Source organism: Coregonus lavaretus (assembly GCF_964263955.1).
Source record: "Coregonus lavaretus genome assembly, chromosome: 3".
NCBI classification, from domain to species: domain Eukaryota; kingdom Metazoa; phylum Chordata; class Actinopteri; order Salmoniformes; family Salmonidae; genus Coregonus; species Coregonus lavaretus.
In genome coordinates, this window is record NC_139990.1 from 24,517,020 (window position 1) to 24,780,866 (window position 263,847).

Consider the following 263,847-nt stretch of genomic DNA (forward strand, 5'->3'; position numbering starts at 1 on the left):
GAGCATGGTGAAGTTATTAATTACACTTTGGATGGTGTATCAATACACCCAGGCACTACAAAGATACAGGCGTCCTTCCTAACTCAGTTGCCAGAGAGGAAGGAAACCGCTCAGGGATTTCACTTTGAGGTCAATGGTGACTTTAAAACAATTACAGAGTTTAATGGCTGTGATAGGAGAAAACTGGAGGATAAATCAACAACATTGTAGTTACTCCACAATATTAACCTAATTGACAGAGTGAAAAGAAGGAAGCATGTACAGAATAAACATATTCCAAAACATGCATCTTGTTTGCAACAAGGGACTAAAGTAATACTGCAAAAAATGTGGCAAACCAATTAACTTTTTGTCTTGAATACAAAGTGTTATGTTTGGGGCAAATCCAATACAACACATTACTGAGTACCACTCTCCATGTTTTCAAGCATAGTGGTGGCTGCATCATGTTATGGGTATGCTTCTAATCGATAAGGACAGTGGATTTTTTCAGGATAAAAGAGAAAAGGAATGGAGCTAAGCACAGCACTAGAGGAAAACCTGGTTCAGTCTACTTTCCAACAGATACTGGGAGATGAATTCCCCTTTCAGCAGGACAATAACCAAATATACACTGGAGTTGCTTACCAAGAAAATAGTGAATGTTCCTGAGTGGCCGAGTTACAGTTTTGACTTAAATCTGCTTGAAAAGCTATGCCAAGACTTGAAAATGGTAATATAGCAATGATCAACAACCAATTTGAAAGAGCTTGAAGAATTTTGAAAAGAATAATGGGCAAATATTTTACATCCAGGTGTGCAAAGCTCCTAGAGACTTACCCAGAAAGACTCACAGCTGTAAATCACTGCCAAAGGTGATTCTAAAATGTATTGCCTCAAGTGTGTGAATACTTCTGTATTTCAATAAATGTGCACCATTTTATTTTCCACTTTGTCATTATGGGGTATTGTGTGTAGACGGGTGAGAAAAAAAAAATATTTAATCAATTTTGAATTGTGGAATAAGTCAAGGGGTATGATCACTTTCTGAAGGTACTGTAGCTGCACAAGCCTTACAGCTTTACTCAGAATCAGAAGACAGATACTCAACTGAGGCCATTCCCTCAAGGTTGTGCCAATCATGAAAGCAATTTCTGTCTGGAATGACACAGAGTGCTACCCCACACTCATTGCACTTCCAGGGAGTGTCCTTGTCACTCCGACCTGATTTCTTGCAGAATTCGCAGCGCCTTCGTCCTGCAGAGCTTCTCTTGCTTTTGTCTGCCACAGACTTGATCGGGACAGGTGTGTGTCCAGTGTTCTTTGGCTTGGACTGAGTCTCAATGGAAACCTGGCAAAGCTGGGCCACAAGCATTTGCGTGAATTCTTTGTGGGTCATGGGCTGTATCTTGTTCACTTTGCACAGCTGTTAGTAGTCGCTATGTCCACAAAATGGTAGAACAAAGTGCGGTACCACTTCATTGTTTTGCGGTGGGCTGAGAAGTACGTAATCAGTTGGTCAGATAAGTCAACGCCGCCCATGTTTTTATTATATTCTAGAATTGGGGTGGGTACTGGAATTGACTCATGAGACCATTTGCCATCCTTACTCTTGTGTTTCCTTTTTATGGGCTCCCCTCCATAAGCTTGATGAATGGTGGAACCCATCGATACTTCCCGGGCATCCTTCCACTTCACAAAGAGCAGGGAGCCATCCCTTATCCATCGTAAAGATCCTCTTGGGGATTTCTTGGTCAGTGCATTTTCTTCTGATCTTGGGAAGCCCAGTCTGCCTTCCCGCATGGTACCACACGCTCCCATTTTCATGTCAAATAAGTCCTTGAATAGTTTTGGGCTGGAGATGTAGTTGTCAAGGTACACATGGTAACCTGAGCCAAGGATAGAGGGCCTTACGAATGACATCACTGCATCGTAAGACATTCCAAAGCCAATGGGGAACACGTTCTTGCCCATATACACAGCATAGTCCACTGTATAGCCATTGCTGGAGTCAGCTAACACAAAAATCTTAAAGCCATATTTAGTGGGCTTTGACTTGATATATTCAATCAACCCATTTATTGCTTTTGATGCCACCATCCGTTCATCTACAGCCAGGTTTCTATGTGGGTGGAAACAGGACATGCAGGCATGACGAATGTCATTCATTAATGGTTTGAGTCGGAATAGCCGGTCATATTCAGGTGTGCCCTTTTTACGGTCATTGACAGCATCCTCATCAGGGTCACTCATGTGGATGTTCCATGATATGATTCTGTATCTATCCCTGTTCATCACAGTAGCTGGAAACGGAATCGAGAAGATGGAGTTTGTTATCCAGTAATCGCTGATAGTTCTCGTCTTAATCAGCGCAGTAAAGAGGACCAATCCAATGAATTTGTAAAACTCCTTCACAGTTATATCTATCCACTTAAACTTTTTGCCTCTACAAATGTTTCTAGCCGCTTGTCTATTTGTATTGTCACAAAGGGTTCTGACCGTGGCTTTGGTGAAAAACTTTTGAAATAGATCTAACGGTGAGTACATGGCTGAGGGATCTTTTTGAGGTCCAGGAGTTCTACTTGGAAAAAATCTCAAAGGTTTAGGACCCTCATCAGTGTCTTCCTCGGTTTTCCATGGCTGATCTGACTAGGTTGTTCTGTGTGGTAAGCGAGAGGTTTTCCTTGCGGTTGAGAGCCGTGGTACTTTGGACTTTAGTGAGGGTGAAGCCAGCACTCTTTTACGTGGGGAATGGGTTTTTGTTGACAACTTCGCTGACGGGCTACGCTGTTGGTCTGGATGTAAGGTGATCGGCAGTGGGGCTACATCTTGGTCAGTTTCAACACTATGAAGATAAACATGAGTAATTATCAATTCAGGAAAAAATAAAAAATAAAAAATGAACACTTCAATTGAGCCATCGGTATTGGACTTCAGTTCACTTTAAAATGTGAAGGTTAAAAAGACAAGAACTAGCTACAGTGCCCATAAAAAGTATACACCCCCTTGAACTTTTTGCACATTTTCTGTCAGTGCCTCAGTTTCATGCATTTAAAACAATATTTTTCACTTAACTACACACGATACTCCACACTTTTAAGGGGAATTTCTTTTTTGTGAAAATATATACAGTGGGGAGAACAAGTATTTGATACACTGCAGATTTTGCAGGTTTTCCTACTTACAAAGCATGTAGAGGTCTGTAATTTTTTATCATAGGTACACTTCAACTGTGAGAGACGGAATCTAAAACAAAAATCCAGAAAATCACATCGTATGATTTTTAAGTAATTAATTTGCATTTTATTGCATGACATAAGTATTTGATACATCAGAAAAGCAGAACTTAATATTTGGTAAAGAAACCCTTGTTTGCAATTACAGAGATCATACGTTTCCTGTAGGTCTTGACCAGGTTTGCACACACTGCAGCAGGGATTTTGGCCCACTCCTCCATACAGACCTTCTCCAGATCCTTCAGGTTTCGGGGCTGTCGCTGGGCAATACGGACTTTCAGCTCCCTCCAAAGCTTTTCTATTGGGTTCAGGTCTGGAGACTGGCTAGGCCACTCTAGGACCTTGAGATGCTTCTTACGGAGCCACTCCTTAGTTGCCCTGGCTGTGTGTTTCGGGTCGTTGTCATGCTGGAAGACCCAGCCACGACCCATCTTCAATGCTCTTACTGAGGGAAGGAGGTTGATGGCCAAGATCTCGCGATACATGGCCCCATCCATCCTCCCCTCAATACGGTGCAGTCGTCCTGTCCCCTTTGCAGAAAAGCATCCCCAAAGAATGATGTTTCCACCTCCATGCTTCATGGTTGGGATGGTGTTCTTGGGGTTGTTCTCATCCTTCTTCTTCCTCCAAACACGGCGAGTGGAGTTTAGACCAAAAAGCTCTATTTTTGTCTCATCAGACCACATGACCTTCTCCCATTCCTCCTCTGGATCATCCAGATGGTCATTGGCAAACTTCAGACGGGCCTGGACATGCGCTGGCTTGAGCAGGGGGACCTTGCGTGCGCTGCAGGATTTTAATCCATGACGGCGTAGTGTGTTACTAATGGTTTTCATAGAGACTGTGGTCCCAGCTCTCTTCAGGTCATTGACCAGGTCCTGCCGTATAGTTCTGGGCTGATCCCTCACCTTCCTCATGATCATTGATGCCCCACGAGGTGAGATCTTGCATGGAGCCCCAGACCAAGGGTGATTGACCGTCATCTTGAACTTCTTCAATTTTCTAATAATTGTGCCAACAGTTGTTGCCTTCTCACCAAGCTGCTTGCCTATTGTCCTGTAGCCCATCCCAGCCTTGTGCAGGTCTACAATTGTATCCCTGATGTCCTTACACAGCTCTCTGGTCTTGGCCATTGTGGAGAGGTTGGAGTCTGTTTGATTGAGTGTGTGGACAGGTGTCTTTTATACAGGTAACGAGTTCAAACAGGTGCAGTTAATACAGGTAATGAGTGGAGAACAGCAGGGCTTCTTAAAGAAAAACTAACAGGTCTGTGAGAGCTGGAATTCTTACTGGTTGGTAGGTGATCAAATACTTATGTCATGCAATAAAATGCAAATTAATTACTTAAAAATCATACAATGTGATTTTCTAGATTTTTGTTTTAGATTCCGTCTCTCACATTTGAAGTGTACCTATGATAAAAAATTACAGACCTCTACATGCTTTGTAAGTAGGAAAACCTGCAAAATTGGCAGTGTATCAAATACTTGTTCTCCCCACTGTATATATAGAAAATACAAAACTGAAATATCATCATTGGATAAGTCACCAAGTGAGTTAATACTTGGTGGAAGCACCATTGGCAGCAATTATAGCTGTGAGTCTGTTGGGATAGGTCTCTACCAACTTAGCACACCTAGATTTGGCAATATTTGACACATTTTCTTTACAGAAAACTGTTCAAGCTGTCAAGTTCCTTGGGGACAGCAATCTTCAAGTCATGACTAATTTTAATTGGATTTAGGTCGGGGCTCTGACTGGGCCACTCAAGGACATTTACCTTTTTATTCCTTAGCCACTCCCCAGTAGCTTTGGCTGTGTGCTTCGGGTCGTTGTCATGCTGAAAGGTGAACTGCCAATACCATGCTTCAAAGTAGGGATGGTATTATTTGGGTGGTGTGCAGTGTTGGGTTTGCGCCAAACGTAACTCTGTGCATTTAGGTCAAAAAGTTCAATTTTAGTTTTGTCAGACAACAACACTTTTTGCCACATGGCTACAGAATCTCCAGTGTTTTTTTGCATACTTCAAACTGGATTCAATGTGGGCTTTCTTGAGTAATGGCTCCCTTCTTGCCACCCTACATGCCATATGTGGGGACTGCTTGGGATATTGTTGTTGGCCACAAAAGCCTGTAGCACTTCCAAAGTTGCCATTGGACTCTTGATAGCCTCTCTGATCAGTCTCCTACTTGCTCGGTCATCCAGTTTGGAGGGATGATCTAGGCAGGGTCTTGGTGGTGTCATACACCTTCCACTTATTAATAGTAATCTTGACCATGCTCCAAGGGATATTCAAGGCCTTTTAAATATTTTTATATCCATCTGTGCATTTCCACAACTTTGTCCCGGAGTTCTTTTGAAAGCTCCTTGGTGCTCACATGGTTGGCGTTTACTTTGCAATTCACTACCCAGCAGAAGGAACACACAGGAACTTCTGAATTTCTCCTGAAATCATGTGAATCACTACAATTTAACACAGGTGTAGGCCAATTAATTTGGTGTGTGATTTTGATGGTGATTAGTTACACCCAAAATAATTTTGGATTGCTAATACAAGGGGGTGGACACTTATCCAACCAAGCTATTTCAGTCTTTATTTGTATTTATTTTTCAATGATTGATTTTCACACACAAAAAAAATCTGAATATTTTTTTCCACTTGGAAGTTGTGGGGTAGGTTGTGTAGATCAATGGGGAAAAACAAGAATGTTTTTTAATTCCAGGCTATAAGGCAAAAGGTGAAGATTTTGAAAGGGTGTGTAGACTTTTTATTGGCTCTGTAAGACATCTAGGGCTGAATATGGACTCAGATCTGTCAGGCTGCGTTTACACAGACAGGACAGTTCAGATTATTTCGACCAATCAGATCAGGGCCTGTATCCACAAAGTGTCTCAGAGTAGAACATTGGTCGTAAGCGCTGAGAATAGACATTTTACTCCTACACTTATAGGTAAAAATAAAAGCTATGCATGGAGCCTCTTTAGTCATGAGTCACACCTAGTCGACAGATATTTAGGATACCTCATGAGCTGTGCTAAGCAGTTAAGAGTTACCAGCAGGTGTCTTGATAATAGAAAAATGCAGCGAGTCAGTGGTTCTGACGTCACATGCAATTGCTTTGGAGTTGTTGGAAGAATGTTTTGATATGTCTATGTAACAGTGTTGCTTCCGTCCCTCTCCTCGCCCCTACCTGGGCTTGAACCAGGGACCCTCTGCACACATCGACAACAGTCACCCTCGAAGCACCGTTACCCGTCGCTCCACAAAAGCCGCGGCCCTTGCAGAGCAAGGGAAACAACTACTTCAAGGTCTCAGAGCGAGTGACGTCACCGATTGAAACGCTACTAGTGCGCACTGCTAACTAGCTAGCCATTTCACACCGGTTACACTCACCCCCCTTTTGACCTCCTCCTTTTCCGCAGCAACCAGTGATCCGGGTCAACAGCATCAATGTAACAGTGTTGCTTCCATCCCTCTCCTCACCCCTACCTGGGCTTGAACCAGGGACCCTCTGCACACATCGACAACAGTCACCCTCAAAGCACCGTTACCCATATGATCAATCCAGAACTAATCTAGACCTACATGCAACAGTAGCTTCTGTTGCCCAGGAATGATATCAAACTGCTTAGCACAGCTCATGAGGTATCATACCATTGCAAGATTCACTTCCAGGATTCACTACCAGACGAGCTAAACCACTTCTATGCTCGCTTCGAGGCAAGCAACACTGAAGCATGCATGAGAGCACCAGCTGTTCTGGATGACTATGTGATCACGCTCTCTGTAGCCGATGTGAGTAAGACTTTTAAGCAGGTCAACATTCACAAGGCCGCAGGGCCAGACGGATTACCAGGACGTGTACTCCGAGCATGTGCTGACCAACTGGCAAGTGTCTTCACTGACATTTTCAACATGTCCCTGACTGAGTCTATAATACCAACATGTTTCAAGCAGACCACCATAGTCCCCGTGCCCAAGGACTCTAAGATAACCTGCCTAAATGACTACCGACCCGTAGCACTGACGTCTGTAGCCATGAAGTGCTTCGAAAGGCTGGTCATGGCTCACATCAACAGCATTATCCCAGAAACCCTAGACCCACTCCAATTTGCATACCGCCCCAACAGATCCACAGATGATGCAATCTCTATTGCACTCCACACTGCCCTTTCCCACCTGGACAAGAGGAACACCTACGTGAGAATGCTATTCATTGACTACAGCTCAGCATTCAACACCATAGTGCCCTCAAAGCTCATCACTAAGCTAAGGATCCTGGGACTAAACACCTCCCTCTGCAACTGGATCCTGGACTTCCTGACAGGCCGCCCCCAAGTGGTAAGGGTAGGTAACAACACATCTGCCACACTGATCCTCAACACGGGGGCCCCTCAGGGGTGCGTGCTCAGTCCCCTCCTGTACTCCCTGTTCACCCATGACTGCATGGCCAGGCACGACTCCAACACCATCATTAAGTTTGCTGACGACACAACAGTGGTAGGCCTGATCACCGACAACGATGAGACAGCCTATAGGGATCAGAGACCTGGCCGTGTGGTGCCAGGACAACAACCTCTCCCTCAACGTGACCAAGACAAAGGAGATGATTGTGGACTACAGGAAAAAAAAGAGGACTGAGCACGCCCCCATTCTCATCGACGGGGCTGTAGTGGAACAGGTTGAGAGCTTCAAGTTCCTTGGTGTCCACATCACCAACGAACTATCATGGTCCAAACACACCAAGACAGTCGTGAAGAGGGCACGACAAAGCCTATTCCCCCTCAGGAGACTGAAAAGATTTGGCATGGGTCCTCAGATCCTCAAAAAATTCTACAGCTGCACCATCGAGAGCATCCTGACTGGTTGCATCACCGCCTGGTATGGCAACTGCTTGGCCTCTGACCGCAAGGCACTACAGAGGGTAGTGCATACGGCCCAGTACATCACTGGGGCCAAGCTTCCTGCCATCCAGGACCTCTATACCAGGCGGTGTCAGAGGAAAGCCCTCAAAATTGTCAGAGACTCCAGCCACCCTAGTCATAGACTGTTCTCGCTGCTACCGCACGGCAAGCGGTACCGGAGTGCCAAGTCTAAGTCCAAAAGACTTCTCAACAGCTTCTACCCCCAAGCCATAAGACTCCTGAAAAGCTAATCATGGCTACCCAGACTATTTGCACTGCCCCCCCACCCCATCCTTTTACGCTGCTGCTACTCTGTTAATTATTTATGCATAGTCACTTTAACTCTGCCCACATGTACATATTACTTCAACTACCTCAACTAGCCGGTGCCCCCGCACATTGACTCTGCACCGGCACCCCCCTGTATATATAGCCTCCCTACTGTTATTTTTTTTTACTTCTGCTCTTTTTTTCTCAACACTTTTTTTGTTGTTGTTTAATTTTTACTTTTTTGTTAAAAATAAATGCACTGTTGGTTAAGGGCTGTAAGTAAGCATTTCACTGTAATGTCTGCACCTGTCGTATTCGGCGCATGTGGCCAATAAAATTTGATTTGATCTATTTTCTGTGATTTACGTTCCATTTCTGCGGTACAGTTGATAACCATTGCTATGAATGCTAAGAAGCCAACCTTACTAAAGCATATGTCACTCATTGGCCTATCCTTCTGTGCTGGCACAGATCTACTATTCACAGGGATCCTCTCAGAATCCCTCACCCTTGACCCATCCTCCTCTACTTTCTTCACTGCCTCAGCATACGACACCTTCTGCGCTACTCTCGCCACCTCAACCTGCGTCTCTCGCACCGGACACTTCCGATCCGGAAGTTGACACACACAACTTTATCCACTGAGACTACACAATTCTCCATCCCATGTCCACCTACACACTACTGTGACATGACCATAAACATTGCACCTGAAACAGCGCAGTGGATTCGCCACAAAAGCTCTAACAGGATAACTGATATGTCCTAATATGACCTTGTCAGGTAAAGACTCTGACTCAAATCTCAAATGGACTGACAGTGACTCATCTGTTTCACCACGCTCACCACCGGGTCTGCGTCCCACCAAACACCAGGAATCTTCTACTTCAATTGCTCCACCTCCACATTTAACGCTACCCCAGAAATCACTCCTTTCAATGGTGCCCTGTTCCTAAGAGCAAAGCAAGAAACAGATCTTGACCCAAGTTACGTGACACGGAGTCCACTACAGGTTACCTTCACTGATTCAACTGCACCCAACTCCTTTCCCACCCACCCTGAAACCATTTAATGGATCCGCCAAAAGGCAAGGATCCACTTTCTCCAAAAATGTCACTCCTACTGGACCAAATGTATCTTTATCATAACCATGTCCATCAATGCAAGGCTCGGGCTCCGAGCTCATCACAACACCTTCTACCCCTTCCATTTCACCTCCAGAACTCGAACTGGCGTCCGGCTCACTCTGTTTGAACTTGACACCAATCTTCCTTGACATACCCTCTCCCTTGTTATTGCTAGATTCAAATCCATCCTCTGCCTCCCTCAGTCTTTTCAACCTCCTCTCGCTTTCCCTAAAATCCTCCTCCCTTAACCAATTACCCGACTCCTTATAAAAAATATTCAGCTTTTCCAAGCCAAAATCTATGCTAAACCCTGTACTCCCTCCCCTGAAAAACAGAACCTTTCTTGTGACCAACAAACTGACTAGACGCTGTGTTGTGTAATGCTGCCTTTCACAGGTCGGAGTATGAATTGCACATTTTGTCACCAAAAAAGGGGAAATCGCACCATCTAACCCTACACCTACACACCACAATCCCCCGAAAACCCACGACCCTTGTAAAAACTTGTTAAGAGTTGTTTTATTTATTTTATTTTTTATTTCACCTTTATTTAACCAGGTAACAAAGGACTATATCTTGATGTAAGTGTTGGGGTTTTTAGTTGGGGCTATAGTGGGGGTGTGTCTATTAAAACACAGAAAGGAGGATTGCAGTTGAAAGGGCTGGTGCCCGTTTTATTATTGCAGTTTGAATGATGAATGGATATTAGGAGGGTTAACTGGGAAAACAAGGAAAGAAAACATACATGGTAGTAGTTCATAAGGTAAAGCAAATACATATAAATCAAATGTACTCATTAATCTCAATATAACATATCAAAGGGAATAACACCAGGGAGAAACTTTGGTAATGGGTTTAAACTTGAGTCAAATAAATGCATATGGTAAACAAATATATAAAATAACAGTAAATGTTCAATCAAATGATAATATAAATCAAGAAATAAGAAAAATGTACGTGGTCAATAAACACATCCAAACTGAAAGGTTTGATCTGCCACACTGATTACTACTTCTTCTTCTTGTGTGAATTTCCTGCAGACTATAGATGCTTTTTGCCTTATTGCTGCCTTTCTCAGTCACATTTGTGAGAAGAAAAAAAAGTTACGGAAATACGAAAGGGAAAAATAACATTTGCAACACCTCCTAACCCTGCACTTATAAAACCAAAACTCCCCAAAACCCCCCTCTTATCCCACTACTTTGCCCTAACCGTTCCTACTCCTATCCACCATCCGAGGAGGACGGGACTCCTTCTTTCAACACCTCCTGTAACTCTTCTGCCGTAAGATCTTTCACTCCCAATAACTTTTCTGCTACTACTACTTTTATCTTCTGTGACTTCCATTCCATCTGTGCAGTACAGTTAATTACCATAGCAATGAACGCCAAGAAACCAACCTTGCTAAAACACAAACTGTTCGGGTCACTCAGTCCTGGCCTACTTCTTACTGGTATTCTCTTGTGATCCCTCACCCTTTGCCCATCATCCTCTACTTTCCTCACTGCCTCATCATAGGAAACTTTCTGTCCCACTCGAACTCTGGCAATCTCAACCTGTCTCTCTCACAGGGCACTTCGGATCCCCAGCTGCATGAACGCCCCCACAGTTGACACAGTGCTTTCTCTACCCTTCTGCACATTTCTCACATCTCCCTTCTACAGACTGCTGTAACATGTCCGAATTCCTGGCACCTAAAGTACGGTACATAGGCCCTCACAGAATAGCAAATATAACCTAACCTGACCTTATCAGGTAGAAATTCTGTGTCAAAGCAGACATGGTATTCTCAGTCTCGCCATTGCCACCGGGTCTACGTCTCACCAAACAGCAGGTGTCACAAACATCAGGAATATTATTTGGTGACGCGAACCCTGAAGCATGTGCTGCCAATGCAAAGTGTCTCTCTATAAAAATACACTTCCTGCAGTATCTCCAAGAAGTGATATGATCACTACTCTGACCTCTGTGACCTCTGTAGTGATCAAACGAATTCCATCCACCTTTACTGTTATTATAATTACTGTGTTATCTGCAAAAGTCCCTTCAACAACATAAGTAATGTTCCATACTACACTGCTGAGGTATATGTCTACATTGCAGACTATACAATAATACAGTAACCCCATACTAGTGTAATGTTATTGGGGTGATACCATCCCACTGGGCACAGACATCAATTCAACGTCTATTCCATGTTGGTTCAATGTAATTTCATTGAAATGATGTGGAAACAACGTTGATTCAACCAGTGTGTGCCCAGTGGGATATTCCAATGTTTGACAGCCCTTATTACCAGTGGTGTAGAAAGTACCCAATTGTCATACTTGAGTAAAAGTAAAGATACCTTAATAGAAAATGACTCATGTAAAAGTGAAAGTCACCCAGTAAAATCCTACTTGAGTAAAAGTCTACAATTATTTCAAATTCCTTATAAACCAGACGGCACCATTTTCTTGTTTTTTAAATTTATGGATTGCCAGGGGCACGCTCCAACACTCAGACATAATTCACAAACGAAGCATGTGTTTAGTGAGTCCGCCAGATTAGAAGCCGTATGGATGACCAGGGATGTTATCTTGATAAGTGTGTGAATTAGACCATTTTCCTGCCCTGCTAAGCATTCAAAATGTAACGAATAGTTTTGGGTGTCAGGGAATGTATGGAGTAAAAACTACATAATTTTCTTCAGGAATGTAGTGAAGTAAAGGTAAAAGTACTCAAAAATATAAATAGTAAAGTACAGATACCCAACAAAACTACTTAAGTAGTACTTTCAAGTATTTTTAATTAAGTACTTTACACCACTGCTTATTACAGGTTTTATTAAGTTATTCTGAATATATTCCATCAGTTTTGAGTTCCACTGTGCACCAGCAGAGGGGGTTCAGTCACAAGATAGCATTGTGTCCCTGATTTAAACATTCCATGCTTTGTGTCTGTCTGTTTGAGGGGTTTTTGTACAGCAAGTCAATCAGACTCAATCACTGTGGTGGACTTTTGGTGAAGGGACCAAACTGAGTGTTGGAAGTAAGTACTCAATACTTGATTTTGACTTCTGAAATGTAAATTAAACTGGAAATACTCAATAACTGAAAACTGTTAATTCCATGTCTAGGCCTATGTATTCTTCATTTCAAGAATTAAAAATACTATTTTCCTTTATTAACGGAAAACCTGAGTTAAAAAATAGTCTTTAATGATTTAAAGCCACTGCCAAGCCTAACTCCCTGTAGTCCTTTATTTAGATAATATCCTCTTAAATGTAAAGTCCCCATATTTGGGGACCCTATTCAATTTGTTTTATTCAATTGAGTCTGGTATGAGAACAGTAGCCTCTATCTGCAAAAGCAGGGTGTCTGCGGAAAGCTGAGTATCATGGCTATTGATCGGTGCCTTCAAACCTTTGGTATGACTTACTACCATATATGGGCATACGGATTTATAAGGGCAGGCCGAGCGGATGACCTCATTTCAAGATGGCTGCTACCTACATTCCGGTTAGTGTTGTGAAGCATTAATGAAATAAACACAGAATACATTGATACACACCGAAAGCAGGGACTCCACAGATCATGAGGATATCTTATTTGTCTGCCTGTGACCCACCGATATTGATCACCAGCCCCGAGAGTCAAAATGTTGATTTTACACAATGTTTTCACCAAACAGCAAACATCTTACAAGGTAAACTTAGATTGGTCTGTGTTTGAGCTATAGCTACATAGGGGTATCAAATTACTCCTTAGATTGGTGGGAACAAATCTAGCCTATTGTCAATGTTATCTGATGATGTATGACTTAATGGCAACATAGAATGTCCACCGAGTGACTATATCTTTGTGCCCCGACACCACCACAATGTTGTAGAGGGGTTGGTGTTGTAGAACCTTAGTTTTTATAGTGAACAATAACTTTTAGGCACATCCAGTGTGCAGAAACAGTGCAATTACCACATTCGGACACTTTGGAGAGGTTGAAAGGACAATTGAATATGCCCTGGATACCCCATAACACCACCACAATGTTTTAGTGAGGTTGATAGGGTAGAAATTTTGTTTTTATACTGAACAAATAGCATTTAGGGATTGCAAATATGTAATAGCACTGGAATGATCTAATTTACAGACATATTCCACTTTGGATAGGTTTAGGGACACTTGGAAACATCCCGTGACCACACCTGACACCACTTACTAAAACATCTGCCCTTTTCTAGTTGTTAGGTCTATCAATCCCATTTTTTTCTCTGATATTGTTCACATGTTGAGGAAGCCATCTGATGTGTTTCCAGCTCTAGCAATCAATAATATACTTATAGCTTGTCAATTAAAGATGACTTTCAAAATAAAAAAACATACAATTGGTTATTTTGTGTGTGCTTGATCTTGTGTATTCTGAACTATGTAACGCCTATCAATCTTCTGATCATTTCATCATAATCTCCCAGATGTATTTTTTCCAAATATACCAAGTTTTTGCATGTCAGAATCATGTAATTACACATGAATAGCAGTTACTTTTGGGTATGTCTATTTAGGCGGAAATCTACATTTCTGCCATTACATTTAAGAGGTATGTATCGATCTTTATTTAATTTCAAACATCTGGCAAGGGTTATTGTATGAAATCTGACAGTGGTTTGGCAAAATTTTGCTTTACAAAGAGCAATAGCCATGTCTCTATATATAGTGTCAGAGGTTTTTGTACTGCCGTTGAATTACTGTGGTACACGTTTGGTGGCAGCGCTAGACTGGATGTTGGATTATTTTCGGTTAAGAATATTTGGTTCAATATATCCTCTGGTATATTTCTTTTCTTTTCATAATCCTGAAAATGTTTGAAAGTAGACTTTTACTAACACATGTAAATTATGTTAGATTAGATTAACTGTTAGATTCGCCAACTGTACACATTTTACCCCTTCTACCTATTATCAATGGGTTTTTGTAATTAATACACCTTTGAAAAGTGGTTCAATCCTTCTCTTGAATACTGTGACTATTATCAATGAAATGTAATTTGCTTTCAATCATTTAAGTCCAAAAAGGGAGAAACATGCTGTAATTAACATTTCATACCTTGTTTTAAACTTTGTTTTGAAGTTCAATGCCTTTCCTGTCATAATGATTGAGTGAGTGTAGTCATGCATCAGGAGATACTCAAAGGGTAGTGAAGGAGTCACAGAGACTGGTTAACCACATAAAACATCTGTTTTAGCATGGTGGTTGACTGATACCTGTCAACTCAACTGTCCATTTCTCTGATTCAACTGGCCTCCTGCCTCTTAGGTGACGTTCACCCCACCCTGACGGTCCTGCCGTCCTCCTGCGTGGGTCTGCAGCATGGGAAGGCCACTATTATGTGCCTTGCCATCAAGGGCTTCCCTTTAGACTGGAAGCTGAGCTGGAAGGTGGACGGCAGCAGCAGCAACATCTGGGTGGTGACCGGGAGCCCTGAGGTCTTGGAGAAGGACGGCCACTACAGCTGAAGAAGTACCCTGTCGACCAGTGGAAGAAGGTGGGCTCTGTGGGGCTATCCAGGGCTCCTAGTCTCCACTCTCTGAGACACTGAGGAGAGACCAGTGTTCTGAAGAGTGAGCTCCCCCCTCTGGATCCTTCCTCCAGCTGGAGATTTTAGCAATGACATCTGCCATGGGTTCTGTGACATATCATGTTTTCTAAATGTACTGTACAGTGAGGGAAAAAAGTATTTGATCCCCTGCTGATTTTGTAAGTTTGCCCACTGACAAAGACATGATCAGTCTATAGTTTTAATGGTAGGTTTATTTGAACAGTGAGAGACAGAATAACAACAACAAAATTCAGAAAAACGCATGTCAAAAATGTTATAAATTGATTTGCATTTTAATGAGGGAAATAAGTATTTGACCCCTCTGCAAAACATGACTTAGTACTTGGTGGCAAAACCCTTGTTGGTAATCACAGAGGTCAGACGTTTCTTGTAGTTGGCCATCAGGTTTGCACACATCTCAGGAGGGATTTTGTCCCACTCCTCTTTGCAGATCTTCTCCAAGTCATTAAGGTTTCGAGGCTGACGTTTGGCAACTCGAACCTTCAGCTCCCTCCACAGATTTTCTATGGGATTAAGGTCTGGAGACTGGCTAGGCCACTCCAGGACCTTAATGTGCTATTTCTTGAGCCACTCCTTTGTTGCCTTGGCCGTGTGTTTTGGGTCATGCTGGAAAACCCATCCACGACCCATTTTCAATGCCCTGGCTGAGGGAAGGAGGTTCTCACCCAAGATTTGACGGTACATGGCCCCGTCCATCGTCCCTTTGATGCGGTGAAGTTGTCCTGTCCCCTTAGCAGAAAAACACCCCCAAAGCATAATGTTTCCACCTCCATGTTTGACGGTGGGGATGGTGTTCTTGGGGTCATAGGCAGCATTCCTCCTCCTCCAAACACGGCGAGTTGAGTTGATGCCAAAGAGCTCGATTTTGGTCTCATCTGACCACAACACTTTCACCCAGTTCTCCTCTGAATCATTCAGATGTTCATTGGCAAACTTCAGACGGCCCTGTATATGTGCTTTCTTGAGCAGGGGGACCTTGCGGGCGCTGCACGATTTCAGTCCTTCATGGCGTAGTGTGTTACCAATTATTTCTTGGTGACTATGGTCCCAGCTGCCTTGAGATCATTGACAAGATCCTCCCGTGTAGTTCTGGGCTGATTCCTCACCGTTCTCATGATCATTGCAACTCCACGAGGTGAGATCTTGCATGGAGCCCCAGGCCGAGGGAGATTGACAGTTATTTTGTGTTTCTTCCATTTGCGAATAATCGCACCAACTGTTGTCACCTTCTCACCAAGCTGCTTGGCGATGGTCTTGTAGCCCATTCCAGCCTTGTGTAGGTCTACAATCTTGTCCCTGACATCCTTGGAGAGCTCTTTGGTCTTGGCCATGGTGGACAGTTAGGAATCTGATTGATTGATTGCTTCTGTGGACAGGTGTCTTTTATACAGGTAACAAACTGAGATTAGGAGCACTCCCTTTAAGAGTGTGCTCCTAATCTCAGCTCGTTACCTGTATAAAAGACACCTGGGAGCCAGAAATCTTTCTGATTGAGAGGGGGTCAAATACTTATTTCCCTCATTAAAATGCAAATCAATTTATAACATATTTGATATGCGTTTTTCTGGATTTTTTTGTTGTTATTCTGTCTCTCACTGTTCAAATAAACCTACCATTAAAATTATAGACTGATCATTTCTTTGTCAGTGGGCAAACTTACAAAATCAGCAGGGGATCAAATACTTTTTTCCCCTCACTGTATTTGCAATGTGTTTACACAGCGGGAAATGCAGAAGTATTTTATTTTTCGCTATGATCAGCTTGTCAAAAATTGACTGATACAAACTTGGAACCAATGATCATGACAATGGGGTGAAACTCCTGGACAACCGTTGTGATTTTCCATTCCATATTGTCCATTTTACTTTGACCTTTCCTGTTATGCGCATTTTTTATTTGATTGGCCGCCATTTAGGTTAGGCTATTTGATCGGAGAAACCTGCATGATGTAAAAAGTGTCCATCTCATTACATTGTCATACATTTTATCTCCAGCCTGTAGGCGTCAGAAAAGGCCAGATACTCTTCCTACCATATCCTATATCTGCTACATCGCCGCAGCGATGTGTCTCTCCAACAGCACCCTGGAGATGCCCGCTGGGAATGCAAAGCAAAATATTTTGCTCCCCTGCCTTTGACAAAGTGGGCACTGCTTGTCACAGGGCGGCCTCAACGCTCACCTAAAAAGCCCTTGTGCCACTCGGTGAGAGAAAGTGTCATTGTTTTGGGGCAGAATTATGTGAGGTTTTACAGTATGTGTTGTTGTTGGAGGTGTTTAGCTCAGAAAATGCTGCCCTCCTCAATCTGCCGCCATAGGTTACTGCCTAATCCTGCCTAATGAGCGGGCCGGCCGTGGCTGGCACCAAAATGTGTGCAACTAAAAAGAAGTTGCACACAAGTAAAAGACTAACAGCCTACAATATCTTTTGGAGTGACTTCATGAAAAATGTATGTTTGTGTTTTTATCCTAAAAATGTAAAATTCAGTTGCCCTTTGCTCTTTGGGACAAGACCTCCAGTTACCTTTAGGAAAAGTTAACATTCACTCAGATGACTACCTCAATGAAAATAGAAAGACCAATGAATGTAAAAGGAAAAATTAAATCAATGCATTCAAAAGTGAGAAAGTGTAGAATGATGGGACTCGCATCACATACTGTGCAGTGAAATATTAGAGGTCCATAGAGATACTTTAAAAGTTATAAACCCCATGTTTTGAAGAAGAAATGTATTTACAGAAATACATCCAATAACCTTTGAATACTTCCTCTACCTGCCCGAATGCATAGTGCCAACTGTAAAGGTTGGTGGAGGAGGAATAATGGTCTGGGGCTGTTTTTCATGGTTTGGGCTAGGCCCCTTAGTTCCAGTGAAGGGAAATCTTAACGCTACAGCATACAATAACATTCTAGACGATTCTGTGCTTCCAACCTTGTGGCAACAGTTTGGGGAAGGCCCTTTCTTGTTTCAGCATGACAACCGTGCACAAAGCAAGGTCTGTACAGAAATGGTTTGTCGAGATCGGTGTGGAAGAACTTGACTGGCCTGCACAGAGCCCTGACCTCAACTCCATCGAACACCTTTGGGATGAATTGGAATGCTGACTGCGAGCCAGGCCTAATCGCCCAACATCAGTGCCCGACCTCACTAATGCTCTTGTAGCTGAATGTAAGCAAGTCCCCGCAGCAATGTTCCAACATCCTGTGGAAAGCCTTCCCAGAAGAGTGGGACCAACTCCATATTAATGCCTATGATTTTGGATTGAGATGTTCGACGAGCAGGTGTCCACATACACTACATGACAAAAAGTATCTTCTTAATCCCATGGCTTCTATCAAGATCATCCAGTTTGAGAAATTGGGGGTGGACTCTTCCATCCTCCTCTACAACCCCATGGACCTGGACAAGCCAGTGCATCAAATTGGTAGCAAAAGGGAAAGGAGTTCCTGGATGCTCAGGAGCTTTAGTCAACATTTTACTGGTATAGTATTTGTTTGAATTTTTGTGTCTTGGAATATGCCCAACATGGGATACAAATAATCTATTTTTCCACAGCTCCCACTGGAAATGTATTTAAAGCTTCAGATCCTCTACAACAAGACATTTAGTATGTCTACCTCTTTCTCATGGAGAAAAACCAGGCACACAACCATTCTAGTATCTCATACTTCACAGACCAACCTGTACTGTAGCATACTGTACCTACTTGTTCAGTCTCATTCCTCCCACTTCTGTTCCATTGCTATTTTCTTTGTGAATTGATATTAGCGGTTGGTTGATTCTAAACTTTTCCTTCACGCAATAGGACGCCCAAGGGTGTGATTGACAGATGCGCCTGTATGTGTTGGCACCACCAGTGCCTTTGACCGGCTCATACCAGTAATAAAAGCAAAATACTAGTTGAAAGAAAAATCTTGTGACCCAAGGGAATATTTTATAAGGAACTCATGTCTAGCTACCTGTTGAAATGTTAAATGAATTAAAGATTGTTATGAGATGTTAGTCAAAACAAAATACTAGTTTAAAGAAAAACCTGGTTACCAAAGGTATATTTTTGAAGGAACTCATGTCTAGCTATCTGTTCACTTGTTGAAATGTTAATAAAGGATTGTTACAGAAATGTTTATTTTTATTCTCTGTCATTTGTATTTACTAAGCACCAGTAAAATACTGTAGCGAATTCAGGGACTCAAACCTGGACCAGGACTCAAACCTGGACCAGGCCCCGACCAGGACTCAAACCTGGACCAGGCCCCGACCAGGACTCAAACCTGGACCAGGCCCCGACTAGGACTCAAACCTGGGTCTAGCGACTCTCAACCAAACACCTTAGCCGTTACACCAAATGACCCTTAACGAGGTCGCTAGGTGTTGGATTAAGGTCGCTACAATACTGTTTTATCCGCTCAGCCTGCATTTGCACAGGCACAAAGGAGAGGGACGGGGAGGAGGGACATGGAACTAACCTTTTTATTAAAAGTAATACAGAACTTTAAACATTATGTTTGCATGTTTTATTAAATCATTGTTGCAAAATACAAGAGCAATCAAACAGTATTTTTACACAAGTATTTTCTCTTCTATGGATGTCATCAGTTGGCATAAGTATACATTTTAAAATGCAAACATGGCAGCATAGATACATTTTATGTGCCTGTTGTTTACATGGTAGTGGGGATGAGCATTAGATAAGTCCATGTTTGTTTAAATGAATAGTTCTTATTACCATGCCAGACTTTCTAGCATGTTCATTAATGGTGACAAATAAAGAGAAAGCAGGATAGGACTATGGAGGTATGCTGGGATATCATGGTGAGAGAGGACAAAACTATCATGGTGGACCAATAGCCAAGAAGGGAGAGAGAAGAGTTGGATTGCAAGGACGGGGAGATTGAGGTTCAGATACAGATGGGAAAACAGGCAAAATCAAAGAACCATACCACAGGAATCAAACTGGAGATCAGAAGACCAAACGAGATTGAAGAAAACTTGATGTACATGTTTGGGAGAAAGAAAAAAAAAGTGTTAAGGCGAAAGAGAGAAGAGATGGAGACATCCCATGAAGATTGCAGGAGAAAATCTGCAAGAGATGGTATATCCCTAGGCAGATGGGTTGCCTTTTACATTAACGATGTTCCGACCTACACTACCAGTCAAAACTTTGGACACACCTACTCATTCAAGGGTTTTTCTTTATTTTTACTATTTTCTACATTGTAGAATAATAGTGAAGACGTCAAAACTATGAAATAACACATGAAATCATGTAGTAACCAAGAAAGTGTTAAACAAATCGACATATATTTTATATTTGAGATTCTTCAAGTAGTCACCCTTTGCCTTGATGACAGCTTTGCACACTCTTGGCATTCTCTCAACCAGCTTCATGAGATAGACACCTGGAATGCATTTCAATTAACAGGTGTGCCTTGTTAATTTGTGGAATTTATTTCCTTCTTAATGCGTTTGAGCCAATCAGTTGTGTTATGACAAGGTAGGGGGGTATACAGAAGATAGCCCTATTTGGTAAAAGACCAAGTCCATATTATGGCAAGAACAGCTCAAATAAGCAAAGAGAAACAACAGTCCATCATTACTTTAAGACATGAAGGTCAGTCAATACTGAAAGTTTAGAAATTTGAAAGTTTCTTCAAGGGCAGTCGCAAAAACCATCAAGCGCTATGATGAAACTGGCTCTCATGAGAACCACCACAGGAATGGATTACCCGGAGTTACCTCTGCTGCAGAGGATAAGTTAATTAGTTACCACCCTCAGAAATTGCAGCCCAAATAAATGCTTCACAGAGTTCAAGTAACAGACATCTCAACATCAACTGTTCAGAGGAGACTGTGTGAATCAGGCCTTCATGGTCAAATTGCTGCAAATAAACCACTACTAAAGGACACCAATAATAAGAAGAGACCTGCTTGGGCCAAGAAACACGAGCAATGGACATTAGACCAGTGGAAATGTGTCCTTTGGTCTGGTCCAAATTGGAGATTTTTGGTTCCAACCGCCATGGCTTTGTGAGACGCGCTGTGTGTGAACAGATGATCTTGGCATGTGTATTTCCCACCGTAAAGCATGGAGGAGGTATTATGGTGTGGGGGTGCTTTGCTGGTGACACTGTCTGTGATTCAATTAGAATTCAAGGCACACCTAACCAGCATGGCTACCACAGCATTCTGCAGTGATACGCCATCCCATCTGGTTTGGGCTTAGTGGAACTATCATTTGTTTTTCAACAGGACAATGACCCAACACACACACTATTTTACCAATAAGGAGAGTGATGGAGTGCTGCATCAGATGACCTGGCCTCCACAATCCCCCGACCTCAACCCAATTGAGATGGTTTGGGATGAGTCGGACCGCAGAGTGAAGGAAAAGCAGCCAACAAGTGCTCAGCATATGTGGGAACTCTTTCAAGGCTGTTGGAAAAGCATTCCAGGTGAAGCTGGTTGAGAGAATGCCAAGAGTGTGCAAAGCTATCATCAAGGCCAAGGGTGGCTATTTGAAGAATCTCAAATATAACATATATTTTCATTTGTTTAACACTTTTTTGGTTACTACATGATTCCATATGTGTTATTTCATAGTTTTGATGTTTTCACTATTATTCTACAATGAGTAGGTGTATCCAAACTTTTGACTGGTACTGTAGGTCTGGGATTTCCGAGTCTATAGAGAAGGAGATGAAGAGACCAATAGAGTGGTGTTAGACAAACACCAAATAGAAGAGGACAGAGCAGACGTGTGTGGTTCAAGTGTCTTTGGATCTGTAGAGCCTAAAACAGCTGAAGGGCACATGTGACCAGGAGTCTCCAGCAAGCCCAGAACAGTGGTGCAACAAGCAAGACCAGAGGACGCCAGGAGGAATAGCTGTAGGGAGAATGAGTTGGGGCAGATACAAATTGTCGCCATCCACCAGAGGGCAGAGGAGTTGACGAACAAGTGCATTGCTTCTATGAGCGCTAAGAGAAGGATGGAGTGAGATCAAGATCAAACTGCAGAAATACTACTCACCCAGAACAGAACATTTCCATTGCTTTCAAACAAAACCATCAAAGCATTTATGTTACACCTTAGTGCCCATTTTCTTATCAGTCTGGTTGTGCTGCAATATGCCGTTTTTACAGCCAAGTACTTCGGTGACAAAAAACTGCATTTGGCAGTAATAGTTTAAATAATAAGGGTCATTATGAACATTCACCACAGTTCAGGAGAAATACAGCAGTGTGGTGAGGGGAATTCCAGTTGAAGTACTGCATTTACTGTAATCCGAAAAGGCAAAACGGAAAAACGAACACCGATATTCATAGACAGAAAACAAAGAATATCCTTTCACACAATAAATGACTAGTTTGATTAAATCTATAAAAAATAAAAAATCAATCTGATTTAGGCCACCATAAGCAAATGGTTGTCTATCAGTGAACAAACAAAATCTGTCCATAATATTGGCAACGGAATAATAGGTGCTGTAATTGCATTTTAAGAAACAGCGCGTGTGCAGTCTTACTCTATTGTTTAGCTCACTTCATGAACATAATTTCTTTAAAATACAGCAGATTAACAGACTAACAATGACGTTCTTTCAAACATTAAGTTAAATACTTCTTCACAAAATAAAATCTATGTGCTTGTTTTTAAAAAGGTAATAAAGAGACATTTGGTTAGAGTGATGTGATGAAAATAAATTGAGGCACTTCTATGGTTTGGACTGTGAAAATTGGCTTTGCTAAAATAAATGTGAAAGCTAAGAGACATGGATCAACAGTTAGAATAATAGATAGGCAATTTAAGATTGACATGCTAGGAACCCAACGCATTACGCCTACTCAATTTAGTGTGCGTATAGTAGAGGTATGTTTGTAATTATGCATCTGAAAAACTGGGTTGGTAGTGCTAAAAAACAGCATTTGTCTTTTTCAAATCATAGCGTAATCGCTTTTTCCTTGTTGACAAAGTAAATCAATAAAGTTTGATGCATAATATACTGTACAGAAATTCCTCAACAAAAGACGCATCTAGTTCAACTCTTGTTGTTTCAATCAGAACACAAATAAAATGCCATCGAGGTAGCAGTTGGCATGTTCCTTTGTTTTATCTTTTGCCAAGATTGTGAAACATTGGTTTAAATTAATATCAAACTCATTTTCAACTCCTAGGCAAATTAATCTACGAAATCCATCCACGAAAATAACTTGCCATCAAATGCAACTACTTTGTAAGCCTAATGGCTCATAAACTTTTGGAAGATTATCTGGTAGCTCAGTTTGTAGAGCATGGCGCTTGCAACACCAGCATAGTGGGTTCGATTCCCGGGACCACCCGTATGTAAAATGTATGCACCCATGACTAAGTCACTTTGGATAAATTACATATATTATATTATATTATGAAATAGAGAAGAAAGGTTTTCAGAGTTAGAGATTAACTTAAAATCATGCTGATGATGCAGGTTGTATTTGACCCTGAGACCAGAAAGATAGTTCACATGCTGTTAAGAGTCTGTGGTGTTGGTTTGTGCTTCTTTTTTCTTGCTCTCATCATCATCCCCTAGGAATAACAGGGGGAACATTCCCAGAATGCATCCGATTGTGACTCCAATACCTTTTCCCTGCACACAACAGAAGAATAATACATGTCAAATGCGAAGTTCTCCACAGTTTGAGTTTTGTGCATGTTTCTCAAGTCAGGATTCTGCCTTATGCATCTTGCTATTAAGGTTATCATAAATCTTTGAACATGGATAGCTAGTAAACCAGCCATCCTCTAAATAGCTCAACCTTATAGGGCCAGTTTCTCATAACCAGTTTAAGATTTTTAGTCCAGGAGTAGACCAGCCCATAAAGATAATCATTTCTAAAATCACTCACCATGTGGGAGCTAACCCTGGTCTGCCACATGTCAGCCTGCTTGGGGGTCAGGTCAGGAACCTGCATCCCTAGCCTGGAGGCTAGGACCTCCACGTATCCGGCAAGACTGCCCACAGACGAACAATATAAGAAACGCAGCTATGGTAGTCATGTAACATGTGTATTACCATTCCATTTCAAGAAAAATCACAATCATACAGTATGTGGACACCCCTTCAAATTAGTGGATTCGGATATTTCACCAACACCCATTGCTGACAGGTGTATTAAAAATCGATCACACAGCCATGCAATCTCCATAGACAAACATTGACTTTGAACGTGGCACCGTCATAGGATGCCACCTTTCCAGTCAGTTCATAACATTTCTGCCCTGCTAGAGCTGCCCCAGTCAGTCAACTGTAACTGCTGTTATTGTGAAGCGAAAAGTTTAGGAGCAACAACGGCTCAGCCGCGAAGTGGTAGGCCGCACAAGCTCACAGAATGGGACCGCTGAGTGCTGAAGCGCGTAAAAATCGTCTGTCCTCGGTTGCAACATTCACTACCAAGTTCCAAACTGCTTCTGGAATGCCAAGCATCAGCTGGAGTGGTGTAAAGCTTGCTGCCATTGGATTCTGGAGCAGTGGGTACGCGTTCTCTGGAGTGATGAATCACGCTTCACCATCTGGCAGTCCGACAGATGAATCTGGGTTTGGCGGATGCCTGAATGCATAGTGCCAACTGTAAAGTTTGGTGGAGGAGGAATAATGGTCTGGGGCTGTTTGTCATGGTTCGGGCTAGGCCCCTTAGTTCCAGTGAAGGGAAATCTTAATGCTACAGCATACAATGACATTCTAAACGATTCTGTGCTTCCAACTTTGTGGCAACAGTTTGGGGAAGGCCCTTTCCTATTTCAGCATGACAGTGCCCCTTTGCTCAAACCATACAGAAATGGTTTGTCGAGATCGGTTTGGAAGAACTTGACTGGCCTGCACTGAGCCCTGACCTCAACCCCATCGATCACCTTTGGGAGGAATTGAAACGGCGACTGCGGCCAGGCCTAATCGCCCAACATCAGTGCCCAACCTCACTAATGCTTGTGGCTGAATGGAAGCAAGTCCCTGCAGCAATGTTCCAACATCTAGTGGAAAGCCTTCCCAGAAGAGTGGAGGCTGTTATAGCAGCAAAGGGGGGACCAACTCCATATTAATGCCAATGATTTTGGAATGAGATGTTCGACGAGCAGGTGTCCACATACTTTTGGTCATGTAGAGTATGTCAAAATCATACCTGTCTACCCAGTAACTTGTGACCCCCACCACTGATATACTTGCAAGGCTTTGAGAGTTCTATGACAGACTAAATATTACACATAATGGAGGAGTGGTTGGTCCTCTTACCCAAGTCCAGCCAGGTCTGACACTAGGTTCCCAAGAGCTGCAGCTGTAACAGAAGAGGAATAAGAGATTTTACGCATAGTCTCTAAACCAAACGATTCTCGAAATCAGTTCATTTTTCAATACAATATAACTGCTCCTGTTCTCCTGTTCTTTGTTTAAACATGTAAACAATGCTGAGCCACATTGATTCCTTTTTCAAACGTTCAAAAGGTCAGCCACTGTCTCTACAGTTTGCAATCAGATCAGTGTACTGAATTGCATTATCACTTCATTAGCATCAGTGAGCTCTCAGCAGTCAGCCAAAATATGAACCAGGTCCAAGGAACTGCTTAGATCCAACTGCTATAAACCCTGAAAGCATCATGAAAACACTACTTGTGCATCACACTGGGATGAGTAGCGACCGTAAATTGTACTGTAGTGTGGATGTATGGTGGCACTATTTAATAGCACTTGGTAAATCTTGGATGTATATTAATATGTGCCAGCATTAGACAGCACTGACTATGAGGATTGGAATTGGCAAGCATCTATATGTTCTTGTATTCAATGATCAAACTGTTATTCCTTGGACAGTGGTGATATTTCAAAAGTGATCCCCAAGGCACTATAATGGTCCAGGGATTCTGTTCCACATACTAGTGTTGGGGGGAATTTTTTTTATACAATTACATATCAGAATATAATTTTTTAAGATATATCGCACAAGAAATATTGAAATATTATTTTTGCGCTCGTTTTCTGTACCTGCACCAAAATTCCAGTATTTTCCCTTCATAGCTTGTTCATCTTCTTTTTTTAAAGGTGCAATATGCAGAAATCGCTCCACCATTTCCTGGTTGCTACATTTAAAAAATACTTTGCCTAATTTCAGTTTAGTGTAGAGAATCATTGTACCATTTAAACCACTGTGAATTCTCTTCAATAACCACAAATATTGTATTTTCAGCTGGTGTACAAAACCGAAATAAAAGCCTTGTGAGTTCGTTTCCCACAGGGGGCCAGTATGAAAATGTATGCACTCACTAACTGTAAGTCGCTCTGGATAAGAGCGTCTGCTAAATGACTAAAATGTAAAATGTAAAAGATGCAAAAACAAAACTTAACAGGAAGCATAGAAAGAGCACACATAGAACATATCTACCTCTTCTTAGACTTGATTTCGATGCGAATGACAGATCTATAACTCACATTTCTATGTGAATTTGTCCAGGTCGACCAAAAATGTACACATTGCAGCTTTAAATAGCTGCAAAATTTCCATGACTGATCAAAATATTTCCATGACTGATCAAATTTGTTTGGATCATCCAATCGCAATCACAGTATCAAATCACAATACATATAGAATCGCAATACATATCGTATCGGCACCTAAGTATCGTGATAATATCGTATCGTGAGGTCCCTGGCAATTCCCAGCCCTAGTTGCATCCCTACATGGCTTTTGTAGAAAGAAAGCTTCAGTGTACCAAAAAGTATTTTCGGGAGCATTAACAGTAAGTATGTGAGTATCTCTAACCAACCAGAAGCCTTGCCAAAGCAGTTGTTTGGGACTGAGAAGATGTGCTCAGTGGCCAATCAATTAAACCAGATTAAATTTGCACTACTCATTCCTACACGAGAGAAACATATATCTACTCTAAACAAAAGTATATAGCCTAAACAAAACCATCCCACAATTCTTGGGAGTGGCTTTGTCTAATGTGAATAGCTGCGGTAACCATCAATGGAACAAGCAGGGCTCAAATAGATAAAGTATGTCAGTTGAAGACCTTAAAATCAGGGACAGAAGCCTACATGCTTCCAAAAACATAGCCTACAAAATCCATCAGGCCCCATAGTGAGGGTAAAATGACTGCTATCTACTGTCACAGTGGGATTCAGGATGAGTAATACACAAGACGGTAACAGATACAAAAATGTACCATCATCACTGTCAAGACTGGATGGTAACCCAATATGTACTTTTGGTTTAGCTCCGAAATAAGGACAAATATGCTGTATCTTTTGATGTGACCTCCAGAGCAGCAGTTAATCTACCCCATTGGGTAGAGGCTGGCTAGACTTTTGTTATATTGCAAAAGATTTGACCCCTGTAAGGTTATGTTGAGAATCAAATCAAATCAAAAGGTGTAGACCAGGGTTCTTCAATTCCGGTCCTGGAGGGCCGAAACACCTCTGTTTTTCATCCTCTCCTTCTAATCAGGGGCTAATTCAGACCTGTGACACCAGGTGAGTGCAATTAACTACCAGGTAGAATGAAAAAACAGAAGTGTTTCGGCCCTCCAGGACCGGAATTGAAGAACCCTGGTGTAGACCTTACAGTGAAATGCTTACTTACAAGCCCTTAACCAACAATGCAGTTTTAAGAAAAATAAGTGTTAATTAAAAAATAGATAAGTAAAAAATAATTAAAGAGCAGCAGTAAAATAAAATAACAGTAGGGAGGCTATATACAGGGGGTACCGGTACAGAGTTAATGTGCGGGGGCACAGGTTAGTCGAGGTAATATGTACATGTGGGTAGAGTTAAAGTGACTATGTATAGATAATAAACAGAGAGTAGCAGCAGCGTAAAAGACAATGCAATAGAGAAGTATTCTGACCAATGTTTATTGAGGGAGCTACTGCTAAATTTGAACATTTCAGATCACAATTGAACAGTCTTACCTGCCATGGTCGATAATCCAAAGGTGACACCTATAGACAACTCAATCTGGGTTCCCTAAAAGTCAAAAGCAGAAATATTACGTGGACATTTGTTTCTTGGTGTGCTAGCAATCATGTTGACTTTCCCACCCACATTTTTTCGCAATACTCCCTTTCATCCTCACAGTGGCAGTGTCCGAATACCCATACTAGTGTACTACATACTTAAACTGCATACTCATTTCGGCGTTTGATCTAATAGAATTCACTCGTCTCTTCCGACTCACGTGTCTGCCAACAGCTGATAATTAGATAAATTGACTCGCTGTACCAAAATGAACTAATGGCGGGAGTCGACGCAATCACTATTTTCGAATAGTACTATAACTATTTTTTTGCATAATATGTAGTACGCGTACGGGTATTCGGACACAGCCAGTATCTAATGAGAACAATGTGAAATACAAAATACATTTTAAAAATGCTAGTTCAAACAGGTATGAATACAGGTACATTTAACCACCTGAAAAAGTCAAACCACTTACTGCTGCAATCATGATGGCATTGTCCAAGAAGCCAAAACCAATGAAGGGGATGGCATTGTGTAGAAGCACTGCAAAGATGGTAGACCAATAAAAACAAACATTTTCTTATAATTTGCTGCTAAGATCAACTTGTCCTGGGAGTTAGGTCTCCGCACGTGAATAGAAATGTTCCCATTGAGTGATGGAAGTGACTGGCAGCAGAACACACCTGTCACTAAGTGACTCACACATGCTTGTTTGTGCCTGTGTGTACTGTATGTTTAAGGGGGCAGTGTCCTACTGACATTGAGGAAAAACCAAATGTATTTAGTGCCAGACAGCTTGGTAAAATACTATAGCGCAGCACTGCTTGAAAGCTGACAGTGACAGCTTGCAGTAATTTTTCAACGGCTGACATGAACATTTCCCCTCATTATACAGACTTTCTAATATACACTACCGTTCAAAAGTTTGGGTTCACTTAGAAATGTCCTTGTTTTCTAAAGAAAAGCAATTTTTTTGTCCATTAAAATAACATAAAATTGATCAGAAATACAGTGTAGACCAGGGTTCTTCAATTCCAGTCCTGGAGGGCCGTAGTTAATTGCACTCACCTGGTGTCCCAGGTCTGAATTAGCCCCTGATTAGAAGGAGAGGATGAAAAACAGAGGTGTTTCGGCCCTCCAGGACCGGAATTGAAGAACCCTGGTGTAGATATTGTTCATGTTGTAAATGGCTATTGTAGCTGGAAACAGCAGATTTTTAATGGAATATCTACATAGGCGTACAGAGGCCCATTATCAGCAACCATCAGTCCTGTGTTCCAATGGCACGTTGTGTTTGCTAATCCAAGTTGATCATTTTAAAAGGCTAATTGATCATTAGAAAACCCTTTTGCAATTATGTTAGCGCAGCTGAAAACTGTTGTGCTGATTAAAGCAGCAATAAAACTGGCCTTCTTGAGACTAGTTGAGTATCTGGAGCATCAGCAATTGTGGGTTCGATTACAGGCTCAAAATGGCCAGAAACAAATAACTTTCTTCTGAAACTCGTCGGTCTATTCTTGTTCTGAGAAATGAAGGCTATTCCATGCGAGAAATTGCCAAGAAACTGAAGATCTTGTACAACGCTGTGTACTACTCCCTTCACAGAACAGCGCAAACTGGCTCTAACCAGAATAGAAAGAGGAGTGGGAGGCCCCGGTGCACAACTGAGCAAGAGGACAAATACATTAGTGTCTAGTTTGAGAAACAGACTCCTCACAGGTCCTCAACTGGCAGCTTCATTAAATAGTACCCGCAAAACACCAGTCTCAATGTCAACAGTGAAGAGGCGACTCCGGGATGCTGACCTTCTAGGCAGAGTTGCAAAGAAAAAGCCATATCTCAGACTGGCCAATAAAAATAAAAGATGAAGATGGGAAGTCTGAGATATGGCTTTTTCTTTGCAACTCTGCCTAGAAAGTCAGCATCCTGGAGTCATCTCTTCAATGATCAATTAGACTTTTAAAATGATCAACTTGGATTAGCAAACACAACGTGCCATTGGAACACAGGACTGATGGTTGCTGATAAATGGGCCTCTGTACGCCTATGTAGATATTCAAAAAAAATTTAAATCAGCCATTTCCAGCTACAATAGCCATTTACAACATTAACAATGTCTACACTGTATTTCTGATGAATTTGATGTTATTTTAATGGACAAAATAATTGCTTTTCTTTGGAAAACAAGGACATTTGTAAGTGACCCCAAACTTTTGAACGGTAGTGTATATTTTTCATTTACATTAAGAGAAATAGCTGCTGGGAAACTAAAGCTGATATGCCCATAATTCGTTCAGAGAGACTCTTTTCAAAGGGGTATAATGTGACTACGGAAGCATAGACCCTTATGATCCAACTGAGAAAACTTTTGAACTATAAATATCTCTATGGTATAAAGAAAATTACATTCATAATTTGAGAGAGCTTTTATCTTACCGTATTTGATCTGAGCTCGAGTAAGCGGTGAAGTCTCTTGAGTCTCTGAAAGATAAGATCAAAAGCATAAAAATTATGTGCACTGGGGTAGAACTTTCAGATCCTAGTCAACCCTCATGCTTTCTCTCCCAAAAAGCTGGGCACAGAGGTGTAAACTGCAAAGTGTTGAGCACAAATATTAACATGTTGACTGTATAATGCAGACTATTCAATAGTAATGTGAGAAACATAAATTGTTGGTAGGATATTCATTGAGAACTAAGGGGCATGTTCCAAGTGAATGTGTTCCCTGTTTTTTTATTTATGTAGTAGTAGTAGTAGTAGTAGTAGTAGTATTATTATTATTATTTATTTTTTATTTATTTTTTGGGGGGGGGGTCCAGGCAGTGGCCAGGTGCATCCTGGGTGATTTATGGAAGAAAATCCCTTTAGCCCCAACTGGGTCCTTCATTTACACTTCAGTAAAAAAAAAACACAAACCCCAGTGCTAAACAGATTCACACCTCTAATATGAATGCCGTTTGGAAAGGTCAAGGACGCTACCTTTAGACAGAGGGGCTGGGGTGCTATTTCTGGAAAGGGAAACCCAAGACTAAGGTGAGGTGACCCCCAGCTGATGAAGTTACTTTAAATGGGAATGGAAATACTATTTTGACTGTCATGGAATACTAATTAATCACAACAGCAGGTCAATCTGCTCATGAGTATATATCCCAAAACTTCTAGATGACAAAATGGATATCTGTGCAATCTGCAGCCAGTAGATTTTAGACAAGATGTTAAATGATAAATAGCATAAGGCTACATATTTGTCATCTGCCACTCCAATGTCCTTGACTTCATTAATTTCAGAATAATTGGTGAGACCTAGCCTGCATAATTTTAGAGCCATATCAACCCCTCCCGCTATATTACCTTTCTAAACAACAACTGTCACAGCAGGCAGCAGCGCTGATGAGTCGTTTCCCTCTGAGGTTAGCTGGAACGGTGCATGTGAAACTGCCTATTACAGAACTGTCTGTGGCAATCGTCACCACCATCTGCCCGCTGTCACAGTTCTGAGGAATTGGCACTCTCCCCAACACAACAGAAAGGCTTAACAGGGGAAGTGTAGGACTCCCTGCTGCTAGGACAGAATTGGAGAGATGTGTTAGTCTTTAGTCTGCTATTCCTTTGAGGGCCAATTTATTCTCCATAATTCAAGTAGTGGATGTAAATATCTCCCATATTAAATTGGAGAGGAAATATGTGCCAATATGCTTTGTTTACCAGTGAAAATGTTAGGGCAGTGCACTCAGATTCCATATAGATTGTAAAATAACTACTACTGAAAATGTTCTATAATATAAAATAATATTGCTCAAACAACCTAAGGACCGTAGCAATACAAAAAGCAAATCAATGGCAACTTTTATAGCAACCACACAATAGGGTTGTCTGCAGCTTCTAGCTGCACTTTTTTTTAAATTATTAAAAATACTCAAATTTCAGTCAAATATTTTGAACCTTTAACGTACTAGCCATAATGGCTTTTGAGGGGGAAAACGGAAATTATTCAACACACCTCTATGACCTCTCTAACTTGTATTGGTATATTGGCATACAAAATGCATAGACATCAAACCGATATTGTGCCAAGTGCATAATCAATCATCCCTTTTTCATTATGATGCCTGGCACATAGTATTAGAGCCAATTCACACCTACTACACTTTTTGTAAAAATACCGTCGGCTACACATATTACAAAAAAAATAAAAAAGTGTACTTGCTACGTCTTGACTGCTACCGCCGGAGGTAGCACACGACACTCGCCCGACAGTTGCCCCCCTTGAAGCAGGGCAGTGTCCACAGAATTGTCTCATTGAGCCAACACTCATACAGTATAAATGGTAATAGCAGGGGAATGTTTTTGAAACAGCTGAAACGTAGACATCTTCCTAATATTTGAGTTTTTATTAGAAATTGCAGTAACAGCCTGCTGCATTCTGAAATTGTGCAGTAGCTGCCAGCTGCACTAAGCCACGTAAAACTATGGAAGCCCAACCCCACCACTAAAAATATGTAAAATGTAGATCATACAAATAGGATATGTTTTTTTATTTGTAAAATTGTGTGGTGATTTCAGAGATGGCACCACAGGTCCAAGAGTGGTGGGGGGGAAATTGTTTTCCTGGGGCCCAGAGTTTTTCCTGATCTGGTAGTAGGCTAACCTAACCAACTCCAGACCCGTATGACATAGTAATAAATCAACTGTAAAAAAGTTTTTATATGGGCTATGATGGGACCAGATTATTTTTCTAAAATCAGGTCATATTGTTAAAAAAATATTTTTTGAGAAAAACACCTGGCCCTAGGGAATATGAAAACATTAAAACCCTTTGTCTGTGTAAAGACAACTGCAATTGGACAATAAAATGAACAGGGCTGAGCTCTATGTATGCAGGGTGGCATCGTGTAGGCCTTTGCATCTGTAAATAAAATGACACTGTATGAGTATGTCATCACTAGTGTTGATTGATTAATTCCCGTCAATAATTCTGGATTGAAAAGGCCTAAGTAGCCTAGCCACCCGAAGTTTGAATATAAACTAAATTTGATCACATTCTCACAGAAAACAAATAAATGGGCCTATTTTAGGCTATAATAACATGACGTTACGTTTCCCCTGGCCAGGCCCAGATGTGATCAGAACGCATAGGCTTCTCTAGGCTACCTGCAGCTGTGGTTGTTATCAGTAAGCTACAGTTGCTCAGACTAAAGCACAGATTAATTGTGCACATTGACAAATCATGAGGCAATTTATAAAAAATGTTTGGTGGCGGGCATGGGCTTCTATATAAAACAGCTTGTTGCAGTGAATTCACTTATACCCACGTTTTCAGTCGCAATTTGCTTTTAACACATGTAATAATTTGCATGATATTGATAAAAATTAAGCCTGGTTTGTTGTAAAGTAGGCCTACTGTACTTTATATTCAAATGAGAGGTTTAATCGTTAATTTTAGATAGGCTAACATTACTTGATGAAGACATGCAGTTAGCAACTCTGCTTTTGTCTTGAGGCTAAAATGTAATGACTGTAGCCTACCAACAAGAAAATAAACCCTTTAAAGATGACTCTCCTGGGGATTTCAAGTTGAACACAGAGTAACATGGAACAAGGCAGCAGCATTGGATTTTCATGCATCATGCCAGCTGACAATGTGGCAACAGTCTGGACTAACTTGAGTAAGGTCAGTGTTTCCCCTATATTAATTTAGCAGTGGCGCACTGCTGCTGCTAAATCATTGCCGGAACAACAAAAACATTTCTGCAGAGACGAGCTTTCAAGATCAGAGTGACAAGTTACAACAACTTATATATCTTCCTCAGATTCTCATCAGATCGTCCGAGAAACCTCCAAGGTAACTAGCAAGCGAGACCTTCTAATCCTGGAAGTGTAGCCAACCCAGAGATAATGTAGATAGAAGACTCATGCCCAAAAGCCTGTTTTCGCATGTGCAGCGCCATTGAGGACTTTCACCATTTTTAAGTAGTCACTGGGTGGGCCTTCTTATGGGTTAAGGAAGGATCACATAATTCCATCCAGGTCATCAGGAGGGATCAGCCAATGAATTATACTCATGAGCAAACGTTCCATAAATGCAGGTGGCAGTAAATCACCAACCTTGGCTTTATACCGGTTCAAACAACACACTCCAACTCATAGTAAGAAGAAAATGTACTCTCACAGACGCCATAATGGGACATATACAATGTTGCATCCTCTATCTCTATGAGCCAACCCTATTAATAGATGTACAGTATGTAATAATTGTTAGCTAAGCTACAGTAACATTACGCTAGCAAAACATTTTTGGGGTTAATATAGAATTGGCTGGTGATGTCATTGAGATAAAATGAAAAAAATAACAGGAAGACCCCCGCCCGTGTTCTTAGGGGAAACACTGAAGGTACTCAAAGCGGGCAAGGCAAATGTTGGCAGTCCGTCAGTGAGGAAAACACACATTGTTGTACCCTGTAACCCCACTTCTCCTTCAGGTGTCTCACTCTGGCCACCCAACTGGCTAGTGCAGCTGGACGCCTCAGAGTCTGGAGGGGCACACAAAGAGAAAAGTTGGGCATGGCTGGGTGTGTAAAGGTAGTTTCAGTGGGACTTTTATGGAAAAAGTGCTTCATCTACTGAGGGTTGAAGTACATTGTCACACTTCACCTACAGTTTAACTTACCTGACTGGGTGTGTCTTCTCAATGCAGACATTTAATAATAAGTTATGGGGTACGGTATGTACTTGATGTCAAAAGATAAAAGCCACCGCCACGTTCAAACAGTAAGAGAAAATGCTCCTCATAATGCATTGACATTGGATGGACAATTAAAGAAGATAAACACCTAGAAGGTCTACCTCGTGCACCGTCTACAATTTTACTATAAAATGAAACTATAATGAGCACCAGTGCAAAACATTAGGCTCTTCTCAGTCGCAACTGCACTCATTCACATGTAGAGTGAACACTTCTGGGAAAAGGGGGAGAATCTGAATTGCACGATGGTTGTCCATTTAAATGCATGACCAAGTAGGCATCAGGGCTAATAGTGCTTAAGCGGTTTCCTGGGTATTTACCAGAGGCTTGCAGAACAGAGACATGGTGGAGGGAGCCCATCTGTCAGAGGCCTGCTCCAAGAGAGACCAGCTGGCATTAGGGAGGGTCAGGAATGCGCTCTGGAAAAGGTCACTGTACTTCAAGCTCACATATTTCTCCCGGGGTTAAAGTTTTGATTTATTAGGATCCCCATTAGCCGACGCCAATGGCGACAGCTAGTCTTACTAGGGTCCGACACATTACAAAAAAGACATTACAGACAAAATAATTTACAATTTACATACATTTAAAAACATTAACATGTTGTGTGCGTGTGCGCATCTATGAGTTACACAAACATTTCAGTACAAACACACAACAAGTAGGTCACATGAGGAGAGGCGTTGTGCCGTGAGGTGTTGCTTTATTCGATTTTTTAAACCAGGTTTGCTGTTCACTTGTGCTATATAAGATGGAAGGGAGTTCCATGCACTCATGGCTCTGTATAGTACTGTATGTTTCCTTGAATTTGTTCTGGACCTGGGGACTGTGAAAAGACTCCTGGTGGCATGTCTGGTGGGGTAAGTGTGTGTGTCAGAGTTGTGTGTATGTTGACTATGCAAACAATTGGGAATTTCCAACACAATAATGTTTCTTATAAAAACAAGAAGTGACGCAGTCAGTCTTTCCTCAACTTTTAGCCAATGAAGAGCAAGACGTGCCGCTCTGTTCTGGGCCAGCTGCAGCTTAACTAGGTCTTTCTTTGCAGCACTTGACCATATGACTTGACAATCAAGATCAAATAAAACTAGAGCCTGCAAGACTTGCTTTGAGGAGTGTGGTGTCAAAAAGGCAGAGCATCTTTTTATTACGGACAGACCTCTCCCCATCTTTACAACCATTGAATCTATAGGTTTTGACCATGACAGTTTACAATCTAAGGTAACACCAAGCAATTTAGTCTCCTCAACTTGTTCAACAGCCACACCATTCATTACCAGATTCCGCTGAGGTCTAGAACTTAGGGAATGATCTGTACCAAATACAATGCTCTTAGTTTTAGAGAGGAGAGTAAATGTGTAGGACCATAAGAGGTTGTACTATTCACATAACCAGGATCCCAACTATATGCTTAGGGACACAGTTTACCTCCAGTGATGGATCTACAATCAGTCAGTCCTAAGAGCATGCCATTCTAATAAAAGTGCATTTCATGGATTCAACATAAAGTCAAATGAGCAAGACCGGTGAGCTATTATCATAGCTGCATATAAGAGCCAAAACAGATCAGCTTAAACTTTGAGAGTCTAGAACTCTGTTTTATAAATGTATTGTTTTATCATGAATTAACACGGCGGGTCATATTAATATCAAATGGAGAGAAACATGTCCGCTACAAAAATAAAATCTGACTGGACATTTTGCGCTGCTTTGGTGAAAATCTTAGCTCTGTCTACATTGTTCTCTTGCATTCTCTAAATTGTTTATAACATAGTTATTGAAATAGGTTATTCAGGCTATAGCAAAGGAACAGGCCACTTGGCATTTCCCTGCTGTGGGCTGCACGGTCAGCTCTTTACTGCGTGGCACGATAGCGGTCAATCATCTTCGATATCCGATACTATCGTAATATCGCCCAACTCTACTGTACATTACTGCACAAGGATGAATGGAACAACAAGTCCCCACCAGGGAGTTACATGGTGTGGCAGTCATACATGAGCCATAGGCTACATTGTAAAGTCTGATTTAATCTCTGAAGTAGGTCTATTGCTAATTAATATGATGTGGCATACTTTGGAATGAGAAGACATTTAGCTGCAGAGACACCACAGTATATTATGGTACTCCAAATGCCTTCAGACACCACTGCAGCACCAAACACACAAAACGGCATAAGCATTTGGACAAGCACTGCATAGCTGCCATAACCTGCGAAAGTAACCAATAAATAACCATGTGGCCAATAAAATTTGATTTGATTTGATTAACCACCCCTTCCGCTTTACTTCCGTATCATGTCCCCTAATCTTTTGAATGGGCTTCACGATTGTATCAAAGACAATACAGTATGAAAATAGGCAGAAACTGCCGATGTCGTGGCGACGTTGGCTAGCTAAGCTCATGTGCAGAAAAACGGTATTGCGCCGAACTGCACATGTGCAGGCCGTCAAATCAAAGGCAATCATTCGATGTAAAGTTGTTTTGGACGAAAATGAAAACGTGTCAGTTTATCACTTCCACAAGGTTTGATAAGTAACATCTTCAACTAGGCTACTTGAAAAGGTCCAATAAAGACATTTTTAATATCACATTTCTGGGTAACAATTAAGAACCTTACTGTGATTGTTTTTAAATAAAATGGTTAAAAATATAATTTTTTTAAATAGCTTCTTAGCAAAGAGTATTTTCTCAAGCAAGAATTTTGCTAGGACTGTCTAGGAGTGGTCTGAGTAGGGAGAGAAAAACCGAAAACGAGCTGTTGTTGGCAGAGAGAAACTCTTTGATATTGGTCTATTAACTAAATGTATCGCCTGGTGTTGTCACCAGGCAGGCCAAAACTCCAGCTTACCAAAACAGGCTGAAATTTCAGGCGGTCTTTTCAAACAGCTTTTACACTAGAAGGGCATTATTTTCAATGTATTATTCCAACCTCAGTGTGGAAATATATATAAAACACAAGAAAATCACATTTTTGACTGCACTGGGCCTTTAAGACTGTCTCAAATCTAGGTTGTGCCTTTAGAAATAAGGAAGAATGTTTCACTTCTCTCATTGGACTTCTCAAACCCTAAACCCCGGCATGGTGTTTGTTCTGTTTCGCAAGCGTTCCTCGCAATGTTGTGCCTCTGGGTTTAGAAACTCTGATTCTATCATCAAATGCGTGAAAACGCATTTTATTTCATTTTATATACACATTACCAAAAGTATGTGGACACCTGCTCGTCAAACATCTCAGTCCAGAATCATGGGCATTAATATGGAGTTGGTCCCCCCTTCGCTGCTATAACAGCCTCCACTCTTCTAGGAAGGCTTTACACTAGATGTTGGAGCATTGCTGCAGGGACTTGCTTCCATTCAGCCACAAGAGCATTAGTGAGGTCGGGCACTGATGTTGGGCGATTAGGCCTGGCTCGCAGTCAGCGTTCCAATTCATCCCAAAGGTGTTAGACGGGGTTGAGGTCAGGGCTCTGTGCAGGCCAGTTAAGTTCTTCCACACCAATCTCGACAAACCATTTCTGTACGGACCTCGCTTTGTGCACCGGAGCGTTGTCATGCTGAAACAGGAAAGGGCCTTCCCCAAACTGTTGCCACAAAGTTAGAAGCAAAGAATCATCTAGAATGTCTATGTATGCTGTAGCATTAAGATTTCCCTTCACTGGAACTAAGGGGCCTGAACCATGAAAAACAGCCCCAGACCATTATTCCTCCTCCACCAAACTTTACAGTTAGCACTATGCATTGGGGCAGGTAGCGTTCTCCTGGCATACGCCAAACCCAGATTAGTCCGTAGGACTGCCAGCTGGTGAAGCGTGATTTATCACTTCAGAGAATGCGTTTCCACTGCTCCATAGTCCAATGGCAGTGAGCTTCACACCACTCTAGCTGACGCCTGGCATTGCACGGCCATGGAAACCCATTTTATGAAGCTCCCGACGAACAGTTATTGTGCTGACGTTGCTTCCAGAGGCAATTTGGAACTCGGTAGTGAGTGTTGCAACAGAGGACAGACGATTTTTAAGCGCTACGCGCTTCAGCACTAGGCGGTCCAGTTCTGTGAGCATGTGTGGTCTACCACTTCGCGGCTGAGCCGTTGTTGCTACTAGATGTTCTCACTTCACAAAAGCAGCACTTACAGTTGACCGGGGCAGCTCTAGCAGGGCAGAAATTTGACGAACTGACTTGTTGGAAAGGTGGCATCCTATGACAGTGCCACGTTGAAAGTCACTGAGCCCTTCAGTAAGGCCATTCTACTGCCAATGTTTGTCTATGGAGATTGCATGGCTGTGTGCTCGATTTTATACACATGTAAGCAACGGGTGTGGCTGAAATAGCTGAATCCAATAATTTGAAGGGGTGTCCACATACTTTTGTGTGTGTGTGTGTGTGTGTGTGTGTGTGTGTGTGCACACGCGTACACACACACTCAAAAGTTTGGACACACCTACTCATTCCAAGGCTTTTCTTTATTTTTACTAATTTCCACATTGTTGAATAATAGTGAAGACATCAAAACTATGAAATAACACACATGGAATCATGTAGTAACCAAAAAAGCGTTCAACAAATCAAAATATATTTTATATTTGAGATCCTTCAAATAGCCACCCTTTGCCTTGATGACAGCTTTGCACACTCTTGGCATTCTCTCAACCAGCTTCATGAGGTAGTCACCTGGAATGCATTTCAATTAACAGGTGTGCCTTCTTAAAAGTTAATTTGTGAAATGTATTTCCTTCTTAATGCATTTGAGCCAATCAGTTGTGTTGTGACAAGTTAGGGGGGTCTACAGAAGATAGCCCTATTTGGTAAAAGACCAAGTCCATATTATGGCAAGAACAGCTCAAATAAGCAAAGAGAAACGACAGTCGATCATTACTTTAAGACATGAAGGTCAGTCAATTGGACAATTTCAAGAACTTTTAATGTTTCTTCAAGTGCAGTCGCAAAAAACATCAAGCGCTATGATGAAACTGGTTCTCATGAGGACTGCCACAGGAATGGAAGACCCAGAGTTACCTCTGCTGTAGAGGATAAGTTCATTAGAGTTACAAGCCTCAGAAATTGCAGCCCAAATAAATGCTTCACAGAGTTCAAGTAACAGACACATATCAACATAAACTGTTCAGAGGGGACTGTGTGAATCAGGCCTTCATGGTCAAATTGCTGCAAAGAAACCACTACTAAAGGACACCAATAATAAGAAGAGACCTGCTTGGGACAACAAACACGAGCAATGGACATTAGACCTGTGGAAATGTGTCCTTTGGTCTGGAGTCCAAATTTGAGATTTTTGGTTCCAACCACCGTGTCTTTGTGAGACGCAGTGTGGGTGAACGGAAGATCTCTGCATGTGTATTTCCCACTGTAAAGCATGGAGGAGGAGGTGTTATGGTGTGGGGGTGCTTTTCTGGTGACACTGTCTGTGATTTATTTAGAATTCAAGGCACACTTAACCAGCATGGCTACCACAGCATTCTGCAGCGATACGCCATCCCATCTGGTTTGGGCATAGCGGGACTATCATTTGTTTTTCAACAGCCAACAAGTGCTCAGCATATGTTGGAACTCCTTCCAAGACTGTTGGAAAAGCATTCCAGGTGAAGCTGGTTGAGAGAATGCCAAGAGTGTGAAAAGCTGTCATCAAGGTAAAGGGTGGCTATTTGAAGAATCTCAAATATAAAATATATTTTGATTTGTTTAACACTTTTTTGGTTACTACATGATTCCATGTGTTATTTCATAGTGTTGATGTCTTCACTATTATTCTACAATGTAGAAAATAGTAAAAATAAAGAAAACCCTTGAATGAGTAGGTGTCCAAACTTTTGACTGGTAGTGTGTGTGTGTATATATATATATATATATATATACACACACATACATACATACATACATACACACAATTATATGCGTGTTTGTGTATGAATTTACTTCTGCCAGATGCCTTTTATGACGTTTTTGCACTTGAAGACCATTGCTGAGGGTCACTTTCACAGAATATCAGGAACTTCTTCAGTAAAAAACACATCCACACTTGTGCAGGTCAAACAAGTTTTAAAAAATGTAATTAATTAAATGGTAGCCTGTCAGTCGATTTGACAACGGCAATTAATTCATCCTCATAGAGACTATTAAAAATTGAAAAATAAAGATGACAAATGTATGACTGAAATGTTGCCCATAATATCCCAATAGATAAAAGTGGAGGATACTGTTCCTACCACGATAGCGACTAACTTTGGGTGGGAAGTTTCAACATTCCTGACACGACATTTGAATAGGAAAAACAAAGTCACCCTGCCTGCAGAAGGAGGGAGGGAGGGAATGTCAAGCATTATAAAATGGGAGAGGGGGCAGGTTACAGGAAACACAACTTGCTTGCAATATCTGTGTTTTTATCTTACCTTGAGCTATTGCTATGGATTCAAAGCTCTGCAGTTCTTTTAGCAAACATGTTCTTTCTTTGGGGTGAAGGCTGTAGATGAATTCTTTCGCTCTTTTTGGAGAATTCAGGGGTTCCCGCGGCTCGTTGCGTCCGAGCGTTCCCATCCAACAACTTTGCAAATGAGACACCTTCAAAACATTTCTGACCGTGACACTTTCCAGCACTGCTCTTGATGAGACCGTGGGCCGTAGAGCTATCTTAAGACAAATCTTGAACATTGTGGCAAAAGGGGGCAAATATGTTCGTACAAATAAAAAAAACTGGTGTATCAGAAAACTTTAAATAATAATTATGGGCACCAGTTTAACGCTCAACAGCACAGCCAACCAGATAATTCATTAAGTTAGCTAAGTAACCAAGGTCTTTGCTGTAGTAACGTTAGTAGCTAATATTGCAAGTGTTAATAGTAATAAGAGCTGTCAAAGTAGCCAAACGTCACCAGTCCGCTAGCAAGTAAAGCTAAGCTAGCTAAGTATTATTGTCAAGTTGCAATGTTACCTTGTAGCTAATGCCCAACATGTAACGTGAAAGTCCTCTCTCTTCTATTATTTGGGAAATACTAATTTTATGTAGCTAGCACTGCAGTCGGCACCTGTTACATTTCTGCATTAACACATTACTAAACATCTCTAGCAAGACATAGTAGTTCACGAAAGGAAAACACAGTAACGTTAGCTAGCTACTTGCACGAGACCAGACTCTGACATGCCTGCTAGTACTATTGTGGCGTTAGCGGGTCCACTCTTTCTTTTTGGCTTGAGAAATAAGCAATTTCATAGTAAAAGTCCGTGCAATTCCTCAGAGTCTTGATATGGACCAAAACAATTGAGCTCAACGTCATGAGCTGTCGTCGACTGGAAGCGTTCCTCGATTACTTCCACTTGCGACCAATGTAGTTTTTTTTCTCCCAAAGACAGTATGGTTTCTCCTCTCGTGTTCTTCCTCAATCTTCATTTACTATATTGAGCTGACATTTCACATATGATTTAGATGTATTCATCTACATTAATTATTCTTGATCCTAGCTACCCACGTCTCCGGAGAGATGTTGTTCCAAGTTTGATCATAACTGAAATTCGCCCCGAGTAGTAGTAGTAAACCACATTTTCCAAAATGCAACACAAAACGTATCCAATTCAAATTAAAGTAATTAGAAATATAAAATATACATTTTTCCAATGTACATAAATTCGGCTAAATGGACAATTAAACAACTAAGGAATCATCCCCTGCTGTCTGTTTGTAAAACAAAGTTACTAAAACGGCTGTTATGTTACCACCTTGTGGTTTAAAACAGGATGTGCTACTCAATTTATTTCGAAGCATTGTTACCACAGACCAGGGTTGCCAGGTTAAGTTACATTTCTAGGTAATGAGCACTCAAACCCGGCCCAAAAGGCCTGAAACTAGTCCTTTTTTGTTGTTGCATTATTTATACAATAAACCCTTTTTCCATAACGTTATCGAGCCACTTAAGAAGGAATATCGTAGTAACTTGTAATGACATTAGAAGAAAAATTCGGTTTTCCTCAAAATAATAATTTTTGCTAGCTATGACATGACATAATAAAGGAATTTGAATATGTCGCAGGAGAAAATATAATTCACCCTTATTAAACTCGCCAGATCATCTTCCATCAAGACAGGGAATTGTTACTAGGATTAAATGTCAGGAATTGTGAAAAACTGAGTTTAAATGTATTTGGCTAAGGTGTGTGTAAACTTCCGACTTCAACTGTATATACAAAAAAACTGAGTTTAAATGTATTTGACTAAGGTGTGTGTAAACTTCCGACTTCAACTGTAGATACAATTTAGCCAAATACATTTAAACTCAGTTTTTCACAATTCCTGACATTTAATCCTAGTAACAATTCCCTGTCTTAGGTCAGTTAAGGTCACCACTTTATTTTAAGAATGTCAAATGTCAGAATAATGGTAGAGATAATTATTTATTTAAGCTTTTATTTCTTTCATCACATTCCCAGTGGGTCAGAAGTGTACATACACTCAATTAGTATTTGGTAGCATTGCCTTTAAATTGTTTAACTTGGGTCAAACGTTTCGGGTAGCCTTCCACAAGCTTCCCACAATAAGTTGGGTGAATTTTGGCCCATTCCTCCTGACAGAGCTGATGTAACTGAGTCAGGTTTGTAGGCCTTGCTCGCACACGCTTTTTCAGTTCTGCTCACAAATGTTCTATAGGATTGAGGTCAGGGCTTTGTGATGGCCACTCCAATACCTTGACTTTGTTGTCCTTAAACCATTTTGCCACAACTTTGGAAGTATGCTTGGGGTCATTGTCCATTTGGAATATCCATTTGCGACCAAGCTTTAACTTCCTGACTGATGTCTTGAGATGTTGCTTCAATATATCCACATAATTTTCCTTCCTCATGATGCCATCTATTTTGTGAAGTGCACCAGTCCCTCCTGCAGCAAAGCACCTCCACAGCATGATGCTGACACCCCCGTGCTTCACGGTTGGGATGGTGTTCATCGGCTTGCAAGCATCCACCTTTTTCATCCAAACATAACGATGGTCATTATGGCCAAACAGTTCTATTTTTGTTTCATCAGACCAGAGGACATTTCTCCAAAAAGTACGATCTTTGTCCCCATGTGCAGTTGCAAACCGTAGTCTGGCTTTTTTATGGTGGTTTTGGAGCAGTGGCATCTTCCTTGCTGAGCGGCCTTTCAGGTTATGTCGATATAGGACTCGTTTTACTGTGGATATAGATACTTTTGTACCTGTTTCCTCCAGCATCTTCACAAGGTCCTTTGCTGTTGTTCTGGGATTGATTTGCACTTTTCGCACCAAAGTACGTTCATCTCTAGGAGACAGAACGCGTCTCCTTCCTGAGCGGTATGACGGCTGCATGGTCCCATGGTGTATATACTTGCGTACTATTGTTTGTACAGATGAACGTGGTACCTTCAGGTGTTTGGAAATTGCTCCCAAGGATGAACCAGACTTGAGGAGGTCTACAATTTTTTTCTGAGGTATTGGCTGATTTCTTTACATTTTCCCATGATGTCAAGAAAAGAGGCACTGAGTTTGAAGGTAGGCCTTGAAATACATCCACAGGTACAACTCCAAATGACTCAAATGATGTCAATTAGCCTATCAGAAGCTTCTAAAGCCATGACATCATTTTCTGGTATTTTCCAAGCTGTTTAAAGGCACAGTCAACTTAGTGTATGTAAACTTCTGACCCACTGGAATTGTGATACAGTGAATTATAAGTGAAATAATCTGTCTGTAAACAATTGTTGGAAAAATTACTTGTGTCATGCACAAAGTAGATGTCCTAACCGACTTGCCAAAACTATAGTTTGTTAACAAGACATTTGTGGAGTGGTTGAAAAACGAGTTTTAATGACTCCAACCTAAGTGTATGTAAACTTCTGAATTCAACTGTATATATACAGTGGATATAAAAAGTCTACACACCCCTGTTAAAATGCCAGGTTTTTGTGATGTAAAAGGATGAGACAAAGATAAATCATGACTGAACTTTTTCCACTGTTAATGTGACCTATAGTGTGAACAATTCAATTGAAAAACTAACTGAAATCTTCAAGGGGGAAAAATGAAAAATAAAAACCTTACAATAACCTGGTTGCATAAGTGTGCACACCCTCTTATAATAATTGGGGATGTGGCTGTGTTCAGAATTAACCAATCACATTCAAACGCATGTTAAATAGAAGTCATTACACACCTGCCATCATTTAAAGTGACTCTGATTAATCACAAATAAAGTTCAGCTGTTCTAGTAGGAATTTCCTGACATTTTCTTAGTTGCATCTCATAGCAAAAGCCATGGTCCGCAGAGAGCTTCCAAGGCATCAGAGGGATCTCATTGTTGAAAGATATCAGTCAGGAGAAGGGTACAAAATACTTTCCAAAGCATTACATATACCATGGAACACAGTGAAGACAGTCATCATCAAGTGGAGAAAATATGGCACAACAGAGACATTACCAAGAACTGGACGTCCCTCCAAAATGTATGAAAAGACGAGAAGAAAACTGGTCTGGGATGCTTCCAAGAGGCCTACAGCAACATTAAAGGAACTGCAGGAATTTCTGGCAAGTACTGGCTGTGTGCTACACGTGACAACAATCTCCCGTATTCTTCATATGAATGGGCTATGGGGTAGGGTGGCAAGACGGAAGCCTTTTCTTACAAAGAAAAACATCCAAGCCCGGCTGAAGTTTGCAAAAACAAACACCATACCCACAGTGAAGCATGGTGGTGGCAGCATCATGCTTTGGGGCTGATTTTCTTCAGCTGGAACCAGGGCCTTAGTCAGGGTGGAGGGAATTATGAACAGTTCCAAATAACAGGCAATTTTGGCACAAAACCTTCAGGCGTCCGTTAGAAAGCTGAAGATGAAGTTCACCTTTCAGCACGACAACGACCCAAAGCACACATCCAAATCCACAAAAGCATGGCTTCACCAGAAGAAGATTAACGTTTTGGAATGGCCTGAATCCAATTGAACATATCTGGGGTGATCTGAAGAGGGCTGTGCACAGGAGATGTCCTCGCAATATGACAGATTGGAGCGCTTTTGCAAAAAAGAGTGGGCAAATATTGCCACGTCAAGATGTGCCAGATGCACCCAAAAAGACTGAGTGCTGTAATAAAATCAAAAGGTGCTTCAACAAAGTATTAACCTCCCGACTGGCGCAGTGGTCTAAGGCACTGCATCGCAGTGCTAGCTGTGCCACTAGTGATCCTGGTTCAAATCCAGGCTCTGTCGTAGCTGGCCGCGACCGGGAGACCCATGGGGCGGCGCACAATTGGTCCAGGGTAGGGGAGGGAATGGCTGGCAGGGATGTAGCTCAGTAGAGCATGGCGTTTGCAACACCAGGGTTGTGGGTTTGATTCCCACGGGGGGCCAGTATAAAAAAGAATGTATGCGCTCACTAACTGTAAGTTGCTCTGGATAAGAGCGTCTGCTAAATGACGTAAATGTATTAGTTTAAGGGTGTGCACACTTATGCAACCAGGTTATTGTGAGTTTTACATTAAAGGTGGAAAAAGTTCTGACATGATTTACATCACAAATTCTTTTACATCACAAAAACCTGGCATTTTAACAGGGTGTGTAGACTTTTTATATCCACTGTTTATATATATGTTCCCCCCACTTCTAAAAACAAAGTTGCGCCCCTGGAATTAAATGTTAATAATATGTATATGAACTGAATATGCTTGTCAACAACAGCCAGTTTATTTATTTTTTGCCTAATCTGACTGCTGTTACCATCAATCTAATGTGTTCTAACAACTGACCGGCAATTGCGATAGAGCTTTGTTAACTTCCAATTTAATTAACTAAACATGTCCATTAATAATTGCATAATAACACAACAATAAACTGAAGTTACAGGCTATTTATTAAATTGGTTTGCCAGCCCCAGGTAGGCTACACAAGCGGCACATTGATTTGCAATGACTCCAGTGATATCGTAATTTCAACATATTTATTGTATCAAATGGTAGCCTACAGTAGCATATAAATTAATAGGCTACTTGATGGCCAAGAGGCAAATATATCATTCTCCACATAAAAAGGACCATGCGAGGGAGTTCCAGAACTTCCATTTAACATTTCCACTCGGGCAGCCCCTGAGACCCAAGAACTGAGCATGCATAGCAGCCCCCGAGACCCAAAAACTGAGCATGCATAGCAGCCCCCTAGCCCCAAAAACTAAGCATGCATTAAACACTTCGCTTGATACCGTTTTCTTTAAGCAAAGTCAACATTAGAATACAGTTTAAACCTCCTCTGAGCAAATTGATGTAACGTGCTCTTTTCCTGTGCTTAGTCTCCATTATTTCTTAATGTGCTTCAGTTCTAGCATGTTAATGTTTTATGGAAAAAGGGTTGGAAATAGGTGTCTCCATAATTACAATCTAAATAGCCTACCTACAACAGGTAAAAAGTTGTCCCCCCCCCCTGCTGATGTTGCTTCCAGAGGCGGTTTGGAACTCGGTAGTGAGTGTTGCAACCAAGGAATGCGCTTCAGTACTCAGCGGTCCCATTCTGTGAGCTTGTGTGGCTTACCACTTCGTGGCTGAGACGTTGTTGCTCCTAGAAGTTTCCACTTCACAATAACAGCGATTACAGTTGACCGGGGCAGCTCTAGCAGGGCAGAAATGTCACAAACTGACTTGTTGGAAAGGTGGCATCCTATGACGGTGCCACGTTGAAAGTCACTTAGCTCTTCAGTAAGGCCATTCTCCTGCCAATGTTTGTCTATGGAGATTGCATGGCTGTGTGCTCGATTTTGTACACCTGTCAGCAACGGGCGTGTCTGAAATAGCCGAATCTACTAATTTGAAGAGGTGTCCACATTCACATGTATATATAGTGTATGTGAGGATTCAGCATTTGGTTTATAAGGTTTACATTTGGTTTGTGTGTTGTAGGCATGGTTGGGCAGGTAGTTGTTCCCTAATCCCTGGTAGTTCCTCCTAGGTACTTGTCAAAGCAGCTTAATGTTTCCAGGTTTCCATCCAACTATTTCATGCTGATGAATTACCTGACGCATAAAAATAGTCACGACCGGTTGATGGAAACAGGGTATGCGGTACAATTGTATAAATGCTGACAATTTGTTCGTTTTACAGGGTGGGATCTTTTTGTGTCGGTAAAATTAATTATGCGAGAAATTGCGCCTTCATGCGCAAATATTGATATAATAACCATCACGCGATAATATGTTGTGTGGTCCTCACACTACGACTCGGGAAAACATGCAGTTTATTAGGCTACAGATGAAATAAATTATGATGAACATCACAGGGTGGTGAAAGTGCACGTGATGAATTTGATGCTCCTTTCCAATAAATGTTGAGGGTCTTATTCTGGTGACATGATGATCGATGCTTGGCCGCCGTTTGACAAATAAAAATAATATCGCGCTTATCCATAATAATCTCATCATGTAGGTAGCCTACCCGCACTGTATCTGCAAGCTGTTGAGCTGTTGGCTAGAGTGCACGTGCCAAGATCAGAGTGGGCACATTTTCTATATAACGTTAACGCAACAGTTTTTGTGACAAAATCATCAGTAGGGTTGAAAATGCGATGAAAACCCATTTAACTTGTTTTGATCAAACTATTGCGGATAAAAGTCTGTGCGTGATGACGTAGTGCACATCAAAATAACGTTTGCTGTTAAATTCACATGTACCGAATGAAAAATACATCTCTGGTGGTAAAATTCGAACATTATTTATGCAGAATTGGATGGAAACCTAGCTCTATTGCATTCACTACCGTGTACTACAGTGTTTGTAGTGTTTCTTGGGCACTTATTGTCCAAACATTTACATTTAACCACAAACCACTATTAAAGATGATTTTATTTACATGATTTTTTTTGTGTGCAAAATTAACAGCTTTACCTTTCATTAAAAGCAAACAACTAAACCAATAATCAAAGTCCTTCATTGCTGAAACAAACTGAAACCACAGCTTTTCAATCAAATAAGATGCCTCTCAATTCCTGATTAGGACAAGTGATACCTTCAGTAGTTTCAATTTACCATGATTAACAATAATTACTATTGTATTGAAAATAACATTGTAATCTTTAGTTGCTCTGGAAGCTGTTACCATTTCTAAAGAATGTAATTTCAGTTGTAAAATGTAAAATCAACTGCCCTTTTAAAACTGCAATAGTGTGGATAAGCATCACTAACAAAACTATTTGAACTGAGTGAGTTGAAGTGCAGAGATCACTTAATTAACATGGTCTGAGCAAAACATGGTGCAGTTTCATTTTCAAGGTAACACTCAAACATATCTTGAAGTTGAGTAAAGTAGCATCTCTCAAAACACTCATTTGAATACAACCTTCTCTTTTCTAAGGGAAAGTGTATTTTTATTACATGTACAATAACGTACACAAATTAAGCAAGGTCACACAAGAGACCAGTAGTAATGATAAGAGGTATATCTGCGATTACAGTAGAACTTCACATTTTAATTAAACCTCTTCTTGGCGCGGAGCTCTTGGAGCCCCTCTCGGCTCACTGCTTACTTTCTTTCAGCAAAACAGCAAACACACGACCAACGGCATCCCTACAAAACACAAGCAATGTGGGTCTCTCACACGGAACTGCACCCGTTGGGACACCCAACCACCTAGGCACACTCAATCATAGCAGCTACACCTCGGCAAGCCCTTGAAGGAGCTAACCCAAAGACAAACAAAAAAGGAAACATCTTAAGAGTGAAAATAAGTGACATCCCTGATGTTGAGAAAATTAAGATGTTTTTTTAACTTATATATAATATATTTATCTCTATATGCTGATCAGTCCCCGTTAGAGTCTGTGTCATCATTAATATAGTCTTCCTCTATGGGCGTTTCACCGTTCTCTGTCCCCCACTCATCCTCATCATACTCAATACTGTCATTATCCTCTAGTAGTTCATTCTCAGGCTCAGGCCCACCTGCAGCTGCTGCGGCCTCTGCCCCGCCGGGCTCTGCAAACTGGCCCAGGTCCCTGCCTGGCGCCACGTAGCCGTTGTTGTTGAAGGGTGCCCTGTCCCGGGCCTCCTCCTCAACGTACACCTTCTGGTGGCACATGGGACACGTGTCCTGGATGTAGAGCCACTTACGGAGGCAGAGTGCGTGAAAGTAGTGTTGGCACGGCGTGATACGTGCCGACGTGGCAAACTCCTGGTAGCATATGGCACAGACGTCCTCGATGTCGCGCAGCTGGCCACCCTTCACCTCCGGCAAGGAGTTGATTTTCTTGACAGCCGTACGGCGGTTGATGAAGGTCTTCCAGCCATTCTTGGCCTGCAGGTAGATGTTGAAGTAGGCGTGGAGGCACATCATGCAGGCGCGGATCTTGCTCCCTGACTCAAACATCATGGTGTAGGCGCCGTTTCCAAACATGATGACGCCAAAGACAAACTCGATGATGTTGCCTGTGGAGCGCACGTAGTAAACGTAGTCGTCCAGCTTCTCCCACAGCACGTTGTAGTAGCCGTCCACCATAAAGAGGCCGTAGACCGTCAGCGACACCACCACCTTGAGGCAGAGCTCCACGCAGAAGGCAGTGACGGCGAACAGCCAGGTGTTGAGGGCGTAGCGGTGCCACAGGGTGTAGCTGAGCACAACGGGCAGCACGAAGAGGCAGAGCGATACCAGCAGGACCGGGAAGTGACGGCGGAAGGAGGAGACGTGCGAGGCACTCAGCGACATGAGCACGGGGTCTGTCATGCCATGGATGAAGTGCAGGATGGCAGTCAGCAGAAGGCACATGTTGCGGCTGAGCCGCACCAGCCGTTCCTCAGGGTCCAGGCCACTCAGGCCCGTTTGCAGGGCCAGGATGAAGAAGAGAACGGGCGCCACGAAGCCCAGCCGCTTGTCCTCCTCCTCGGTAGAGCCGATGAATGCTAGGATGCTGAGGCCCAGGTAGTGGGCGATGGAGGAGATGACGGCACTCATGCCCAACACAGTCAGCGTAGAGTCGCAGCCGCTGATGATGAGGTTGCTGAACAGGTCCCAGAAGACGTCCCACGTCAGGTAGCTGTGGTCGCCGCTCTCGTGCCGTACCACCTTGACTACGTAAACCAGGATGATGGCCTGCGCTGTCATGCGTGTGAGCCAGAAGACACGCAGCACGTCCGGGAACCGGATCCTCTTCCAGGTATCCTCTACCAGAAGCTGCAGCCCGTAGATGCGGTACATGTGGCGCAACAGTAGGTAGACGTAGCGGCAGGAATAGTAGAACCACTTGAGCTTAAGGGCCAGGCACACAGCCGTGTTCAGAGCCAGAGCCAAGCCAGAGGCCACTGCTACCAGTTGCCGTACGTCCACGGGAAGCTCGATGATGAGCCCCCACAGCGGAATCATGATATCCAGGACCACAAGAACAGCAAACACGGACTGAATGTTTAGCAGTACCACATAGCCCATGCCGAAAAGGAGTTGCACCACGGCCATACCCAACCATAGGGTGGGCCCGTTTCGTGGTAGGAGTCTGAAACCCAGCGCTGCTTTGTAGTAGGCGCTGTAGAAGTCTATGTGAGATATGGCATAGTAGTTGATAAGAACGGCCACCCCTCCCAGGAGCACAGCGAAGAATAGTGTGTAGAACTTGAATAGGGCCTTCTGTGACAACACCAGGACCACACTGGAGACCATGATACCTGAAACAAATTCAAACCATAGTGTCAACATAGCATCAAGTGAAATAGACCATCTGCTGTACAAAAGGTATTGATTTATGATAAGGTTTAGAACTACATTTAGCTGGAGAGGAATCAGTCATTTGGCAGTATCTTACTTTAGGCAAACTATTTGCCAGTGGATACCGACCCTACCGTTGCGCTTGTTTACACGGATCTGCACTGGGGTCGGAACGCAATCATGGTTACATTAAGACAGTGGAGCCAGCGTGAGATATGGGTCGGAAATCATACCTCAATGCAGGGATGGGATATGCCACTGTACTCCAAATTTTACCTTTATCCACACTACTCCATCGGGAAGATTTAAATACTGCTAGTTTTGCCGGAAAACTGCCCTTTTCGTCCTCATAGTAGGTAGCACTAGCCACAGCAGCCATTATGGAAAAGCACGTCACGTTGAACAACAAAGGAGCTGAATGGCTGACGCTGCCATTTCAAAATTGGCTGCAGTGTTTACTGTTTGCTAGTATGAGGACGAAAAGGGTAGTTTTCCAGGAAAATGAACAGTATTTCAATCTTCTCGATGTATCAGTGTGGATAAAGGTACAATTTGGAATACAGTGGCATATCCCATCCGTGCATCAAGGTACATTTTCAGACCCATATCTCACGCTAGCTCTTAATGTAACCATGATTGCATTCCGACCCCAGTGTTGTTCAGCGTAAACAAGCGCAAAGGTAGGGTCGGTATATAAAAATGTGTCTGAAAACATTACATAGGTCTAAGTTTAACAATTGACATGTTTGCAAGGAGAGTGTAGGATGGTAACTTGCAGGGTAGGTAGGCTGTTTGACAAGGGTCATGCAAACAGTGTTGGACTTCAGGGCAGTAAGTATGCCCAAAAAGTAACTGATCAAACACACATTGAGGTCAGCAAACTACCTAGACGTGTTTGTTTGACATCTAAACATGTTTGTTTGCCTGTGACAGTATCGACAGGCCAAAATGAAGGCCACACCGTCAGTTATTTGTCCTGCATTGACAAAACAGGTTTAGCCCATACTTCATAACTTTACTAAGTAGCTACTTGGCCAGAGGTAAATGATCTTACAACACCTAGCTGGTATTCATTTGTCTGATGAGCATGCATATGACCAACATATTGGCTAGCGTTATTTAGTTGGCTAGCTAACTGTACTAGAAAGCCTAGAAGGAGTGAGGGTAGGGTTAATAGCTACCTATCTGGCTAACAACTGCGCAAAACAAGGTCTTTGCGTTGTTATCGCTGGTAAAACGGCTTTGGAAGGATTGGACTGTGGTCGAGGCCCTTCGCGGTTGACAGTTGACGCGGAACAGCCACACTGGTGTCTGCAATAGTAGCTAGCTAGCTGTCAAAATGTTGACAGTGGCTAATACTTATCTTACCCATGACTCGGATTAAAATGTTGCCCGCTGTCCCGGCCCATCCTGACCCAGGATCATAGTAAGAGTTAAAAATGGCGTCGATAATAAAGATACAAGGGACTCGAAGTGCCACATCCAGCACGGTCAAGGCTTGTTGGCCGATTCGGACATTAGCTGACGCCATGGCATAGGGCGTAAGTCCTGGAGGACTCGGTCACTCCGTTTAAAGAGTTAAAAACTCCAGCTTCTCACTTCTTTCGGCGTCAACTTCCCACACGTTATTTAACGGGGTCCATACAATCCGCCATCTTCGCTGCACTCCTGTTGCTATGCAAAGAACGCGGAAGTTGCTACTTTTTTGTAACCCCTCGTGACGTTTCGGACGTCAAAAGGTGTGGCCTGTGACGTTATCGATGTGCCTTATTAAAGATTTTTAGAACTAACTCAAGCCAGACCAGAGCCTTTCGTTTCCAATGGGAGTAAATTAATCATAGTGAGATTCTATTGGCGCGTTGTAGCATTTATTTGCATATTTGCGTTAGGGGAACGCCCACTCTGTGAAGTGCGCGTGTGCAACAACTCAGTTTGCCCTTGCACTCCTTCTAAACAACGCACCTTTTAGAAACTTTGGCAAAGGGTAAAGTCTACAAAACGCAGTCCACTCTGTTTGTTACATATTCGAGTTTTGGAAACACAATACTGTATGGAGATCAAATGTTTTATCGATGAGAAAATTTGCAGAATGTCAGCCAAAATCCCTCTGGCTCCATCTTCCCATTGCCGGCCACTGAGCTTCCTCTCATCACCACATTTGGTAGTGAGTGGAAACGCCAACCGGATGCTTCACATTTATACATCTGGTGAAATATCTGTCGCATTGTTCTAGATGTGGCCTTACGGTGATTTCTGCCGCGTTCACGTGCTAGTCGGAAATAGGAAACGTTATATTTTATTACAATAATAATTCAATACAAAAGGTACACGGGGAACATAAAGTACTAAATTTTGGCCAAAATAATTAAATTACATACAATTGTTTCAAACGATTTATATGGTAGGTAAAGAATCCAAGCATCTCCAAGCATCTCTCCATGATAGGGTAAAATCTTCATAAATATGAGCAATTATAAATCTACTCTTGTCAGAAATGTCTGAGTTTCCTAGTTCTGACTAGCATGTAAACGCAGCATCTAAGACAATAGGGAACTTGGAAAAAACAAGGTCAAATCATGAAGTCAGTGATCTTAAGGTCAGAAAGTCAGAGCTCTATAAATGATTTCAAGACAACTGCGAACGCTGAAAAAAAACAAGGTCAAATCATGACATTAGTGATATTCAGGTCGGAAAGTCGGAGCTCTAGAAAGATGCCAGAGTTTCCGACTTGGAATTCCAAGTTGGATGACTGTTCAAAACAATTTTTCCCAGTAGGAGCTAGTTTTTTCCTGGTTCCCAGTTGTCTTGAACGCACTAAAGTCGGATGTTGGAGATTCCAGTTTCCAGTTGTTTTGAACACGGCATTACAGTTGTTAAATATCTGTCTTTCAGCAGCTTTCAGTAAATCACTAATAACATTTTCATATTTTTGTGCAATCGATGATGGTTCACTTCCAACACTTCCTGTAACAGAATTAAATGCATGAGGGGGTTGTTGCTCAACCTAAACATTCAGGTCACACACACACAGATCAGTCAACTGTTACCTAGCATGTCAATGCAAATACTGATTTGAGGGATTACTTGAATTCATTATGAAAAAACTTTTTTTATTTGGTTATGAGTATTTTATTTCTTCTTTGACTCTAATTGAAGGAACTTTCCTAAGCCATGCAAAGTTGGCGATAAGGCATTTCTGAGGACTTCACAGATTGATACCAGCAAGTGCTAACATGAGCAGTTGGACCCTGTTGGCAGATGGTGTAAACATAAACTACTCTTGAAGAGTAGCATGAAATGCTCTTCCCTAAGGGCAAAAGGCTTTTTCAAATTAGGTCAGGGAAAATGTATTTTAGGAAATGTAATCAGCTTCCAGTAAAGAACACATTCATAGTGGTGTTGTAAATTATGTTTGCCATCTCCACAGGATCCTCATTCCTTGCAGCAGCCATGACTTCAAGCACTTGTCTGGAACAAAGGTAAAAAAGTTATTGATATTACAAAAAGTCTCAAATCATCCTGAACAACAACACAATGAGTTATCACAGGGCTAATCAAATCAATTCAGCAGTTAATTCAGCTGGTTATGCTCAGATTAGCGTGAACGAATGAACAAGTCTAAATTGGGTCATCACTGTAACATACTATATGCTAACGAGACCCCTAGATATTGTACATGCCCTTTCAACCTAGGAACCAACTGACATACATGATATGGCAGGGCTCGTTCCTGTCCTTCAAGCAGTGTCCTGCCTCCCATTTCTTCTTTGTGGGAAATGTAGTTTTGATGTGCTTGGCCCCCGCATGAGTGTTCTTCACCCCACACCATGGAGCATCTAGAAATGTGAGGAGAGCATTCACTCAAACTAGCATTCTCCCAATGTTCTGAAGCAAGCTGAGACACAGATTAATATAAGCACTTTTTCTCAGCAGGGTCACAAACCTGTCTCAATCATCAGTCTTTCACTGGGAATGGACTTCATCGCTTCAATATTTGCTCCTGTTTTCAAAGAACTGAAATGGTGAGAGAACAAAAACAAAGATTTGGAATGAAATAGACAATTTTTACACAGGTGCGTATTCTGCATAATAACTTCTCAATCTCAAAATGATCTCACCAGCCGTTTATGCCAATATATAGATCCAGGTCAATAAGGGCAGCAGCATCTTCTTTAGTTCCATCAAAAGAGTGGACCTGGTAGATTTGAAAAGCATTCAATGACACTCTGATTTATAACTTTTCTAGGGGTCAAGGGGAAATAATGTATTCATTACATGAATGGTTCCCAACTACAAAATAACGTCTGAGACATTTCCTTACCACACCTCCGACACATCTGTCTCTGTTTCTCTTCATGATGTCTGCCAATAAAAAAATGACAATACAAAACATTAGCCATTGTCATGGAATCAAGAGGCCGATGTTGTACATGTGTGAGACAACAAACATACCAAGGAAATCCGTATGCGAGTTTCTGCAGTGAAGGAACATTGGCAGTTTGGTTTCCTCAGCCAAGTCGAACTGCTTCTCAAAATACCTGTCACAGGGAAAAAGTGGTTTGATGCATTTATAATCTTAACTTTTCAATTTTTCCTTCTGTTAAGTGCAGTACATTATTTGTATTGGTGCAGTCTCTAAACATTCTTCTAAAATAAAAAGGTAACTCACTTCATTTGAGTTTCTTTTGGACAGAATTCCAACCTGTCAAAATCTGTTGTGTTGAGAGTAGAGGCATATAGTGGGCTAAATAACTTGACACATTTATTGTACATGTACCAGTATGTTGAAACTGTAAACAACACTAAAATATACATGTATAACAGGGACTGTTAAGAGTTGGAGATGATGACAATATATGGCTGCCAACCTACCTAATCCACATTCTCCAATGGCCACCACCTTGCCCTTGTTTGATGTTGCCAACTCCCTAAGTGATGTGAAGTACTGATCTGGTCCACTCTGTTCAAACTCACTGCAGCGTGTTGGATGACATCCAACCGTACTGTAAAATTCCTCTGTGCATAGACACGAATTGTATGACCATAATTAAATTGTTATAACTCTGATAGCGCTGACAAAATGCATTAAACACGAGTGAATAATCATTTTAATCCTAGTCATTTTGATACATCATCATTACCTCTGGACTCTGCTAATTTGAGGGCCTCCTTGCTGTCTTCAAGATTTCCCCCCGTGATCATGAACTGTAAGGGTTAAGGAACATGTGCCAGGGCTCTACAACCCGGTTCCTGGAGAGCTACCCTCCTGTAGGTTTTCACTCCAACCCCAGTTGTAACTAACCTAATTCCGTTTCTCAACCAACTAATTATTAGGATCAGGTGCCATAGATTAGGGTTGGAGTGAAAACCGACAGCACAGTAGCTCTCCAGGAAGAGGGTTGGATAGCCCTGATGTAGGCTATTAACACAATACTATATTTATGATGTTGACATGAAATTAAACATTGACACAAATCTTACCTTTTGGACTCCAACTTTGACAGCACGGTCAATTATCTGATCAAAGTCACCTGCCCCAAAACATTTGTTTTACCATTTGTATGAGTCTAGAACTAGGCAACAATGTCAAGTGGAAGTACAGATATGTTAGAAATGCTTAATACATTCCCAATCAGCCTAGTAAATGTAACAGAGATGCATATTGTCAATTTGTAAGTCGCTCTGGATAAGAGCATCTGCTAAATGACTTAAATGTAAAAATATTGCACATATCAGATCAGATGTCTCATTTGACAGTGTTATGTAGCCCAAATGCATGTTCAACTCACACCTACCTTTATGTTTTTGATTTCCTCTGTAAACTCCTCGAAACATAGGGTCTGTTAGGTTAATACCAATATCTGTGGAGGAGAATGGCATACATCATCATAACTCAGAAATCATATATATCCCCTGCTTTATAGGCATCAATGTCTATAGTAAGTACTAAGCAGCTATACATAATGTAGACAAGACAACCTTACATCCACTTTCAGCTTTACTATTAATAGGCAGCTCATCAGCTATTTTGAACTGTGTATAAAGTTAGGCTATTGTCAAGTGGCACTGTAACAATAGATCATCTCTGATTCTGTAGATGATTCTGTACAAGCTTCCATGCACAGCTAATGTAATGTAATGATGTCTTGTTACATTTAGGGCAGTGGCGACCCACATTCTATGCAAAAGAACAGGGGGGTTACCTGTTTTGCATGTTATTTTGGCATTAATACATGTCATTGAGTTAATAAAGCCTCCATACAAACATGGTCTCTTTTTTGCTTTCTTGAGTAAGGCAGCTCCAAAATGCAGGTGTTTCAGCCTAGCTCAGTGCTTTCTGTGGTGGTGGGGCAGCCAGCGGAAAATTTGGAGCGTAGGGGTTGGTAATGTTCTCTAGTTGCACCGTGATTGGCTCAGTGTTCTGTCACTCATGGAGACAGTAAATCACTGCCAAATCTAAGGGTAGAGCTCGAAAATTCAAGCCCCTTGGGTGCTGCCATAGAGTTACATTAGAAGTGCCCATCCAAGAAGGCTCAAGGTCATTGGCCACAGATAAAATGACATCAAATCACGTTATATCTACAGTAGCTTTGATTTGACTGATCATGTCAACATCATACTTTCAAAATCTTAGCTAGCAGTCGTCGTCATCATCAATCAAGTCGACAATCTACTGGCAAATCCTTTCTAACCCTTGTCATATGAAGAGAAATAATGAAGAGAAATTATAGATAACACGTATTGGTGCTCATCGGCCATTCGACAAAAACATTACACAACAAGTTGGAAATTGCACATTCAACAATGAGTGGTTTGGATGGAATCAGTGGCTAACTGCAAGCATTGCAAAGCAATCACTAGCCTGCTATTCAGTGGAGTGGGTGTGTGGTCCCAATTCTCGGTTTAAGGGTCTCTTTTCCAAGCTTAAAATGATAAACATTCAACATTGGCAATACTGTCAATCCGGCATGATTTCTGCCGCACTCAAAACAACTGTTAACTCAGAACTGGGAAATCTGACTTCAATGAGTTCAAGACAACTGGGAACTCTGGAAAAAACTAGCTCTGACTGGGAAAATACGCTTTGAACGGTCATCCAACTCAGAATTATAAATCGGAAACTCGGGACTCTTTCTAGAGCTACGACCTGAAGATCACTGACGTCATCATGATTCGACCTTGTTTTTTCCGAGTTCCCAGTTGTCTTGAAAGCACCATAAATCCAGAGAATGCCAGACTTTGATGACATTTGCCCATTTGGACTGAGTTCAAGTGAGCACTGCACAACAAGGTGAGTCCAAAAATGTACTGTATGCTGCTGCATAAATGAGGTTATATGCCAGGGAGATATGTATACTGTAGCTAAGAAAGTAACACTAACTGTGTGTTGTGTAGTAAGCTGTTAGTAGCCCATGTGCCTCACCTTAATAATTTGGTATATTTTTCACTCTTAATTTCGCCTACTGTTCTGACTTGGTGGTGCACATGTAGCCTATAACCTGTTTTAGAGAAATGTAATTATCGAATATTGTAAGAGCTTTCATTGTCTGCTTAAATGACCCCTTTATTTAGCCTATTGTTCAGACATGGTGTACTGGGAGAACACTGTAAGAACGGCCCATGTTCTGAATTCTGTCATTGTACATTTCAAAAGTGCAGAACAAATAGTTATATTGACTACGTCCATACTAGCTCGCTCATTAATGTCTTAATCGAAATTACGGATTGCCTCTTATCTGCTTGTTGTCCCCTTATGCCATAGTTTGTACATCTCAGATGTCAGTAGAAACCACAATTGTTTAAGCAAGTCAACCATATCAGCTATGTTTTTTTTCAAGGCAGTAAATGAGGCTGAATGAACTGTTTCGCTGCCAGACAAGGCTCCGCTGATAGCCAGGTGTAGCAGTGGTAAGGTGTTGGGACTGCTGTTGGGATTCTGCTGTTGTGACAGCTTTATGTAGGCCCTAAAACAGTTTGTTGGCACAGTTTGTCACCGTTATAGTGTAATTAATGTATTGTTTAGTGTTGTGTTATGTAGTGGCTTTACTGGCATGCATCCCCACAATTTATGTTTTGTTTGCCCCACCGAGATTTACATGCTAAAATCGCCACTGATTTAGGGGCATAGTTTAGAAAACTGGCTACAATATCTGTCGTTCGGACAATTGTGGTGGGTTCTGTTAAGCTAAGCTAGCTAGCTAGCAGTAGTAGTAGTAGTAGTAGTAGTGTACATTCAGCAACACCCATTTCCCTAACTTAGACAACGTATGATTTTATAGTTGCTTGCAGTACTGCTCAGTCCAATCCCTGGTAACGTCTTACCTATAAATTTTAAGTGTGCCATCCTTGCAAGCCTGCTGAAAGAAACTCCACTTGCAATTTTGAGCATTTCCCATAATTCTACAACGGCATACACAATTACCATATATAACCAAATAGATACGCATACTTCATCTTTACCTTTGTCTCAGGTGATGAAAAATGAAAATGACGAAAGGAAATATGATGTATTGTTTATTATTACAGTTACTCTAGAGCATTATCAGATATTCTTTGCTATTATTAATATTGCTAAAATAGTAAGAATTGTATTGGGCATCACGTAGGTGTAAAATGTAATGCCAAATCGCAGACATCCAATGTCCCACAATCCTCATCGCCACCGAAGGTGACAGCGGACAGAAAAAATGGCAACTGCGTACCTTACTCACCATCAAAAAGTCTTGAGGCTTTACAAAAAATCATTGAGGCACCTTGAATCATGGTGTATTTTTAGGTAAGTAAAGTAGTTCTCGTTTTGGAGTCTTATTGAGTAATGTGCAATGCTCTTATCGACTGCATGGAACCAACTTGTTAGCTAGCTAGCTAGGTCACCCTCTGTTTACCCGTACGCGGTGGCGTGGGGCTAACGTTAGTAACGTAACGATACGCTCGCTGACATGCTATAGTAGCCAGCTGGTGGATAAACTATATTTGCTAACTATCTGCTCGATTCAAGATGGTGCATGCCTCTGTACTCCGATAGCTATCGATCATACACGCACACTCAGTGTAGCCTGTTGTTGTTGACACTAACCGCAGCACCACCTACTTATTTGGTTTACAGGGATAAATACCGCTTCTACGCGTGCATGCTGAGGGCACGCTTCGATGAGGCCAAGGATGAGAAGGACATGGTCAAAGCCACTATGATGCTGAAGGCAGGAGAAGAGGAATTCTGGTCTAACCAACACCCCCAGCCCTACCTCTTCCCGGACTCTCCAGGAGGAACTTCCTATGAAAGATATGAAATGTACAAGGTAATTAAATTAGAAGATTGTCCAACATCTGGATGTGCATTGTGTGTTACGGATTAGGGTCCTTCTCTCATCCCGGGATTTACGGTATTACCAGTTTAGTACACAAAGGGGCAACAAAAAGACTCATAAAAGCCCATTGCATTGGGCGTCTATTACCAGAATGCAAACAAAATTAGCACAATTAATAGCGAATTTCCATAGAGGCTGCTATCTGAATATGATAACGAGCACAAGTGAAAATAAACTAATTACAAAGACAGGCAATTCAGCTCTTAAAGTTATACATATATAGGAAGGAGCTACTGAATGTCATTTTTGGGGAGTTTGAACATTTTACAAGCGAATGTGAATGAGAGACATTGTGCAAATGAACAAAGTTTTGACACATGCTTGTCTAAGGAAGAACAGTACTGGCTCTGAAGCAGCATGTGCACATGCTGTGTCTGTGTGGAGTCTGGATTCGCTAGGGCAACAGGCCTGCCTGCTCTGCTCAGAGAACAGGTGGGAGGAGCAGACAGGCTGAGAATGGAGAGGACAAAAAGATAACTCATCCAAAGGGCATTGACTTCTCAAACACGGCAGAAGCGAACACTATGATGCCTTGTGACCTTATTAATTCAGCCACTTGCTTAGATAACTTGCAAGTTAAACTTAGGGGTTGCGTTAACGCAGAATTCAGCATTTTTTACGCAGGAAAAAATTATTAAACACATAAGAAATATCTTTCTGCCAGATCTAAAATGGTTCTTGTAATTTCTGCTCGGCATCACACTAATTTTGTGCTTCAGTTGCACTTCTCCACTCGGATGAGAGTTCACGAACGGGCATTCTATCAGCAGACAACACTCTGACTGATGTGTAGCTAGTTTTCTCCTGTGCTTTTCTCGGTGTAGTCAGCTTACTTTTCTCCGGTAAAATTAAAGATTAACTTTAAGCAAAACATTTTGAAATGTAGCTGGCTACATTCTTTCTATGATAAACATTAGAAACATGATGGCCATGCATCGTTTAAAAAAAGACCTTGCTTTTTCATGTAAGCTCATTTACTTGTGTGGCTGCCAGCCAAATAGCGTTGCACTTCTGTTGTCATCTGATGAAAATGAAGCTATTTTCTGCTGAATGTGTTGCACTAATGTATTTTCTGTGAAGTAAAACTATAGTGGTACGTCCCTTATCATTCTATTGAAGCAAATAAACACTGACTTTCAATATAAAACTCGACCCCTGTCAATATACAGCTGGACTCACCTGCTCCCTCTTTCTGCCGTTGTGCTATTTACAAACACACGTGACTGGCTCAACTGTTCTGGGGAACAACGGTAAGCTTCATAATGTGACAGGTGAAATGAAGAACGCGATCTGCTTTATCTCCGAACGTATTGCACAAGTTGACTGCAGGTATTTATTTAAAGTAGCTACAAATATAAACATGTATTGAAAAAATTCAAATAAATAGTTTCAAGGAATTTACGGTATTGAAAAACCATCCCGTGGCTATTTCCAAATACCCCGATATATGGTACAGTGAGGGAAAAAAGTATTTGATTCCCTGCTGATTTTTAACGTTTGCCCACTGACGAAGACATGATCAGTCTATAATTTTAATGGTAGGTTTATTTGAACTACTTCTCAGATAGAGTTTAATGTGTCAAATCGGAGGGCCTGTTCGTCTGGACCTCTGGCCGTCTCTATGGGCGTGCCACAGGGTTCAATTCTCGGGCCGACTCTATTCTCTGTGTATATCAATGATGTCGCTCTTGCTGCTGGTGACGCTCGGATCCACCTCTATGCGGACGACACCATTTTGTATACATCTGGCCCTTCATTGGACACTGTGTTAACAAACCTCCAAACGAGCTTCAATGCCATACAACACTCCTTCCGTAGCCTCCAACTGCTCTTAAACACTAGTAAAACTAAATGCATGCTCTTCAACCGAACGCTGCTTGCACCCACCCACCCGACTAGAATCACTACTCTCGGCGGGTCTGACCTAGAGTATGTGGACAACTACAAATACCTAGGTGTCTGGTTAGACTGTAAACTCTCCTTCCAGACTCACATTAAGCATCTCCAATCAAAAGTTACATCTAGAATCGGCTTCCTATTTCGCAACAAAGCCTCCTTCACTCATGCTGCCAAACATGCCCTCGTAAAACTGACTATCCTACCGATCCTTGACTTCGGTGATGTCATTTACAAAATAGCCTCCAACACCCTACTCAGCAAATTGGATGTAGTCTATCACAGTGCCATCCGTTTTGTCACCAAAGCCCCATATACTACCAACCATTGTGACCTGTACGCTCTTGTTGGCTGGCCCTCACTACATATTCGTCGCCAAACCCACTGGCTCCAGGTCATCTATAAATCACTGCTAGGCAAATCCCTGTCTTATCTTAGCTCACTGGTCACCATAGCAACACCCACCCGTAGTCTGCGCTCCAGCAGGTATATCTCACTGGTCATCCCCAAAGTCAACACCTCCTTTGGCCGCCATTCCTTCCAGTTCTCTGCTGCCAATGACTGGAACGAACTGCAAAAATCTCTGAAGCTGGAGACTCTTATCTCCCTCACTAACTTTAAGCGTCAGTTGTCAGAGCAGTTTACCGATCACTGCACCTGTACACAGCCTTTCTGAAATTAGCCCACTCAACTACCTCATCCCCATATTGTTATTTATTTTGCTAATTTGCACCCCAGTATCTCTATTTGCACATCATCTTTTGCACATCTATCATTCCAGTATTATACGAAATTGTAACTATTTTGCACTATGGCCTATTTATTACCTTACCTCCATAACTTACTACATTCGCACACACTGTATATATATTTTCTGTTGTATTTTTGACTTTATGTTTTGTTTACCCCATATGTAACTCTGTGTTGTTGTTTTTCTTGGCCAGGTCGCAGTTGTAAATGAGAACTTGTTCTCAACTGGCTTACCTGGTTAAATAAAGGTGAAAAAAATAAATAAAACAGTGAGACAGAATAACAACAAAAAAATCCAGAAAAACGCATGTCAAAAATGTTATAAATTGATTTGCATTTTAATGAAGGAAATAAGTATTTGACCCCTCTGCAAAACATGACTTAGTACTTGGTGGCAAAACCCTTGTTGGCAATCACAGAGGTCAGACGTTTCTTGTAGTTGGCCACCAGGTTTGCACACATCTCAGGAGGGATTTTGTTCCACTCCTCTTTGCAGATCTTCTCCAAGTAATTAAGGTTTTGAGGCTGACGTTTGGCAACTCGAACCTTCAGCTCCCTCCACAGATTTTCTATGGGATTAAGGTCTGGAGACTGGCTAGGCCACTCCAGGACCTTAATGTGCTTCTTCTTGAGCCACTCCTTTGTTGCCTTGGCCGTGTGTTTTGGGTCAGTGTCATGCTGGAATACCCATCCACGACCCATTTTCAATGCCCTGGCTGAGGGAAGGAGGTTCTCACCCAAGATTTGACGGTACATGGCCCTGTCTATCGTCCCTTTGATGCGGTGAAGTTGTCCTGTCCCCTTAGCAGAAAAACACCCCCAAAGCATAATGTTTCCACCTCCATGTTTGATGGTGTTCTTGGGGTCATAGGCAGCATTCCTCCTCCTCCAAACACGCCGAGTTGAGTTGATGCCAAAGAGCTCGATTTTGGTCACCCAGTTCTCCTCTGAATCATTCAGATGTTCATTGGCAAACTTCAGACGGCCCTGTATATGTGCTTTCTTGAGCAGGGGGACCTTGCGGGTGCTGCAGGATTTCAGTCCTTCACGGCGTAGTGTGTTACCAATTGTTTTCTTGGTGACTATGGTCCCAGCTGCCTTGAGATCATTGACAAGATCCTCCCGTGTAGTTCTGGGCTGATTCCTCACCGTTCTCATGATCATTGCAACTCCACGAGGTGAGATCTTGCATGGAGCCCCAGGCCGAGGGAGATTGACAGTTCTTTTGTGTTTCTTCCATATGCGAATAATCGCACCAACTGTTGTCACCTTTTCACCAAGCTGCTTGGCGATGGTCTTGTAGCCCATTCCAGCCTTGTGTAGGTCTACAATCTTGTCCCTGACATCCTTGGAGAGCTCTTTGGTCTTGGCCATGGTGGAGAGTTTGAAATATGATTGATTGCTTCTGTGGACAGGTGTCTTTTATACAGGTAACAAGCTGAGATTAGGAGCACTCCCTTTAAGAGTGTGCTCCTAATCTCAGCTCGTTACCTGTATAAAAGACACCTGGGAGCCAGAAATCTTTCTGATTGAGAGGGGGTCAAATACTTATTTCCCTCTATAAAATGCAAATCAATTTATAACGTTTTTGACATGCGTTTTTCTGGATTTTTTGTGGTTGTTATTCTGTCTCTCACTGTTCAAATAAACCTACCATTCAAATTATAGACTGATCATTTCTTTGTCAGTGGGCAAACATACAAAATCAGCAGGGGATCAAATACTTTTTTCCCTCACAGTATATACTGTATACCAACCAAGCCTATTACGGATACAATCCCCTGAATCTCAAATCTACCCCCAGCCCATAGACACTTGTGTAGATCTGAGAGGTTTGGATGTGTTTATGCAACAAATATTAGTGCATTGAATCATATTGCATCCAACCAAATTGCATCCAGCCGAATTGTATCGATTCATTCCTCTAATTCAGGGGTTCTCAAAGTAGGGTCCGGGGACTACAAAATATTAAACTAATAATAATATTACTAACAATAACATATAAAAAAAAAATTGGCCAATGGATCCGTGGAATAAGTTTAGAGGGTGTAATACAATACAATATAATATTATTAATCTACAATGTATGTTCTTAACCCTGGGCAACATGGGCCTGGAAGGCTCACAGGGATAATGGTATCCACAGTAGACCTATACGCCATCAATTATTGATTTTTCACCTCACTACTTCTTGTATTCCCCCCCATGTTTTATAGAAACATAAATGGACTGTAATTTAAGCTTTAAAACTGCTAAGTTTCTTTCTGCCTCATGGAAAAATGTGTAGAATTGCAGGATATTAGCTTTAAAGATGCAACAAACAAAAAAATTGCTCTGCCACATGACAAAATCTGTATAATTGCAGGAAATTAGCTTGAAAACTGCTACATTTTCTCTCCAATGCCAAGGGGAGATCCTTTAAAATGTTCCTTCCCAGGGCCCGAGACTTGGTTCGTCTGGCTTGTATGCTATTTTTATCTCACTCGATTTGTTCTGATTATGAGGGGGTCCCTGATGAATTTGCTATCACAAAAGGGTCCCCGGCCCCAAAAAGTATGAGACCGGCCCCAAAAAGTATGAGAACCCCTGCTCTAATGAAATTGAATCGCACCGAATAATTTCAAACTAAAACGTATTGTTCCTGTATCGGAGCCCATGTATCGAATCGTCTTGAAAGGGGAAGATGCACATCCCTAATGAGAAGCGTATACTAAAATATCAAAATACTACATGTCGTCATGTCTCAAAATCAATATCCATCTTACCTCTATATTGTTTTATGTCATGCGGATTCAAGAAGAAAGATGACGAGTTCAATTGGAAAGTGAGCCTGTCAAGTAGCCAGTAGCCTTCATTCTGGCACAGAATCCAGTTGACGCAATGCAATTTTCCAGATTTTTGATTACTTTATGTCTCTCCAATAACTTTTGAACGGATTTAGATAGCGACATGAGGTTTGTATCATTGGTTTTCTTATAGGATTATCTACACAATTAACATATTACTTTACCCATTGGTCAAAAGATGCATTTTTGAATGGACACCCTACTTATACCACAGTTTCTAAACCCAGAGGCCCAATGTCGCATACTTCCGGGAACGCTTCGAAGCAGACCGGGGTTTGGGAAGTCAACGGGAGAAGTGAAAAATTCTTCCTTGTTAATTTTTTCAATCTAAAGGCACAATCTACATTCAAGCCAATGTCTTAAGTAGCTGCTGCTGAACATGTTATTACTCCAACATCGGGAACATGACAAACTGACACATTTTCATTTTCAAAAAACTACTTGATATCGAAGGAATGCATTTGATTTGACGACCTGCACATGCGCAGTTCGGCGCGAGACGACCGTTAGACCTGATGACGTTTTTCTGTGCATTAGCTAGCCAACGTCGCCATGACTTCGCCTACAAGCGTGATCTGGGAATTCTATTGGAGAAGCAGTTTATAGGAATATTCATACTGTACAATCTTTGATTATACTTTTCCAATCCTTTTTAGAGCTTCACAAGTACCTAGTATGGTAGCCTACTATGACTTCTGCCAAAGGCCTGGACCTTACGGTACAGGAGGCAGTGTGTCTGCTCTGTAACTACTGGGCTGCTGATTCAACCCTCTCTTTGCTGTTGACCCTCAAATGCTACAATACTGAAGCCATGCATCGGCTGTTTCTGATTTCTTGTATTCTGTTTTTCCAGGTCCCCGAATGGTGTCTAGATCACTGGCATCCGTCAGAGAAGGCCATGTATCCTGACTACTTTGCCAAGAGGGAGCAGTGGAAGAAGCTGCGAGAACAGAGCTGGGCAGGAGAGGTAGGTTAGGCTACAGCTCTTTTCCATAAAGTGAAGAATTCTGTCCATTCTCATTTGTTCCTGTGACAGTAACAACATTTTCTGTGCTAAACAAAGCATCAAAGTTAAGAAAGAATGCAAGGTTTGATGTTCACCAATGAGTCTGTCTGTACATTTTAGTCATTTAGCACAATCTCTTATCCAGAGCGACTTACAGTTAGTGCATTCATCTTAAGATAGCTAGGTGGGACAACCACATACCTCAGTCATAGTAAGTACATTTTTCCTCTAAAGTAGCTATCAGAAAAGTCAGTGCTAGTAGGTGGGGGAAAGCCAAGTGTTAGTTTACGAAAGGCACTTTTATTTGTTTTATTTTTATATCTTTGCCAACAAGTACACTCCCCAAGAACCTAAATCCTCCAAAAAGGAGTTGGACGTCTGGGAACATTTGATTATGTAATGTTCGGTCAAGGCATAATCAGGGACCTGGCATATTTTCTTTGAAGTTCTTTAATTATTTCCTTCCTGTTGGATTAGAAATATGACAGATTAACAAACATTCATATGAATTAAATGTATGAATCAATTGATTATACTCACTTCAGACCACCTTATTAATCAATCTACATGAATTGTTGAAATTTGGACTGTTCTGAGTCTAAGGTGTTGTCATCTCTCGTTTCAGGTCCAGCAGCTGCAGGAAGAGACCCCTGCCATTGGGCCCATCTCCGAGGCCCTCCCCCCAGCCCGCAAGGACGGCGACCTCCCCCCTCTGTGGTGGCAGTACGTCACCCGCCCCAGGGAGCGCCCCGTCTAAGAGCCCCCGGATGACACTACCTGGTGATAACTCCATAACAGCTCACCACGGTACCTACTACCACACAACAGCATGCGGATTCACCTCCTTGTGAATTACTGTAAAGATAATGATATAATGGAGTTGTTTTGGAAGAGGTTGTTGTACGCAATTTGCAGTATGCGTTGTCAGATGGTATTCCACCCTGCGTGAATTGACAGTAATTATTTAGTTGTAAAAGTGTGTGACTTTCAAATTTAATGTAGATGTACATCTTTTCCTATACAAGGACATCTGTTTAAATAAATATGAGTATAATTCTTGGGAAATGCTTCATGTGTCTCTTTTTGATATGCAGTATTTTGATATGCAGTATTGGCATTGTAGTGTTGCGTATCTTGTGCAAGTGATATCGATTTTATGATCTCCACTTATTGTCAGGAAATCATACTACAACAAAGATAAGACTTTTGATAAGAAATGTAGAAAGCAGAAAATCAAAGAAACACTTCTAGAACCTTTTTCAACAGACGCACATTCTGCTACATCTTTATTTTTAGCTGAAACAACTGTTACATAGAAAATAGGAGACAGAATTCAGGAAATGAATAATAATTATCTTAGAGAACGTCAGTGGTACAGAAAGAGGTCAACTCTGTCCAAACATGTCTCTAGGTCATCAGCAACAGACTCACAAGGCTAGAGTACTAGTGTATGTCAATCTAGCCCACAATCTGCGGCCCAATGCTCGCCTCTTTTCCCTCATGTTAATGAACTTCAAGATTAACACATTAGATTAACATTATGTTTACATCATATTACTTTTACCTGTCACATATAAGTAGGCGAAACCGTTGCAGACTATTGGGACAAAACCTCGGATTTGCAAGGAGTGAGTCTTTGACCATGACCAAAAACTAACTTCGATTACTTCTAACCATTTTAGCATACATAAGATTTAGCAAAGTATCTCTACACCAACAACTGTACTTTCGAAAAATACTACAGTATATTACAGCTAAGTTTTACATGGACAATATCAGACCATTGTCTAGAATAATTGAGTCGGGAGCTATATAGGATTTTCAGCGTCATATGCATGTCGTTGCATCGGCCACACTTAAGTTTCGCCTGTCTTACCTGTCTTGACTGGAAAAATAATCAGGCTTCAGTCGTTATGCACAAAGTCAAACTGCTCTCAAATGGGGGAAATGTATTGGGATAAATAGGTTCAGTATAAAAATTATCTTTAACACTTTTAAGAGTTAAAAACACCATGCATTACTCGATCTCATATAACAGGATGTCTTGAAATGTGTGTTTGACAGTACAGCTGGGCTACAACTTCTACACCACAAACTAAGGTATGGCATTCATGAAACATTATAATGGAAGAAATGACAATGTTTTGGATGTCTATACATATTAGGCCATGTCATCTTGTGAAATACTTTAGGTAGTCGCAATACTGAATTCTGTCTTCAGTTCACGGTGCTGAACACAAGCTAACACAAACTCGACTATGTTACCTTTCTCTACAACTCCTTTATTTTTTATTTTTTTAACATTTTCTAATACTATTAGTTTGTTTTCACGTTCGAATGAGTTCTAGTTACCAGTGATCACCACTAGAATAGCTTTCACAGAGTCTGTACAAGTATTTTCACAGCAGGACGAGCACTTGTTACGTTTTCCAGTTATATTTGCGTATGAATCCTCTGTATACCATTTAGCACAGCATCACTTGTATTGAAATAAATTATCAATCTCAACGTAACGGAAACTTTCTTCTCTAATTCTAGAGATAAACAGGAAAGTAAATAAGACTCCTATTCTATAGCCACCAATCAATGAGTGCTTCCACTGACACTTGAGTTGCATTCAAGGTCGAAACCTTTGCAACATCTTTCTATTGACAAATGATGTGACACCCATTGACAACCACTCATTAGATTGTTAACGATTGCAAGTGTGGCAAGTCCTTGCGTCCTTCTTCGCTGACCAAGAAGCTTCCTATTAACAGTGGGTTGTATTTATTCTCTTTCTGAATCTTTGGCGGTCTAGTTTATTAAGGCGCAATTAATTGGGGTAGAACATGCAAATTGATTAATTTTTCAATGATAAAAGAAAATAGATCAAATACTTGCTATTACAGGAAAGTAAAATGCCGCTTTCCATTGTGGTTATTTCCCTGTGTACCCCTCTTCTCCACACAATCTTACCTTGTATATCTTTCTCCCTCCATTATTCAATTGTTTTGCTTTACCTTTTATGTGTTATCACAGAAAAGATTAATCATATTCAGTAAAATAAAGTAATTTAAGTTAATTCAGCTCTAAGCCTTTTGGCACCTTTCATGACAATGGACAGGTAAAAGGAGAAAGTACGAAGAGGTGCATTGAACACAACATACAAACGCATCAAAATATAAATATGTACATACAAATAAAATATTAGATCTTTTTCGTCATTTGAAAATAGTCAAAGCAGTTGTCGCTCCGTTTCCCTCCTTCCCAACTTTCCCGCGTACTTTCACGCATCTAGACTCCCACCCTTTTCTTAAACCTATGGGTGAAGACACTGAGTTACTGTATGTGATTCAATCTGCTACAGACCCAGACCTCGCACACTAAGCTAAGCCTCTCACACTATTCGCGGCGCCGACCGGTCGTTGGACGTCGTCTTCTTCAGCTTGACCCCTCGCCGTATGGCCAAGAGCACATCTTCCCCCTCGCCGCATCCGGGCTCCTCCTCCTGAACCTCCGGCAGGGCCTCACGGTCCCACTCCGACAGCCTACTACCAGACTGAGGTGGGGGAGTGGGCGGATCGGAGGGGACCTGAGTGTCCCAGGTTGCCTTGGGAGACACCAACCCGTTGTCCCCCGCTGAAGAGAGTGGGCTCCGGGGGCTCAGTGGTCCCCCTCCCTCACTCTCTCCCCTGAAGAACACCCCGGGGTGCTCGGGCACAGTGGGCGTCTTGACGGGGATCATGGGGGGCTTGATGGGGATGGGGCCCAGACCCAGGCCTCCGGAGGGCCGGCGCAGGTTGGGCTTGGAGGAGGGTGTGCGGCGGATGGTGGCCACCCCGGGGGTGACAATGCTGGCGGGGGAGGGGGCTGTGGAGGGGATGCCCGCTGTGGAGGCCGGCCGCTTGGCCTGGAACATGCGGCGGTAGGACTGGCTGATGTCACTGTTGCGGGGGATGGTGGAGGACTTGTCGAAGTCGGGCTGGTCTGTCTCCTGGTCACCACCCACGGAGAAGTAGTCGTAGTCGGACACTGGCGGGACGAGATAATATGAGGATCATTGTCACCTACACATACAGTACACTTCAAATACACATTTTTTATCCCTATGGATGTTGATAAGAAAATGCCATTAGACAAGAGGTTCAGATCCTTAGTCAAAACATGACTAACACCTATTATTGCTCACTCTAATTCAAATTGAGTGGACCCCTATCAAATATCCATACATTGACCTTCTACTGTATATATTAAGGACTAATGTGGATTACCCCTAACATGCAGTAGGAGACACACATACACATTACAGTACCTTGTGAGGGGATGGTGTCCTCAGAGCAGCACGGTGTGGTGTTCTGGGTGCTGTAGCCACTGGAGCACTGCAGGGAGTCCCTGCTGGAGCGCTGGATATCCAGCTGCAACCCCCGGGCCAGAGCCAGGGCCAGCTCCTCATGGGCCTCCGCCTCCTCCTGCTGACACACACACATTAAGACATATAGCTTATACATACCTATCATACCTAGCAATATGGGCCCTATTCAGACTTGAGATAAGTTGACTTAAAGGACAATTCTGCTACTTTTCAACCTCATATTCATTATCTCCAGCACCATACCAGTCTCTACATATCTGAAAACGGCACGGTCTATGATCTGTGGTTAAAAAGATAAGAAGAAAGGTCCTAAAAAATGCTTCTCTGTGACATCACAGTGTAGGATTAAAAGTTTTTACAAAATTGTGATTTCAAAACCTGCAACGAGTTTCTAGCCAGAGAGAGGATATTTTATTGCTCCCCACGTCACCGTGAATCTCAAGAGTGTTCGCAAATCAATGTTAATAAAATGTTTAACATTTTGGTGATGTCATCGGGTAGAAATGCGCAGTTTTCACATACAGTATGTAGGCAATGGTATTGTGCTGAGATAATGAAAATGAGATTGAAAAGATTGAAAAGTGGTGGAGTTGCCCTTTAATATGGACTTAAGTCAAAAAATGTTGACTTAAGTACTACAGGAAAAAGAAGAGGACCGAGCACGCCCCCATTCTCATTGACGGGGCTGTAGTGGAGCAGATTGAGTGCTTCAAGTTCCTTGGTGTCCACATCACCAACAAACTATCATGGTCCAAGCACACAGTCGTGAAGAGGGCACGACAAAACCTATTCCCCCTAAGGAGACTGAAAAGATTTGGCATGGGTCCTCAGATCCTCAAAAGGTTCTACAGCTGCACCATCGAGAGCATCCTGACTGGTTGCATCACTGCCTGGTATGGCAACTGCTCGGCCTCCGACCGCAAGGCACTACAGAGGGTAGTGCGTACGGCCCAGTACATCACTGGGGCCAAGCTTCCTGCCATCCAGGACCTCTATACCAGGCAGTGTCAGAGGAAGGCCCTAAAAATTATCAAAGATTCCAGCCACCCTAGTCATAGACTGTTCTCTCTGCTACCGCACGGCAAGAGGTACCGGAGCGTCAAGTCTAGGTCCAAGAGGCTTCTAAACAGCTTCTACCCCCAAGCCAAAAGACTCCTGAACATCTAATCAAATGGCTACCCAGACTATTTGCATTGCCCCCCTCTTTTAAGCTGCTGCTACTCTGTTTATTATCTATGCATAGTCACTTTAATAACTCTACCTACATGTACATATTACCCCAATTACCTCGACTAACCGGTGCCCCCGCACATTGACTCGGTACCGGTACCCCCTGTATATAGCCTCGCTATTGTTATTTTTACTGCTGCTCTTTAATTATTTGTTACTTTTATTTCGTATTATTTTATATTGTATTTTTGTGTGATTTTTTTTTTATTCTTTCTTAAAACTGCATTGTTGGTTAAGGGCTTGTAAGTAAGCATTTCACTGTAAGGTCTACACCTGTTGTATTCGGCGCATGTGACAAATACAAATTTATTTGATTAAGTCCATGTTATCTCATGTCTGAATCAGGCCCTATAACAGCAAGCATACAGCAAAATATATATTAAAATGTATCTTTCACACCATACAGACAACTGCATTTAACAGCCACACAACAGACCTGGGTCAAATACTTTCAAAAACTTGAGCTGTGCTTGATTTAGTTTTCCTTATAGTATACAGTAAATATTTGACAGGTCTGTCGTAAAATAAAAACACACACATGGCATTCACATGGTCATAAAGCATGGTCATAAAACACATTCATATACTGTACACCTCTACATTGGGGATATAAGTATAAGTATCCATGTGTTTCTGTAATTATGGGTGTAGTTACTTAAGTGATAATGCCCGAGAAGCCGGTGTTTGGAGGATATGTTTGTCTCGGGCCGGCAAACCGTGCCAATATATCCTCCAAACACTGGCTTCGAGGGCATTATCCCTGTTATACAATGGGTTACCAACATATTCAAATAATGATTGACATAGTTTAATTAAAAGCGTTATTTTGATGAATTTATTCATACTATTTCATACTTCCACAAGATATAGTCCCGATACAAATCTAGGGTTGCTACCCGGCTGGTCGTTCGTTCTATTGGTTCGGTTGCTAGAGACGTGACCCAGTCGTTCAGTCTTTCTGTTCTGTATCTATGGACGCGACCCAGTCATTTGTTCTAAATATTCCAATGACATACTGGCTGGTAACGTTCTTATCCCTTGCTTGCTAGCTAGCCAACTACGGCTAACTTACAGTCACGTCAAAATAACAGCCAGAATAACAGCAAAGTAGCTGCATTTGCATTTGTTTAAGCTGTTTTCTAGTGACATTTATTTGGATACATCCATAACAATGAGCTAATGAGGAGCGATTTCGCCTGACATAGAAAATGTGCTCACTCATCACGACACTGTTGTTCAGAGAAGCTAGCCAACAACACAGCTAACACAATCACTTCAAACTGAAGCTGGAAAGACTGCAAACTAGCTGCACTTGGTTTCGTTTTACCTTTTTTACAATTTACATTTCTTTGTATATATCCATAAAAATTATACCAGCTGATTCATGATTTAGCCTGCTGAGAAACGCTGCCTGTCTGTCTCGTCCCGACCCCTACATGTTCATTACTATGGGACAGCTGGAGATCGCATTTGAATATTGAAACAATGTTAAAACAATGTCGGAGAGACAGACTGCAAGGTTTATAAAAATCTCCGTTGTTGAAAACTAAATGTTAGTCTAAAAGAAATGTGAGATAATGTCTAGATGCTTTTTATTATGGAGATCAAGTTTATACATTACTGGAACAGAGTAAATAGGCATTTAACTTAATAGATTTTGCTGGTGATAACTTGCGGAATAGACACCGGCTGGAATGCGGTTTTATCCAATCAGCATTCAGGATTAGACCCACCCGTTGTATAACTGCATTGGTGCCCTTGGCTCTCTGGGGCTCCTCCCCGGGTGTGGTGGCCTGGGGGCTGCTGGGATCTGGAGTCACCCTCTTCTCCTTGGTCCTCCTCAGGGTGTTCACCATGGGCTGGTCGTAGGGCCCCGGCCTGGCCCAGTCCTGCAAAACACAGAGAGACAAAGCTCTTGAGCAACGCCTGCCAAGAATAGCTCTGCTCTGTTGTGTAGCTCTGATAGCTCTGTTGTGTTCATTACGCAAGAAACGGAAGAAAAAGGACTGAAACTGATTGTGTTTTTATAGAATTCATGCCTTTATGAATTACATTTATGCTGTATGACTTCACATATAAATACTTGCATAATGCAACCGGAGAGTGTTTGCAATCTCCCTGTGATTTGAAAAGTGATTGTGAGAAGTGATTGCATCAGTGTCTGATCATCCACAGAGGAGACTGGAGAAAAGGAAGGAGGAAGAGGAGGAGGCGGTCGATGACAGAACGGACGCACCTTCCAGGTGAGGACCTTGGAGGAGGGGATCATGCCCGGTCCCAGGGCGTAATAGGGGGGGTAGTCCACCAGGAGGGCGGAACCTGGTCTCGACCATTCCCACTCGGGGGAGGTGGGAGAGTAGGAGGGCGAGGCAAGAGGGGTGGAGGGGGAAGATGGAGGGAGGTCGGGGTAGACCTCCTGCATGCCCCCGCCAGACAGATAGGGGGCGGCAGAGGGCCCGTGATGATGATGATCGTACCCGTTTGACAGCTGAATGTGAGTGGAGGACAAAGTGACACAACAATGAGAAATCATAATTCAAAATGGCGGCTGCTGGTGATGAAAAAGGAAGGTCAAAATAATGCACACGACTGAAATCAGATGGAATCGAATCATAACATCAAATCATGGTAGCAGACACCTGTGTCATGTTCAGTAGGTACAATTTGAAACAAAGCCAAATGCAGAAGATAGGCTACTACTTGAACTTGTCCAATAAGAATGCTCCTGTATTTGAGGCCCACTGAACATGACGCAGCTGTCTATGTGACAGAAATGAGGGAGGTTTGATCAACCAGCAAAAGTGTACCTAATAACTCTGCTCCTGTTTTGAACGTGTCTATGAGTGTTTAAGCGTGTGTTCACCTGTTCCACCATAGTGCTGGAGCAGGTCTCCTTAGAGGAGGCAGGTGAGGAAGAGGAGGACGAGGAGGAGCTGCCCTCACTGACAGGCTGGCAAGTCTCAGAGACGGCCGAGGATGAAGAGCCAGAGGTCTACAGCAAAGCCGTGCAGCAGGACAGAAAGGCACACACACACACACAAACACACACACACAGACAGACACACACACACACACACACACACGTAAAGAAGCAGTTGAAAACAGAGCAGCCACGAAGAGACAGGTAAAAAAGATAAGATGCACAGACAGAAGTACAGAGAAAGAGAACAGAAGGAAAACATTCTGGGTTTGCAACATCGATAAGAAGGAATACATGAAAAAGCTATAAGCACTACGGCAAAGCATGAAAGTTATGCAAATAAGCGTGACTTGTTACACACTAAACAGCTAACAGTATGCAGATGCAGAGATTACAATGGACTGTATTAATAATAGTAGAGTCATAGGTGCTGAGTCTAAGGTGGGGGGGTCGGGGTGAGCACCTATGAGCTTATGTACACAGTGCAGAAAACATCAGAGCTTTTCAGCCATTAAAAGCCTTCCACATAGCACAGCCATTTCAGTGGTAATTAGAACTAAGAGGGCATTGTTTGAATTGAGCACCAACAAAGCAAGCATAGCTATACACTACAGGTAAAAAGGTTTATAACACCTACTCATTCAAGGGTTTTTCTTTATTTTTACTATTTTCTACATTGTAGAATAATAGTGAAGACATACATCTATGAAATAACACATATGGAATCATGTAGTAACCAAAAAAGTGTTAAACAAATCAAAATATATTTATATATTTGAGATTCTTCAAAAATAGCCACCCTTTGCCTTAATGACAGTTTTGCACACTCTTGGCATTCTCTCAACCAGCTTCATGAGGTAGTCACCTGCATTTCAATTAACAGGTGTGCCTTCTTAAAAGTTAATTTGTGGAATTTATTTCCTTCTTAACGCGTTTGAGCCAATCAGTTGTGTTGTGACAAGGTAGGGGGGTATACAGAAGATAGCCCTATTTGGTAAAGTCCATATTATGGCAGAACAGCTCAAATAAGCAAAGATAAAAGACAGTCCATCATTACTTTAAGACATGAAGGTCAGTCAATACGAAAAAAAGTGCAGTCGCAAAAACCATCAAGCGCTGTGATGAAACTGGCTCTCATGAGGACCACCACAGGAATGGAAGACCCAGAGGTACCTCTGCTGCAGAGGATAAGTTCATTAGAGTTACCAGCCTCAGAAATTGCAGCCTGAATAAATGTTTCACAGAGTTCAAGTAACAGACACATGTCAACATAAACTGTTCAGAGGAGACTTGCTGCAAAGAAACCTCTACTAAAGGACACCAATAATAAGAAGAGACTTGCTTGGGCCAAGAAACAAGAGCAATGGACATTAGACCGGTGGAAATTTGTCCTTTGGTCTGGAGTCCAAATTGGAGATTTTTGGTTCCAACCGCCGTGTCTTTGTGAGACGCGGTGTGGGTGAACGGATGATCTCAGCATGTGTATTTCCCACCGTAAAGAATGGAGAAGGAGGTGTATGGTGTGGGGGTGCTTTGCTGGTGACACTGTCTGTGATTTATTTAAATTCAAGGCACACTTAACCAGCATGGCTACCACAGCATTCTGCAGCGATACGCCATCCCATCTGGTTTGTGCTTAGTGGGACTACCATTTGTTTTTCAACAGGACAATGACCCAACACACCTCCAGGCTGTGTAAGGGCTATTTTACCAAGAAGGAGAGTGATGGAGTGCTGCATCAGTTGACCTGGACTCCACAATCCCCCGACCTCAACCCAATTGAAATGGTTTGGGATGAGTCGGACCGCAGAGTGAAGGAAAAGCAGCCAACAAGTGCTCAGCATATGTGGGAACTCCTTCAAGACTGTTGGAAAAGCATTCCAGGTGATGCTGGTGAGAGAATGCCAAGAGTGTGCAAAGCTGTCATCAAGGCAAAGGGTTGCTATTTGAAGAATATTTTTTGGTTACTACATTAATTAATATTAATTAATTAATTAATATGCCATTTAGCAGACGCTTTTATCCAAAGCGACTTACAGTCATGCGTGCATACATTTTTGTGTATGGGTGGTCCCGGGGATCGAACCCACTACCTTGGCGTTACAAGTGCCGTGCTCTACCAGTTTTGATGTATTCAGTATTATTCTACAATGTAGAAAATAGTAAAAATAAAGAAAAACCCTTGAATGAGTAGGTGTTCTAAAACTTTTGACCGGTAGTGTACTTCCAGCCACCACTAAGACCACACAAGCCTTATCTTGTATCTAAGCAACACTGTAGTTGTCATACAGGTATACAGTATATAAGGTCTTTACATTATCAGTGACTAAACACACACTTTGTGTGTATGCGTGGGTGCGCAATCAATCAGACCCAGCTGTGTGTTGGGTCTGTGAGCAGGGTGCCTGGCTGTTGGGCTAGCTCCCAGCTGCTCACCCCTGTGGTTCTAGTGGTCTATGTAAGGTAATGGGGCTGTGAATGTGAGGGTGACTCATCACAGTGATGCCACCGCTGCTGTCTCTAATGAGCCCCGTTACCTAGCAACCTGGGAGGATTGTCTCTGACCAGTAACAGAGCCCAGGTTGGGAGTCTGAAGTGTCGGGTGGAATACAATGCCTCTGTTACTGTGTGTGTGCATATGTTTTAGTTCATACAGTATGTTACTGCTTCTTAGTGGTTTAAGGTTTCTGTAATATGTCTGTTTGAGGGGTGTAGATAAAGCAGCCATAACACCAATGTGACCAGAGTCATATTGTCAACACAAGTTCCTGTTCTCAGGCTCGTCTCTCTGTAGTACCTGTGGGTGGGTGTCAGGGGGCATGGGCGAGGGCGACTTGGACTGGTAGGCATCCTGGGAGATGAAGCCAGAGTCGTGGGAGGAGACACTGGAGAGGCGGGCGGGGCCTTGCTGAGGGAGGGCGGAGCTCCGGTAGCGGTAGTGGGAGGTGGGGGAGTGGCAGTGAGAGCCGCTGGAGCGAGAGTCGCTGCTGTTGACGCTGTTCAGACTACTGCGAGAGACAAGGAGAGAACACCGTCTTTTGGTTACTAACGGATATTGGTAACTGGTTCTCAACTGAAATGCCTGGTTAAACTATGTAAATAGATGACAAAAATATTGATTCAAAACAATATTTACATTTTAAGGTTTTTTAAGACTGTTACTAGGTAATTTCAAACAGCTACAGTTTGAATATGTTACAGCGCCAGCCACAAGCAGAGGTCGCTAACAAGCTCGCCTGGAACACAAATTGGATGGTTTCTTTGGCCCTAATGCCTCACACAACACGCCTCTTCGAAAAGTATTGAGACAGTTGACTCATTCATTTCGGAAAGGCCACTGCGGCCTCACATTTGTAAACATCCCAATTATAGCAATAATGCCAAAGCTGCAGTACCACCTCCAATACAGAAGATGGCGTAGGAGGACTGAATGCGAGGCTGATGCGTCACTCCCAATCCCTACTATGTTCTCAACCAGTTGAGAGGTTTGGGTGTAGTAGTGTAGTAGTGGTGATTATTGGGCATGCTCACTAACCTGCACATGCTGGACTTCCTGGATGCTGTGGTGCTGGGGGAGGAAGGAGGGGTCTGGTAGGACCAGCTGCTCTCAGATCCCTTCAGGTCCAGAATGACCTTGGAGGAAGAACATCAGAACAAGGGAATTTATGAACAAAACATCTTGTAAAAAAGCAATTGGCAGCCCTATTTCTAGAGGGAAATTGATTTCTTTACCATTGTACCTCCAATCATGTGAATCAGTAACACAGAGACACTCACCGTTATCCAGGACAAAAAGAGGACTATTTTAGCCCTGTCCTGAGAGTGCGGACCAAATCACTGACCTGCTCGCTGGCAGGGGGCAGCTTGTGGGGGTCCATGGTCAGAGCCTTCAGGTCATCAGTGAGAGTCTGCAGGTGAGTGATCTCCCCCAACATCGACATCTCCTCTTCCTGATGAACAAGAATGGCGGGTTGCTGTAAGGGCTTGTGCTAGCTTATAAATGTGGTATACATTTAAAATTAGAGCTTGTTCTCCATTGACAATAGCTCTACTTTTAGACTTCAGTGAATTGAAGCAGGTCATCCCTCTCTACTGGGATTTTCAAAATCTCTTTGGAGAGCAAGACTCAATGGCAATAGAAAAACTTAGAATAGACTACATTAATCACGTTCACAGGTGCATGGGAGAAGCAAAAACTAAAGTAAACTGACCAGCATGGATTACCGCAGATTGTGTATACTTACAGAATAAACATTTACTCAGATGCAACATTTGGGTCACATACACCTTCATCAAAAATCGCCAAATAGTTCACCTTAAAGGATGAGATGGTTGTTTGGGCGCACAAAGTGTACTGTATATTAACGTCCATAACAAATACGCTATTGGTTGGAACTAATTTGTTGGAACAACATGATTGGTAATAATGTGTTGGAGCAATTGTTAAGCGGGTCCTACTTCATTTCTACATGTTTTCTTCAGCCCAGAACCCCCTAACAAATGATGTGTGTTTGACTACACAGACTGTTGGTCGGGACTCACCACGACAGGCCTCAGCATGGAGACTAAGGTGCAGAAGCGGCTCCTCTCCTCCACCAGGGCCTTCCTGACCGCCTGCTTCTCTGTCTCCTCCAGCAGCAGGTACTTATCACTGATGTCCTGCATGGCACTGTCCAGCTGGGGCTGGATGTCCCCCCGACCTGCGGCACACACACACAACAACCATCTTTGTTAGTTTTATGCTAACTTAGGGTTAGGAAGACAAAGTACACAGCTAAGTACACAGCAGCATAATCTACATTCAGTCTCAAACCAGATGTTTGTGTGGACTGTACAAGGAATTCTGAGGTGAAAACAGCACGAATAGACTCTTAAAGATATGTTTTAACTGAATTGTGGTTTTCAGTCGTCATCATCATCATCATTAGATATATGGCAGGTAGCTTAGTGGTTAAGAGCATTGTGCCAGTAACCGAAAGGTCGCTGGTTCTAATCCCCGAGCCAACTAGGTGAAAAATCTGTCGATGTGCCCTTGAGCAAGGCACTTAACCCTAATTGCTCCTGTAAGTCGCTCTGGATAAGAGCGTCTGCTAAATGACTAAAATGTAAATATAGATATAACCATCACCACAGTCCCAACCCTCTTCGTAATTACAATTCCCACCAATCCCTTGTACTACTTCACGCTTAATCTTTTGATCACTAATGGTCAGTGTAATCATAGACAATTTATATCTATGAGTGCAATCCTCACAGTGCTATCTCAAGCACAAATCAAATCATGCTGTGGAACCGGTTGGTGTTTACATCAGGGTCACACCCTCACAATATTACACAAACTTAGGATTCAGGAACACACTGAAGAACCATTGCCCTAGGCAAGGTACAGTTATAGCAGGATATTGTCCCCCCCCCCCCCCCACTTAAGTAATCGCTCTTCACAAAATGGAGCATTGTTCTGATTTGGACATTTTACCCTCTCAAATTCAACCGCTTAAACATATCAAATCAGTGTTTTTGGTTTTACTGACATTCAAAAATCTAGCCGTGTTTTAATATAAAAGTGTCACATTTGTTATTTAAACGTCCAATGCAGCCGTTTTTTATCTCAATATCAAATTATTTATTGGTAACAATGACTTGTGATTGTTTTCAATTAAAATGGTCAAAAAGAAACAAAAATAGCTTCTTAGCAAAGATCAATTTCTCAAGCGAGAATTATGCTAGGACTAAAAAATATATACATATAAATGGATGAGCATGCTTTCTGTTTTTCCCAACAACAAAAAAATTGTATTACGAGTAAAAAGTAATGGGGTATATTGCTTAATTAAATTAAATTAAATTGTTATGACCTGTGTCTTTAAACCAATGTATGTTCAAATAAATAATTTACACTGAACAAAAATAGAATGGGTGACATGTCTGGTGAGTATGCAGGCCATATAAGAACTGGGACATTTTCAGTTTCCAGGAATTGTGTAATGCACATGGGGCTGTGCATTATCATGCTGAAACATGAGCTGATGGCGGTGGATGAATGGCATGAAAATGGGCCTCAGGATCTCGTCACGGTATCTCTGTACATTCAAATTGCCATTGATAAAATGCAATTGTGTTCATGGTCCGTAGCTTATGCCTGCCCATACCATAACCCCACCGCCACCATGGGGCACTCTGTTCACAACGTTGACATCAGCAAACCTTTCGCACACTGGTGAGGACGACGAGCACGCAGATGAGCTTCCCTGAGACGTTTCTGACAGTTTGTGCAGAAATTCTTCGGTTTTCCCCAGCATAAGGTTCTTGATATGCCACACCTGTAAGGTGGATGGATTATCTTGGCAAATGAGAAATGCTCACTAACAGGGATATAAACAAATTTGTGTGCAAAATTTGAGCTAAATAAGCTTTCTGTGCGTATGGAAAATGTATGGGATCTTTTATTTCAGCACATCAAACATGAGACCAACACCTTGCGTTTATATTTTTGTTCAGTATAGATACATTTTTAGTAGACACTCTTATCCAGAGCGACTTACATGAGCAATTAGGGTTAAGTGCCTTGCTCAAGGGCACATCGACAGATTTTTCACCTAGTTGGCTCGGGGATTAGAACCAGCGACCTTTCAGTTACTGGCACAACGCTCTTAACCACTAAGCTACCTGCTGCCCCAATAGTAAAAACATATAAACAGTTCTACAACCGATCATCAAGAATCAACAGAGTTCCAACCCTGCCACAAAAGGCTGAGTGATATGGCTTATTCATTATTATAGTTCAGGGCTCTACGGTCTACGTGGACAGTTTTCTACAAGGAGTACATCACTAAGTAAAAATGTAAAAGCACACAAATAAATCTAGGAGAACAATTTAAGTATTTTAGTGTTTTAATAATAAGAAATTACTAAAAGTTCATGAATAAATGTTTTTAGGAGTGATCCATGCTCAATCAAGCATAACCATTCGGTGAGACAAAAATGTCCAGCCGCCCCTTTAAGGGACGGACCTTTACTGTGATAACTTGGGCACTCGTTTGTCTGTGATGAAAAAAATCTCTGACTGTGATGCCTTCCTAGCAGCAGACAGTTGCAGCAACTAACCTAGCGTGTGAACAAAACAATGTAACTGGCCAAGAAACACGAGGACAAAGTCACACTTTAGTAGCCTTTCTTGTCAATTCGACCAACAAATAAAATTCTACAAAATAAATTCCCAAATCCTCTGTGTGACCACCCGCCAATATGGCTGGAGAAATAGACATTCTTACCCGCCAATGATAAAATCTACCCGCATTTGGCGGGTAGCGGGTGTTCATTTCCAACCCTGTTTGGAACTCTTTCTTACTCTTTCTTATTGTGGTCCTCTGTAGCTCAGCTGGTAGAGCACGGCGCTTGGAACGCCAAGGTAGTGGGTTCAATCCCCGGGACCACCCATACACACAAAACATTTTTTATGCACGCATGACTGTAAGTCGCTTTGGATAAAAGCGTCTGCTAAATGGCATATTATATTATATCATTCACTATTCCAACCTCATAGTGTGGAAATATACATAAAACACAGGAAAATCACGTTTTTGAATGCACAGGGCCTTTAAGAACACAATCAAAGTAGATTATGTATCAAGACATTGTGTGCTAAAAGAATAGAACTCTAGTCTGAACTGGTAGAGAAACGTTCAGTAATCTCCTCTGTAGGCTTTACGGACATAAACATGCAATTAAAGTTTTACATTTCTCAGAAGAGCCAGTACTAGTTATGTGGTTAAGGCTAGATAGATGGAGACCCCTTCTTATTTTCCAGGGAAAGTACTGCAGACGAATTCCTTCACGGGACACAGAATGCAACGTTTGGTTTCCCACAGTATTTACTGTGCGCTGAAGGATCACATTCGGCATGTTTCCGCTCTCCATTGCTCTCATTGCACTCATAGCAATGCACTGGGGGAGTTTCCCTGCGCTATATAACAGGCTAGGGAGACTATTGAACCAGAGAGCTCTGACCACATCTGAGGTTCCTCAGGGGTCAGTTCTCGGTCCTGTTTGACCACATCTGAGGTTCCTCAGGGGTCAGTTCTCGGTCCTGTTTGTTTTGTCTTACAGGTGAGATTGAAGCTGGAAATCAAACTCTTTTGACGGTCAGGATAATATGGCCTTGTTTATAATCATAATAGGCCTTTTATGCTACTAAAACAGACAAACAGACTGGTTCAAAAGGCCAATGTCTAGTTTTTCATAGTACTTGAAAATTATTTGTGTTTGGCGAATGCATGCAAAGGGGTACCATTCACAATGTTGTATCATTCTCTCACATTGAATATAACAACATTCCAAACCTCTTCAAACAAGAATGATATACTCCTAAACTCTAAAAATTCTGTAAACACATATATCACAATACAAGATACAAACTAAGCAGTACTTGGTTTCATAACAGGCAGGATATGGCCAGGGTGAGACAGTGCAGGAGTCAGATCAAAAGCAGTACTTGGTTTCATAACAGGCAGGATATGGTCAGGGTGAGACAGTGCAGGAGTCAGATCAAAAGCAGTACTTGGTTTCATAACAGGCAGGATATGGTCAGGGTGAGACAGTGCAGGAGTCAGATCAAAAGCTGTACTTGGTTTCATAACAGGCAGGATATGGTCAGGGTGAGACAGTGCAGGAGTCAGATCAAAAGCAGTACTTGGTTTCATAACAGGCAGGATATGGTCAGGGTGAGACAGTGCAGGAGTCAGATCAAAAGCTGTACTTGGTTTCATAACAGGCAGGATATGGTCAGGGTGAGACAGTGCAGGAGTCAGATCAAAAGCAGTACTTGGTTTCATAACAGGCAGGATATGGTCAGGGTGAGACAGTGCAGGAGTCAGATCAAAACATGACTCTAAACAACAAGATATTTTCTTGACAAACTTCTCCCAAATCTAGATCATATCAGAGCTGTCAAAGAAGAGGCCCTGATTGTTGGCTGGGTTTCAGAGGAGATCTACATGTAACTGCCAAAATAAAGCAAACACTTGAATAAATGAGGGATACAAAGTATATTGAAAGCAGGAGCTTCCACACAGGTGTGGTTCCTGAGTTAATTAAGCAATTAACATCCCATCATGCTTAGGGTCATGTATAAAAATGCCCAGTTGCCCATTATTTTGGCTACCATGGATAGAAGAAGAGATCTCAGTGACTTTGAAAAAGGGGTCTCAAAGGAGCATAGTGTGTGTGTGTGGGTGTGTGTGTGTCAGTCACCAGAGACACACACTCAATTGAACACTCAACCCAATTGAACACTTATGGGAGATTCTGGAGCGGCGCCTGAGACAGTTTTCCCACCACCATAAAATCTTATGGACTTTATTGTGGAAGAATGGTGTCGCATCCCTCCAATAGAGTTCCAGATACTTGTAGAATCTTTGCCAAGGCACATTGAAGCTGTTCGGGCAGCTTGTGGTGGGCCAACGCCCTATTAAGACACTTTATGTTGGTGTTTCCTTTATTTTGGCATTTACCTGTATGTTGTAGCCAGACAAATAATGAACTCCACAATTATTGAGTGACTTTGCCGCAGTCCCGATCTCCCCTGATGATACAAAATTAAGCTGCAGCCAAAAGCCCAAGGGAGTCAGTGAGGTATATTTGGAAGCAGACCAAACTCATGACACAGTGAGGGTAGTGGGTGGGGGAGGGGACCTCAGGGGAGACCGGAAGAGTAAGAGAAGCAAGGAGATGAACTATTTTGGGCATTCAGGAGATTTTTAACCCTTGAGTGAGGAATGTGACCGCACAATATGAAACAGACCAGTAAACAATGTGACAGGGGTCAGGGTGTGGGGGGACGGGGACGAGACCACACACAGGTGGGAAAGGTCAACGGAGGTCAACAGGTCAACAGAGAACCGTGACACAAAGGGAGCTAGAGGGGGCAGCGACTTACCGAACACGTCAGCTGGAAAGAACAGGGGCGTGATCGGATGCAACATGGCAGTTGTTGGAGCAGAGAGGAGAAATCTCAGTCAGTTTAGACCCAGGAGAAGGGGACCTGTTCTTGAATGGCTACAGGTTGCAGAATGGTCACAGTTCCTTATCATCTTGCCCAGTATATTATATTTTGGCCCAAAATCGTAAAGACATAAAGTCTGTAATAAAATCCAATGGATTTGCTAAGATGCAGCAAGGAGTACTATTCTATCCTATCCTGTTATTTGCACAATATAGTCCCTCCTTAAATCCAGACACATAACTTACCAAAAATATGTGGCTCAGCTGCCTCTCAACCCATTACTATTCTGGCCCTTTGGCAAGTCACCTGGGACAGTATGAGATGTGTCTTGGTAGAATTCAGTATCAACACTTTTGTTTCCTTCCGCCACCCCAAAATCGGATTTAGCTTCAAAGTCAAAGTCATAAGTTCAGAAGTTCTAGTTCCAGTCATAAGAAGTCCAAACCAGACACCAGGCATCCTCAGAGTCACAGTACCTTTCTTTGCCTTCTTCTGCAGCTTGAGAGTGTCGGAGGATTTCTTTTTGATCTCCTGACGGGCTTTCTTGTACTCTGCGGAAGGAAGGGAAACACAGCGGACACAACGTGTCGCACATTGCCATTGTCAGTGCTTTGAAGTGCGGTGCACACCCAAAATGGGGGCGACTCCTAAAAAGGAATAACATCTCATTGATCTTTGTTCTGAGGGACGCGCTTTCCATCTTAACTTCATTATGATAAGCTGTGGCTGGAAACAAACCCTGCAACGAGGGAGCACTCGTTGTTTCTCTAAGTGGAGAACTGAACTCTTAGGTTGGGTATTACTGAGCGGAGAGGGGGATTGGGTTTGAGGTGGTTAGTTGAAGCACATAAAAGCACTATTGAACTGTTGACTAAGCAAAATAATGCCTTTAAACACAATGGAAGCTTTTATTTTGAACTGATAAAAGACTAGTATCTTTGTGATTTGATGGCTCGCTCTGGAGAGCCTCTGAAGGTTTACCTGCTGAAGGGGAAACGGCGTGTTCTGACCTAAATGGATTATAAAGGGAGATATCTAGCTAACCATTATACTGTAGCACTGCAGGCAATAATGGGGTGAAGGAGTATAGAGTGTAATATGGAGAGGTTTGAGAAAGTGTATGTGTGTGTTGTAGTGGTAGGAGGTAGTATACTGTGTGTGTGTGTGTGTGTGTGTGTGTGTGTGTGTGTGTGTGTGTGTGTGTGTGTGTGTGTGTGTGTGTACAGCCCCTACCTTTGGCGTGGTCCTTGTCCAGAGTGTTGGCCACTCTCTTCCACTCCTCCATCTGGTCTTGCAGAGGGTTAATCAGGCAGTCGATGAAAACCCTTGGGTTGGGATTACAACTCAAGTCAAACAGAGCGGAGAATAACGATCTGTAGCAGAGAAATTGCTACAAAATACTAATTATTTAGTGTATTCCTCTAGGTGTGTGGTGTGTGTTTAGGCACTATGTACACAATTTAATCTCCTCATTTCATTCTGCTTATTTCACTCTCTCCACAACATGAGCTAATGGTGGAATAGAGAGAGAAAAGGCAGAATGGAGAGGTGGAGGAGACAGGGACTCACATGGAAAACTGCCTGAGCTTGGCCTCAATGCTCCGGTGCCTCATACACATCCTGGTGAGGGCTGAACCGATGTCTCTGGTGCCACCTGAAACCAGACCAACAACACAATCTGTCAGGCAGAGTCTGTTGAAGAGGGTTCACGACTGTATTTGTGAGCTAAATCACAAACATTCAGAGCATGCATAGAAGTATGAACATTTACAACCGATTCCATTGTAATTCGCTTTGTGTTACAGTTTCAAAGAACTGGTAGAGCCGTAAGAGTGCTACTGTGAAAAACGCTGTAAGTGAAATATAAGTATCTCATAACGTACAGTAGTTGGATGCTGTATCCCTTGGCATTGGAGGACAACATAACAGTACGCCGTCTATGACTCCTACAGTGTCCAAATATGTACATCAACAGGAGAGTTAGTTTCACAGTGGAAGGCTGAAGCAACAGAGTTAGTGATATGTCCTTTTGACAGGGGTCAAAAGACAGTCAGCGTACATCACTTAGGTTTCTCAAATTGCTACTACTTTTAAACACACCCGTCCCATTTGGCCTGGTCTGTCTAAGTTTAGGACTATCAGGAGGAGCTTGCTGGGGGAGAGGTAGCACACTCTTCATTGCATCACTCACTGACACACACACACACACACAGAGCCCTAATCACTTAAGTGTGACCGTTAGGGTTTTTAGTGAAAAGCAAACAAAGCCTATGACCTCACCTCTCCAGAAAAAAAGGACGGAGTAGAGGAGGGTGCGAAGTGTTGAAAAATTCCTCGCCAGAAGAAAAAGTTGTGTCATCTTCCACATTTCCCCTGGGACAGTAAAAAAGCCACACCCCCTCCTGACCCCCCTGTACTGACTGATTAGCACTCAACAGTAGCAGACTAGCAGTGCCTAATAGCTATGCAGGCACCAGGGGACAGATGGCCACTCTCTCCCCAGACAGAGACTCCCTCCTGGGTTATTGTTCCTCGGACTTCAGGCCTCATCAGTAAAGACCCAGGCTGCTCTATGGAGGAGGAAGTTCTTCAGAAACATCCCATTATAACAAGTGGGTGTGTGATTCAATGGTGCAGTGGACAATGGAATGGCCAGACACACTGTAACTAATCTATTGGGTTTTGTATTGTATTGCTGCACTTGCATCCACTGCTGATGACCATCATTTCAAACCGTGGGCAATGCAGAAAAGAGCTTGTGCATTTAGTCATTACTGTAAAATAAGTGAGTTTTTCTACAGTATTTTACCCAATTCAGTACAAGCTCTGATGATGTTTCTCAAATCCATTTCATACTCGAAATACATTTAATCGGACTGTCACTGATCTCCTAGGAAGTATTTCAATATCCATAGCTAGGGTTAAGTCGTTTAATTATTAAAAGACCATTCATGTCAATTCATCCAACCAGGAACTGGCGCTCACAATCATCAGCCATGGTTCACATTATCCCTTCTCAAGTTCTAAGCTCCTTTTCATATCTTCCTCATCCATCATTCAGTAGGTTTCTGTGTATTGGCTGTCTGGCTGTCATCACTATGTTTGTATAACCACTCTACCATCCATCTACTATTGCATTAAAATAAATATAATAATGTGCTATGGTATGATATTTCCATATGTTATTGTATGGTATGGTATTTCTAACCGATATTTCCATCTGCAGAGATTGGCCATGTAAAGCAATTGAAAATGAATGGGGGAGTTACATTATTTTAAGGGGGTTGGGGTTTTGTGTTACAGTATTATGTACAGCTGTAGGATCTTAATTAGATCAGCCTGTTGCAGGATCACTTTTAAAAAGGCTTCTGAAGTTTGTAATTTGAAATTTCAGACTTGATTTTCCCTTACGAAAAATGTATCAACCCCTATAAAAATGTCCATGAATTATAATCCACTAATTCACATTTCCTGTTGCAGCAGGATGTTTTTCCTGCTGTAGCAAACTGGCTCATATTAAGATCCTACATCTGTAAAGTGCTCCTTTAGCTCAACAATTGTTAGGGGGATTTCTGTTCACCCCTCTCCTATTATGTATCGTCCATGTCTGTGTGTAACATGGGGCTCTTTATTTTCAAGTACCCACTGGACATTCAGATCTATAACTGTAAGGTTTTTCTCTTATAGGAGCTTATGCTGCCAAACTCAGAAGTTAGCTGCAGATGGATTAATAAAGTTATATCCTATCCTAGCCTAGCACTTGCTCCACTGCCATTAAAATCTGTGCATTGCTGTAGAAGCAGTGAAAAGTTGTGTTTTTCTAATGTAAGCACCTCAGTGCCTTGTCAATATGACAGGTCTCTTGCAAAAGGCCAGACAGCAACAAAAGGGAAAATACAATTTTTCCACCCCATGATGCTCGAGAGTTGCCATGGAGACAGCAGCAGTCAACATGAATGAATCTCTCTCTCTCTCTCTCTCTCTCTCTCTCTCTCTCTCTCTCTCTCTCTCTCTCTCTCTCTCTCTCTCTCTCTCTCTCTCTCTCTCTCTCTCTCTCTCTCTCTCTCTCTCTCTCTCTCTCTCTCTCTCTCTCTCTCTCTCTCTCTCTCTCTCTCTCTCTCTCTCTCTCTCTCTCTCTCTCTCTCTCTCTCTCTCTCTCTACAGAACAAATGTATCGGACTTCCTCTGCTGAACGGCATCCATCTGTAATAAAGCTCCAGCTCCTCCCTAACACATTATGCCACAGTTGTTACAATTCAAATCTTTCTCTACACTGTCCTTTGTTCACTATCTTACATAAGGAGCAGTGTTTATATGCTACAATACTTTGGTGGTGGTCTGTTTACATCTAATTGAAATCCAGAAGAGGTTTGGAAAATTCCGGACATATTTCCTGCTACACACACACACACACACACACACACACACACACACACACACACACACACACATACGTGGACATGCAGGCACGCAAACACGCACACCAATCTCTTCACACCCCCACCACACACGCACATACACACTGCTCCTACTCCTAGTATGTGAAGTCCCACCCCTACACTGCCAGTCTCTAAAAAATCTCCTGACCCCCAAATCTATAAATAACCCAGTTGGTTTGTGCGGGGGCTCTGGTTGCCAGGATCCCTCCTGAATAGCTGATGTATGGAATAGCACTCCTTATTAATAGCTGTGACATGGGGGCACTGTGGTATGGTGAACACTGCATTGCAGCAACACCTCCCCTCTTTCTCACCCTCTCCTCACGCCCCTTCCCACTTCCCTTCACGCGCCTTCTGTGAGTTACCTCTTCTCTCCACCTCTTTGATGCAGGAGGAAGATTGCCTCTGATATATCTATATGTCAGGTCTTTGTAGTATGACATAGCATTTCAATAGAAACCTATAGACATAGCCTATTCCTATTGAAAACAAATAGTAACTGTTTATGCTGATGTATCATTTGTAGATTACAAATTATTCACCAAATGCTAATAAACTTAATAGACAGACACTAACAACAAACTTCATATGGAAAGCTTTTACAAGGAAGGTTTTGATCTAGTTGCGGAACAATCGGCCCAGATTAGTTTGAAAGGGACCTACATAAAGCATGACTCCAATATACTACAAACCAGAAAGAGACCTACATAGCTAGCTACAGTATAGGCTCTCAGAGTGCTAGAAATATACTGAGCAATGGAAGCTGGTAGAGTTTGTGTGAAATGGCACCCTATTACCTACAGTGAGGGAAAAAAGTATTTGATCCCCTGCTGATTTTGTACATTTGCCCACTGACAAAGAAATGATCCGTTTATAATTTTAATGGTAGGTTTATTTGAACAGTGAGAGACAGAATAACAACAAAAAAGTCCAGAAAAACGCATGTCAAAAATGTTATAAATTGATTTGCATCTTAATAAGGGAAATAAGTATTTGACCCCCTCTCAATCAGAAAGATTTCTGGCTCCCAGGTGTCTTTTATACAGGTAACGAGCTGAGATTAGGAGCACACTCTTAAAGCGAGTGCTCCTAATCTCAGTTTGTTACCTGTATAAAAGACACCTGTCCACAGAAGCAATCAATCAATCAGATTCCAAACTCTCCACCATGGCCAAGACCAAAGAGCTCTCCAAGGATGTCAGGGACAAGATTGTAGACCTACACAAGGCTGGATTGGGCTACAAGACCCTCGGCAAGCAGCTTGGTGAGAAGGTGACAACAGTTGGTGCGATTATTCACAAATAGAAGAAACACAAAATAACTGTCAATCTCCCTCGGCCTGGGGCTCCATGCAAGATCTCACCTCGTGGAGTTGCAATGATCATGAGAACGGTGAGGAATCAGCCCAGAACTACATGGGAGGATCTTGTCAATGATCTCAAGGCAGCTGGGACCATAGTCACCAAGAAAACAATTGGTAACACACTACGCCGTGAAGGACTGAAATCCTGCATCGCCCGCAATGTCCCCCTGCTCAAGAAAGCACATATACATGCCCGTCTGAAGTTTGCCAATGAACATCTGAATGATTCAGAGGAGATCTGGGTGAAAGTGTTGTGGTCAGATGAGACCAAAATGGAGCTCTTTGGCATCAATTCAACTCGCCGTGTTTTGAGGAGGAGGAATGCTGCCTATGACCCCAAGAACACCATCCCCACCATCAAACATGGAGGTGGAAACATTATGCTTTGGGGGTGTTTTTCTGCTAAGAGGACAGGACAACTTCACCATCAAATCTTGGGTGAAAACCTCCTTCCCTCAGCCAGGGCATTGAAAATGGGTCGTGGATGGGTATTCCAGCATGACAATGACCCAAAACACACGGCCAAGGCAACAAAGGAGTGGCTCAAGAAGAAGCACAATAAGGTCCTGGAGTGGCCAACGTACAAAATCAGCAGGGGATCAAATACTTTTTTCCCTCACGGTATATAGTGCACTACTTTTGACCAGAGCCCTATGGAAAGTAGTGCACTCTAGAGGGAATAGGGTGCCATTTTGGATACACTTTAGTGTTGCCATGCTATACTGACTTTGCAGGCTGGCCAACGCCCTCTGGCCAAACAGGCCACATCTGTCAGACACGTATTGACCTCAGCAGAGTTGATGGCATTTTAATGACAATCAGCCTGATCGATTCACCTCTTTGTCCAGACCAGCGCTAACAGTCCAATGTGTTTACCAACGTGTGTCGTCATAGTTCTGTCTGGTCTAGACAAGACAGCAAAATGTAGATAGGCATGTTAATGTATGTTTTTGGCCCAGTGACCACAGTGACCAAATATGTTTCGTGTGATAGCTAGCTAACTCTAAACAGACAGTTACTTCCTATCTTTTTGACAAAAGAATGTAGAAAATTGCCGTTTTCACATGTCGACACTGGTGTGGTGCTGGAGATAATGAATATGATGTTAAAAATGGCGAAGTGCCCTTATAATTAGGCAAATCTACATACTACTTACTATAAAATTGTAGTATGTCACTGACTACTTTATCAAGATCCATGGGACAATCAGAGGGAGTGATACTTTACGGCACATTCTTCTTCTAGCTATTTCAAATGTTGTTCTACAGTATCTGCGATGTATTTCTTTAGGTTACTCTGAAAGCCCATTCAACCACTTGTCTCTATATGTCAGTGCATCAGCCTTCCCCTGAGTAGGTAACAGGGATGGAGCTGTCCTTTCCCTCTCCCACTGCTCACAAAATGTGACAGGGCATGAGGAATGTGTGGTGTCTCTCTGGGATACTGTGGAGTGTGTGAGTGTGTGTGTGAGTGTGTGTGTCCTGGGCAAGGGCAGGGCCCACAAACAAGCGCAGAACGCAGGGATGAAGACTCACCACACTGCTACTGGCAGTCAGAGGCCCACTCAGGGAGGAAAATACAAACAGAGTCAAGAGCATATTGTAGATGAGAAACAGTCATGTATACTTTGTTTTGTCTGTGGTTTGTTTTGAATGGATTGTTGTGGGTGTCAGTGGGCGTAAAAGTGGGAAGGCTCTGATTGGAGGGAAACTTGAAATTGAAACTGAAGACTAAATAATCTCCTTGTTGACCACCAAATTTCAGCTACCAACAACCCAGCTTTTCTTATGATAGTGAAACATACCACTTGCCTATCTATCTGCTTAGATACAGCAGTGTCCTACAATCACCCTTTACTGAGACGGGAGTCTGGGAAGGCAGGCAGAACTGTCCCTGTCCCTCTGTGTTAGCCTGTGTTAGCGTGTGACGCTACGTTAGTGCTAGCGCCATCCCAGCCACAGCGCCGCAGGGGCCTGTGGTGGAGGGAGAGAACCGGGACGGGGAATTGGAGCAGATGAGGATGAGGGCATGGCCGAGGCTGAGCGATGAGGCCAGACAGCGCCAAAGACCCCATGCTTACAGTGGAAATGATGAGGATGGTACAACGTGGCAACGGTTGGATTCAGTGCACCACCATGAAGCTAACTCTTTTAGATTTTATGTGTCTGGCTTTGACTTTGTTTTTAAGTGGAGTCAATTGTCATGAGGCCTATTGTAGCAAGGGAAATGGATAGAGCACTGTGGTACTAATCCCTTCCTCCTCGGAATCGGACATTTTATTAACGTTGTTAACTGGGCCATGACAAAGTAAGGAATATGAGCCACTGTAAAAAACAGGCTCTAAGTTCTTAGCTAAACATAACTATTTTTCCAAAAGAAGTTCACATTTGAGGAAGGTTAAAGTTTGCAAATTCTACTGCAAAATCACCAGCGACACCGCTACGCTGTTGTGACAACCTGTGAAGTCAACAAAAACACCTCATTGTGATCATGTCACAATTATTGCTGAGGAAGCTCTGATTGGCTGAGGGACGATGGGCAGGCCCAATCATGAGACGGTGGAGTATCTGAAAGCTGTCGATATCAAATCACTCCGACAGTCTTGCATGGTGTTACATCAGTTCTTTACAGCCATCAAGGTCAACTTAACTCCTTTTTAAAATTCCTTACCCAGGGTGTTCCTCATCAAAACACTGAGGGCGGAAACTAATGAACTACACATTCCGAATAGCTTCAAGGGTGGGGGCACAGTCTTCACATTCCTCCAAGATTCTTTAAATAAGACCCAAAGAACCCCCTAACCTCCTTCCCTCCCACACATCCTATCACCCCATTAGTCCAGCTTATAGCCCTGTAGAGCCTGGTCAATCTTCATGCCATAGACAGGTGGTGTTTGTATGACTGTGCAGAATCTGCAAGACAAACTGCAGTCCAGTCTATATCAGAACTGGGTTCAAATAATATAACAAATCTATCAAATACTTAAGCTGAGCTTGATCGAGCTCATCTGGCACAAGGGAACCAATGGTACTTAGTCCCAAAAATTCAAAAGTTCAAACCCTGCCCGCAGGCTCAATCCAAGGCTCAGGAAATAAAACAAATATTAGGCTATTTGAACCCAGGTTTTGGTGTCTATGCGACTGTGCAGACCATCAGATTGAAGAAGGCTCTCCCTTCTATATTAGGTACATTGGCACCTGGTGGTCCTATAGCTGCCTAGGGCTGAGGGGGCATAGAGACTGGATTACTACTGACAGCTGAGAGTAGGAGTGGTAGACAGGACGGCTATGGGAATGCAGGCAGACAGACAGCCCTAGAGTAAGGGTAGGGTCGGCTGGGCCAAGGAGTTCGAGAGACACTGCCTCTTGGTATTTCCTCATAAGGGCTTTTGAGGATGGCTCATGACTATGAGAGACAGAACAGGCCTCACAAACTGTGAGCGTAAGACAAACTGTGAGGGCATGGCTTGTGAAAACCAAAGCAGGCCACTTGGAAGACTGTGGAACTAATATGAAATTCCATCTATGTTAAGTACAGCAGTTAGGGTGTGGTTTAAAATAACATTCAGGTTAATAGGATTCTGTTGACATTTTCCGAATTGCAGTATATAATTATGCGGGTCAACCAATGAAGACAACATCATTTATTAATCCAGTTCCTCCCTCCCATCATATTTCACTCCAGGGTCATATTCATTATGCACCAAATAGAAGAAAATGGACAGGGAGCGATTACCTGAATAAGAAATACTAGTTTTTGTTTTCTGTTGCAAAACGTTTTTGCTACATTTTGCTACGGCATGCCCTGATGAATATGACCCAGTTCTTGTCACTAGTTTCTAACCAAAATCAATTCAGTAATCTGTAGCTAAAGCCCCAGTGAGGACAGGAAAACACTTTTCCACTGGCAGACTCAGTCACTACTACCCATTGGCATTACACTCATGGCTCTGTTTCCTGTGTGTGTGCTGCAGCTGAATGCTAAACGAATAAGCCCCATAGTATCCAACATACGCACACACTCCTCTCTCTTCAATCTCTTCATTTGTTTCCCACTCCATTTGTCGTCTTCCAGCCCCCTGCCACAGAGGCCTAGTTCTCTTCTTTTCATCCCACCGTCTTTGACACACATATCTGGATCTGGGTCTGGGATTATTCACCGGACTTAATGCGCGACAATGTGACACCGTTTAGTCCTAGTTGCGAGCCGACCCGGGCCGCGGCTGAAAGGCCTCTGGGGCTAAAATAAGTTTCCTCCTAATCCCCATCTTGCTCAAGTCTTTTATGGCCTTCCCACATTACCAGGCCAAATCTGAACCAGAAGGGACACCATTATGATGATAAGCCTACATTGAGCTATAGCCAGATAAAAGTCAGTGGATGAGAAAACGTGATGAAATGAGGGAGAAAATAAAAGGAGAAAGAGGCTACAGCCTTGAAGATTATGGAGTAATGGAGGTTTGAAAGGAGAGCATTTAAACGTAGGTTGTTCTTTTTACTACCGAGACAAAGCCACTGTACTGTACCTAGCCTTCGTAATCAGCTGTGATTAGCGTAGTTATTTGGTGAGGCGCACGAGGGGCTGGGGCTGGTGCGTGGTGCGCTTATTTTTGGGGAGGCGGTTAATTGGCATGTTTATTCACTTTGAAATGTGAGTGAGGCGGTGGCGGTACCGGTGGGGCCGCTTCCCGAACGCCGCTCGCCTTTAATTAGCTTTAATTTATTGAAAAAACCTTGAGGTGATTCTCAGAGAGTTAGAAATAAAAAGGCCCGCCGACACAAAGAAGACACCAGCCAACTTGTTACACGCCAAAAAATCCCCCAATGGAAACGGCTCTATTAGAGGATCCATTGAAAAATGTGCCACTGTCCTCGTCGTCGTCCTCCTCCTCCTCCTCCTCCTCCTCCTCTTCTCCTTCAACCTGTAGTGCAGCCAGATATCCTCCTGTCTGTTTCATTAATTCTGTTGGGGCTTTGAAATTAGACAGAGAACCAGGATGAGGGGGGATGTAGGTCACGTCCAGCTATCCATTTCTCCATCTCCATCTCCATCTCTCCATCTCCATCTCCATCTCTCCATCTCTCTCTCTCCATCTCCATCTCTCCATCTCTCTCGCTCTGGCATTCTACCAATCAGCACTGCTAGATTCCTAATCAGTTCCTGCCCCATCGTCATAGTGTGTGTGTGCGTCTGTGTGTGCATGCATGTGTTAATGTGTGTCTATGCACGCATGCACGTGTGTTCGTGTGTGTGTGTGTGTTTCCAAGCACGTACATGAGTGTGTCTATGCCCATACACACGCATGTGTGTCTGATATGGAAATATCAGGCTGGCGCATCGGGGGTGATCGTGCCCTCGGGGTAGCATGGATTTAATGAGGCCCAATTTCCGGAGTGGAACACACTTCTGACCGGCCGGCTTCTGGATCGCTGGCTAGCCACGAAAGTAAAACGCCTACTAAACAAACCGGCCATCATGAATTCATAATATCAGACCAGAGAGAAAGAAAGAGAGAGAGGAGTGGGAGGGGAGGGGGGGGGCATAACTGCCAAGCAGTGTTTGTATTCAAGTGCTTTTATGTCTATTAAGAGAATGGGGCCACAGCCAAAGTGTGTGTGGTCTGCATGGTTGAAGCCTGTTGAGGCCATGCTCTATAACGCTTTCATAAACATTAGCAGATACAATTAGGAAATTAGGAACATTGGGAGCATGATAGAGTGGCAAAGAGCAACATGTATGCCCTTATAGGCACGGCTCTCCCAGGATCAAAGGAACTCAGTTACTCTTCTACTCTGTAGCCAATTCACCCTACTACAGTATCTCTGAAGCAATATACTGTACCATGTTTCCCTATATGTAGTCCCATCAAATAAGAAAACTAAATGCATACAAAGTTACTCAACTGATTTTCTGAATACCCAGTACCCAGAGAAAGCACTTGGATAATACTGTGGTGGCAGAATTGTTGTAACTTCTCAAGGGATATGTTCTGTGTTGGTCTGTGATGTTATGCCTGTCATAGACTCCTGGTATGTCTGCACCCTAACACAAGGCCATTGTGTTCCGGAACTGTTGCTTGTATTGAAATAACTGTTGTGTAAACAATATGATTGTACTATCACCTCCCACTGTACAGTATAAGGGACATGTAACCATTTATTCTTTGAGTTCTTCCCTGTGCTTGTATTAAATATTTTTCTATTAGATCATTAAATAGTCTCTGCCTTAATCTATGGATCAAATTTTCCACAACAATATGAACACACACACAAACACACACACACACACACACAAAACTGACTGGGAGGCCTGTGCTAACACCGTGATTCATATTACCGTTGCATTATGTTTACCACACAGAGGCTGCTTTGGGCACCGCTCCACTCTCTGTTTGGCCGTCTACTGCCAAACGTATGGCTTTGATCTGCTGATAGCATCTAGTATAGCTATCTAGTATATCTTGGATCTAGGGCAATCTGCAGTATCTATAGAATCATGCTCTCTCTATCTAGCTGCCTGAAGGCTTGCAACATGTGAGTGTGTCACAACCTGATCTGTTTCACCTGTCTTTGTGCTTGTCTCTACCCCCCTCCAGGTGTCACCCATCTTCCCCATTATCCCCAGTGCATTTATACCTGTGTTCTCTGTTTGTCTGTTGCCAGTTCGTCTTGTCTTGTCAAGCCTACTAGCGGGTTTCCTCTACTCCTGTTTTTTTCTCTAGTCCCTGTTTTCGAATTTTCCCGGTTTTGACCATTCTGCCTGCCCTGACCCTGAGCCTGCCTGCCGTTCTGTACCTTGTGACAATGCCCAGGATCACTGACCTCTGCCTGCCCTGAGCCTGCCTGCTGTTCTGTACCTTTCGGACTCTGCTCTGGATTACTGACCTCTGCCTACCCTAGACCTGTCGTTTGCCTGCCCCCTGTTTTTGTAATAAACTTTTGTTACTTCGAACTGTCTGCATCTGGGTCTTCTCCTGAGCTGTAAAAGCGTGGTGCTGTTTGTGGAAATTGTGTCAGACGAGGTGTGTGCTGTTCGTGCGCCAAGTACCACAAAAGTAGTAAATGGTTTAATTATTATGTACAGTCGTGGTCAAAAGTTTTGAGAATGACACATGTATTGGTCTTCACAAAGTTCGCTGCTTCAGTGTTATGAAATATTTTTGTCAGATGTTACTATGGTATACTGAAGTATAATTACAAGCATTCCATAAGTGTCAAAGGCTTTTATTGACAATTCCATTAAGTTTATGCAAAGAGTCAATATTTGCATTGTTGACCCTTCTTTTTCAAGACCTCTGCAATCCGCCCTGGCATGCTGTCAATTAACTTCTGGGCCACATCCTGACTGATGGCAGCCCATTCTTGCATAATCAATGCTTGGAGTTTGTCAGAATTTGTGGGTTTTTGTTTGTCCACCCGCCTCTTGAGGATCGACCACAAGTTCTCAATGGGATTAAGGTCTGGGGAGTTTCCTGGCCATGGACCCAAAATGTCGATGTTTTGTTCCCCGAGCCACTTAGTTATCACTTTTGCCTTATGGCAAGGTGCTCCATCATGCTGGAAAAGGCATTGGTCGTCACCAAACTGTACTTAGAGAAGTTGCTCTCGGAGGATGTGTTGGTACCATTCTTTATTCATGGCTGTGTTCTTAGGCAAAATTGTGAGTGAGCCCACTCCCTTGGCTGAGAAGCAACCCCACACATGAATGGTCTCAGGATGCTTTACTGTTGGCATGACACAGGACTGATGGTAGCGCTCACCTTGTCTTCTCCGGACAAGGTGTTTTCCCGGATGCCCCAAACAATCGGAAAGGGGATTCATCAGAGAAAATGACTTTACCCCAGTCCTCAGCAGTCCAATCCCTGTACCTTTTGCAGAATATCAGTCTGTCCCTGATGTTTTTCTTGGAGAGAAGTGGCTTCTTTGCTGCCCTTCTTGACACCAGGCCATCCTCCAAAAGTCTTCGCCTCACTGTTCGTGCAGATGCACTCACACCTTCCTGCTGCCATTCCTGAGCAAGCTCTGCACTGGTGGTGCCCCGATTCCCGCAGCTGAATCAACTTTAGGAGACGGTCCTGGCGCTTGCTGGGCTTTCTTGGGCTAGCGCCTTCTTCACAACAATTGAACCTCTCTTCTTGAAGTTCTTGATGATCCGATAAATGGTTGATTTAGGTGCACTCTTACTAGAAGCAATATCCTTGCCTGTGAAGCCCTTTTTGTGCAAAGCAATGATGACGGCACGTGTTTCCTTGCAGGTAACCATGGTTAACAGAGGAAGAACAATGATTTCAAGCACCACCCTCCTTTTAAATCTTCCAGTCTGTTATTCTAACTCAATCAGCATGACAGAGTGATCTCCAGCCTTGTCCTCGTCAACACTTTCACCTGTGTTAATGAGAGAATCACTGACATGATGGCAGCTGGTCCTTTTATGGCAGGGCTGAAATGCAGTGGAAATGTTTTTTGGGGATTAAGTTCATTTTCATGGCAAAGAGGGACTTTGCAAGGAATTGCAATTCATCTGATCACTCTTCATGACATTCTGGAGTATATGCAAATAGACATAATCAAAACTGAGGCAGCAGACTTTGTGAAAATTAGTATTTGTGTCATTCTCAAAACTTTTGAACACGACTGTACTGTGGTGTGCAACAAAGCACTGAGAAAAGGTCGTCAGACAACCTTACCCCCTCCCATACAGTAACTGTGTCCCTCCCTGAGGTACTCTAATTTTTAAATGCTATGAAGCAGTGTTCTAGGCACATTGTGCATTTAGGCTAATGTGAGACAACAACAGTGCATTCAAGGAAATGGTACCCCGTGAGAGTTAACACAAACACTGTACTGAGTTTACTGTAAACTGTCCCAATGTGGGATGCGAATCCCACATATTATAAATGGAACATAATGTTTCTGAGGTAGAGGGTAGCCTCTCTCTTTTACACGCCACCCAAGCACTATGTTCATTGGATAGCAGTGCATCCAGTTCCCGTTCAATGAAAACATGTTATAGCAAAAATATTTGTAAAACTGGGAGTCAATCAAGAGATCAGTGACCTACTATCAACTTTGTTTTGACCTAAATTCAACATCACTTTTTATTTTTCATCCCGCAACTCAAAAGTCACAAACTAGCAAAACAAGAAGGCCAACAAGTCCACTACTGCTTTGTGAGTCTTTGTGAGTCTTTGTGAGTCAGTCTTGCAGCATGATATGAGTGTGAATTATTGAAGACTTGTTCAACATTTACAAAATGCTCTGCTCCCAAATGCTCTGCTCCCCTGGTGACCACTAAGCTTTCCCTTAGGATCCTCTGGCATCTCACCTCTCTGTGGGCTGTTTCACAATAGGACTCCACATGTAGATTACTACTTTGTGTGACTACATGCTTCAGACAACAAACAATAGACAAGTAGTAGTATCTGAAAATGTGGGCTGCACATTTCATGACAAGTGCCAATGGTGATTGTAAGGGCTTGTAGAGGTTGGCATGTTTGGGGGAATGTGCTTCCCTCTTTCATTACCATGATATGGAGCTCCCCATACATCTATACCTCTAACCACAGATCAAGGATCAGATTCCCCTACCCCCAACCTTAACCTCAAACATTAGGAACCTAAATATAATATCTGACCCTGGACCAGTTCTATCACCAACTTCTACCATCTACTCCATTGTGGCTACAGGTACCGGGCTATACTGGGCCTTGATAACAGACCAACATTTTAACATTACAATTTTAGTCATTTAGCAGATGCTTTAATTCAGAGCGACTTAAGATAGCTAGGTGAGACAACCACATATCACAGTCATAGTAAGTACAATTACCCTCAATAAAGTAGTTATCAACAGACGCAAGGGCGGTACATTATGCTGTTTGATTCACGCTAACAAGCAGAGACGAGCAGGGCTTCATAACTAATTAAACGGGAGGGCGTTGTGAAGCACATGAAAGAACACAGAGACTCACCTGCTGGGTGATTCTACTCAATAATTCATTCATGTACTCTGGCTGTACGGTCAGCTGGGGGAGAACATAGTCAAACACGCTACAGGAGAAAGGGCAATGTGAATAGTTGAGGTGTTCAGCTATTTTCACTAACGGCTTGTTTACAAAGAATAACAGTCGCTGTTTTGTTACATATGTTGAGCGTGCTTCGCCAGCTACCAAAATCACACACTGTGTCACGTTAGTTTAAGGATGGGTCAGACCAAGGCGCAGCATGAAATGCGTACATGTTTATTTCAACGATAAACACACAAACAAAACAACAAACCAACGTAACGTGAAGTCCTCAGGCTAAACACAAAACAAGCCTACACACGGAACAAGATCCCACAACTAATGAATGCAAACAGGCTGCCTAAGTATGATCCCCAATCAGAGACAACGAGCGACAGCTGTCTCTGATTGGGAATCACACCCGGCCAAACATAGAAATACAACACCTAGACTGAGAACATAGAAAATACAACATAGAACTCCACACCCTGACTCAACATACTAGAGTCCCATAAGTCAGGGCGTGACACACTGCTTGCAAGGGAATTAGATAGCAACATGTTTGGGGGTGTCACAATTCAGGGTATTGAATGATAACAACCGGATTGGGCTAAATGCATGCATAGATGAGAGCGAGAGAGAGACAGAGTGTGCAACACAGGACTTGTTATGCCACCCTCTTACAGTATATCATATGGTGCCATAAGCTATGGGTTTATGTCAACACTCCTATCCTTCATATAGGCTACCAATGACCACTTCACACATCACAGGCAGTCTGAGAATACTTGTTCTTTATGCCTCAGATCTCCACTACCATCACTCCTTCTACTAGCCTAGCCAACCAGGTAAATTGCATCATACACATAGCACTGAATCTGCGGGAGGCATTTCATGTATGCATCTAGAGAGGCAGAGCACATTCCCTCTCCTCCAAACATACTAACAGTGGATCAAGTGCACAGTGATGTCAGTAACTCTGCTGGCTTTTGCTATGCTGCCTGTCAGATTATACCATGTCAGCCCGCTTGTAATTATATTATTACACTCTCAATTAATGGCAGTATAATCTATATGGAGAGGGACAGGTGGGGATCGTTGACCTATTAACTCAGCCAGACCACACACATTGGTACACACTTTCTTTCTTTCCTCATCTCCTTTCCTTTGTGGCCTCTGACATGTGAATGCATGGAATATGATTCCTCCTTGATGCTTTCACCTATCAAGTCCTTTCAGATCAGTAGGTGTGAAGGAGAGGAGATGACGGAAGGAGGATATTTGAGACTGTTTGGAACAAGTCCTTTCAGATCAGTGGCAGTAGAGGATAGGAGACAAAGGTAGGAGGACATTTGATACCGTTTGGAACAAGTCCTTTCAGATCAGTGGCACTGAAGGAGAGGAGACAAAGTTAGGAGGATATATAAGTTGTTGGAACGTGGCCACTGAGTTGAGAGTAGAGTAGACACATAGCGGTCTCGTATTTCCCAGAGTACCTTATTGGACATGGGTTCAGGGGGGAACGAGCCAGCCATGACATTATAGGGCAGTTTAGGCACGCAACAGGAAGAGACCTGGCCACACCATTGCCACAAACCGACTTTTCAGTGAACTGCAGGGAGAATACACTTGTAGGTCGAGTGCAACGCCTAGGATTTATCCCTCAACCATTACTTAATTATCTAATATAATCTACTGAGGTTTCTCTAATTTAATATTTTATGACCTTGTGGTAAACAACTCATGCAGAATTATTAGGAAGAAACAGCCTCTTTGCTGTAGATTTCACCCACGGGGTAGTGGTGGGCGGGACGGGAGTAGAGCTTCGTAAAGCTACAAAGGTTTGAGGCGAAGCTGTGGGCTTAGAAAAAGAGACTGCGGGGACTTTTGGGAGGTTTACTTTGAGGGTGCTGCTGGATTCGTTGGCATTGACTGTTGTTAAAATTGGACAGTGGCCAAAGTACCAGGCAAGTCTCTGTCTAACAGACCTAGCTACCAGTGGTGTAAAGTACTACTTAAGTTGTTTTTTGGGGTATCTGTACTTTACTTTACTATTTATATTTTTGACAACTTTTACTTCACCACATTTCTAAAGAAAATGATGTACTTTTTCTCCATACATTTTCCCTGACACCCAAAAGTACTCGTTACATTTTGAATGTTTAGCAGGACAGGAAAATGGTCTAATTCACACACTTATCAAGAGAACATCCCTGGTTATCCCTACTGCCTCTGATCATTATTTGTAAATTATGTCTGAGTGTTGGAGCATGCCCCTGGCTATCCGTAAATTTAAAAGAAAACAAGAAAATGGTTTGCTTAATTAAAGGAATTTGAAATGATTTATACATTTACTTTTGATACTTAATTATATTTTAGCAACTACATTTACTTTTGATACTTAAGTATATTTAAAACCAAATACTTTTAGACTTTTACTCAAGTGGGATTTTACTGGGTGACTTTCACTTTTACTTGAGTCATTTTCTATTACGGTATCTTTACTTTTACTCAAGTATGACAATTGGATACTTTTTCCACCACTGCTAGCTACTAAGGAAGTGGATTCAGCAAAAGCAACCCACAAAATGTGATTTACTGGTATGCGATTTACCAGTTCAAAAGTTGCACTGATATAAAATAACCTAACAAAAACAAAGCAAAGCTAGAACATGAAGTTGCCTCGACTTACATTTTACCTTTAGGTCTCAGGCATTCCCTTAGTAAGCCTTTGGTATTATAGTAAACCTTTTGATCAACCCTTTTTGTTATATTTCTTTTGGAAAATAATTGGTGCTATCTTTGCACAAACAATTCAACAAATCAACCCCTTTAGATAATAAAAATGCCCTGTCTTGCGCAATGCAGTAAATATGATTACTCCCTTTAGCAGAGATGAGATCATAAAAGCAGAAGCTGCCAAAGGAGTCCATCTGTACAGTTGATGGCACTGAGGCCTTTCCCCCTGACTGGCATGCCTGTCCTTCTGTCTGTGTGGGGACCACTCACTGCTGCATCCTCTAGTGATCTGCCCACTTGCATGTTCTCCAAGGGATATAAACAAAAAGGCCTTGGCCGGCCACATCAAATCGGCTCATGGGTCGGTTTTGAAACCGTGGGCCACCAATTGATCTATATAATCACTACATATCATCTGACGTAAAGTTTTATGTATGTTGTAGTACATTTTACAATCATCAATTGGGGCCTAGCATATGGTTTGATGTGGATATTCAAATTTTCATATTTTCATATTCTCAGTAGGACTTGTTTTTCAATGACCATTTTTAACAGTCGTCTCTAAACCTAAGTGGAACTCCATTCCCTCCAAATTTAGCCACTGCATGTGACGTTAATGCAAGTCCTGCTACAACAGTAATTTCTCCATACCCCTTGATTTTACAGTATATCTTAGTGAATCATCATACCCTTTCACCTGTCACCTACATTCAGGCTCTTTCTGACCCTGGTCCTGGATCTGTTTGTGCACTGGCGTAGCACACACCCCTACAGCCCCCGCAAGGTGGGGGCCCACGAGCTTTGGCGGCCCCCAACCCCCAAAGCTAGAATAGCAGGAAATTACCTACGAGATTCTTGAAAGTCGGGACAATCCTTGTCTGGCAGGGAAACTTTCTTTTTATAGTTGAAAATTATGGATTTTGTTGCTTTATAAAATGTACATTTAGGGGAAACAAAGGATCCCATTTTCAAACTCCCAAAAATTGTATACAAATAAATAAAACGGGCAATAATGGATATTAACTGAAAAATGATCTTATGTAGTTTCTTGCAATAGCCCTTTGTGACTTTAAAGAATATGTATCTCAAAACTGTGATTCCTAAAAGATGTGTCTGGAGATTTGGTCAACTGTTGTTTTTATTGGGGATTTTCAAATTAATCATTTTCCATATTTTACAAATGTTTGTATTGAACTTTTACTTTTAGAGGCAAGAATGTCTGTTTTGAGTATGTTGTCAACTCCGTCAGATCTTGTCAACTGCGTCACTGATGGAGTCAATATATTTTCTTTCATATTCTGAACAAATATTGTAATAACTGTTCTGCACATATGCTTAAACAATTTGCTGTGCTAAGGGATAATGTTTGCTTTATAAATGTTGTTTTATGTTCTAAATCTAATTTGCCCTGGAGCTTATAATAGTGCTATAAAACAAAACAAAAATAAGTTTGGAGATTTGAATTACTTATTTGAATAATCTAATGTTAGAATTAAACAATTAAGGCCTTTAAATACTTGTTGGACAATAATTATAAAAATGAAATGCCTTTCATGGTGTCTGATGGAGCTGACAAAAATCAATTTACTTGTATTTTATAAAATAAAGAAAAATAGAAGGTTGTTCCTTTACATGGTTTGAAAGCTGATGCTTTGGTCTATCAAAATATATATACATGTTTGGGTTAATATTAAGACAAATATTTGTGGGAAAAAAGTTTAGATTGTCCCGTCTTTCAAGAATCCCTAAGCTCTAAAACAGCAACATTTTCTCTCAGCCTCATGGCAAAATATGTAAAATACTGTAGCATGAGTTAAGCTATAATACTGCACATTTTTCTCTCTGCCCCATGGGGGGCCTTGCTCGGACCTTGTGGGGGGCCCCGCGAAACTGCACTACGCCACTGTATTTGTACTGTCTTGACAACTCCTATACTCACTGTCACGTGAGTGAGCTGTCAAGGCAGCACAAAAAGATCTGGGACCAGGCTAGCCCTTTTTACCTGCAGGATCTAATTCTCTCAAAGGCAACACAGAAGAGTTGCTGACATCTGCCACAACACTCCGAGCTCTTAAAGAAAGGAATCCTTCCTGGCAGTGGGGTGCCATGGCAACCACAGCCACACAATACATAGCAAATAGGTGCTGGATGTAGAAATAGAGTAGGCAGAATGAGTGCGTCTCCTGGTTTTCATATAAAGACATTAACGGTGCTGTGTCAGAGGAAGTAGGACGGATTTAGCTGTTGAATGCTTGTTGCATACAAACTGAAATATCAATGTGAGTGTGCTAGAGTAGCAAACGTGTTTAACACTTGCTTTTGGCAGTGATGACTGTTCTGTAATTTCTAGTTCTATGGTGCATTTAGCCATAGAGTTGAGTGCCAAATGTCCATTAATTAACACAAAGGGCTGATCACATGATCTGACACAAGCAAACCTCATTGAGACTGTACTGTGTTCATATCCATTGGAAATTGAAATCACATTTCCATCACACTGAACAAGGGTTCATCAACATTAACAAAGTCCTATGTCAGGTGTCATCACACACTAATATCATGCACTGCTCTTCATAATGGTCTACTCCTGTCTATTGCTTATGCCGTCTCCCACTGCTGAGCTGCTAAGGACTCCTGCAGCATGGCTCCAGAGGTGAGACCAGCCCTCCTGATTTCCATACTTGTTGCCATGAGCACCGGTCTGGCTGTGACTAGCTGCTGTGTGGAAGGACAGGACAGGACAGGAGCCAATCACATATGGCCACCGGTTCGTGACAGCCTCTTTGAGACGCAGATTAATATGAAAATGAGGTGGGGTTATAGCATAGTGTTTATCCTGGATTAAGGATAAAGGATAGGGGTGTGGACTGGAGTAGTGTGACTGTCTTAGTTGCTAGTTCAAACAATCTGGGCGGTGCACTGACAATTGTAGGCCTATCCTTTAGGAACCTTATAGTTACTCAAAGGCTGTGCGACTGCGTAAGTGGATAATACTGTATGTAGCACGTATTGGAACAAAAGACACACAATGCACAAACAAAGGGCACAAAAGAGACAAACATTCGTGGCCTTGTGTGTCGCATAAACAAAACCGACTGGACATTGTGTTGGGACCTGACCATATATGGTCATCATACGGCCTGTCTCACACCACACCCAGGCAGTCAGACCGAGTAATGAAAGAGAAGAAGAAAAGGAGGGCAAAGCTCTGCTATTTTAGGTGTCCTCCATTTTAAATGGCCCTCCCTACACTCAGTCAATCTCTCCTGTCTAGGGACTCGCACACAAAGACAGCCAATGGCTAATAACGGTGCAGTGTGGCTAACTATGGAACCTCCCATAATGACGTTTTCATGTCTATATGACAATGTACGTTGACATGAAGCAAAGACGGCCCTATCGTACAACAAAAACATCTGTAAACATACATACGCTGTGGCAGACAATCTCATTCTTCAACCTCCTCTCCTAGGCCTGTGGTTCTCAACTGGTTTTGCCTCGGGACCCAAATTGAACCAGGTTGTCTCAGTTGCGACCCAACACTCGCATCACGAAAAATAATTGCCAAAATACAATCTGGAAAACTATGTTTAATGCTATATTGATATTAAATGTAGCAATTATATGACAAGCGAACAACATTCCCACCTCTTTCGCTGTCAATAATATATTTTTGCCCATATTCTTTATAAAGAATGTTAATAAACTCACTGGTTTAAGACCACAAAATCAATCAAAATAGTGCTGCTAATAGCTCTATATTGAAAATAATGTGATTGAAGAAATATTGTTCAAAGATTAAACTATTTAAAAATGGAAGTTCATTATCATTTCTACACACTTTCTACCTGGTTTAAGAAATGACATAGACAAACTGGATTGCGGTGCTCAGAATAAGAAAATGCTTTTATTTAGCACTGGTTGCTATTTCCACTGTGACTCCTCCCTGTGTTGGGTTGATATTCCCATACACCTACACAGTTGAAAGGTATTGTCAGATTTTGACCTTTCATCCTTTGTGTTGAAAGGCCTCCCACTGTGGCCTTTGAGTTGTGAGTGTCTGACTGTCAAGCTGCGATAATATACAGCAGAGGATATAAATATGCGGAAATGTATAAATAGGGTTATGTACCTTACAGTACGTAAGATTGAACTAAATCTATGGCAGCCAGATCCAATAGCCATTATAGGACTGAATAAAAGCGTGTGGCATTACAATATGTCATTACTCAGGTATTGAAAAGCATGTATTTGGATTGGAAGGGATGAGATCATATTCCTGAAGAATCAGAGGGGTTTTATAATGAAAGCCAAAGGAGATTAGAAATTCTGCTTTTTCGCTTACATTTGACATATTGATAATAAAGGCCTATGGGTTTCCTTTGTTATGTCCTAAAACCTTGGAAATCACTGTGGGTAGGAGCCTAAATGTTATTGAAACAGCCTTGACTCTGACAGAGAAAGGAGGGGAAAAAGGAGGAGTAGAAAGGAGGTCACCGTTCTCACTTCCCTCTGTCCACTGCCATGTATCACACCTTACCACTTCAAGTGACAAAAGTCTCCAAAGGAAGTCCATTCTATTCAGGACATGCACTCCCTGTGAACTTCAACTGTAAACCCACCACATAAAAGTAGTCACAAAACAAACCTGCACCGTCACTGAAGCGACAACAACCACAGTTCATGGTTCAACCGCCCAGGAAGGTGTGGTCGTGTATTTGAACCATCTTCTCATGTTTACACTTGAAACACTTAAAGTGTTTGAGGGAACATGACAGTTCTAGGAACCACTTTAAGATGTGACACCCCTCACATTACATGACAAAGCTCCACTGACCTACTAACCCTTAAATTAGCCAAGCGATGAGTGAATGCCTGGTTGTGGCTCGCTCTGTCCCTGTGACAGTCCGTGACCATGACAGCGCTCTGTAGTGGGCAGACAGACCAACCCCAACCTAACCACAAACCCTCTCTTCCTGCATGTTACAACCACTCTGTCAACAACATTAGGACCACAAATCCTGCTGATGGAAGCATGACGTTGTATTACATTGACAGTTCCGATTGTTGAGGGTGAGGGAGACTACTCCTTCAGAAGACATTCATATAGCATTCGTAAGGCTGTCATAAATGTAATAGACTCACTATTACCACATATAAGTGTGTATGGCAAAAATATTCCCCACATCGCCAGTTAGGTAGTATTATGCCTTCAGAAATGACAAGGCAGCTCCAGTTATGTTTACATTTTGCTGTTTGTTGATGAACACACTATGTAGAAAACATAGTTTCCAAGATATGAATATACTGTACATGCATCCATCAATGAGGTGGACACCTCAAGGCTCAAGTGTCTGCCAGAAAGCCAGGTTAGAGGTTAGAAGTTAACAGGAGGGTGAGTGAGCATTACTATTAGTGGCTCTTTGAAGTCCAAATGAAAGGCTAAGCAGAGAGCTGGCTAAAGAGGGGCAGATACATTATTGTGATGTGGATCTTTGTAAATCATTCTAAATGATTAAGACAACCAGACTCTTATACATGTATAGAACATGAAAGACTACAATGGCAACCAGGAGAAAACGTGATTTCCTCTGTCAATATTTGTCCTTACCATCACTACCAGCCCCTACAATAACCCACTGTCATTCGTCCTCCAAACCACACACACACCCACACACGCACTTCATAGCCCCCCAACTATGAGGTACATCTGCTTACCTCTGCTGCCGGTTGCCAGATCAGCCACTTTCTGAAAGGCGTCCAGGAAGGCGGCTACCGCGACAACTGTCGTCCTGGGAGACGAGAAAGACACAGCTGGTGACCATTCTGATTATTATTGGCAGCAGAACATACAGTATGTACAACATAAGCATACAACACCCATATCTACCATGGTTTGAATCACTTCACTAGTAGCCCCATATGCTTTGGGAAAGGGGAGGACAGAGTTAGTATTCTGGTCATGGTTGGGTCAGTGTTTCCCCTACAATTGTATAGGTGAGGTGGGTCCCTCCATCTAGCTCTGTTGCCCCCCACCTAAAAGAGTTATAGGCTTCTATTGGTTTCAATTGACAATTTGATGCCAGAGGGCCAGGATGGCGGATGGATGTTGCTTTAGGGGCCTTTGCACCCTGCATGGAAATTGAATTTGGGGAAAGACTGGGGTTGCATCCAACTAGATTCACATCTTTTGCATTTCCTTCATGAGTATTCACCATCCAACAATATGAAAATGTTAACCTTCAACCATCCCTATATTTACACAATTTCAAACCCCCTTAGGTGGTAACCATAAGCAACCACACTGCATGGGGGTAAAAAGGTATGGATAAACGGGTCACGGTTGATTTAATCTGGCTTTTTTTTTTTACCTTGCATTTCTGCATTTTGAGATTACCATGCAGCCAGAGAAACAAATCCATTACTAAATTGTCTGTTCCAGCCCTCCCTGGAATTGTATAAAATAGAGACTGACCTTTGTTGACAAGAAACTGAGCTGAAATTGAATTCAGTAGGTAGACATTATCAACCAATTTGATGTCATAAATAATCTCAGGTTAGGAAATGCAATTTAGACACATGCTGCATGATGGTACTCTTTTGTACAATTTGCAATCGAAAGGTTGCTTTTCTCTTATTCTTAATGAAGTAACGACTATTCATTTGAGGCCAGAAAAACACAAGGCTAAGTGGATGCATGCATTCTTAGTTATTTAAAGCAGAAGAGTGGGCATGTCTACTCTAAATTCAGATGAGCTATTTAAAGGAGAATTTTGCTTTTTTACACCCAATTTCTATTTTGGATGTAAATGGAAGGTTCTTGAAGGGTCCAGACACTTTTTTAGCAATTTAACTTGTTTTTGAGAAACTTACCCCAACCAGCGATTCACTTCCTAATCCTTGTTGTGCAGTATGGGGGCTCTAAAAGGACTTACTTGGCTGTTTTCGGATCATTTATTCATGTTTTATTTCAGAGCCCCCGTACTGCACAAAGAGGATGAGGAAGTGAATCGCTAAAAAAGGGGTCTAGACCCTTCTATAACATGCCGTTTAAAAAAAGCAAAATTCTCCTTTAAAATGGTGTTAGGAAAACACCCAGACTAGGTTGCACACAATTGGCACTGCAGAGGGTATGGGTATCTGCCCTTTGGCACTCCGGAACTCACTCCCTTTCGCATGTAGTTGGTGCACCGTGCCACTGCTACTGTTCTAGATCGCAGAGGTGTATGTCGCATAAGCACGTACATGCACAGTGCAGTACACAGATGAAAAACATGGCTTCACACACACATGCTATTGTAGACACACCATTTACCATGTGGTGAGAAAGAGCTGAAGAATATTCAACTAGAAAATTAGAAAAATGCATGTGCTGTTTGTAATGTTTGCATGTTTTGCTTTACCTGTGGAGAGTAAGGGTGAGAATATAGAGCTATGGATGCAAGAAGACTTGTTAAATGAGAAAAAGGCCAAGAGGCTAGGAGGAGGACATTTCCAGCTGGCTTCTGTCACATCAGTGGCAGGATTTCTCAGGAACACTTTTTTTCCCACAAACCACAGCGGGACAAGGAAGTAGAGATGTTTTTCAGCGGGTTAACCCAGTATAACCCTTGGCCTAAAATAAAAGCTTCTGGCGCACTGCGCTGATCTACCGTGCTGAGATAATGAGTTTATGATTTGATCGTTCATCTCAGTTGATGAAAGGTTAATAGAGTTTTCCTCTTTTTATCTCCCTTCACTCATGACCTTCAGCTGTGTACAACTGTGATCCAGAAACATGCTGACAAGACCAGGGCGGGGTGTGTGTGAAATCCTACACCGGTAACGAGGAACAAGAAGAAGAAGAGGAATTGTTTTTTTGATGAGGTTGGGTAAATGGAGTGTGCGTGTGTGTAGAGACGTGCAGTAAGTATTTTTTGTTTGTTTTGTTTGTTTGTTTGTTTGTTTACCTGAGCTGTGATTGTAGCTTCCCGGCCTTGCTGATGAAGTCATCCCACACTGGGTAACTGCTCTGAGGAGATAAAAGGAGAAAGTGTGAGGATGAGGCGTACACACACAAACACATTTATAATGCAACATGTCCGCAAGCTCATGTCTGATAAATCTCAGATATACAAGAGCAACAATGGGAGAGATCAATAAAGTAAATCCATACACCCATACTGAGATTGTAGACCCCACTCTCACTTTCACTGTATGTAAACAATAGCCCACAGGCATTATGCATTCAGTTAGGATCAAATTGGGTTCAATTCAAAGTCCCAATACTGCAATGCGGTATATCTGTTGAGAAAGTAGGCTACCATGAGCAAAGTTGAACTACAGTAAACCAAAGAGTTCTAAAAAGTGGATTATAAACCGGGTTGTTCGAGCCCTGAATGCTGATTGTCTGAAAGCCGTGGTATATCAGACCGTATACCAATTACATTGGTTACCAGTTTATAATAGTAATAACGCACCTCTGGGGTTTGTGGTATATGGCCAATATACCACGGCTAAGGGCTGTACCCAGGCACTATGCGTTGCGTTGTGCTTATGAACAGCCCTTAGCCGTGGTATATTGGTCATATACCACACCCCCTCAGGCCTCATTGCTTAAATAGACTTCAAACATCATAAGAATCCCATCGATTGAGTGAGAGTTGCCTTTGCTGCTAGTGCTAAGACCTTGAAGGCTTATTCAGTGTGAGACGCATGAACATTGCAAATTTTTGTCATTTAGAAGACACTCTTATCCAGAGCCACTATCAGGACCAATTAGGGTTAAGTGCCTTGCTCAGGGAACATCGACAGATTTTTCACCTAGTTGACTCAGGGATTCAAACCAGCAACCTTTCAGTTATTGGCCCAGCGCTCTTAACCGCTAGGCTACCTGCCGCCCTAAACATTTTACATGACATTTTAGTCATTTCTAGCAGACACTCTTATCCAGGGCGACGTACAGTAGAGTGCATACATGTTCGAACCCACAACCCAGGCGTTGCAAGCGCCATGCTATACCAACTGAGCCACACGGGACCTGAAATGTACCATATAGAACTGACACTACTCTTTGTTTTTTCTCCATCACAGAGAAGCAGGTGACTGTAGGTTAGCCTGCCTGTCTAAATACCTGTTGGCCTCTGGTTGAAGCTCCTTGTCCTCCCCTCCCAGGCCTCTAACGTCTAAATTCAGGGCTGTGGTGGTGAAAGGCCAGAGTGGTAGCTAGCCAGCTATGGTCTGGGGGCCATGCAGGAAACATCTGTCACCAGGGCAGTCTGAGTCAAGCTAACAAGGCCTCACCACAGCTGGAAGGCTAGAGACTGTGGCAATCAACAGGGAACGACCTCTATCTGGGAGTGACATGTTCGCTGAGTGGACAAACACAAGTGTCTTCTTAGAGGTGTGTGTGTGCATAAGTGTGTCCATGACTGATGAAGAGATCTGCACAGGAAGACAGACAGGGGTTAAACCACTTAGGTGGGTCAATTCAATTCCAGCTCAATTTCCTCCACTCTTTATTCTCTGAATAGACTATTCAATTCAAATAACTGCCCCCATCCCTATTGTTTTGAACATAGAAAATACAGTAGGTAATATATACTGTAGACCTTTTTACTGTGATAGCAAAGGCTCACAACCATGAGTTGATAATGGGGCCGAACAATCAGATTACGGGGCAGTGGGGTTAACCAGATAGCACACTGTCAGACTTGTTGTTGTCAAAGTGATATTTCTTGAATGATTGATTAGTGCCCCTGAGAGGAGGAATATGTGTGACGTCTGCCGTCTCTCAGTGCCTCACTGAGCCCCTTTTGTACATCCACAGCACTAGTCCTCCACATTGGTTACCGTGACAACACGATTGAGGCAATGACGCTGCACTTCAATCTCCCTGGCACCCGCCAAGATCATTTACATCACTGGGTGAGGAATAATATGAAATATACACTGCAGGAATTCACCATGCCACTCACTTATATGGCTTCTATGTGTTGATTTCCTATTGAGAGATCATCATTTTAACATCGTAAATGGCATTTCAGATTCAATGCAATGACTGAATAAATGCAGTTAATTTAAATGCATTGAATCATGCAAACAAAAATATCAGGCTTTGACTCAGGCAATTCTAATGCATGGTGCTCATCTCAGAAATGAAATGGGTAGGAAGAACATGGCTCTATATTCAACAAGACTTCTCATGGATCCATCAATTTATGGTGATAAACCCTAGAGCTCTACTTTGCATCTGGTTATCTTTTCCATCAATTTCAGTTCTATGGTTCATCTAGTAATTTCACCCCAACCCCCCAGTGAGAGGATTATTTTAGCCAGAGTGATGGCCCACTCTGATTTAATATAAATACTGATTAATAAACCAAAGTAGGCCTACATCCAATGCTCTCAATAGCATTACCTTCAACCTCAAGCCAACATATTAATAATGTAATGGTGCTCAAACATGTATACATGTGGCGCAGTGGTCTAAGGCACTGCATTGCAGTGCTAGCTGTGCCACTAGAGATCCTGGTTCGAATCCAGGCCCCTTCGTTGCCGACTGGGAGACCCATGGGGCAGAGCATAATTGGCCCAGCGTCGTCCAGGTAGGGGAGGGAATGGCGTTTGCAATGCCAGGGTTGTGGGTTTGATTCCCACAGGGGGCCAGTATTACAAAAAATAATAATGTATTCACTAACTGTAAGTCGCTCTGGATAAGAGCGTCTGCTAAATGATGTAAACAATAAAGCATTATGGGCTGGTTTCCCAGACACATACAGTATTAAGCAGAGTCCTAGACTCTCCATTGAGTAGCCTATGTGTTTTAGTCCAGGACTAGGCTTAATTTGTGTCCAGAAAACAGATCCATGAAGTAGCTTAACTCACAAATAAAACCTAAAAGTAAACCTTTATAGATCCTTTAGTTCATACAAATTCTGAAATGATTCAATTACAACTGAATTACATGATTTTTGACATTCATACTGCAGTATTTTTACTCAGTTTAAAGAACACTTGGAGCTCAGGAAAGGCATGGAGGATTGGTTCCAGATAAACAGATGAATGGTAATATGTCTGCTTACACAATAAGGGATGTGTTAACAGTATATAAATGAATTTTGCATTAACACACACACAAACACACACACACACGCACACCAACCAGCACGCTGATTCAATTTAAGCACAAACATTGGCGAGCAAATATCCCCACCCACACAAATATACACAACAGCCAGCAGACAAGAGTGAAATTCATGGTGCCCTTTGGAAAAGCCCTTCACCTACAAACATGGCTTATTACACAGGTCCAGAGAAACCTATGTCTGAAATGGCTGTAGAAGGCTATCATGAATGAACATATTTCTGCCTAATGTTAGACCATTGGAAAGCATTTGTTGCCATCAGAATCTACAAAAGTAGCCTATTTTTTGAATGTCTGTCCCTTTATTTCTCAGAATAAATGTTTTGTTAAGTGGACTTAATCACATGGCTTTGCAAAAGTTTCTCAAACCAGATCATGGACATCATGGTTTTCATTTGGTTGGAATCTCAATCTAAAAAACTATATTCTTCTACATCAAACATTTATCCACCACCAGTAGCGTGTATTCATGGATGCCAAGGGAATCCAGGCTTCCCCAAAAAAATGGAATAAAATACAATTATCTTTAGTCTCTCTGTGTTTCATAATTTTCCTTCAATTCGCAAGTGGCTATCTCACCGGAGAAAGCATCCGAGCAAGCGAAATAGCACCCCTCTGTCTCTCTATGTGTAGGCCATCTATCTGATGCTGTCTGGTCCAATTGAGTAAGACATTGTTGCCGCCAGTAGCATTGAAGGGAAGGGAAGCCAGCGAGCATCTGGCCTCCCTTGACAAAAAAAAATATACAAAATTAGCCATTCACCGTTGAACTAAACTGAGCGAGCTCAACTGTGAATGGTCCTGGCACACCAAAAAAAAGTGTAAAGGGAAGCCAGTTTGGATTTGGCATCACTCCTATCAAATTCCATTGACAAAAAACTTGAATTGTTGCATCTTGTTGTGTTGTTGTCCTCTGGTGGCTAGATAGCCAGCTAGCTCAAATTGGCCCTTTCCTAAATTACCCATGGATGGAGATAGGGATTTTGACTTTTTTTGGTTTTACTTAATTCTCCGTACTGCCCAATGATTATAATGGTGATTCTGATCCAACCATTAATTCATACATTGTTGTGCCCCTGGCCTGAGAGGATGGAAGTTCAACATGTAGCTTGATGTAGAAGGCTAATGTTAACTAGCTAACGTTGCCCATGAATGGAAGGTAGGCTAGCGAGCAAGCATTTTAGCCAGGTAGCCTAGGACAACAAAAAATTAAAGCGTGTACTGTATGACAGAGTGATAGACTGTTTCATCAACATGAAAGAGAGAAGGATGGCATTGGCGTTTCTCTACAAGTAGGGTGAGTCAACATGTTTTTCTACTTGCACGAACACGCACTCACACACATGCACGCACAGAGAAATCAGAAACATGGACAGCCACATCATATTTAGCTTTCGTTGATTGGACTAAATCGTTTTTGGTATCTTTTAGTTGTCACTGTATTAGACTAAGCAGAGGTGATTTGATGATGTTGAAATGTTGAAGTTGAAATGGTGCTGGAATAGTTGAGGCAGCTCCTGTTTCTTTGCGACTTGTGGTAACTCTCAGTGCTTCTAAATCAATAGTTGTTTAGTAGTCCGAAAATGTCGGAAACATTAACTTGCTTGACCATGCTGTAGGTCATGTAACTATCTGTTACTGTACATGCAATATGCTTTGTGGACTTCACTTGACAGAGGTTGCTATCCGGTTTTGTGATAAAACAAAGGTGTGGTTGAATTTATTCTGCCACTGTGTCTTGTTATTGTCTCGGCCTTTACGCCTATATATCACGGTCACAAGGCTTGTGAATTAACCGGTTATAGAGCAAACAACGCAATTATCACAACACATAGGGCTTGGCTTCACCTCTGATTTTACCCACACACTGTTACTGTCCACCACAAACCCCAAAATGGGTGGCTCTCTGTTGTGCTCAGCCACAGCTAAAGGACAAACCTTCACAGTTCACACCCGTTTGAAGTCACCTGCCACCATTTCACCGCATTCCGTTGTCAGAGGAACAGGTGAACAGGTGTGAATAGGCGCTCCACCACTTTCGGCCAGACTGGAGGCGCGCGCGACAATATGCACACACTAAAATACATCACTGCTTAATAGGCTAAGCATAGAAAATACAAATTGTCATGCTTCCTTCTGAGATGACATTGTGGCAAAAATAGTATTTCTTTCATTTCCAACTGTTGAGTTTATGAGAAAGCAAAATAAAACTGATGCGTAGCTTAAATGAGTTCCACATCTCAACAGTGACACATTTTCTTGCTCTCCCCAGAACAAAAGTCAAGGGGAAACCTACAGGACATGCATTTACTGCTACTTGATTGACGTGGTTTTAGAACATTATATTCTAATCCATATCCTGGATCATTTAGCCTTTTATATGCACCCGTTTGTTATCAATAAATCAGAACACACCCACCGTGCGGACCTCTATTATATGCAATTTAGTAGCTAGCCTAAATGTAAAATGAGCAATGCATGTAGCCTAGGCTGTACACAATAATTTGACAGACTGCCACTCTGAATTGTTATGGTATTCTACAACATCAAATGTAATTGCATGCCCTTTGTCTATCACAGTCAATGTAACATCGATTAGGTATAAACATATAAGGGCACCTACTGCCATATCAACAAAACGTATTATTCTATAGAAAATAAAAAAGAAACAATACCCTACGAAGCCTAAATAAATATTAAAATACACAATTAATGAATTAGTCCCCGAGGTGTTACCTTCATGTCGCCTATCACTGTTTGAAAAAGTCCTCCGAGCGCACTGCATTCTCTTTCAATGACAGTCTCCATTTTCAGCAATGTATTATCTCGCCAAAACTGTAGTAAAAATGTGTATTCTGTCCTCCAATACTGACTGAAAAAAGAAACTCAATGGTAAAGTCTCTTTTAAGGGCAAATATCCTTTCAAAGACTTGCTGCAGTATCCTGTATGCAGCACTCCCGAACGATGGAAAGCAAAACAGCGGTGAGATTTAAACCCCACGTTAGTTTCCACACAGACATACATTCCATGTTTTTGCGTTTAAGACCATACTGAAAGAAGAATACAAATATGAAATCCTAGAGAATATACTAGTTGTTTAAAAACGTGTGATAAAAACGAAAACAATTCGACTACTATCACGGCATAGTCGAGGTTTCATGAAGTTTCTTGCCACAGCTGACATGCGAACTGCAAGTGTTTTACCCATGCGCGCGAGCATGCAAATCTTGAGCGCGCGCCCGCGTCGCCCCTCCTTTTGAGGCTAGTACTAGGCTACTGTAGGCCTATGGATTTTAAAAAAATGATATCATATTTTATACAGTAGGCCTAATCCTTAGATGTCATGTGACATTTAGATTTCACATATCATAAACGCACAGTAGGCCTGCCTACATCAGGGATCATGAAGTAGATTAAGCCTTGGGACGATTTTTTCTTGAGCAGATGATCAGGGGGCCGGAACATAATTACAAATCATTTGTAGACTGCAAATTGACTGCAAGAAGCCCAAACATATATAATATTTGACTAAAACATAATCATTTCAAACTTTGCTTACATTTGTATACAATCACATATATCTCTCTATTATGAGTGGGAATACTTTGGAACAGATTGCTGAAATTAAAATCACTTGGAGCTGATTTGCTGGTGTTTTTACTGTCTTTTATGTCCAACAATAATATATATATATATATATATATATATATATATATATATATATATATATATATGCTCAGAATACTTGGGGGGAACCCTGGTCTACATCATGTCCAACAACTATGTGTATTGTGATTGAGCCAGAGACAACTCTGTCAAACAGAGCCATAAACCTCTAGCCATTGTCAGCAGCCTACAGTGAGGGAAAAAAGTATTTGATCCCCTGCTGATTTTGTACATTTGCCCACTGACAAAGACATGATCAGTCTATAATTTTAATGGTAGGTTTATTTGAACAGTGAGAGACAGAATAACAACAACAAAATCCAGAAAAGGTCGCTGGTTCTAATCCCCGAGCCGACTAGGTGAAAAATCTGTCGATGTGCCCTTGAGCAAGGCACTTAACCCTAATTGCTCCTGTAAGTCGCTGTGGATAAGAGCGTCTGCTAAATGACTAAAATCTCAATCTAAAATCTAAAAACGCATGTCAAAAATGTTATAAATTCATTTGCATTTTAATGAGGGAAATAAGTATTTGACCCCTCTGCAAAACATGACTTAGTACTTGGTGGCAGAACCCTTGTTGGCAATCACAGAGGTCAGACATTTCTTGTAGTTGGCCACCAGGTTTGCACACATCTCAGGAGGGATTTTGTCCCACTCCTCTTTTCAGATCTTCTCCAAGTCATTAAGGTTTCGAGGCTGACGTTTGGCAACTCGAACCTTCAGCTCCCTCCACAGATTTTCTATGGGATTAAGGTCTGGAGACTGGCTAGGCCACTCCAGGACCTTAATGTGCTTCTTCTTGAGCCACTCCTTTGTTACCTTGGCCGTGTGTTTTGGGTCATTGTCATGCTGGAATACCCATCCATGACCCATTTTCAATGCCCTGGCTGAGGGAAGGAGGTTCTCACCCAAGATTTGACGGTACACGGCACCGTCCATCGTCCCTTTGATGCGGTGAAGTTGTCCTGTCCCCTTAGCAGAAAAACACCCCCAAAGCATAATGTTTCCACCTCCATGTTTGACGGTGGGGATGGTGTTCTTGGGGTCATAGGCAGCATTCCTCCTCCTCCAAACACGGCGAGTTGAGTTGATGCCAAAGAGCTCCATTTTGGTCTCATCTGACCACAACACTTTCACCCAGTTCTCCTCTGAATCATCCAGATGTTCATTGGCAAACTTCAGACGAGCCTGTATATGTGCTTTCTTGAGCAGGGGGACCTTGCGGGCGCTGCAGGATTTCAGTCCTTCACGGCGTAGTGTGTTACCAATTGTTTTCTTGGTGACTATGGTCCCAGCTGCCTTGAGATCATTGACAAGATCCTCCTGTGTAGTTCTGGGCTGATTCCTCACCGTTCTCATGATCATTGCAACTCCACAAGGTGAGATCTTGCATGGAGCCCCAGGCCGAGGGAGATTGACAGTTATTTTGTGTTTCTTCCATTTGCGAATAATCGCACCAACTGTTGTCACCTTCTCACCAAGCTGCTTGGCGATGGTCTTGTAGCCCATTTCAGCCTTGTGTAGCTCTACAATCTTGTCCCTGACATCGTTGGAGAGCTCTTTGGTCTTGGCCATTGTGGAGAGTTTGGAATCTGATTGATTGATTGCTTCTGTGGACAGGTGTCTTTTATACAGGTAACAAGCTGAGATTAGGAGCACTCCCTTTAAGAGTGTGCTCCTAATCTCAGCTCGTTACCTGTATAAAAGACACCTGGGAGCCAGAAATCTTTCTGATTGAGAAGGGGTCAAATACTTATTTCCCTTATAAAAAAATTTTGACATGCGTTTTTCTGTATTTTTTTATTGTTATTCTGTCTCTCACTGTTCAAATAAACCTACCATTAAAATTATAGACTGATCATTTCTTTGTCAGTGGGCAAACGTACAAAATCAGCAGGGGATCAAATACTTTTTTCCCTCACTTTAATTTGTAAAACTAGTAGGCTCATTTGAAATATGTGATCACTTATACTTGTAATACTGTAACCTAAACAATGTGAAGCCTATGCAGCGATGGTATTAATGCATGTTATTCTTTTGAGATTGGAGAGCGAGTATAACAAATAGATGATGATGAGCAGATCAAGAGGAAAATGTGAGAAGGGATAGCTACAGGTTAGGGACAGGGAGAGAAAGTATGTCAATATATATAATTCCATCTCCTTTGTAGCCATAATACTTTATCATAGTAAATTGGCACAAAGTTAACCAGGCCTCATTAACCCCTTACCAAGATGGGCAATGTTTTCACTATCCTATTTATGTTGAAATGTACTGTACTGTACTGTATAACCAATGCAGCTATGTCCACCTAGTGGTTATTCTAGTAACACTATTTCCATCAAGTTTCAAGTTTTATTAGTCCCACTGTATGTACAGGATACACATGGAATACATGCACCGTCCAACGAAATGCTTACTTGCAGGTTCGTCCTCGACAATGCAACAACGATACGAACATAAAGTAAACGGCTCAGTAGAATAGAATAAACATTTTAGCATAAGTACAATACAGAAAGGCACAATTTATAGTCCAATATTGACACTTGTTTTGGGGAAGGGGGATTGGAGGCATGTTTAAATTGTGCAGTATTTAGCAATAATAATAAGAGTCTGGTAGAGTTGGGATGTGTGTGTAGCATAAATGTACACTACCGGTCAAAGTTGTAGAACACCTACTCATTCAAGGGTTTTCCTTAATTCTTACTATTTTCTACATTGTAGAATACTAGTGAAGACATCAAAACTATGAAATAACACATATGGAATCATGTAGTAACCACAAAAGTGTTAAACAAATCAAAATATATTTGAGATTCTTCAAATAGCTACCCTTTGCCTTGATGACAGCTTTGCACACTTTTGGCATTCTCTCAACCAGCTACACCTGGAATGCTTTTCCAACAGTCTTGAAGGAGTTCCCACATATGCTGAGCACTTGTTGGCTGCTTTTTCTTCACTCTGCGGTCCGACTCATCCCAAACCATCTCAATTGGGTTGAGGTCGGGGGATTGTGGAGGCCAGGTCATCTGATGCAGCACTCCATCACTCTCCTTCTTGGTAAAATAGCCCTTACACAGCCTGGAGGTGTGTTGGGTCATTGCCCTGTTTAAAAACAAATGATAGTCCCACTAAGCCCAAACCAGATGGGATGACGTATCGCTGCAGAATGCTGTGGTAGCCATGCTGGTTAAGTGTGCCTTGAATTCTAAATAAATCACAGACAGTGTCACCAGCAAAGCACCCCCACACAATAACACCTCCTCCTCCATGCTTTATGGTGGAAAATACACATGCAGAGATAATCCGTTTACCCACACCACGTCTCACAAAGACACGGCGGTTGGAACCAAAAATCTCCAATTTGGACTCCAGACCAAAGGACAAATTTCCACCAGTCTAATGTCCATTGCTCGTGTTTCTTGGCACAAGCAAGTCTCTTCTTCTTATTGGTGTCCTTTAATAGTGGTTTATTCGCAGCAATTCAACCATGAAGGCCTGATTCACACAGTGTCCTCTGAACAGTTGATGTTGAGATGTTACTTGAACTCTGTGAAGCATTTATTTGGGCTGCAATTTCTGAGGCTGGTAACTCTAATGAACTTATCCTCTGCAGCAGAGGTAACTCTGGGTCTTCCATTCCTGTGGCGGTCCTCATGAGAGCCAGTTTCATCATAGCGCTTGATGGTTTTTGCGACTGCACTTGAAGAAACTTTCAAAGTTGGATGAGTGTATGTGTGTGCTTGAGTGAGTGCATGTGTGCTAAGGTGCGGAGAGCACCATGTTTCTATAACAAAATAAGAATAAGCTAAAGTCCCCAAAAAGGTTTTCACCGTATTGATGTCCCCAATCTGATCATGTCAGATCAGGGATCGCCATGACATCAATGGGGTGAGGATCAGTGGTTAAACTGAGCCAGAGCTACCCAGAGCCGACATCCTGCACCTAGTGTCAAAGAGAGAGCCAGGTAGAGCTGAGCTTTAGCACCTTATGGATCCAAAGAGAAAAGTAGGATACAAAGTAGGATAAAGTAGGATAAACCAAGGGTTGTGGTTGTGGTTGTGGTTGAGGCTAGGGTTAGGGTTGAACTGGGATGTGCACATGAAGCTAGGGTTAGGGTTAGGGTTGTGGATCTAACTAGTTATGGGTGAAGGCAGGTGCTAATTGAAGTGTACCACAGACTACCACTAGAGGTCCTCCTATGACTGCAAAAATGGCATAGGCTACAAGAGCTACTTTATTTTCCTCACAATCAATCACATTAGGCATGCAATATTGACAATGAAAACACATTGTGGCTGAGAAATCAGAAATTTGGTGAATGTAATTGAATAAGGAAAGTATATAGCTAGTTCGCTCAGGAATATGTAATGCAATAAAATTAACACCATCTACCTAGTAGTCTGCTATTTACTGCATCTCAGCCTCAAGGACTGTTGAATATTCTATTATTCACAGTCAAGTTCTGTGACTAGAAAATAACACTTTTTACTGGAGGTCCCATGTTTCATACCATCAAGCCAGGTGTGATAACATTTATTTACTCCATTTTGTGTCTGATGATACTTTCACTCCCAGCTTTTAAAAAGTATTATTAGTACATACAGGTACTACACTGATTGTACAAAACATTAATCCTTCTTTAACCTGTCCCCTCCCCTTCCTCTACACTGATTGAAGTGGATTTAACAAGTGACAGCAATAAGGGATCATAGCTTTCTCCTGGATTCACCTGGTCAGTCTATGTCATGGAAAGAGCAGGTGTCCTTAATGTTTTGTACACTCAGTGTATAACTATAGTGTATGACTCAGACAGATAATTCAACTTATCTCACAGCAGGAAATGTGTGATCAATGTACACTCAGACTACCCTCTGCAAGTCAGTATCCCAACACATGGTTCTGTTCATTAACACACACTGTAGCAAAAATGTTTTGCAACATGAAACATTTCTTATTGGACAGGTTTGAATAGTTTTGGAGCATCTTCACATACAAACAGGACCCTGGCAATAGTCCAACAATCATGTGACAAGGAGGGGTTTCATTGTGAACCACAGAGAATCTAAGGGCACATTATTAACTCCAAGTTATAGGCTATCAGCGAGTATTATATAGTCTTTCATTTAGCCATCAGACCCCACCAACTCTGTTTCTTATGTGGCTCAGCTGCAGAGCCCGCAACCAGCACCCCTCTTTTGGCATCCCCCTCTTTCCTCTCAACTCCAAGTCCGTGCCAATAATCCTCCCAGCATCCCTTGGTACAGACATCTTGATTAGAGGCTGTGTTCATTTCCTCTACGGCTGCTCTGTGTTGGCACAGGCTTCCGATACATTGGAGAATGGCTTAGTCCGAAGGGGAGGCTGGCAAAACCAAAAGAGGCCCTGGATTGGCACCTTAAACACAGAACCGGTGGAGCTAATGACAGAGCGCACACACTGTCATTATCATCAGTGCCGGCTGGGCTGGATGAAATAACAGGAATCAGGCGGCTGTACGGGGGAAATCACCTGTAACGGCAATGGGGGAGAGAGAATGGACTCCCTGAGGCTAGAGGGCGCAATGGGGAGGACGGGCTCATTGTAATGGCTGGAATGGAATGAATAGAACAGTATCAAGCACATGCTAATTAAAGTTGTGTGTTCATTTTTCTAGTGGGGAAAAACAATTATGAACACAACTTTTGGTTGTATGTGTTTGCTACCGTTCCATTGATTACATTCCACCCATTACAATCTATTACAATCTTGTCTAGCAACGTGGTGGAAGGTCCATCCAGGGAATGGGTTGTGACATGATATTTTAAGGTTTCAATCTTTGGTTGCACATGCAAAACCGCTATGGGTCACCTTTAGAACAGGGCATAACCACAATGTGATTAACCAGGAGGTCATTAATGAATACATCTCAAACATCTGAACTGGATTTATTTTTCAATTGATGACCTCTTCTCTAACAATGGCAAGGCCAGGTAACTGACTAGTTAAATAGCAGTCTGTGTAACTTGATTTATATATTTTAGGAGAAAGTATCTCTATGACTGATATCTATTTGTTGACATTTTTATTGTAAGTGCTTTGAAAGCTTCAGCTTCACTCAGGACAAGCACTGATTTAAGAGAAGAGACAAAATGCATGTATTGTTGAGTACCATGACTAATCTATTCCTACTGAATTAAGAGTGAAAATACATATTATGGGCGTGAATTTTAGAGGGCACAGCCAGTTTCAACGAGGACATAGCAAGTGGCACAGTAATGAATCTCTTGTAATTTTCCTGCTCATGAGTGACTGTTAAGTTAGAGACACTTCACTTGCCTTAGTCAGGCAGGCATCTGGTGGGGCTTTTAGCAATGACATTAGCCTACAACTAGACAACAATAACAGTGCACTATGGTTTCACAGAATAACACAGTGCTCAATGAACTCATGAAAAGCTTTTAAAGCCATACTGGTCTACTTACTACCGACCATGTTTGCTTTGTATATCTCTTTCATGGGTGCTTTGAGTTGCTGTTCAATCAGTTTCCATAGCATTTTGTCTGTTGTGCTTTCGAAATGCTCTGGTTACCAAGCATTAAAGCTATGAAACTCTGTGAAAATCCATTATTACATGAAAGGACTGAGCTCATGGAGAATGAAAGCCCAGACATCATCATAGCTGTTTGTCAATATTTCCGTTGTGCACAAGGCTCACAGCATTGTCTGCTCTGATACAATGGGTATACACCAGACGTACTAGTAAATGAGTTATGGTTATATAAATAGTGATCGTTAGTTCAATAACAGAGCTGTATGTGCTTATGGCTGCAGACTGTTGTTACAGAATGGAGAAACATGCAGATGCCCAGGGACACAGAGATTGTTGTTCATAATATCATACTGTATTGTATTACATGTTTACTTTGATAGTACGTTCTCTACCAACACCATTTAAAGTAGGAGGTGAAATGTTAAACCATAATGACAGTTATTTTCATCATATTTTTTGCACATCAAAAACAACACAGTTCTGAAAAGTAAATACAGCCATCATGGTAATAAAGTCAACATATATCCCACAAATATCCCAAAACAACTTCAATCCCAAAATACTTATATCACCACTACATTCATGCCACGTGCATGGATCACACACACCACATTCTCAAAGCTAATCATAATTGTCATCAACAAAGATTCAGTCATCACAAAATGAATTCCCCAAAAGCCCCAACAGGTCTACTCTATGCAACAACTTCCTTTCAACCAACCATCATGCAATGCTCTTTGGTTGTCTAAAAGCTATGAGCTATGGCATTGCAGCATGCTATCAATGAGTTAGTGGTTAGCCTGTGGTGCTAACTAGGGTAATGAAAATGTCTGTCATTCTTCCTGTGGAGTATTAAATCCAATACTATTAACTGGAGTATTTCAGGCCGAGGCACAGGGCCAGTTCATTCTTCTGGATCTTTCCATCACCGTTCATGTCACAGTGGCCCAGCAGGACCTTGCGGAACTTGTCCAGGTCCGTTCCACTAATGGTGGGCTATGTTGGGTATAAAGGAAGCATATTTAAACCATTAGCTCAAGACCAATCACAGTTCAAACCCTTCACAGTCTAATACAGTTGGACCTACTGTTAACTTGACTCAATTCTCTTTGCTTCATCCATATAAATATAAAGTAACATGGTGTCGTAAGTGGGATCTGGACCCACGCCTCCATTCGGAGACCATAATTTACAATAAGTTAATAATACGTTTATATAACATAACTACATTTGAAGATTAGGGTATAGCAAAACACTTTATTTTTTACTTTGACCAGTTCCATCATGTCTTTGACAAAGCCGTCCACCTCCGGACCCTCCAAAGCACCCGTCTTACTCTGGAAACAACAACAACAACAACAAAATGGCTGACTTCAGAGAAAGCGATGAAGACAACCACCTGATGTGCCTTGGGAGATTATGAAGAGGATTCTGCTTAGAATTTAGATCAATAATGGGACAATGTACTACATCACACATCCACAATCACGAAGCACAGAGGAGCATGGCACTGCAACAGGACCACCACTTCAGTTAATAATGGTATTAAGAGGCTCAATGAAATAAATGAATTCCTGGCACTATATCTTTAATATGCATTAAGTCCTGTGAATACATCTTAGTACTGATGCAGTGGCGTAGCGAGAAATTCATTGGTGGGTGGGCCTGCAGAAATGTATAGCTAATTTCATGCTATTCTACACATTTTGCCATAAGGCTGAGAGAAAATGTTGCCGTTTTAAAGTTAATTTCCTGCAATTCTACACATTTTTCCATGGGGCAGAGAGGAAAATGTGCAGTTTTATAGCTCATCTCATGCTATTCTACATATTCTGCCATAAGGCTGAGAGAAAATCTAGCATTTTTTAAGTTAAAATATAGGTGTGTTGACTGTGATAAAGGCACAAGATTATGAGCTGTCTTGTTTGCCAAATGAGCAAATGAAATAGGCAGTGGCATAGTGCATATAGCCATAGAAGCACAATGACATGTGCTTCAATGCAGTCATATTCGTGGCTTATTGGGGGTGTGGCTTTCAGTTAGTTATTTTTGGCAACCCATCCCATGAGAGTGAATGTCATTCCAGGTCATCTATTCTGTTATATTTCAATCAAATCTGACTAACCCAGTGCACAGCTTGTTATGAATTATATCTGATGGTGTTTGCATGTTTAGGTAAAAAGACAAATAATGTCCCATTCGGAACACTGACAAGTAAATAGCATAAAAACATATATTAAAAACAAATATATTTTATTTTATTTTTTGCTCAATCTGAGTGGGTGGGCTTGGCTCCCCAGTGGGTGGGTCTGGTTTCACCCAGGCCCACCGTGCCTACGCCCCTGTACTGATCCACTTCCAATCCAGCCCATTTTTACTGATATTATATTTGTATAATTAAGGCCAATGAAGAATCAGTAAAATCACAACAAGTCATTATAACCAGCACTGCAATTTCATGTAATATGCTTATCACCATAAACCTTACAATCCCAATTGAAGTTGAAGACAGTTATGTTGTGGCTAAACATACTGTATAATGACTTACGACATCATAGTGAGCAAATATCTTCTCAAAGTCCCTCTTCCGGTCCTCTTGACTGCAAGCCTGAAACAGAGTGGTACCACAACGCCCACAATTTAGTTCCTCTAATTCAAGCCAATGAGGACTATAGTAAGTAATTGAAGATGGAGTGTGTATTGACAATGTCTTAAAGTCTTATCTGACTGCGAGTTATCAGCAAAATTCATCAAACATTTTTATACTTACATTCATGTCAAACTTCAGCAAGAAGTTCTCTTTTAGAGCCAGGATTCTGTGAGAAGGAAAACATTTAGGCACTGTGATTCACAAACAATTAGAGACACAATAAGATCCACCTAGCAATGTAGGGAATTGCTTGATAATTAGTACCTGGCTAAGTCATTCAAATCCAGCCTACCATCGTTGTTTTTGTCAAACATCTTCATCTGTTGGGAAAATAAACAGAAAAAAGCATCAGAATCATTAGCCATTTTGTCAAAGCACATACACATAAGATTCAGAATCACCTTTTAGTACATTTATACATACTCAGAATTTTACTTGGTGATCATTGTACTTGGTGACATGTCATGTGTAACACTGTACAACAGTACCAAAGAGAATCTAAATCAAATGATAGCAGTGCATTTCCCATGTTGTGCACACCATATTTTACTCAACTAAACAGGACATTAATATATAAAAGTGCTCACTCACTCACACACACGCACATGCGCACACACACTTTTTCTCTCAGTCTCGAGTAATTAATTAATGGTCCACAATTAATGACACTGGTTAAACAGTGAAAATCACATCACTTTATCTGAAAATCTTTAAAGAGCTGATCACCCTCCATCACAGTCCAGTACCATCCAATTACTAATACTATTGAGGGGATTCATAGGCAAGAGTATTACAGCCAATGACATACTTCAATGAGAAATAACTAATTTAGTGCACTCCTTATCTACACTGAATGGCATAGTAGCGTTACAATGTACCCTGAGTGTACAAATTATTAGGAATAACTTCCTAATATTGAGTTGCATCCCCTTTTGCCCTCAGAACAGCCTCAATTCGTCAGGCATGGACTACAAGGCTGTCGAAAGCATTCCACAGGGATGCTGGCCCATGTGCTTTCCAATGCTTCCCACAGTTGTGTCAAGTTGGCTGGATGTCCTTTGGGTTGTGGACCATTGTTGATACACGCGGGAAACTGCTGAGCGTGAAAAACCCAGCAGCGTTGACACAAACCAGTCCGCCTGGCACCTACTACCATACACCATTCAAAGGCACTGAAATCTTTGCCTTGCCCATTCACCCTCTAAATGACATACATACACAATCCATGTTTGAAATTGTCTCAAGGTATAAAAATCCTTCTTTAACCTGTCTCCTCCCCTTCATCTACACTGATTGAAGTGTATTTAACACTTGAAATCAATAAGGGATCATTGCTTTCACCTGGATTCACCTGGTCATTTTATGTTCCTAATGTTTTGTACACTCAGTGTATAACTCTCCACCAATCATCCTTTTAGAGAAAATAAATTTAAATTACAAATCTGTTTTACATCCAAATTGAATTGCCCATTGAACAGGGTCTCATATACTCATTTGAGAGACAACAGTTCAAGCGTCCTCAGATGGAGGCACAGAGTAAAGGAGCAGGGGCTTGTTGTTACCATGGTGTCGGTGTACTCCTCCAGTTTGTTGGGGGATATGGTATTTTTGTGCTGGAGGAATAGGTCCTGCAGGAAACCCTGTTAGGAGGACACAGAGGAAGACAGCCAATGAGATGACCTGGGCCCATATTTATCAAGTGTCTCAGAGTAGGAGTGCTGATCTAGGATCAGGTATATTATCCTGATCTAGGATCCATTTATTATAATCTAAAAGACAAAACTGATCATAGATAGGTACTCCTACTACTCTGAGACACGTCTCCGGTCAAATAAAGGATAAATAGAAACAAAATAAAAAAAGTCAGAAGCTGCGAATCCGTAGGTAACCACCCCATCCCACCTCGTCCCGCCCACGTCCCACCCTCTGGATCCCTTGTCCCCAGAGCTGAAGATCTGAATCACATTCTGCTCAAGTGTTTCTTTACCTCTACTTTACGCACAAATGTTTGTGGTCACCCTCCCTTCACATTTTTCACTGTCAATCAAGTTTTACTGGTAAAACATCCATGCAGCATCTGCATGCCAACCATTTGATCTCAATCAGTTTCATGGAATTATGCATTTAGATCTTCTTGAGTAGTGTTGTTTTGAATTATGTACAGTGAGTGAATTTTAGAGCAGATAGTGTTGACCAGCTGTAGCATACCTGTGTTTAGTTTAAATCAAAGCACATATTTTGCCTAGTGGCACACTGTTGGGTTTTGGCCACATGAGAGGAAAATGCGACCATTCACACAATCCTAAAATCTCATAAGAAATTAGGTGGTGTTTTTTCACTTACAGTAACATTATACTATGCTATTATATTCGGTTCTGTTATGTAGAATACTATCATTATACAGTATGTAGAATACTGTCATTATGTGATCTTGCAGACATTGATTCAGCTTTGATCTAACTTTATTAAACGAGCAGAGCGGAGACTACGCGTAAAGTAGAGAATCCCGCAATGCGTAGAAGCTTCTGACCTTTAGCTGTCGGGAAGAGGGGTTCAGAGAAGTCGGGGGAAAGTGTGCCATAACACTTTTGTCCATTATTCTGAATGAAAGTGTTGACAAATAGTATAATGTACTGTATGTACATCCTGTCCATTTACTGTTCGGTAAATTTACTCTGGGTGGATTATAAACCATAAAGTGTTTGGACATTTTAAGAAAAGTACTTGTGCCTTGCCTTGTGGGGTTGGGGTGATATTTGAGGAGAGCTCTTCTACGATATGCTACTCCAAATATGGCTATATCCGATATAATCGTATTGCACCGTTAATGGCTAGATCATTCCAGACTGCAATTTGTGTGCTTATTTACAGTTGAAGTCGGAAGTTTACATACACCTTAGCGAAATACATTTAAACTCAGTTTTTCACAATTCCTGACATTTAATCCTAGTAAAAATTCCCTGTCTTAGGTCAGTTAGGATCACCACTTTATTTTAAGAATGTGAAATGTCAGAATAATAGTAGAGAGAATTATTTATTTCAGCTTTTATTTCTTACATCACATTTCCAGTGGGTCAGAAGTTTACATACACTCAATTAGTATTTGGTAGCATTGCCTTAAATTGTTTTAACTTGGGTCAAACGTTTCGGGTAGCCTTCCACAAGCTTCCCACAATAAGTTGGGTGAATTTTGGCCCATTCCTCCTGACAGAGCTGGTGTAACTGTCAGGTTTGTAGGCCTCCTTGCTCACACATGCTTTTTCAGTTCTGCCCACACATTTTCTATAGGATTGAGGTCAGGGATTTGTGATGGCCACTCCAACACCTTGACTTTGTTGTCCTTAAGGCATTTTGCCACAACTTTGGAAGTATGCTTGGGGTCATTGTCCATTTGGAAGACCCATTTGCGACCATGCTTTAACTTCCTGACTGATGTCTTGAGATGTTGCTTCAATATATCCACATAATTTTCCTTCCTCATGATGCCATCTATTTTGTGAAGTGCACCAGTCCCTCCTGCAGCAAAGCACCCCCACAGCATGATGCTGACACCCCCGTGCTTCACGGTTGGGATGGTGTTCTTCGGCTTGCAAGCGTCCCCGTTTTTCCTCCAAACATAACGATGGTCATTATGGCCAAACAGTTCTATTTTTGTTTAATCAGACCAGAAGACATTTCTCCAAAAAGTAAGATCTTTGTCCCCATGTGCAGTTGCAAACCGTAGTCTGGCTTTTTTTATGGCGGTTTTGGAGCAGTGGCTTCTTCCTTGCTAAGCGGCCTTTCAGGTTATGTCTATATAGGACTCGTTTTACTGTGGATATAGATACTTTTGTACCTGTTTCCTCCAGCATCTTCACAAGGTCCTTTGCTGTTGTTCTGTGATTGATTAGCACTTTTCGCACCAAAGTACGTTTGTCTCTAGGGGACAGAACGCGTCTCCTTCCTGAGCGGTATGACGGCTGCTTGGTCCCATGGTGTTTATACTTGCGTACTATTGTTTGTACAGATGAACGTGGTACCTTCAGGCATTTGGAAATTGCTCACAAGGATGAACCAGACTTGTGGAGGTGTACAAATTGTTTTCTGAGGTCTTGGCTGATTTCTTTTGATTTTCCCATGATGTCAAGCAAAGAGGCACTGAGTTTGAAGGTAGGCCTTGAAATACATCCACAGGTACACCTCCAATTGACTCAAATTATGTAAATTAGCCTATCAGAAGCTTCTAAAGCCATGACATCATTTTCTGGAATTTTCCAAGCTGTTTAAAGGCACAGTCAACTTAGTGTATGTCAACTTCTGACCCACTGGAATTGTGATAAAGTGAATTATAAGTGAAATAATCTGTCTGTAAACAACTGTTGGAAAAATTACTTGTGTCATGCACAAAGTAGATGTCCTAACCGACTTGCCAAAACTATTTTTGTTAACAAGAAATTTGTGGAGTGGTTGAAAAATGAGTTTTAATGACTCCAACCTAAGTGTATGTAAACTTCCGACTTCAACTGTACGATATTATAGTCACATTCTAATTAAATTACCTTAGTATGGCAAAACAATAAGGCTTAGTTAATTAATTTAGACTTCATTTTCAACATATTGATACAGCCTAACTGATAAAACTGCACTGTTTTGATTTGAAAAGTTCAAATAGAGTATAGTCTTGCACATCATGATACATCATCTTGCACGTCATGATATATCGTCAATGTCAAATATCACGATATTCAATTTAATCATATATCAGCCCAACCCTATTGCCTTGTCCACATAAGAGGACAATGGGCATCCTTCTGAAAGACCCTTAATGTCAAAACAGACCTAGAGCAACTGTGTAAACATGAACAACTCTAGCCACTCATTGATGTTTACTTAGAAAATGGACAACAACTAGCTAAGACAATGTCTCTGAGAGGGCCATGGCAGTGGTCTCACTGAAAGCATGGAAATTAGTAGAGGGGCATTCTTCGACTCTACCTTGAGCTCTATAGCTGATATGTATCCACTGCTGTCAGCGTCATAGTTTCTCCAGATCTGTGGGGGGAGTGAGAGGCAGATTTATTTTGGATGAAAGTGTTCTAGAGAATACAGGACACACTACCCAACCAATAATAGGATTGTATTTTTTGTGCATATATGTTGAATGTTTTTGGACCGCAACACTTCATGATCTTTGACCTTACTCTCATGAACTCCACACTGTTGTCCAATGGCGTCTCTCTGCGGAACAGTAGCAGGAAGTTCTCCTCCTCCGGTAGCATCATGGTGGCCAACTGGAACATTTATGTTCAATCAAATTAAATATCAACATTCACAGGCAGGCATTATTTGGTCACTGATGGGAAATGTTTTGTCAAACTAAATATTGTGTATTTTCTTCCTACAAATTGATAGAATTGAAGGGGTATGTGTCCCTTCAGCTTCAACAGGCATTTACTCCTCTGTCAACATAACATTTAAGGAAATACAGTCTATGGACAAAGAAAACCAAATGTGAAAGACGAAATTAGATGCAAATTGAGATGCAATTCAATTACACTTTCGACATAAACTCATTCTAATTAATTGCATGTTGTCAGATGAAGCAAGGCAATAACATGATGCAAATGACGGAGTAATTATGTAGTTTCAAGGCTGCTTCACACACAGAAAGTGTTGTCAGGGCATTTTGATTACAATCCAATTACCACTTGTTGTTTGATCAGTTTCTCTCTCTCTCTCTCTCTCTCTCTCTCTCTCTCTGACACAAACACACTTGCAGGGTTCTAAGTATACTTAATACTAAACGCACTATATAGACAAATAAAGGGGGAAGAAGGTAGGTATGAGGAAATACAAGTAAACACACCTCTTGGATTTGCAGGCGACCATCAGCTGTTGTGTCATAAGCTGACATGAACCTTTCTTTCATTCTTCTAACTTTGTCATCCGTTATTTCATCCTTTAGGACAACACAGTGACTTTTGAACACATTTGTTACACTTATTTTGATATTTTATTCAGTGTTACCTGTGCAAAATCACTTTCAGAATTCATTCCATTTCAATGAAAGACAAAATGTGACTAATGATTGGATTCAGAGAGGTTATCTAATTTTGACACCCATTGAATGCCATCAACAAAGCTGAGCAAAGTAGGTCTAAATAGGATATTCTAGGATGTTACTAGCCTAAGGGGGGGGGGGGAATCTGAATGTACACATTATGCATTAGGCATGACAAGGAAAAGGAACAGTTGAGTCCTACAGTAGGCTACTTACACTCATCCCAAGTTTTTTCATCATGTGTCTGAAAAAGTCGTCCAACTCCTTTCCTTCAATATAACCATTATCTAGAAACAAATAAATGCATAACATAAAATGAGAATAAAACACATTTCTGTATTGTTTTATCTCCAAGACATGGTGTAAAGTTCAGTTGGAATTTCGATGAAAACATTGCCTGATAAACCAACACAGATTAATATCAATAGTAATCAAAAGGCAACATACAGTTATAACTATTCAAGAGTAAGATCTTACTGTCAACATCGAAATGTTGCCAAATGTGTAGGAAGCCTGCAGCATCCAGGTTGTCAAAAGCGCTGTCCATGGTAACACGTACCCAATACACCAGCGCAAATCCGAAATGTTAAAGTTGTGAAAAGAAAGAGTTTTATCCGTGTGGATTTTAAATAGGTCTATTCCTCGCAGAGATTGATGAGGTTTTCTAGACTTTTATTGATGATGTTTCCTTCCCTGTAGTTCAGTCTAAACTCCACCTAACGCAAACGAGGGAGACCAACTTGAATACGATACTCAAGTGCAACAGTGGAGGCTCCTCAGAGGAGGAAGGGGAGGACCATCCTCCTCAGTGAATTTCACAAAAATAAAAATAGTGAAACATTTAAGAAGTTATCATTTTTAGATAAAACTATACAAAATATATTCACATCACCAAATAATTTATTAAAACACAATGGTCTACAGTAGCCTCAACAGCACTCTGTAGGGTAGCACCATGTTGTAGCCCTCCTCTGGGTACATTTACTTCAATACAAAACCTAAGAGGCTCATGGTTCTCACACCCTTTCATAGACTTACCACAGTAATTATGACAACTTCCGGAGCACATCCTCCAACCTATCAGAGCTCTTGCAGCATGAACTGACATGTTGTCCACCCAATCAAAGGATTAGAGAATTAATCTAGTACTGAAAGGATAAGCTACAGCTCGCAAGGACTGCAGTGCATAAAATGTGGTGAGCGGGTGACGCAAAGATAGAGAAAGACAATAGTTGAACAGTTTTGAACAAATTAATTTCTTTAAAAAATGAAATAGGAGCAAGAGAGAGAGAGAGAAAGAGCTAGCTACAGTATATTTAGTCATAAAAAAAAGAAAAACGTTAACTTTCACTTACTTAGCTAGCAAATGCAGCTAGCTAGTTTAGCCTACTCAAACACCCGGCTCAAATAGAGGGATTCTATGTTAGCTAGCTGGCTATGACTATCCAACACTGGAACTCTTCCAAGTCAAGGTAAGCTTTTGGTTTTATTAATTTATTTCCACTGGGGCCCGCTGGTGTAGATGCTAAACTGCTTACTGACTGTACACTGTACTGCATAATTGCAGCTGGTTTACTAACGCGTTAGTGCTATTAGCTATGTTGACTCTGATGTTACTTTAGCTAATCTGGTGACAACGATGTAGGCTGTGTGTAGCGGTTATGATATGGTTTGGCTTGGAAAGTTTTTTTTGCCTGGTCACAGACAGCTGATGTGTTGTGCATTGAAGTCCACAATCGAAGGGAAAAGGTGGGAAGCGGAGAGCGCGTAGATGCGAGAAGGAATACAATGAGCTGTTTGTATGTGGCTTTGAAAGTGAACTGTTTGCGTGTGCTCAGGGGTGTATTCATTCCGCCGATTCTGTTGAAAAAAAATTCTTAAACGGAAGTAAATGGAACGAAACGGGGATAAACATACCTGAATTTGTCCAATAGAAACTCTCATTTGCAACTGTTGGACTAATGATTTCACCCTAGATCAGCTAGATGCAGGCAAGAGTGTGCAAGGCGGTATTGAATGTGTCACTGTCTGTCCATGTGTCACTGTCTGTCAACTCAAATATTTATCTCGACCTGTGTGCACCTACGTTGCAAACTTTCATTCATAGGTGGTAGCAACCTCATTATAGGGAAAATTTGAGTATCATGTAGTAGCCCAAATCTATCAATGCTTATCGACTACTCCGGTACATAGCACAGATCCATCCTTGCTTCTGATCGACGGAGAGACCTAACTAATGTTAGCTAGTTCGCTAGTACAAAGGCCAGGCAGAGGGAAATTTAAAAAATTTGAGTAATAAAAAGATGCTAAGGTAGCTAGCTAGGTAGCATTTCGTTTTGGGGGGGTAATTACAGGCAAATATATTGATAAAAGTTACCATGACCGAGAGAGATTTGCACAGTTAACAAAACGTCACGCCAGAGTAAGCCTACACGAAACACAGACCTTATATTAAGTAGTTCCAAAATCCCTGAAGCAAAAATGAATGATGAAAAAACTATTGGAACCATTTCTGTGTTTTACTGCTAGGTTTTATGGGTATTATGACTCATACTGTGGTACTCTATAGGGGTTGCCCAAAGCAATTGGAGAAAAAGACCACAAGGAAAGCATGGTAAAATAAATATAACTAAATGGTTAGTTATGTTATGCAGCATGATGGAAGTTAATGTATTTGGAAGGCACAATAGATCATACATGGCAGTATACCAGTAGAAATATGTTTTATTGGAACAAATATACACATACAGGAGTATTGACAACTTGATGTAACGTTTAAAGGATTTTGTTACAGTGCATTGTAAAACTGAAAAATGACTTTTTGTGTTTATATTTTCAGCATAAATCAATTTAGCCAATAAAACGATAATACTGGAAACCATCCCCAAGCCCCTCAATACATGTATTTCATATAAATCATAATATATCAAAGTTATTATGCCTGTCCTTAATAAGGTTTACAATTTGCCCATGGTACAATGTAAATCCCATACATACGTTTCAAAGAAAGCTTATGGACAAAACCATGCCAATACCTTAGGCTGAATTATCTTATTCTAAACAAAGACTGTTGATTGGCTTATTCAATCAACCAATAAGCAGTGTTGTGTTAATACATATTGACAAATATACATTACATGCATATTAGACATAGGAACACAAAACTGCTTATTGGTTGATTGAATAAGCCAATCATCAGTCTTTGTTTAGAATAAGAGAATTCAGCCTAAGGTATTGGCATGGTTTTGTCCATAAGCTTTCTTTGTTCTTTGCTATTTGTCTGCATTACGATTCTCCACAATTCTCCCAAAGTGTGCACTTGGACACTCCATGGAACACTTTGAGGAAAGTATGGAGAAACTAGATGTAGCTTTTCTCTCTACACTGGGACTGTGTCATCGATGGTGTCCTCCTCCTCCATGTTGTCAGGCCTGAGGTCCTGTCTTTGGTCCGTGTCAGGAGGAGGAGGGAAGTCTTCCTCCGAGTTGTTGTCTTTATCAAACACCCCAGGGCTTTGGCAGTGGGCAGAGTCCACCATGGACAAAGGTCTCTCTGCAAGGACAGTGACACAAGACAGCGGTGTGTGAGCTGATATGGTACTAAACAATGAGGAAGCTGCAACTGGTAGCCTACAACCATAACCACTGGTACTACTGAGACTACAAACACAATGTCACAGCTGTGTGAGTACTAATAAACCAACAACAAGAGCTACTGGAGCTCCTGGAGAAACCCCTACAACTACTATTACTGAGAACAGCCACAATTGGACCTGCCAAAACTGCTATAACTTACATTACTACCATTAGTTGTTGATGGACGCAAAACTACACTACAAAACTACACTTAATTTAAAAAAGAGCTGAAGGAGAGAAGGTAATTGGTCTAACCAGATGCAGGGAGGGACTTGGTGCGCTCTCGACCCTCTACTTCCTGTACCACAAAAGTGGCGCTCTTTAGGGAGGACCACGGTCTCCTGCCAATAGCAGACCTGTCAGTCTCATGGTCCAAGTCAAATGGGCTGGAGTCTCCTGTGAGCTCAACTGATGGAGAGAGAGATTACATTACATTTCACATTTTAGTAATTTAGCAGACACTCTTATCCAGTGGGACTTACAGTAGTGAGTGGATACATTTTCGTACTGAGACTGAAAGATGCTTTTATGCTTCAATTCTACCAAACTCACATAGTGATTATATTTCTATAGCATTCTATGTTCTCAGTTAATTGAAAAGAATGCCTTTGTCTTTACGTGAAGCAAAATAGCTTTGATTATTCCTTTACTCTCAATATCAACATTTTGGACTGTCGTGAGCTGTACCTAAGACAGCTCTTCTGGGTGGAGGGTACACGGGTAATAAATACATACACCTACCATTAATGGGGCTAGTATCCCCCTGCCTCTCACAGTCTGAGGGCGCCCTCTTCAGGCGAGGGGCAGGCAGTGGTCCTTTTGGGGATACGTTTTCAAGAGGGGAGTCAGGGGTGTCATCTGAGGGTGAAAAATCGACAAATAAAGAATGGTTACAGACAACAGGACAAATTAAGACAAGAAAAATCACAATAAACAAAGTAATCTTAATCTATTTTTGCTTCTGGTGGCCTTATTTCCCATCTGAATATCACTATCAATAAAGTATACTTATTCATTTGCATACCTGGGCTGTGGCTGCTGCTGGTTCGAGGGCTCAGCGGTCCCAAAGTGTGAGGTCCCAGGTGGGGCTTGATGCCCTGGGGTGCTGGGGGTCTGGGTGTAACACTGGTGGGCTTAGACCTGGGCGATGTCGACGACAAGTCTATCGACGATGTTTGACTCTCTAGCTTTCCTACAGAGAGACATAACAAAGAAGATCCATATTGAACACTTCTTAGAAATAGAATGCACAGCAAATGTGTGGATGGTTCGTAGAGCTTTTACAAGGGACTGTCTAAACAAAGCTAGCTACCTAGCTCTCTAATTTAATGAAACATTTTGTTGACTTTATTGTACCCCATGGCAGCTGGCAAGCTGAACGGCGAGACAGACGGCGAGACAGACGTTGTGGCATAATTGAGTTGAGCCATCCTTGTGTACATAAAGATTAAATATCACTAAATGTAATAAAAAAATCTAATTATCTGATTGGGATAGAGGCCAACTCACCTTGTTTACCATCTGCCTTGTCTGAAGAGGAAGATGAGTCAGACTGTAAAAAGAACAAACAAACATTGTTCAGTATGGCCAATGTCTTTAGTTAGTCCTAAACCTGCTTCTAGAGGCAACATTGTGTTTTCCGCCGCATGGTTCTACGAGGGCACTCGTTCATGACCATATTCAACAGTCTGAGCAAAGCATACACATGGATGTTCCATACAGAGACACTATAGGGCAGCACCTTCACACAGTTATCCACTCACGATGATCTGTAGCTTTCCAAATGATTGGCAGATTAAAGGTTGAATACAGCAAATATAGTGTACATTCAACTTTAAAAGAACAAACTATCTCCCTTATTCCTTACTATCTGGGACTTTTTCAGAGGAGGCTGAACGACGACATGGATAACATACAGCTAGCGGGCTATACGCTACATCGGCAGGATAGAACGGCTGACTCCGGTAAGACAAGGGGTGGTGGTGTATATTTGTAAACAACAGCTGGTGCACAAAATCAAATACTAAGGAAGTCTCAAGGTTTTGCTCGCCTGAGGTAGAGTATCTTATGATAAGCTGTAGACCACACTATTTACCAAGAGAGTTTTCATCTATATTTTTCATAGCTGTCTATTTACCACCACAAACCAATGCTGGCATTAAGATTGCACTGAATGAGCAGTATAAGGCCATAAGTCAAAAGGAAAACGCTCATCCAGAGGCAGCGCTCCTAGTGGCCGGGGACTTTAATGCAGGGAAACTTAAATCCGTTCTACCTAATTTCTACCAGCATGTTAAATGTGCAACCAGAGGAAAAAAAACTCTAGACCACCTTTACTCCACACACAGAGACGCATACAAAGCTCTCCCTCGCCCTCCATTTGGCAAATCTGACCATAACTATCCTCCTGATTCCTGCTTATAAGCAAAAACTAAAGCAGGAAGCACCAGTGACTCGGTTAATAAAAAAGTGGTCAGATGACGCAGATGCTAAGCTACAGGACTGTTTTGCTAGCACAGACTGGAAACTGTTCCGGGATTCTTCAGATAGCATTGAGGAGTACACCACATCAGTCACTGGCTTCATCAATAAGTGCATCGATGATGTCGTCCCCACAGTGACCGTACGTACATACCCCAACCAGAAGCCATGGATTACAGGAAACATCCGCACTGAGCTAAAGGGTAGAGCTGCCGCTTTCAAGGAGCGGGACTCTAACCCGGATGCTTATAAGAAATCCCGCTATGCCCTCCGACGAACCATCAAACAGGCAAAGAGTCAATACAGGACTAAGATTGAATCGTACTACACCGGCTCTGACGCTCGTCGGATGTGGCAGGGCTTGAAAACTATTACAGACTACAAAAGGGAAGCACAGCCGCGAGCTTCCCAGTGACACAAGCCTACCAGACGAGCTAAACCACTTCTATGCTCGCTTCGAGGCAAGCAACACTGAAGCATGCATGAGAGCACCAGCTGTTCCGGATGACTATGTGATCACGCTCTCTCCATAGCCGATGTGAGTAAGACTTTTAAGCCGGTCAACATCCACAAGGCCGCAGGGCCAGACGGATTACCAGGACGTGTACTCCGAGCATGTGCTGACCAACTGGCAAGTGTCTTCACTGACATTTTCAACATGTCCCTGACTGAGTCTGTAATACCAACATGTTTCAAGCAGACCACCATAGTCCCCGTGCCCAAGGACACTAAGATAACCTGCCTAAATGACTACCGACCCGTAGCACTGACGTCTGTAGCCATGAAGTGCTTTGAAAGGCTGGTCATGGCTCACATCAACACCATTATCCCAGAAACCCTAGACCCACTCCAATTTGCATACCGCCCCAACAGATCCACAGATGATGCAATCTCTATTGCACTCCACACTGCCCTTTCCCACCTGGACAAGAGGAACACCTACGTGAGAATGCTATTCATTGACTACAGCTCAGCATTCAACACCATAGTGCCCTCAAAGCTCATCACTAAGCTAAGGATCCTGGGACTAAACACCTCCCTCTGCAACTGGATCCTGGACTTCCTGACGGGCCGCCCCCAGGTGGTAAGGGTAGGTAACAACACATCTGCCACACTGACCCTCAACACGGGGGCCCCTCAGGGGTGCGTGCTCAGTCCCTTCCTGTACTCCCTGTTCACCCATGACTGCATGGCCAGGCACGACTCCAACACCATCATTAAGTTTTCCGACGACACAACAGTGGCAGGCCTGATCACCGACAACGATGAGACAGCCTATAGGGAGGAGGTCAGAGACCTGGCCGTGTGGTGCCAGAATAACAACCTCTCCCTAAACGTGACCAAGACAAAGGAGATGATTGTGGACTACAGGAAAAAAAAGAGGACTGAGCACGCCCCCATTCTCATCGACGGGGCTGTAGTGGAACAGGTTGAGAGCTTCAAGTTCCTTGGTGTCCACATCACCAACGAACTATCATGGTCCAAACACACCAAGACAGTCGTGAAGAGGGCACGAACATAGCCTATTCCCCCTCAGGAGACTGAAAAGATTCGGCATGGGTCCTCAGATCCTCAAAAAATTATACAGCTGCACCATCGAGAGCATCCTGACTGGTTGCATCACCGCCTGGTATGGCAACTGCTTGGCCTCCGACCGCAAGGCACTACAGAGGGTAGTGCGTACGGCCCAGTACATCACTGGGGCCAAGCTTCCTGCCATCCAGGACCTCTATACCAGGCGGTGTCAGAGGAAGGCCCTCAAAATTGTCAAAGACTCCAGCCACCCTAGTCATAGACTGTTCTCTCTGCTACCGCACGGCAAGCGGTACCGGAGTGCCAAGTCTAGGTCCAATAGACTTCTCAACAGCTTCTACCCCCAAGCCATAAGACTCCTGAACAGCTAATCATGGCTACCCAGACTATTTGCACTGCCCCCCCACCCCATCTTTTTACGCTGCTGCTACTCTGTTAATTATTTATGCATAGTCACTTTAACTCTACCCACATGTACATATTACTTCAACTACCTCAACTAGCCGGTGCCCCCGCACATTGACTCTGCACCGGTACCCCCTGTATATATAGCCTCCTTACTGTTATTTTATTTTACTTCTGCTCTTTTTTTCTCAACACTTTTTTTGTTGTTGTTTTATTTTACTTTTTTATAAAAAATAAATGCACTGTTGGTTAAGCGCTGTAAGTAAGCATTTCACTAATGTCTGCACCTGTTGTATTCGGCGCATGTGGCCAATAAAATTTGATTTGATTTGATTTGGTGAACCAGACGAGGCAGTAATTTGAGAAACCAAGGCTATTTAGTCTGTGGTTGACAAGAGTCAAAAGCCTTGGCCAGGTCAATGAAGACGGCTGCACAGTACTGTCTTTTATCGATCGCGGTTATTATATCGTTTAGGACCTTGAGCGTGGCTGAGGTACACCCATGACCAGCTCGGAAACCAGATTGCATAGCGGAGAAGGTACGGTGGGATTCGAAATGGTCGGTGATCTGTTTGTTAACTTGGCTTTCAAATACTTTCGAAAGGTAGGGCAGGATGGATATAGGTCTGTAACAGTTTGGATCTAGATTGTCATCCCCTTTGAAGAGGGGGATGACCACGGCAGCTTTCTAATCTCTGGGGATCTCAGACGATACGAAAGAGAGAGGTTGAACAGGCTGGTAATAGGGGTTGCGACAATTTCGGCAGCTAATTTTAGAAAGAAAGGGTCCAGATTGTCTAGCCCAGCTGATTTGTAGGGGTCTAGATTTTGCAGCTCTTTCAGAACATCAGTTATCTGAATTTGGGTGAAGGAGAAGCGGGGTGGGCACGGGCAAGTTGCAGCGGAGGGTGCAGAGCTGGTGGCCAGGGTAGGGGTAGCCAGGTGGAAAGCATGACCAGCCGTAGCAAAATGCTTGTTGAAATTTTAGATTATCGTAGATTTATCGGTAGTGACAGTGTTTCCTAGCCTCAGTGCAGTGGGCAGCTGGGAGGAGGTGCTCTTATTCTCCATGGACATATTCTACAGTGTCCCAAAACTTTTTGGAGTTAGTGCTACAGGATGCAACTTTCTGTTTGAAAAAGCTAGCCTTTGCTTTCCTAACTGATTGTGTATATTGGTTCCTGACTTCCCTGAAAAGTTGCATATCGCGGGGGCTGTTCGATGCGAATGCAGTACGCCACAGGATGTTTTTGTGCTGGTCAAGGGCAGTCAAGTCTGGGGTAAACCAGGGGCTATATCTGTTCTTAGTTCTGAATTTTTTGAATGGGGCAAGCTTATTTAAGATGGAGAGGAAAGCACTTTTAAAGGACAACCAGGCATCCTCTACTGACGGAATGAGGTCAATATCCATCCAGGATACCCGGGCCAGGTCAATTAGAAAGGCCTGCTCGCTGAAGTGTTTTAGGGAGCGTTTGACAGTGATGAGGGGTGGTCGTTTGACCGCGGACCCATTACGGATGCAGGCAATGAGGCAGTGATCGCTGAGATCCTGGTTGAAGACAGCGGAGGTGTATTTAGAAGATAAATTAGTCAGGATGATATCTATGAGGGTGCCCATGTTAACAGATGTAGGGTTGTACCTGGTAGGTTCCTTGATAATTTGTGTGAGATTGAGGGCATCTAGTTTAGATTGTAGGACGGCCGGGGTGTTAAGCATATCCCAGTTTAGGTCACCAAGCAATACGAACTCTGAGGATAGATGGGGGGCAATCAATTCACATATGGTGTTCAGGGCACAGCTGGGGGCTGAGGGGGGTCTGTAGCAAGCGGCAACAGTGAGAGACTTATTTCTGGAAAGGTGGATTTTTAGAAGTAGAAGCTCAAACTGTTTGTTTTGCTAAGGGGTGCTACTGACTGGTCAGTTTACCCACCTTATGGGCGGCCATTTTCTCATGCATTTTTTTCATCTGCGCCAGGAGGTCCATGCCCATAATGGGGCCCATTACGGGGACCCCAAAGTGCCGGCCACTGTGAGGACCCCCCTTACTGTCACTCTCCGAGTGCTGTTCCGCAGTGGGTTCATTGGTTGGCGGCTTTTCTGAGCGGTCAGGGGAGATTTCGGAATGGTCCCTCAACGGAGCCTTGGGGGACAGCGGCTCCTCTGTTACAGGGGTGATGGTGGCAGAAGCCGGGGTGGTGATGGCGGCTGCTCCATGGCTCTTCTCGGACTTGGAGGTGCGAGACTTAATGAGGTTAAGGAAGCCGCTTTTCCGGGATTCCCGTTTCTTCTCCGAACCCTCCTGGATGTTGGAGGAGCCCCTCAGGGTGGATCGTCTGGAAATGTTTGAGAATACTTTTGCTGAACAGTACACACTCACAACTTCTATAATTAAGGTACATGTAACTGCCAAAATAAAGGGAACACTTGAGTAAATGAGGGATACAAAGTATATTGAAAGCAGGTGCTTCCACACAGGTGTGGTTCCAAGCAATTATCATCCCATACATGCTTTTATACATGCTTAGGGTCATGTATAAAAATGCCCAGTTACCCATTATTTTGGCTACCATGGCTAGAAGAAGAGATCTCAGTGACTTTGAAAGAGGGGTCTCAAAGGAGCATAGGGGGTTTAAAGTGTGTCTGTGTCTCAGTCACCATATCTCAACCCAATGAAACACTTATGGGAGATTCTGGAGCGGTGCCTGAGACAGGGTTTTGCACCACCATAAAAAAAACACCAAATTATGGAATTTCTCGTGGAAGAATGGTGTCGCCTCCCTCCAATAGAGTTATAAACACTTGTAGAATCTATGCCAATGCGCATTGAAGCTGTTCTGGTGGCTCGTGGTGGCCCAACGCCCTATTAAGACACTTTATGTTGGTGTTTCCTTTATTTTGGCATTTACCTGTAGGTAAACCATCTTGCCATTTGTAGCTTACTGCTGCATGCTTTTACACAAAAACTGAGTGATTTAAATCTTGTGGAAACTAGAATAATTTATTCTAAACGTCAAGTAATTTCATTTACTTTTTGGAAAGAGTTCACCATAAAAGGAATTAGGACTCACTTAAAACTAAGTTGGGTGATTTTCTTGTAGAAGAATTCATCAACACCCTCATCCACTTTTCCCAGGAGGCAGTTCTGCTCCACTTCTTCTGGTGGTGGAGAGGTGCAGATTGGTACCCGCTGAAAACCCCAAAAATATGTAGGCCTACATCAAGCCATACTCATATCATACAGTATAGTAGGTCGACGTAGAAATAGAGAAAGAGGGAGAAAGAGAGTGGAAGAGGGAGAAAGAGAGGGGGAATGGAGGGGGAATAAGAGAGAGGGGGCAGGTTGCCTCTTACTGGTGCTCGGCTAGGTTTGGTCCTCTTTTTCGGTTTTGGGCGGAGCTTAGTGTGGTGCTCTAGCTTTTGGACCTCCATAGTCGGCAGCTCGCCAAAGTACGTCGGCATCTTCTCCGATAGTGGAGGAGGGGGCGGGTCTTCCTCGTGTATAGGCACTTCTTCCAGGGCCTTGTCCAAGTCAAACTCCATTTCTGATGGACAAGAACAACCATCAATAGACGAGGCAAAACCAAACCCCTCTCATTCCAAGATGCTGAAATACTACATTACTACTGTACTGTAGTTTAAATCTATTTGACCAGATCTACTGTACCCGGGATGTAGAACATAACCTCACCAAAGGCCACAGATACAGGCCGCAGCATCCTGCAGAGAATGCTCTTCCTCTTGGACTTGGGTGTCATCTGCAGGTCACAAACACAGTCAAGAAAAAACAGTCAGCCAGTGAGTCATGCTTCAGTACAGCAGATGGGAATCACAAAACGTCATAGCAGTACTAGTCTTAGTTACCACACAGGTGTCCATCTCCTCCAGCCTCTCAGCAGGGTGCGGCCACTGCTCCTGGGTCTGGGTCTCAGGCTGGAGGACCGTCTCCTCCAGCACCTCCGTCTCTTTGGGCTCCTGGTGGACAAGAGGCTGCGCTTTCCTGGTCAGGTGTTCTGCCTGGTGTGGGAAGGGAGGAAAAGGCATATAGTGGCAGTGTTCCTTCACCAGTATTTGCTTTGATATGGTGCAGATGTGCCCTAATCAGCATTATAAGCAATTGAAGCAAAAATGCATTATTGTGTGTTTGTGTGTGTGTGTGTGGTGTGTGAAAGAGAAATTGAGAGTGGAAGAGTCTGTTGTAGTATACAGGACTGACCAGAGTGTTTTGGGAACGGGACAGAGATTCCAAGATCTCATCCACGATACGGTCTGAGAGGAAGGACGCCATACTGAGCTTCACTTCACTGTGTGACAGAGAGGAGAACATGAGCCAGATACTACCTCTCTACTACCAGCACTGTATCAAGACTTGGCTGCATATATTTACAGACTATGTTACAGTAGTTTATGATGTTTATGTACACTGCACGGTTATCAGCTGAGGCTATGTGACCTAATCATAATCAATTATTTCACTAGGTCTAGGACGTCATACACAGAGTAGATCACAATGAACGAGTTGGTTTGAATTCACATGATAAACTGATAACGTCTACATTTGAAATTATTTACTGATTAGGTCTCAAAAGGGCTCCTCCAATCCACCCCCCCAGCCCTACTGTTGAAGGTCACTTGTGACGGGCACAAAGCAGGCAATGCGTAGTCCAGGACCAGCAGGACTACCATTGGACCAGACCCCAGCATGAGTCTTTGAACTTTTCTGGAGATACTATTGTTTTGTCGTTTTTTTCCCTTTCCTTAGTTGTAAGTCACTCTGGATGAGAATATCAGCTAGCTATCTTGACCAGGCCCATCTTGACCAGGCCCTGTGGTGATCACCTGATCTTGTTTAAGATGTCGACTCCTGACTGCTCCAGTAGCGTGGTGGTGATGAAGCTATGGGGGACGGTCATCCTTCCTGCACTGGCCTTCATCAGCTCCTGATGCAGGTTGCTCCTCTTCATCACGTGGGGACAGAGGCCCTCAGCGGTGTCAACCATAGACTGTAACAAAGTCTGGACCAAAGAGAGCGAGAGAAAGAGCAGGAGAGAGAGAAAAGAGGGGTTGGCAAGAGCACTGCGCTAGCTTGTTATGTTGTCTTGTTGTTATTCAAATTCACACTTGCTGCAAGGACGAGGGCAGTGGTTGATCTTGCACAGTTTTGTTCAAGCCCAATCACAAGCACACCTGATTCAACTACTCAATTAATAATCATCAAGCACATGATCAGTTTAATCAGGTGTGCTTTTACGGGACTAAAACAAAAACATCCAACTTCGAGGAATTGAGAAACACTAGACTATGTTATTCACGGAGATAAATCAACAAAATCAAATACTAAGGAAGTCTCAAGGTTTTGGAGTTCCTGGCGTCCTTCCTTTATCTTATGATAAGCTGTAGACCACACTATTTACCAAGAGAGTTTTCATCTATATTTTTCATAGCTGTCTATTTACCACCACAAACCAATGATGGCATTAAGATTGCACTGAATGAGCTGTATAAGGCCATAAGTGAACAGGAAAACGCTCATCCAGAGGCAGCGCTCCTAGTGGCCTGGGACTTTAATGCAGGGAAACTTAAATCCGTTCTACCTAATTTCTACCAGCATGTTAAATGTGCAACCAGAGGGAAAAAAACTCTAGACCACCTTTACTCCACACACAGAGACGCATACAAAGCTCTCCCTCGCCCTCCATTTGGCAAATCTGACCATAACTCTATCCTCCTGATTCCTGCTTATAAGCAAAAACTAAAGCAGGAAGCACCAGTGACTCGGTTAATAAAAAAGTGGTCAGATGACACAGATGCTAAGCTACAGGACTGTTTTGCTAGCACAGACTGGAACATGTTCCGGGATTCTTCAGATAGCATTGAGGAGTACACCACATCAGTCACTGGCTTCATCAATAAGTGCATCGATGATGTCGTCCCCACCAGAAGCCATGGATTACAGGAAACATCCGCACTGAGCTAAAGGGTAGAGCTGCCGCTTTCAAGGAGCGGGACTCTAACCCGGACGCTTATAAGAAATCCCGCTATGCCCTCCGACGAACCATCAAACAGGCAAAGAGTCAATACAGGACTAAGATTGAATCGTACTACACCGGCTCTGACGCTCGTCGGATGTGACAGGGCTTGAAAACTATTACAGACTACAAAGGGAAGCACAGCCGCGAGCTGCCCAGTGACACAAGACTTCCAGACGAGCTAAACCACTTCTATGCTCGCTTCGAGGCAAGCAACACTGAAGCATGCATGAGAACACCAGCTGTTCCGGATGACTATGTGATCACGCTCTCTCCGTAGCCGATGTGAGTAAGACTTTTAAGCGGGTCAACATTCACAAGGCCGCAGGGCCAGACGGATTACCAGGACGTGTACTCCGAGCATCTGCTGACCAACTGGCAAGTGTCTTCACTGACATTTTCAACATGTCCCTGACTGAGTCTGTAATACCAACATGTTTCAAGCAGACCACCATAGTCCCCGTGCCCAAGGACACTAAGATAACCTGCCTAAATGACTACCGACCCGTAGCACTGACGTCTGTAGCCATGAAGTGCTTTGAAAGGCTGGTCATGGCTCACATCAACACCATTATCCCAGAAACCATAGACCCACTCCAATTTGCATACCGCCCCAACAGATCCACAGATGATGCAATCTCTTTTGCACTCCACACTGCCCTTTCCCACCTGGACAAGAGGAACACCTACGTCAGAATGCTATTCATTGACTACAGCTCAGCATTCAACACCATTATGCCCTCAAAGCTCATCACTAAACTAAGGATCCTGGGACTAAACACCTACATTTTACATTTTTACATTTTAGTCATTTTACATTAGTCATTTAACACCTCCCTCTGCAACTGGATCCTGGACTTCCTGACGGGCCGCCCCCAGGTGGTAAGGGTAGGTAACAACACATCTGCCACACTGATCCTCAACACGGGGGCCCCTCAGGGGTGCGTGCTCAGTCCCAGTCCTGTACTCCCTGTTCACCCATGACTGCATGGCCAGGCACGACTCCAAAACCATCATTAAGTTTGCAGACGACACAACAGTGGTAGGCCTGATCACCGACAACGATGAGACAGCCTATAGGGAGGAGGTCAGAGACCTGGCCGTGTGGTGCCAGGATAACAACCTCTCCCTCAACGTGACCAAGACAAAGGAGATGATTGTGGACTACAGGATAAAAAAAGAGGACTGAGCACGCCCCCATTCTCATCGACAGGGCTGTAGTGGAACAGGTTGAGAGCTTCAAGTTCCTTGGTGTCCACATCATCAACAAACTATCATGGTCCAAACACACCAAGACAGTCGTGAAGAGGGCACGACAAAGCCTATTCCCCCTCAGGAGACTGAAAAGATTTGGCATGGGTCCTCAGATCCTCAAAAAATTATACAGCTGCACCATCGAGAGCATCCTGACTGGTTGCATCACCGCCTGGTATGGCAACTGCTTGGCCTCCGACCGCAAGGCACTACAGAGGGTAGTGCGTACGGCCCAGTACATCACTGGGGCCAAGCTTCCTGCCATCCAGGACCTCTATACCAGGCGGTGTCAGAGGAAGGCCCTCAAAATTGTCAAAGACTCCAGCCACCCTAGTCATAGACTGTTCTCTCTGCTACCGCACGGCAAGCGGTACCGGAGTGCCAAATCTAGGTCCAAAAGACTTCTCAACAGCTGCTACCCCCAAGCCATAAGACTCCTGAACAGCTAATCATGGCTACCCAGACTATTTGCACTGCCCACCCTCCCCCACCCCATCCTTTTACGATGCTGCTACTCTGTTAATTATTTATGCATAGTCACTTTAACTCTACCCACATGTACATATTACTTCAACTACCTCAACTAGCCGGTGCCCCCGCACATTGACTCTGCACCGGTACCCCCCCTGTATATATAGCCTCCCTACTGTTATTTTATTTTACTTCTGCTCTTTTTTATCTCAACACTTTTTTGTTGTTGTTTTATTTTACTTTTTTATTAAAAATAAATGCACTGTTGGTTAAGGGCTGTAAGTAAGCATTTCACTGTAATGTCAGCACCTGTTGTATTCGGCGCATGTGGCCAATAAAATTTGATTTGATTTTGATTTGATTTGATCTGGTTTGAAAAATACTGTTAAAAGACATTATGCATTTACTGCTTTGTTAACTGTTGCGTACCTGTAGCTGCTCATCCATGACCCTGGCTATCTCTCCAGCCATGGACTCCAGCTTGTCCTGAATGGGGCCGCCCATGTCAGGGGGGCTGCCCATGCCACCAAGAGATCCCCTCAGATGGTACAGGTTGGGCAGCAGCTGGATAGATGAGCAGGGTATGGAAGGAGAGGCAGACAAAGAAAGAGAAAAAAAGAGGGGAAGAGGGAAAAAAAAGAGAAAAGATTAGACTGTTCTCATCTAACCATTTGAGTTTGAGGTTCTTCTCTCTTTCTGTATTCTTGTTTTTCAAAATATTATTTAACCAGGAAGTCCCATGTAGAGTTTGATGTTAATGTTGATCACTTTTTGTCTCTCTAGCGCAGAGTTTGACATCCACATTCTATATCTTCTGCGTTCATTTGTTTTAGTGGTTCTATGAGAACAATACGTCTGGTTCTCAGCTCACTCTTTTGGAGTTCCTGGCGTCCTTCATGAGGTTCTTGGCCACCTTCATGTCCTCCTGGATGACATCGGTCTCCGAGTACCTCAGGGAGTTCAGGTGGTCCTGCACCTTTACACAGATCCTGTCCATCATCTAGAGCAGCAGAATGCAGGATTGGTCAGAAGTCATCAGAAGACATTGAGAGGTCATTCACCATTCAATGGGAGAGGTCATGTAATGGTTTATGGTCATTCAACACTTAATGTAAAATATGTAGTATGTAACTTTTATTTCTCCAGTGGAAACTCAAGGTGCTACTAACATTTATCCAAACAAGTGGCGAGACATGAAAATGAAAGTTGCAGATCAAACAGTTAAACAGACGGGTCACCTGTTGTGTGGTTGTCGTAACAATGCCTTGCTGGAGCCGGTAAGCTTGCTCTTGGAGGTATTTTCGAGTCTCGTGGTTCCTTAGGAGATACTGCTCCATCTGTAGAGATTGATAAAAAACTAAACAATCTAAGAATGTTTTACAATTTATACAGATAGCCTGGAAATGTGACGGTTTTTGCATTCAACACTGCTATTGATGCCTTGTTATCAATGATAATTGATATGAATTCTGTCATCAGTTCATATCCACCATGCAGCCAAACATGAACTTTGACCTTTAGTAGGGCGTCCTCTGTTTTCTCAGGGCTGGCCTTGAGGGCCTGGGCAGCATCGATGATGGGGATGGGCATGAAGCGGATGGTGTGGTTCCTGAAAGAGACAGAGAGGGTAACAGTACTCTATATGTAGCTAAGTGTATGCCTACTCACATATCCTAACCAAAATATCAATGTAAAGATGTGCAGAAGAGTATAAATGAATAGAATGAATTGTGACACACACAGATACATACTTTTGTAGAGCAGATGCCACATCCTGGAGGCCTTGTAGGCTGACATTGTTTTTGTCCCACATAACCGTCCTGTACAAACGCATTATAGATGACAATAAAGAACAATAGAATACAGTAGAATCAATATTATGCAGTATTGAAACTTGGAGCAGTTGACTATAGTGGACCTCTTCTTTAGCCTTGACCTCTTACCTGAGTTTGGTGTTGATCTGTAGGGCCTTGGCCAGCATCTTGGCCCCCATGTCTCCCATGCCGTTGCCACTGATGTCCACCCGGGTCAGGCTGGTGTTGCTGCCCAGAGCGTTCAGCACGATGGACAGATCTCCCTTCAGCTTGGAGTCGGCCAGGGAGAGGGACGTCAGGGGCTAAGTGACAAAGAGGTTAGTTGAACAATGGTAATGAATGGTTAGACACATTGTGTTTATGCTAAGCTGTTATGGCTAAGTGTCACCATAACAGCTGACTCACCGATTCCTCCTCCTGTATCATGTGCACCAGGTTGTCCAAGACTTGAGACACATTTCTGTGGAAAGACATGCTCTCTTCGTTACATTCCAGACAGAGAGAAGGATACAAACAGAAGGATATTAAGTGACGGGTTAATTTAAGAAAATTCAAATTCCAAGGTAAGTAAGTCCCGTACTTGGACTTGATGTTATTGAAGTTCTTGCCCAGTGAGAGGTGGCGAATGGAGCGATTTTTGGCCAGCCACACCAAGAGAGTGGTCAGGTCTGAATCCAAACCTGAGCAACATATATAACACAATATCAAGTCAAAATCAAGGTATACAACGTTCAAAATCAATGTACTGTACATACAGCGTCTACTCGGGCCTCACCGTTGTCTGAGATGTCTAGGCTAGAGATGTTGGGAATCTCAGCTATGCAGCCCTCTAGAATCTGAGAGCCTCCAGATCTTAGCTGAAGTAATAGAGAGAAAAGAAGAAAAAAAAAGAAGAAAAAAAACATTTAGAGAAAGGATAGCAATTGCAATTCAGGATAATATCCATACATGTATTTTGGTGATTTATTTGATTGCCATTCAGGGTACATAAGTAAAGTTAAGTAATTCAATCAGTATATTCAGAATAATAAAGGGGTGTCAAGACAACATTTTATTTTAGAATTTTATTTCAGAGTAGACTTCCCCTTTAATTTCTCCCTCAGAGATTCAGTTAAGTGTGGCAGGACCAAGGCAGTAGTTCAGTCTCTTACCTCAGAGCTGCTGAGATCCAGTGACACTTCACTTAGATTAGGATTGCAGCCAAGACCTAGTAAAAGTGCCCTGAGGCGAAAGACAGTCATTAAAGCTTATTTTCTATTCAGTTAAATGAACAAAGCAGACTGAAGTATGCAGGCAGTAAAGAGTTGGTGTGGTTATATTGCTTTCTTGTTCACAGCAACTTTTAAGTAATGTTTCTATAACTACTTACCATTTCTTTTTTAAATGAAGCAAAAGGACAATTTTATTTTTTAAAAAGCTGAATGACTATGACATCCTGTCTAAAAGATACATCACTAACCATTTATAGACATGTACATTTTCTCCAGGAATATCCACCATAGTTTCATTCTAGGTGTAATACAGTTAAATGGAGCAAATGGCATGAATGGACTGCAAGCTCACTTGAGTGCCTCCAGGGGGAGTTTGGTTCCAGATAGGTTGACACTGCTCAGCGCCAGGGCAGTGCCAAAGAACTCTTTGAAGGAATGCGGCACATCTTTACTTCTCCTGTGGGTTCAAAAAGAATACCAGCACTTTGGTAGAGTTCTCACTTTGAGATATTTTGAGCGTTATATGACACATGGACATAGAAAGCAACAGCAACTACTGAGCGACAGGCTTCTTTTAGCATATGCAAGTGATTTTGTTGTAGTATGGCTCACCTGTGAGAGAAAACGCTCTTAGACATGTTGAGCACTGAGAGGTGCTTGAGAGAACCTCGTAGAAGTGAAGTGCAGACCTGGAAGACAGGAGTTGAGCATCTGTATAAAATAGGCCAGCCAAGTGATATCCCAGATCTTCTCCAAACTCAGTCTAGAGAGCTACAGACAATATCTTACGAAAGGGACTGGCCATTTGCGTAGCAACAAATATAACGACAAGATCCACAAATATAACTGTATAAAAAGCAAATTCAAATGATGTTATTTCCCGATTAATAATAGTGATATCAAAAGCAGACGGTATGCTTATAAAACAGGTCACATGATGTCCAAATATGACAAGTTCACTTTCATCGCATATTATTACAATTAAACTTATCTAATTAATGTAGATTTTTGGTTACGTTTAGAATAGCCAAATAATGTGCCCATAAAGAGGGTTAAAGTCCAATTGTCCAATCACTGCCTAGCAATAGTAGTGCAAACTTGTCTTAGCATTGGATGAGGGTTCACTCACTTGGTCCAGACAGCAGTCACTGTTGGAAAGATCCAGAGTTACTAGACTGTTAGGTTGACCCAGGAAATTGTACAGATTCTGTGAAAAGAGTCAGAGAAATTATGAAAAGAACAGAAAACACTGAGTACAATGAAGGGGGAAATAGGTCTATGGATTTCAGTGAATATTTCAAATCCTATTTCACACTATTTCTGTGGCCTGTGTAAAACATATATGAAAGCCAGGACAGAACGTTTAAGAGTTTGATGATGTTGAGTTTTGCACTCCCTCCCTTTCGATTACGGTTAGGCTTTGTGGAGGGTTAGCTGATCCTAGATCTGTGCCTAGCAACTTCTACCAGGAGAGGTACATACTGGGAGGTCGTCTCCTCGGAGTGAGTTCCCACAGAGGTCCAGGTGTGTGAGGGTAGTGGGGACAGCAGGGTTGGCACTCAGCGCCTGGGCAAGACTGTTAACCCCTGACCGCATACACAGGCAGTTCAGAGGAAGTGACATCACACATGATATTTGCCAAGTAAATTGGTCATAAATTTACAATACCTTTTTGTGATATGGAGGTCTTTGAGAGGTTCAAATGCTTGAGACCCATTGGGAGTTTGGCTAGCTGTGCACTGAGAGCAGATACACCTATAAATAAAAATGCATCGCAAACTTATGAACAAACTTATAAACCTCTCATGAACCTGAAGCTTTGAGACACACATTTGGCCATTGAGACGATCCATGCCAATGTAGAACAGAATACTAGAAGCTAGAATTCTAGATCAGTGCAGTATCCTGTATATCTAATCATTGAATATCACTGAATATCATTAAATATTTAAAGCAGGAAGTTTGTTGTACCCTTGTCCTCCAGGGAGTTGTTTGTGAGGTTGAGGGTGTGAAGGGCAGAGGCGGGGTTGTAGGCCAGAGCGTTGGCTAGCTTCTGTGCGAAATCACTGTGAAAATATCAAGAAAAGACCCAGCTCTAAATAATCCAAAAAAACATTCCTTCCCCCAGGATACTTCAACTGGTGACTATCCGGCAGAATAAAGAAAAAGGAGCACTATGTTGCTGTGTAAATCTGATCGATTTATTGACGGGACAAACAAACAATAGGCTTACGTTTCGGCATGAATCCCCTACCTCAGAGCCTATTGAAAGACTATTGTTTGTTTGTCCCGTCAATAAATAGATCAGATTTACGCAGCAACAGAGTGCTTCTTTTTCTTTACTCTGCCGGATAGTCACCAGTTGAAGTATCCTGGGGGAAGGAATGTTTTTGGGATTTTCAAGTCTCTCAGTCGAGCACCTGATCCACCCTTTTTCATTTGGGCTGGGCTGGAGCGCATTTGGGTATATCTTTTTTTCCACAGCTCTACATAAGTTATCTCAGGATTTTCTACATGAAGTGCATTTCTGATAATAGTCAGAGTCATGTGTTTAACTACTGTGCGAGCTTGCACCCTTATTTTCACACTGGACAGCATGTATGGAATATGGCTGCAGTCGAGAGCATGATTCATTATGAAACTGTGTGTGTGTGTGTTTTGTGTTTGCACCCAGATCTGCGTGTGTGGTGGATGGTGGATAAGATAAAGCCAGTCTAACTTATTACCAGTGCTTTGTGCTCACCTTCTGAGACCTGCATTCTCTAAAACCATCTCCTCTAAGCGACTAGAGCGGGCCACAACTCGCAGGATTTGTTCACACACATCTGTGGACTGCAAGCAAACACTTTAGTGTGAAAAGCAGCAAGCTCAGGCTTGTGTAAACACAGATGCATAACTTACTGTACAAAAACATAAAACTTGTAAATTCATAAACACACATGAATGCAAACACACACAAGGACACATGCCACATGTACACATTCAATAAAAAATTCACACGCACACACACACACACAGTGCGCGAGCACACACACCTCCTATGACTAAGTATCAGCAGCAGTCACACCATCCCTGTTATTATAATATATCATCACTGACTAATAAAGAGCTTGTGACATCTCATCCTCATCTCTGCCTTCCACCACCAGAACATATACTCCTTTATACACACACAGCTGTCCTCTTCCTGCTGTGGCCAGTGTGCCCTTTACAAAGTGTGTTCAGCCACTCTTGGAGCACAGTGGAAGTTATATAATAAAGAATTGTTTCAATACAAATAAGCACTTTTTATTGAAAGTCCGACAATGCATTATAACGGCATCATAATGCATTATACCTACAGTACAGGTTTTAAGTTCCCACACTGATCATCTCAGTCATCCACCTTTCTCCAAGAGTGGCATGCATGTTTCGCCAATTCATTTATCTCAGTTGAACTGTAAGATTACAAATATTTTTTCCCTTCACAAGTATAACATCAAATGGAACATTTTGTCACCAGTATGGTTCAGAATTAAAAGTACCAGTTTGTAGTCCTTTGTGGAGAGCTTGGTGAACCATTGGTTATACTCCAGGACCAGAATGATGGCCACCAAATCTCTGGAGAAGAAGAAAATAATATTGATTATCAAAAATGGAATGGTATAAAGACACCATTGTTCATACAATTTGTAAATATGGCAGCTGTGAAAAAAGGAAAAGTGAAGGTACCTGTTCTCAAGATGTACGAAATCCTGCAGGTTCAGTTCTCTGGTGTCCTGGGTTAGATAGATTGTGTCCACATCCTGTTGGGCAAGATGGAGAACCCAAGATTGGAATGATTTAAACAACGGCAAAGGTAGAGCTGATATAGCTAAAGTAACCGACAGGATGTAAATCCAGGTCAACATATTTCAAGAAAGACCATGTTGGGCATCTGAGCTAAAGTTTCCGGTCTACATGAAAGGATATTCAGGCTACTGTAGCTCTATGAACTACCCCCGCTACACTATAATCAAATTAGTATTATTGACTGAAATGGAAGGAGACTACATTTGTATATACTAACCCACTGCACCTCCTCTCTGAACGGCAGACCCAGCTGGTCGCAGAGACACCAGTACATGTGGGAGAAACCACCTACGAGAGAATGAGAGAGATGAATACAGAAAGTCAACTATGTTATAGATGGGATTTCTGTGATGGTTTTTGTGTAATATGCTCTTTATTATAACATCACCACATGGCCCTAAGTCTGTGGTGGCCTGGTCCTCCCAGAGAGACTGTAGGGCGGCCGTCCTCTCAGGAGGCTTCAGGGTCAACTTCATCACCTTCCTTCGCAGTGCATGGGAAACACCACAAACTGTCATGTTACCATGTCAACTTCTGTAACTATCATGTCAGCCCAGAAGACAAAGCACACACTGTCACTTTATCATGACGGACATGAGTAAAGTGAGAATGAGTGAGTGAATGAGTGAGTGAGTGAGTGACCGACTGACTGAGTAAGTGAATGACTACACAAATGAGTGAATGAGTACACACGTGAGTGAATGAGTACACAAGTGACTGAACGAGTGAGTCACTAATGTATGTGCTTGGATGAGTGAAATAATAATGAACTGACAATAAAGACAGTACTGTTAACAAAGAGAGAGGGACAGAGGGGACCTACACTGGGGACAGTCCTGGACAGATCCTGTGTAGACAGGTCCCAATGTGGGCCACCACCTCATCCACATCCTCCACAGAGCCAAGCTTCAGGGACAGCTGGCCTCGGTCATACTCCAACAACAACTGAAGGGGGCGCAACACACAGTGTCAACTGACACTGTCTGTAACATGTTTGGTTTGAACAGAGGTTGTTCCATGTTTAAAGCCAGAACTATCTTACCTGAGTGGGCTTGTTACTAGTGATCCCCTGTATATCCAGGTAATTGAAGGTCTGTTCAATCTGAAACCATAAAACAAAAAATCTGCACTATACTCCACCAGAAATTGAAAGAAAGGTATTGAATCATAAAACAGTGGACATATTTTAATCAAAATCTGAAGATGTTGGAAAACATACTGATAAAAACAAAAACATGAGGCTCACAAGGACACATGGACACTTTCTCTTTCACAGCTATAACACGAACACAGACAGACATAAAGTCACAAACAAGCACTGCAATATATGGACAAACCCCCAAAATACCCCCACACAAAAATACACACACACAGCTGGCAGGATGACAGGGGAGAGAGAGGGTAAGGAGGTCAAACTAATCCAGAGCGCTGCTATCTTCCCGACGCCAAAGGCCCAGGGTTAAAGAGAAAACCTCCCCCTCCAGCTGTTGAATCCCTCCATTGTCTTTGCTCGGCACCCAAAACTCCACGGGCAAGATTTACTCCCAGGAAAAACTGAGCCTCTGTCTTACACAGACAAGAGTATATAATAATCCAAGCACTTTATCTTGCTTTGACTACAGGATACAGGAAAAATAATGGTAACACTTTAGCCTGCAGGTTTAATGCTTTATATTAAGTGTATAACTTGCAATAAGCATGTAGCCTAGTGTTTGCAAAATCACCTCCTCAGTGTTTTACCTTTCCAGAGGTTACGACTGCAACACTAAAATACACCAGAAAGAGGAAATAGCATAAACACTTTTAGGGCTCTGAAAATAGTGTAACTTCTCTCTTTTTTTAAAGTGCATGGGTTTTAATGACTAGCAATTGAAGAAGTACAGTGCCTTCAGAAAGTATTCATACCCCTTGACTTTTCCACATTTTGTTGTGTTACAGCCTGAATTTAAAAATGGATTAAATTTAGATTTGTTTTGTCACTGGCCTACACACAATACCCCATACTGTCAAAGTGGAATTATGTTTTTAGAAATTGTTACAAATTAATTAAAAATGAAAAGCTGAAATGTCTTGAGTCAATAAGTATTCAACCCCTTTGTTACGGCAAGCCTAAATACGTTCAGGCGTAAAGATTTAAATAAGAAGTCACATAATAAGTTGCATGGACTCACTCTGTGTGCAATAATAGTGTTTAACATGATTTTTTAACGACTACCTCATCTCACACATATAATTATCTGTAAGGTCCATCAGTTGAGCAGTGAATTTCAAACACACATTCAACCACAAAGACCAGGGAGGTTTTCCAATGCCTCGCAAAGAAGGGCACCTATTGGTAGATTGGTGAAAATTAAAAAAGCAAACATTGAATATCCTTTTGAGCATGGTGAAGTTATTAATTACACATTGGATGGTGTATCAATACACCCAGTCACTACAAAGATACAAGCATCCTTCCTAACTCAGCTGCCGGAGAGGAAGGAAACTGCTCAGGGATTTCACCATGAGGCCAATGATGACTTTAAAACAGTCACTGAGGTTAATGGCTGTGATAGGAGAAAACTGAGGATGGGATCAACAACATTGTCAATTGTAGTTACTCCACAATACTAACCTAACTGACAGAGTGAAAAGAAAGAAGCCTGTACAGAATACAAATATTCCAAAACATGCATCCTGTTTGCAATAAGGCACTAAAGTAAGAGTAAGAAATTAACTTTATGTCCTGAATACAAAGCGCTATGTTTGGGGCAAATCCAACACAACACATCACTGAGTACCACTCTTCATACAGTATTTTCAAGAATGGGGATGGCTGCATCATGCTATGGGTATGTTTGTCATAGGCAAGGACTAGGGAGTTTTTTTATGATAAAAATAAACGGAATAGAGCTAAGCAGATGCAAAATCCTAGAGGAAAACCTGGTTCAGTCTGCTTTCCAACAGACACTGGGAGACAAATTCACCTAAAAAAACAGTACTGCTTACCAAGACGACATTGAATGTTCCTGAGTGGCCTAGTTACACTTTTGACTTAAATCGGCTTGCAAATCTATGCCAAGACTTGAAAATGGCTATCTAGCAACGATCAACAACTAACTTGACAGAGCTTGAAGAATTCTTTAAAGAATAATGTACAAATATTGTACAATCCAGGTTGCATAGCTCTTAGAGACTTACCCAGAAAGACTAACAGCTGTAATCGCTGCCAAAGGTGATTCTAACATGTATTGACTCAGGGGGTTGAATACTTATCTAATCAATATATATTCGTGTTTTATTTTTCCTAAATGTTTTACAAATGTTCACATTTTTCAGCGACTTTGACATTAGAGTCTTTTGTGTAGATCGTTGACAAAAAAAAGGACAATTAAATCAATTTTAATCCCACAAAATGCAGAAAAAGTCAAGGGGTGTGAATACTTTCTGAAGTCACTGTATTTGTAATTCACCACATTCATGAACTGCACAGTCCAAAGATTGCAGTGAAGTAGTTGCAGTTACCGGTATTCATTATCCAGTACATTACCACCCAGCACAAGTGAGCAGCTCCCACCATAAGCCATGACATTTGATATTTTTACCCACAATGCAGCTGTGAATACACAGCCTGTGGGAAAGAAAACTGTCAATACTTTCTGAAAAACCTAAACCTTAAGGGAGCAAGAGAGAGCGAGAGAGTCAAAAAAGTAAAACAGAAATAGGAGAGAGAGACAGAGAGATCTGCAGGGACTTGCTCCTTGGGCCAGCCACTGTACCAGAGAGAATTCCAGAAGCAGTACTCAAAAACAAGTGGGAGCACGCCCAGAGATTGACTAACCAAACATTTCCAAGGAGGACCATCTGGGATGACTGGTGGCGGTAGGAAGACAGTCAGTCTAATTAAGTTTCCTCAATACATCCAGACAGTACATAAAAGGGAGTTACAGTGATTGCAGTGATTTCAACTTCACAATAACTTAATTGTCCTTTAGTAATATTGATATTAACTCTCATAGCACTATGCACAAATGTAGCACCATGCAGCACACTAGTAAACGAATCTTTAAGTTACTGTAGTACGCAGCTACACTACATGGAGTTGGTCCCCCTTTGCTGCTATAACAGCCTCCACTCTTTTGGGAAGGCTTTCCACTAGTTGTTGGAACACTGTTGCGGGGACTTGCTTCCATTCTGCCACAAGAGCATTAGTGAGGTCGGGCACTGATGTTGGGCGATTAGGCCTGGCTCGCAGTCGGCGATCCAATTCATCCCAAAGGTGTTCGATTGGGTTGAGGTCAGGGCTCTGTGCAGGCCAGTCAAGTTCTTCCACACCGATCTCGACAAACAATTTCTGCATGGACCTCGCTTTGTGCACGGGGGCACTGTCATGCTGAAACAGGGAAGGTCCTTCCCCAAACTGTTGCCCCAAAGTTGGAAGCACAGAATCGTCTAGAATGTCATTGTATGCTGTAGTGTTAAGATTTCCTCGAACTAAGGGGCCTAGCCCGAACCATAAAAAACAGCCCCAGACAATTATTCCTCCTCCACCAAACTTTACAGTTGGCACTATGCATTGGGACAGGTAGCGTTCTCCTTGCAGCCGCCAAACCCAGATTCGTCCGTCGGACTGCCAGATGGTGAAGCGTGATTCATCACTCCAGAGAACACGTTTCCACTGCTCCAGAGTCCAATGGCGGCGAGCTTTACACCACTCCAGCCGACGCTTGGCATTGCACATGGTGATCTTAGGCTTGTGTGCGTGCGGCTGCTTGGCCATGGAAACCCATTTCATGAAGCTCCCGATGAACAGTTCTTGTGCTGACGTTGCTTCCAGAGGCAGTTTGGAACTTGGTAGTGAATGTTGCAACCAAGGATAGCTTGTGTGGCCTACCACTGCGCGGATGAGCCATTGTTGCTCCTAGACGTTTCCACTTCACAAGAACAGCACTTACAGTTGAACGGGGCAGCTCTAGCAGGGCAGAAATTTGACGAACTGACTTGTTGGAAAGGTGGCATCCTATGATGTTGCCACGTTGAAAGTCACTGAGCTCTTCAGTAAGGCCATTCTACTGCCAATGTTTGTCTATGGAGATTGCATGGCTGTGTGCTCGATTTTAAACACCTGTCAGCAACTAGTGTGGCTAAAATAGCCCGAATCTACTAATTTGAAAGGGTTTCCACATACTTTTGTATATATAGTGTATTTGAGTCATAGGAAGATCAGGATATACAATAGCACACACCAACATGTACACACAATCAAACACACACACACAGTGTCTCATGTGCATGTCCTCTCTCTCACTCATACACACTTCTTACCTTGGTGGGGACCCTTGCAGTAAGCAGAAAGGCCCGATGGGATGCCAAAGCCTTTAGAGGAGAGAGAGAGATAGATCAGAGAGACGTAACAGAAGTCAACAACTGTACAACTATGTATGCTAAACAAAAATATAAACGCAACATTCAACAATTTCAAAGATTTTATGAGTTACAGTTCATAGAAGGAAATCAGTCAATTGAAATAAATTCATTAGGCCCTAATCTATGGATTTCACATGACTGTGCAAGGGCGCAGCCATGGGGTACCTTCAGAAGTCACATAATTAGTTAAATAAAGTCCACCTGTGTGCAATCTAAGTGTCACATGATCTCAGTATATATACACCTGTTCTGAAAGCCCCCAGAGTCTGCAACACCACTAAGCAAGGGGCACCACCAAGCAAGCGGCACCATGAAGACCAAGGAGCTCTCCAAACAGGTCAGGGACAAAGTTGTGGAGAAGTACAGATCAGGGTTGGGTTATAAAAAAATATCAGAAACTTTGAACATCCCACGGAGCACCATTAAATCCATTATTAAAAAATGAAAAGAATATGGCACCACAACAAACCTGCCAAGAAAGGGCCGCCCACCAAAACACACAGACCATGCAAGGAGGGCATAAATCAGAGGTAACAAAGAAACCAAAGATAACCCTAAAGGAGCTGCAAAGCTCCACAGCGGAGATTGGAGTATCTGTCCATAGGACCACTTTAAGCCGTACACTCCACAGAGCTGGGCTTTACGGTAAAGTGGCCAGAAAACAGCCATTCTTTAACGAAAAAAATAAGCAAACACATTTGGTGTTCGCCAAAAGCCATGTGGGAGACTCCCCAAACATATGGAAGAAGGTACTCTGGTCAGATGAGACTAAAATTGAGCTTTTTGGCCATCAAGGAAAACGCTATGTCTTGCGCAAACCCAACACCTCTCATCACCCCGAGAATACCATCCCCACAGTGAAGCATGGTGGTGGCAGCATCATGGTGTGGGGAGGTATTTCATTGGCAGGGACTGGGAAACTGGTCAGAATTGAAGGAATGATGGATGGCGCTAAATACAGGGAAATTCTTACATTTTACATTTACATTTTAGTCATTTAGCAGACGCTCTTATCCAGAGCGACTTACAGTTAGCGCATACATTATTTTATCGAACCCACAACCCTGGCGTTGCAAACGCCATGCTCTACCAACTGAGCTACATCCCCTGCCGGCCATTCCCTCCCCTACCCTGGACGACGCTGGGCCAATTGTGCGCCGCCCCAAGGGTCTCCCGGTCGCGGCCGGCTACGACAGAGCCTGGATTCGAACCAGGATCTCTAGTGGCACAGCTAGCACTGCGATGCAGTGCCTTAGACCACTGCAACATTTCTATAGGCTATGCAATTGCGTGAGAAAACAGAGTGATGGCCTCTATTAAAAAGAGGAGGATCCCATCAGCTTTCTATAGGCTAGGCCTACTATATTTATTTATCAACTTTTCTAATATTAAGCACATCGCTTCGCATTACAACAGGAGTATAGCCTACCTGGCTGGCAGCAGGACAATGACCCTAAGCATACTGCTAAAGCAACACTCGAGTGGTTTAAGGGGAAACATTTATATGTCTTGGAATGGCCTAGTCAAAGCCCAAACCTCAATCCAATTGAGAATCTGTGGTATGACTTAAAGATTGCTGTACACCAGCGGAACCCATCCAACTTGAAGGAGATGGAGCAGTTTTGCCTTGAAGAATGGGCACAAATCTCAGTGGCTAGATGTGCCAAGCTTATAGAGACATACCCCAAGAGACTTGCAGCTGTAATTGCTGCAAAAAGTGGCTCTACAAAGTATTGACTTTGGGGGGGGTGAATAGTTCTGCACGCTCAAGTTCTGTTTTTTTGTCTTATTTCTTGTTTGTTTCACAATAAAACATATTTTGCATCTTCAAAGTGGTAGGCATGTTGTGTAAATCAAATGATACAAACCCCTAAAAAATCAATGTTTTAATTCCAGGTTGTAAGGCAACAAAATAGGAAAAATGCCAAGGAGGGTGAATACTTTTGCAAGCCACTGTAAATACCACCAAATTGTGGAACTTTACAAAGAAAATAGGGCCCAAGAACCTACAGTGTGTCCATTTCAGGGTGAACTTTAAGGACGACTTTCCCGAAAATGACATGCTTTCAAAAGTGATGTGGAAAATGGTGTACCGTTTAATGAGTTGAGGATGGGTAATTAAAGTAACGGGTCAATCCTATCTTCAATAAATTATGTTTCAACATTTATCTTTTTATGAACTAGGAAATACACACAGTAGGTAATTCAGAGTATCTTCCTAAGCTAGTCAACTGCACATGTTCTACAGTCTGTCTGTACTCTTCAGGGTGGTGCAGCAAACATTAGCGTGTCAAGAGTGTCCAACAAGCTTAGTTTTTAAAATCCCTACACACAACTAGGTGGTAAAACACACACACGCACGTTGTCTGCTAAGTAATATTCTTACACACACACACACACACACACACACACACACACACACACACGTACACATACACAGGGTTTAGAGACATGCAGTTACATGAAACAAGATAGGCCCATATCCAATAGTAGACCTACTCCCACACCACCTTATCCATTGTTCTTCCTCTTACACAATAATTCACTGAGACTGAGGGCTCAAATGTCTTTTGAAAGTTGGGTTCGAGGCTTTTCATGTCTTTGGAGGAAAGTGTTAAAGGATGATGAAGTTGCTGAGTATGAGGTGACACTGAATAGCATCTGTATACAGGGCTGAAATCCTGCAGCGCCCGCAAGGTCCCCCTGCTCAAGAAAGCACATATACAGGCCCATCTGAAGTTTGCCATTGAACATCTGAATGATTCAGAGGAGAACTGAGTGAAAGTGTTGTGGTCAGATGAGACCAAAATGGAGCTCTATGGCATCAACTCAACTCGCCGTGTTTGGAGGAGGAGGAATGCTGCCTATGACCCCAAGAACACCATCCCCACCGTCAAACATGGAGGTGGAAACATTATGCTTTGGGGGTGTTTTTCTGCTAAGGGGACAGGACAACTTCACCGCATCAAAGGGATGATGGACGGGGCCATGTACCGTCAAATCTTGGGTGAGAACCTCCTTCCCTCAACCAGGGCATTGAAAATGGGTCGTGGATGGGTATTCCAGCATGACAATGACCCAAAACACACGGCCAAGGCAACAAAGGAGTGGATCAAGAAGCAAGAAGAAACACATTAAGGTCCTTGAGTGGCCTAGCCAGTCTCCAGACCTTAATCCCATAGAAAATCTGTGGAGGGAGCTGAAGGTTCGAGTTGCCAAACGTCAGCCTCGAAACCTTAATGACTTGGAGAAGATCTGCAAAGAGGAGTGGGACAAAATCCCTCCTGAGATGTGTGCAAACCTGGTGGCCAACTACAAGAAACGTCTGACCTCTGTGATTGCCAACAAGGGTTTTGCCACCAAGTACTAAGTCATGTTTTGCAGAGGGGGCAAATACTTATTTCCCTCATTAAAATGCAAATCAATTTATAACATTTTTGACATGCGTTTTTCTGGATTTTTTTGTTGTTATTCTGTCTCTCACTGTTCAAATAAACCTACCATTAAAATTATAGACTGATCATTTCTTTGTCAGTGGGCAAACGTACAAAATCAGCAGGGGATCAAATACTTTTTTCCCTCACTGTATGTGAATGAGGCACAGGAACGAGGTTTCGCTGAGAAACATGTGAACCTTGAGAGAATTAGGAAAATGACAAACAATTTTGCTAAGAATTTAAGGGGTGCTAAGAATGACAAGCTGATGTTCTCCTAAATAGAAGGGTTGTGTTGTGTCTGCACATTTAAGGCTACATTTAGAACGATACAATGAGAAACCAATTATATGGGTGCCCAGAATGCAGGCCTGATGTCTTACCAGAACTCGGTTCTCCAGTTTGTCACCTTTGACCTCCAGTTTCAACCTCTTCTTCAGGGTGAGCTTGATCTTCCCTCCCACGGCATCTCTCACACTCTCTAGGAGGAACAATTGGAAGATTAACACTGATATGATCATTACATTTTATTTTACATTTTAGTCATTTAGCAGACGCTCTTATCCAGAGCGACTTACAGTTAGTGAGTGCATACATTTTTTTTTTCATACTGGTCCCCCGTGGGAAACGAACCCACAACCCTGGCGTTGCAAACGCCATGCTCTACCAACTGAGCTACACGGGACATGCTATCGTTTCATCTAGTGCATGTGCAGGGCTAGGATTATTGGAGGCCTTTACAAATTCCAAAATAACCCACGTATGCCTGGCCTGGGACATCATGAATAACAGAAGCAGAACATTTTCTGAAATGCTTTTTGATAGGAAAACAACCCAAATTGGGATCCATTTTGCCTGCTTTTAGGTGTTTTTCAAACAGTTGTTGCATCAAGAGTGGACCTAATGTCACTCAAAAACCTCATAAGTGGGTTTCCCCCTGGCCATATGGCAGTGTCAGGGAGGTTAGTAATTCCACATTGGTGCACTTTTTCCTCCCATGTAGTAGCAGTCAGAGTAATACCATTGCTAAATTTCGGACCCAACACAGCTTTAAGCAGCTTCGGGATTCTTACAGGTTTCATGACTGTTGTCAAATTTATATTAAGAGGGAAGCTGGTCTGTTTTGGTGAGGCACTTCTAATTTGTAGTCTTGTTTTTCCAGGGAATCCTGGCAAGAGTGGGGGAAATTTTTGATGACATCAATCTTGAATTCTCCACTCTCTGGACATGAGGTCATCAACTCAGATCAAAACATTTACAGACAGGGAGATTTCCAAAAATGGCTCAGACTGCTTTGAACAACATGTATTTATGTATCCACATTTCTCTGAAATAATTATTTCTGAAAACAGTTTTTTGCAGTTGTGATCGTTTTCATGTTGGTTCCATAACTTTATCAGTGTCCATTCACAAAACTAAAATTCTACATTTTGAAAGAACTGTGAGGAAAAAAGTGAATATGTCTGTTAGGGCTTGTTGTACTCCATGTCCTGTGTTTTGCATACTATGACAATGGTCCATCCATACACTGGTCTATCCTAGAGGAGGCCTGTGTCTTCCCATTGAGTTGGTGCGTTCAAGATAACTGGGAAAAATAAGAGGTCAAATCATGACGTCAGTGATCTTCAGCTCGGAAAGTCGTAGCTCAAGAAAGAGGGCAGAGTTCCCGAGTTCGAATTGGATGACCGTTCAAAACAATTTTTCCCCAGTCGGAGCTGTTTTTTCCCCCCCAGAGTTCCCAGTTGTCTTGAACGCACTGAAGTCGGAAATTTCAGAGTTCCGAGTTGTTATGAACGCAGCATAGGTCATCCCATTGGTGTCACACTCTGCGGGAATTTCGCAAGACACGCCTCCAGTTCTTCTCCCAAATTTAGTGTACAGAGGTATATGGGTATAGAGTACCAGAGTATGAGTCATAATACCGATAAAACCTAGCGGTCAAACAGGGAAATGGTTCCAATGGTTTTTCCACCATTCGTTTTCCCAATAAGGGATTTTAGAAACACTGTGTTTTGTGTAGGCTTACCCTGGCGTGACGTTTTGATAACAGTGTATATCTCTCTCTAGGACAAGGTGACTTTTATCAAGGTGCATTCGGAAAGTATTCAGACCCCTTCCCTTTTTCCACACTGTTACATTACAGCCTTATTCTAAAATGGATTAAATAAAAAATATGTCCTCATCAATCTACACAACATACCCCATAATGACAAAAAGAAAACAGGTTTTAATATATTTTTTTAATTGACAGTGCAGGTCAGAGCAAAAACCAAGCCATGAGGTCAAAGGAATTGTCCATAGAGCTCCGAGACAGGATTGTGTTGAGGCACTGATCTGGGGAAGGGTACCAAAAAAATGTCTGCAGCATTGAAGGTCCCCAAGAACAAAGTGGCCTCCATCATTCTTAAATGGAAGAAGTTTGGAACCAGCAAATTCTCTAAAACAACGTTGGAGGCAGCTTATGGTAGAGAAATGAACATTCAATTTTCTGGCAAGAGCTCTGGTGGACATTCCTGCAGTCAGCATGCCAATTGCACACTCCCTCAAACATTTTGACATCTGTGGCATTGTGTTGTGTGACAAAACTGCACATTTTAGAGTGGCCTTTTATTGTCCCCAGCACGAGGTGCACCTATGTAATGATCATGCTGTCTAATCAGCTTCTTGATATGTCACACTTGTGAGGTGGATGGATTATGCTGGCAAAGGAGAAATGCTCACCAACAGGGACGTAAACAAATGTGTGCACAATATTTCAGAGAAATAAGCTTTTTGTGCATATGGAACATTTCTGGAATATTTTATTTCAGCTCTTGAGACATGGGACCAACACTTTACATGTTGTGTTTATATTTTTGTTCAGTGTAGTAACGAATAAATGGACAAAATGTATTTAAATTGACAATTCTGTGAACTGTCTTGTGCAAGTTTTAAATTGGTGTCACCTAGAGATGACGTGCAGGAGCTTGCAGGGATTTTGCATGATGTCTACTTTGATGCTAATTAGCATTTTCGAATCAGAGTAAATAGAGCTGAATATATTGATAAAAGTCACCTTGCCTGAGAGAGATTTACTTGGTTATGAAAATGTCACGACAGGGTATGCCTACACGAAACACAGCCCTTATTTGAAGTGCTTCTAAAATCCCCTATGTGAAAAATTCATGATGGAAAAACGATTGGAACCATTTCCCTGTTTTGACGCTAGGTTGTATGGGTATTATGACACCTCCACTGTTGGGCTCTATCAGATGCACCTCGAAAACTTGAGAAACAGCTGACATGCATGTTTTTCACCATAGTCGTTTATCAATTTGAAATTAACAATTCCAATGCAAGACTAGTCATTTTAGCCAAAATAAATAACATTACTGTTAAAACGTTTCTTACCCAGCAACTCGTTAGGAAAATCCGTATTTTCTTCAGTCATGTTTAAGAATTACGAGTGTTGTGTACTGTTAAAAAGGCACAACAACAAAAACTAAGCACGACATGGACTAACATGTAAAGTTATCCAGCGACGAGTAGCCTAGTCCAGTTTCTTGACTACCTGGGGTCGTTTTTACTTTCTCCATTCACCCTCGAGTGCGTCAGAGCAAGGTACCTTTATCGACGCATCTCAACAGTCTTGGAGCTCAAGCACTGAAATGAAGGAATAAAATGACACGAGGAAATTGAAGACACCATTTTAAACGCTAAGGACTAGCCTACTCTACGAGTCTGTTGCAGAAAGAATCACGTACTTTCAGCCAACTCGTGAACGATCCCTCACTCCCTCAAAAAAGGTAGGCTACTCAAGAAAGGAAAATGTGACACCTGGTGGCATTATACAACATCTGTCTTACTGTGCAGGTAAAGTACCACTAAAGAGTAGGCTACTACAGTACAGTGAAGTCGTTACCGTAGGTTAATACAACTGATGATTACTACTTCAACAACTTAAATGAATGGTTAATTACGTTTAGTTATTACGCCGGCAATAATGTTCAAAACACAATATAGGACACACTGTCATATGTCGCCGACATTTTAATGCAACTTCGAAGTTGTAGGCTACAGTTGCAGGCTATAGCTATACATAACTTTTGCCTCTTGGAGTGCTTTTGAGCCAAAACGGGCCCCCAAATGGACAGAAATATTGTCCAGAAATGACCTAATTGAATAGAAAGAGCCACACCTTCCCACACTCATGAGCAAAATCATATTGTTTTCTATGGATTTGTGTTTTTTTATGAGATAAAAATGTATGAATATATATAACCATAAAACAAACATTCAAGCGAAATTTTGACATAAACAATTAGTAACTACAGTTCCATAGTGTAGCTAAAGGAAAGTCCTTGGGGGATTCCATGCCACCATAGCCTGAAAATATGTTTGATATCTCAGATTGTTCTGGCAATACTCACATAGAAACTTCATTGGGAGGAAGGATGTTTGACATGCTTTTTACATTTGTATCACACATTTTATTTTATTTTTTATCATGATGAACGCTGACCCTCAACACAAGGGCCTCTCAGGGGTGTGGGCTTAGTCCCCTCCTGTACTCCCTGTTCACCCACGTCTGTGTGGCCGCGCACGACTCCAACACCATCATTATGTTTGCTGACGACACGACGGTGGTAGGCCTGATCACTGACGACGATGAGACAGCCTATAGGGAGGAGATCAATGACCTGGCAGTGTGGTGCTAGGACAACAACCTCTCCCTCAACATCAGCAAGACAAAGGAGCTGATCGTAGACTACAGGAAACGGAGGGCTGAGGACTCCCCCATCCACATCGACGGGGCTGTAGGGGACCTCTATACCAGGCAGTGTCAGAGGAAGGCCCTAAACATTGTCAAAGACTCCAGCCTCCCAAGTCACAGACTGATCTCTCTGCTACCGCACGGCAAGCTGTACCGATGCACCAAGTCTGGAACCAACAGGACCCTGTAGAACTTCTACCCTCAAGCCATAATACTGCTAAACAGTTAACCAAATAGCTACCCGGACTATCTGCATTGACCCTTTTTGCACAACTCTTTTGACTCATCACATACGCCGCTGCTTCTGTTTATTATCTATCCTGTTGCCTAGTCACTTTACCCCTACCTACAGTATATGTACATACAGTATCTACCTCAATTACCTTGTACCCCTGCACATCGACTCGGTACTGGTACCCCGTGTATATAGCCAAATTATCGTTACTCATTGTGTATTTATTCTTCGTTTTGTTATTTTTCTCAATCATTTTTCTATTTTTCTCTCTGCATTATTGGGAAGGGCCCATAAGTAAGCATTTCACTGTTAGTCTACACCTGTTGTTTACTAAGCATGCAACAAATAACATTTTCTTTTATTTTGATTTTATTTTGATTGGCCATTTTAGACCCTTTTTAGAACTACAGTGGGGGGAAAAAGTATTTAGTCAGCCACCAATTGTGCAAGTTCTCCCACTTAAAAAGATGAGAGAGGCCTGTAATTTTCATCATAGGTACACGTGAACTATGACAGACAAAATGAGATTTTTTTTCTCCAGAAAATCACATTGTAGGATTTTTTTATGAATTTATTTGCAAATTATGGTGGAAAATAAGTATTTGGTCAATAACAAAAGTTTCTCAATACTTTGTTATATACCCTTTGTTGGCAATGACACAGGTCAAACGTTTTCTGTAAGTCTTCACAAGGTTTTCACACACTGTTGCTGGTATTTTGGCCCATTCCTCCATGCAGATGTCCTCTAGAGCAGTATATAATATATAATATAATATGCCATTTAGCAGACGCTTTTATCCAAAGCGACTTACAGTCATGCGTGCATACATTTTTGTGTATGGGTGGTCCCGGGGATCGAACCCACTACCTTGGATGTTTTGGGGCTGTCGCTGGGCAACACGGACTTTCAACTCCCTCCAAAGATTTTCTATGGGGTTGAGATCTGGAGACTGGCTAGGCAACTCCAGGACCTTGAAATGCTTCTTACGAAGCCACTCCTTCGTTGCCCGGGCGGTGTGTTTGGGATCATTGTCATGCTGAAAGACCCAGCCACGTTTCATCTTCAATGCCCTTGCTGATGGAAGGAAGTTTTCACTCAAAATCTCACGATACATGGCCCCATTCATTCTTTCCTTTACACGGATCAGTCGTCCTGGTCCCTTTGCAGAAAAACAGCTCCAAAGCATGATGTTTCCACCCCCATGCTTCACAGTAGGTATGGTGTTCTTTGGATGCAACTCAGCATTCTTTGTCCTCCAAACACGACGAGTTGAGTTTTTACCAAAAAGTTATATTTTGGTTTCATCTGACCATATGACATTCTCCCAATCCTCTTCTGGATCATCCAAATGCACTCTAGCAAACTTCAGACGGGCCTGGACATGTACTGGCTTAAGCAGGGGGACACGTCTGGCACTGCAGGATTTGAATCCCTGGCGGCGTAGTGTGTTACTGATGGTAGGCTTTGTTACTTTGGTCCCAGCTCTCTGCAGGTCATTCACTAGGTCCCCCCGTGTGGTTCTGGGATTTTTGCTCACCGTTCTTGTGATCATTTTGACCCCACGGGGTGAGAGCTTGCGTGGAGCCCCAGATCGAGGGAGATTATCAGTGGTCTTGTATGTCTTCCATTTCCTAATAATTGCTCCCACAGTTGATTTCTTCAAACCAAGCTGCTTACCTATTGCAGATTCAGTCTTCCCAGCCTGGTGCAGGTCTACAATTTTGTTTCTGGTGTCCTTTGACAGCTCTTTGGTCTTGGCCGTAGTGGAGTTTGGAGTGTGACTGTTTGAGGTTGTGGACAGGTGTCTTTTATACTGATAACAAGTTCAAACAGGTGCCATTAATACAGGTAACTATTGGAGGACAGAGGAGCCTCTTAAAGAAGAAGTTACAGGTCTGTGAGAGCCAGAAATATTGCTTGTTTGTAGGTGACCAAATACTTATTTTCCACCATAATTTGCAAATAAATTCATAAAAAATCCTACAATGTGATTTTCTGGATTTTTTCTCTCGCAATTTGTCTGTCATAGTTGACGTGTACCTATGATGAAAATTACAGGCCTCTCTCATCTTTTTAAGTGGGAGAACTTGCACAATTGGTGGCTGACTAAATACTTTTTTCCCCCACTGTATACATGCTTCCTGTAAGACCCTATAATCTGTAAACCGTACATGATACAGACTACATCTTGGTGTCATTATACTCCTTATAGTCACAGTGTCCTCTAAAATATGGACTATGTCTTGATTCTGAAATAACATTTTTCACATTCATTTATTCAAGATAAATAATACTAATATTAATGTCTCAAAAGTACCCTTTTTGATTGTGTTAATTTTAAAACATTGTTTGGACCCAGAGTGGGCTCTCTGCTAATTCTGAAGGTGTGATTTGTTTTATGAGCACCACCAACACAATAAATCGGAAAATGGATTCAAAGGGAACTACCACTGCTGGTCATTTGCTGAATGTGCAATCCTAAAGGAGGGCTGTGTATACAATGGCTCATATCATTAAAGTACCAGAAAGCCCACTCTGGAAATTTGATGTGTTTGGAGAGTATATTGTTACAAACAATGTAAAAAAAACAAGACAAATCTAAAAGGGTACTTTTGAGATATTAATATCAATATTTGTAATGTTAAATAAATAAATATTTAAAAAATTGTTTGTGATACAAATGTAAAAAGCATGTCAAATGAAGTTACTATGTGAGAATTGCCAGAAGAATCTGAGATACCAAAAATATTTAGTTTAATCCACGGCCCTTCCTTTATTCATAAAATAAAAAATAATTCCATCCATTTCTTTCTTGGAAATTCAACATACTGTAGTTCAACATCCACCTACTAAAGGGGAGCGAATGAGGGCAGAAGGGAGAGAGCGGAAGCAATTTTTCTGGAACAAAACCCAGCCTTTGTTGGGACAAGCAAACTCTTCCTGCCTTTGAACAACCTGACTATTTTCTCCCCATGTTGACCCCTGTCTTACATTAACACACTCAAACAGGTCATTTGATTGTTGTTCATGTTTTGGCCACAAGATAGCAACAGATCCTTATAATCTTGAAGAGAATCAAATTGCACGGCATTCCATTTCCTGGCCATCCCCAAAAGTTAGCATTTATGATATGATGACACAGTGGGTCTCATTACAACATTCTGGCTACTTTTTGGTACACTAATGTACAGCTCTGATGAAATTGATGACAGGAGGCCTATGTGGTTCAAATTACAGTGAATTTGCAGTTTCCTTTGTAGTCTCTTCATTATTAACATCATTGGCCACATTACTTTTCCTGGTCTTTGGTTTTAATGAGAAACTCTGCAGCAGACAGTGGTTGGATTCAGCTGTGTAGAAGTGAAGGTATCCTGTGCTTTTTCCCCAAAAAGACTTTGCTTTGTAGGCCACCAAAATAAACAGTCATTACAATTATATTTGATCTGGCATAAGTTGCTGGTTAAGATACAATGTTCTATACCTTTTTCAATATGGGTAAGTTTATGTGTAGCAGCCTACTCTTGAACTGAAGTGACCAAGTCGGCCTTGCCCTTGACCCAAGTACATTGCTCAGGACCATGATGACATACAGTGCATTCGGAAAGTATTCAGACCCCTTGACCTTTTCCACATTTTGTTACATTACAGCCTTATTCTAATTCTGGAGGAAATCTGTCACCATCCCTACGGTGAAGCATGGTGGTGGCAGCATCATGCCGTGGGGATGTTTTTCAGCGGCAGGGACTGGGAGACTAGTCAGGATCAAGGCAAAGATGAACGGAGCAAAGTACAGCGAGATCCTTGATGAAAACCTACTCCAGAGCGCTCAGGACCTCAGACTGGGGCGAAGGTTCACCTTTCAACAGGACAACGACCCTAAGCACACAGCCAAGACAATGCAGGAATGGCTTCAGGAAAAGTCTCTGAATGTCCTTGAGTGACCCAGCCAGAGCCCGGACTTGAACCCGATCGAACATCTCTAGAAAGACCTGAAAATAGCTGTGCAGCAGCAGTCCTTGTCGATTATTGTCCCATGTCCATTGGTCTCGTGAGTACTGTGTATTGTGCTCTGGTTGTTTACGGGTCTCGTCCCATGTATTGTGTAGAGGTTACACCTCGCTCTTTGTTTGGGTTACATCCCTTTTGTATATACACTGCTCAAAAAAATAAAGGGAACACTAAAATAACACATCCTAGATCTGAATGAATGAAATAATCTTATTAAATACTTTTTTCTTTACATAGTTGAATGTGCTGACAACAAAATCACAAAAAAATTATCAATGGAAATCAAATGTATTAACCCATGGAGGTCTGGATTTGGAGTCACACTCAAAATTAAAGTGGAAAACCACACTACAGACTGATCCAACTTTTATGTAATGTCCTTAAAACAAGTCAAAATGAGGCTCAGTAGTGTGTGTGTGGCCTCCACGTGCCTGTATGACCTCCCTACAACGCCTGGGCATGCTCCTGATGAGGTGGCGGATGGTCTCCTGAGGGATCTCCTCCCAGACCTGGACTAAAGCATCCGCCAACTCCTGGACAGTCTGTGGTACAACGTGGCATTGGTGGATGGAGCGAGACATGATGTCCCAGATGTGCTCAATTGGATTCAGGTCTGGGGAACGGGCGGGCCAGTCCATAGCATCAATGCCTTCCTCTTGCAGGAACTACTGACACACTCCAGCCACATGAGGTCTAGCATTGTCTTGCATTAGGAGGAACCCAGGGCCAACCGCACCAGCATATGGTCTCACAAGGGGTCTGAGGATCTCATCTCGGTACCTAATGGCAGTCAGGCTACCTCTGGCGAGCACATGGAGGGCTGTGCGGCCCCCCAAAGAAATGCCACCCCACACCATGACTGACCCACCGCCAAACCGGTCATGCTGGAGGATGTTGCAGGCAGCAGAACGTTCTCCACGGCGTCTCCAGACTCTCTCACGTCTGTCACATGTGCTCAGTGTGAACCTGCTTTCATCTGTGAAGAGCACAGGGCGCCAGTGGCGAATTTGCCAATCTTGGTGTTCTCTGGCAAATGCCAAACGTCCTGCACTGTGTTGGGCTGTAAGCACAACCCCCACCTGTGGACGTCGGGCCCTCATACCACCCTTATGGAGTCTGTTTCTGACCGTTTGAGCAGACACATGCACATTTGTGGCCTGCTGGAGGTCATTTTGCAGGGCTCTGGCAGTGCTCCTCCTTGCACAAAGGCGGAGATAGCGGTCCTGCTGCTGGGTTGTTGCCCTCCTACGGCCTCCTCCACGTCTCCTGATGTACTGGCCTGTCTCCTGGTAGCGCCTCCATGCTCTGGACACTACGCTGACAGACACAGCAAACCTTCTTGCCACAGCTCGCATTGATGTGCCATCCTGGATGAGCTGCACTACCTGAGCCACTTGTGTGGGTTGTAGACTCCGTCTCATGCTACCACTAGAGTGAAAGCACCGCCAGCATTCAAAAGTGACCAAAACATCAGCCAGGAAGCATAGGAACTGAGAAGTGGTCTGTGGTCACCACCTGCAGAACCACTCCTTTATTGGGGGTGTCTTGCTAATTGCCTATAATTTCCACCTGTTGTCTATTCCATTTGCACAACAGCATGTGACATTTATTGTCAATCAGTGTTGCTTCCTAAGTGGACACTTTGATTTCACAGAAGTGTGATTGACTTGGAGTTACATTGTGTTGTTTAAGTGTTCCCTTTATTTTTTTGAGCAGTGTATATACATGTGTTTGTGTTGGGTGGAGTAATAAAACCCCTAATACGTATTCCTGCACCTGTCTTCTAATCATTATACAACGTGACAAGTATCACTGATATAGCCAAACAAAAATGCTGTGTAATGTGGATAACATTGTGTACTGTCAGTGATGATAATGGCCGTGACTGGTGAAAATGTGGCGTACTACCTTAAAAGTATGGGTATGTACTGTATGTGGTATATCACACAAAAAGGGGTCGTGATCAAGTCTGATAAAACGCAAAGGTACTGAAGAACAGGTAATGACTAAGCAAATACTACAACACTGTGTTGAGTATTTATTTCCTAGGTGATCACTGTGCACTCGGTGAAGAACATGGAGGAGCAGTTCTTTAAAACATGAACATTCAGAAGCAAACATCTTATAGCCTATAGCTCAGGTTATTGTCTGTAGCCTAGGAGTAAGTGATAACCTAGATCTGGGTGATGATTTCGTATAACATAATACTGTATTAACAGGTTGGGTTATTGACTGGATTATTTGATTGCGTATTGTTTGTGTAAATGGAGAGTTTGTTTGTCACGCCCTGACTCAGGGGACGGTTATTTGTTGAGTCAGGGTGTGTATATTTCGTGTTGTGTTTATTTCTATGTTTAGTTTCTAGATCGTTTAGATCTATGTTGGCCAGGGTGGTTCCCAATCAGAGGCAGCTGTAGCTCGTTGTCTCTGATTGGGGACCATACTTAGGCAGCCTTTTGGCACCAGTCAGTTGTGGGATCTTGTTCCGTGTGAGGTATGTTATTTTGTCTACCTTGGACTTCACGTTTCGTTTGTTGTTTTGTCGTGTGTTCAGTACGTAAATAAATATGAATACATATCACGCTGCGCCTTGGTCCTTCTCGTTAATGAACGATCGTGACATTGTTATGTTATTTGAGTGGAGAAAGCACTGTACTCATGTCAATGCCAGAGAGTTATTAAATTGAAAACTTTCAGCTGAAGTAATAATTTCAACTCTTCACAATGCAAGGCAAGGAAGTCAAGTGTGTTTAGGCACAATACATTTGTGTATGTTGAATTGTTTGAATTGACTCATGAACTGACTACACATTCCAAGGGTAAGACTCATTGAGAAATGACTAGCAGATCAGAAACTTGTACTGTAAAGTGTATCAATACCATGTATTCGAAATATAGTCTATTTGGTTGTGGGTGCCGAGATTACTGCAACTTTTCACAAATACAAAAATAGCTACTTTGAAGTGTAGAGAGACATTTATGTAAAAGTAGGCAAAAGTAATTGTGTCTCACATGAACAATTACATGAAAAGGATGTTTAAGCAAGAATAATCGGCGGAACATACATATAAATAATGGAATAAAGGTATACCCAAACGCGCTTCAGCCCAGTTTAAATGAAAAAGCTGGTTAGTCCCGTCAATAAATCTATCAGATTTACACAGCAACATAGTGCTCCTTTTTTCTTTTATTCTTCTGGAGAGTTACCAGTTGAAGTATCCTGGGGGAAGGAATGTTTTTTGGATAGTTATAAATAATTTGTACACTGCAAATTGACCACAAGAATCCCAAACAGATATAGTATTTGACAAAAACTGAATAATTTCAAACCTTGATTACATTGGGATATGATCACATATGCCTATATTTATGCATAGGAATACTTGGGAACATACACTACATGACCAAAAGTATGTGGACACCTGCTCGTTGAAGATCTCATTCCAAAATCATGGGCATTAATATGGAGTTGGTCCCCCCTTTGCTGCTATAACAGCCTCCACTCTTCTGGGAAGTCTTTCCACTAGATGTTGGAACATTGCTGCGGGGACTTGTTTCCATTCAGCCACAAGAGCATTAGTGAGGTCGGCACTGATGTTGGGCGATTATGCCTGGCTCGCAGTCGGCGTTCCAATTCATTCCAAAGGTGTTCGATGGGGTTGAGGTCAGGGCTCTGTGCAGGCCAGTCAAGTTCTTCCACACCGATCTCGACAAACCATTTCTGCATGGACCTCGCTTTGTGCACGGAGGCATTTTCATGCTGAAAAAGGAATGGGCCTTCCCCAAACTGTTACCACAATGTTGGAAGCACAGAATCGTCTAGAATGTAATTGTATGCTGTAGCGTTAAGATTTCCCTTCACTGGAACTAAGGGGCCTAGCCCGAACCATAAAAAACAGCCCCAGACAATTAATCTTCCTCCACCAAACTTTACAGTTAGCACTATTCATTTGGGCAGGTAGCGTTCTCCTGGCATCTGCCAAAGCCAGATTTGTCCGTCGGACTGCCAGATGGTGAAGAGTGATTCATCACTCCAGAGAACACGTTTCCACTGCTCCAGAGTCCAATGGCGGCGAGCTTTACACCACTCCAGCCGACGCTTGGCATTGCGCATGGTGATCTTAGGCTTGTGTGCGGCTGCTCGGCCATGGAAACCCATTTCATGAAGCTCCCGACGAACAGTTCTTGTGCTGACGTTGCTTCCAGAGGCAGTTTGGAACTCTGTAGCGAGTGTTGCAACCAAGGACAGACAATTATTATGCGCTACGCGCTTCAGCACTCGGCGGTCCCGTTCTGTGAGCTTGTGTGGGCTACCACTTCGTGGCTGAGCCGTTGTTGCTCCTAGACGTTTCCACTTCACAATAACAGCACTTACAGTTGTCCAGGGCAGCTATAGCAGGGCAGAAATTTGACGAACTGACTTGTTGGAAAGGTGGCATCCTATGACTGTGCCACGTTGAAAGTCACTGAGCTCATTCTACTGCCAATGTTTGTCTACGGAGATTGCATGGCTGTGTGCTCGATTTTATACACCTGTCAGCAACGGGTGTGGCTGAAATCCACTAATTTGAAGGGGTGTCCACAGACTTTTGTTTATTTATGTCCAACGAAAATTATATAGGCCTATAAAAACACACACACACACACATACATATATACATGCATACATACATACATATATAGATTTATGATGATTATTATAATAATTGTAAAAAATATATTACTTTTTTTGCTCAGAAGACTTTGGGGGCCAAATAAAATCACGGCCGCATATTGCGGAACCCTGGTCTAGACTGTATAGCCCACATACCCTATAGTGGTCCTCTGTAGCTCAGCTGGTAGAGCACGGCGCTTGTAACGACAAGGTAGTGGGTTCGATCCCCGGGACCATCCATACGTAAAAATGTATGCACGCATGACTGTAAGTCGCTTTGGATAAAAGCATCTGCTAAATCGCATATTATACACTGCTCAAAAAAATAAAGGGAACACTTAAACAACACAATGTAACTCCAAGTCAATCACACTTCTGTGAAATCAAAGTGTCCACTTAGGAAGCAACACTGATTGACAATAAATGTCACATGCTGTTGTGCAAATGGAATAGACAACAGGTGGAAATTATAGGCAATTAGCAAGACACCCCCAATAAAGGAGTGGTTCTGCAGGTGGTGACCACAGACCACTTCTCAGTTCCTATGCTTCCTGGCTGATGTTTTGGTCACTTTTGAATGCTGGCGGTGCTTTCACTCTAGTGGTAGCATGAGACGGAGTCTACAACCCACACAAGTGGCTCAGGTAGTGCAGCTCATCCAGGATGGCACATCAATGCGAGCTGTGGCAAGAAGGTTTGCTGTGTCTGTCAACGTAGTGTCCAGAGCCCTGGGTTCCTCCTAATGCAAGACAATGCTAGACCTCACGTGGCTGGAGTGTGTCAGCAGTTCCTGCAAGAGGAAGGCATTGATGCTATGGACTGGCCCGCCCGTTCCCCAGACCTGAATCCAATTGAGCACATCTGGGACATCATGTCTCGCTCCATCACCAACGCCACGTTGCACCACAGACTGTCCAGGAGTTGGCGGATGCTTTAGTCCAGGTCTGGGAGGAGATCCCTCAGGAGACCATCCGCCACCTCATCAGGAGCATGCCCAGGTGTTGTAGGGAGGTCATACAGGCACGTGGAGGCCACACACACTACTGAGCCTCATTTTGACTTGTTTTAAGGACATTACATCAAAGTTGGATCAGCCTGTAGTGTGGTTTTCCACTTTAATTTCGAGTGTGACTCCAAATCCAGACCTCCATGGGTTGATAAATTTGATTTCCATTGATCATTTTTGTGTGATTTTGTTGTCAGCACATTCAACTATGTAAAGAAAAAAGTATTTAATAAGATGATTTCATTCATTCAGATCTAGGATGTGTTATTTTAGTGTTCCCTTTATTTTTTTGAGCTGTGTATTATTATATTATTATATGAAACATTTAAAATGGACACCTGTTGAACTGAATTACGTTTTGCTGTCAAGATATGTTATTCAGAAGATGGGGATGAGAGGCTACTTTAACCCATTTTAGGTTACTTCAACTAACCGCTCACAGAGTTTGGATTGTTGGTCTATATATTCCAGTTTACGCTGTAGTTTGTCTCCTGCATTGCGGGCCCCTATCTTCCTCAACATCTCCGGAAGTTTCCTAACTTGGTCTTTCCCTGCACCTTGGTCCCAACTGTTCATAAAGTCGTTAAGACCCCTTTTAGAAAGCTTCATGACTGTTCCTCTGAGCATTTTCTTGCCTCCCTCTTGTGGCAGCCTCATTACTAACCGACGCATTCTATTGATGCCCATTTTCTGGTAAAGTGGAATTAAGAACGCAGGAAGGATTTCATGCAGATATTCAGCTCCATCTGAAAAAAAAAAGAAACATGGTTGAGAAACTTAAACTCAGTTGAGGCCACAAATGATTAGTCGTTCATTATAAATATTGTTATTCAAAATATGTTTTACCACGAGTTTTGAGGTCATCGCATGAGGCGCACAGTGTATTGTGCCAGCTCTGGCCTTTAAGCACCACGCGCAGTCCACCAGCTTGGCAGTTTGAGTGGGCAACACAGGTTGCTTTTGCAGAGGAAACATCAGAATAGAATCCGGGCTGACACTGCACACATTCTGTATCTTGTTGTGGTGTACCTGAGGAAATGTTATGATGTGTGTGCCACAATATTTATCTCAAAATTATTTTTAACAAATTCATTGAGGATCAATCCATTTAAGATTTGATTTGGATATGGGATTTGATACATGCTAAACGGGGGGGATTGATTTGCATGGGAAATTGATCAAAAATTGCTAATTGTTTGCAGTGGCTAGTTTAACAAAACCAAAGTGTGTATTGCAATCACTACTTGTCCATAGACTGCTATCATGCTAATGAAACATATCTACATATACATGTATACAGTGCATTCGGAAAGTATTCAGATCCCTTGACTTTTTCCACATTTTGTTATGTTACAGCCTTATTCTAAAATGGATTAAATAAAACATTTTCCTCATCAATCTACACACAATACCCCATGATGACAAAGTGAAAACAGGTTTTTAGAAATGTTTGCAAATGTATTAAAAATAAACAACAGAAATATCTTATTTACATAAGTATTCAGACCCTTTGCTATGAGACTCGAAATTGAGCTCAGGTGCGTCATGTTTCTATTGATCATCTTTGAGATTTCTACAACTTAATTGGAGTCCACCTGTGGTAAATTCAATTGATTGGACATGATTTGGAAAGGCACACACCTGTCTATATAGGGTCCCATAGATCTGGGGAAGGGTACCAAAACATTTCTGCAGGATTGAAGGTCCCCAAGAACACAGTGGCCTCCATCATTCTTAAATGGAAGAAGTTTGGAACCACCAAGACCATGAGAAACAAGATTATCTGGTCTGATGAAACCAAGATTGAACTCTTTGGCCTGAATGCCAAACCTGGTACCATCCCTACGGTGAAGCGTGGTGGTGGCAGCATCATGCTGTGGGGATGTTTTTCAGCGGCAGGGACTGGGAGACTAGTCAGGGTCGAGGGAAAGATGAACGGAGCAAAGTACAGAGAGATCCTTAATGAAAACCTGCTCCAGAGCTCTCAGGACCTCAGACTGGGGTGAAGGTTCACCTTCCAACAGGACAACAACCCGAAGCAGGAGTGGCTTCGGGACAAGTCTCTGAATGTCCTTGAGTGGCCCAGCCAGAGCCCGGACTTTAACACGTTCAAACATCTCTGGAGAGACCTGAAAACAGCTGCGCAGTGACGCTCCCCATCCAACCTGACAGAGCTTGAGAGGATCTGCAGAGAAGAATGGGATAAACTCCCCAAATACAGGTGTGCCAAGCTTGTAGCGTCATCCCCAAGAAGACTCGAGGCTGTAATCGCTGCCAAAGGTGCTATAACAAAGTACTGAGTAAAGGGTCTGAATACTTATGTAAATGTGATATTTCAATTCTTTATATAAAATATATATATATATATATATATATATATATATAAAAACCTGTTTTTGCTTTGTCATTATGGGGTGTTGTGTGTAGATTGATGAGGGAAAAAAACAATGTAATCAATTTTACAATAAGGCTGTAAAGTAACAAAATGTGGAAAAGGTCAAGGGATCTGAATACTTTCCGAATGCACTGTAAAATCATTGAACTATCCCTTTAATTCGCATTAATACGCTGATTTGATATTGATGCCAAATGGCATTTTCCCCTTTTACAGTCCAAACCAAGACAAACAGTTAGGATATACTGAGACATCTGAACATTCAATGTATGCGTATGGAACTATCGACTGTAAACTATGATGATAATAAAGTGTTTTGATCATAATAGACTTAAGTGGAAATAGTCATTTCGCGTAGGCCTATTATTTTTTTCCGTGCGTATAACTGCCTCTATTTTAGCCATACCTGTAGTATTCGCTCCATACCCGTGGGGACATTCTTTATGTTTGCTGCATGCGTCGTATCTCTTGTTGAAGTAGTAACCCTCCTTGCACTCGCACTCGCGGTTGTTGGATGGAGAACACTCCTGCTTGACGACCTGCTTCTCAGCGCACATGCTGCAGCGCAGGCACTTGGAGATGTGGTTCCAAAATTCGGTGTATGCCCCGTTGGGACATTTAGCACAGTCGCTCTTTCGGGTGGCACTGCAGGGCGCGCGGAGGTATGTTCCAGGTGGACAGCGATCACACACTAACGAACGACCGGAGTACGGATCATCTTTTTTGAAAGTTTGGGCGTGAAGTGCCATACTGGAATCAGCACTGACTAGCATCACCATAAAAAAGAGCTGTAGAGATAGAACAGACAGGTTGTCATTACATTTGTTTATAAAGCATTCCGTTCACAAATGTATAAGTCATATTCAGTTAATTGCAATGAACTAAAAACACCGTTTTCATTTCAATACAGGCTAAGCATATGTTTCCACATACCATCATTGTGTAGTCTAATCCACCTCTCCTTGGATTCAAATGGATGCTTTCTTTCTTTGGTCCAGAAACTACACCGGCTATTTAAGCGCGCGTCTACAAGCGTAATGAGCGTCACTGCGGTTGGTTTTAACATAGCCTATTTACTTGTCAATTAAACGTGTTGACGTGGATATGAGTAACCCATTTTAGGCTTCTATTCAATCTGTAAAGCTGAAGCATTACAGATTCCGCGAAGGAAATGTAAAGGTAATTTCCTATTGAGACGACATATACAGAGTTTACCGTGAATGCAACCTCCACTAAAGCAGGAACATTACCATTACATTTAAATCACGCTGTAAAGCTGAACTTGAATATAGTACGTATTCTACTAAATGAACAATAAATAGTCTATCTGGTAATATTACATTCATTTTATGCAGAGGTCGTCTCATATTGACTTACTGTTAGAAATGCACGAGATGGTAGGTAGGCTATTCATGTAATCATGCATTAATTGCACTGATAGGAAAGACTGGTTCTGGTTCTTGTTAGTCTATTCATAGGTGGAAATCTCACTATAAGATACCAGGAACTCTTAGGAAAGGAAATATCAAAGAACATATTAACTAGCTTCCTGAACTTCTCACCATGCATGTTTGCTATTAGCCTAGAAACCGGTTTGGGAAGGTTACTTTATAAATGTAATCCGTTAGTTACTAGTTACCTGTCCAAAACTGTAATCAGTAATGTAACTTTTGGATTACCCAAACTCAGTAACACAATCTGATTACTTTCAGTTACTTTTGGATTACTTTACCCTTAAGAAGCATTAGAAGAAGACAAAATGGATCCATCAAACGCATTTGCTGTGTCATCATAGTGGACTCTGACTTGTTCTCAGACTTTGTCAGGTGGAACAAACTAGATGTAACTGATTACATTTAATCCGTTACTTACCAAACCTGCAAGACATACATTAGAAAAAAAAATGTTCACCCATATGCAAAACTTCTACCTTTGAAGATGTCAATGTGTAAATGTCAACATGAAAGTTCCATGTGGATGTCTTCCTCAGCTGACCCTTGACAGGAAGTGTTTCACAGCTCTCTGGTCCATCTGGGTGACGTAACTGATGTTGCCCAGGCTGCTATACTTGGGCTGCATCCTCTCATAGTGGGCTACACCTGCAGACAGCAAAAAAAGGTCAACACTTATGCAGCAGTTGTACATACTCATACATTGGACCCAAAGTTTTTCATGAGACTCACCTGAGCTGTGGGATTTCTTCCTTTGCAAAACTCATGGGTTGTTGGACACTGACTAGCTTACGGGTTACCATTGTAATTCAGCTCTGACAATGATCTTTACTTTAATTGGTGTTTGGGGGTCATTTTAATTAACATGTTCTGCAATGCAGAACAACAAGCTATCATTGCATTGCCTGTTTGTGCAGGGTGAGTCTTCCATTTAAAAGGCAACAGTTAAAAAGATAGATCACACTAATCCATCAACAACACAAATATACAAAGTGTTTTATTGGGTGTTTGATTGTGACAAAGCAATACAAATACCATGGCAATGCCTCACCATTTGAAGTTCCAAACAGTACGACTGTGATAAGTGCCTTTATTGGCATTTTCCATAAAACACTTTTAAACAATCTTTTGCTAGTATTTATTTTAAAAAGTGCTGATGTAAATGGAAACAATTATTTGCTCATTAATGTGGCATGGGAGAATGAACAAATCATTCCTGAAGTATGCCCAACAGACTTTCCTATTGCAAAAACACACTTGTGTACGCAACTATATTTGAATCCATTGGTGACTCAGGAGAAGACCACCTCAGGTACTTAACCGTTATTTGATTACACCCACATGTGCATTGCCCTAATTTAGATGACAAACTGATTAAGAAGCCTGTAAAATGAGATTTACATGAAACCTGGAAGGTGCTTGAAGGTTTATGAGGAACCTTCTTAAGCACGGCTGGTGAAAATACCATTTGTTTTATTGCAGATGTTCCCCCAGCTGATCCTCAACTTGTAAACATTTGTACAACATTGAGAACCCGGGTTAAGCTGTAAGTATAAAGTATGCTATACTGTAAGAGCATGCATATTACATTTACATTACATTTTAGTCATTTAGCAGACGTATCTGTTACACAAGTCAGTGCAGCCATATTGGCTGTTTACCATATTATTGTATAAGAACCAACTGTCCTGTGAAACCAGGGTCATGTTCAGTTGAGAAAAATAATTTTACAAAAAGTAGTACTTACTGAAAAATAGAACAAAGCTTTTCGCTTTCCGTTGCAAAACATTTTGCCAAGCTTTGCCCTTCTAAACACAACCCTGGTGAATGGATTCCATAGCCAATCGTCCCAGCAGCAGAGAGCGAAGGATGGCCTGATTGCACAATGAGAGATCTGCGCACAAGTCAGCAGATAAATTGAGCAAAGGTGTGTGTTCTGGGCCCCATCCAATTTGTTGCCATTTATATACACCTTCATCTCCACCTCCATAATTTCCATCAGTTGCGTCATTACGATCAGCTTCGATCATCCACTTTTAGCCTCAGGATATAAATTGAGGTATTACATACATAAATGGTTACTACATTTGAAAGACAGTGAAAAAAGGGCCTTCCAATGTCCACTCAAAATCAAAAGGATAAGTCAATTACAATACACATACCTACCATACGTTCTTTCTGTGTAATGCAGAGGTTATTGACTATGTGATGTCCCTAGGTTGATCAAACTAATCAAACTGATCAACCTACTCTTTGACTGTCCTTTTAACTTCAAAATATGACTAACATAGTCTAAGACTGAAGTCAGAAAGAGGATAGAGGAATGTTTGGTGTGGCAACTTCCACAGTGGTGTACTACTTAAGTATTTTTTGGGATATCTGTACTTTACAATTTATATTTTTGACAACTTTTACTTTTACTTCACTACATTCTTAAAGAAAATAATATACTTTTTACTCCATACATTTTCCCTGACACCCAGAAGTACTCGTTACGTTTTGAATGCTTAACATGACAATGCTTAACAGGACAGGAAAATGGTACAATTCACTCACTTATCAAGAGAACATCCCTGGTCATCCCTACTACCTCTGATCTGGCGGACTCACTAAACACAAATGCTTTGTTTGTAAATGATGTCTGGAGTGTTGGAATGTGCCACTGGCTATCCGTAAATACATTTTAAAAAACAAGAAAATCGTGCTGCCATCTGGTTTGCTTAATATAAGGAATTTGAAATAATTTATACTTTTACTTTTGATTCTTAAGTATATTTAAAACCAAATTCTTTTGGACTTTTTCTCAAGTAGTATTTTACTGGGTGACTTTCAATTTACTTCAGTCATTTTCTACTAAATTATGAATATTGGGTACTTTTTCCACCACTTTAACTTCCCCATTTTAGGTAAGCAGAATACCACAGTATTTGGTCATTGGATTTCAAGTACAGGCTGAGTCACATCCCCACAATGTATTTTCTCAAATTATTCACTTTCACTCAACTCAGTTTACCCATGTTGTAATGGTCTTGTTCATAGCTGTTGTCACGATCGTGGGAAGGAGTAGACCAAGGCGCAGCGTGTGAAACAAACATGACTTTAATTAGTTAAAGTTAAATATACAAAACAAGAAACGACTCGTGACGTCCAACGATAACACTGACCGAACACGGAACAAAAACCCACAAACACCAAGTGAAACACAGACAGTTAAATATGGCTCCCAATCAGAGACAACCAGCCGAACAGCTGACACTCGTTGCCTCTGATTGGGAGTCACACAGACCAACCTAGAAATAAACACAACAGAACTACCAACATAGAAACAGAAAACATAGAATGAACACACCCTGGCTCAACATAATGAGTCCCAGAGCCAGGGTGTGACAGCTGTTGACCCAAATATGTGTCACTAGACAGCATATTTACTGAAATGTCATGAATGCCTTGAAGAGATTGTTACGATTGTGGTAGGCCTACTTCCTTTTTCTGTGTGATTTGAATAACATTCAATATAGTTACTTTAGTTGTGTATATAACACACAAAATGATACACCCAGAGGGAACAAATGACGATGCCCTGACTAACTTAGATAACCAAAAGTATACATGACTACACCTGGATAAACAACTGATTTATGTGACTATGACTTGAATCATGTATTCAATTCCATGATGTTTGAGAGTTAGGTCTGTCTGGATGATACAACCCAATTATTTTCTAATGACTTTAGTCAGGATGTTCTCCATCAGAGGAACTAAGGAAATACCTACACATGATGTTTAGAGTATGAGCTAATGTACTCTGGAGAATGTTGTTACGTATTTACCTGTCTGCCACCATAGACGAGGCAGGAGGCAGTCTGAAGTGGGGTTTTTGCCCTTTCGCCTACACAGTACATTCTGGTTGGTGGTCCCGTGACGGACAGTTATCTGGCCCAATCTGGTACAATTTTGGTGGGGAAGACAGGGCTTTGCTGCTGAAGCAACACTGGAGAAATAGCCCTCTGTACACTCTTCCCACACTGTCACTAAGCGATGTTCCTGTATGTAAGAATTGCTAATTATTACAAGGAATGGTACAGAACTTTGTATACAAGCATGGCATATTTGCCTGGATATTGGATATTGTGATGTTTTCTTGTTTTGTAAAGAGAGCACAGTCAACCTTTAGTAATAACTGCACCTCCACCACAGGTCAGTTCACTCCTGACTTTCTATTTACGGAGTACAACTCTATCTCCACCTGCTGGTTGTGTCTATCGACATGTAATACTGTTAGCTTCTGTCCCTGAACAAATTGGATCGCCACGTGTACACTTTAGAATGATGGAGGATGACCGAAGGACTTTGCGAAATAATAAATTCAGATAATCTTTTGCTGTCAAGACACCTAATTTATGGATTTACCTGTTGCATAATCAATTGACTGAATTTGTATTTTGTCCATCACTCATCCTTGAGACATTAATTGAGAAACTCCCAAGAAATCTGTTGCAAAGTTCTCAAGAATATAAAGAAACGGTCATAAGAACTGGCGACACACAGTTGAGTGAGACGATGAGAAGCTGTGAGGGAGGGGGCGAAGAGAGTGAGGTCACATGGACAAAGGTCAGGGTCAAAGGTAACATGAGGCTCACGACACAAACATCGCCTAATCAGTGTATAAATGCATGCAGACACAGGAGTTTCAGAAGCCTCACTATAACAGAACTGCATGCTATTCTTTGTCTTTTCTCTAAACAATGTTACTGTTTATAAACTGGGTTGTTCGAGCCCGGAATGCTGGTTGGCTGAAAGATGATATACAGTGGGGAGAACAAGGTTTTCCTACTTACAAAGCATGTAGAGGTCTGTAATTTATATCATAGGTACACTTCAACTATGAGAGACGGAATCTAAAACAAATATCCAGAAAATCACATTGTATGATTTTTAAGTAATTAATTTGCATTTTATTGCATGACATAAGTATTTGATCACCTACCAACCAGTAAGAAAATAGCTTTTTGGTCTAAACTCCACTCGCCGTGTTTGGAGGAAGAAGAAGGATGAGTACAACCCCAAGAATACCATCCCAACCGGGAACATCATTCTTTGGGGATGCTTTTCTGCAAAGGGGACAGGACGACTGCACCGTATTGAGGGGAGGATGGATGGGGCCATGTATCGCGAGATCTTGGCCAACAACCTCCTTCCCTCAGTAAGAGCATTGAAGATGGGTCGTGGTTGGGTCTTCCAGCATGACAACGACCCGAAACACACAGCCAAGGCAACTAAGGAGTGGCTCCGTAAGAAGCATCTCAAGGTCCTGGAGTGGCCTAGCCAGTCTCCAGACCTGAACCCAATAGAACATCTTTGGAGGGAGCTGAAAGTCCGTATTGCCCAGCGACAGCCCCGAAACCTGAAGGATCTGGAGAAGGTCTGTATGGAGGAGTGTGCCAAAATCCCTGCTGCAGTGTGTGCAAAACTGGTCAAGACCTACAGGAAACGTATGATCTCTGTAATTGCAAACAAAGGTTTCTGTACCAAATATTAAGTTCTGCTTTTCTGATGTATCAAATACTTATGTCATGCAATAAAATGCAAATGAATTACTTAAAAATCATACAATGTGATTTTCTGGATTTTTGTTTTAGATTCCGTCTCTCACAGTTGAAGTGTACCTATGATAAAAAATGACAGGCCTCTACATGCGTAGGAAAACCTGCAAAATTGGCAGTGTATCAAATACTTGTTCTCCCCACTGTACCACGGGTATGACAATTTTTTGTTTTAGTTTTTTAATGTTCTAATTACATTGGTAACCAGTTTATAATACTAATAAGGCACCTCGGGGGTTTGTGGCATATGGCGAATATACCATGGCAAATGGCTGTATCCAGACACCTCCTCGGGCCTTATTGCTTAAGTATACTGAACAAAAATATAAAAGCAATATGGAAAGTGTTGGTCCCATGTTTCATGAGCTGAAATGAAAGATCCCAGAAATTGTCCATACGCACAAGTAGCTTATTTCTCTCAAATTTTGTGCACAAATTTGTTTACATCCCTGTTAGGGAGCATTTCTCCTTTGCCAAGATAATCCATCCACTTTTACATTTTACATTTTAGTCATTTAGCAGACGCTCTTATCCAGAGCGACTTACAGGAGCAATTAGGGTTAAGTGCCTTGCTCAAGGGCACATTTACGTCATTTAGCAGACGCTCTTATCCAGAGCGACTACAAATTGGTGCATTCACCCTATAGCCAGTGGGATAACCAGTTTACAATTATACTTTTTTTTTTTTTTGGGGGGGGGGGGGGGGGGGGGGGGTAGAAGGATTACTTTATCCTATCCCAGGTGTTCCTTAAAGAGGTGGGGTTTCAAATGTCTCCGGAAGGTGGTGAGTGACTCCGCTGTCCTGGCGTCGTGAGGGAGCTTGTTCCACCATTGGGGTGCCAGAGCAGCGAACAGCTTTGACTGGGCTGAGCGGGAACTATGCTTCCGCAGAAGAAGGGGAGCCAGCAGGCCAGAGGTGGATGAACGCAATGCCCTCGCCTGGGTGTAGGGACTGATCAGAGCCTGAAGGTACGGAGGTGCCGTTCCCCTCACTGCTCCATAGGCAAGCACCATGGTCTTGTAACGGATGCGAGCTTCAACTGGAAGCCAGTGGAGTGTGCGGAGGAGGGGGGTGACGTGAGAGAACTTGGGAAGGTTGAACACCAGACGGGCTGCGGCATTCTGGATGAGTTGTAGGGGTTTAATGGCACAGGCAGGGAGCCCAGCCAACAGCGAGTTGCAGTAATCCAGACGGGAGATGACAAGTGCCTGGATTAGGACCTGTGCCGCTTCCTGTGTAAGGCAGGGTCGTACTCTCCGAATGTTGTAGAGCATGAACCTGCAGGATCGGGTCACCGCCTTGATGTTGGCGGAGAACGACAGGGTGTTGTCCAGGGTCACGCCAAGGCTCTTCGCACTCTGGGAGGAGGACACAACGGAGTTGTCAACCGTGATGGCGAGATCATGGAACGGGCAGTCCTTCCCCGGGAGGAAGAGCAGCTCCGTGTTGCCAGGGTTCAGCTTGAGGTGGTGATCCGTCATCCATACTGATATGTCGGCCAGACATGCAGAGATGCGATTCGCCACCTGGTTATCAGAAGGGGGAAAGGAGAAGATTAGTTGTGTATCGTCAGCGTAGCAATGATAGGAGAGGCCATGTGAGGATATGACAGAGCCAAGTGACTTGGTGTATAGGGAGAAAAGGAGAGGGCCTAGAACTGAGCCCTGGGGGACACCAGTGGTGAGAGCACGTGGTGCGGAGACAGCTTCTCGCCACGCCACTTGGTAGGAGCGACCGGTCAGGTAGGACGCAATCCAGGAGTGAGCCGCGCCGGAGATGCCCAGCTCGGAGAGGGTGGAGAGGAGGATCTGATGGTTCACTGTATCAAAGGCAGCAGACAGGTCTAGAAGGACAAGAGCAGAGGAGAGAGAGTTAGCTTTAGCAGTGCGGAGAGCCTCCGTGACACAGAGAAGAGCAGTCTCAGTTGAATGACCAGTCCTGAAACCTGACTGGTTTGGATCAAGAAGGTCATTCTGAGAGAGATAGCAAGAGAGTTGGCTAAAGACGGCACGCTCAATAGTTTTGGAAAGAAAAGAAAGAAGGGATACTGGTCTGTAGTTGTTGACATCAGTGGGATCGAGTGTTGGTTTTTTGAGAAGGGGTGCAACTCTCGCTCTCTTGAAGACGGAAGGGACATGGCCAGCGGTCAAGGATGAGTTGATCAGCGAGGTGAGGTAGGGGAGAAGGTCACCGGAGATGGTCTGGAGAAGAGAGGAGGGGATGGGGTCAAGCGGGCAGGTTGTTGGGCGGCCTGCAGTCACTAGTCGCAAGATTTTATCTGGAGAGAGAGGGGAGAAAGAAGTCAAAGCATAGGGTAGGGCAGTGTGAGCAGGACCAGCAGTGTCATTAGACTTAACAAACGAGGATCGGATGTCGTCAACCTTCTTTTCAAAGTGGTTGACAAAGTCATCCACAGAGAGGGAGGAGGGGGGGGGGGGGGGGGAGGATTCAGCAGTGAGGAGAATGTGGCAAAGAGCTTCCTAGGGTTAGAGGCAGATGCTTGGAATTTAGAGTGGTAGAAAGTGGCCTTAGCAGCAGAAACAGATGAAGAAAATGTAGAGAGGAGGGAGTGAAAAGATGCCAGGTCGGCAGGGAGTTTAGTTTTCTTCCATTTCCGCTCAGCTGCCCGGAGCTCTGTTCTGTGAGCTCGCAATGAGTCATCAAGCCACAGAGCTGGAGGGGAGGACCGAGCCGGCCGGGAGGATAGGGGACACAGGGAGTCAAAGGATGCAGAAAGGGAGGAGAGGAGGGTTGAGGAGGCAGAATCAGGAGATTGGAGGGAGAAGGATTGAGCAGAGGGAAGAGATGATAGGATGGAAGAGGAGAGAGTAGTGGGAGAGAGAGAGCGAAGGTTGCGGCGGCGCGTTACCATCTGTGTAGGGGCAGAGTGAGTAGTGTTAGAGGAGAGCGAGAGAGAAAAGGATACAAAGTAGTGGTCGGAGACATGGAGGGGAGTTGCAGTGAGATTAGTAGAAGAGCAACATCTAGTAAAGATGAAGTCAAGCGTATTGCCTGCCTTGTGAGTGGGGGGGGATGGTGAGAGGGTGAGGTCAAAAGAGGAGAGGAGTGGAAAGAAGGAGGCAGAGAGAAATGAGTCAAATGTAGACGTGGGGAGGTTGAAATCCCCCAAGACTGTGAAGGGTGAGCCATCCTCAGGAAAGGAACTTATCAAGGCGTCAAGCTCATTGATGAACTCTCCAAGGGAACCTGGAGGGCGATAGATGACAAGGATATTAAGCTTAAATGGGCTAGTGACTGTGACAGCGTGGAATTCAAATGAGGAGATAGACAGATGGGTTAGGGGAAAAATTGAGAATGACCACTTGGGAGAGATGAGGATTCCTGTGCCACCACCCCTCTGACCAGATGCTCTCGGGGTATGCGAGAACACATGGTCAGACGAGGAGAGAGCAGTAGGAGTAGCAGTGTTTTCAGTGGTAATCCATGTTTCCGTCAGTGCCAGGAAGTCGAGGGACTGGAGGGTGGCATAGGCTGGGATGAAGTCAGCCTTGTTGGCGGCAGAACGGCAGTTCCAGAGGCTGCCTGAGACCTGGAACTCCAGGTGTGTGGTGCGTGCAGGGACCACCAGGTTAGAGAGGCAGCAGCCACGCGGTGTGAGGCGTTTGTGTAGCCTGTGCGGAGAGGAGAGAACAGGGATAGGCAGAGGCATAGTTGACAGGCTGCAGCAGATGGCTACAATAATGCAGAGGAGATCGGGATGAAATGAACTAAACATCAGGGAAAGGAGAGAGCAGGCCTCCCTCACCAAAAAATATATATATATATAACTCTCCCAACTTCCACCTCAGAAACTATAATTGTTTCACTGAACCACCCGAGTAAAACTCTCCCAACTTCCACTTTAGAAATTAGAATTGTTGTAAACTACAGCAGACTGTTATCAGTAGCTGTAATTAAGTACAGCAGCTACCAACCACCTAACGTTAATGCCTCGGATGAGGTTAGAAAAACAGCTGAATGGTAGCAGCTAGCTGGCTCAATCACAGGTACTCTTAAGCATGAAATAACATTGGAAACAATTAACCATAGTTGCAAAAAGTTACCAGTAGCTACCCGCTAGCTAGCTAGCTTTGTTGGTCCAAGTAGTGGGTAGGCTAGCCTCGTGCTTCGCCGGAGTCCGCCGAATACAGTCCTTACCTACAATAATTACCTACAATAACCTTCAATAACTACCTGAGTAAGCTACCTATAATACCAAACTACAATACCTACCTACAATCTAAATACATGGTTTAAGCTTAACTCAACACCATATAAGAAGCCAAGCTTACCTTTCATAACGCAGCAACGATTAAACGTTGGGTAGCTAGCACAAAGATATTGTATTTAGCTACCACAGCCTGCTGGTAGTGTTGGCTGGCTAGCAATGGCTACTGTGTTGACTTTGTTTGAAAAACGGCGTCGCTGCGAACGAATGTAGCTGGCTAAAAGGATATTGTTTTTAGTTGCAACCGTTGCTAATAGCAACTCGCCAGCTAATCCAGGAGGTGAGTTAGCTAGCTAGCTTCGTGCTACATCCGGCACCGCCGAATACAAAAGTAACCTACAATAACTACACAACAGCTACCCACAACAGCCCACGATGCCTACCTATACTACTTAATAATATACAGCCCACGATGCCTACCTATAGTACCTAACTACAATCTAAATACATACTTTAAGCCTTACTCGACAAAGCCCAAGCTATGTATAAAGCCAAACTGGCAGACTGCAATCAGTAGCCGAAATTAAGTACAGCAGCTACCAACCACCTAACGTTAATGATAATGAGGTTAGAAAAACAGCTGAAGGTGGCAGCTAGCTGGCTCAATTACAGGTACTCTTAAGCGTGAAATAACATTGGAAACAGCTAACCACAGTTGCTAAAAGTTACCGGTAGCTACCGCTAGCTAGCTAGCTTTGTTGGTCCAAGTAGTGGGTAGGCTAGCCTCGTGCTTCGCCGGAGTCCGCCGAATACAGTCCTTACCTACAATAATTACCTACAATAACCTTCAATAACTACCTGAGTAAACTACCTATAATACCTAACTACAATACCTACCTACAATCTAAATACATGGTTTAAGCTTTACTCACTTGACAGGTGTGGCATATCAAGAAGGTGATTAAACAGCATGATCATTACACAGGTGCACCTTGTGCTGTGGACAATAAAAGGCCACTCTAAAATGTGAAGTTTAGTCACACAACACAATGTCACAGATGTCTCAAGTTTTGAGGGAGCGTGCAATTGGCATGCTGACTGCAGGAATGTCCACCAGAATGTTAATTTCTCTACCACAAACTTTAGAGAATTTGGCAGTACGTCCAACTGGCCTCACAACCACAGACCACGTGTAACCACGCCAGCCCAGGACCTCCACATCTGGCTTCTTAATTTGCGGGATCGTCTGAGACCAGCCACCCGGACAGCTGATGAAACTGTGGGTTTGCACAACCGGATAATTTCTTTACAAACTGTCAGAAACCATCTCAGGGAAGCTAATCTGCGTGCTCGTCGTCCTCACCAGGGTCTTGACCTGACTGCAGTTCAGCGTCGTAACCGACTTCAGTGGGCAAATGCTCACCTTCGATGGCCACTGGCACGCTGGAGAAGTGTGCTCTTCACGGATGAATCCCGGATTCAACTGTACCGGGCAGATATATGGTGTCGTGTGACCGAGCGGTTTGCTGATGTCGACGTTGTGAACAGAGTCCCCTGTAGTAGATTGGCATATTATATGGTTAATTGATCCCACCTTGTGGTACCACTGTGTAGTGTCATTTGTAACTGGACATTTCTTATATGCAGTGAATTGGATTTTGACATTGGTAAGGGTGAACACGGTCACACGGTCGACCGAGCAGGTTGTTGGAATGTGGGTTGATCAGAGCTCCTGTATCAATCGTTGATAAACAAACAATCAAACTTTACTCAGTGTGGCGGCGGTTCGGCACAGCTGTGCTGTGACTGGGTCAGAGATGGTAGGAGATAGTGATGGAGAAGAAAGTTAAGCAAATATGGAGCATAGTGGTACAAATAAAGGGGGGAATAGGAAAGAGAAAAATAAAGTGGGAGAGAAAGGGAGGAGGAGGAGGAAAGCAGTCCCATGGTGGACGGAGGAGTGTGGGGCAATGGTGAGGAGTAGGAACAGGGCATTTAGAGTACTGAAAATAACGTATAAGCAGGACCAGGCCCTGGTGAGGAGAACTATCCGTCAGGCAGGAGGACATGTTGGCGTCGGTTCTGTGATATCATTGGAAGGGCAACACCTGTGGGACGTGGGTTGATCTGCGCTCCTGTATCAATCATTGATAAACAAACACGGCTGTGCTGTGACTGGGTCAGAGATGGTAGGAGATAGGGATGGAGAAGAAAGTGAAGCAAGTATGGAGCATAGCGGTACAAATAAAGGGGGGAATAGGAAAGAGAAAAATTTAAGCGGGAGAGAAAGGGAGAAGGGGTTGGAGAGAAAGGGAGGAGGGTTTTCAACTGAGACTGCTCTTCTCTGTGTCACGGAGGCTCTCCGCACTGCTAAAGCTAACTCTCTCTCCTCTGCTCTTGTCCTTCTAGACCTGTCTGCTGCCTTTGATACTGTGAACCATCAGATCCTCCTCTCCACCCTCTCCGAGCTGGGCATCTCCGGCGCGGCTCACTCCTGGATTGCATCCTACCTGACCGGTCGCTCCTACCAAGTGGCGTGGCGAGAAGCTGTCTCCGCACCACGTGCTCTCACCACTGGTGTCCCCCAGGGCTCAGTTCTAGGCCCTCTCCTTTTCTCCCTATACACCAAGTCACTTGGCTCTGTCATATCCTCACATGGCCTCTCCTATCATTGCTACGCTGACGATACACAACTAATCTTCTCCTTTCCCCCTTCTGATAACCAGGTGGCGAATCGCATCTCTGCATGTCTGGCAGACATATCAGTATGGATGACGGATCACCACCTCAAGCTGAACCCTGGCAAGACGGAGCTGCTCTTCCTCCCGGGGAAGGACTGCCCGTTCCATGATCTCGCCATCACGGTTGACAACTCCGTTGTGTCCTCCTCCCAGAGTGCGAAGAGCCTTGGCGTGACCCTGGGCAACACCCTGTCGTTCTCCGCTAACATCAAGGCGGTGACCCGATCCTGCAGGTTCATGCTCTACAACATTCGGAGAGTACGACCCTGCCTTACACAGGAAGCGGCACAGGTCCTAATCCAGGCACTTGTCATCTCCCGTCTGGATTACTGCAACTCGCTGTTGGCTGGGCTCCCTGCCTGTGCCATTAAACCCCTACAACTCAAGCTCGCATCCGTTACAAGACCATGGTGCTTGCCTATGGAGCAGTGAGGGGAACGGCACCTCCGTACCTTCAGGCTCTGATCAGTCCCTACACCCAAACGAGGGCATTGCGTTCATCCACCTCTGGCCTGCTGGCTCCCCTTCCTCTGCGGAAGCATAGTTCCCGCTCAGCCCAGTCAAAACTGTTCGCTGCTCTGGCACCCCAATGGTGGAACAAGCTCCCTCACGACGCCAGGACAGCGGAGTCACTCACCACCTTCCGGAGACATTTGAAACCCCACCTCTTTAAGGAATACCTGGGGTAGGATAAAGTAATCCTTCTACCCCCCCCCCCCCCCCCAAAAAAAAAAATATATATTGGAAAGTGGTTATCCCACTGGCTATAGGGTGAATGCACCAATTTGTAAGTCGCTCTGGATAAGAGCGTCTGCTAAATGACGTAAATGTGCCCTTAAGCAAGGCACTTAACCCTAATTGCTCCTGTAAGTCGCTCTGGATAAGAGCGTCTGCTAAATGACTAAAATGTAATGTAAAATGTTTTGAAGGGGAGCGAGTGGTCTATGGAGGCAGAGAGGAGGCAGTAAAGGAAGTTTGAGGAGAGCAACATAGTTTCCAACGCTAGTGGCAGTTCGGAGGTAGAGAGTGCCGAGGAAGTGCAAGATAAGTCGCGGTGGGAGCATGGAGGTGAGGAAGACATTAAAGTGATTCTGAAGTTTAGGGAGTTGGGGCGATGAGTCCGATAAGGTTGACGGCTGTGATAAAAGAGTTGATTGGGGAAGTTGTCAATGCTAAAGTGTTAAGAGATGGGAGCTTGTTGGTGTTCAGTAAGGACATTGCGCAGAGAGAAAAAGCTCTGAGTGAAGCAAATAGGGAAGTGTAAGGTGGCGTCGAACAGCTGGACTGATCAAGCAGGGAAGCAGTGGATTAAAGGGGTGATAACAGGAGTGCCTAAAGAAGTAAGCGACAACTTGAGAGGAGGTGTACTAGTGAATGTTCAAAGATTGCAAGCAACAAGGGGTGGAGCCTTTAAGATGTTATAACTGCCAGAGGTTTGGGATGTGGCAACAGCCTGTAAAGAGAACAAGAGGTGTGCCAGGTGTGGAGGGTAGCATGAGTATGGGAAGTGTGGGGATTGTGTACAACCAAAGTGCTGCAGCTGTGGGGGTGCTCATACTGTGGCATATGGTGGGTGTGGGGCAATGAAGCAGGCAGTGGAGGTGCAACAAGTGAGAGTGGAGAGAAGGTTGTCATATGCTGAGGCAGTGAGGGTGGTCCAGGGAGATACAGGTGGGCGGCGTGCCTGGATTAGGACCTGTGCCGCTTCCTGTGTAAGGCAGGGTCGTACTCTCCGAATGTTGTAGAGCATGAACCTGCAGGATCGGGTCACCGCCTTGATGTTAGCGGAGAACGACAGGGTGTTGTCCAGGGTCACGCCAAGGCTCTTCGCACTCTGGGAGGAGGACACAACGGAGTTGTAAACCGTGATGGCGAGATCATGGAACGGGCAGTCCTTCCCCGGGAGGAAGAGCAGCTCCGTCTTGCCAGGGTTCAGCTTGAGGTGGTGATCCGTCATCCATACTGATATGTCTGCCAGGTGGGCGGCGATATGGCATACATAAATAAGATAAAGCTGGTGACGTTCAAAGCAGGAGCTATCAATAGCACTGCTAAAGAAGAGTCTAAAACATAGAGGATTCAGCTAATAGTGAAAGCGGCTGGGAGACATCTGAGTATGACAGGGTTGACATGGGAAGAGGTTCGAGATGACCTCAATCAGCCGAGGGTGGAGTCATGTATTACTGGATCTTAGTTATGGTGGTAGTACTACAATGGAATGCTCGAAGCCTGTTGGCTAATGGGCAGGATTTCAAGCAGTTCATTGTCGATATGCCAGCTAAGCCTCGTGATTTGTCTGCAGGAAATATGGCTCAAACCAACTGTGGAGTTTATCATACAGGGATATGTAGTGGTTCGTAGGGACAGAGATGTAGGGGGAGGGGGTGGAAACGGATGGATGGAAATGGCCAAGTGATGGAAAATCTGATAGAAATTAAAGATCTGGTGTGCCTGAATGATGGCCGAGGGACCAGGATTGATGTAGCCACAGGGAAATAGTCTGCCTTAGACCTCACTCTGGTATCTAGTGCGATGGCAGGAATCTGTGAGTGGGAGGTATGGGAAGAGTCAACAGTAGGGAGTGATCATTACCCCATACAATGCACAGTAGGCCGAAGGGAGGAGGAGGTATCAGTGGATGGAGTAGGCAGGTGGGGGTTTGGAAGGGCAAAGTGGGATCAGTTTCAGGAGCTGAGTGAGCAGGTGATGGCTCGGGTGGATATGAGAGGGGATGTGGATAGTATAAATAACTGGGTGAGAACAGCGTTAGGGGGGGCAGCTACTGAGGCTATACCTAAGAGTTCAAGGAGGAGGAGGAGGAAAGCAGTCCCATGGTGGACAGAGGAGTGTGGGTCAATGATGAGGAGTAGGAACAGGGCATTTAGAGTACTGAAAAGGACGCATAACTTCCAACATCTGATTCAGTATAAGCAGGACCAGGCCCTGGTGAGGAGAACTATTCGTCAGGCAAAGAGGACATGTTGGTGTCGGTTCTGTGACACCATTGGAAGGGCAACACCTGTGGGAGAAGTGTGGGGGATGATTAAGAGGATGAGTGGGGTCAGAAGGGAGTGGGATTTTCCAGTGTTGACGAGTGGGGAGGATGTGGCAGTAACAGATGAGGAGAAGGCAGAGATGATGGCCAAAGCATTTGTCCAAGTGCATAGCTCGGCACATTTGTCAGAGGAGGGGCAGAGGGGAAGAGAGAGAACAAGAGAGGAGCATCCTGGAGTGCTGGATAGGAGGGAGGATGTAAATTATGCATTGAATGCACCATTTACCATGGCAGAGGTGAAAAGGGCAATAGGTAAGGCTGGGTTAACTTCACCTGGGAAAGATGAGGCTATGTTATGTTGGCCCATCTTAGTGATGAGGCACTGGATAATGTATTGGTGTTGTACAACAAAGTGTGGGAGGAGGGGAAACTACCAGGCAGCTTGAAGGAGGCAGTTGTGGTACCAATCCGGAAGCCAGTAAAGGACCCAACAAGGCCAACAAGCTATCGGCCAATAGCTTTAACATCACATGTATGTAAGATTATGGAACGTATGATTATGGAAAGGCTAATTTACATCCTGGAGAGCTGGGGGCTAGTATCGCCACATCAGAGTGGGTTCAGGAAGGGAAGGGGAACTATGGACCCAGTGCTCTGCTTAGAAGCAGAGGTCAGGAAGGCTCAGGTGAACATAGAGACTGTTGTAGCTGTCTTTTTTGATGTGGAGAAGGCGTATGATATGATGTGGAAGGAGGGGTTGTTAATCAAGCTTGATATTATGGGGGTAGGAGGAAGAATGTACAACTGGATAAAGAATTTCCTGTTTGGAAGGTCTATCGAGGTGAGGGTGGGGAAGTCTCTATCAAGCAGCTACCTGGTGGATAACGGTACACCACAGGGGAGCGTGATTAGTCCTCTGTTGTTCTCAATTGTGATCAATGATGTTTACTCTCAGGTACGACCGGACATTGGGAGGTCGTTATTTGCAGATGATGGGGCCTTATGGAAGAGGGGACGAAATGTGCCATACATAGTCAGGAAGGTACAGGAAACAATTGATGAGGTAGAGCGGTGGGCATTAATGTGGGGATTCAGGTTCTCTGTAGAGAAAACTCTGTGTTATTTACCAGGAGGAAGGTGGGAGATTAGGTATGCTTGAGGTTATATGGGAGAAACTTGGAGAGGGTGGGGGCCTTCAGGTTCCTTTGGGTATACTTTGACACTAGACTGAACTGGGCAGAACACCTTGGGAGAGTGGTGGGAAAGTGTAAGAAGGTGCTAAATGTGATGCGCTGTCTGACGGGGAAGGAGTGGTGGGCTGGGCGTTCCTCATTGAGGACCATGTATGTTGCATTGATCCGATCTGTAATAGACTATGGAAGTATAGCATATGGTTCAGCAGCCCGGACCTCATTGGAAAGGCTAGATGTCATACAGGGGCAAGGACTCAGAATATGTACAGTTGAAGTCGGAAGTTTACATACACCTTAACCAACTACATTTAAACTCAGTTTTTCACAATTCCTGACATTTAATCCTAGTAAAACCTCCCTGTCTTAGGTCAGTTAGGATCACCACTTTATTTTACGGATGTGAAATGTCAGAATAATAGTAGAGAGAATGATTTATTTCAGCTTTTATTTATTTCATCACATTCCTAGTGGGTCAGAAGTTTACATTCACTCAATTAGTATTTGGAATCATTGCCTTTAAATTGTTTAACTTGCGTCAAACGTTTCGGGTAGCCTTCCACAAGCTTCCCACAATAAGTTGGGTGAATTCTGGCCCATTCCTCCTGACAGAACTGGCATAACTGAGTCAGGTTTGTAGGCCTCCTTCCTCGCACACGCTTTTTCAGTTCTGCCCACAAATGTTCTATAGGAGTGAGGTCAGGGCTTTGTGATGGCCACTCCAATACCTTGACTTTGTTGTCCTTAAGCCATTTTGCCACAACTTTGGAAGTATGCTTGGGGTCATTGTCCATTTGGAAGACCCATTTGCGAACAAGCTTTAACTTCCTGACCGATTGTCTTGAGATGTTGCTTCAATATATCCACATAATTTTCCTTCCTCATGATGCCATCTATTTTGTGAAATGCACCAGTCCCTCCTGCAGTAAAGCACCCCCACAGCATGATGCTGCCACCCCCGTTGGGATGGTGTTCTTCGGCTTGCAATTACCCCCTTTTTCCTCCAAACATAACGATGGTCATTATGGCCAAACAGTTCTATTTTTGTTTAATCAGACCAGAGGACATTTCTCCAAAAAGTACGATCTTTGTCCCCATGTGCAGTTGCAAACTGTAGTCTGTCTTTTTTATGGCGGTTTTGGAGCAGTGGCTTCTTCCTTGCTGAGCGGCCTTTCTGGTTATGTTGATATCGGACTCATTTTACTGTGGATATAGATACTTTTGTACCTGTTTTCTCCAGCATCTTCACAAGGTACTTTGCTGTTGTTCTGGGATTGATTTGCACTTTTCGTACCAAAGTACGTTCATCTCTAGCAGACAGAATGCGTCTCCTTCCTGAGCGGTATGACGGCTGCGTGGTTCCACAGTGTTTATACTTGCGTACTACTGTTTGTACAGATGAACGTGGTACCTTCAGGTGTTTGGAAATTGCTCCCAAGGATGAACCAGACTTGTGGAGGTCTACAATTTTTTTTCTGGTGTACAGTGAATCACTCTCTCATCTACCCCTTGAGAAAAGCAGTATGCAGCTCTCTACCTTCTCTGGTGAGAATATACCCTTACTAGGGCAAGTGACTGTTGATGCAAAATACAAAGAGCAGAGAGCCATGCTACCCCTCGTAATAGTGAAGGGCGATCAACCAGCACTCCTAGGCCATAACTGGTTGAATAGAATCAAACTAAACTGGGCCAACATGTTTGCAGTCAGAACTTTAGGAGATGCTATTGATGCTGATGTGGAGGCCGTGCTCCACCAGCACCATCAGAGAATTTAAAGGAAGCATCAAGACTAGGCCAGATGCCAAGCCTATCTTCCAAAAATTCAGACCTGTGCCCTATGCGCTTAAAGAAGCAGTGGACAAAGACCTAGAGAGATTGGAAGGCATTGGCATTATATCAAAAACAGAGAGAAGTGAATGGGCTGCACCAATTGTGGTGGTGCCAAAGGTGGATAAGTCAATACAGATCTGTAGGGACTACAAAATTACTGTTAACCAGAGTGTGGAAGATTAAACATACTCACTGCCCAACACAGAGGACATGTTTGCAACACTGGCTGAAGGCACATTAGACTTATCACATTCTTATCAACAACTAGAGCTGGATAAAGACTGTGAACCCACACGTGGGCTATATGTCTACCACCGTCTATGATATGGTGTCTCCAGTGCCCCGTCTATCTTCCAAGCAGTAATGGACCAAATCCTGCAGGGTCTTGACCATGTGACATGCTTTCTAGACGACATCCTTAAAACGGCAAGTTCAAGAGAGGACCACCTAAACAGACTGGATGAAGTCCTGAGTCGTCTGGAAAAATATGATGTTAGGGTGAAACGGGCCATGTGCAAGTTCATGAGAGACAAAGTGGAGTACGTAGGACATCTGATTGACAGAGAAGGGCTGCACCCCACTGAAGAGAAAGTGACAGCCGTTGTCAATGCCCCAAGTCCCATAAACGTCACCGAACTCTGTTCATTCCTATAACATTTGAACTAATACATCTGTCTACCCTGTTACAACCCTTACAACCCTGTTAAAAAAGGAGGTTCCCTGGAAATGCGAAGCAGCGTTCCACAACGCAAAGAGACAATTGTTGCTGAGCACAGCAGTTGTACACTATGACACAAAGAAGCAGGTGAGGCTAGATGGCCACGCGTCTCCTTATGGACTTGGCGCAGTCATATCACATATCATGGAAAATGGAGAGGAAAAGCCAATAGCATTTGCGTCACGTACATTGACGGAAGCAGAGAGCAAGTACGCCCAGATTGAGAAAGAAGCTCTGGCTTTCATATTTGGAGTAAAAAAAATTATCCACAAATACCTTTATGGACGAAAGTTCATACTCACTACAGACCACAAACCACTCTTGGTAATCCTGGGTCCCAAGTCAGCCATCCCTAACTTAGCAGCATTGAGAATGCAGCGGTGGGCACTGATCCTGATGGCATACACCTATGAGATTGAATACCGAAAATCAGAGGACCATGCAAACGCAGACGCACTTTCCCGGTTAGCGAGAGCCAATGAAGATAAAACAACAGAAGAGGGTAACGTCTTCCACATCTCTTTCATGGATGAGTTGCCTGTGCAGGCGAGCGATATTGCACAGAGCACACGCAAAGACCCAACTCTAAGCAGAGAGCGAGAGTTCATTTTAAATGGATGGCCAAACTACATAGAGGATGAAGGTCTAAGACCATTCTTCAACCGAAGGACTGAGCTGTCTGAAGAACATGGATGTGTATTATGGGGACTGAGAGTCATCATTCCCTCAGCACACTGAGAAAGACTGACCGATCTGCATCAAGGACACCCGGGCATTTGTCGTATGAAGGCTTTTGCAAGAAGCTATGTGTGGTGGCCCAACCTAGACAGTGGCATCGAAAAAAACAGTACAAAACTGTGGTCAAGCATTGTATGGCAGCGAATACACATTGACTTTGCTGAGATAGACAAACAGTACTTTTTAGAACTCATCGACAGCCATTCAAAATGGTTGGAGGTAATCCCGATGTCTGCCACGACCTCAGCCAAAACCATAGAAGTTCTGCGGAATCTCTTTGCTTCTCATGGACTGCCAGAGGAAATAGTCTGATAACGGACCACAGTTTACATCCATGGAGTACAAAACATTCCTGAGGAGCAACGGTATCAAACAAATGCTTGTACCAGCGTACCACTCTGCTTCCAATGAAGTTGTTCTGGGAGAAGAGTCTCAGAAAACTGACACTACAACATCGACTGGCAAACTTCTTATTGATGTACAGAAGCACACCACACACTGTGACAGGCTGCAAACCAGTGGAACTCTTCCTAAAACGTCAGCTACGGACCAGATTCAGCCTACTCAAGCCTGATCTTGACAGAACCGTGGAAGACAAACAACAAAAACAAAATACTTATCACGACAGAGCCTGACAGAAGAAGACTCTGTTGGTGTCAGAAACGTCTGTGACGGGAAAGAAAAGTGGATCAGAGCAACAGTGCTCAAGCGCCTTTGACAAGTTACTTACCTGATTCATGATGGTCTGAGACGCACACATCAACCATCTGTTGCTTTCAAAGGAAAATGTCCTGGATTTCAAAGATAATCAAGGTGAAGACCTGAAGACAGACTTTTTGCAGTTCCAACCACAAGCAGAGCCTCAGCCGGAGCTAAACCCACCATGGAGTTCTTACGTGTAACAACTCACTCACAAAGGACGCATGCAACAGAGAAAACTGTAAATACATTCAAACCGTCACCCCGGGTCAGTGACAACCCTGCTATGTCTGTGGAAAGGGCCACAGCTTCTCCAGTGCAGGAACTCTTTAGGCACAGATATTCAGAGTGAGTGCGCATATCTCCAAAAAGGCTGAACCTGTGACAATAATATGACTTAGTACACAAGCCTTAGGACAAGGAGCAGAATAATCCCCTACACTTGTTGTTGCAAGGCCAGAGAAGTCTACCTCTGCCTTGTTTACCAGAAAATATTTTAAAACAAAAGAGTTCCTTATTGTTATTTTTTGTTGTTGCTGGGATATGTATATATATATATATATATATATATATATATATATATATATATATATATATATATATATATATATATATATATATATATATATATATATATATATATATATATATATATATATATAGTACCAGTCAAATGTTTGGACACACCTACACATTTTTTTTCTTTATTTTTACTATTTTCTACATTGTAGAATAGTAGTGAAGACATCAAAACTATGAAATAACACATATGGAATCATGTAGTAATATAAAATATATTTTATATTTGAGATTCTTCAATTAGTTACCCTTTGCCTTGATGACAGCTTTGCACACTCTTGGCATTCTCTTAACCAGCTTCATGAGGTAGTCACCTGGAATGCCTTTCAAATAACAGGTGTGCCTTCTTAAAAGTTAATTTGTGGAATTTCTTTCCTTCTTAATGCGTTTGAGCCCATCAGTTGTATTGTGACAAAGTAGGGGGGTATACAGAAGATAGTATGGATGATTTTCAAGTACATATGTTGTAGAATTAAAAACCTATATGCCTTAAAATGTTTATGGATTGAGAACCAGTTGAAGGGTTAATACAGAGCAGAGACATTTATGTGTTTTTCATAAACTCCCTGCAGCTAGTCTGGGTATGTCAATGACATGTGATGGAGATACAACTCCTCGTGGTGGCTGTGTGGAGATTGGAGTAACAATGGAACTAGTGTTATCATTTCTTTGTGCTTATGACCTTATGACCTGACACATGGCCACATGCACATAATCTCAAGGGCCAGGGAGGATGATAAATGATAAATGTTTAAATGTATGTGGTTGAGAATGGGTTATGGATGACATGTTTAAATCATGTTTAAGTATTAATGGATATGTTTTATAATGTGTTATGAAATGATAATGGTGAAACAGAATGAACATGATTGATACTTTGTACTCCAGATGCATGCCTGGATAGTGAATATAGTCAATACAGAGTGTGATTGTTCTTTAACGTACGTATGTACATAATTTTTTGAGTCATGCCACTAATAAGATACAGAGGCCCCACTTAGAGAAGCGCAAGTAGCCCTCGTGAGTAGCCAACATGTGATACTGAAAGATGCTATTCATTCACATAGGGAGGAACTATCAGCTGTATCAGTGTGGCTATGCATGTGTCTGTATAAAAAGGAGCACTCCGGTTCAGGACAAGCAGTTGTTGCTCCATGGAGCAAGCTCGGCTTTGTTATGCAAATAATAAAAGTCTAAATTCACAAGTTCCAGTCTCTTGAGAAATATTTTTAAGTTGACTACTCTTTGAGTCAAATATTTCTACGACAATAACCCTATTTGGTAAAAGACCAAGTCCATATTATGGCAAGAACAGCTCAAATAAGCAAAGAGAAACGACAGTCCAGCATTACTTTAAGACATGAAGGTCAGTCAATACGGAACATATCAAGAACTTTGAAAGGTTATTCAAGTGCAGTCGCAAAAACCATCAAGCACTATGATGAAACTGGCTCTCATGAGGACCGCGACAGGAATGGAAGACCCAGAGTTACCTCTGCTGCAGAGGATAAGTTAATTAGAGTTACCAGCCTCAGAAATTGCAGCCCAAATAAATGCTTCACAGTTCAAGTAACAGACACATCTCAACATCAACTGTTCAGAGGGGACTGTGTGAATCAGGCCTTCGTGGTCGAATTGCTGCAAAGAAACCACTACTAAAGGACACCAATAATAAGAAGAGACCTGCTTGGGCCAAGAAACACGAGCAATGGACATTAGACCGGTGGGAATGTGTCCTTTGGTCTGGAGTCCAAATTGGAGATTTTTGGTTCCAACCGCCGTGTCTTTGTGAGACGCGGTGTGCGTTAACGGATGATCTCCGCATGTCCAATCGTTTTTCCACCATTCATTTTCCCATAGGGGATTTTAGAAACACTTAAAATAAGGTCTGTGTTTTGTGTAGGCTTACCCTGGTGTGACGTTTTGATAACCGTGTAAATCTCTCTAGGACAAGGTGACTTTCATCAATATATTCGCCTGTATTTACCCGCAAATGAAATGCTAATTAGCTGCTAATGTGGCATAATCATAATCATAAAGAACTACAAAGACCATAGTGATCTGGACGAGACTCTCTGGATTAACTATCTAATGTTAGCTAAATGTAGTAATGAATTGGTTACATTTCTTTAAATTGACAATTCTGTGAACTGTCATGTGCAAGTTTTAAATTGACACACTAATTGTTTAGCAAAAGGTTTCAGCTAGAGATGATGTGCAGGAGCTTGCAGGGATTTGTAGTCTTGCATGATGTCTACTTTGAATCAATTAGCATTTTATAATATGAGAATAAATAGAGCCTAAATATATTGATAAAAGTCACCTTGTCCGAGAGAGATTTACATAGTTATCAAAATGTCATGCCAGGGTAAGCCTACACGAAGCAAAGCCCTTACTTGAAGTGTTTCTAAAATCCCCTATGGGAAAAATGAATGGTGGAAAAACGATTGGAAGCATTTCCCTGTTTGAACGCTAGGTTTTATGGGTATTATGACACCTCCACTGTGGGGCTCTGTAAGAAGGTTTTTTGAGAGCTAACCATCAAGTAGCCTAGAGTAGTGTTTCCCAAATCCAGTCCTTCCTTGAGTACCCCCAACAGCACACAGTTTTATTGTAGCCCCAGACAAGCACACCTGATTAAACTTGTCAACTAATAATTATTTTGCTCTGGGCTACAAAATAAATGTGTGCTGTTGGGGGTACTTGGGAACCGGAGTAGGGAAACGCTTGCCTTGAGGGTGCTAAAAGTGCATGTTGTTTTCCTCAGAGGTTGTCACTAGCTATGTTTCCATTAACTTGTCCAGTGATTATTTTTTTGGAATAGAATAGCTGCAACAACTGCCTGCAATGGTGCGTTTCCATTAAAATGTATTGTTTTGATAAAGACCCATGACTCCGGAAAGGTAAAGAGCTGCTGTTAAACATACATCTGAATCATGTCCAAAAACAGCTTCAGTATTCCCATAGACGTACAGTACCAGTCAAAAGTTTGGACACACCTACTCATTGAAGGGTTTTTCTTTATTTTTACAATTTTTTACATTGTAGAATAATAGTGAAGACATCAAAACTATGAAATAACACATACAGTGGGGAAAAAAAGTATTTAGTCAGCCACCAATTGTGCAAGTTCTCCCACTTAAAAAGATGAGAGAGGCCTGTAATTTTCATCATAGGTACACGTCAATTATGACAGACAAAATGAGAAGAAAAAAAAACAGAAAATCCCATTGTAGGATTTTTTATGAATTTATTTGCAAATTATGGTGGAAAATAAGTATTTGGTCAATAACAAAAGTTTCTCAATACTTTGTTATATACCCTTTGTTGGCAATGACACAGGTCAAACGTTTCTGTAAGTCTTCACAAGGTTTTCACACACTGTTGCTGGTATTTTGGCCCATTCCTCCATGCAGATCTCCTCTAGAGCAGTGATGTTTTGGGGCTGTCGCTGGGCAACACAGACTTTCAACTCCCTCCAAAGATTTTCTATGGGATTGTGATCTGGAGACTGGCTAGGCCACTCCAGGACCTTGAAATGCTTTTTACGAAGCCACTCCTTCGTTGCCCGGGTGGTGTGTTTGGGATCATTGTCATGCTGAAAGACTCAGCCACGTTTCATCTTCAATGCCCTTGCTGATGGAAGGAGGTTTTCACTCAAAATCTCACGATACATGGCCCCATTCATTCTTTCCTTTACACGGATCAGTCGTCCTGGTCCCTTTGCAGGAAAACAGCCCCAAAGCATGATGTTTCCACCCCCATGCTTCACAGTAAGTATGGTGTTCTTTGGATGCAACTCAGCATTCTTTGTCCTCCAAACACGACGAGTTGAGTTTTTACCAAAAAGTTCTATTTTGGTTTCATCTGACATTCTCCCAATCCTCTTCTGGATCATCCAAATGCACTCTAGCAAACTTCAGACGGGCCTGGACATGTACTGGCTTAAGCAGGGGGACACATCTGGCACTGCAGGATTTGAGTCCCTGGCGGCGTAGTGTGTTACTGATGGTAGGCTTTGTTACTTTGGTCCCAGCTCTCTGCAGGTCATTCACTAGGTCCCCCCGTGTGGTTCTGGGATTTTTGCTTGTGATCATTTTGACCCCACGGGGTGAGATCTTGCATGGAGCCCCAGATCAAGGGAGATTATCAGTGGTCTTGTATGTCTTCCATTTCCTAATAATTGCTCCCACAGTTGATTTCTTCAAACCAAGCTGCTTACCTATTGCAGATTCAGTCTTCCCAGCCTGGTGCAGGTCTACAATTTTGTTTCTGGTGTCCTTTGACAGCTCTTTGGTCTTGGCCATAGTGGAGTTTGGAGTGTGACTGTTTGAGGTTGTGGACAGGTGTCTTTTATACTGATAACAAGTTCAAACAGGTGCCATTAATACAGGTAACGAGTGGAGGACAGAGGAGCCTCTTAAAGAAGAAGTTACAGGTCTGTGAGAGCCAGAAATCTTGCTTGTTTGTAGGTGAACAAATACTTATTTTCCACCATAATTTGCAAATAAATTCATAAAAAATCCTACAATGTGATTTTCTGGATTTTTTCTCTCTCAATTTGTCTGTCATAGTTGACGTGTACCTATGATGAAAATTACAGGCCTCTCATCTTTTTAAGTGGGAGAACATGCACAATTGGTGGCTGACTAAATACCTTTTTTCCCCACTGTATGGAATCATGTAGTAACCAAATAAGTGTTAAACAAATCAAAATATATTTTATATTTGAGATTCTTCAAAAAAGCCACCCTTTGCCTTGATGACAGCTTTGCGCACACTTCTTTTTAATAGCTGATGTTTTTTTGTGTGAAAAGCTATGCATTATTAACATTTATATCTTATTTTCTCTTCTCTTACTAAGGTTTCCCATGTCTCGTAAAATATGATTTTCATGGGAAAATTCTGAACATTGATTTAAGAAACTCCATTGGTGAATTTGTGGATTTGTTAATACAGAAACATATTTGTACCATGACAACATTACATAAACACTTTCCAGTTCAATTACATAAAATACATCATGCATATTATTATACAATGGAATATGTTCTCTATCAGATCAACCTTTTACATCATGACGAATGTGGGCCTTCTCTTCAAGTGTTCCCTTCAGGTATGAAAAACATACAGCACAATTTGAAGAGGAGAAAAAAAAAATAATAAAAGGAGAGTTCTTGTGCTGATATTCTCAGAAGACCGTTGTTGCTTTGTGACCATCTGGTGCAGCTCATTTAATTGCCAACAGAGACGCACTGAATTAGCAAAGTGTGTGTGTGTGTGTGTGCGTGCGTGTCCCAACCCTGGCCCTGGAGAGTTTCCCAGATCTTAGGTCCAACTGATGTGAATCAGAGAGCCAGTCAGACATCAAAGAATTCCTGGAACATAATGGAACTTTAAACCCGAATAATAACACAAGCAACCATGAGAATAACATTCAACCACAATATATGGGTTACTAATGCAACCTTGGTTCTATGTGATTGAGGAGATCTCACCCTGTGGTGATTCACCCTTTCGAGCGGTGATTGGCTGGATTCCCCATACAGCATATGTTTTCTTTCTAAAATAATGTCAGCCCTCATTGCCTTGTAAGCGAAAGACGCACATATCTATTCCAAAGAAAGCCAACCCTGTGTTTATTCAAAAATACTGTGCGTATGGAAAATTTCTGGGACCAACAATTTCGTTCAGTATAATTATCAAGATGAATGGAAATCACTCTGGTAATTGTCATCTAAAGGATATGGAAATGTATTGGAAGTTATTTTCTCCCTCAAACATTTTCCAAATAAATAACTGACTTTCAGTAGAATCATTGTCTGTTTCTTCTGAACTGGTGGCAGCCCCCAGTAAGACCAGAGACCGATGAGCTGGGGGACTTGTTGATCAGGATCAATGATAGCCAGCAACCCCTGGAAGGTATCCCCGATGATTACCATTTGGACAGGTCAGATGGGGGACCGTTCCAATCCTCATTTGGTAGGAAACATTCATTCAATATGTGCAATCCCCGGACTGCAGGGAATGTGTAATGTTGTCAGTCATCTCTTGCACTCCCATAATACAATTATGTAATGAACTAAACTCTTGAAAAAATGATGTTCACTATTGCAGCAATGTAATCATTTTCTAGAGGCAGATGATCACCATAGCTTGGAGGGTATGAGATAGGATGAAGGTCAGCCCGCTACATCATCAGCAGTCAGGAGGGAAGATTGTGTCACTAACCGGGGCCGGAGAACAAAGACAAATAGGCTGAGCATGCATGACAAAGAGGCCATGGAATTTCATGAATGCAAACTAATCTATTTAAAAGAAGAACATGAAGATGCAAATCCTTCATGTTGAGTTGGCTATGAAGGAGGAGGAGAGAAACAGGAAGCAGCAGCAGTACCAATGTTCTACTCAAACCAGCACCAGTTCGGGGTCCCAATATTTCCATTTGTGAATTAAAAACCTTATTGTTACCAATCCATGGCTATTGTTCGCTTCAATCACTTGAGCTATCTTTGTTGTGAGAAGTGCTGCATAGCAAAAACATCTCTGCAGGCCAGTCCATATCTGTCAACCATGGGAACATCTGGGTCTTCCTCATCTTCAATACGAGGATCTGGGCAGCCATGCTGTTTGAGGTAATTGTGAAGCACTGCTGTTGCAATTAAGACAATGCAGCATCTTCTTGGTGGAAAGTGCAATGTGTTCCTGATACACTGGATACGACTCTTCCATACACCAAACATGAGCTCCACTACACCTCTGGTGCGGATATGAGCTTGGTTGTACCGTTGTTGCTCAGGTCCTATTGCATGAAGATAGGGGGTGAACAAGAAGTTGGTCTGTACATACCCAACGTCACCAAGTATGACTCCACTATGTTATCCTCCTTCAAGCTGAGCATACAAAGACGAGTTTTGGAAAGTCCTTGAGTCATGAGTTGCACCTTTCCAACGTGCAACAATATTGGAGATCTGCAAATTGAGAGTGCACACACTTTCTACATTTATTGATGACCAGATTTAATGGTTCCTGTACTCCTCAGTATCTGCTGTAGAGGGACACTTGATGGGAATATGACATCCATCTATCAGCCAGTGCCTTGCAAAAGTATTCATCCCCCTTGGCGTTTTTCCTATTTTGTTGTATTACAACCTGTAATTTAAATGGATTTTTATTTGGATTTCATGTAATGGACATACACAAAATAGTCCAAATTGGTGAAGTGAAATGAAAAAAATAACTTGTTTCAACAAATTCTAAAAAATTTATAACGGAAATGTGGTGCGTGCATATGTATTCACCCCCTTTGCTATGAAGCCCCTAAATAATATCTGGTGCAACCAATTACCTTCAGAAGTCACATAATTAGATAAATAAAACATTTACATTTACATTTACGTCATTTAGCAGACGCTCTTATCCAGAGTGACTTAAAACCCATCTGTGTGCAATCTAAGTGTCACATGATCTGTCACATGATCTCAGTATATATACACCTGTTCTGAAAGGCCCCAGAGTCTGCAACACCACTAAGCAAGGGGCATCACCAAGCAAGCGGCACCATGAAGACCAAGGAGCTCTCCAAACAGGTCAGGGACAAAGTTGTGGAGAAGTACAGATCAGGGTTGGGTTATACAGTGAGGGAAAAAAGTATTTGATCCCCTGCTGATTTTGTACGTTTGCCCACTGACAAAGAAATGATCAGTCTATAATTTTAATGGTAGGTTTATTTGAACAGTGAGAGACAGAATAACAACAAAAAAATCCTGAAAAATGCATGTAAAAAATGTTATAAATTGATTTGCATTTTAATGAGGGAAATAAGTATTTGACCCCTCTGCAAAACATGACTTAGTACTTGGTGGCAAAACCCTTGTTGGCAATCACAGAGGTCAGACGTTTATTGTAGTTGGCCACCAGGTTTGCACACATCTCACGTCACACTCCTCTTTGCAGATCTTCTCCAAGTCATTAAGGTTTCGAGGCTGACGTTTGGCAACTCGAACCTTCAGCTCCCTCCACAGATTTTCTATGAGATTAAGGTCTGGAGACTGGCTAGGCCACTCCAGGACCTTAATGTGCTTCTTCTTGAGCCACTCCTTTGTTGCCTTGGCCGTGTGTTTGGGGTCATTGTCATGCTGGAATACCCATCCACGGCCCATTTTCAATGCCCTGGCTGAGGGAAGGAGGTTCTCACCCAAGATTTGACAGTACATGGCCCCGTCCATCGTCCCTTTGATGCGGTGAAGTTGTCCTGTCCCCTTAGCAGAAAAACACCCCCAAAGCATAATGTTTCCACCTCCATGTTTGACGGTGGGGATGGTGTTCTTGGGGTCATAGGCAGCATTTCTCCTCCTCCAAACATGGCGAGTTGAGTTTTGGTCTCATCTGACCACAACACTTTCACCCAGTTCTCCTCTGAATCATTCAGATGTTCATTGGCATGTATATGTGCTTTCTTGAGCAGGGGGACATTGCGGGCGCTGCAGGATTTCAGTCCTTCATGGCGTAGTGTGTTACCAATTGTTTTCTTGATGACTATGGTCCCAGCTGCCTTGAGGATCATTGACAAGATCCTCCAGTGTAGTTCTGGGCTGATTCCTCACCGTTCTCATGATCATTGCAACTCCTCAAGGTGAGATCTTGCAAGGAGCCCCAGGCCGAGGGAGATTGACAGTTATTTTGTGTTTCTTCCATTTGAGAATAATCACACCAACTGTTGTCACCTTCTCACCAAGCTGCTTGCCGATGGTCTTGTAGCCCATTCCAGCCTTGTGTAGGTCTACAATATTGTCCCTGACATCCTTGGAGAGCTCTTTGGTCTTGGCCATGGTGGAGAGTTTGGAATCTGACATTTTTTACATGCGTTTTTCTGGATTTTGTTGTTGTTATTCTGTCTCTCACTGTTCAAATAAACCTACCATTAAAATTATAGACTGATCATTTCTTTGTCAGTGGGCAAACGTACAAAATCAGCAGGGGATCAAATACCTTTTTCCCTCACTGTAAAAACATATCAGAAACATCCCACGGAGCACCATTAAATCCATTATTAAAAAATGGAAAGAATTTGGCACCACAACAAACCTGCCAAGAGAGGGCCGCCCACCAAAACTCACGGACCAGGCAAGGAGGGCATTAATCAGAGAGGCAACAAAGAGACCAAAGATAACCCTGAAGGAGCTGCAAAGCTCCACAGCAGAGATTGGAGTATCTGTCCATAGGACCACTTTAAGCCGTACACTCCACAGAGCTGGGCTTTACGGAAGAGTGGCCAGAAAAAAGCCATTGCTTAAAGAAAAAAATAAGCAAACACGTTTGGTGTTTGCCAAAAGGCATGTGGGAGACTCCCCAAACATATGGAAGAAGGTACTCTGGTCAGATGAGACTAAAATTGAGCTTTTTGGCCATCAAGGAAAACGCTATGTCTGGCGCAAACCCAACACCTCTCATCACCCCGAGAACACTATCCCCACAGTGAAACATGGTGGTGACAGCATCATGCTGTGGGGATGTTTTTCATCGGCAGGGACTGGGAAGCTGGTCAGAATTGAAGGAATGATGGATGGCGCTAAATACAAGGAAATTCTTGAGGGGAAACCTGTTTCAGTCTTCCAGAGATTTGAGACTGGGATGGAGGTTCACCTTCCAGCAGGACAATGACCCTAAGCATACTGCTAAAGCAACACTCGAGTGGTTTAAGGGGAAACATTTAAATGTCTTGGAATGGTTTAGTCAAAGCCCAGACCTCAATCCAATTGAGAATTTGTGGTATGACTTAAAGATTGCTGTACACCAGCGGAACCCATCCAACTTGAAGGAGCTGGAGCAGTTTTGCCTTGAAGAATGTGCAAAAATCCCAGTGGCTAGATGTGCCAAGCTTATAGAGACATACCCCAAGAGACTTGCAGCTGTAATTGCTGCAAAAGGTGGCTCTACAAGGTATTGACTTTGAGGGGGTGAATAGTTATGCACGCTCAAGTTCTGTTTTTTTGTCTTATTTCTTGTTTGTTTCACAAACAAAATATATTTTGCATCTTCAAAGTGGTAGGCATGTTGTGTAAATCAAATGATACAAACCCCCAAAAAATCAATTTTAATTCCAGGTTGTAAGGCAACAAAATAGGAAAAATGCCAAGGGGGGTGAATACTTTCGCAAGCCACTGTAACTCTACCTTGTAGTTTGCTTGGGCAGCAGCATCAGGGAACTTTATGTAATTGTCTTTCAGTTCACATATAGCATTGCAGACTTTGTAGACTATTCTGTATACAGTCGGTTCACTTACACCACAGAAATCTACTATTCACAATATTGGAAGGAAATTCTCCTGACAGACCCCTTTCCACGGTAATTGAGTCATTAAAAACCCATGACTATGAATGGTGATAAATGGATACAATACATTGCTCAGCCTTTTACATGGGCATAAAGTACATTGGGACAATTTATTTTCTGGAAATTAGATGTCAGGAATAAAAAGTCAAATCTATATTTTGCCATCATATCCTCCTTTGTAATGTTCATCAGAATTAGAATAGTCAATATGTTACACTGCACTTACAATACCCAATCATCCACTCAATGCTATTGCACAGTTTTTTACACACCAGACTGACTGGGACATAAGGCCAAATGCTCATTACTTGGAAGAACCATAACTGTTCATAAAGACATTTTGCACTATTACATATAAATCATGATGCATTATTAACATGTTCAACAAATAAAAAAGAGGAAGAAGTCAACATGTATTCTACAGCATTGCTGTCTCTATGCCAGCAGATAACAGTAATGCCATGTGAGGGTTTGGCTGGGTGGAAATATTGCATTATACATGATCATTGAGCTGATATGTTTCCTGTAATTTTCAAACAGGTCTTTCTGTGGAAGTCAGAAGATTAGGGGATAATTTCTGCACAGGAATTTAAAGTTGGAAAATACTTCTGTGGTGATTGTGCTCTACAGAAGCATTCTACATTTTCATGACATTTGCATACCTCCCTGCATTGATTTGAATCATGAAATATTTATTAACAAGTGGATAAATACCCACACTAGACCAACTTAATAAAATTGCAGCTTTTATAATGATCAAATACCTCTACCAATACATGTATATTTCAAAAGATAATTCATTTCAAGGCCTTCTGTGAATGACAGCAGTTGGGCGAGTCTTTACTTTTAGAAGTTCTGGGATAGGCCTGGTGCTGCCTTGATAGAAATCCAATCCTGTGAGCCACTCTACATCTCTGACACGTGATTGGTGGAACCACAGGTGGTCTTCAACCCATAGAGATGCCGTGTCACCATTCTATGGAAGTATAAAAACAAGTGAATCAGTGTCACAGACCGTAATTATCACTACTTACGTGTTGACACAACAAGACAGAGGTACAGAAAAAAACAATGTGATCAAGGTGCGAACCAGGGGTTTTCCACCAAAACATCGTGATAGTTGCCAGGTGTTGGGAAAGAGCCATGCAAAAGATGACTGTCTTCAAAACACATGAAATTACAGGTGTTTTCTCAACGTTATAACACTTTTTTGCATTTCCCAACGTGTTTGTCAGTGGTAGGAAAAAGAGAAAATAGGATACTTTTGGTCATAAAGTCAGACTCGTCTAAAATGGAGTTTGGAACTTCAGTGCGTCACAACGAGTAAATGAAGGTTGGGTTTGGATTACAATTATGTCAACAAACCATGCCCCCTTTTGCCAAGCTCGAAGGCAGGCTAGCTAACGTTAGCTAGCAAGGCAGGCTAGCTAACTTTTTAGCTAATGTTAGCTTGGCTAGCTAGCTAGCTAGATAACTAGCTAGCTACCTCATTACAAATTAGTTAGGTCGTAGCTTATACAAGTGTATTGTCTAGATACTGGTTATGTATTATTATAATTTGATAATGCTAGTGAGGTAGGCTAGCTAGCTACAGCTAGCTAACATTAGCCTACTAGTCAGATTTGCAAGTTAGTTTGTAGCTCATATAAGTGTATTCTGTATTGTCTAGGGCAAAATTAAATAATGGATGCAACTATGGTGGTAGCTAACTCATGTCTGAGTCTGACTAACAGTGGCGGCTCCTGAAAAAATTCTCAGGAGGGGCAATTTTTCTGATGATTTAGGTGACCTACACACATTTAAAAAAAAGATATGTCCAGCAACAACATGAAGACAGGGGCAGCATATAAGTCAATACCAGAAGCATTTATTGACTGATCTCAAAAGTGTTGGCTTACCAGGGTTGGTGGAGCCCTCAGTTTCATCTTTGCCTCGCAAAGCTAACTCAAACACTCCGCAAAACTTCACACACTGGATTAGCCGGCTGAGGATGTGGCGGTTCTTGCTAATGTCGTAGTAAATATATTTGTTATAGTGAATATGGAATATGATATGTTGAGTAAAATGTTGTGCTAAGATCTATTTAGGTCAGGAGCTGGTTATAAGTTCTGTTCCTATCCAATAACAATGGACAAAAGGGTCCTATCTTGTCAGCCTTGTCAGCAGGTGGCCAAGGACAACACCCACGCCATAGGCCTCTCAGTTCTTCCAACTCACGAGTTCTTGCTCTGAGGACACACACACACACAAACACACATCATCACTGTTAAACACACACACACACACACACACACACACACACACACACACACACAACATCACTGTTAAACACACACACACACACACACACAAAAATCCCCTCTCTTAGGCTGAACATTTGAAGACAGAGAACCCGACTCAGAGCCAATGCAACAGTGACAGTAGCCTGGAGGTGACCTCGCCCAACTCATCAGGACCAATCAGAAGATCAGAACTACTAGATTGAACCTACTTCATTTATTACATAAAATGTCTGCACACAATGTTTCGGGGCTCTCTTCAGATAATAATAATAATAATAATAATATGCCATTTAGCAGACGCTTTTTATCCAAAGCGACTTACAGTCATGCGTGCATACATTTTTGTGTATGGGTGGTCCCGGGGATCGAACCCACTACCTTGGCGTTACAAGCACCATGCTCTACCAGCTGAGCTACAGAAAGTGGATACTCATGGATGCGCATTGCAATTGTAAAATGTCAACACAATTGGAGACACCACGTCATTTTTGGAGACATGTTATTGACAGTAAACTATTGTAGATGCGACTGCTAACTAAATAAAACATTTTAGCTGGCTAGCTAATCATCTTAGCTAAATGTGGGGCAAACAATTCAGTTATTTACCGTTAATTTGAGGGATTGGGGTGAAAGAAATCGAGTTACATAGTGATACTTTACGATATACTGTATTGACAATATCGCAATATTTTAGCGCTAGTTGGCTGTACCTGCACCAAAACACCATTATTGTTCCTTCATAGCTTGTTCTCAATCTTTTCACATTGGGAGCCAATTAGTTTTCAGCACTTTTATTTCCATGACTGATCAAAACTCGTTCTCATGGCTTTCTGATCCCTCTGCAACAGACATATGGTGCGCAATAAAATCACAGTATCGAATCGCAATACGTATAGAATCATGAGACTCGCAATGCTGATGCATATATCTTATCGTGAGGTTCCTGGCAATTCCCAGGCCAAGTTCATTTGCCACAACAAATCTCTTCGCTAGCAAACGCGATGTCTTCTCCAAAACGACAATGTGTCTCCAGCAATGTTTACTTTTTTGACGTTCTATGGCATCTCCACTTTCCAAGCATATATGACCACATGTAATATTTTGGTAAGTGATGCAAATAGTGAACTATGTAGGGCCAGGATGTAAAATATATGTAGCTGCAGCAATTTCTCTTATCTGATATGGTAAGTAATGGGGCTTAATTTATAGCTCCCTAAGAGTTTGACGAACGGGTCCGTGAACGCGATTCCAGATATATTTACCTCTGAATAAACTGCCTTTATTACACCATATCCACATCCAGTAAACTTGTGATTATCAACACTAACCTCATCGTTGTGGCGGCGGACAGCTAGCCTGTATCCCTCGTCATCCAGTTGAGTGAGTGGCAATGTCTTTTTTCGTTCGTACCAATTTTTAGAAAATCCTCAGGTGTAGGACTTTCCGCCTTTAGTAGAAACCTGTTGAATTATTAAATTTGGTCTGGGAGGTCCTAATTGTTTCGTTGCCAATTTATCTTAATTTGTTCGCCGACAAAAAGGAACTTCTTTCAAAGACACAATCGAGTTGGACTGAAGCCTAGCCATTTTGATAGTAGTAGTGAATTGATTGAGGCTGCTACCTGGTCTTTTCTTAGTTACGTTCATTCGTGGTTACGTTATGTATGACGAAAGCGCGTAAGTGCAAGCCCACAGACACCCATAGAGAATGTATTGAAAGCTTTGAAATGTGAAAAAAATAGATTTTACATGACAGGCTATGAGAGACTTCTGGGCGATTTTCAACCTGACTGAAATCGCCCAAAAAACGGGCGGGGCCATTTGAAGCACGACTTTAGCCTGATTTGACATTTAGTGGCTGTCAGATCAGACGTGAACACTGATAACTGCTGTTGCCGTGATATAATTTTTTATACATTTATAAAAAAAAAATTATAATTTTTTTTTTATTTTTTATTTTTATAATTGATTAGAAAAAAAATCCCTTCCTTTTCCCGTTTGGCAGTGCGTCGCCCATATCGCCCTATTGAACAAGCCGTCCCTGCTGACTAATACAGTGAAGTAGGAGCAACAAACCGTAACAGCTCCACCGGCCTAAACTCTAATGCAATCTGGACTACACACTAAACACAATCCACATCAAGGTGCGAACCAGGGGTTTCCCACCAATAATGATAGTTGCCAGGTGTTTGGAAAGGGTCATGCAAAAGGTGTCTTCAAAACACATGAAATTATAGGTGTTTTCTCAACGTTAAAATACTTTCTTTTTTTTTGCATTTCCCTATGTGTTTGTCAGTGGTAGGAGAAAGAGAGTACAGAATGTACATCATTCCAGAACTTTCTGTACTTGCAATTCAAGTACTTAGACCTGTCCAGTTTTTCTTGTTTTTTTGTTATTATTTTTACAAAAAAGTGTCCAGTGCTTTGGAGGTGATATGGTTGCCTTACATTACAGCTCTCTGAGTTGTCCGCTTTGTGTGGCATCAAGAAGGAAATGGTCTGTAGCTCATTGTTACAGCTGCTCACTGGTTGTGAGTCCTTACAGCTCGTGAGTACTGCAAAGTAATGGGTTGGGATTGGAATCTGTGTACCTGTTACAAACCTTAATGAAAACAAGAAATAAAACACTGGTTAAGACAACTATCTGGCATCGCTGCAATCCTCTGTGCCCCACTGATAGCGCTCTGCTACACTACGTGTTTCATGATTGCCTTTTGTGAGATTTATAAACTTTGCTTCCGCTCTGCTCCATGGCATGTTCCCCATGTTAGAACACACAATTGGCCCTGTTTTGTATAATAGAGAAGAGCTCACATACTGTTGTATCTGGTCTTGAGAATCAAACTGTCCATCGTGGTTGTAGTCAAATGCTGGGCCTGTCACCACATTAATGCCATTATATTGACTGGCATATTTTTTCAGCAATGTAGTCTGGAAGTAATCCCATATCTCTATGAAAATAAAGAGATGCGCATTAATAAAGATTTGATCTATTTTAATTTTTCTATTTATCATGAGCTGGAGCTACTTATATGACATTGTGTGGTGTTGACTGTGTTTGTTGTGTCTGTTTTGTTTGTTGATGTTCTTATTTTATGTTGTGTGAAAAACTAAATACAAATTTAATCACAAAATAAAAAAAGTACATAATAATAATAATAATATTAAATAAATAAAGATTTCATCATACAACATGTAGGAGACGTGAGGGAGTGAGTAAGGGAGAGAATTAGAGAGACGAGCTGAATTAGAGTACAGTGAGTGAACAAGAGAGGAAAAAATGGGTTAAAAGGAATCAAGAGAGAGCTGTCTCAGACTGTGAAGAGTGTACGTACTCTTGAACTCAGGATACATGGGTACAACATTGCTCATCAACAGGCCATCATACTCCTCCTCTGCTGTCTTGTTGAGATCTGGACGTCATATAAGAAATAACACAAACAACGAGATACTTCAATAAGACTAACTTCTTCATTATTTCGACAGCAGGATGCCTGGGGGGAGAATTACATTATTATTTTAGTGAGGAGGCAACTAGATTAGCGACAGTTTCCTTTTGACGTACATTCTACTATTACATCACATACAGCACATCTCTCTGGTTATGAGTGTCCGCTAATTAAATTACATAGACAAACAAAGTTAGAAAAACAAAAGCAAAGTTATGGGGATGGGAGTTAGACTCTTTTGTTGTTTCAGCCTTATTCTGTTTGCTTAAGACTAGTGTCTTTGGAAGGATAGACGTAAAATCATCCCACGTACTGGGAGGGTAGAGGAAACCATGGGTAATGTTCCCAGCTGGAGCATACTGGTCACATCTGGGACTTTTATCAGCCGGGATGCGAACATCAGCCCTCAGACAGTCTGGTGTGACTCCTGGCAAAGGGTCCATGTCTTCCTACAGAGGGTGACAAAGAGATGGAAATCATATTTATGATTCATGACAAAACTCCTTCTTGCATTCCTCACATCCACTCTCCACATCCTTTTCAAAACATCCAAGGGAAGCAAGGGGAACATTGAAGAAGACAATACCTAAAGAGCAACCCTGGATCTTCTCCAATACATTTTGACAAGGATGACCCCTGTACTTTATATGTCAATTTACATTCCAACCTTCCTTTAGTTGTCATTCAATCAAAGTTAGCTTCTGTGGATGATCTGAGAGGCATTGTTTAAACTCATCATAGCTTATGTTTGACTAAATAATAGATCATGTGAAGACTTGTGGATATGAAAGTGTCATGACATTCACATATCAAAGTTATACTTAACCGAGAGTTCAAATGAATGAGTCTAACAAATTATACTTGATCAGTCACTGATTTGTAAAAATGATGGCCTTTAGATGAAGTGACATGGAACTCTTACAGGTTTGTCCACAGTGAATGAGTTCCACACTGGCATGAGTTTTTTTTTGCTATAGCCGTTGACAAAGCCCTGATGATACAGTAAGCAGTAGTCATCGCTGGGTTGCAGCATTTTTGGTCTTCCAAACAACGTGTGCTTCTGCTCAACAGCGTTCACTGAAAGTGAGTAGACAGACAAATGTCAGATAAAGATGCACTATGCAGAAATCACACAAAAATTCTAATCGTTTCAGTTTATGTAACAAAACAATCATTGTACCATATAAACAGCAGTGAATTTCCCATAACCATACATATTGTATTATTGTATGTTTGAAGCTTGTGTACAAAGCCTAAAGTAAAAGACGCAAAAACAAAACTTAAGCATGGGAAGATTAGAAATAGTGCACATAGAACATATCTAACGCTTCTTAGACTTGCTTTCAATGAGAAGGACAGATCTATAACTCAAAATTCAATGTGAATTAGGTTGGGTTGGCCAAAAAGTTACATATTGCAGCTATAAATGTTTTTTAGTTTTATATTGCACAAGACTGCTAAGATACAGCATAATATAGGCTGTACATATCAACACATTCATTTTGTTTGACTTGAACAATTTGTTTTGGAGGAGCAGTAAGCTATTGTTGGCACTATGTAAGGGATAATCAACAAGGGGATCTATGCATTCTATGGAAAATTATAAACATGTGGAAGGTGGTTCCACGACGCACTAGCAGAGTGGAACTTACCTTCCACGGAGTTGCATTATTTTCCAAAGAGTGCATAGAGTCCCATGTTCGTTATCCCTTGCTATCAAGTTCACTAGATAGCTGTAGTAGTTGCCTTGGTAACCAAGCAAACAGACTTGCTAGTTTAGCTAGCCAAACCATCAGTCCTAGCTTGCTATTTTTGAAATTCGAAATCAGCCATGCCAATAATGTTTCAATTTGACTTTTGATTTCAAAAGCAGCTCAAACATTGAACATGCAAGATTGAATTATATCCATTGAATTCTACCAGTGCTGATATACTGTGCGTACAGGGAATTATACAATGGGGTGGTTCTAATCCTGAATGCTGATTGGTTAAAACCACACTCCAGCCAGTGTCTATTCCACAAGTTACCACCAGCTAAAAATTTTTTTTTTTTTAATCTATGAGGTTAAAATGCCTATTTACTCTGTTACATCTGACTGCGCAATCCACTGTCTCATCAGCCCAGCCAAGCAATGTATAAATTGATCTCCACTATAAAAAGCATCTAGACATTACCTCACATTTCTTTTAGACTAACATTTAGTTTTCAACAGCGGAGATTTGTATATACCTTGCTGTCTGTCTCTTGTCGTAGTAAATATAAACTGTTATAGATTGATCTGAATACATGTTGTGTAAGATGTTGTGCAAGACCTATTAGGGTCAGGAGCTTGTTTTCAATAAATGCTGTTCCTATGCAAGAACAATGGACAGAGGACCATATCTTGTCACCAGGTGGCCAAGGACAACACCCACGCCACAGGCCACAATCACTTGTTGCTCCCCACGAGTTTCCCTTGAGACACACACACACACACACACACACACACACACACACACACACACACATCTCACTGTGGACGCACACTCATTCTCATGCCTCACGAGTTCTTTGACACACACAGACATTTCACTGTGGACGCACACTCAAACTCCACTTCCTTCTACTGGTCGGGTGCCAAGGGCAGAGGACTCTGCCGTGCACCAATGGGACATCTGCTCTGGACAGAGCAGACCCGCCTCCTACGCCTCGGGAACCAATCAGGGACTAGAAGAAGGACCCCTTCCTTTATGTTACATTGTATAAGTAATGCTGTAAACTCTGTTTATCCATCCTTCTCAGCTGACACTATTAGCGTGGCATATGATTAGGTCCATGCATGTTAATTAGCAGGATCCCATGCATGTAGCTTGAGCAGTACCAGCTATCTCTGTTTTAATAAACTGCCTTTTGCTTAAGCAAATTCCTCTCTGTCTAGCGTCCATGGTTTTGTACTCCCTCTCCTAATTATGGTTTCAAAAACACTCTCCGACATTTGCAACATTGTTTCAATATTCAAATTTGATCTCCAGCTGTCCCATAGTAATGAACAAGTCGGGACAAGACTGACAGGCAGGCAGCGTTTCTCAGCCAGTCGAAATCATGAATCAACTGGCATCATTTTTATGGCTATATACATAAAAATGTCTATTGAAAAAAGGTCACATTAAATTAAGTGCAGCTAGTTTTCAGTCTTTCCAGCTTCAGTTTGAAGTGATTGTGTTAGCTGTGTTGTTGGCTAGCTCTTCTGAACAACAGTGTCCTGACGAGTGAGCACATTTTCTATGCCAGGCAAAATCGCGACTCATTAGCTCATTGTTATAAATGTATCCAAATAAATGTCACTAGAAAACAGCTTAAACAAATGCAGCTACTTTGCTGTTATTCTGGCTGCTTTTACTTTTTTTTACCCCATTTTTGTCATATCCAATTGGTAGTTACAATCTTGTCCCATCGCTGCATCTCCCGTACGGACTTGGGAGAGGCGAAGGTCGAGAGCCGTGTGTCCTCCGACACACAACCCTGCCAAGCCGCACTGCTTCTTGACACAATGCATGCTTAACCCGGAAGCCACCGCACCAATGGCGACTGTGTCAGCGTGCATGCGCCCGGCCCGACACAGGAGTCGCTAGAGTGCGATGCCACAGGTGTCGCTAGAGCGCGATGGGACAAGGACAACCCGGCCGGACAAACCCTCCCCTAACCCGGACGACGCTGGGCCAATAGTGCATCACCTCATGGGTCTCCCGGTCGCGGCCGGCTGCGACACAGCCCAGTATCGAACCCGGATATGTAGTAACGCAGCCTTAGACCACTGCGCCACTCGGGAGGCCCCTGGCTGCACTTTTTGACTTGACTTTAAGTTAGCCGTAGTTGGCTAGCTAGCAAGCAAGGGATAAGAACGTTACCAGCCAGTATGGCAATGGAACATTTAGAGTGAATGACTGGGACTCGTCCATTGATACAGAACAAAAAGACTGAACGACTGGGTCGCGTTTCTGGCAACCGAACCGATAGAACAAACGAGCAGCCAGCTTGGGTAACAACCCTAGATTTGTGTCGGGACTATATCTTGTGGAAGGATAAATTAATAAAAATAACGTTTTTAATGAAAATATGTCAATCATTATTTGAATATGTTGGTAACCCATTGTATAAAAGTGATAATGCCCTCGAAGACGGTGTTTGGAGGATATATTGGCACGGGCCTAACAACACCCGTGCCAATATATCCTCCAAACACCGGCTTCTCGGGCATTAACACATTAAATAATGCACACTCTAGAATGCCCTTCAAGGCAATCAGGAACGGGTATTCAACAATGCCATAGATGCGGTAAAGGAGTCAATGGGATGCAATCGCATTGACGAGATTGGCACACATTCAACAAATCTGATCTAACAAAGTGGATATTCTTTAAATTCGTCATGATTGATGTATTGTATGTGGTTCCTTAAGTTGATTTTGATATATTTGGCTGTTTTCGCTGCATAACATGTAGAAGTTGTCCCTTTTCAGGTTAAGAAGTGACTGCTAAATGCTAAATTCCATTTGTATAAGCTGGTTAACATAACTAGCATACAGAAATCGGTGGTGGTAGTCAAAATCATTTTGAACTGTAATGCAGTTGATCGGTAACAATGACATGAACATGTGCTGGGGTTGACATCCATGCAACGCGGAGTGCCTGTATACAGCTATTAGCCGTGGTATATTGGCCATAATGTAAAACTTAAATTAATAGCCCAGGCGTTTATTTGCTAAAAACACTGGACACAACAGGCGCTATTTGAGCCAGGTGTCTATTTCCTTAATGCTCTCAGCTTTTGCTCATTTGCATAGTTAATTGTTTAATTCCAGCGTTCACATCCAGCATTTTAATCAATTTCTTCATTTCCTGCACTAACGTCTTATCATTTACACACTGTGTCACGTTTCTTGACAGAATAACTATTTTCCTATTTGACTGTTCATTTACGGCAGGTCTTACTTTCACCACTAGAGGGCGATCTGACGATTTCTTGGGGTCTGTACTCCTGAAGTTGTTGACTACTTTTGTGCTTGCCTGTTAGCTAGCAGTGTTCAGCTGTTAGCAGTCAATGGCTAGCAGTTTCTTACTGGCTATAAAAACGGATTATTGCCATAGTTTTTTCAAGTCATTACTGAATTATTTATTTAACAAATCAAACATTAAAATCTTGTAAACAATTCATGGTAATTCATAGTAACCTCGTAAACAATTCAATTAGACAGGGCGTTTATTTGAAACAGGCGTTTATTTGCTGAAATGTGTGCCCTTGCCCGGTTATTAAAAGGGACAGGTGACTATTTGAGACTGCGATTAATTGAAGTTTTACGGTATACCACAAACCCCTGAGGTGCCTTATTGCTATTGTAAACTGGTTACCGATGTAATTAAAACAGTAAAAAATATTTTTTGTTCAGACCCGTGCTATACCACGGCTTTCAGCCAATCAGCATTCAGGGCTAAAACCAACCGGTTTATAATTACGTATTCTTGCTAAACTCAATGTACGATCTGGTATCATAATTGATTGTTAATCATGACAATATTCCGACAATAATCTGTCCACAATGTCTCTCACATAATCTTTACCTTCAGCAGCTGTCAGATTCAGACGACCATTTGGATTAGTTCCACCCTGGAAAGAAACAAGATATGATGCTGTTACAGATAAGACTCTGACAATGTTGATACTTTAATTAATTGATTCTTTAATTAATATCAACAACATTGGAGACAGAGACATTCTATGGTTGGGGTAATTAATATGTGCTTAATATACTGTACTGTATTATACCAGCTTCTTATCACTATAGTATTAAGAGGTGTATACTGTAACTTCAAAGCAGCGGTGTAGGCATGGGTGGGCCACCCACTAGGGAGCCAGGCCGACCCACTCAGATTGAGTTTCTGTAGGCCCACCCACCAACAAATGTATGGTTATGCCACTGCTTCAAAGTCTATTCAAGGACAAAATATCAATAACAGATAATTTTCTGTGACAGTTAATGTGTGGACAACACCACCAGAGTTGAGACAGTACATGTGCCGCCACCCAACAGTGGGTCAACAGGAGGCCTACCAAGTGAAACTCTACCACCTGGTCTTATCATGGGAGAAGAAAACCCTGTGCTGTATCTAATGCTAAAGGCTCCTTCACTTGATACGTGCAAGGGGGTTGCCATGAAGTCAGGCCCTGCAGCCGGTGAAAGTTCAACCTTTTTCAGTTGTTCTGACAAACATTTTTGCTTATAAATCGATCTGTGGACAACGTAGATCGAAATGGTTTGCATTGAGAGATAGCCCTGTTTCCCACGGACACAGCAGTATACAGTAGTAGGATGTGAAATCTGAAACCACTTGAAGCTGGGCTGTCCCTCCGACCATTTCATTCGCTCTTCTGACTGTCCATCAACTCCTGGCTAAACCCTACTTCACAGCCACTGACAAAGCACGTGTCAGCAATCCTTACATCGTAGCGCAGCAGGAGCTATAGCACATTCAGAGATTGATTTATAGTCATTAATCTAAAATAATTTAGAACAAAAGACACTTTCTGGTTGTCATAGATGGACAAGATTAATATTAGATGAAAGGCGAGTTCCTAGCAACTTCAAGAAGCCAAGCTATAGAGCTCTGTGTGATAGAAATATGTATTTTACAGTTATAGGGAAGGTGAAATCTTATAGTTATTGGTTTTATAATTTGATTATACTATATTTTGAAAGCATATAAGTCATTTCAAGCCTTATTCATTCAGTTTTATTGAGTAGGAAATACGTCATATAACATATTTCATATTTTCATATTTGTATCAAATTTGTACTGTGTACTTGCGCTTGTCAGCAATTTATAAAACATTTGACCAGAAAGGTGAGATTTTAACCTTTCTTGGCGTATGCAGCATTAGTAAATATTGTTTATGGTCCTCTAATGATAAATCATTACTGTTGGGGATTACATAGATTACATTTTAGATTAACATGCCTTGTCGAATTGAGGCTGTTCTGAGGGCAAAAGGGGGTGCATCTCCATATTAGGAAGGTGTTCCTAATGTTTGCTATATTCAATGTAAGCAAGGGGTACTACCAGGGAGGGGCATGTGCAGTTCAGGGCATCTACGGGTTCAAGGATCACCAGAGGGCACTGCCCAGGGGTTGTCTGCTCTGCGGGGTGTATGGGAATGTGCCGGGGAGTCCTCAGGAGATGGTTCATACTGCCGTGGCTTCCATTGTTCTGGGATGGGGAGATCCCCAACACATCTGAAAGGGTTTCACATGGACAATTTTACAATGCACATACTATACATGTTTGAGATCAAATCAAATTAAAGCTTATTTGTCGTTTGTACCGGATACAACAGGTGTAAAACAGTCCAGCGAAATGCTTCCTTACAAGCTCTTTCTCAACAATGCAGTGTTCAAATACTAGGAGTTCTATTTTCGGCTGTCGCTAAAGCGGCGCAAGTGTCAAATTTTGACATGTAAGAACTGTAGCTCTGGCATTTTCCACCCCTTGCGCCAGGATCAGCAATTTTCCTGTCTTACATCAGCTCGCTTGTGCTGAGGTGGGAGGGTTGGCAATATTTGATGTGTGTCCTTAAAAACTAGCGCAAAAGTGACAATTTCATTTAGCACAAATAGGGAGATTTAAGACTCACCAAAAGCTATACTTGGCAGTAACAAGGTTGGTTATGGCATGGATTTTGACAGCGGAAGTGTAGTCTATTCAGACGTGATGCATAGTGCCCAAATGCCAATGGAACAAGAGAGATATGCTTTTTTGTGCGGTGAACCTCCTATTTAGAAACCCCAAAACTAATGTATTTTTTTTACCATTTTGTTTCATTTGATTAAAAACCAAGCATATCCTCAATGAAGATTTTTTTTTTTATCCTGCCCAATGCATTCACTAAGTAGCCAAGACTATCAATAAAGGGTTGGCTCATGAGACCGTTTTGAAATAAATCTTTATCACCAGAGGTTTATTAAAAAGATCAAGGGAGCAGTAAAACAGTAAGCAGACATCCCCTTTTGTATATATGTATTGTACATTATTTTTAGCCAGCTCCTGTTATTATTTTGAATGTGTATAAAACCCCCTCCATGTAGAATACATGTCGATATGCCCATCATGGAACGAGAGATGAGATAATGCCCTTGTATTTAGAAACATTTAAGTTATTTTCCTGTAACAATAGCTTGTTTTCCATTTCATTCGATTAAAAACCAAACCCTCAGTAGGCTACTCTTACCCTACTATAACGAAAACTGGTTCAACAGCAATGCGTCAAGTGTCTTCCTTATCCTGGCCATGCATTAGCCAAGGAGCCTATCCATAAAAGGTTTCTAAGTGGTCTTCTCAAGAGGCTTTTGCTGTCATCCTTTTGCATTATTCACAATTAATATAGGCCTACCGGCATACTCCATTTCACTTGTATCTGTCCCCATTTACAAAGAGCGCCTCTTGTCCGGTTAGTGGGGTTACCAAAGATGCGCTCCTCCAAACCTATTCAAAATATTCAGTCCTATAATGCAATATCAATGGTGGTTAGGCTTATATCTTGCTTATTGCGAACGAGCCTCACATATAGTGTTACAGGAGGGGGTCGCAATTCCGGAGCGACCCACTAGGTGTCATCCTCCGACAACCTTAGGCACCTCACTCACAGTCTGGACTAATCATCATCCTATTGGTGTCACCTGTGTCTATCTGTTCACCTCACTTCCCTGTGTTCCCTTACTCAGTTTTCTCTGCTAGTTTCTCTATGTCCAGCAGTACTACTCAATGTCTGATCGGAGACCTATGTACAGGTACTTGAGAAGCGTTCTCCCTGTTTCGTTATTTGTTTCAGTCTTAGGTAGTATTTCGTATTTTGTCTGTCAGCCGGTTTTTGGAGACTTATTTGCTCCGCCTTTCTTTTATCGTGATAAGTCCGTTATTTTTTATTTTGGCTTCGGGACCACCAGTAAAGATCCTTGTTTCACCATCTCTGCATACTGCCTACTGTATATCCTGCACCGCACCTGGGTCACACCTCACCCCAACCCTTACAATATAGCCTAAAATACATTTTAAGGGGAGCCTAGTATTTTTTATTTCAGGACAAATGCGATGCGTAAAGACATGTAGAGGCCTATAGGTGAAACAATTACAACAATGTTGACTGCCAACACTCCAAACATATTTATCAAAACTGGATGTATATTGTTGTTGCTATTATTAATTACTGTAGCCTATGCTATTTCATAAACGGACTAGGACGAGAATATTCCGTGCCCCCCAGCCGAATTGGAGTTGATAACAACAAAAGACCATCAATAACATACACAACTTGAGACAACCGCATGCAGTATTAAGCCATGGAACACGTTGATTGGCCAGTGAATGGTCAAGCCCCCGCCCCACTTACAACTTATTTATTAATCAAAACCCAACCCTTTTACAACAAATTCTGCCACTTAATGATGGAATGACATAAACAATTTATTGGATAACACAGACAACTGACCCTGTAATGTACTGCTATATTTACTGCTACTTACCACACATGAGATTGTAGAGCTCAATGTTGGAGAATGGTTCTATTTCGGTTTTATAATGAAACTTGGGTCCATAGCTTAAGAACATGGCCTAAGGAGAATAAAGAGGGTCTTAGTCATACATTTTCCATCTCCTAAATACAAAAATATCAATATACACTAAGTGTAGAAATTATTAGGAACACCTTCCTACTATTGAGTTGCACCCCCTTTTGCACTCAGAACAGCCTTGTAGTGGCATGGACTCTACAAGGTGTCGAAAGCGTTCCATAGAGATGCTGGCCCGTGTTGACTACGAAGCTTCCCACAGTTGTGTCAAGTTGGCTGGATGTTCTTTGGGTGGTGAACCATTCTTGATACACAGAGGAAACTGCTGAGCGTGAAAAAACAGCAGCATTGCAGTTCTTGACACAAACCGGTGTGCCTGGCACCTACTACCATATCCTGTTCAAAGGTACTTTCATATTTTGTCTTGCACATTCACCCCCTGAATGGCCCACAAACACAATCCATGACTCAATTGTATCAATGCTTAAAAATGCTTCTTTAACCCGTCTCCTCCCCTTCAGCTACACTGACTGAAGTGGATTTAACAAGGGACATCAATAAGAGATCATAGATTTCACCTGGATTCACCTGGTCAGTCTATGTAATGGAATGAGCAGATGTTCTTAATGTTTTGTACACTCAGTGCAAAGATGTGTGTATATACACTACCAGTCAAAAGTTTGGACACACCTACTCATTCATATTTTTACAGTTTTTTACATTGTAGAATAATAGTGAAGACATCAAAACTATGAAATAACACATATGGAATCATGTAGTAACCAAAAAAGTGTTAAACAAATCAAAATATATTTTATATTTGAGATTCTTCAAATAGCCACCCTTTGCCTTGATGACAGCTTTGCACACTCTTGGCATTCTCTCAACCAGCTGGAATGCATTTCAATTAACAGGTGTGCATCTTAAAAGTTAATGTGTGGAATTTCTTTCCTTCTTAAAGCTTTTGAGACAATCAGTTGTGTTGTGACAAGGTATACAGAAGATAGCCCTATTTGGTAAAAGACCAAGTCCATATTATGGCAAGAACAGCTCAAATAAGCAAAGAGAAATTACAGTCCATCATTACTTTAAGACATGTAGGTCAGTCAATACAGAAAATGTAAAGAACTTTGAAAGTTCAAGTGCATTGGCAAAAACCATCACCGCTGTGATGAAACTGGCTCTCATGAGGACCGCCACAGGAATGGAAGACCCAGAGTTACCTCTGCTGAGAGGATAAGTTCATTAGAGTTACCAGCCTCAGAAATTGCAGCCCAAATAAATGCTTCACAGAGTTCAAGTCACAGACACATCTCAACATCAACTGTTCAGAGGGGACTATGTGAATCAGGCCTTCATGGTCAAATTGCTGCAAAGAAACCACTACTAAAGGACACCAATAAGAAAAAGAGACCTGCTTAGGCCAAGAAACACGAGCAATGGACATTAGACTGCTGGACATTTGTCCTTTGGTCTGGAGTCCAAATTTGTGATTTTTGTGAGACGTGGTGTGGGTGAACAGATGATCTCCGCATGTGTAGTTCGCACCGTAAAGCATGGAAGAGGAGGTGTTATGGTGTGGGGGTGTGGGGGTGCTTTGCTGGTGACAAAGAATTCAAGGCACACTTAACTAGCATGGCTACCACAGCATTCTGCAGCGATATGCCATCCCATCTGGTTAAGGCTTTGTTTTTCAACAGGACAATGACCAAACACACCTCCAGGCTGTGTAAGGGCTATTTTACCAAGAAGGAGAGTGATGGAGTGCTGCATCAGAGGACCTGGCCTCGACAATCCCCCAACCTCAACCCAATTGAGATGGTTTGGGATGAATCGGACGGCAGAGTGAAGGAAAAGCAGCCAACAAGTTCTCAGCATATGTGGGAACTCCTTCAAGACTGTTGGAAAAGCATTCCAGGTGAAGCTGGTTGAGAGAATGTCAAGAGTGTGCAAAGCTGTCATCAAGGCAAAGGGTGGCTATTTGAAGAATCTCATATATAAAATATATTTCGATTTGTTTAACACTTTTTTGGTTACTACATGATTCCATATGTGTTATTTCATATGTTTGATGTCTTCACTATTATTCTACAATGTAGAAATTAGTAAAAATAAAGAAAAACCCTTGAATGAGTAGGTGTGTCCAAACTTATGACTGGTACTGTATATCAATGATTTATATACTGAACAAAAATATAAACGCAACATGTAAAGTGTTGGTCCCATGTTTCATGAGCTTAAATAAAAGATCCCAGAAATGTTCCATGCACACAAAAAGCTTATTTCTCTCAAATGTTTTGCAAAAATTGTTTTTCCATCACAGTTAGTGAGCATTTCTCCTTTACCAAAATAATCCATCCACCTGACAGGTGTGTCACATTAATAAGCTGGTTTAAACAGCATGATCATTACACAGGTGCACCTTGTGCTGGGGACAATAAAAGGCCACTCTAAAATGTGCACACCAGAGCTGTTGCCAGAGAATTTAAAGTTAATTTCTCTACCATAAGCCGCCTCCAATGTCATTTTAGATAATTTGGCAGTACATCCAACCAGCCTCACAACTGCCGACCACGTGTAACTACGCCAGCCCAGGACCTCCACATCTAGCTTCTTCCCCTACAGGATTGTTCGAGACCAGCCACTCGAACAGCTGATGAAACGGAGGAGTATTTCTGTCTGTGATAAAGCCCTTTTATGGGGAAAAACTCATTCTGATTGGCTGGGCCTGGCTCCCTAATGGGTGGGACTGGCTTCCAAGTGGGTTGGCCTATGCCCTCCTAGGCCCACCCACCCATGGCTGCGCCCCTGCCTAGTCATGTGAAATCTATAGATTAGGGCCTAATGAATTTATTTCAATTGACTGCTTTCCTTATATGATCTGTAACTCAGTAAAATCGTTGAAATTGTTGCATGTTGCGTTTATATTTTTGTTCAGCATATTTTTTTAACCAATCAAGTTAAGTTTGTACTCATTCGCTAACTGATTTATTTGAGTAAATGGAAAGTGAAGCTTGATTTAAGATCAAACATATGCTTATCTCCTTCCAACTCACATGCATACCGGCATCATCATTGTCATACCCATGAGCTCCACCTGCACAGAAGGTCAAAGACCCTGGGTATCTATAACATAACATAGAAATATGTAAGAAGCCAACATTTTGCTACATCATGCCCTACTAAAATCCACACCAGGGTTATGTTTATAAAGTAGGGTGGAGTTTCTTAAATCGGTACCTCTCCAACAGCCATCCTGGATTGACTATCACGCTGACGTCCTCAATGCGTCTACTGTTTGCGTAGTGGAACCGCTTGGGCAGATGGTTTTTCAGGTAAGGCTTGACCTTCTGATCGTTCTTCTTGCACTGGAATCCCAATAAAACAACAGGGAATATTTTTTATCAATCAGTAGGTTTCTATAAAAGATACAGTATTAGGGACAAAACAATATTTTCAGATTGGCTCTTTGTCCAGACTAAACATTATGGGACTGAATACAAACCCCTTGTGAACATCTTCAGTTTGCCTCAACATTAGATTATTCCTCAATTTGAGAATTTCCAGTCAATATGGTGGTCACGGCTAGTTTAAATCAAGGTGAACGATCCATCGTAGCTTCTTACTCACCGTCATGTTGGCTACAAGTCCGGCCGAGTCCACTGTCAAAGGAAACAACAGGAATAAGTCATTTTTATTGCGATTACAAAGAAAGGGTACATTTTCTATATGTTTGTTCTTACACTCACAGGGTTGGTTTTTGTCATTGGATCTAATTCTTCCAAAAGGTCCCTCGTAGACATACAGATCACGAACATTTTCCACCTGGAGTAGATCCTGGAGGACTTCCTTCCTGTCACAACTTGTGTCCTCCATACCTGTTGTTGTAGCTCAATAAAGTTTTTGCTGAAGTTTCCACACAAACTTCTTTGTATAACATTGAAATATAAGCCACAACACTAATACAACAATGCTTACTATTTTTTCATGTTTGTAGTCTAATTCTATATTATTCTAAATGCATTACATTTTTAGATATACTAGGTCTATGGAAAATAGGTCAATTTGCTGTCCAGATGTCAGATTTGTGGAGGTAAAGGGTCATGAATGTATTTGATTCCTTTGATTTATTAGCCTCCTACCATGGTCAGCTACGATGATGATGTTGAGACACTGATGCAGGTTCAGCTGTTTGAGTCCGTTCATCAGTTGACCAATGACCTTGTCCACTCCTGTGAGAGCCTCGATCAACTGAAATACAGTGAGAAACTTGTGAGACTGTTATATCTATGACTGTAGTCTTCAATGACTTCATTGATCAAGGCTAATGGCACCCTCAACATAATCAAACCTTGATTATTGTTAAGTACCAGTCTATTTACAAAAGGTAAACACACTTCGACGTTTGTTTAATTGTGATTTATGCGTGATTACATAAAAACAAATGTTGAGTTCTATAAATAAAAAAATCGATTTAATTTTATCTTGGGGTTACTACGTAAATGTCATTAGATCATAACTTTGCATCATGATGATTTAACAATATGTTTGCATTTATAAGGCAACTGATTTGAAGGGGCCTTTTCAATGGAGAGTAAAAGTATACCCAACATAATTGTCAACGGCACCATTCGTTCACATGTGATCAAGACATTGAACTTTCACCTTTTGGCATTCAGCATAGAATGTAAGCCATGTGTGTTGTATACAGCATGTTATGTGTTGTATAAATGAGAGTTGTGTCAGGGGTTGATTGTGGTGCTATAAAAGCATGTTATAAGCAGTTACGAGAACAAAAACAAAGGGTCGTTTCGAAACATGCCTGACCTAAACACAAGAAGTGAGCCTTTTTGGATTACATTACATAACAACAAAGCAGTACATCATGACCTTTTTCTGTTTTGTCCTTGATGGGAATCGAACAACACCTTTGAGGCTGCAGCCTTAATGCTTGACTGAAATAGGTGCCAGTACTCATTTTGTGTGCCGGTACTGTTTATATTCAGGTGCAGGAACTCTGCAGTAGTTTTAATTCTAATATTCTATAAGAGGTGCAGGAGCTCAAGCAGTAGAACATTTGAGGTGCCGGTACTCAGCTCCGGTGAGCTCCTGCCTAAGTTAAGCACTGGTTATTTTATTAATAAAGATTTATGGACCATTCTATCAAAGTACTTCAGAGCGTCTGAAGTGTATCTTATCAATGCGAGAGCTTGGGACTATAAGGTTCTATCAGAAAAAAGATTATTCTGAGATAAAAGGTTATGAGTTCCGAACCCTCATTGGTTTGAATAGTGTCAGCAATTTTTATATTGTATTCTTTTGAACTTAACAACATGAATTGGGTCATTTAGTGTACTTTATAGGTAGAGAACATTGAACAGTACAAGGCTTTTTCAATAACAACATTTTTACAAAAATGCAGATATAACTTTTTTGTCCCAAGCTCTCGAATGGTAGATAAAACTATTGTTTCAGATACAGTATAAGCTTAACAATCCTGAACCTGCAGGTTGTTGCACCAGAGGTATTTCAATAGTCTGCAGTCACTTCCTCACCTCTTAATAATATGCCATTTAGCAGACGCTTTTATCCAAAGTGACTTACAGTCATGTGCGCATACATTTTTATGTATGGGTGGTCCCGGGGATCGAACCCACTACCCTGGCGTTACAAGCGCCATGCTCTACCAATTGAGCTACAGAGGACCACAGAGGACCTCCTTCCCTTAATATGCACTGATCTGAGAACACAGGGCAGCAGAAAGCAATATGGTGGACAGAAACCTGTTGTTTGCCTTCACCTGTCAAGGTATTTCAGTTAATTGCATATGAAGTGACTTCAGACTAATAAGATGCATCCTGGTTGTTTTCCTATTGACCTTACCCCTCCACTGACAGGACCAAAGCTGTGCCCCGACTTGTCCGGCTCCTCGAGGTACAATGTGAAGAAATCTGGCCTGCAGGGACAACAATTGTTATACACCATGACATTATACACAATGCACTTTAGGCTTGAAGGCCTCTGATAAAGGCTTGCTAGTAGCTGGGATGCCTTAAATGGGGATTTACCTCTCATTATCTGGCAACTGTAGCCACTTCAGGAGCGTGAAGACCCTCTCCTCAAAAGGTATTTTGCTGAAATTAAATAAAAGACATGACGATATAAAAGGACAGCTCTTATCATCCAAGGGCAATAAAGCGGCCTATTCATTATTGAGAAACAATATAATTTATTCCTGACTATATTACCCGTCGTAGTCTACGTTGATGTCTGGGAAACTGCCATTGATTTTGACATCTGAGCCAGGCCAGAAATAGGTTCCTGCTCTCAGTCCTTGGTAACTGGCAGTGTGCCAAATCTACAATGACAAGGTTATGAGCAATAATATTTTTGAATCATTGTTCTGCTCAATACTGAGAGAAGCATTCTGTTGAGCAGAGAGTTGTGTTATTTTGTGAACTACAGTAACACAGGTAAATGCACTAGACACAATACAAAAATATATATTGACGTCTGGCTGACTTGATCAACGCTATGGTCAAAAGTTGGCAGTAGGCCCTGAATCTGACTGTGGGAAACCAAATAAAAGTATAGTCATCTAGCTTATCTAGCTCTCTAAAGGTCTCAATGTGAACAGCAAAGCAGAAAGCAGGGGGTGGGGCTCACAGGCTGACCGAGGTACCATCTGGGGTTGGACTTCTCGTCATTTGACAGACTGAAGGAAGCGTCAAACACAGGGTCGTACATGTTGTTGTCAACCAGCCCGTGGGACTCGGAGTACATGCCCTGAAGATGACACAGCGGAAATTTTGTGAAGAAGAAGTCAAAATTGATGACACAGTTTTGGTAATGTCACAAACTGCTGTATATTTTTATTTATTATATATTTTATGTACTGTATAATAAATATCCCCTTTTTGGCTGATATACAATTCTGTGGTCTTTAAAAAATAATACCTGGCATAGTGCATTACAATGGTGTTGTGTGTGAGGATATGTATGAGGCTAACCGTGGCAATGGTGTAGTGATTAGGGAAGGTCTTGCTGGGGAACACAGGCTGCATGTAAGGTGCAGAGGTGCCACAGGTTCCTGTTAGAGGGATAAGGATATTGAAAAAGATTAGCCCTCATGTGCAAGCCCATTGGTATGGTTAAGGCAGTTTAATAGGGATGATGGTACAAACTGATCCCATCTAACAAAGAGATGATGGGACTCACTCAGTTTGTCTAGGACGGGGATGAGGGAACTCCATGTTTGTTGATACTCTGCTCTCAAGCCGTCCAGTGAGATGAGGAGCAGTGGCTGCAGTTTAAAGCTAAGGGTAAAAATATAGATTTTAGAAACATTTAGAAAATATGTAGAATTTTACATTTTACATTTAGTTTAGTAATTCAGGCAGATATTGAATCATTTTCAAATAATCTTGGCATTCTTGTTTATAAAAATTTGTGCATTCCTTTATGCACTAAAACGTACTTCGCTGGACATTTAGGGCTCGCCAAATCCACACAGTCATCTGCCACCCATTCTGTCTCTCCTTCATTTATGGGAAAACATGAGAAAATTGAAGAAGAAAAAACACTTAAAGTGTTCCTCCAAATCTGTCTCAATGCAAACATTTGAGCTATTGAAGTTATTGGATGCACAAAACATGGATACATTGTAATGTGTACATTGACGTGTACATTTCATAAAGTTATTCTCACCTTGACAGACATGTTTGAAGTTGGTGCAACAGTCACCAGCACCCAGGCAGTCGTCGGAGCAGTGGCACCTGCTCTCCGTCAACCTCTTTTCTCCACAGCGCAGGTTGGTGCACTCCCATTGTTGAGCTGTTGGATAAAACCATTAGAAGGGGTGAAGCTAGCTAAACCATAATAAGCTGACATTTGAACACGGTTCCAATGTGTGCACCCCAAATACATTCATGAAGGATTCTTTCACTGTTCTGCCGCAATTCTGTCATCAAAGTTCGGTGTTTACTTAGTTGAATAAACTCGTAGAATTGAACCCTATCGGTAATAATATGCTATCATAAAAAATTATATAACATGACATAACACCCAGTGACAGTCAGTGCCGTTTATGATGAGGGAGGACGTTTAGTTTTTCATGAGAATGGCCTTATTTCTATTACAGCATATTGGATGACTGTCATTCATATTCCATTCACCCAGTTCAATGTAACATCGATAGGTTTAGGCTACTACTTGATACTTGAACTTTCCCTATAATATCATGAGGTTGCTACAACCTAGCCTATGAATTAAAGTTTACAACGTAGGTGAAAAATTTGAGGTGACAGACAGTGAAACATGGACAGACAGTGACACATTCAATACCGCCTTGCACACTCTTGCCTGCATCTAGCTGATATAGGGTGTAATCGTTAGTCCAACAGTTGCAAACGAGAGTTTCTATTGGACAAATTCAGGTATGTTTATCCCTGTTTATTTCAGTTTGCTTCCGTTTAAGAAACGTTTTTCAACAGAATCGGCGGAATGAATACACCCCTGATCACGTGTAAACACAGTTAACTTTCATAGCAGCCACGTTGTATTCCTTCTCGCATCTATTCGCTCTCCTCTTCTCACCTTTTCCCTCCGTTTGTGGACTTCAATGCACAACACATCAGCTGTATGTGACCAGGCAAAAAAAACTTTCCAAGCCAAACCATATCATAACCGCTACACACAGCCTACATCGTTGTCACCATATTAGCTAACGTAACGTCATAGTCAACATAGCTAATATAGCTAACGCGTTAATAAACCCGCTACAATCATGCAGTAATGTTACAGTGTATAGTCAATGGCAATAAGTTAGCAAAGGCTTACCTTGACTTGGAAGAGTACCAATGTTGTGTTGGATAGTCATAGCCAGCTAGCTAACATAGCTTCCCTCTGTTTGAGCAGGGTGTTTGAGTAGGCTACACTAGCTAGCTGCATTTGCTAGCTAAGTAAGTGCAACTGAAAGTGAAAAAAATTAGGAAATCTCTATCTCTTTCTTGCTTCTCCTTCATTTTTGAATAAATTGAATTTGTTAATAACTGTTCAACTATTGTCTTTCTCTCTCGTTGAGTCAACTACTCACCACATTTTATGCACTGCAGTGCTAGCTAGCTGTAGCTTATGCTTTCAGTAGTAGATTCATTCTCTGATCCTTTGATTGGGTGGACAACATGTCAGTTCATGCTACAAGAGCTCTGATAGGTTGGAGGACGTCCTCTGGAAGTTGTCATAATTACTGTGTAAGTCTATGGAAGCGGGTGAGAACCATGAGCCTCCTAGGTTTTGTATTGAAGTCAATGTATCCAGAGGAGGACGGAAGCTAGCTGTGATGAGTGTGATAGAAGGAGTCAGGTGCAGGAGGGTAAATCACTGAATACAGAGTTTATTCCGTCGTACACAAATGCGCTGGATAGCGACACACAAAAACAGGCACAGGGGAAACTATCTACCCTGGCAATACACGGTACGGGATACACCAACAATATACAGGCACAGGGGAAATATCTACCCCGGCAATACAAAGGGAGAGTAGCTCCACCGAGCTACACTACTCTCACAAATAACAATCACCCACAAGGACAAGGGGGGCAGAGGGAACACTTATACACAGACTAATGAGGGGATAAGAACCAGGTGTGTGTAATTGACAAGACAAGACAAATGGAATGATGATATATGGAGCGGCAGTGGCTAGTAAGCCGGTGACGACGAACGCCGAAGCCTGCCCGAACAAGGAGGGGAGGCAGCCTCGGTGGAAGTCGTGACACTAGCTGTCCTCCGGCTACACCATGGTGCTGCCCTACAGAGTGCTGTTGAGGCTACTGTAGACCTTCATTGCAAAACAGTGTGTTTTAATCAATTATTTGGTGACGTGAATATATATTTAGTTGAGTTTTATCTAAAAAGGATAAAAAGGCCATTCAGTGGGTGATGTAGGGCAGAGGTTCCCAAAACTTTTCACTCGGGGTCCCCGTTCCAGAATTTTGCAGGTTTAAAGCTTATTCCATGCAATTCTACACATTCTGTCATGAGGTGCAAAGAAAATGTTGCAATTTTAAAGCACATTTTCTTGCAATTCTATACATTTACCCATTTCTAATGTGTATTCATGTGATATTTGAGTGACAAAAAAATTACAACAACATCTATGGGCTAAATAAAAAATTTTTAGCTGACATGGACCAGTTGTTCGGGACATTTCTGAGAAGATATAAATAGCTCTCTAAGGTATGCAATGACTAACATGACAAGAGGAATTGAGAATGCACTACGCAATTTCGAAATTGCACCTTGTGCATTCTACTATTACTGACGACCCCTCGTGCACCCCCCCTCCTCCCCCCAAGGAGGCGCGCCCAATAGTTTGGGAACCACTGATAGGTACAGTAAACATGGCTCACTTGGTTGGAGACAGATGTCCTGAAAGTCATAGCAACAGTTATTGTTGGTGACACACTGAGTATCACAGCGACAGCCTGGTGTCTCATCGTCGAAGGGCTCGTAGCATCTGTTCTTGCAGGAGGTACTGGGAACCACTGGAACAAATGAAGCTACACTGAGCACTTCCAGTGGATTTCACAGGTGCAGTTTATACAGTAGAACAGGGGTCACCAACTCACGGCTCGCGGGCCAATTCCGGCCCACGAGCCAATTTGATTTGGCACACCAAGGTAGTCTTCGTTTTGTTGTTTTTTATTGTTGAAGTGGTGACATCAAATATCACATATCATTGTAATTATACATATTGTGGTCGTGTAAGTGATTTTTTTTACAGAAACTGCCCCAATAAGAAATAGTGTACCTTTGTTTCGACAGTCCTCTAGTTGTAAACCAAGCCCCAGTCCGAGCCCTAGGATGATGGTGACCATGGAGATCGCCAAAGCACCTATCTACACACACAGACACACACAATCGCACACATGCGTGTACGTGCGCGCACACACACACACACACACACATGCACACACACACACACAAACACACACACACAGTATCAGTACAAGTATCAACCACAAAGACACTAGTTGTACTATTTTCTATTACAAAACTTTTTTGAAAAAAGGGCATCCCATTTACTGTGGTATACCAAGACGGTAACACTTTACAATAAGTTTCCATTTGTAAAGGGTTTATAAAGGGTTTGTAATTACGATACTAACGGTTATTTAATCATTTGTAAATGTATTATAAACCATAAATAAATGGGTTATAACAAATTGGTCAAAATAGTAGTGAGCCACTATTTACCTCCAGCTATTAACCATTTAAAAATGCACTTACAAATGCATATAATATTGAACCCTTATGTATCATCATGCAACCTTATTTTCAATGGTTGCACAGTTAAACTATAGTCATTTTTTCACTTTTGGTGTGATGCATTGTTGCTCTGTCCCAGGAACAGAAATGGTTGGTTTTCAGACGAATGGTCAACTCCCATGATGTATCTTTCCCCGCGTTTGAAACCCTGATGATGCATTGGTACACTTATTTAAGGCCTCATCTGAAGAGGCCTCATCTGAAGATCCCAAGCCATATTATTGGTTCGCTGGTATCTGAAAAATGTCCCCTACTTTGTGAGATCTGCCCATCTGTGAAACGTGCTTGAAATAAAGATGACCTGGAACGTGTCCAGAATGTTGTGTTGACACTGACATCATGTGACAGTGTGTAATAAAGAATCATGATGGACGTGATGGAAGTGTGCAAAGTCCAGATAGAAGAGATTGCGCGAAAGAGACAGAGAGAAAATGTTGATAGAGGAGAAAAGGTAAATTCTCTATGCAATTTGTTTAACTTTAGAATACAGAAATTCTGCTGGATGACACCTATTCCACCTCAAGAGACTGAAAAGATTTGGCATGGGTCCTCAGATCCTCAAAAAGTTGTACAGCTGCACCATCGAGAGCATCCTGACTGGTTGCATCACCGCCTGGTATGGCAACTGCTCGGCCTCCGACCGCAAGGCACTACAGAGGGTAGTGTGTACGGCCCAGTACATCACTGGGGCCAAGCTTCCTGCCATCCAGGACCTCTATACCAGCCGGTGTCAGAGGAAGGCCCTACAAATCCCATGGAATCTGTTTTTTGTCAATATAGCCACGCAGCACACTGAACATCCCCTGTGCTGTTTCATGCTCAGGAATTGTGAAACAGAACAATATGTCTTCGTGAGTAGCATCCCCCGACATGTAGCGAACAAAAGTCAATGAATGGTCATCTCGGCCCTCACAGCTAACGTCCATTTGGAGAGCATAAGGTGGGGAGTTTTTGAGTTGTTCATTCAGTTTCCTCCTAATTGCTAGCTATAGCATCAATTCTTAGTTTCACAGTGTTATCTGGCAAAGGTATTGATGGGAGTTTCTGTGCCTCTGCGTCCCCACACATTGTTTTCATCATATCAATTGCAGCCAGTAATATCAAAGTCCCCTCAATAGTGTGTGGTTTCATAGCGTAGCAGGCTTAGCCATTCACTGTGGGAATGGTTCAAGAACAATGGTCAAGTGTGGCCTTTTCCCACGATTTAAGGGTGCTCTCTGGTTGAATTTTTACTTTTAGATTTAATTAATTGTCATTTAGATTTTTAAGGTTAACCACATTACAATGATTTAGAGAGACAAAGACTATTTTATAATATTATTAATAAAAAAAATATATACTGTATATTTTACCAGGATTTTCCCATGACCCTATTTTCATATCAGGCGACCCCACATCGGGTAGTGACCCCTAGTTTGGGAACCGCTATAGTAGAGTAATGTAGCTACCGTACTGTCAATGCTAAATTGTCATAAATTCCTCTTCTCTCCCACACATTCCCATAAGGTCTCAGACTCCAGGATGGGAAAATACTTAACAAGAAAGAAACGGATGAAGACACAGAAGGGGACCACGAGACCCTATGTTGTATTTTCAATAGTTAATCTGTTGTCAATTTCTATTCTGATTTTTATTGTTAAAAAGGCTAGAAAAAGACACCCCTGTTTATCTGAATTAGCTAGGCTACTCACTATAGGCTAGAGATTTGAGTCACTGCAATTAAAATTGTTCTTACTATGTATTGCATGTTTGAGGAGACTACTCTATATACTGTTATAAATACATTTACATTTTAGTCATTTAGCAGACGCTCTTATCCAGAGCGACTTACAGTTAGTGAATACATATATATTTTTTTTATACTGGCCCCCCGTGGGAATCGAACCCACAACCCTGGCATTGCAAACGCCATGCTCTATCAACTGAGCTACATCCCTGCCGGCCATTCCCTCCCCTACCCTGGACGACGCTGGGCCAATTGTGCGCCGCCCATGAGTCTCCTGGTCGCGGCCGGCTGCAACAGAGCCTGGATTTGAACCAGGATCTCTAGTGGCACAGTTAGCACTGCGATGCAGTGCCTTAGACCACTGCGCCACTCAGGAGTAAATGTTTGTAACTTAACATTAATAAATGGCCAGAAGTTTTCCACTTTCTTTGAAGGTTATAGATCTGTCATTCTCATTGAAAGCAAATCTAAGAAGTGGTAGATCTGTTTTATGTCTGCTATTTCAATGCTTCCTGTTCTTACGTTTCATTTTTCCGTCTTTTACTTTCGGTTTTATACACCAGCTTCGAACAGCTGAAAATACAATATTTTTGGTTATGGAAAATATATTTCACAGCGGTTTAGATGGTGCAATGGTTCTCTACAAAATGACTGCTTGTTTTGTTACATAAACTGAAATTAGGCAAACTATTAAAATTTTAGCAATCAGGAAATGACGGAGCAATTCTGCATATTGCACCTTTAAATGTATATTTTCAGCAGTTATACATGTTGATAACTCATTTGTTAATGGTCAGTGGATAGCCACTTTAAACTAAGTTATCATTTTAGCAGTTATAAACGTTGATAACTCAGTTATAAATGTTTACAGGTCTGTCATTTAAAAAAAATGATATCTTTTGCAGTTATAAATGTTGATAACTCAGTTATAAATGTTTATAGGTTATAGTCTGTCACTTTAAAATAAGGTATACTTTTAGCAGTTATTCATATGGGTAAATCATTTATAGATGATTTGAGAGTTCAGGCAGAGGCTAGACATACTTATAGGCAGTATTGGGTACTCATCACGATATACATGAGAGAAGATTCAACACTTTGTTAAACATGTTCAGTCAATGAACGGTGGGTATGAAGACCCACCATTTCACACCACAGTGTTCACCATACTTGGACTATCACAGAGAAGTGGTGTGTGTTGATATAATCTGGTAATCTGTTAAGGGGTAATGATGATTGAATAATGTCCTGGATGTAAATTTGGCCAGGGCATCAGGGTTTCAAAGGTCGGTCAAGACACATCATAAAAACCAACCTCTTCTGTTCCTGGGACAGAGCAACAATGCATCACACCCAAAAGTGAGAAAATAACTATTGTTCAACTGTGCAGCCATTGAAAATAAGGTTGCATGATGATACATAAAGGTTAATCTTATAAGCATTTATAAGTGCATTTATAAATGGTTAATAACTGGAGGTAAATATTGTTATAGCACTATTTTGGCCAATGCGATATAACCGTTTATTAATGGTTTATAAGGCATTTACAAATTATTAAATAACCGTTATAACCCCTTTATAAACCCTTTACAAATGGAACCTTATTGTAAAGTGTTACCAAAAAAACTGTAGGGTAACTGTGGAAAACATATCCTAAAAAATTAGCAAAGCACACAAATACACTGGCCAGGTGGAGTGGGCGATACACAATAGGCACACATCTGTAATGGTAAAGCTACCAGTCCAACTGAACAAACCAACTTTCCCAAACAATGACCCTTCATATGCCTTACATGAGTATGCTTTTGACTGTCATGAGCATTTTTTTGTAGTGCATTTCATGAGTAGTATAAGTATTATTACAAGAGTAGTTTCTTTGTATGCATTATAAAGTACAATTACACCCCTTTCCCATAAATCCAATCAATCTTATGCATTTCCTATCTCGGTAACACTTAAGCTACTTAAAGCCTGCTGGTATGTTTTATAACTTGTTATTAAGCATTTATGAGCCTTTGTAATGTCTTACAATAACGATTATAATATGTTATGTCTATGTATCAACATTTCAAATGGCTGGTATTTAGTTAGGATTGCCATGAAATGATTATGAGACAAAAGTCTTACAATACATTATGACTGCGTCATGATACATCATTTATTACCTGCAGGCTTTAAGTTTAGTGTTACCCATATCTCATTATACATCATTTCCATTAGTGAAACATTCAAAAGAAGCTGGATGTTGGATGCACTTACGACAATAGTCTTCCTTCCCTGCAACACCTTGCTTATCCCCATACTTGAGAGCTGTCCAGTTCTAAACACAGTCAACACAGGGTTATACTACACACACAGAGAACCAGAGGAATCACCACAACAGTGAACTCTGGAACTCCATGAGTGTGGGAAAGTAACTTATTGTCAGAAGAGGGAACCTCATGTTTCTGCAACTGTAAAATGCAAGAGATCAATTGACAGCTTTGGGAACCTGTCCAGAACTCACCTGATATGAAGCATTACAGGAAAAGCTAATGATTTATAGGGAAGACTGGACAAACATTTTACAACTCTGATTTTACAACGTTCAAATCTGATTGCAGAGGGCTAAAAGGTTAGAGAGGCGAGCCAGCAACCGGAGGGTTGCGAGTTCGAATCCCGGGTCCAACAGGAAAAATCTGTCGAAAAGTGAGCTGGCAACAAGAGGGTTGCTGGTATCGAATCCTAGATGCCATTGCCTGCCGTTGTGCACTTGAGCAACACACTTAACCCCCCACAGCAGCTCCCCGCACCTCTGCAAAAACCTATATACAGTTGAAGTCACAAACAGCTTCATACTTGCAGTGTAGAAAACATACAGTTGAAGTTTACGTACACTTAGGTTGGAGTCATTAAAACTCGTTTTTCAACCACTCCACAAATTTCTTGTTAACAAACTATAGTTTTGGAAAGTCGGTTAGGACATCTACTTTGTGCATGACACAAGTAATTTTTCCAACAATTGTTTACAGACAGATTATTTCACTTATAATTCACTGTATCACAATTCCAATGGGTCAGAAGTTTACATACACTAAGTTGACTGTGCCTTTAAACAGCTTGGAAAATTCCAGAAAATGATGTCATGGCTTTAGAACCTTCTGATAGGCTAATTGACATAATTTGAGTCAATTGGAAATGTACCTGTGGATGTATTTCAAGGCCTACCTTCAAACTCAGTGCCTCTTTGCTTGATATCATGGGAAAATCAAAATAATCAGCCAAGACCTCAGAAAAAATATTGTAGACCCCTTGGGAGCAATTTCCAAACGGCTGAAGGTACCACGTTCATCTGTACAAACAATAGTACGCAAGTATAAACACCATGGGACCACGTGGCCGTCATACCGCTCAGGAAGGACACGCATTCTGTCTCCTAGAGATGAACGTACTTTGCTGCGAAAAGTGCAAATCAATCCCAGAACAACAGCAAAGGACCTTGTGAAGATGCTGGAGGAAACAGGTACAAAAGTATCTATATCCACAGTAAAACAAGTCCTATATCGACATAACCTGAAAGGCCGCTCAGCAAGGAAGAAGCCACTGCTCCAAAACCGCCATAAAAAAGCCAGACTACGATTTGCAACTGCACATGGGGACAAAGATCGTACTTTTTGGAGAAATTTCCACTGGTCTGACGAAACTAAAATAGAACTGTTTGGCCATAATGACAATCGTTATGTTTGGAGGAAAAAGGTGGTAGCTTGCAAGCCGAAGAACACCATCCCAACCGTGAAGCATGGGGGTGGCAGCATCATGCTGTGGGGGTGCTTTGCTGCAGGAGGGACTGGTACACTTCACAAAATAGATGGCATCATGAGGAAGGAAAATTATGTGGATATATTGAAGCAACATCTCAAGACATCAGTCAGGAAGTTAAAGCTTGGTCGCAAATGGGTCTTCCAAGTGGACAATGACCCCAAGCATACTTCCAAAGTTGTGGCAAAATGGCTTAAGGACAACAAAGTCAAGGTATTGGAGTGACCATCACAAAGCCCTGACCTCAATCCTATAGAAAATGTGTGGGCAGAACTGAAAAAGCGTGTGCGAGCAAGGAGGCCTACAAACCTGACTCAGTTACACCAGCTCTGTCAGGAGGAATGGGCCAAAATTCACCCAACTTATTGTGGAAAGCTTGTGGAAGGATACCTGAAACGTTTGACCCAAGTTAAACAATTTAAAGGCAATGCTACCAAATACTAATTGAGTGTATGTAAACTTCTGACCCACTGGGAATGTAATGAAAGAAATAAAAGCTGAAATAAATCATTCTCTCTACTATTATTCTGACATTTCACATTCTTAAAATAAAGTGGTGATCCTAACTGACCTAAGACAGGGAATTTTTACTAGGATTAAATGTCTGGAATTGTGAAAAACTGAGTTTAAATGTATTTGGCTAAGGTATATGTAAACTTCCGACTTCAACTGTAAGTGTAAAGACTGAATCAACTTTTTTCCTTCAAAGCATAATCGAAACAGTAGCCCAATCCAGCAGTGATAACAAAACCCGACAACATATTATATTGTTATTTTTTTTGTTCAATGTGTCTGAGTGCTATTTTTCATTAGTGGTATTTTTGTGACATGGTACTTCTGTGTCATGGATGTGTCCTTTAAAAGTCACTCCCTCTTCCACTATCTCCTGATCCGATTATATCCCTGACAGTTTGATAGCATTTTGTGGAAGACAATCCAGACATTTTTCGGACGGACCCAAGTGCTTTATGCAATAAATGAGAAACACTTTGACACCCGACGGGCTAGTCTATTACAACCCTTCGAGCGTCATCACTTATCTGTAACATCGATATCATCCACAAATTGATTTATGAACCAGGGTTTACCACAACTTACTGCCACCAAATACAAAGTCTAATGGCTCTATGAATGAAATGAACACTTCCACTGAAGGAGGGAATGAAGCTTCGTAAATTATCTGGAAAAACACTTTGCAAAGCCACTGTCATCTAAATCTGAAATAACAACCTCCCAGAGTTTAGTGCGTAGCTTGCACAATCATTCCTCATGGATAAACAGCCAAGTATAGCATAAGAAAACACACCTTTTAAATTTTGCATTTTGCTCTTACTCCAAATACTACAGCCAAGGTTAAATTATTGACAAGATGGTGCTCTCAAATTTCTCTATACATAACATACATTTTGATGTAATGGTTATTGAAGAAGAATTACGCAAATGCTCATCTACAACATTATAAGAATTTATTCTGATCAGAACCTTGCCACATGTTAATACAGTTTTTCTGAATTGCTAAAACACTAAACCCCTGTTATGATGAGTTTCTGGTATTGAGAAGTTCAAGATGCAAGAATTTACTTACAGTGAGGGAAAAAAGTATTTGATCCCCTGCTGATTTTGTACGTTTGCCCACTGTCACGAGAATGTTGTTATCTCAATGTTTGATGTCAAACACTTCTTAAATCTTTGAATAATTCCCAAAGGTTGTAAATCTCTAGTTTAAATAAATTAAACAAAGACCCAATTCTGCAATGGTCAGCCTGTTTATTCATGAGAGCGCTCTGCAACAAAATGGTCGTACAATCTTTTTATACACACACGTTAGAGGAAATATCCCACCCCGCTTTAGGCGGCTGTATTTTTCCACTGTACACATCTTGTAAACTCACACCTGGGTTTAGCTCATGTGATTATCCTCTGCTCTCCTGACCATCAGGTCACACATACACACACACACACACACACACACACACACACATACACACACATACACACACACACACACACACACACACACACATTCTTATCATAGCCTACTCCTTGCTCGGGCAGGCTGCAATATCCTGCAAGCCTTTTTCACTCCCCTTCCCTGTGTGTTTTTGGAACCAGTCTCCTGTTATTGGTTTCAATCGTTTTGCACTTCTGCTTGCCTAATTACAAGACACAAATACTCTGTTGCTGGGCAAATATGCATCTTATATAAACACATTTGATTAACTCTCTAAGTTCTAGTCTACTAATAGTCACACATTATTAGTTGTCACGGTTTCGGCCGAGGCTGCTCCTCCTCCTTGTTCGGGCAGGCTTCGGCGGTCGTCGTCCTCGGAGTACTAGCTGCCACCGTTGTATGTTTTCGATGTTTGTTTGGTTTTGTCTTATTGGTACACCTGTTTCCGTTTAGTGTTTATTATGTGTCCTATAAGTTCTCGTTGTTTTAGTCTTGTGTTGTGTGTAATTGTACACCGGTCAGAGGGTGCAGTGTTAGTTTCCTCCATTGTTTAGGAGAGAGTTTCCGCACTTGTTGTGCGCGCTATTTTGGCGATTAGAGTTTTACGCGTTGTGTGCGTAATTTCGTTTTTTGCCTTCCGGGCTCTTGTTGAGGCCCGTTTGTTTTTCCCGTGACTTAACTAAAGCCTGTTGGACGAAGCCTCTGTGTCCTGTGCCTGATTCCTGCACCACATCCACATTTCACACTGACAGAATTACACACCACATCGATGGAATCAGCAGGAGCAGCAGCAGCACCCGAGTCGTTCGAGGAGCGCGTCCGCGGACAGGACGACAGGATCAACCAACTCGGGACCGCCCTGCAGGGAGTTATAAATGCTCTGCACCGATGGGAGACCAGTGGGTTACCCACACCTCCACCTACTTCACCCCCACCATCGGCCAGTCCGCCCGTCCAAGCTCCAGAACCCAGTGGGATTCGGCTCTCGCTCCCGAGGGCGTATGATGGTACCGCTGCCGGGTGTCAGGGTTTCCTCCTGCAGGTAGAACTCTACCTAGCCACCGTACACCCGGCGCCCTCGGGACACAAGAGCGTTTCCGCCCTCATCTCCTGTCTCACCGGCAAGGCGTTGGAGTGGGCCAACGCCGAATGGAGGAGGATAGACGCCGCTACGATCACATACGCGGAGTTCTCCCGCCGCTTCAGGGCTGTGTTCGACCATCCACCTGAGGGGAAAGCGGCGGGGGAGCGTCTATTCTGCCTCCGGCAGGGGAAGAGGAGCGCCCAGGAGTTTGCCTTGGAGTTCCGGACTCTAGCGGCAGACGCAGTGTGGAATGAGCGGGCCCTCATCGACCACTTTCGGTGCAGCCTACGGGAGGACGTCCGCCGTGAGCTGGCTTGCAGGGACACCAACCTCTCTTTTGACCAGTTGGTGGACATGGCCATACGCCTCGACACCCTGCTGGCCACCCGCGGACGTCCCGAGTGGGGGCCGTCCATTCCACCCTCCAACGCCTCCGAGCCGAGTCCTATGGAGCTCGGGGGTGCTGGCGCTAGAGAAAGGAGGAGAAGGAGTCCGAGAGGGGCCGTCCCCTGCACCAACTGTGGCCGTGGAGGACACACTGCGGCTAGGTGCTGGGGAGGGTCTCCAGGGGGAAGAGACAACAGGCCACGCACTGGGGAGGCCTTCCAGGTGAGTAGGCGCCCCACTTACCCAGAGCTCTCTCTGTTGTGCACCTAACCATACCTGTCAGTTTTCCACAGGTTGCACCTCGTTCCCAGCATAAGGCGCTAGTAGATTCAGGCGCAGCTGGGAATTTTGTTGATCGGAAGTTTTGTGTAGAACTAGGGATTCCTCTCCTTCCTGTCAATGTTCCCTTCCCTGTACATGCTCTAGATAGCCGCCCGTTGGGATCGGGGTTGATTAGGGAGGTCACAGCGCCACTTAGGATGAGGACGCAGGAGGGTCATGAGGAGACTATTCAGCTATATCTGATCGACTCTCATGCGTATCCGGTGGTGCTGGGGCTTCCCTGGTTGATTACCCATAATCCCTCTATTTCGTGGCAACAGAGGGCTCTTAAGGAGTGGTCTGCCCAGTGTATGGGGCGATGTCTGGGTGTTTCCGTGGGGGCGACCTCGGTGGAGAGTCCAAACCAAGTGCCCGCAATGCATGTTCCCCCTGAGTATGAGGAGTTAGCACTCGTGTTTAGCAAGGCGAGGGCGACGCGATTGCCACCTCATAGACAGGGGGATTGTGCGATAGACCTCCAGGCAGGAGCGGCGCTTCCGCGGAGCCATGTGTATCCTTTGTCTCAAGAGGAGAAGGGGGCTATGGAGACATACATAGCCGAGTCTCTGAGACAGGGATACATACGGTCCTCCACTTCCCCTGCGTCCTCGAGCTTCTTTTTTGTGAAGAAAAAGGATGGAGTTTTGCGCCCGTGTATTGATTACCGTAGTCTCAATCAGATTACTGTGAAATACAGTTATCCACTCCCTCTGATTGCGACTATGACGGAGTCATTACACGGAGCGTGGTTCTTCACAAAATTGGACCTCAGGAGCGCCTACAACTTGGTGCGCATTAGGGAGGGCGATGAATGGAAGACAGCATTTAGTACCACCTCGGGTCATTACGAGTATCTTGTCATGCCATACGGGTTGATGAATGCTCCTTCAGTCTTCCAATCCTTTGTGGATGAGATTTTCCAGGACATGCAGGGGCAGGGAGTGGTCGTGTACATAGACGACATTCTGGTGTACACTTCTACCCGAGCCGAGCATGTAGCCCTGGTACGCCGAGTGTTGAGGAGGCTGTTGGAGCACGACCTGTATGTCAAGGCAGAGAAATGTCTGTTCTTCCAGGAGTCTGTCTCCTTTTTGGGTTATCAGTTGTCCGCGTCATGGGTGAAGATGGAGGTTAACCGTGTGTCGGCTGTGCGTAATTGGCAAACCCCAACCACGGTTAAAGAGGTGCAGCAGTTCTTGGGCTTTGCGAATTACTACCGGAGGTTTATCCGGGGTTTTGGACAGGTGGCAGCTCCCATAACGTCCCTTCTGAAGGGGGGTCCGGTGCGCTTGTAGTGGTCAGCTGAGGCGGACAGGGCTTTTGGGAGACTGAAGGACCTGTTTACTTCGGCTCCGGTGCTGGCGCATCCGGATCCCGCTTTACCATTCCAGGTGGAGGTGGACGCGTCAGAGGCCGGTATAGGGGCCATTCTATCGCAATGGTCCGGCATGCCACCTAAACTCCGCCCCTGTGCTTTTTACTCTAAGAAGCTCAGCCCGGCGGAGCGAAATTATGACGTGGGGGACAGGGAGCTGTTAGCCGTGGTACAGGCCCTAAAGGTGTGGAGGCATTGGCTTGAGGGGGCTCAACACCCTTTCCTCATTTTGACTGGCCACCGTAACCTGGAGTACATCCGGGCAGCTAGGAGACTGAATCCTCGCCAGGCTCGGTGGAACATGTTTCTAGCCCGGTTCGTATTTAAGATCACATACATCCCTGGGTCCCAGAATGGTAAGGCTGATGCCCTGTCCCGGCGGTATGACACAGAGGAGAGGTCCATTGAGCCCACTCCCATACCACTGAAGTCTTGTCTGGTGGCACCGGTGGTGTGGGAGGTCGATGCTGAAATCGAGCGGGCGTTGCGTACCGATCCTAGCCCTCCACAGTGTCCTGTGGGTCGGACGTACGTTCCGCTCGAGGTTCGGGATCGACTTATTTATTGGGCTCACACGTCACCCTCCTCTGGACATCCAGGTATTGGCCGGACAGTGCACTGCCTTAGCACTAAGTACTCTGGTGGCCAACGTTAGCCAGGGATGTGAGGGTTTATGTCTCCTCCTGCTCGGTGTGTGCCCAGTGTAAGGCGCCCAGACACCTGCCCAGGGGAAAGTTACAACCCCTGCCCGTTCCACAACGACCCTGGTCTCACCTCTCGGTGGATTTTGTTACAGACCTTCCCCCCTCACAGGGGAATACCACCATCCTGGTCGTTGTGGATCGGTTCTCGAAGGCCTGTCGTCTTCTTCCCATGCCGGGTCTCCCTACTGCCCTACAGACCGCTGAGGCACTATTCACCCACGTCTTCCGGCATTACGGGGTACCCGAGGATATAGTGTCTGATCGAGGTCCCCAGTTTACCTCCCGAGTCTGAAGAGCGTTCATGGAGCGTTTGGGGGTCTCGGTGAGCCTTACCTCGGGGTACCACCCGGAGAGCAATGGGCAGGTCGAACGTGTGAACCAGGATGTGGGTAGGTTTCTGAGGTCGTATTGCCAGGGCCGGCCGGAGGAGTGGGCGAGGTATGTCCCCTGGGAAGAGATGGCACAGAACTCTCTCCGCCACTCCTCCACCAACCTAACCCCTTTCCAATGTGTGTTAGGGTACCAGCCGGCTCTGGCACCATGGCATCAGAGCCAGATCGAGGCCCCTGCGGTGGATGAGTGGGTGCGGCGCTCGGAGGAGACGTGGAACGCTGCACACGTCCATCTGCAGCGGGCCATCCGTCGACACAAGGCGAGCGCCGATCTCCACCGCAGTGAGGGGCCGGTGTACGCACCTGGAGATCGAGTCTGGCTCTCGACCAGAAACCTACCCCTCCGCCTGCCCTGCCGGAAGCTGGGTCGGCGGTTTGTGGGGCCTTTTAAAGTCCCGAGGAGGTTGAACGAGGTGTGTTACAGGTTACAACTGCCTATTGATTATCATGTTAACCCCTCGTTCCATGTGTCTCTTCTCAGGCCGGTGGTAGCTGGTCCACTCCAGGACTGTGAGATAGGAGAGACTCCTCCGCCCCCACTGGACATCGAGGGGGCTCCGGCGTACACAGTTCGGTCCATCTTGGATTCGAGACGGGGGGTCTCCAATATCTCGTGGAGTGGGAGGGGTACGGTCCGGAGGAACGGTGCTGGGTGCCGAGGAGGGACATCTTAGACCTGTCTCTTCTGACTGAGTTCCACCGTGGTCACCCCACGCGCCCTGCTCCGCGTCCTCCTGGTCGTCCCCGAGGCCGGGGTCGGCGCACGGCTGGAGCCGCACGTCAAGGGGGGGCGGTACTGTCACGGTTTCGGCCCAGGCTGCTCCTCCTCCTTGTTCGGGCAGGCTTCGGCGGTCGTCGTCCTCGGAGTACTAGCTGCCACCGTTGTATGTTTTCGATGTTTGTTTGGTTTTGTCTTATTGGTACACCTGTTTCCGTTTAGTGTTTATTATGTGTCCTATAAGTTCTCGTTGTTTTAGTCTTGTGTTGTGTGTAATTGTACACCGGTCAGAGGGTGCAGTGTTAGTTTCCTCCATTGTTTAGGAGATAGTTTCCGCACTTGTTGTGCGCGCTATTTTGGCGATTAGAGTTTTACGCGTTGTGTGCGTAATTTCGTTTTTGCCTTCCGGGCTCTTGTTGAGGCCCGTTTGTTTTTCCCGTGACTTAACTAAAGCCTGTTGGACGAAGCCTCTGTGTCCTGCGCCTGATTCCTGCACCACATCCACATTTCACACTGACATTAGTTAAACTGAGGGTGTGACATTTTAGTCATCTCTTACTCACACATTTCTTTATCACCCACTGACAAAGAAATGATCCGTCTATAATTTTTATGGTAGGTTTATTTGAACAGTGAGAGACAGAATAACAACAAAAGAATCCAGAAAAACGCATGTCAAAAATGTTATAAATTGATTTGCATTTTAATGAGGGAAATAAGTATTTGACCCCCTCTCAATCAGAAAGATTTCTGGCTCCCAGGTGTCTTTTATACAGGTAACGAGCTGAGATTAGGAGCACACTCTTAAAGGGAGTGCTCCTAATCTCAGCTTGTTACCTGTATAAAAGACACCTGTCCACAGAAGCAATCAATCAATCAGATTCCAAACTCTCCACCATGGCCAAGACCAAAGAGCTCTCCAAGGATGTCAGGGACAAGATTGTAGACCTACATAAGGCTGGAATGGGCTACAAGACCATCGCCAAGCAGCTTGGTGAGAAGGTGACAACAGTTGGTGCGATTATTCGCAAATGGAAGAAACACAAAATAACTGTCAATCTCCCTCGGCCTGGGGCTCCATGCAAGATCTCACCTCGTGGAGTTGCAATGATCATGAGAACGGTAAGGAATCAGCCCAGAACTACACGTGAGGATCTTGTCAATGATCTCAAGGCAGCTGGGACCATAGTCACCAAGAAAACAATTGGTAACACACTACGCCGTAAAGGACTGAAATCCTGCAGCGCCCGCAAGGTCCCCCTGCTCAAGAAAGCACATATACATGCCCGTCTGAAGTTTGCCAATGAACATCTGAATGATTCAGAGGAGAACTGGGTGAAAGTGTTGTGGTCAGATGAGACCAAAATGGAGCTCTTTGGCATCAACTAAACTCGCCGTGTTTGGAGAAGGAGGAATGCTGCCTATGACCCTAAGAGCACCCTCCCCACCATCAAACATGGAGGTGGAAACATTATGCTTTGGGGGCGTTTTTCTGCTAAGGGGACAGGACAACTTCACCGCATCAAAGGGACGATGGACGGGGCCATGTACCGTCAAATCTTGGGTGAGAACCTCCTTCCCTCAGCCAGGGCATTGAAAATGGGTCATGGATGGGTATTCCAGCATGACAATGACCCAAAACACATGGCTAAGGCAACAATGGAGTGGCTCAAGAAGAAGCACATTAAGGTCCTGGAGTGGCCTAGCCAGTCTCCAGACCTTAATCCCATAGAAAATCTGTGGAGGGAGCTGAAGGTTCGAGTTGCCAAACGTCAGCCTCGAAACCTTAATGACTTGGAGAAGATCTGCAAAGAGGAGTGGGACAAAATCCCTCCTGAGATGTGTGCAAACCTGGTGGCCAACTACAAGAAACGTCTGACCTCTGTGATTGCCAACAAGGGTTTTACCACCAAGTACTAAGTTATGTTTTGCAGAGGGGTCAAATACTTATTTCCCTCATTAAAATGCAAATCAATTTATAACATTTTTGACATGTGTTTTTCTGGATTGTTTTTGTTGTTATTCTGTCTCTCACTGTTCAAATAAACCTACCATTAAAATTATAGACTGATCATTTCTTTGTAATTTGGCAAACGTACAAAATCAGCAGGGGATCAAATACTTTTTTCCCTCACTGTAGACATTATGTGGAGATTTTACCAAGTATTTATTTGATCACGAGTCCGTGGGTTCATATAACAAACGGACATAGCCTTGCCCCCTTGTCAGTTGAACTGCCCACATACACAAATCTCACATCTTTTATACTCTTGGTTACACATTTCTTCAACCACATCTGGCCATCGTCAATGAGCACTACCCCTTCTATGTCATGACCTCTTACCCCCAAGCAGGACGTTCCCTCCGTACATCATTCGAATATAAACCCCACTATCTTCCTTGGACAGATTGGAAGTTACTACCCCAGTCTTAGAGTCACCCAGAACCACTTCTCTCTACTAACTTTAAACTAGTTACACACTCATATGAAATGGCCCCATAACCTCATCATATCAATCCATCTTTTTTTAATGTCTATGGTAAGTAACAATTAATTAAATATAACATTACTTAACCTCCAACACTTCACATAAAATTCACATAAAATCAAATGTTCTCAAATCAGTAGTATACATATATGATTAGATTATTAACTATGCTAGATAACTGCCCCATCATCTTAGACATGCTACCAAGAAAAACATCCATAGAAAATAATTGTAACCATACTGACATCATCCCCACAAATAGAAAGATACATGACCATTACTAAGTTACATGGATATTACAATATATTCAAATGAATATATCAAAATAAAATAACTTCCATCTTCTTCATCCATCTTCATACAGATGAACCCTAAGCTTGTCACTGGTCACTTGGGGCGCTATCTGATCGACTGAGATAGGTGTCACACCCTGGCTCTGGGGACTCTATATGTTGAGCCAGGGTGTGTAGATTCTATGTGTTTGTGTTCTGTATTGTAGTTCTAGTTGTTTATTTTCTATGTTGGCCAGTGTGGTTCTCATTCAGAGGCAACGAGTGTCAGCTGTTGCTGGTTGTCTCTGATTGGGAACCACATTTAAACAGGCTGTTTTCCCACAGTAGTTGTGGGATCTTGTTCCTTTTGGTATGTTCCGTGTTGGTTGTGTTTAACCTAGGACGTCACGTTATCGTTTATTGTTTTGTTTATCGTGTATTCATTAAATAAAGAATAAGTATGTTCGCTCATCACGCTGCGCCTTGGTCTACTCCGTTCAACGATCGTGACAGAAGATCCCACCATACCAGGACCAAGCAGCGTATCCAGGAACACACGCAGGAGGTAACTCTAGTGGATGTCCTCCTCGGTTGGGGGCAGATTACGGAGGAGGAGGCCGTCCGGTACCGGAAGGCTATGAAGGGGGAGACCCAGGCAGGAGAGGAGAAGCGGCGTCAACCGGGCCGTGGTCGGACAGGCGAGAGGCACCCCCAATAATTTTTTAGGGGGGGGCACACGGCATGGGCGACGGGGCAGCAGGAGGCGGCCACAGGGCGTATTGGGAGATTAGGAGAGGAGGCCACCGGGTTTGGGGGGCCAGAAGGCAGGTTGGCGGAGCCTGGATGGAGAGCAGAGCCAACTCCCCGTACTCAGGCATGGCAGCATGAGACTGGGCAGGTTCCGGGGTATGCGGAGCTGCGTACTGTGCCACGAGTGGTCCGGCATAGTCCGGTACGTCCTGTGCGAGCACCTCAGCCCGGTCCGGCCCGTTCCTGCTCCACGCACCAAGCCAGGGGTGCGCATCGTCAGCCCAGTCCGACCCGTTGCTGCTCCACGCACCAAGCCAGGGGTGCGCATCGTCAGCCCGGTCCGGCCTGTTCCTGCTCCACGCACCAAGCCAGGGGTGCGCATCGTCAGCCCGGTCCGGCCCGTTGCTGCTCCACGCACCAAGCCAGGGGTGCGCATCGTCAGCCCGGTCCGGCCCGTTCCTGCTCCACGCACCAAGCCAGGGGTGTGCATCGTCAGCCCGGTCCGGCCCGTTGCTGCTCCACGCACCAAGCCAGGGGTGCGCATCGTCAGCCCAGTCCGGCCCGTTCCTGCTCCACGCACCAAGCTAGGGGTGCGCGTCGTTAGTCCGGCACAACCCGTGCCTGGGTCACCGGTGCCTGGTCAGGTACCGGTCAGCTGCTCCACACCGGAGCTTAAGCAATCCGCTCCTACGATGTCCAGTCCAGCTCCAGCCAGTGGGGCCAGACCGGACCAGGGGCGCTACGGGGGGATTATTGGAGGGTGGTGGGCAAGCCCGGAGCCGGAACCGCCTCCGAGGAGGAATGCCCACCCAGCCCTCCCCTGTTTAGTTTATGTTGAGGCGCGGTCGCAGTCCGCGCCTTTGGGGGGGGGGGGGGGGTACTGTCACACCCTGGCTCTGGGGACTTTATATGTTGAGCTAGGGTGTGTAGATTCTATGTGTTTGTGTTCTGTGTTGTAGTTCTAGTTGTTTATTTTCTATGTTGGCCAGTGTGGTTCTCAATCAGAGGCAACGAGTGTCAGCTGTTGCTGGTTGTCTCTGATTGGGAACCACATTTAAACAGGCTGTTTTCCCACAGTAGTTGTGGGATCTTGTTCCTTTTGGTATGTTCCGTGTTGGTTGTGTTTAACCTAGGACGTCACGTTATCGTTTATTGTTTTGTTTATCGTGTATTCATTAAATAAAGAATAAGTATGTTCGCTCATCACGCTGCGCCTTGGTCTACTCCGTTCAACGATCGTGACAATAGGCTTCTTTCCACATCTTCAATCCTGTAAACCTCAATCCACTTTATACATTTCCAACTTAACATTCCTCATTCCTCAATCAACATTAGCAATGTACTATAACCTGGAATAACATATAGATCAATAATTTATCCTTTCTCTCCTTGCATTAATATTGACTGATACATCTCTATTCATACTCCTAATATCTTCCTATATGTCTCTAATATTTCCCATAGCTTTATTTAAATTCCCAATACCTTCCTAATCTTAATGTCCAACATGTATCCCCATATAATCACATACATTCCCTCTTTATCTACTATAATAGCATCCAATGCTATGTTATTATGACTTACATAATCGAATGAGTAACATCTCAGACCCAATTGCTTATAAATCCAAGACTGTTAATAGATACAATGTTCAACTCCGACTTTGTTCTACTAATATACCTGAAATAGATGCACATTATAACACTGTATTTTCACTCCCTGTTAAATCATTACATCCCTAAACTATTCATGCTTTAAAAATTCTACCAAAATCAGATCATATAAAAATATCATAACCCCATGATAGTAACCAAATAAGTACTTGCCTATCAACATAGATATGTACCACTCTAAACATCCATATCAATATCACCCAATACTTCAAATGTATATAATGACTAATATGCTAATACATGAACTAAATTAATCAACATATTCATGATTTCATTCACAATCCTCACCTTAACTTCCATGTTTCAAACAGTATGATTCAACAATGTCTACTCAAAATAAATAATAAGTGTATCCTAAGACATTACCATAATGTATCACTGTTTTAACCCATAATATCTATATAAAACATTTCTCAATTGAACAATCAATATCCTTCATTTTGAAAATAATTATACTAATACATACTAATGATTCACTTAAATCACTCATTTATCTTATAAATTACAACCAACCAAATGACTTAACTCAACCAAATTTAAAAAGACAATCCTTATAGATTCACTTTATCCTTATGATTGAAAATTAAAACCCTCAACTTTATCACCCATTACAACTGTCATAATTTACACATATATGGGGCGGTAGGTAGCTTAGTGGGTAAGAGCGTTGTGCCAGTAACCGAAAGGTCGCTGGTTCTAATCCCCGAGCCGACTAGGTGAAAAATCTGTCGATGTGCCCTTAAGCAAGGCACTTAACCTTAATTGCTCATGTAAGTCGCTCTGGATAAGAGCGTCTGCTATAATGTAAATGTAAATTATATTAACCTACATTATAAACATCCATAATTCTATTATGACTTTCCTCATCCTGATAATAACTACAGATAATTATCTCAATGCATTCTCAATACTATTAATTTAGCAGTGTATACCTACTACCCAAATTATCACATTTAGATAAACCCAATTTTATTATCAACACAGCTAAGCAACCCCTTTATTTCTCCCGGCACTTAAATCTTCTGGCGTCTCTTCATTATGTTCTTCAGACCTCTTCACATTTTAAAATGACTTGCCCATGACAATGTCACAACTTCAATGTCTCATTCGAGTCACCACCAACTCCACAACCTTATTGTCTTGTCCATTTGCCAACCATTATGCCCACAACATATTTTTTTTTGCATTTGAACATATCTTTCTCCATTCTCACTCAATGGTAGACTCCTTTCCCACTCCTTCGAGATACTAACATGAGAAAATCCTTTGATATCTTCGATTGGTTGTTGTAGACCAGTTGCACGTAGAAGTGGTATTTTACAAAAACATCTTCAACGCCTCTGATATTCATCTTCAGTCGGTTCATAGTTTGTTACTTTTATTTATTTAGGTTCACACCATGCTAGGCCAAATTATCCCTGCTATGCATCAAGACACCATCTGTATTTATCTCACTAGAAGACAAACATAACAGTTTAATTGATTACATTTCTAATCCAATAAATCCATACAATCATTGACCATATGACAAATTATTATGTTTTAACAATTATTCTTAATACCAATTGCTCTAATATACTTCCCCATTTCTATTCACATCGCTCTGTGTAGCGTCCTTCTTGCATCGCACCAATATGGATTCAAGATTCACTCTGTAATCCTCTACTGCCACACAGTCTCCCATGCACAGAAAATGTCCAGATTCTCCTGGTAGGTCTGGCAGAGAAGCCTTCACCTTTTGGAAAAAAATCTTCAGAACATTGTTTAGGTGAGACACAGCATGCTACTTCATCCTGTCTTCTTATCAGTCCTGATAAGCCTTTTAGATTAGGAAGTGCACATTTTTGCATCTTGTGAAGGTCGTCGGGTGCGGTTGTGTCTCTCTCTGGCGGGAGGTAAGCTTGGCTTATATGGTGTCGAGTAAAGCTTAAACCATGTATTTAGATTGTAGTTAGGTATTGTAGGTAGTTTATCTAGGTAGTTATCGTAGGTTATCGTAGGTTATTTTAGGTAATTATTGTAGGTAAGTATTGTATTCGGCTGAGCCCGGTGAAGCACGAGGCTAGCTAACCCACTACCTGGACTAGCTAGCGGGTAGCTACTGGTAACTATTAGCAACTGTGGATAGTTGTTTCCAATGTTATTTCACACTTAAGGGTACCTGTAATTATGCCAGCTAGCTGCCTACCATTCAGCTGTTTTTCTAACCTCGTTATCTGAAGCGTTAACGTTAGGTAATTAGTAGCTACTGTACTGGAAATGTAGCTAGCTTGTTGCTACCTGGATAGCTAACTAGACAATAGCTGGAACGACCTAGCAAACAGACGTGAACTGGCTGAATCGATTCAGTGGCTAGCTTTGCACTTAACTGGCTAACAGTAGCTACTAAGGGTAAGTTATAACCTACATTTGTGTTTTGTTTTTACATACTGGTAACCAGAGTCGTTCAAGGGAATTCGGGACATGGGTGACTAGTTGACATTAGCTTGGCTCTCTCTGTGTGTTCGTGCCGTGGGAGGAGGGTTTTTTTCGTTGGCAGAGAGCAATGGCTAGCTAGTATGCTAACTATTCTAGCTAACTAACTGGCTGAATAAGTTGACGACGGACTCACTCAAACTGTCAAAACTAACCCAAAACTTTACACAACGTTAGACACGGACACGAATGATCTGCTTGGCGTGTTAACACACTGGTGGTTTGTTGTAACCAAGTATTGGTGCTAAACCGTGTTATTGGAGCCTGGCATACTAGTTGGCTATGGCGTCATAGGATTCGGTGCCCTGGACGGTTTTCACTGAAGAATACTGTACCAAGTTAGCTTCCTGAATAAACTAAGTTAGTCTATTCCTAGAAAACATTGAACCGCTGTAGTTTACAACAATTATAATTTCTAAAGTGGAAGTTGGGAGAGTTCTATTTGAGTGTTTCAGTGAAACGTAAGGGAGGGAGGCCCCGCTCTCTCGCTTTCCTAGATGTTTAGTTAATTTCATTCTGATCTCCTTTGCATTATTGTAGCCATTTTCTGTAGCCTGTCAACTATGCGTCTGTCTATCCCTGTTCTCTCCTCTCCGCACAGGCTATACAAATGCCTCACACCGCGTGGCTGCTGCCACTCTAACCTGGTGGTCCCTGCACGCACGACCCACGTGGAGTTCCAGGTCTCCGGCAGCCTCTGGAACTGCCATTCTGCGGCCAACAAGGCAGAGTTAATCTCAGCCTATGCTACCCTCCAGTCCCTCGACTTCTTGGAGCTGACGGAAACATGGATTACCACAGAAAACACTGCTACTCCTACTGCTCTCTCCTCGTCTGACCATGTGTTCTCGCATACCCCGAGAGCATCTGGTCAGCGGGGTGGTGGCACAGGAATCCTCATCTCTCCCAAGTGGACATTCTCTCTTTCTCCTCTGACCCATCTGTCTATCTCCTCATTTGAATTCCATGCTGTCACAGTCACTAGCCCATTCAAGCTTAACATCCTTATCATTTATCGCCCTCCAGG

General features: G+C 42.5%; 8 protein-coding genes and 1 pseudogene across 9 annotated transcripts; 1 reads left to right on the forward strand and 8 right to left on the reverse strand.

Moving 5' to 3' along the window:
- Nucleotides 1-21,744: 21,744 nt before the first annotated feature.
- tmem65 (transmembrane protein 65) lies at nucleotides 21,745-42,085 on the reverse strand. Its single transcript, XM_084155793.1, has 7 exons — nucleotides 41,243-42,085; nucleotides 30,530-30,574; nucleotides 28,569-28,636; nucleotides 28,045-28,099; nucleotides 25,373-25,415; nucleotides 23,994-24,099; nucleotides 21,745-23,734 (listed from the first exon to the last, which is right to left on the reverse strand). The coding sequence occupies exons 1-7, from the start codon at nucleotides 41,499-41,501 to the stop codon at nucleotides 23,618-23,620; spliced, it is 693 nt and encodes a 230-aa protein (XP_084011919.1). The 5' UTR covers nucleotides 41,502-42,085; the 3' UTR covers nucleotides 21,745-23,617.
- Nucleotides 42,086-48,653: 6,568 nt separating this feature from the next.
- Nucleotides 48,654-53,205, reverse strand: rnf139 (ring finger protein 139). The gene is made up of 2 exons (XM_084158395.1): nucleotides 52,886-53,205; nucleotides 48,654-51,477 (listed from the first exon to the last, which is right to left on the reverse strand). The coding sequence occupies exons 1-2, from the start codon at nucleotides 53,046-53,048 to the stop codon at nucleotides 49,628-49,630; spliced, it is 2,013 nt and encodes a 670-aa protein (XP_084014521.1). The 5' UTR covers nucleotides 53,049-53,205; the 3' UTR covers nucleotides 48,654-49,627.
- Nucleotides 53,206-54,606: 1,401 nt separating this feature from the next.
- Nucleotides 54,607-59,921, reverse strand: tatdn1 (TatD DNase domain containing 1). Its single transcript, XM_084157801.1, has 12 exons — nucleotides 59,840-59,921; nucleotides 57,313-57,378; nucleotides 56,999-57,048; nucleotides 56,659-56,722; nucleotides 56,390-56,533; nucleotides 56,187-56,229; nucleotides 55,970-56,055; nucleotides 55,839-55,879; nucleotides 55,636-55,712; nucleotides 55,461-55,531; nucleotides 55,227-55,353; nucleotides 54,607-54,985 (listed from the first exon to the last, which is right to left on the reverse strand). Exons 1-12 carry the CDS (start codon nucleotides 59,904-59,906, stop codon nucleotides 54,883-54,885), a joined length of 939 nt encoding a protein of 312 aa, XP_084013927.1. The 5' UTR covers nucleotides 59,907-59,921; the 3' UTR covers nucleotides 54,607-54,882.
- A 259-nt stretch (nucleotides 59,922-60,180) lies between these two features.
- LOC311112661 (NADH dehydrogenase [ubiquinone] 1 beta subcomplex subunit 9-like) lies at nucleotides 60,181-68,445 on the forward strand. Its single transcript, XM_084155801.1, has 4 exons — nucleotides 60,181-60,293; nucleotides 60,624-60,816; nucleotides 67,231-67,344; nucleotides 68,009-68,445. The coding sequence occupies exons 1-4, from the start codon at nucleotides 60,205-60,207 to the stop codon at nucleotides 68,138-68,140; spliced, it is 528 nt and encodes a 175-aa protein (XP_084011927.1). The 5' UTR covers nucleotides 60,181-60,204; the 3' UTR covers nucleotides 68,141-68,445.
- Nucleotides 68,446-70,762: 2,317 nt separating this feature from the next.
- On the reverse strand, nucleotides 70,763-118,364 carry LOC311126891 (protein MTSS 1-like; the record flags this gene model as incomplete). Its single annotated transcript, XM_084158583.1, has 16 exons — nucleotides 70,763-71,397; nucleotides 71,678-71,834; nucleotides 74,701-74,856; nucleotides 75,204-75,455; nucleotides 75,831-75,959; nucleotides 78,685-78,895; nucleotides 79,423-79,520; nucleotides 79,730-79,837; nucleotides 80,430-80,587; nucleotides 85,822-85,833; nucleotides 86,364-86,438; nucleotides 87,121-87,212; nucleotides 87,457-87,541; nucleotides 110,150-110,223; nucleotides 112,381-112,442; nucleotides 118,293-118,364. 16 exons carry the CDS (start codon nucleotides 118,362-118,364, stop codon nucleotides 70,763-70,765), a joined length of 2,376 nt encoding a protein of 791 aa, XP_084014709.1.
- An 8,258-nt stretch (nucleotides 118,365-126,622) lies between these two features.
- On the reverse strand, nucleotides 126,623-134,992 carry LOC311117038 (secretagogin; the record flags this gene model as incomplete). Its single annotated transcript, XM_084157476.1, has 11 exons — nucleotides 126,623-126,751; nucleotides 127,024-127,092; nucleotides 128,304-128,363; nucleotides 128,526-128,571; nucleotides 128,670-128,725; nucleotides 129,968-130,045; nucleotides 133,380-133,436; nucleotides 133,586-133,675; nucleotides 134,251-134,343; nucleotides 134,662-134,732; nucleotides 134,923-134,992. 11 exons carry the CDS (start codon nucleotides 134,990-134,992, stop codon nucleotides 126,623-126,625), a joined length of 819 nt encoding a protein of 272 aa, XP_084013602.1.
- A 2,148-nt stretch (nucleotides 134,993-137,140) lies between these two features.
- carmil1 (capping protein regulator and myosin 1 linker 1) lies at nucleotides 137,141-169,688 on the reverse strand. Its single transcript, XM_084158109.1, has 38 exons — nucleotides 169,338-169,688; nucleotides 166,331-166,428; nucleotides 162,412-162,462; nucleotides 158,150-158,209; nucleotides 157,931-158,052; nucleotides 157,496-157,590; nucleotides 157,325-157,395; nucleotides 156,988-157,061; nucleotides 156,801-156,876; nucleotides 156,020-156,108; nucleotides 155,248-155,342; nucleotides 154,945-155,031; nucleotides 154,759-154,862; nucleotides 154,406-154,483; nucleotides 153,889-153,965; nucleotides 153,629-153,733; nucleotides 153,217-153,286; nucleotides 152,841-152,922; nucleotides 152,646-152,745; nucleotides 152,471-152,525; nucleotides 152,195-152,367; nucleotides 152,003-152,071; nucleotides 151,767-151,860; nucleotides 151,490-151,588; nucleotides 151,123-151,251; nucleotides 150,681-150,815; nucleotides 147,337-147,512; nucleotides 146,714-146,801; nucleotides 146,362-146,514; nucleotides 146,189-146,255; nucleotides 145,852-146,042; nucleotides 145,569-145,687; nucleotides 144,431-144,833; nucleotides 139,590-139,632; nucleotides 139,105-139,272; nucleotides 138,822-138,938; nucleotides 138,336-138,488; nucleotides 137,141-137,997 (listed from the first exon to the last, which is right to left on the reverse strand). The coding sequence occupies exons 1-38, from the start codon at nucleotides 169,375-169,377 to the stop codon at nucleotides 137,825-137,827; spliced, it is 4,179 nt and encodes a 1,392-aa protein (XP_084014235.1). The 5' UTR covers nucleotides 169,378-169,688; the 3' UTR covers nucleotides 137,141-137,824.
- Nucleotides 169,689-210,864: 41,176 nt separating this feature from the next.
- LOC311126893 (putative nuclease HARBI1) lies at nucleotides 210,865-212,839 on the reverse strand (annotated as a pseudogene). Its single transcript has one exon. The product of its transcript is annotated as a putative nuclease HARBI1 (transcript).
- A 3,305-nt stretch (nucleotides 212,840-216,144) lies between these two features.
- On the reverse strand, nucleotides 216,145-246,789 carry LOC311126890 (venom phosphodiesterase 1). Its single transcript, XM_084158582.1, has 25 exons — nucleotides 246,691-246,789; nucleotides 242,188-242,275; nucleotides 241,787-241,921; nucleotides 239,082-239,207; nucleotides 238,852-238,912; nucleotides 238,593-238,690; nucleotides 238,385-238,464; nucleotides 238,041-238,160; nucleotides 237,623-237,732; nucleotides 237,443-237,508; nucleotides 237,258-237,330; nucleotides 235,517-235,625; nucleotides 235,124-235,252; nucleotides 235,005-235,036; nucleotides 234,615-234,742; nucleotides 234,431-234,500; nucleotides 231,330-231,417; nucleotides 228,874-229,046; nucleotides 227,377-227,422; nucleotides 222,701-222,855; nucleotides 222,092-222,227; nucleotides 221,665-221,742; nucleotides 221,148-221,280; nucleotides 220,778-220,931; nucleotides 216,145-217,024 (listed from the first exon to the last, which is right to left on the reverse strand). The coding sequence occupies exons 1-25, from the start codon at nucleotides 246,730-246,732 to the stop codon at nucleotides 216,851-216,853; spliced, it is 2,604 nt and encodes an 867-aa protein (XP_084014708.1). The 5' UTR covers nucleotides 246,733-246,789; the 3' UTR covers nucleotides 216,145-216,850.
- Between the last annotated feature and the right edge of the window lie 17,058 nt (nucleotides 246,790-263,847).

Coding starts and splice junctions, on each gene's coding strand:
- tmem65 (XM_084155793.1), bottom strand. CDS start 41,501: ATGTTCAAGATTTGTCTTAAGATAGCTCTACGGCCCACGGTCTCATCA. Junction 28,100..28,568: donor ATGCCATCATGATTGCAGCA/GTAAGTGGTTTG, acceptor TTTGACTTTTAG/GGAACCCAGATTGAGTTGTC. Junction 25,416..28,044: donor TGGATTATCGACCATGGCAG/GTAAGACTGTTC, acceptor CTTCTGTTACAG/CTGCAGCTCTTGGGAACCTA.
- rnf139 (XM_084158395.1), bottom strand. CDS start 53,048: ATGGCGTCAGCTAATGTCCGAATCGGCCAACAAGCCTTGACCGTGCTG. Junction 51,478..52,885: donor CATTTTAATCCGAGTCATGG/GTAAGATAAGTA, acceptor AATTTGTTTCAG/GTATCATGGTCTCCAGTGTG.
- tatdn1 (XM_084157801.1), bottom strand. CDS start 59,906: ATGCTCAAAATTGCAAGTGGAGTTTCTTTCAGCAGGCTTGCAAGGATG. Junction 56,723..56,998: donor TCAAAGTTGGAGTCCAAAAG/GTAAGATTTGTG, acceptor TAACCCTTACAG/TTCATGATCACGGGGGGAAA. Junction 56,230..56,389: donor CATTGGAGAATGTGGATTAG/GTAGGTTGGCAG, acceptor TCAACACAACAG/ATTTTGACAGGTTGGAATTC.
- LOC311112661 (XM_084155801.1), top strand. CDS start 60,205: ATGGCAACTGCGTACCTTACTCACCATCAAAAAGTCTTGAGGCTTTAC. Junction 60,294..60,623: donor GAATCATGGTGTATTTTTAG/GTAAGTAAAGTA, acceptor TTTGGTTTACAG/GGATAAATACCGCTTCTACG. Junction 60,817..67,230: donor AAAGATATGAAATGTACAAG/GTAATTAAATTA, acceptor CTGTTTTTCCAG/GTCCCCGAATGGTGTCTAGA.
- carmil1 (XM_084158109.1), bottom strand. CDS start 169,377: ATGACTGAAGAAAATACGGATTTTCCTAACGAGTTGCTGG. Junction 155,032..155,247: donor CAACTCCCTGGAGGACAAGG/GTACAACAAACT, acceptor TTTTATTTATAG/GTGTATCTGCTCTCAGTGCA. Junction 153,734..153,888: donor AAGAGCGTTTTCTCTCACAG/GTGAGCCATACT, acceptor TTGAACCCACAG/GAGAAGTAAAGATGTGCCGC.
- LOC311126890 (XM_084158582.1), bottom strand. CDS start 246,732: ATGGGGATAAGCAAGGTGTTGCAGGGAAGGAAGACTATTGTC. Junction 237,733..238,040: donor GATGGTACCTCGGTCAGCCT/GTGAGCCCCACC, acceptor TTGTCATTGTAG/ATTTGGCACACTGCCAGTTA. Junction 235,037..235,123: donor CAATGACAAAAACCAACCCT/GTGAGTGTAAGA, acceptor TTCCTTTGACAG/TGGACTCGGCCGGACTTGTA.